Below are 242,285 nucleotides of genomic sequence, written 5' to 3'. Positions count from 1 at the left end.
TGTTTCCCTCTCTTTTGCAGAAGAATTTGAATGTATTAAAAAAAATAAAAATAGAAGCTCTAAAGCAAAGATTTTTCTGTTCAGTTCCTCTCAAATTGCAAGAAAAAAGCAGAAAGTGGAGCACATCATTATAGCAATTAAGTTAGCAAAGAAAATTGCATATGGTTGGCAGTGTTAAATCTGGAATGTAATGGTTAAAGGGAATTTAGCTCTGGAATGGGTTAATTCAATCCCTGAATTCAAGCTATAAGCGTTGTCCCACATTTCAGAAGGAAATAATCTCTCGCCACTTTGGATGAATAGAAATGGCATTTTCTTTGTCAGTCAGACAAGTTCACATGGCTTGAAATACAAAGCATTAATAATTTGCAAAGGATACCACAGAACTTAATTCTATAAACTAACCACAGTCCTTTCCAGGATTCCATCTGTTACACAGCAGCAAACGTTGACATGTTCTCCATCCACAAAATATTGTGTATAAATTGCTGTCTAAAAAATTCAGTTGCTACATAGCAGCTTCAGGCATGTTTAATGTAAAGGATTCTGTAATAGGGATTGTGTAGAATTTAATGAAGTTTTCAAACCTGTCACATTGAAAATTAAATATCTGACAGGAAATATATGCTGTTAGTCCTATACATGTCAGATCAAATTCTGTCATATTGCTGATTTCAGTGTTTTAGTCAGGAAGTCTTCACAGAGTCGTATTAGCTATTATTAAACTTCCAAATAATACTCCTGTCAATATTGCTATCTCCAAATCTCAGTGCTTCCTGCCTATAAAAACCAGCCACTTATTTCAAAGCTTTGAATACAGGCACTTTTACAGAAATGTGAAAAGAAAGCAAAGTGTTATGGATTTAATACATATAGAATTTCAGAAATATTGATTGCAAAGGTCTCATTATTCATTGTCACTTACATAAAATAATGAAGAGAAAGTGTTCAGATGATTTGAAATGCAGATTTAAACCTTTGTTCTTTGTCCATTTGACTCTTAGCTTCCCAAAACATTTTACATACAATTTTTCTACTGTATATTCCACTATTTTTTTCAGATTTTATTTATGCATGTCAGTACTCCAATCCTGTTGATTGACACTTTAGTGGAATCTAACTTTAACAGTGACTTTACCTGACATTAAAATGAGTGTAGGGGGCAGGTTGCGGATCTTTAATAGTGCTTTTTTGTCAGAGCAAGTTCAATAATCTAGTTAATCTCATAGTGCCAAATATAGTTACTCTGTTCTCACGTCAGTTTGAGCCATTCCAACATCTTCACAATCCTGTCTGGAATTGCTAAGGGATATGCACATGGCGCCCACCAGGTGGCAGTAACACTCCTCATTCTCTATGTACTGATTAGATGAGGAAAAAAAAATTATAATCAAGTGAAGTTGATAGAAACTGTGATTTTCCTCAACTGTCAGGGTACAAACACTTACAAACTGTCATTTTAAAGTGGGGACAGACTGCAGAATACTGGGAAATATCCACTGTTAGGTTCTTAAAATCTGTTTCAATATAAATGCAAGTAACATTCTACTTGGTTCCAGAGAAGCTGAAATTATTTAAATTTGCCTTTTGATGAAACTACAGAGAGTAGACAATGTGAAATGCATATTTATTAGTGGGACTAGACTGATCAAATTCACACCTTCAGCTACAAATTCAGTGCTCTTTTTAGACTTTAGGTGTAGATGTACCTCTGTAAGTGCTGTGCAGCTGCTATTTTCCTAGCTTGTATTTCTGGAGCAGAAAATATCTGCACACATGCTCTGTAAGACTCCCATTTGCTGGAAGTGGTGGATGTGCTGTGCACTCACTTTTCAGATGCTCTGCACATGATCAGCAATTGTACAACACTTCACAAACTCCACCTGCAGTGCTGTGCACCTGCTTAGACCAGCAGTATGAGTCTCTCATACTCGGGGTTTCCAGAATTTTTGCAGCCCAGTTACAGTTACCGGTTTGACAGCATGCAAAAAGTCCTTGACCAATGAGAGAAGCCCTCACATTTCCCCTAGAAAAGTTTCCTGGAAGAAAAAGAGGGCATGTCTGAGGAAGCCAAAAGGTATAAATGTTGTGGTATCTCAAAACTAGTCCCACAACAGTGACCTGACTCTTCAGTGTCTTTTTACACACTGACATGCCATGTGCTCAGTTACTTTGTTGAGTTCCTACATGACAAGACTTAAGTCTTCACAAGGAACGAATAGGACAGCATCTAATCAGTCAAGCAGAAAGTCGCAAGGAAGGAGGTGGAGAAAAACACTACAAACTTTCTCACACAGAGGAAACAGTTTAGAACAAATACCCATTTCAATTTACAATTTCAAACAGTTTAGAACAAATACCAGCTTTTCAGAATTGAGGTAATCTTGTCTATTTTACACACTGTTCTTTTGTACATTTTCAGTCAGCAGAACTCTGTGTTCCAGCAATATACTTATATATTTAATAATTTCCACAATCTTATGCAAGTAAAATAATTCTTTGTGCTCCTTAATGTAGAGATGAAAATACATAAAATTTTATAAGTATTTCCAAACAATTTCACTGTAACCTCAGGAACCAAAACTAGTCAGAATCCTTTCACATTCTGAATTTTTAACCTATTGCAAATTGTGTGATCACATAAACTGTCCATTTTCATTTCTTTCCCCAAATGCTTACACTTGACGTAATGAAAAAGCTGTTGTAGGAAAAGATGATAGCAACATAGACATTGTTGATTTTTTTCTACTGTAGTTATGTAGAAGTTGAAATTGCAGAGAAAAGTAATTTATAACATTGGTTGAAAGCAGATGCTGCATTTGGTTCAGGTTAAGGAAAATGTAAGGTGCTTTTGATGTAACTGTTTATGAAACGTAACTGCTAGTTTTATCTGGGTATATCACAAAACATCCATAAACTTGAAAACATGTCTTTAATATGCATTTTAAATACATTTTAGTTTTCATGTGTTTCTAATAAGTTATTGGAAGAAAATTCTTTGAACACAAATAGCTAAGAAAAAAAGCAGGAAAAATGATTGAAAGAAGACTGAGAGTTAGGTTTTCCTTTCTTTTTCAGGCCACTTTTAAAAAAAAACACAAGTCTTAACCATGATTTGAATAGCCAATGTTTTGTGCAGAAGCAAAAACTTTATGCCTTCTCTATTCTTGAATAGTCTAGCACTATTAAGACACATTCTGCTTCAATGGAAGGAACCATTCATTGTATACAACACAGTTAAATGTCTAAGGCACATTCTCAAATAGGTATAAATAGGCTTCACTAGGAGTGCCTAATAATGATGTAACTATTTCACTGAAATAGATCTTATAGTGATAATAAAGATCCCCAAATTGCTGAAGTCAGGTATATACTATCATAGACTTAACGTTGTCCAGTCAAGGGTGCTGCATTAATGTTCTTGTTTTTGCTTACTCACAGAATGCTTTTTTAAAAATTATTTTTAAATTTATTTCTTAATATATATATATTTTTTTTTAATACCATTTACAATGCGAAACAAGAGTAAGAATAGAAAAAGAGTTCTTCAGCCAAATTTTGGACCAGGGTCCATTTTACCCTCAGGATGCCAGAGCAGACTTTAAAGTCATAAATGGCAGCTAAACACAACACTCTTTTTTTTTTTTTTTTTGTGGTTTTAAATTCTCCAGGCCAAAGATGCTTCTCTTCCGGCACAGGATTTCAAAGCTTCAAATTGCCACTGAAGATACAGAAAGACCTATTGCCTACTGAATCTGTGATACAGATGCTCTTTAATCCACACCCCTCAATGCTATTACCAAATTTCTCAATCCTTTGTTTTCTTTCCTTCCCAAATATTTCTAATATACTGAGTTAAAGCACCAAATGCATCTTCACACTTACAAATTCCTCTCTACAGTGAAAAAGATGAATGAATTCACGTTCTATTTTATGAGCAATAATTTGCCTTTCACATAGCTTTTAACATGCACGTCTAAAAGTTTTCTAATCTTACTTTCCTAGATAGATTGAGCAACAGAACAGAAAATATAGCCCATACTCCAAGCTGTAAAAAACACCTGCAAAGACACTTACCTACACTAAGGAAGCCTGCAATCTAGAACAGGCACACACTGCTATTTTCATTCTCTTCTATTTATGCATGTCATCTTAAAGAAATCCTTTCTCTGTTACATTTCTCCTCATACAGTTACAGTTTTCTGGCTTTGAAGAGATAAAATCCAACACTGAAGATTTTGTATGCATCCAGCAGTGATTAAGAAGATTCAGTATTGTAATACCATGGGTTATTTTCACACTGAACAGAAAAATATCTGTACATTTTAAATGAATCAGGTAAGTGTACCTAAACATATTTATAAAAATGCCAGCATTAAAACAAATTACGGTAATAACAAGCAAAACTTAAAAACTCACGTATTACAGAAGAAGAGTCAAGTTTTGCATTTGGGAAGGAATAACCACACTAACCAGTACCAGAATCCAATAACTCCCACTAACCAGTACACAGTGGGGGCCATCCAGCTGAGAAGCAGCTTTGCAGTGTAAGGCCTGAGGGCTGTGGTGACCATGAGCCAGCAATGTGCTGCTGTGCCAAAGGTGGTCAGTGGTATCCTGGGCTGTATGAGGAGGAGCTTTGCCAGCAGGTGGAGGGAGGTGATCCTTCCCATCTACTCAGCACTGGTGAGGCAACACCTGGAGTGCTATGTCCAGTTCTGGGCTCCTCAGTACAAGACACATGGGCAGATGTGAGAAGAGTCCAACAAAGGGGGCCACAAAGTTGATGAAGGAGCTAGAACATCTCTCCTATGAGGAAAGGCTGAGAGAGATGGGCTGTTCAGTCTGGAGAAGAGAAGGTTCAGGGAGATCTTACCAATGTTTATAAATATCTGATGAAAAGATGTAAAGGTGGCAGACTCTTCTTGGTGGTGTCCAGGAGACAATGGCCACAAACTGAAACACAGGAGGTTCCCTCTGGAAGTTTCTCAACTCTTTTGTTTTCAGTTACTGAAATTATCTGGTGATTATTAATTGAATCTATAGAAAGCAATGGGGTCTAAATGCCAGCTACTTGATGTACATGATAGATGTGATCTACAGTAGAGATACAACACGTGATTACATAAAATGCACTGCCAGTTAGGTATCTTGGCCTGCATAAAGGGAAAAAAAATCACCTAAATGTTGTAACAGAAGTTCTGTAAAGTACTGCTTTCCTATAAGGCGCTCTTTTGCCATGAAGAGACCTGAAAAAAACCCCAAACCTAAAAACTCTGCCTCCAATGAAACAGGATTCCTTCCTCTGCTTAGATGAAAAAAGACAAACCAAGAAGCCAAAACCAGAATGGTGAAGACCATAATATTTAGTAAAGCTAGAAGCTAGTATCCACCAAATAGCAAGTAATTGAGACTCATTATTTGCTGAAAGGGGAAAATTGCTGCCAAGGGTTACATAGAGACTACATCAAACAGAAACTATGCAGGTAATGCTTTTAAGACTTCTGGCAAATCTTCCACAGATAAGAATGTGATGGTACTCTGCAAATGCATTTAATGCAGCTGCATAAGCTCAATAAATCTAATTACTATTGCAAGTCCATTTCATAGCCATGCATACACAGAATCCCTTTGTCCTCTTACTTTCCAGCCTCAAACACCCTCAGAGGATGAAAGGAGACAAGCTATTTTTAAATTCTAGCCCCCATAGCTCTATTACAAAGCAACTGTTTCTAGATACACATCCCCTCTTTGGAGTTCCCCATGTCAATATTCAAGGGAGTTACTTGAGAATGCCAGCCTGATCAGCTTTGTTCTCTAGTAATGTCTCTTTTTTCATAATGAGGGTCCCAGTGTTGTCTTCTTATCTGCCAAGAGTTGCATGTAACACCTCTAAACTGAGCACGAGCATAACCTAACTCGGGTTGGAATCAGCTAAGAACAGAAGGCGGGTCATCAGTAGACACAGATCTGGAGTGAAGTGCTTCCTCCAGGAAAAAGGGAACCCTGACAGTAACCTGAATTTATGGTGAAGATTTATAACTGATACATATAAAAAGAGAATAGCACAAGTGCAAAATGGATCTACCACAAAGAAGAGCAGCCAAGAAATCCATATTCCCCTTAAGAAGGATAGAGCAGTGAGCTCAGTGAGCCACCTTAGCTGCACCTTGTACATGAACAGGCTCTGACTTTTTTGGGACTGAATTCCCTCAGCCCATGCATTTGCCATTTTCTATAGTTTTGTTTCTTTAGCTGCAAGAGCTACTTAACTGCTTTTCTGAAGGACTTTATGAATTGTTAAATAAGTCAAAACTATAGAGAAAGTTACTATCATTTATTAGGCAAAGTTATGTATTTGGAGGAAAGATTAAACAAAATTACTCCTCACTTTCGAAGATGATCTGCTACAGATCTTCACTTATTTTGCCATTACATTGATTTCACAAGATGGAATTTAATAGGAACAAATACAGGGTATTACATTTGTACAGCTAATCTATGATCTAGGATAGGTCAATAACAGGATGGATCAAGAAGCCAACACAGGATGAAGAACAGCTGACTAGGTAGCAGATCATGGGGGGTTATATTAGACTCTAACCTAATAAATCAAGAATGTAATTCTGTTTCAGACAAAGGCAAATGCCATCGTGGCATGGAAGACACACAGCAGGTAATCCTTTCATTACTCAGGATTGTAAGGCCACAGCTGTCACACTTCAAAATCCAAGTCCATACTTTGAAAAGCAGCAAATCATGTAGACTAGAGTCTAGAGGAGAGCAGCTACTGGTCAGAAACCTAGGGGAAATTTAGGGAAACGGTGGAAAAACTAATCTTTCAGCCTCAGCAAAGAAGATACTTCAAAATAAGCAAAATCACAGAATCCTCATGGTTGGGAATGACCTCTGAGATCACCGAGTCCAGCCATCAACGTAAAACTAAAAAATAACCCCAAAACACATCCCACCCAAAAAAACACCCACAAAAACCCCCACAACCTCAGCCACTAGGGCATGCCCTGAAGTTCCACATCTACATGTTTCTTGAATAGCTCCAGGAATGGTGACTTTACCACCTCCCTGGACAGGCTGTTTCAGTGCCTGACCAGTCTTTCAGTATAGAAATTCTTCCTAATATCAAATCTAACCCCCCCCTGCCACAACTTCAGGCCATTTCCTCTAGTCACATTGTTATTTACTTGAGAGAAGATGCCAACACTCACCTCCCTACAATCGCCTTTCAGGTAGCTGTAGCGAACAATGAGGTCCCCCCTCAATCTTCTCTTCTGATGCTAGTGCATCAGTGGTATGAGTAAAGAGGTGTCTACTTCATCTTCCACTGGGTATAATCATCTTCGTATATAATCATCATGACAATAATATGATCATAATCATGATGATATATACCATCACTGGGTATATATTGTCTTCCACTCACTGACTCCAGTATCTTCTCGTTTGGATAGCATCTGATCATATCCAATCTCTACCTCTAAAGAAAAAAACACATTCAAGATTCAAAGTCCTACTCTGTCTTTACGGAGAACTGCTCTCTAGCGAGAAGCACCAGACCTTGAAGATCTCCTAAGCTCAATTACATCCTAGTTTCCAAAGTACACACACTTGGATCCTCTCTTCTTTTAATAGGGAAAAGTGAAAGAACTTATCTGGCTCTCTATTCATTTCCCTATCACCCTTTCTTTCTTCACAAAGATGAACTTTATGACATAAACTTTATTTATTCTGTAAGAAAGACACATCCAAGGGTATCCCCCAGTATGCCTCAAAACATAGACCTTGCAGTTATCTGTGCAACAGCAGTAAAACATTTCTTGATTTTGTATACTGATTGAAGATTTATATCAGTGTGTATAACAAAAGCTGTGGTATTTCTTAATGAACATGTCCAACTCGCTGCTATCCTTTGAAATTATGCATAACTTTGTATTATGTCCTGAGTGGTTTCAGTTTTTAATATATAGGTACAAGAAAAGCCCATTTGTTTTGTAACTACATAAACCGATGTAGAAGTACTAAAATCTTCAATATGATTAAATGCTGATATTGGATGCTTAATAAAGTATATTTTCTTTCTGCTTTTCCTTGGCACCTAAAGTTTCTATTACAGGAATGCTACAACTTGGAGTTGTCAAACATATGTAATATTATCAATGTATACAATATTATAGTAAGATCTTGTCTTTAGAAAGTTGAGGTGGCCATTAAACAACTCATCCTTAAAAAGAAAGAATAAGGATCATGAAGGAAAAAAAAGGCCCACCAAATTTTCATGGTTTTAACAGCCAGATTTAGCAGCCTTTTTCCAACAAAGCTCTGAACAGCCCAGGTGCATTATGTACTAAAGCAAGCATGAGTGAACTACAGGCATTCATCCTCAGATAATTCAATCTAAAAAGTATAATGGCTGTTATTTTTACCCTTTTAATCCCTAATCTGTCCTCATTACAGCTAATCATCTCGACGTATGCATTAATGAGAGCTACGCAGGTAGCACCAGAAATCAATTGCCATCCAAAGTCATAGTGCTTGCTTCTATAGCAGCATTTTTGATCAAACGTGGGTTAATATTTTGTAAATCTGCAGTTTTCCCATTTGATTTAACATGAATCGAATGCTTTATTACCATATTCCGCAGCATAGTAATTAACTTAATCCATTTATATTGTAATTTTTAATTTGATATGTGACAGAACAGCAGGGCAGCTTTTAACAAAGTCAGCTGTACATAAAACCTCGAATAAATCCTAATTTTAGGGTGTATATTCCCAGAATATTTTTCCCTTTCTATTAAGGAAAAAGTGGCTTTTCAAAAAGAGGAGCAAGAAAATACAAAAATGGCATATACACCCATGCAGCCACACACTCACACACAAAAGAAAGGAATATTGTACAATCTAGTCAGAGCAATACAGAAATGTAAATTATGATTGTTAAAACTGCATTTGGAAGAGAACATATTTCAGCTCTTAATTGCAGCCTGATTCCTTTGGCTGTTATTGATAACTGTGCATGTTAAATATTCCCTATTAGGAGCACATGTTTGTCACATATGCTGTTTCTGGACATTCCACAAACACCTGTCTACGGCAGAAACTGTCAACAGGGTGAGAGAGAGGGAAGAACGTCTCCAAGAAGATACACCACAACTCGTCATATCAGTGTTTCTACTACTTGTAAAAGAAGACTTGATTCTGACAAAATATGTGTTATACAGTGAATTTGCTCAATGCACATGGGGCTGTAGGCTGGTGCAGGCAGTTCCTGCCCTTGGCCAAGCTGAGTGTCATTCCCCACGAGTCACAGCACCACCCCAGGAGCCGCAGGCACCAGCACCAGTTCCCCTTTTGGTTCAGCAGTTACAAATTCTGTTTTAAAATTCAACAGCATGGTAGGTGATGGGGGTTTTGAGTGCATTAATGCCACTATCAGTTTTATACATGACTGCACAGCAAGGCAGATTCTCCAGGGGTGTGTAAGTACCTCTGCTCTGGGGACAAGATAGCCTTGACCAGAGATTCACCTAGGCTGTGGAGAGGGAGCCCAGGCATCCCATATGCAGACATTTAGCTAGCCAGCTCTCTGAGCAAAATACATCTCAACTACCACAGGAAACCACCAGCTCTTCCCAGCAATATTGAATCTGAACAAATAGTATTTAAAAAAAAAATACGAAAGCATTACTGTTTTAAATGAAAATCCACTGCAAGTTTCACAATGCTGCAATAACTTAGAAGAATAAACCTCATTCCATTTCAATGACTCTCAACCTCCCAGGCTTTCTGAAATGGATGTCCTGAATCCAACTTTTCTAGAAAAATCATTCCCGTAAAAGATCACACCCAAATCCTTTAAAGTGGATAGTTACAGTCAGTCTACTTGAAGATTCCCCTAAGCAGTGTTAATGTTAATAATAATCAGTGACAAGCAGAAAGAAGTTTTAAATATGGCCATATATTTATTATAAATAATTGCTGCAGTGTTGCTACACACTGTTATATAGTTGCCTGCAGATGGCTGCATTTCAGTGGGGAAAAAAACCTACTGCGTGGAAAAAAAAAGTAAAATCCTGTCCTTAGATGTATATTATTGATTTCTAAAAAAAAATAATAAATTACTAATATGAACAATAATAATAACAATAATAACAACACAGCAATAATAACAACAATAAAAAAAAAATCAATGCAATCCTTTATACATTTATAGCAGCAGATAATCTGGTCCCCTGTGTGTAAATCAGTTTCAAAAGTGCTCTAGGATTTTTTTTCATAAAAGAATGTAGGAGCTGAAAAGCATTACAATTATTCAGAGACGAAGTTTTCAAAACTCCCCACACTTCAAGTTTTAACTGAGTAGGAGGACCACCACTGTTTTCAAGGGGTTTTTAATATGATAAAAAAGTTAGGGCAAATTTAGAGCAAGGATTTTGATGTCCTTCTGCTAGTCTGCAGGCTTAGAGCTCTTTACAATGAGTATAGCAATATTAAAAATGGATTAACTTTTCAATTATGGTCTGTCCTTGAAATTTTATTTTGCTTTCTACTTAATATAGTTATTTCAGCGTGAGTACAATAAAGTCAAAGTGCCTCTAATTCTAAACTGCATAGCCATAAAGTTACCAGAAGGTTTTTAATGCGTTTTAGAACTATTACTTGTAAGTCTCAGTTGTATTCCTTTTGAACTGAATAAAGAATTTGCATTGATTTTGAGGGATTCAGGACAGAGTAAAGTATTTTCTTGCTGATGTCTCACATAACACTTGTAAGTTTTGACATTTTAATCTGCTCTACTAATCACTAAAAGCAGTTAGAAAGCTGATATTGCAACAGCCAAACAAGCATTAATAACACATCAGCCACTCATGGGCAAAACGTTTATTTTCCTTTGCAGACATCTTCTGTATTTCACAATTGCGCCCTCTGTGAGTGTTTTTCAGAAGCCTTTCACATTACCAGGGTGACCACCTTTATCAGGATGTATCAAGATTATTTTCTGGCTGACCCACAGAATTCCTTTGTGAACTTGGGCAGGTCTTGCAGGACCCAGATTTCTGTTTTCTTGCAGTAAGATACCACACAGATACAAACAAACAAACAAGCAGGTCACATTTTAAATCTTTACTCTCCCTCGATATTTTAGTCTCTTGGATATTCCTTGTTCACTAATAGCACAAGTTCTTTGGGGATGGTAACATCTTGCAGCACATCTGTGCAGACAGCTCAATGGGTCCCTCAGCTTCTAGACATTAGTGGGTATCAAACCACATACTCTGAAGAGGATGCTCTGAGGTTCATGAAGTGACAGTCGCTCTCCAGCTGAAGGGAACAGTAGGTTACAGAGCCATGTCTGAGAAAAGCTGATCTTTTTGACTTTGTGCAGACAAGAGGATTATCAACTAACCTTACTTTTAAGGAAACCAAACTTATCTACATTAAAAAAAGCTCAAACACTTTTATTAATGACAAATACTGAGAAACAAAGTGCTAGGCAAGTTATGAATTTCATCTTCTTATTCCTTTTTAAGTACTTTCAAGGAAAATGTATTTAATAGGGTAAGAAAATAAGTTGTATGTAACAACCCTATGCACCAGATTATTATAAGCAAATCCTATACAGAACATTCTGCCTTTCCTCAGAATGCAACACTGCATCCTTGCACAAGTCACAAGACTAATATAAGGCCCTGCATATATTATTGAAGAGCTCCAATTTCCTCTCCCTAACCAGGGTCAGAACTAAGGCCTAAAATTCCTAATTGCCAAAAATTCCTACTCATATGAAGAACCATTAGATAGCAGCTAGAGCATTGTTCCAGACCTGAAACAGCCCATAGGAAATGTGTTGACATTTTTTAAGAGCATGTAAAAGCGTGTATATCAAACATTTATACCTGAAATTGTCTTGGTAAATGGAACAAGTAAACTGGCTGAAGTAATCCATGCCAACTGGGACATTAAATTCTTATTTATTTTAAAATCAAAAGCAGTATTTGCCCTGTACAAGAGAAACTTTGAGGATTGTCAAAGAATTCCTTTACCTCCTGTTTGAAATGCCTCCCCTTGGAAAGACATTAGTTTGAATGTTGCTCCCCACTGCCCAGCAATGCATATTCCCTTTAGGTCTCAAAAGGCAGTTCTGACTGTTTAATTGCTTTTACTGTTAAACTGTGCGTTCCATTTGGATTTGAAGCATTCTGTTTGGCCATCTGTAGCCGTATGGTTTTATCCATAATGCTTAGTCTGAACTGTCCTCTTATCAAATTTGTGTCTCTGTGTTGCAGCCCTGAGCTGCCTTTCTTAAGAACCCCATTAAGCTACTCCATTGAGCATGTTTTGAGAATGATGCATGTTTCTTGTATTTGCAGTTCTTCTTTCAAACCTATCTAGCTATTTTCCCATAACCATTAAGTATAGACCTAGCACCCACAAACAACATGAAAACCCAAATAGAATGATCATAGAATCATAGAATCATAGAATCCTAGGGGTTGGAAGGGACCTCGAAAGATCATCTAGTCCAACCCCCCTGCCAGAGCAGGGTCACCTAGAGTACATCACACAGGAAGGCGTCCAGGCGGGTTTTGAATGTCTCCAGAGAAGGAGACTCCACAACCTCTCTGGGCAGCCTGTTCCAGTGCTCTGTCACTCTCACAGTAAAAACATTTTTTCTGATATTCACCTTAAACCTCCTATGCTCCAATTTGTATCCATTACTCCTTGTCCTATCACTGGTCATCACTGAAAAAAGCTTAACTCCATCTTCTTGACACTCACCCTTTACCCTTTACCTTTACCCACCTGTATTTGTAAACATTGATGAGGTCACCCCTCAGCCTCCTTTTCTGCAAGCTAAAGAGACCCAGCTCCCTCAGCCTTTCCTCATAAGGGAGATGTTCCACTCCCTTAATCATCCTTGTGGCTCTGCGCTGGACTCTTTCAAGCACTTCCCTGTCCTTCTTGAACTGAGGGGCCCAGAACTGGACACAATATTCCAGATGCGGCCTCACCAAGGCAGAATAGAGGGGGAGGAGAACCTCTCTTGACCTACTAACCACACCCTTTCTAATACACCCCAGGATGCCATTGGCCTTCTTAGCCACAAGGGCACATTGCTGGCTCATGGTCATCCTCCTGTCTACCAGGACCCCCAGATCCCTTTCACCTACATGATAAATGATAAAACTGTGTATTTTCTTCTTGATTCTTGATACAAATACTGCATTAGGGATGAACACAACATTGAGCCGATTACTGTGAGCATTCCCACTTACTGAGATCTTAGTTTTATCTAACACAAATACATTTCTGCTGCATTTACTGGGTCAATCACTCAATCTGAATCAACAGAAATATACTCACAAATACTGTTGTAGTAAAGGCACACTCAAAGCCAATGTTTGAAACCCGCAAGAAAAGCCTGGGCCTGGGAGCCTCAAGTAACTATTCTGTTCCATTCTACCAAAATAATAAGGTTTTAAATGGTATTAGGTTTTACAGCCGTCTGGCATGGATAGTAAGTGCTAGCAGTTGAGCTAATCTGACAACTCCGTGTCTAATTCTTGTGTGCTGCGGCAGTGTGTAACATAAAATGAAACCGATACATCCTTCTCAGCACTCTATCCTCGATCAGCGCGGGTCCGCAGCTCTTGAGGTGGCAAGTCGGTAAGGGCGGCACCGCACACGCCCCACGCGAGCTGGTCTGACCTGTGCTCACACCGCGGGGGAAAGTTTCCCGGAGCAGGAGAGGAGCTCCGGGGAACACCGAGGTGCCCAGTGCCGCGACCCGCGGCCCGGCCCGGCCGCGCACCCCCGCCCCGCGCCCGGCGCTCCCCGCAGCCGCGGCGGCGGCAGCCACGGGCCCCCCGCCCGCTCGGGGCGGGGCTGCGGGAGCGGCTCGGCCGCCGCCTCCCGAGGGCGGGCCGCGGGTGGCAGCTGCGGGGGGAGCCCGGCGCCGGCAGCGAGGTGCGTGCGGCTGCTGCCGGGCGGTGCGGCGCCGCCTGCTTCGCCGCTCCCACCGCATCGTGCCGGCGGGTCCCTGCGGGGAAGGAGCGGGGCGAGGGCTTGCGGGGCCCTGTACCGCCGTTGCTGCCGCGGCGTGGGTGAGTAGTGGCGGCACGAGTGGGTGATGCGGAGGCGGCGCGGAGAACGCCGTGGGGGAGGGAGGGAGGCAAGGAGGGAGGCTGGATGGATGGATGGATGAGGGATGAGGGATGCTGCCGCGCTCGGAGACTTGGATCGTGTGAGGTGCCTGAGGCGAAAAAGTGCAACCCGGGGTGGGGCGAGCCCATGCCCGTCTCCCCGCGCCCCTCCGTGCCGGTGACCCGACGAGCGAGGAAGCCCCGGGAAGGGCGGCCGGTCTTGGCGGGGCTGGGCGCTGCCTGTCCCCGTGCGAGGGGAGAGGCGGCTCCTGCCTGCCGAGGGGTCCAGCCCGGCCGGGTCCCCGCCGGTGAGCCCCGCAGCCATCAACTCCCCCGCAGCCATCAGCGAACCGCGCCGCGGCTGCGCTGAGGAAGGGAGAGCCCCGGACCCCGCGGTGCGGGGGTGCGAGCCCTCCGAGAGGCTGCCGGTGCCCACCCACCGCTGCCGGCCTCCCGCGGCCGCTCCTGCAGCCTCCGGTACCTGCGGGAGGGTGGGATAAGGGCGCGGCGCATCCCACCCCCGGGCTTTACCTGGCGATCCGGCGGGCGTCCCTGGGCGTCGGCGGGGCAGGCTGCGGGGGCCGAGGCTGGCGCTTGCAAGCCGAGCCCTGCTGGTAGGAGCCGATCTGAGGCCTGCGCTTGGAGGGCTTGCAGGATGAGGCCTTTATTTATTTATTTATTTTAGCAGGGTGCTGGCTGGTATTTACATAATATCTCTGCTTAAGGGTGACCTCGTCCCTAATTGGAGGTTTCCATCCCATTTTCTATGGCAACATTACAGATCACTCCAGGGGGCTGGATAAGAGGAGTTTCTGCACACAGTGTAGTTTTTGTTTATTTTTTGCCCTTTAAGATTGGTTTGTCCCTAGTGAATGGGCGAGATTTTGAGAAAAGTTCTTTACCCCAGCCCTTAAAGCAGCCCTTAGGCCTGTGAGTCACTGCAGATTTGCCAGAGCTCTGTTTAGAGAGAGGATGGAGTGGACACAGGTTTAATAATCAGGCAACAATTATTTTTGTTAGGTATTTATAGATTATCAGTCACGTATTTCTAGCCTAACCAATGACTTCCATGTACCACAGTAATCAAACAATCCTAAGAAATTATGTTAATTTAAACAGATGATATCTATCTATCTATCTATCTATCTATCTATCTATCTATCTATTATTTATTTATGATATTAGGATTGTTAGAAGGAAACCCTAGCAAATTTTGTAAGGGGAAAGAAAATGAGTGCCACTTCATTTTAAGATTCCTTTTGCTCCCAGAAATCCCTTTCCTATGCTTAGGACATCTTGCATACACAGTAATGTCCTTTCTTACAGGATTGGTCTCCCTGGCAGTAAGCCTGATGTGCATATGTATTTATGCAGGAATGGGATTCTGTAATTGGGATCTGCTGTGTTTCATCTCCGTAAGATCCCAGTGTCTGTTTCAGACTTTATATGGCTAGGGATCCATATGCTTTATAGTGGTTTTCCAAAGCCTGCTGGAAGTTAATGTTTTCTGATTGTGAGACACAATAATTCATGGTGCATTTAGGCAGGGAGGTTTTGATGAATGCTTTTAAATTCTGCTCAGTTATCTTTTGAGATGATGCTTTTGTTCTGCATTGAAAATATGCATGCTTTACATTGAATAACGCTAAAATAATTTATTGCAATGCAGGAGCTGTAATATTCTGTAGGGCTTAAAACATTTGTTTTAGTGCCTACATCTCTGCTCTGTTTATATTTTATGGTCCATTGGGATGATTTTGTTTCTTGCTCCTGTGGTAATGTGGGGTGTTCTTGGGTTTGGGGTTTTTACTTTTGGATGGGTGCAGGTAGTGATGATATTAATGTGAAGTGAATAGATATGCTGGAGTTTTAAACAGAGGATTCAAGAATCTTGGACTTTCTAGAAGAGGTGATTCTCCTTATGGGTGGAGAGACCATTGTTTGGAGAGGTCTTCTATAGGTTTAAGGAGGCCAGGGCCACCTAGTAGTATTCCCTCACTGAGGCACTGGGGCTTATGTCTGCTACAGGCTGAGATTCTAGTACTGTAAAAGGCCTTTGCTATAGCGATTTGCCCAACATGTTTCAGTTCTCCTGCATGCAGGTGAGGGTCTTTTTTTTTCTTTTTATTTCATTTTTTTCTTTTTGGAAATGCTCTGAGCAATTCTCACTCTCCACTTAAATGTATGTTCGTTTGGTGACTTAGACTGTTGTGTGGGAATGAATGCAAGAATTGGAAGTATGCTCAAAAGAGGCCATAGGTTGAACTTGAGGTGAAAAATGAGACTTGAACTGGAAGAGATGTGCTCTGTTACAACGTCAATCTCAGGGCACAGTTATAGAATAGAGAGGTTCCTCATCACAGTTTTTGTCTTAGAGGTCCATCTTATTCAAGCTAACTTTTTCTTTTCCATAGTTAGTATATTTGTGTCCTCAGCACCATTTTTGTTACACTTCATCCCAGCTCTGCTCTCTGTTTCAGCTTTTTATGTATTATTCGTCAACATTTAAATGCTAACAGTTATTTTCATGTAGAGATTTATTTTTTTTCTGTGGAACATTTAGGTTAGATAATGATAGGAAATAGGAGATGTAACAGCAGCAAGTATATTGAGGAAATCAGTGGGCCCAGGGCACATTTCTGGACAGAGTAAGGCCAGCTGGAGCTGGCAGAAACACTTCAGGGAAATAATCTCAGAAAATAATGGAGAGTTTGAGGTTGGCTTGGCTCTTTGCATAGAAGCAAAGTTGGTTGCATGCTGCCTCCCTCTAAGAGGTTATATGGACATGTTCCACTGACTACTGTATCTCATTTTATCTATTAATTTATTAATTTTGAACTAAAGCTGCTTTTCCATCAAGGAAACAAGCCATTAAATCCTCCCTCACGTTCTTGCCTGTAATCTTGACTTTTTTTTCAATATCTCTACTTTCATTAACTATTCTGCTTCATTTTAAAGGGAAAATATGCATCCTTAATTGCAGTTTTGTGTACTGATAAGCACAAGCACATTCAATTTCTTTTTTTTTCATTTAAAAAGTTCCATATTTAGAACAGTTGCTCCTTTATGGTACTTATTCCATTGTTACTCTGCATTACTCAGGAAAGTCAGTTTCACAACCATATTTCCTAATTTATTTACATTACAATAAAACAGTGAGTTCATGATATGAAAACGTTGTTTTTTTCCATCTTAGGAAGGTTTCCCCCTATATACAAATTTTGTAACTTCTGTTTAATTTCTGCTATGATTTTTTAAAATACAAAACTTTATCAGCCCTAACTGCAGTAATAGGGAAAATATCTAAAGTAATTCAAGAAAACTGGTATAGATCAATTCTCAGTGGGGCAATATGGAACCATAATAGTTGTTTAAACTAATTTTTATATCATTCTTTTTCAGTGATATTCAATCCTTTGCACATTAGTATAAACAGTAGAGGTTTTTTTTCTTTTTTTAATAGGGATGCTTTTGCAGGTGTTTCTTTGAGATCACTAAAGAAGGGTCTACAGAACAAGTTGTACAAGGAGTGGCTGAAGGAACTGCGGATGTTTAATTTGGAGAAGACTGAGGGCAGGCCTCATTGCTCTCTACAACTACCTGAAAGGAGGTTGAAGGGAGGTGGGTGTTGGCCTCTTCTCCCAAGTAAGTAACAACAGGACCAGAGGAAATAGCCTGACATTGCGATAGGGGAGGTTTAGATCGGATATTAGGAAGAATTTCTATACTGAAAGAGTGGTGAGGCACCGGAACAGCCTGTCCAGGGAGGTGGTTGAGTCACCATCCTTGGAGGTACTCAAGAAACATGTAGATGTGGCACTTCAGGTACTACCTCTAGTAGTTGAGGTTGTGGGGGTTGTTGTGGGTGGTTTTCTTGCTGAAGTGTGTGTGGTTGTTTGTGTTTGGCTGTCTTTTTTTGTGTTGATGGTTGGACCTGGTGATCTAAGAGGTCCTTTCCAGCCATGACGATTCTGTGATTCTGTGAAAAATTTATGTTGGTTACTTCCTTCCTTGCAATATTCCATCTCTTTGGTTGTGTATGAAGAATAACAGCTTAAGGGAGACTTCCTCTATGTGCTATGTTAGGTGAGGTCTTCCCCTTTTACCCTAAACTCAGTGCCAGGCTCACAATTCTGGCATTTCATTCCACAGCTGCCTTTGAATTGATGCATTCTTTCTCATACTCTTTCATAAATGCAAATGAAGAGCCAAATCTGTTTGGGAAGCTCCCACCTGCAGCTGTTTCTTTAAATTAGACAGGAGTGGATAAGGTGCTTGCTGTAATGAAAGTGTGAAAGTTGTTTTTCCTGTTATTTTGTTCTTGTTGAGTTTTTTTTAGGCACAAAATCTTGTAGTCACTATGTACCTTGTTAACAGCTCACAATGGGAAATTATACGTCAACAAAGAGAAAGATATCTAGTGGCAATTTTAAATTTATCTTTCTGTCCTCTGGTTTTAAGAGAGGTGTACCTAATACATGTTACATAAAAACATAAAAGCATACACAAACATATACACACACGCTCGTAGTAGTTTTAGTGCTGTCCTAGAAACGTGGTGAATAGCCTGATTAACTGAAACCAGTTTCTAGAAGTGAAAGTCTGTAAGCAAAAACAATTTAAACGGTGAGATGTTTAGAAATAGCAAATAGATGTTTTATTATTGGTTATGACCTCCTTAAGAAGCAAAGGCCACAACGGGTTGCTTTGCTTTGAGTTTAGGGGAAAATGGTTGAAGAACATCTTTGTTTTGTTAGGTTGATAAGGGAACTTTACTATAAATATTACTTATTTTGTTTTGTGCAGATGTTTTGAAAAAGTTATATATTTAGTCTGTGAACTGGTATTCTGTAATCAGTGTAAAATTAAGAGGGGAGCTATTTATATTATCAGCTCATTTGTTTATTTGTTCATTTGTTGCTTACTTGTTCCCTACAAGATGCTGGATGTAGCCACAACCGTGGGAGGATCAAGATGTCTCTCATAACTCTTTGAGGTTTTCTGCCTTGTTTTCATCTTGTTTTCAAAACCTAAGTAGTGTTTTGCCTGTTCTCTAGCACCCTGCCTTGAAAAGAAGGAAAATGGGAGCTGCTTCAGAAAGTACATTTTTCGTATATCTCAGTGCCATTTTGACTTAACTTTCATCCTGTTGCATAACTGACAGTTGTTCTCCATTTCAGTTGTCTTTGACAGGAGCATTTCTAGTTTCTCTTATGAGAGCTGTTACCTTTCCGTTCAGTCCGGAAATGTCATTTAGTGTCGCCTGGCTGAATTTTGCAGTTTCACTTTTCATTTAGCTCTGATGTTAAGTGTGTTCTGCAGATGAAACACACAGCTTCCTGGGTGTAACCTCAACAAGTGGTGTCCCTTTAGCTAAGGTAAACATGGTTATCAGCCTTCATTACGGGCACAGTCTGCTTCTCCGGTTGCTTTGACCTTGCTGTGCAGGTGAGGAGGTGCTTTTTCTTTTCCCCTGTGAGTATAATGGAGTCAAGTTTAATCCTAACATCATCTATTTATTTTAGGATGAAGTGAACCAAGTGGCATATTAGTGTAATTGAAATATTATTATTGTTATTATTATTTTTTGTATAGTGAGGGTAAGAGTGAGCCACTGCAGAGCAATATTCCTTGGGTTCTTCCAAAATTACACTCTTTCTCTTCTTCAAAGATCAGAATGAGGAACATCTTATCTGTATAAAGCAGACTTATTTTAATAAGACTTTCAAAAATCAGTGATAATGAGGCTGAGATTTCATCTTGGTTTTCTGTTTTGCAGTATCCAGCATCTGGTAACTTTATTTTACTGCAGCATAATAATTCTATTTATGCTAAGAAAATGTTGTCAAATAATTTGCATTTCTTCTCACTAGCTTGCATTTGAACTGCCAGACAAAGGTACAAGCCTTGTTTTCTTGCAAACTACTAATTCTCTGGAAAAGCTTGTTCTCTATGTTTATAAATAATACTTGTGGCAATGTGATGCACTTGTATCCTGAGTCTAATCAGGACACATTTCTGGAGTGCAGACTTTACCTTGTGAGACAGTGATTCCAGTTCTGTTTGAGTCTCTGAGTTGCAAGTACTTCTGTGATTTTGGAGTAACTCCTTCATGTAGTTCTTTCTGCACTATCTGGATGTAAACTCGCAGTGGTCCCTGTCAGGATGGAGAGAATGTGTTGTGATGTGTTGTTTCTCTAGGTTGCTTAGAAATGAGAGATGAAACCCCAAGAATGCAGCTTTTTCCCTCAAAGTGTAAAGCAGCACTTCTGCAACGTTTTTACCTTATTTTGATCTACTTTGAGTCAGATATTAGTATTTCCCGTAGAACAGATCATATCTTAATCATTCTATAGGTATAGACTATATTACAGTTATGCCCATGCTAATTTAGTGTAGCAAACCTTTTTTTCCTAAAGAAAAATACATTCATTTTTTGTTTTGTTTCCTCTCCTGGACTCTTTCTTAAAGCAAAAAGAAAGATCTGCCAGTGCATTTTATCCCAGCTTCTTATATCCATGTTCTTTGAGATTTACTCACTTTAAGACAGATGGGAGTGAAAACCTACCTGAACTATAGCAAAAGAAAATAATTCAACTGACCAATAGGATGATGGCCCTAATTATCACAAAGGCAGACTACAGCTTCTCTGTGCAGCATAATCCTTCTCGAAGATAATAATCCTATTAGCTTTTGCGTGAGGCTTTGGCCACTGCCACGTAGGATGGGCAGGGAGGACGGGATGCTGTGCCCCAACACTTAGTGTCTGTTCTGGTAATTCTGAGTCTTTTAGTAAAATGACAAACTCATACTAAAAAGTTTAATTACATTTGCTGTAGCCTGGCTTCCTACGGAAATGAGGCTTAAATGCTTCTGCCGTCTCTTAGTCCCCTATGACTAATTTTTGCATTTGTTGGCCGATTTCAAACTGCATTTGTAAGGAGGGTAGAAGTCTCGAAGATAAATCTGCTCCAGAACTCAAGACATACATGCTTGATTGGGAAGGTCAGATGAGCCTTTTCGCATTTTTAAACCAGTTTAGTTGTTGAATGGCATTAACTTGTATTCTGTGTAATTAGTTACCTTGAAAAGTGAATTTTTTTGAGCTATTTCTTTTATTCCTGACATCTCATCATATCACATCATTAATGTTTTCTGCTTTGGAGTTTTTTGTTTGCTCTTTTTGTTTGTTTGTTTTTAATGGATTGCCATTGTATGTTACAATTTCTCAGGACTTGTTAGATTCTACATTCTACCAGCCAGAAGCCAGGGCTATTACTACCTCATGCAGTAAACACCAGAGCTTTCCTGCATTCAGCTAATTGTACCGATCCTGCCTTCATGTTAATAACAAATTTTCTGTGTATATGTTGGGCTTTTTAGCAGATTAAATTTATTTATTTATTTATTTATTTATTTATTTATTGTCTGCTGTGTCAGAAAGCCTGAAATGTTTTGGGTTTTTTTCTTCTACTTTTTCTTTTACCTATCTTTTCTCCTTAGCTTTTCCTAAATGATTTCTAGGCTAGAAGATAGATGACTGTTTCTGAACCACAGTGGGAAACTATGACCACAGGCATGGTTAGATGCATCTGAGCTAGGTTCAGTCGATCTATTTAGCTAGTTATTAGGTAACTATTAGCTAGCTATTGGGTAACAAAGCAGCGGTTTCTGAGAGTAAAAACAGTAAATGCAGATGATTTTTGTGTGCATTCACAAATGTGCACTCAGAAAATACTTGAAGGATTAACATACAGATAAATATGCTTATGGAGACAGTGTATTTGATGAACTGGATGGAATATAAGATTCCTGCGTACTAGCATGAGAACTTTATTTCATAATAATACCAGATTGTGCTTTACGAGGGGATGTATTGGAGATGTGTCTGATTTAAATAGTGTTTAAGCTCTAATCAGAGTACTTAGTGTAATTAATGTATCTATTGTCCAGGAATTGAGAGAGGCTAATCCTTCAAATAGCACAAAAGCAGCAACTGATTCTAACTATTTGCAGTTTCCTCACACAAAGCAGAGTAATACCTAAAAATGTAGAGGAAGGTGTCCCCTTATCACCACAGGTAATAAATACTGTACATTTCTTACATAGTCAGATCTGTACATCTCAAATCCTGTCAGATGTCGGTAAAGCAGAGTATAAAATACCATGATTTTCAAGCATAATCATTCCCATCTGCAGAAAAAGCAAAATTTACTGGAATTTGCTCTATCCTATCTATTAAATTTAGCTCTGGTGCATCTGATGCAAAAATGCATTGCTGGTTCAGCTGCCACAATCAGCTGTAAATGACATGTGGAGTAAGGGAGCTGGAAAACATCCATAGTCCTGCACTGGAATGCAGTAATTGCCAGCTCCTTACTGGGAGGTGGGACCAAATGTGTGAATCTATCACAGCATGAAGCTTAGAGCTGCGGAACAACTATCCTGCTCTAGTTATTTCAGATACCCTGGAGTAACCTCTCTGTTTCTGAAGGAAATTATTTTTATTGGTATATACATATATTGGGAGAGGAAAAAATTAAAATGGATGCATCCTGAAACGTATTCTGAGCAGAATGTAAGAGAATAACTATTTCCAAGGTCAGTTTTCTTGTGAAAACAAGTCTGAAGAAGCTGTATGAAAAGTAGGTAAGTCAGTAATAATGAGAAAGACAGAGAAGGAGATGAGTGAGTTAAAAGAATGTACTACAGAGAAAATAAGAAAGAGTGGGTGTCTATGTAGGCAGCTTTGTTGATGGCAAAATGCTGCATGTTCTTATTTTACTGTGTGCTTTTTGATGATATAGGAATAGATGTTCTGCATAGTTTCAGCCATGTCATTCTGTTTTCTGCTGTAGTATTTTTTTTTTCACATGTGAAAGGAATAATTAAGGCTCAGATTTATTCTTTAGTAGTGAAACTGTACAATGGGACACTTATTTTTGACAATTATTGAATTACATGAACCATTTTTTCTTTTTCCTGTTTTATATTACCTGAGATACACCCAAACCCACACGTGATACAAGTGTTGCCACAGGTTCTCTCTGGCAAGGGTTGTACTTTTTTAAATATAAAAGTAAGAACCCTCTTGGTACTGACTGGTTTTATTCTGACCTCAGCTACAGTCTGTGTACCATGGATCCATCATCCACACATGCATCACCTTTATTGCATGTGTTCTGGATTTACGCTGAATGTAAAGACCAGCTAGTCTAGGCAGAGAGGTTGGCAGTAGTACTTGCACTCATTGTGACTGGGACCTTACCTCTCTGCATGGGAAGAGCTGCAACAGACATGGGGGTCTGCATATATATATCCTTCTTCAATCTGCAGTGAAGTCTAGAAACGGGATTATTTTCCAGCTTTTAGGATGGCCTGTGCCACAAGTATTTCCGACCTGAAAAGTGGGACTGTAAATGAGTGCTTGTGTGTGTTCTTAGGATTTTGGTGGACAAATGTGACTTTGGGGCCACAGTCCAAAACTTTAGTGACTGAGGAGGTTCACAGACCTTTCTCTTGGTATAAAACTAAATCAGTACATTAGTGAGTTAGAACATGTATGAATTCTGTCAAGTTATAGCATAGTTCTGGTATTTATTAAACTTACTTGTGAACATCCATGTCACAAAGCTTCATATAAACTATGCCTATGTTGCTAGGACTTTGTTGGTTGTTCTTAGTTTTGTTGTCAGCTCAAGGTGAGTTCAAGAGCTAAGCTCTTCTCATTTGAACTGCCCTACACCTTACTTCCTAGCATTTGGTCAGTAAGCCTCAGTGTGTCTGGGGAGCAGTCTTCATAATCCACTTGTGTGTTTGGCTGCCAGCTGCATGTGCTCTCTGTTTAAGTCTGTTCCATTTGGTGGCAGACCACAGGCCTGGATGAAGTTTTCCAGAATTGGGACTGAATGTGTAGGAAGCACTGCAGATGCTCAAGCAATTCTTGTTTGTATCCAAACCTCAGAGGTGGTGGCGGGTCACAGTGAGGAACTTCTGTGTGCTAACCTGCAGTTGCTGGCCATGGGATTTTGCCAGTAGTGGTAGCTGCTGTAGATTCTTTATAGACTGACACTGTGGGTGCAGGACGGGCAGTATATATTTTGGATGCCAAGAAATGACTGTGCAGGAAGCAGGGCAATTCTTACAGTGTGTACATGCAGTATTTTCCTCTTTCTTGCCAGTGAGGTGGCTAAGGCAATAAAGAGGGCAGTTACCACTGCCCTCAGAATGCTGTTTTATCAACTTACTTCAGGTCTGTGAACCTCCAGTTCAGTACTGGAAATCAGTGTTTGATGCAAGGCTGCTGTCAGTGCAGGGGTGCTGTAATGAAGACAGTAGGTTTTGAGACTGGTCTTTCTGGTTGACTCTAGTTTTGTGTTACATGGAACACATAAGCAGGAATAATGCTGCTATTTTATAAGCTTCAGTTGACTGCAGTCTTCTTCAGGAGGATCTGTGTGGAAATCCCCAGATGTTTATTGTTGGGTGCTAAGGTCTTTTTTACCTGTTTTTGGCAAATAGGATTTAACTTTCTCCAAATAACAGATTGCCTTTGTGTTTTGAGAACTTTTGTGTTCATTTTTGCTGTGACTTGTGAAACTGTGCTTGGCTCCAAGGTTTTTGGTGGAAACTCTGCATGCCATGTGAATTTAGCTGGCTGAAGGGTGCCACATGCAAACACCATTGGTCCATGAACATCACGATGGCTGTCCTCATTGCAATTTGCTACACAAACAGGACATATGCCACTTCAGGGAAAAAAAAAACAACCCTCAAGCTTTTTTTCTTTGTACAAATCACTCTTGAATAAATTACAAACATTTAAATTGAAAATAAATTTCAGGGAGGAGGGAAGCAACCTGATAGTGTTCTGAATTGATCAAAGCAGACTTCAGGCCTCTTTTCTGTGTGGGCCTTGACCTGATATCGACCTCTAATATGCTGGAGATTGCTGTTGTGTGGCTTTTCTGGGATAGCACATAAAATTGTATTACAGGCTGATTAAACAAAATGTCAAGAGCAGAGAGCTGGCTTGTAAGCCATGTGTTGAAATTCCTGGACAAGCCTTCAGTGACTATTAATAGCTTCTGCTCTGTGGAAAACTGTCAAGTACTGCCTGATTTTAATTTTAATTTTTATTTATTTATTTACTTTCCCTCCAAGGTAAGTATTTTCAATATACTCAGCTGAGATGTTATGGCTCATTGACAGCAAAACTGGTTCCCTTTGGAGTGTGGCCCTGCACTCCCATTCCCACTTCTCTGACTGCAGATCCCCTGGTTTGTTCCTGCTCTTCTCTCCTTGCTAGCAAGGTCTCTTATAATGCCACCTCTGTTTGCTTTGAATTATAGCCAGTTATACAAGACTAAATGCTCTTTAGCTTGTTGTCTCTTTACGGAGGCTTCATCCCATCCATTATGGAATTTTTATCTCTTTAAAGCACACGCCAGCAGCACCTTCTGTGCTGTACCAAAGCTTATAGATCACATTGGAGCAATATATATGGTGATTCTCTGGCTAACAAGTATCATTTTGCATTGCAGTATGTCGGGTTGTTTGACTTAGATGAGCAGGATGTTGGAGTAATGATGCCAACCACATGGCAGGGTATTTACATGATATTTAAATCCACATAAACTGATAAATAGCTGAGCCCAAGAGGAATGTGGGAAATGAATTTTGGAGACTACTGCCATAAAGAGCTGTAGAGTGGCACTGAAGACTGTCAGCTCTTGGTTCTTTTCTCTATGCTGTTAATAGCATTTGTGCTAATAAACAGCTTAGAATAAGCTTGCAGCATAGTGAGAAACTGGTCTCAATGGGACTGTGAGGTTAAAATAATATTTTGGTTTTAGCAATTTACAGTTTCAAGCAAATCAATTAAATATCAAAGCTTCATTATTTAAGCAGTTCAATTAAATTTTGCACTTCTTCCTCTGGTTTTGTAATGTTGGAGTAGATGGGCAAATGCTGTGACATTTGTGTCCTAAAACAGGTAAACATTTTTTTAAATTGCAATTAAAAAAAAAAAAAAGATAGCATTTCTAATAACTTTGGCTTGCATGGGGCCTTAACCCTCAAGATACGGCTAGGCTTGTGTATTTGCAGAATTTTGGCTTGGGTACATCTGTAGTGAAGCTCTGCAGTACAGTTCAGAATTGATGCATCACTGCAACTAACTAAAGGACAAATCTGCAAGCTGGATCAGAATTTGACTTTGCTTCCATTCCTGAGTATATATGTGTGGAATAATAGTCTCTGTACAAAGATTTATTTAATCTTTATTTCATCAGGGGAGTGTGATCTGCTGCTTCTGTGTTTGGGTTGCTTGCTGTGGAGATATATCATGGAGACAAAACTATCATCCTGTTCCTGATAATGCTGAAAGCAGAGTTCTCAAAATTGGTGATTGTTTAGTTATCCTTCTGCCTGTCCACATGGCAGGGGAGGAATAAATTATTTTGTCATCTTTCTACATGAGATACCAAGCCAGCAGGAAAATGCCACGTTCATAATGTTGATCTGTATGTAAGTTGGAGCTCAGCTTTTCATTTTCTAACATGGCAACTCCTTCTGTTTTTGATAAGTTGCATTTATAGTCAGATGTTTCAGGTGTCTGTACAATAATCCCCATATTATTTTATACTTAGTTGATTCTCTTCCTCTTCTTCCTTCATAGCATGATTTCTCAGTTATTGAAATTTTCTTCCTTCTTTATGCACAAAGCAGCTAAGCCTTCTGAGTAACTTGAATTTCAGCTTTTTGTGATATCCGTTTCCTTCAACATTTCCTTTTTACATATGTGCATCTTTTTTTTCAACTAAGATTATCTGACTCTGTAGGATGGGACATGTATTTCAGTCTGTACAAATAATCTGTATGTGTATTTATGTAATACACCTTGTTAATATTCACAGTATGTCTTAATATTATACATTCTTAATCATAAATGTTAATACCAATTTCAAATCTACCCATATAATGCCAAAGAAAGACATTTTATAATAAATTTCACTGCTGCTAAACATGGGATTTATCTTTTTGTATTCTATATCAACATTCTACTTGAACATCATGTCATATTGAATGCTTTTAAATTTAGAGAAAATTTACAATGTTTTTGTTTAATGGATTTTTTCTGATTTTCTCTTACACTAAGAAAGGTGACCATTTTTTCCTCTGCTTTTAGTAGCTACTTGTTTTCTAAATTCGATTTTGCTTTTAGTTAGCTGACTACTAACTTACATACTTTTTTTTTTTCTCTTTGAGTAAGTGCAACCACCCTTCTAAGTTTCAAATATGTTATAAATTTTTTATTCAGAGTTTGAGGCACAGTCCATGTCCTGAGTCATTGTTTAATGCCAGGTTTTACACTGATTGTATTGTTTGCTTCTTGGTCATACAGGTTAGCTTTCTTGGGCTTGAGAAGAATGCTAGAAATTAGTCTTTGAGTTTGTAGAAGCAACATTTATAAAATAGTGTCTTTAGACTTTCCTTCTCAATCTTGTGCACACAAAGCCCTAGGTGAATGCTGCTTCTGAAATGGTTCAATGTCTGGTCCTTATTGTGCAGTTCATCACAATGACCACATACAGACCAGGATTCATGTCTCACTCTTTTCCAGACTGAGCTGCATTAAAGTTCATGTGTTTCATGTGAACAACCAAGCCAACACCAAAATTACCAATAGATTGGAGACAGTGTACAATATGACAGCTTTTGAGATACATTCAAGCACTGTCATCATAGGTGGGAGGTCTTCTGGTCTTCATTAATTCTAGAACTAGAACTCTGCCTCACTGGTGCAAACCCAGCTATAACCCCATCTGACTTTGAACCTAGTTAAAAGCTTTATGAATGAGCCCTGCTGCTTCTTTTTCTAGAACCCTTTCCCCCCTCAAAGATAAGCCTTTCCCATGTGATACCATCAGGCCTGGTGTCTTATAAAACCAGCCATGACTAAAGAACCCAAAGCCCTGCCTGTAGCACCAGTCTCTGAACCAGGTATTTACAGACTGGATGCCTCTCTTCCATCCCTTGTTGTTGCCTGCAACTGGAAGGAGGGAAGAGAAAATAACTTGCACAATAACTTGCACCCCAGATTCTTTCACCAACAGTCTCAAGGCCTTAAAGTTTCTCTTCATTCCCCTCAGACTATGTGATGCAGCTTCCTCTGTACCTGTCTGGAAGATCAGTAGTGAGTATATTTAACTACTATTTTTCTGTTTTATATTTGAAAGATTGAAAGTAACAGGTTGATTGCTGATTGTGGAGGGAAACAGAAGAGAATTATCTTCTTTCCATGTGGCTTTTCTACTTGTGCAAAGGACTGCTTTCTGTATTTCAGCTGGTAGCTTAAGGCAAGGAAATCTTGGCAGCAAATCTTCCCAGAAAGCTTGGATACCAGGCAGGTTGCAGTATGTTATATGTTTACATTGCATTCTTGTGGTGCAGAAATGATGCCTTAATTGCTAGGTGTACCACATTGTTAAGAGATAATGGGGATCCACATTCTGTCTCATTCTTATCACAGAATAAAATATCTGATCTATTTGTATGTAATAGTTAAGCAGGCTAAGGGCTCAGATCACCAGTTCCCTTCTTCCCATAAGCTTTGTATTCTTTTCTTCTGGCTGAGAGGCCATTATTTGTTTTTTCCTGTCATCATGTTCTTCTGTTAAAATATTTAAGTAAAATAGATGTAAACTTTTTCTTTGAGGCACCTCATTGTTTTCACTGTGAAGAGCTAAATTAGTGGAAGAACTTTTCATTGGACTATAGCCTTAGCTTTGCAGAGAAATAATTAGCATTTGGAGCCAAGATACTATGTTTATGGTCTATTGGCCTTGTTTGGCTTTGGGAATGCCACAACTCCATTCCTGGTATAGTTGCTGCTCTCTGAATCTTGAAATCTGTGGACCTGATGTAGCAACAGAGAAAGGCATCCTAGTGCCTCAGAGAAAATGTGATGATCTGAAACTACATCTCCTTGAACTGTATTTTTAGTGCTTTTATTGTATATACAGTACCAGTAGACAAGTGTAAAGAAAGCAGCCACTGACACTGAAATTCAAACTATTTTAATACACATATAGTTTTTGTATTATGTTAATTTATTGAGGTATCTTCAGGTGAAAAATCCTTTAAATATAACCAAATCTAGAAACAACTGAAGTATGTGGTGCAATGACAAGTCCTAACAATGAATTCTTATTCTTTCCTTCTGCTTGTAGTTGGGACTTTTATTACTTCTGCCTTGTTTCTTACATTACTGTCTTACGTTTCATGCTGTGCTTGATTTCAAACAGTACCATGATTTCATTTGGCAAGGTGTTTACAGTAGGTGATGGGTCAAAAACCATGTTCAGAAAAGCTTCACCCTTTTCCCTGCTCCATTTTACCATCTACAATCTTAATGTGCTGCTTCTTACATTCACCTTTTGTCACTACAGCTGTCTTTCAGCATGAAGGAGTGAACTAAACTCCTTGTAGAATGTCATTAATGCCACTTTTGATCAGCTGGCAGATGTTACAGAGTGACCAAAGCTCACTCTGGTCCCACTGATCCCCAAGTGCCATATGTGTCTGCCAGGCAGGTGGCTGAGCACAGGACTCTCCAGTGAGGGAGCCTGACTCTCCATGGATGCTGTCTAAAATATGAAAATGTTTCCAAGATGGATGAGCATTCTTGCTAGTAAATTTTTAAAGCAAAAAGAGGCCACTACGATAATAATTCACTTAACATATAAGCATCTTTGAGTAATTTCTGCATCTGTTCATTTACTTGCAAATGAAGGCATCTACTCCCTCCATGAATGCTCTACTGTCAAACAACTTATCAATTTCCTGATTTAACCTAATTCCATTGGCTACTTATTCCCCTGCCTCAGGAATCTCTTAGTAACACTGTGACTATGGATATATAGCAAATGTAATACAAATAAAAATAAAGCTTCCATGTTATAAATATGAGATAAAATAGACAGAAGTTTATTTCTAGGTTATAGATGATATTGATGATTAACATGTTTAACAAGAGTGTTCTTAGTGCAGTGCAGCAATTTTTACGATGAAATTATACTCTCATTATTGTGTTCACATGAAAGAACAGGGGACTTGCTGGCAGGCATATCTGGGTTAGGCTGCAGTAACTCATTAGAAGCTCCTAAAGCAGGATTACGTAAATGGGACCCTATCTTCCCAGGTTAAATATAGCTCTGTAGATAATCTAACACGTGGCTACCATAAAGTCAGCTCATATTTACTGATAGTAGTAGTATGATTTGTTCACCTTTTCGGTGCTATGCTTAAAAACAACAACGAGAACATTGAAATAAAATTCAAAGCTGAATCTTTCATGGAATGAATTGTGAGCTTATTGCTATTATTTAGGGTGTGGTGGGCTTTTTTGGGAATGAACATACTAATTCATGACTCGGATTGGAATAAACATGAAATATATACAGCATATCTTTCATGAATCTCTTTTCCCTTTAATCAAGTTATAAAAATAATTTCTTTTTTTGTGTTTTAGGCTATAAGCTTGAATGTGCTTCCGCTAAAGTACAGATAACACTAGCTAATAAAACCTACCAAATACAAGATAGAATTTTGCAATATATCATGATCACAGAGAGTAAAGAAAATGTACCCAAGATAAAGGAATTTATTAACTCCCTTGGCCTCTTTTTGAGAATTTCTATATTTCCATTAAAATTACAAACTGAGTCATTGATTTCTAGAAGCAGTGTTCCTTAATAAGATGTTGAATATTCTTTTATTTTTTATTTCTACTTTATATCTCCTTAAATACTTGTATCATTATTTATAAGCACCATTTTCTAAGGACATTATTGATCAGATTCTGGTTTCCATTACCAAAGTTGAAAAAAAACCCCACAGAAACAAAACCAAACCCACAAATGCTATTTTCCTAACATGAGAGTTCAGGTAGGTTTTAAACAGCATTACTTAGCAATATCTCTGTAGGGCCTCACCTTGACCTGCAAGTGACTCAGCTACTTCTGTGGGCAACCTGTTCCAGTGCATGACAACTGTTTAAGTGAAGAATTTTTTCCTAATATCCAACCTAAACCTCCCCTGGCACAACTTCAGGCCATTTCATCTAGTTCTGTCGTCATTAATTTGGGAGAAGAAATAGTTGTAGGGAGTGATAAGGTCTCCCCTCAGCCTCCTTTTCTCCAGGCTAAACAACCCCAGTTCCTTCAGACACTCCTCGTGAGACTTGGGCTCTAGACCCTTCACCAGATTTGTTGCTCTTCTTTGAACATGCTCCACCCATCCTTTCATTAATTCACTGCATGCAGTAAATTTGCTGTTTTTATAGGTTCTTGCATTCTAAACAGAGGGTTTATATTATCAAGTTAACAAGAACATAAAAATAATTAATTCCACACTCTTCACTTTACCAATGAACAGGAAATTATTTATTGATTTAGTCTTAATTTTAAAGACTAGGAGCTGTGGATGTAATTTTTGGTATATGTACTACAAACCCAGTTCTCAGTGGAGTATTTCCATTAGAAACACCTCACTGTTTTCATGTCAGTATTCTGAAGGTCTAGTGGGAGGTGTCCCTGCCCATGCAGGGGAGTTGGGACTAGATGATCTTTAAGATTCCTTCCCACGCAAACCATTCTATGATTCTACAAAGTTGTTCCTATGTCATGCATTAGAAATGTGAAAAGCAAGGGCTCAGTTTCCAAAATGTAAGTGATGCATTTATTTAAAGCCAAAAGTAAGGCTGCTTCTTGTTAGCATAAACATTGCATGTAAGTTTCAGTGTTGCAGTTTTTCACTCCCTTTCCACATCATGTAAGTCAAATTTTTAACTTATAAATGCTTTCAGGATAATTCAGGGTTTTTCCGGTGAAAGGAAGCTGAGATGTCCTGGCACAAAAATAATAAAATGTGGAGTGTTTTTGCTAAATAACAATGATAAGGTGCAATTGGTATCAAGTACTAAATTAATAGAAATTGTTCTCAACTGAGCTTTCATAAATGTATTATCCAAGACCAGAACTGGAAAAAAAAGTTTCTTTTAAAACTGATAGGGGACAAATAGACGTGATTATTGCAACACATTGTATTTCCATTGGCTTTAAACCTCAGCTCTAAGGCAAACACTTTTTATTTAAAATAGATTTCCTTAATTTTCCTCTTTTGTTATTTTGCCAGGCACAGAGCAGCATTTGGGAAAGACTTGTGAAAAATCATATATTCCTCTAGTTGCTTGTAAATTTAAAAAAATCTTGGCCTTTTGTTTGCTTCTCAGAAAAACATGTTGTCAAATAGTATCTGAAATTCAACTCATACTTTCTTTGCTTCCTCTTCAATTGTAGTTCTTTGGAACAGGCACTACCACTACCCTGTACTATTAATTCTAGCTTTGTTGTCAAGGCAATAAATGTGATAATGCATCCAGTATGTTCTAGCATGTGTTAGAAGCTTTGTAGACAGGCAACATATGCCTTAACGAGATGTGGCTTTTCTAGTTTGAGTCTGTCTATCCCTGAGCTTTTTATCTGTACCAGCTTAGGTAATTTTATAGATGATTTTTTTTTTTTTTTCTCATCGGGACAAGGCTCTTGTAATACTCTAACTGCTTTGCTGTTCATCTCTAGATAAAGACAGCATGCCTATATGACAAGTAGTCCCATTTTCATCTTCTTCTCTGAGCATTTCTGAAATTCAAAGTCATGATAATAATTATTGCTATTAATAAACTGCTTTGTCCAGATGAACTTTGAAATTGTTTCAATTCATATAGTAACTGATGCTTAGTGTATGTAGATGTTCAACACTTTGATAGATGTTCTTGAAATAAGTACTATAATAAGAAAATTATTTTCACACACATTTTTATCTTGGGAGTATGTGAATGAACTCAAATTGCCCTGTATAGTCTGTAATGAATACAGCTTCTCTCTTGCTAGCAAGTTATTTTGCAGGTGTTACTATTAAAATAGCTTCAATCAGAAGTCACTTCAATCTAATTTATGTTTTGAATTATTTACAGTACATAATCTATCGGCACAAAGCCTCATCCAACCTGGCCTTAAACACCTCCAGGGAGGGGGCTTCCACAACCTCCCTGAGCAACTTATTCCAGCACCTCACCACCCTTATAGTGAAGAATTTCTTCCTAATATCTAACCTAAATCTCCCCTCTTTCAGTTTAAAACCATTGCCCTTTGTCCTGTCACTGCCCTCTCTAGTGAAAAGCCCCTCCCCAGCTTTCCTGTAGCCCCTTTCAAGTACTGGAAAGTGCTATAAGGTCTCCCCGGAGCCTTCTCTTCTCTAGGCTGAACAGCCCCAACTCTCTCAGCCTGTCCTCATAGGAGAGGTGCTCCAGCCCTCAGATTATCTTTGTCACCCTTCTCAGGACTTTCTCCATGAGCTTCATGTCTTTCTTATGTTGGGTGCATCAGAGCTGTACACAGTACTCCAGGTGGGGTCTTACCAGAGCAGAGTAGAGGGGCAGAATCCCCTCCCTGGCCTCATGGCCACACTTCTTTTGATGCAGCCCAGGATGCAGTTGCTCTCTGGGCTCCAGCGCACGCTGGCGGCTCATGTCGAGCTTCTCATCTACTTACCACCCCCAAGTCTTTCTCCTCAGGACTGCTCTCCAGCCATTCTCCCCCCAGCCTGTATTTGTGCCTGGGGTTGCACTGACCCAGGTGCAGGACCTCCCACTTGGCCTTGTTAAACTTCGTGAGGCTGGCACTGGCCCACCTCTCCAGCCTGTCAAGGTCCCTCTGGATGGCTTCCCTTCCCTCTTGGGTGTCAACCACACCACACAGCTTGGTATCATCAGCAAACTTGCTGAGGATACACTCAATCCCACTGTCCATGTCTCCACAAAGATGTTAAACAGGACTGGTCCCACTACTGACCCCTGACGGACACCACTTGTCTCCTGCCCCCATTTGGACATTGAGCCATTGACCACAACCCTCTGGGTGCAGCCATCCAGCCAATCGCTTATCCACCAAGTGGTCCATCTGACAAATCTGTCTTGTCAGTTTGGAGACCGGGATGTTGTGTGGGACAGTGTCAAATGCCTTGCACAAATCCAGGCAGATGCTGTCAGTTGCTCTGCCAGCATCCTTGTAGCCTTGTTGTAGAAGGCCACCAAACTGGTCGGACATGACTTGCCCTTAGTGAAGCCATGTTGGCTGTCACCAATCACCTCTTTATTTTCCATGTGCCTTAGCAGACTTTCCAGGAGTACGTGCTCCATGACCTTGCCAAACGCAGAGATGAAACTGACTGGCCTGTAGTTCTCCAGGTATTTTTTTTTTTCTCCTTTTTCAAAATAGAGGCTATGTGACCTTTTTTCCAATTGGCAGGAACCTCACCAGACCACCATGACATCTCAAATGTGATGTTTGCACCAGTGCAGTGTGTTTCTCCATCATACTTCTGAATTACTTTTCCCCTCTGCCACTGCTCCTTTTTTTTTTTTTTCTGTGATATTTGGAAAAAGAATAATAGCCTCCTTTCTTTTCTGTATTACTTCTACTTTTTGAGTATCCATGTAGGCTCACAAAGTTCTCTGAGCCAGAAGTTAGGAGAAATGCTATTCTATATGCATACATTTACGTTCTTTACTGTCTCTGAATTGGCACCTAGGGCACTGTTGGAGGCAGGACACTGCTGGATGGGGCTGAATCTATCTGAACAGGTGTGGTGGTTCTTAGCAGCACACAATTCTTCCTTCTTAGAGTAGTGCTTAGGAGAGGGCATCTAGAAATCTTGGGTATAGTTTTTACCCATATTAATGGTTGATTTTATTGGAGCCATATAACTACAGGAATAAATGAGATATATTAAAATGCAATTATGTGGAAAAGGAGAGAACAGGCCATGCTGTAATAATAATAGCAACAATAACAATAAGCTTTAAAAAAATGGAGGGGGGGGGCTACAGATAAGAACACAAAGGAAAAACTGTTTTATCTTTTTCATAAGGAAGTAGCCATATCCAATGAGATGTAAGAGTTTTCTCTGTATACACATAAAGATGACAGTGACTTGGATACACTTTAATGAGTATGGCACTATAGTGTCTGTGTGTGACACAGTCACTTGGCAACATTAATCTGATCTGGGCTGGCCTAAGCAGATGACTGCATTTTTGTTGAATTAACTGGAACAGGTGATAGGAATGCCAGCATAGTGCTGTAACTTCCAAATAGCTAAACTTGAAGGTTTATTCTTTGGGATTTTAAATAAGGAGTTATAATTTTTACATTATAATTTTGCTTTCTCCTGATGTAGCAGACAGCCCCATGGTAGAATCTGGTGCCCAGGTAGTGCTGTATAATTTGGTTTTGCTTTTTGTTTACTAGGTTATCCTTTTACTGAGAGATACGAGCATAGCTGAAAGATACCAAATCAACCAAGTTTAATTTTTTAAAGGTCTATTTCTTATCCCTGGCCTATCTTACTTAGTTCTAGCATCTGCCTAGCATTTCTGTTGTTATTGCTTCATATCCAGTCATCTCATTCGTTTTGCAAACAAGCCTTAAGTGTTCTTTTCCACAGTTCTCTACAGCTCTTGTAGACAGTGGAAAATCCAGCACTCTATGCAGGATACTGCCTAGTGCCCAGACAAATTACATTGTTCGTTTTCCTTCAATCTCTCCTCTTTCTAGAAATCTCTGCCCTTTCTAGAAAGCCCTTTCTAATAAAGAGCTCAAACATTCCTGGGAATTCCTGGAACTGTCTGTACCACTTTAGATGATTTAGAGATTCATTAATTGCCAAATGCACTCATTTAAGGCAAATATAAAGGGAGGAGCATGAAGATGTTAGCAGTATTTTGTAACAGTTACATTATCTTAATTTCATCCTTCAAACAAGGATGATTAATAGAAAGAACCATTACATTTTAGGCAGGCTCTCTAAAAGCAAATGTCATTATCAGTCCTTGGGTCTGTTTGCAACAAGTTGTAAAGTACAATTTTTTGGACATCTCTTCATTTTTTACAGCTATGTCTAATTTCATATTGTCAGCTAGATCAGCATGGGTATTTAATTTAGAAATAGCTGGAAAAAATGATCACATCTCTTTGCCTAGGTGTTTTAAAATTTAAAAATAATGACCACATCTATTTGACCACGTGTTTTTAAATTTAAAAAAGTCAAGTGAGCTGTAGGACATTCAAATCTCATTAGATGGTTAAGAGGCAGAAGTGCATGAAAAACCTGCAGGTGGGCTTGAGACACAGTTTAGGCCATAATTTCATAAATGTTTTGGAAGCCAACACTGTGACTAAAAGAGGTTTTCCAGCTCTCCCACCATGCCCTGCTGCTTTTTCCTTTGCCAGCCTCTCCTTTCTGCTGGCTCCAGCATTTTTCAGATTATGAGATGAATTGACTCAGAGAGAGTGATAAAGGTTAAAGATACCAAGAAAGGAAAATAGCTCACTTTTAGCCTTGGATTGGTTCTCCTTTTGGCTCACCACAACTGTGCTGGCTTAAGGTAGTGGCAGAATTATTTTTTTGAAGGTTTGTATTGGCTTAAAGTGTTCATGAACCTATGGCCTCGGTTGCAGCACTCTCAGTTTGTTCTTCAAGGGCTTGCCTTTGGCGTCACTGACTAGGAACTTCTCTCAGGATGATTATTTGCTTCAGGTACATGTCTTAGCACTCACCTTTTGTGTCCTTTTCCTCTGCTTGTTTCTGGTCTTCCTCATGACCGTTTATCCTAAGAGCAACAGATTGAGCACTGACTTGATCACTGATGCTCCACAGCAGCCTGTTTGATCATTTTCCCTCCTTCTGTGCTGAATTCTGCACAACTCAGGCAGTATGTGCTCCTGGAAAGCTGTGCTCTGTGGTAGGGTGTTGGAGTGGCTGAGCATCAAGTTCTGTGACCATCACTTGGTGCTTCTCTGGGGATGCTGTAGGGAAAGGCTAAATCTCAAAATGTCTGCATAATAACTTCCACTCTGTGTCTGAATTTCTAAAACCAAACTTTGTGTGTGTCTATAGCTCAGCTTTTGTGTTTTTCCCAGTTAATGCAGTTTTTCATTGCTAAACCAGTCAGTGTTCACCTGTGCTTAACGCAATGTGTGCTCCCAGAAGGGACCAAGTCAGTAGGTGCATCATGCTAATATACACTGGTAAATTGTGTGTGCCTTAAAAAATATAATTACTGGAATTTGGGCTTAGAAATACAATTAGAGGGAGAGTTCAGGTCCTTTTCTGTGGATCTAGAAGTCTTTAGTTCAAATCAGAAGTAATTCTAATACAAAATATTACAGGATGACAGTTTCCTATTGAAACTAGGTTACTTTATATAAAAGAATTAAAGATTTATTCATCCTTAGGGAAGGACCTAGATCTCTAGACTAATGTTTGAGGCACTCAGTAGAGAATAAGGAATCACTCATTTGCTGGCAGGTATTGTAATCATGATCATTGTATGAAGGGCTGTTGCAACACACTTCCAGTTGCATCCTAAGCATAAAATTGACAACAGCTTCTTTTTTGAAGAACAGGTCATGGGAAGTGAACTACAAAACAGAGTTTAGAGCTGTATTAAGTGCAGATGCCTGTCTTAGGAAATCTTGGTGTCAGAAATACAATTTATGGTCTGTTTGATGCCGAGGACTGTACAGAGAGGGAACTTTCCCATTTATCGTAGAGGCAGAGGAGGTGCTGAAAACTGGGTATTTCACCTCCCTTAAGTGGTCAGCATCTGAATTGTGCTTGTTGTGATACTGCAATTGCCAAACCCTCTGCAGATCTAGCCCGAAAAACATTAACTAAAAATGATGTAACATAATCACCATTAACACACAGTGCAACTCCCAGCAGTTCAGTGTGCTGCCATCTCATACATTCAGAATAACCTTGAAACTTAGAAGCTATGTCTGTTTTTTGTCTTCTCAGAAGCAACTTCTGGACAGAGCTGGGAACACTATCTCTGAAAGCAGTTTAAATGCCAGTAACTCGAATGCTGAGAATATTGATGACTCCAAATGTTTGTTCACTTTTGGCTGATCTTGATGCACTGGGTAACTAGAAGGTGACAATTATGAGATCATGAGTAATATTAAAGAACAATGTTGAATGGCAGTTTCTCTATCAAGTGTTCCTAATTAATTAATTAATTTGTTGTTCCCAATGAACTTTTAATATTAGCCAGATTTTAAAACGTTGCATGCTAGCTGACAGCAGTGGCTTATGGTTCTCTACTGCAGTAAAAAAATGGCTGGGTGTTGGTGTGGCTCAAAGTAAGATGTTATGAGGCTAAAACAAAACCATCAAAACGAACATATAAATCACAGAATCATAGAATGTTGGATGTCAGAAGGGACCTCTGGAGATCATCAAGTCCAACCCCCCTGCCAGAGCAGGACCACCTAGGTCACACAGAAACACATCCAGATGGGTCTTCAAACTCTCCAGAGAAGGAGACTCCACAGCCACTCTGGGCATCCTGTTCCAGTGCTCTGTAGCCCTCCCAGTAAAGAAGTTTTTCTTCATGTTGAGGTGGAACTTCCTGTTTTCTAGTTTGTGTCCATTGCCACTTGTTCTACCACAGGCCATAACTGAAAGGGATTGGCCCCTCCTTCTTGACACCCACCCTTCAGAAATATATATACATTGATAAAATCCCCTCTCAGTCTTCTCTAGACTAAACAGACCCAGGTCTCTCAGCCTTTCCTCGTAAGACAGGAGTTCCTGTCCCTTAATCATCCTTGTAGCTCTCTGTTGGACTCTCAAGTAAATACCCATCCCTCTTGAAATGGGGAGACTAAAACTGGACACAATACTCCATGTGTGGTCTCACTAGGGCAGAGAGGGAGGAGAACCTCAACCTGCTGGACACACTCTTCCTACTGCACTGCAGGATACCATTGTCCTTCTTGGTCATAAGAGCACATTGCTGTCCCATGGATAACTTGTCCACCAGGATTCCACGGTCCTTGTCCATGGTGCTGATTTCTAGCAGGTCAACTCCTAGTGGTGCATGTTGTTAGTCCTCCCCCAATACAGGACTCTACACTCATTCTTGTTGAACCTCATTAGGTTCCTCTTTGCCCAGCTCTCCAGTCTGTCCAAATCTTGCTGAATGGCCACACAGCCTTCTGGTGAATTAACCGATCCTCCCAGCTTTGTGTCATCAGCAAAGAGCTGTAGCATCCTTACATAGTAAGAATGGAGCTAGTTCAGCCCAAATGTTGGACATGTCACTCATATGGCAGTGTACCCACCATGACTGTTTTATCTGTGTAGTCTTCTAGTTCCATTAGTAATGTGTCTTGGCAAAGGATGGCAGCCTCTGAAGTTGTGTATCTCAGGAGTTCAGCAAGGCACATAAAGCAGTGTATCACTGACTAGAGAGGACTTGATGTTATCGTGTATTGTAGTTTTCATATTAGCATTGAATAGTGAAGCAGTTAATGGCTTTTTTGGTACCTAATTTTAAATTAATGCAGGTAATACCTATGTGCAGCAGCATAAAATATTTTCTCTGCATACATGAAACAATCTATTTTAGGATTGCTTTGAAGGGCTTTTTTTCCTCTAATTGGGAACATCTCACCTTTTTACCTGCAAAGCCCCAGATAATCTGAGTAACTAATTTGAATTAGTTTTCTGAAATGCTAAATGTAATTAATTCCATGTCTCCAAAAATGACACTAAAATAGATTCTCTGCCTATAAATGTAGCAGTTTCTAGTATTCTGACTAATTCTTCTGGTTTGAAGCCCTGTACTCACTTCACTTTTATTCTGCACTAATCACTCTCTCATTGCCTTTCTTTTCTGCAAGTATTATGAACTCACTGAGGTGGTGGAGAGGGCAGACAGGATGATTGAATTTTCATTTAAAATTGTGTGTGCATAATATGGGTCACCTCTTCTGAGAGAATTTGTTTACTGAAATAACTTTTTTTTAAAAAAACAAAATTATATTTATTCAAAAGGAGCATTTTCATAATCACTGATTGGAAATTCTGCTTGCACTTTATCTATAAAGTAGGCAGATGAAGAAATATCAATTATGTAAATATACAACTGTGGATGGTATGGGTTTGCTAAAGATGATGCTGACATTAAACTTTGTCCTTTGTGATAAGGTTATTGCAAATAACTGCAAATAGACTCCTAAATAACTCTTTTTGTAGAGTAAGTATATTGCTATTGTACTTCTTAAGTTGAACCTCAAAACTACTTTTTACTGTGTCATGATAGTGCTGTATCTAGTTTTCCTGTTGTACATAGTTTTCCTGTCTTACTCTGGTGTAAGTAATAGAAAATGAAATTGCATTTTTTAGTGACTGTTAGAATAATTTTTCTCCTTCCTCCTCCTGATTTTGTCTTCTAACAGCCTGACAGCATGTGGAGCAGCCACATGGGAGCTAGAAGCAATGCTGTGATGCGGCTCTAGTCTGGTGCAGGCAATGGAGGATCTCCAGGATCCATTGGAAAACAAGGCAGAAATTGAAAGTCAATGCATGCACTGGAAATGCCCTACAGAGTCAGGACATCCCTTGTAAATGAGCACATCTAGTTATGCGAGGCTCTCCTGGTATTATATGTTGTTGGGAAGGCAAAAACTGTTCTGTTTCTGTCCATGTACCACAGCAAAGTAAACTTTCTGCAGGATGATAAATGACAGATTTTTAATACTGTTTGTCAAGCCACAATAAGTATGTTGCTGAAAGAATGACAATATTTTTTTTATTTATTTTATTTTTTAAATTCAAAACCACAGTATCATGTAGCAGGACTTCATTTAGACACCAAAGGTTAAATCATGTTACTTCTTATGGTGTTCATTCATCTGTTTGGAACATTGCTCTTTTGATTTGGTGATCTAGCCAGAGGGTAACTTCCTGGCTAGGGGTCATGAATATAGAAATCTTTATCCCATAGTGGTAAATCTAACTCTCCTTCTACATCTAACTTAATGAAAGAGTATCTTCTGCTGCAATGACATTCTGCAAGAGTAGGAAGCTTTCAGGCCTGAAAGCCTCCTACCGATGTAACTGATGAACAGATACATAGTTTAGCATAATTTTAAAATTACCAAAGAACACCATATTCTGACTATTCTTCTGAATTACTAGAACATTGATGAATACTTTAGTTTATAAGGAAGAAGCAGAAAAATAAGGATGTATTTTGTTCTGTAGTTTAGTAGAGTATGAAGGATAGTTTGTGCAATTATACTGATAGTACATTTCATGGTAATAAAGCATTTGAGGTAAGTCATGTAGCACATGCACAGCATGAATACTTCATAGTGATTTTGGAATTAAATTTAGAAGGCAAAATAAATATTTTCTTTGTTCTTTAATTACAATAAATAAATATGCACTTGAATTTGTTAAGCCATGCCATGTCACAACATGATCCTCAGTCTTAGTGCCTCACTTGTGCTATTCTTTGTACCCAACAGGAGCTAGCCATAGCCAAAGTGGAAGCAGGAAAACAATATTTTGTTCATTTGCATGCATTTTCTTCCCTTGGCTATCTTAATTTTCCTGTTAACTGTCCAATGTCTTTATGTCTGCTAAATCTTTTCAGACCTCTTTGGTTTTGAAGAATCATAAAAATAATAAAATAAACTGCTTCATGTTAGAAAACATCAGCCCAATATTCCATTTAATTCTTAGTCGTAACTCTGGTGTAGATGCCTTTGCGTAATGCTCTTTTGTCCTGCTCTGTCTCTCTTGTGTTGTGTAACAGGAAAGTCTGTCCCAGGTAGAGCTTCAAGGTGTGTTTACTTCTGTTAGGGTTGGATTAGATTTGTTTCCTTCAGATCTCTCTTTTTGAAAAACAGCTTTGCTCTTCTAAGAAAAGCGTAGAGTATTTTACACTGTAGTCGTGGTGTGCCTTATGCTCAGTCAAAAAGTAATAATTAAAAGTGGTTCAGTGTTCTTGAGAGTCACTAAGTGCCCTGAGATGCAGCAGGGTGTCAGTTGGTGTTCATGGTTTTATAGTTCTGACCATTGTTCACCAGAAGTGTAACATGGACTGTTCCATAAACAAATGAACTGCAACTCATTCCTCTGCCAAAATGTGCATCTTTCTTGTTTTGAAGATAGTTCAAAGCAAAGCACCTGTTGCAAATATGTTTGTGTCCTAATAGTTCAGATAGTTTCACAGCCTGATCATCTGACTATCACCATAGTGCTTTGCTGACAGATTTCTAAGCTGGTGGGTCACCTTGCAGGTGGGATAGCCAAATCTAAAGCTGCTGTTTTCTCGAAATGCAGAAGGGTTGATCCCTGTTTCTCTAGTAATGCTTCAGATGAAGTGAAGTCTGGCTCTGTTTAAAAATAGCAAAACCCAGCAAAAGCCAGCTGCTCAGAATTGCTTCTGTGATTTATTAGGCTTCTACAGTGACACTCACTTTGTTACTAACAGGGCAAAATGGCATTGTAGAAGTGAACAGCAAAGTTTGTAATGCTCTGGATGGAGCCAGGAAATTAACACAATGATTCAAATCATTATGTATATACTGCCTAAAGGCAGCAGCACAGCCTGAATAGAAAATCCTGTCTTCAGTAGTCTCTTACTCTTATCTGGATTATGCATATCTGTAAGAAAATTTTAAATTAAAAGAAAAAACATTGTGAATCAAGCTTTTAAATATAATTTATTGTAGGACTTCAGTTACTTTTTGTGATTACCAGTATGATTTTATGTGGCAAGAGACTGTTTTTACTTCCCTCTGAAACTTTTTCAGTTGGGAAATTTTATTTTTTAAAGGATACAGTTGATAAGAAAAATCACTTTACTAAAATGCTCTATTACAATTCTACTTTATAACTTATTATCATTTGAGTGTTTTTTTACAGTCAAGATATTTCTCAGGAGCACTTTGTTTTTTACTCCTCCTGCACCTAAAAGCATTAGGATGAATTATGTCCTATTGGAATACAGATGAAAGCTTTTCTTTGAGAGGAAGGTTGTAGAGTGTGGCTGTTGTCCATTCTGCATCTTTGAACTTGTACTCTCTTGTTTAATAATGAGTTGCTATAGAAGTGTGTGTTGTTCTTGTAGTATTAAGGCATTGGTAGAATTTTACACTAGTGGTCTCAGGGTTGATTTTTGAGACAGGTAAGAAAGGCTGGATGGACATGGTGTTGGTGTTGCTAAGGTCAGTGAAATGCACCTTTTATTTTGACATGCTGGAAATACCAGGCTGTGGGTCTGCTCCTGCCTCTCCTTGCCTCAGAGAATTCCTGTATCCACTATACGTAATAGTCTTAATTTCTTTGGACAGAGGATGTCTGACACTAACCCAGGATGCTTCTCAGGATTTCATCAGGTTAATTCATGGTTACATGAAGCTTAAAAAGCCTTCCTAGTTCTCCAGTCATACACAAACTGTTTGATTATGCAATCAAATTGAAAGGAAACCTGGCAAGACCAAAGCTGGCACATCACTGAAAATAATTAACTCTGCCATAATTCATCATCCATAATGTAAAATTCATCTTAACAATAGTGTGATTTTGTTGCTGATGTTAGCACATTTTACTGCTGATCTAAACACCTTTGAAAAATTTTATTTTTCCCTTAGATGCTTTTGGATTTTCTAACCTCTGGTTAGGTAATGTAAGTATTGAGTGCCAGAACAGAGGGTTTTTTCAGAGCTGACAATTTTCTCCAGATCTTCACAGATTTTAAGAAGGATTTAGAAAAGCCTTTGTAGGCATTAAAATTTAGGTGAACTTTCTGTAGTTTCCCCATTTATCTTTAGAATGTTGGAAAAAAAAAATAAGAAGATGCTATATTGAGTCAAGAAAAATGAAGTTGTCAGAAATTACTAGAAACCCATTAACTTATCTAGGGAGACAGGATTTTATTATTTGTCTATCCCTACCAACAGAGGTGATTTACTTGCAGAAAACAGTTGTAAAATAATTTCTCATTGACAGCAGCCGTAACTTAACAACTCTTTGTATAGATGGTTATGGGAAGAATAGGAATTGATCTGTGCAGCTAATGAAAAGGAGGTAATAATTAGACAAAGTATTCTAATATATTTAATAGGATCCCCTTTTGTATCTTGCAATGAGCTAAAAATAGGCAATAATACAAGTGTATTATATGTCATCAGGATTAGTAATACAAAAAACATAATTGAAAATTAGCTTCTGGTGTAAAGTGGAGCTTCTGAAGAGTTGTGATATGAATGCAAGCAAGACACTACAGGAGATAGTCTTAAAGGGGTGGGTTGATCTTTATGGTGTTACTACTGAATAAACAGTTAAAGATAATTAAAACTGAACCCACCACGTCAGGGGCAGCCTGTCAGTGTAAAAGCAGGGTGAAAATTATCTTGTTAACCCAAATAATCAGCACCTGTTGTGCCACTTTTTGAGCAATTTGTTAAGCAAATAATTAAGCTGATTGGTTGGTTATTGTGGTTTATTTGCCTTTGGGCTATCCATCTTCCCAATTATGAAAATTCTTATGTTTACCACAGCTGTCTGTCTTCTCCCTAAGCAACCCAACAAAAAAGGTCACTCCTAAACCCCTTTGTTTATCAAAGGAATCTTCTTGGAAACATGGTGGAAATCCAACAAACCAAGTACACCTTCAATTGAAGAAAAGCCAGTTGCTCAGTTGGTAAGACCATTGGCAAGACATACTAAATAAATACTTTCTCAAGATGCGGGGAGAATCTCCAGATGCTTTTTGCCTGTTTGAAGCACTGATGTGTTGCTTTCTGTTATTTCTATAGAAGAAGTCCATTCTATATAAAGATTTCTACATTAAGGGATTTATTTATTTATTTATATCTATGCATGCAGAAATACACTTTTCTATTATTATAATATTTTTTTTTTAAGTGAGAGAATGGTTATTTGCTGGAGGCTTTTTGCCTCTGTCTCTAAATGGGATTAAAATTAGTTTTCAGGGCTGTCAGCTAGTTACAGAGAGCAGGAGAAAAAAGGTATGTTTTTAAGGGAAGATATATCAAATCAATTATTTGGGGAAAAAGTGTTCAGGTTTTGTTATTGCCTCTCATGAAGAGAGAAGTTATAATGTATTCTTAAATGCTACAACTTTAAGATTTCTATAGGAACTTAATATTTGGAGTTGGGATTGTTATATATGTGTTCCAGTGTAATCCGCAGATTTATAGGATTATGATTTATATTTGCACTGTATGAAGGATAAATGATCAAAGTATCAACTATGTTGTTTTCTGGACTACTTGTGACCTGCATTATCCCTCAGTCATGCAGTTCTAGTGCTCTACATTGAACATTATACACAAGGAACAACATGCACAGTAACTGTAGATAGTAATTTGAACTCTTGCACATAAGGCACTGTGTATATTCCCCTTGTTAGGAGAAGATTTATCTGCCTAAAACTCCTTTAAAAATGGAATACATTCTTGCCTTGCCTTGATAATTAGCAACGTGACAACTATTTCATGTCCTACCTATAGCCTTGTTTGGAATATTGCAATCTCCTAACTCTATTTCTGCAGTGAACTGAAATTATTTGCAACTAAAACACAGATATCAGCCATACGTTTAAATTTTGCTGGACAAAGCTTAATATACGATTGCAATCTGGATAAAAGCTGTAACTTAAATATGGTGTAGAGAACTTACACTGGTACATTCCTTTTCCTGGAGACCACTAGTAGCTGCAAATGCTGGCTATGAGTGTGCTGGCTCTCACAGGATTGCCTAGGAGGATCTCCTTTCTCACATTTCTAACAGGTAGATACCTTCACTTCCTTCCCTTTTCTCTCTCCCATGCTATGCTCTTTCTTCTTAGCCATTTCACCAGCCCCTCATTCTGTTCTGAGCACCACTGCATGTTCAAATCTTTTACAAAGTGGGAGTTACAAGTCCTGAAAATCAGTGTATCTGAAACTTCAACGGCAACTTAGCAGGGACACTGTATTTCTGGTCTGTTTTCAGGCATATTTAATGTTACTGCAAGTTGTGCATGAATAACAATAGATTAGGACCTTTTTCTTCTCCTCTTTTTAATTAAAAAGCAACATGACAAGCAAAAATGTTAGCAAGAGTGTAGCTAGACTGCTTTACAAAGAAGTAATATGTTCTAATGATATACCAGCAGGTGGGGAGTTGAAAATCCAAGTAATTTGTTTTGTTATCAATATCCTGTAATCCTGCTCTAAAGAAAATGAAATCTTTATAATTAATTGATATAAATTAGAGAGGATGGAATAGACATAGGCAGGCTCTGAGTTTAGGATTGCTTTGCTATGAAAATGGTTTGTGAGCTAGAAGTACTAATGTGTACTTTTCAGAGAGAATTATACTAGTGCATCCCTATGAATATGTTAGGATTTTCCTTTGGTCCTGAAGACAGAATGTATAGTTATTGGGTAAGTTTATTCATAATGTGGAAAAGTAGTTAGAAATACAATATGTTAATACATTTACAAAAAAACCCAACCTCAACACACTGACTTCTGTAAAAGATTCTGACTACCTTTACACTCTTATATAGTGTGTACTCTAAAGTCTAATGGGGTATTAACAGAGGAAAGTTGAGGCAACTAAGAAATTCATGCCTTACCTTAAGAAAAAGTAAGGCTTTCATAACAAGATTAGTAACAGTTTTGATGATGAAATTTAAAGGGATTGTCCCAGTTTGTCCTTTCAGTGGCTGCTTGTGTAATCTTGGGCAAGTTTTAAAAATCTTTTTGCCTCAGTTCTCTTAGGGGATTCCTTCTAGAAAAAGTAAGCAATTTGTTCATTTTTTTGTTGCACCTTTGTGGATAAGATATATATATATCTGGATACATATATACAGATACATACACAAACCCAGCAACTTTTCAGACCTTTTCTCTCTTCATTTTTCTTCTAGGGATGCTCCAAGCTGTTAAGGCTCAAGATTTTGATAGTATAGAGACAGTGAAGCTATGAAACAAGTAGTTTGCTACAGAATTCCATTTATTTCAAGTGAAGAAAACCCCACCAAAATCAAAATAAATTGCTGTTTGCAAAATTGCCTGAATCCTTAAGTTTATTCTTTCTTGTCATAAAACATATGTATACATGAATTGGTGTTGGAGTGTTGGATATATGAAGCCATTTTCATTAGAAAGGGCTTCTAGGCTTCCTCCTGGTCTGGCTATGGAGTGAGGTAAAGAGCACTTGTTAACGTCAGCATTGTCAAGGGTGAATTCAGCTTCGGTAGACCTTTTCCCTTTTAAATCTTGATGTTAAACTATAGTGTGGTTGACATGGTCTGAGGAAGCTATAACCTGATATGGGCTGATCCGTGCCACTATACCTGTACTTCCCTCTTTGGATAAAAGACACAAGTATTCTTGTGCAGTTGATGACAATGAAAAGAGTCTGAACTACCCCTCTTTAAGTATAGAATTTTGTGTTTCCTTTTTGATAATAGAGAGTTGGATTTTATATAAAGTAAACATGCACATAGTAGAGCCTGTAGACTCATTTCTAAATACAGGTTTGATGTGATTGGCATTGATTTAGTATATTTGGAAAGAATTTTCAGAAAGCTGAACAGCCATGATAGATGTCATGGACTGACAACAAGCAAGCTGTGCCTTTTTTTGCCTAATCCTTCATTAAGCAGTTTCAGTGCTGTTGAGGAAAAGCCCCCAAGATATGAGTGAAAAAAATGAGGTGTATCAAACCAGACTTGTTTTACATACAACTTTAGAAACTCTGCTGTATAAATTACTGTCACATTGCTTTTCCTTTTCTGTTTTGTGCTTTTTATATGCATTTCAACATGACAACTAGACACGATAATATAGGGTGAACATTGTAAGCAATCTTTAAGGAGTTATTTCATCCCTCTTCTTTCCAAATTGGGAGTTAAAGACCATTATTAATTCTTGAACCTAGATATAGGCTTGCTCTTTGTTTTTATCCAATGAGAAACCTGTATAAAGACTTTATTTGGAAATAGAACATAATAGCATAGTCTTTTTTGAGTGGTACTTGCTTTTAAGAGGAAATAATAAAAACTTGGTAAAAATTACATTTGTAAGCAATCTCTTAAAGGAAGTGATAATGTCGTCTTCTGCTAATCTCTCTGTCATTCAATAACTTCTATCTAATTAGAATAATCAGATTTACAGAAAGCAAGACACTCCAAGTAAAACACTGAATAGTAGTAGCAAAGCCACTAGAAGTCTACTGTTTTAGGACTGGCACTGATGCAAGGATCCTTAGTCTAATACTTGATCTCAGATAATGGCCAGTACCTTAATGTTACAGAGAAGAAGTCAAGAAACTTTAAGTACACGTCTCATTGTAATCTTGAACTGACCCATTTTTATGGGTTTTCATAATATTTAAAGAGAAGTTTTAGTCTGTCATATTGTGTTTTATCTAACTCAGTGTCTAGTTTCTAGCATTAGAAAGCTGAGTCTGGGTAAGGGTAAAAGCAAGGCAAGAGTATAAGACACTTCCTTCCAACTTACTCTTCTATGTCCCAACTGTTTGCAGCTCCATAGTTTGCTGTGCTGAACACCACTGGATTCTTTTTCCCTAGAGATTTGTGCATTCTCCCTCTCAACCTGATTAAATTTCTCGAGCAACAGAATAATTCAGTCATTTTCATTACTTTGTTGTCTGCTCCTTGAAAAGCCACCTCCTTCTGCTTTTTTTCTAAATCTGCATCCTACTACATTCTTGTTCTTTAAGAGAATGACCAGTTGGTTCCTAACCATCATCTTTTTTTGTATGAATGATCTCCTCTAAACTGCCTCTCTTCTAAGCTGAAGAGCTCTACACTCAGTTTTCTTTGCACAGGAGGCCTTTCATACTTTTTGCTGTTTTCCCTCTCATTTGCTTTGTTCTTCTGTTTATCCCAAGACTGCTATTGGATTAGTACCCAGTTAGTGTCAAAGACAATATGCTAGATTAGATGATCTTGGTCTGAGCCAGTATGGTTTTGATGAAGTTCTTCAACAGCCTGTGCTGTTGTCTAGGATTGCATATTGTGTAAACAGTACAGATGGTAAATCTGTGAGCAATTTAGAAAAATACACGCAGAGAAAAGAAGTCTGGTTTACCAAGGTTTATATTTAACAAGAACTCTTCATGTGTTCATGAAATGCCCATGTTTGGGCCAACAGTTTGGTTGACCAGATATTACACACATTTCTTTAGGTTTTTAGATATATAGGATCCTAACTTGAATTAATCAGACACATCTGTTACCACAGACAAATTCTAAGAGGTCTTACTTGTGTGATGACTCTCAGTGGATATTGGTTATTTCTTTCTATCCTTTATGTTTGGAAATAATGAAAATAATGAAATAAGTCTTCTGGCAGGTTACATACACACAGTAAAGACTTACAAGCTGTTCACATCTGAAAAAAAATTTAAAAATATCTTTGTGTTGTTTGTTTTTATACCTGCTACATATCCTATTAGCTTTTGTCTTCATAGTGAAGGTGTAATGTTTTGTTTGGCCAAAGCTAGTGGAAGGAAAGAGAATCCTTCAGACTATGTGTAATTTGCTTCATTTTCTTTTTGATAAACATTCCAGATACTATAGTGTCACTTTTTTTTCATTCATTAACATCACTGTTGAAGTTGATGTGAGATAATTTCCTTTAGTCCTTAGGAGTTAATGTGTAACCCCTTATTTTTAGCATGTCTTCATGAACATTTCTCTCTTTAAATTAATTTCTATCTTATAATTTGAAAACTGAAATTTAACATATAGCTTCAGGTTAAAAAGCTTTCTCAGGTGAGATTATAGTTGCAAAATCCCAGTGTTATGCACAGTTTGTTAAAATCCACAGCTTATTTAAAAAAAATCTTTACCATATAATCAAAGTATTTAGGATCAAGTTCAAGCTTTCCCATTTGGCTGTCATACTTGCTGTTTTTACACCACTGTTCTTTATATGCCCATGATATAGTGCCAAGTAAAAATCAGGATATATATGATGAATCTCTGAGGCATCTCTAGTTATGACATAGTGTTTCAGGTGCTATGGCTGGAATTTCATTCAATATTCCAGATGACATAGGAGTCTGATTTCATATTTTTTGAGGTGAATAGTTTAAAAGACTATTCTTGCTTATATTAGAAATATAGTGGCAAGAGAGAGAAAACAAAGGAGTTGGTAGGTTGCTGGATGGCTGCACCACAGTTGCTACCAAAGTGTTACTATGCTGCAGATATTCAGGAATATTTTGTGGGTGTCTTGCTGTGGGCGTTTTAGGTTTTATGTATCTATTCTGTTGACCTTTTCTGTTAGTGCTGAATGTTTTTGATTACTGTGGTTTCTGTAGGGGTGATAGGAGTTTCTACCATTCTCTCCACGTAAAAGAGATGCAGAGCTTGCTTACTTATTTATTTATTTATTGGGCTCTCTGTTTAGAGACTCTAATGAACATCAAAGTGCTGCCAACCACAGTACTTGTCCAACCTCTCTGTATCAAAGTTATATTAATATCCAAATGCAGACATTTTTATTGACCAAAATCTGAGGTCTGAGCAGTAGGGAAGCGTTACTGTCAGTAGTAAATACTCAGATTTTATTTGCACATTACAGGCTGTTGTTGCGCACAAGATTAGGAGTATAATTGTATAATGTTTATTGTACATGGGAAGGTAGCTTTAAAGACTGAGTTAATTACCTGGATCTTTTCAGTTGGGTATCTGACTCCCAAGTGTGTCTCAGAATCTCCCTCTCTCCCTCATGTATATTAATAGAGAAACATGTTCTTTGATTAACATTTTGCAATATAGGCTTCCTTAAAAAAGATCAATTTATCCATGCAGAAGTTGAATGTGGTCATAATATATTTATGTAAACAAAAAAAAACAAACAGAAGAGATTATAAAGAAATCAACATGGTGACCTGAATGATACATCATACTCAAGCTTTATCATAAAAAGTGCAAACAAGTATCTGCAATTCAGTATTTTCTTCTAATTTCAGTAAGTAATATTGATACACGGGAAGCATAGGAAGTGCTAAGCTGATGTTAATCTTAGTATGTCAGTCTATTGTCTACAAAGCAAGAAAGGTACAAAATCAGACCTTAAAATAGCATCTTGATATTGTTTGCATTTCTACTATGATAAAATGCATGACATGCAAAAGTGTCAATAACTTGCAAGGCCTTCATCCACTTTTACAATGCATTTTATAAAAGCAGATCTGTCAAACAAATGTGCTGTGTCTCAACATGTCAGGTCAGTTGTGAGCACTGAAGGATTTGGTGTTGAGAAGTCCTGAGTATTCTCAACCCTTGTAGCAAACAGGAGTTCATGGGCTGTGTTCACTTAAACCACATCATGTGTGTGTCTTGTTTTTGTTTCTCTTCTTGAAAAACAACCGTAGCTGTGCTACTGACAAGCTTGAATAATTGCAGAGGAGTCAGTAGAATACTGATTAATTATTCAGTGTGTGGTGAACTGGTGCTTAAAAACAAGATTGTAATTGAGCACATAGGCAAAATCACTGCTTATAATTGTGCAAATAGGTCCACCATCATTTAAAATTTGAGGTGATAAGGCAGGTGCTTTTTGTGTTGAACTGCATCTTGAGATGGAATATATTTGGAACAATCATTTCAGGTGGGTGTTTGTCTCCTCCCCATTACACTGTGTCCTTCTGCCCAAATATTCAGTGTTCATGAGCTGCATTGTATGCACTTATCTGGACTTGCCTCTTTCCCTTCTCTTCTCAGATGCTATACTACAGCAGGGAGCACATTTCCTACTTCATGTTTATTTGATTATTCCTATTCAGATGGAGGATGGGGCAAGCCTTTCTGTCCCATCTGACCAAAGAGCTATGACAGATTGGGGTTTTTTTCGGCAATAAAGCTGTGGAAAGCTTGTAACGTTTGGTTTTGTTAAAATGTTTACAGTGTATTTCAGAAGTGTGTTAAAACAATGTTTGATAGTTGTTCACCACTTATGTGTCTATACAGTGTTTTCTTCTTCTCATCTCCCCTGTCCTTCTTTGACTGAATCAGTGAATTAAAATGGAAGGAGTATGGTGTTCAGTATGATATGTGAAATATAGTGTTTTTAATTTGATCTGTAGATGTTACTTTAGGCCAAGTTATAGAAACTGCATGTTTCTGGTGACTGGTACATGAATAAGTAACATAGGAAAGGAAAATATAGTCTGTGTTCATTATCTTGAGGGATACCTTGTAGAAGGTCAGGGATAACATCTCACAGGCTTTAAAAGGAAGGAGTGGATTCTGCAAGCTCAAGGAAAAACTATAATGCTTAGTGAAAGAAGCTCTTCTCTAAACAGTCACAGCTGTTGAACATGGATGTATTTTTCATGCACCATGAGCAGTTTGGTCCTGTACAAGTGAGAAATGAACCAGAACAGGCTTTTGGGAGGGGTTTGCAGACTCCATCCTTGGAGGTTTTCAAGGCAGGCTGAATAAAGCAGTAGGTTGACCTGGAAAATTCCTGAGGTCCCTTCCAAGCCATGTTATCCTACTATCTTATTACTCGGCTAACCAGGAATTCTCCAACAATGCTGCACAGTCACTGTCACTGCACTTCAAGCATGGGAACACTGTTAACATGAAAAATAAATAAATAGATATGTAAATAAATCTGCTTTTCATTTTTAACAGGCAAGTTGGTCCTGTATTAGAAAAATTAAAACTCTTCTTCCTTTCCACCCAGACCCTCACACTGAAATACTCAGTTGACCAAGCCCTGATTCACTCAGATGGAGACAGTAAGGGAATATCAGAATCCAGTATTGGCTCCAGAAGTGTTCTTGATCTGCCCCCTGCAGCTGTCTTGGCATGGCTGGACTAGTGGTATCCAAACAGAAAAAAAAACTAAAAAGAGGCTAACAATTTTGAAGAAATGTTCACTGCATTGTTAAATTCAGTGGACTATTTCTATGCACATTCCTGTGAAGATCAATGGCTTTAGAAGAAGGAGTGCATTTGTTACAGAGTCAGTGTTGACAACATGTTGGTTTTATTTTGTAGCTTCCCACTGCAGATATTCAGCACCAGCCTGCTTGACACCAGCTATTAACTTTGAGTTGATTACCTGTCAGATTAGGAAGGCTCAATCTTGACAAAGTCATTTTGGAAAAGAAAAATGCATACAGTATTCCTAGCACCTGTTGGTGTCTTCTGTCAGAGCAAGGTGTACTGCCAGAAAAACTAGAATTAAAAAATGTGAAGAGGCGGGGGGAAAAAAAAAAATCCCAACAAACCCTCCTCACCAAACTGGTTACTATTACTCAGTGGTTCCTTAAAAATGTGCCAGGATCTGGGAGTACATCTATTTTCTGTGTTTTGTGTGTCAAAAGTTGTTTTCAGAATGTACTGAATTAACAAAATCTTGGTGCTGTTACTGTGTCCCTGCTGTTTGCATCTTGATTTGAAGCTCATCAAACTATAAAAAAGTAGTTCTTGACTGTTCTGGAGATCTGTCATTTATATGTTAATAAAATTTACAAAAGCATATGCAAGGATAGGAAAATGGTGGATTTTCCTCTTCATTTGACCGCCACTTCAGGGGGTATATTTAAATTCTGACTTACAATATAGTTCTGTAGATGTGAGATACAGAATTGCTTTCATTTTCTTAGAAATTCTTGATGAATATGAGGTTTTAATCAGAAACCATTAAAAAAAAACACATGGGAAACTGTGGATTTTTAGTTGGTTGGGGTGTTAGTTTTTTGAGAGATTCTTAACACTGAATTCAATGAATATTTTCTGGATTGCTTGTTTTATAGAATCAAGATTTATGTCCTGCATAGATGTGTGAGTCTAAGTGATGTTTTTCTTGTCTGAAAGCAGGTGATGAAAGCCATTTAGTTCTAAATGAGTCTGTTAAAACTTTTGAAGAGACAATGTCTGGTTTAGTTTAGATTTTGGTACCCAGGATGATGTCTGTCCTTAGAAAGACAGAAGCCCTACTCTGCAGTATTGTGTTTCAAGCATATGCATAAACAATGCTGCAACTGTGGTGATTTATAAGGCAAGTGCAGAGAACATTAGATTATTTGCCTTTCAAAATGCCTTGAAACTCCTCTAAACAATCAAATTATCTTAGTCTGGTATTTACAGGACCCTGAAGTTAGTGAAGAGACATTTGAGAAATACTCATGGAACTGACATGCAATGCAGAGAGAAATTTATCCACCTAGACCAAAAAAAAATAAAATATATATATTTGGAGATTACTTGATCCATTGTCCTTCTTAAGAGTAGGATGGTGAGATAAAGTACTCCTGACGTACATTTACTTGACTTGTTCTTAATTGCCTGCTTGATGGAGATCACTTCTTGGAAAGATTAGATAGATCTTTCCAGGTTTCCTCTTTCTAGGTTATCTGTCTCTCTGGTTAGCAAGTCTTACTGGATCCCTCTCTCCCTCACAGTGTCTATCTGAGGTCTTACTCCTTTTTCATCGTTTAACCCAGTGAGGATTTTATTCCTCTTTCCCTTGACAGCAGTCTTTCACAGATGTGAAGACTCTTGCCAATTCTCTTTATTTTTTTATTCAAGGTTAACTATCCCAATTATTTTCAGCCATGCGTTTTAGGCTGTTTCTTGTGCCTTCCATCTAGACTACATAAATGGCCTATTTCTGCACAAAATTGGATGCAGTACTCTAGACTGAAAGTAATGAAAGGAATTGCCTCACACAGGAGGCTTATTCTTGAACAAATCACCTATATTTTGCCTGTTTGCAGATATGATATTCTTCAGACACTAGATTTTTTTGCTTTTTGAGACAGATGTACAGTATGTTGTTAATTTCCCAAAGACATTTCTGGGTATGTGCTAGTTGTGACCTTCTAGATAGTCTGGTTAAGGTATTGCAAGTGATGATTTATCTGCTGTATGTATGCTCTTACTTGTCCATATCAAATTTTCTTAATTATATATGTCATTTTCTTAATTATGGGTAGTAACATAAGAATCCCTTTTTGGAGCTCGTGTGGTAAACTTTTCTAGGCATAAGTCTAGACTTTGGTATTTCAAGCTAATCCTTGAAATTATTTGAAAATAATTTCAAAATAATTGAAATTATTTTTTAAATCCTTATTTAATATTGAAAAAGTTTTGCAGATAAAAAGTGTTTTATTACATACAGTATATTGTGTGTAATAAATAACTCCATTTTCATTGGAGTGAAATAGATCATTATATGTAGATAGAATCATATAATCATATAGGTAGGAGAAGACCTTTAAGACTGAGTCCAACTGTTGACCCAGCACTGCCAAGTCCACCACTAAACCATGTCCCTAAGGACCACATCTCTACCTTTTTAAAATAACCTGAACAGCCTGTTCCAGTGCTTAAGAACCCTTTCTGTGAAGAAATTTTCCCTGATATCCAATCTAAAAATTCCCTGGTGCATCCTGAGACCATTTCATCTTGTTCTATCACTTGTAATTGGGAGAAAAGACTGACCCCTACATCACTACAACCTCTTATCAGATAGTTGTAGAGAGTGATAAGGTCTCCCTTCAGCCCCCTTTTCTCCAGACTAAACAACCACAGTACCCTCAGCCTCTTCTCATAAGACTTGTTCTCCAAACCCTTCACCATCTTGGTAGTTCTCCTCTGGACATGCTCCAGTACCTCAATGTCTTTTTTGTAGTGAATGGCCCAGAACTGGACACAGTACTCAAGGTGCAGCCTCACCAGTGCTGAGTACAGGGGGACAATCACTTCCCTAATCCTGCTGGCCACACTGTTGCTTATGCAGACCAGGATGCTGTTGTCCTTCCTGGCCACCTGGGCACACTGCTGGCTGATGTGCAACTGGCTGTTGACCAACAACCCCAGGTCCTTTTCCACTGGACAGGTTTCCAGCCACCCTTACCCAAGTGTGTAAATGTTGCATGGGGTTATCATTTGTAGTGTAAATTGGACTTTAATTACTTTTCTTAATTTGGCTAAAATCCAATACATCTATAGTTGGTCTTAAGCAGAAGTCAGATCAGGGGACAACTGTTTTTTAACTTTTTACCCTGGCTCTGTAGTTCAGATAAGATCTGAGTTGAATGAAAGTGCTTGTATCTGTGCTTTTTGTCAAAATAAAACCACCTCTCCATCTTGCTTTAATCTTGGTCTCATTTTGTAGACCACCAATTGTGGGGTTTTTTTTAGAGGAAAAAAACCAAACTATAAATATAGTATATTACATAAATATATTTTTAGTGCTATATAAGAACAGAATATTATATATCAACTCTTTACCTGAATTCCTATTGATTAACTCATTAATCTGATAGATTCATTAAGTGTCTGTTTCTGTCTCAGAAATCTGTTGTGCTGCTCTTGAATCAGGACCTCAGTTCTGAAAGTTCAGTCATCAGTTTTCTCAGTTTCAACAATATCTTACTGGGATGATGTGATAGTACTTACACTATTTTTTTTTTTTTTTTTTTTTTTAAGGAAATCTGCTCCTTAACAAGGAATGATTGAAAGTATTCTTCAGGTTACAACACATGTCCAAAGAGCTGTTTAAGAGGGGCTTCCATTTCTCCAGCCTTTGGAGTTAGAGCAGATTGCACTAACATTTCCAAACACAATTACCAAGTTTTGTGGAGCTTAGAGTAAACAAGTAGTGTATGCATAGGAGAATCTAGTTCCATTTGCATACATCATGTTCTCCTCCCTCTGCAAACATGCTGATAACTTGCTTGTAGCAGTACTGAATTGTATTTTAGAAACATCAAACCAAAAGGGAAGGGATAATTTATCCTATTGCAGTAAAGCAGCCAGAGGATTTAATGGGATAAAGTGATGACTAACTCTCCGCTACCTTCTGGGTGAAATCATATCAATAAATATCAGTTATTTTATAAGTAAATGTTATTTTCTCCCCCAGTGTTACTGCTTGGCTTGGAATTTAAAAATTGATAATTTGATGGCTAAGTCATATGTATTGTATCCAGTAAACCTTAACTAAGTTGTTTTTTTTTTTTTTAGAATTTTAAAAACAGTTTCTCTTTAGTGTATTAAGTGATTGGTGGTCTGAAATGAATTTACTTTGAACCCATCACATTTGAAATACAACATTTCATACTTAGCAATGTTCCAGTTTAATGTTTAACTGAATTAGATTTGTTTTGCAACACCTCTTACACTTTTAGCAAGTAAATTGCCAGAGTTAAAGAATATTGGGAAGAATCCTATAAGCATTTTAGAAGGTTCCTAGGTGAATGTTGGCTGTATGAGGAAAGAAGAAGTTTAGTGCAGGTTTCTTCCAAGTGATATATGTGAAAATGAAGAACTGGAATGTCTCGGATTTTAAATTAAAATGGATACATGCAACCTAGTGAATAGCTTACTTTAATTTGGGCTGAGCTGAACCAAAAAAAAACAAGCCCAGCACGCTGACCTGTTAGGTGATAGGCACAGAGGGTGGTAATTAGCATTCTAATGTCCTCACTGCCACAAACATGGTCGTGTCTGCAGGATAAGTCCTCTGTAGGTTTACCTTTTAATTAAGGAAATATGTGCCAGAATACAAATTCAAAGTACACATCTATCGATTTTAGCCTCTTTAAGAACTTCTAAATGAAACTATATTAAAATTTATATATTTTCCTGGTTTGGAGAGAAGATGCATAAGAACTCCCATGTTGGTAAAATTTTTTAAATCTTGAATGTATGTGTATATTCCTACATATTTAAATAAATATATATGAAATGGAGAGAAATATATAAACCATTGATGCTTAGAAAAGGACTAAGTATAAGCCAGCTGAAATGTATCTAAGTTCTGAATCCCTTTTACATGGCTTCTTCAATATATTTTACCAGCAACATGTGCACTTCTGCTGATGGTTGCACTTTCCCTGACTTTATTGTTCCATTGTGCCTAATAAATAAGGATACTTTGATGCAGTAGCATGCATAAGTTAGTTCTTTTTTTTTTTTTCTAATATATCTTTGCTGACTCAAGCAGCATTTTATTTCATCTGAAACTTTATTTACTGGGAGGTGTTTATATAAATACACAGTAAAAAAATGGTGGTATAAAGCCAAGTGATTTACCAAAAAAACCCACAACAAACAAACCTGAAACCAGACAAAGAATTTCTTGGAGTGTTTCCATTTAGCATTCAAGTCATAGATAGCAAGGCCATGCACAATTATTTTTTAAAAATCTCATTATTTTATGTTTTGTATTAAAGGTGGTGTTATAAAGAAATTGAAAATAAGTAAGAACACTTAACTCTGTCAGAAAAACATGTCGGGTCATGGTTAGTATTGCAGATATTTTTGAGATAAATCATCACTGTTTTAAGAGAATTGTGAATAAAAAAAGATTGGGTACAATGTATTTGATATTGCAGTGCATTTGAGTTGATATGTCCTGACATAATGTTAGAAGAATATTCATTTCTAAATTAATGTGTTACAGAGCAAACAAATTTACACATCTCCTGCAACTGGGCTTACTTCCCCCCCATCAAATGTAGTAGGGCAACAGAACATTAAAATTAAAACAAAAAATAAGAGTGTGTGTATGAGACTGAACCAGCAAAAGGAAAGGGATGGTTCACTCTGCATGAGTGTGGAACAGAGAAAACACCACTGAGCTGCAGTTAAGGCTGCTGAGTTTGAACTTCATGAAGTGGCAAAGTAAAATAAGCTGAGCTATGTTTCTGCTGAAAGGCCAACATGGATTTTAATCTCAGCATATGTCAAGAAGATGAGAGCTGTGAGGAGCTCCGGTGGGGAAATGTTAGCAGCAGGTTGGTGTTTGTGCCTGGTCCCCACTCATGTTCTTGAAAGGTGGATATTTGCACGTTTGTATAAACAGATCTCTGAAAACCAAAGGGAGTAACAAATGCAAGAAAACCTATGCTGCTCAGGGCATGTCCCCCATGGGCTGTGCCCCTCAAGCTTGCTCCTTCTTGTTTCATCACTGTGGAGCATGGCTGTTTTCCTGGCAGAGTGCACATTTCATCTGCAGTTCCTCCTGACCAGTGTGAACATCAGTGTGATGCTTTGGTGGGGTCACTGAGTCCTGGGCTGAGAGACAAGGACACTAGGCATCCCAGACACAGACCTCCTGTCAGATCTGTGGCCATTTCTGAACAGTGTTTAATGACAGCAGCTTGCTTTGTCGTATAGCATGTGTGTTACTATTTATATGTAAATTTATTTATATATATGTATATACACATGCACATATACATGTAGATATGATAAAAATATGTGAGGAGAGGAAGGAGAAAGGATTTCAGATACGTGGCTTTGGAAGTGTGTTTCTACTTTTAATTTATTTACCTAGTGGAACAAGATTAATTTCTCTAATGTATCTTGAGAGGGCTGTGGCAGACATAGTTTTAAGACACTCAGATTTTCACAGCTGGTATTTCTAGCTCCTGCTAGGGAGGCTAGAATCATCATATAAAAGTGAAGGCAAAGCTCGTTAAACTATAACTCAGTAGATTCCTGCCTCTGTGTTCCTTATTGACCAAAATCACTGCAACGTGTTTTCCTCAGTTCCTGATTGTAGATGTTTACTCCTCAAGAAAGGACAGAGACTCTTTATATTGGGAAGGCAATGTTTGCAGGCTGAGGCATTCGCCTGGCTTTTCTTAAAGCCAGCTGATGTCAGTGGAAGAGTTAGGAAAGGTCTTGGGAAGGCAATCTTTTAATCAGGTCTGAAACACCAGAAGCAATCTTCAAAGGCCTGCTTATGCTGAGCTAAGAAGACTTGTTCTGGCTTTAATTAGATAGATATCAGTGAAAACATCTCTAGAAGAAAGGTGTTTAGTACTCATGGCACACAAAGGATTTTAATGGGATGAGGAGGGTGGGAAGAAGTGGTGAGGTATTAATCTCCAATGGGAAAGAGAGAGTTCATACTCTGAGGATATGAACATGGAAGAGGAGATGGGACAGAGGGAGAATATAATATGTACTGGTTTTGTAGTTTTGCATTTGTAGTTTTTGTATCCAATAGTCTTATACTTTCTCTTATGCATGTGAGGTGTGGCTTTGGTGCTGCTTTTGGATTAAAGAATAACCAAAAATGTTGAAGACTTTGCTCTTTCTGTGCATGATAGTAACTGAAAAAGAGCTTTTATAGTTCAGTCTCAGGGACTGAAAACTCTACGGTAGGTGTAGATATGTTGTACTTATCAACAGTACTTATTAACCCTAAATATCTTTTGACTGGTAGATGCATTCTCAGCAACTGTTGTGAAATTCTGTATGGTCTGTTGTGAGGCATGGAATCCTCATGGTAGAGAGGATCTGAAGAATTCAGTTTGGTAAATAACTGGACTGAAATTAACAGAGAACTAGAATTTAACAGCCATACTTATACATCACTGCATCTCTACAGCCCTCCCTTACGGTGCTCTTGGTGAAATGGCTGGTGGGGGATGTCACTCCATTGCTGGGTAATTGTTCCATAAAGGCAAGTACCTGAAGAGTGTTTGGATTTATTTTCTATTATTATTATTATTTTTCTCCCATCCTCCATCACTATGATTTAAATTGGAAGCAGCTCTCTTTGTTCTTTTAAAACTAGCATGAAGTCCTTTACTGAAAGATAGTGATGTCTTTGTATTAAACAGTGCCTGTTTCAAACTGTTACACTTGTCTTTGTTTAATTGGACTTGCTGAGGTTTCTGGGAGATTGAAACTTGTATCATCTCCTCCTGAGAATCACTGTAACATGCTCTAAGCAGAAAAATATCCCTTTTATATGTAGGTGGAATAATATGCTAGCTGGATTCTGATATGTATTAAGTGTTCAGTCTTTGTTGAAATCTGAAGCACTGAGAAGCCCACAATGTGCAGGTGTATATATATGTGTCATTTTTATGATCATTATGAAGGCTTTATTGAGCACTCAGGACCTGCACACTTCCTAGCTGCTCTGTAATTCTAAGAAATGCAGATATTTGTAACTTTGCTGTTAGATTTGAAGCATTTATTAATAACATACTACAAACCTAACATCAATGAGGTTGCTCAGTTTCTGTCTTATCATAGCTAATTGATGCCGTTAGGTACAGAAAGTGCAGGTTTTCTTCAGGGGGAGGCCTGACTGCTAAGCCACAGATCAAGCACACATGACTTGGCTGCCCCAAGTCCTTTTCACAATTTGTTGCTGACTCACTGAGTGACCTCGAGTAAACCTCTTCCCTGGGCATATGCTGTCTGCAAAGGAGGAACACTAGCAATGCCCTGTGTAGGTGTTCTTGAATGATGAGTTCTGTGAAATTGCAGATTTGATGTAAAAAATTTGGTTGTGTTTTTTTTGCGTGTTTTATTAGACTTATGCTAGGCTACTAAAGAGGAAGACAGAGGTACATGTGTTGAGGGACAGAGAGGAGGGAACTGGGATGGAGGGTTGATAACTAGTTTGTAGAAATGTTGGATGACCTTCATCTTTAGCTTCCTTGATTTTAGAGTATATGCTAGTTGATCCTGCAACACTATTTCAAAGTTAGGAAGAGGGCTGCATTTTCAAAAGCAAAAAAGAATAAGAAAAGCTAGTGCTGAAATCTAAAAATCAAATTTCTCCCAACTTAATGTTGCTTCTAATTTGGTTAGATACGGCTTTTTGTATGTGTACTTGCCTGTGTTTAGTAGTATACTTATTACAGAATTAGAGAAAGTAGCATTATGGTGGACTGTCTCTGTAATGGGTGTTTGACATCTTACCCCCTTTTGACAGATAGTTGTATCCTGTTTGGACAGAGTATGCTCTTCCAAATCTTTGATCTGTTTCATATACCTACTGCTCTTCCTTTTTTTGAACCAACTGTCCAAAAAGCTGCTGAGTTACAAGGGTTCTTAAAAAGAGCAGCCCAGAATGCCAGGAATTTGTCTCAAATTAGTGGAAAATTTTAAGGGAAATACTATGAGATCCTACAAGATCCGTGTAACATTGTAAAGCAGAATCTTACCCTTTTCCAGTTGTCCTCACAATACCAGGTGCCAACTTGCAAAGATCCTTGGCTGACCACTTAGCTCATTTTTCTTGGAATTTTAAGCATACTAATTTCAGTTTTTCTCTTATTGAACAGTATATTTTAAGACTGCTGGTACCTGTAAGGATCTGGCTTTTAAAAGGAAGGACTGTATAAATCTACAAGAAAAAATTTCTGTGTAGTTTGTCAAAACCTCTGCAAAATAATAGGCATATCATGAAGTATCTCTGTTGGGACACAGTGCAGGTTTCTTGTAAGTATGCAAGGGAATTTAACACTATTATTTATAACAAAAGTCACATGACAGTTTCCAAATTAATGCTAAATGCTGATGTGAATATTTCTTTTTAATTAATCATACCAAAGTCAGTTAAGCTGAATAAGTATATTGTAGCCTTTGCATAAGGGCTTTTCAGGGTTGAGAATGAAGAAAGAGACTTCAGGTTGTTCAGACTTAGGAATCTAATTATCTTTGTACAGTGCCATGCATGTGTATTTGCTCATAACCATATAAATGCTAAATTAATGTCATAGTCTTTATATACTGCATGAGCTGCTGAGGCAAAATAGCAAAATAATCAAGCCATATGTGAGAAATGCTAGAAGGCCCAAACAGCCTAATAAACCTTGCATTAGACTTCTGTTTAATAAATACTAAACCCTGAGGAGCACCAGTGGAAAAATAGTTCCTTTTGACAGAATCACAGAACTGTCACAATTGGAAGGGTCCTCTAGAGATCATCTAGTCCAACTCCCCTGCTAAAGTAGGATCCCCTAGAGCACATTACTCAGGACTGCATCCAGGCAGGTCTTGAATATCTCCAGAGATGTGGGCTTCACAACCCCCCTGGGCAGCCTGTTCCAGGGCTCTGTCACCCTCACCATAAAGAAGTTTTTCCTCATATTTAAATAGAACTCCCTATGTTCCAGCTTGTGCCCATTGCCCCTTGTCCTGTCACTGGGATCTACTGAAAAGAGTCTGGCTTCATCCTCCTTACACTCACCCTTTAGATACTTATAGGCATTAATAAGGTCTCCCCTCAGCCTTCTCTTCTCCAGGCTAGAGTCCCAGCTCTCTCTGCCTTTCCTCCTAAGGGAGATGCTCCCATCCTTCAGTCATCTTTGTTGCCCTCTGCTGAACTGTCTCCAGTAGTTCCCTGTCTCTCTTGAACTGGGGGGCCCAGAACTGGATGCAGTGTTCCAGATGGGGCCTTGCCAGGAGAATGACCTCTCTTGACCTACTGGCCACAGTCTTCCTTTTGCATCCCAGGATTCCACTGGACTTCTTGGCAGCAAGGGCACATAGCTGGCCATGGATAATGTACTGTCTACCAGGACTCCCAGATCCTTCTCCTCAGAACTGCTTTCCAGCAGGTCCACCCTTAACCTGTACTGGTGCCTGGCATTTTTCCTCCCCAGGTGCCGGACCCTACACTTGGCCTTGTTGAACCTTACTAGATTCTTCTCTGCCCAGCTCTCCAGCCTGTCCAGGTCATGCTGGATGGCAGCACAGCCCTCTGGAGTGTCAGCCACCCCTCCCAGTTTGGTATCATCAGTGAACTTGCTGAGGATACACTCTGTCCCCTCGTCTGGGTAATTGATGAAGATGTTGAACAAGACTGGACTAAGTATTTGACCCCTGGGGACACACTGCTGGTTACAGGCCTCCAACTTGACTCTGATCTGTTGATCAACACCCTCTGAGATCTGTCACACAGCCAGCTCTCAATCCACCTCATTATCCACTCATCTAGCCCACACTTCCTGAGTTTCCTAATGAGGATGTTATGGGAGACAATGTCAAAAGTCTTACTGAAGTCAAGGCAGATAACATCCACTGCTCTCCCCTCATCTAGCCAGACAGTTATGACATCATAGAATACAATCAGATTGGTCCAGCATGAATTCCCATTGATGAATCCATGCTGACTTCTCCCAGTGATGTTTTTGGAAGCCAAAACCTTTGCTCTTGCCTCATGTGAAAGATTTTGGACATACAAAGACGTGTAATTGCTATATTGGTGACAGATGTGTCTTTATTCAGGCTTTAAAACTGCAAATCTCTAGTGTCTGAAATAGTGAGGAAGAGAGGTAGTCCATGAGTGAGCTTATATTCCCCTTCAGGGCCAGTTTAATTGATAATCTTACATAAGCAATCTGGTTCGCTTTGATAATACAGTGCTGAATGCTGAGTGTGGGAGCAGGGAGTGAAAATAGTCTTATAAACCTTCATTGCTCCAGACTGTGCCTTTGAGTAAGCTGTAACAGACTAAATAGCTTAAATTTCAGGGTCAGTCAAGGGCACACACACACACAAAAGGTATTCCACAACTTGAAACTGATCTGGAAGCAAACTACTGCCCATGGAGAGCAGTGGCACAACATCTCCCTTTGTTCTTACCCCTTGCAAGGGCTGAGCCCAGAGAGGCTGTGCAGGCTGAACTCCCTGCTGGTGCAGCACCAAGCAGGCAGGGCAGGGAGCATCACGCCAAGGAACGAGGGTTGCGTAGAACTGTTTTTGTAGCCTGTGCATGGCTGGAAACACCCCCTGGATCTGTTAATGAGGCAGAAAAGACTATATAGAAAGTGTGCTTAAGCACATTGATTTGTTCTTAAAAGTTCTTGAGTAAACTCACTGGTGCTTAAGACTGTATAAAGAAAAATATTCCAGCAAGTTTTTTAATGCACTCAACACTGCTCCTTCAAAGTGCTGAGCCCCGTGATTTTATCCTTTGCTGTAGATGATGTATTATGGATGGTTGTATAGTACTTCAACATTCCTATCTCTCTTGCATTTATATAAATCTGATGGTAACATAAACATTAATATTATACACATTAAAAAATAGTCTTTTTTTTTAATGTTGAAGGCTTGTTAGCTGTATGGAACCTATCTAGAAACTAATTTGGTGTGAGAGAAGAGGTCTTGGAAGGAAGAGCCTCCAGGAAGTTGGATGGCTCCTTTGACAAATTTGGGAACAAAAAGAGCCTACAAACTTTTGTAAACAAGCTGGAAGGTGTCACCAGCTTCAGCCTCCAGTAAGGAAATCCAAGTTGGGGAAACCATTTTATGCAGATTTTTTTTTTTTTTAAATGTAGGAAAAGACTGGTTCTTAACATGAATGAGGCTGTGTAGACTCTGGCCATGATTCCCTTGCTCCTCTGACTGTTCATTGAATGACTTCTGACAAAAAGCCAGTGGTGATGCACATTCCCATTACAAAGCATTTGCCAAGGAAAATTGCTAGCAACTACTGCAGAGAACTCACAGATGTGCTCAGCACTGTATTCCGAAATGAGATGCCTTTTATTTGGGCCTTTCTTTTTGCTGTCTAATGTGTTTTATGCTTAGTCATTTCAAAATAAAAAAATCTGTGTTTCCAAAAAGTCTTGGATCAGCTGTACAATGACATCCTGAAATATTTGAAGAAAGTCCTTTGCTGTTACCACATGCCAAGGATGTGATTGTTGTTTATCTTATTTTTCTGCTCTGAGGATGATAGTAGTACTCTGCCTGTTGCTGTTTGGGGTGTGAAGGACAGGAGGAAGAGTTAGTGTCTCTCTTCTATGGAAAAAGGAATTAATTTGAGATTCTCCCCCCTGCCATGCACATACCTTGTAGTCCATGGACCCTGCATGTATGGACTCTACATGACATGACCTCAGTTTTTAGAGGAATTGTCCTCAGCTGTTCAACATTCCAATAAGAAATCTGAAATATCTGTCCACCTCAATAACTTTTTAAAAACCTTCTTCTGGTAATGCACTCTGTTTAAAAGGTAAAATGGACTAAGATGTCCCAAATGAACAGATGTGGCTAAAATTTCTGAGTATCTGAGTGCTTTGTCTATTCTGGCAATCTAAAGGAGAGGGTGGAGGTTGGCATCAGTGTTCATAGAATCACTTAATGGTTTGAGTTGGAAAGGACCTGATAAAGTTCATCTAGTACCAACCCCTCTGCATGGGCAAGGATACCTCACATTTGATATAGTTGCTCAGAGTCTCCCATCTAACCTGACCTTGAACAGTTCCAAGGATGGGGCTTCCACAACTTCCTTGGGCAACCTGTTCTAGTGTCTCACCACCCTCACACTAAAGAATTTCCTCCTAATGTCTAACCTAAATCTCCCCTCTTCCAGTTTTTATCCATTATCCCTTTTTCTCTTGCTACAAGCCCTTGTAAAAAGTCCCTCCCCAGCTTTCCTGTAGCCCCCTTCAGGCACTGGAAGGCTGCTATAAGGTCATCTCAGAGATTTCTCTTCTCCAGGCTGAACAGCCCCAACTCTCTCAGCCTGTCCTCATAGGAGAGGTGCTCCAGCCCTCAGATTATCTTTGTCATCCTTCTCAGGACTTTCTCCATGAGCTTCATGTCCTTCTTATGTTGGGGGCTCCAGAATTGGACACAGTACTCCAGGTGGGGTCTCTTGAGAGCTGAGTAAAGGGGGAAAATCACCTCCCTTGACCTGCTGGCCATGCTTCTTTTGATGCAGCCCAGGACACCATTTGCTTTCTGTGCTGGCTCGTGTTGAGCTTCTCATCCACCATCACCCCCAAGCCCTTCTCCTCTAGATTGTTTTCAGTCCATTCTCCACCAAGCCTGTATTGGTGCTTGGGATTGCCCCGACACAGGTGCAGGTCCTTGCTCTTGGCCTTGTAGAACTTCATGCAGTTTGCACAGGCCTACTTTTCTCAAGCCTGTCATGGTCCCTCTGGATGGCATCTCTTCCCTCCAGCGTGTCAACCTCACCACACACTTAGGTGTTGCTGACAAACTTGCTGAGCATGCACTCAATGCCACTGTCCATATCACCGACAAAAATGTTAAACAGCACCAGTCCCGGTATTGACCCCTGAGGAGCACCACTCACCACAGGTCTCCATCTGGTCATTGAGCCATTGTTCACTGCTCTTTGAGTGTGACCATCCAACCAGTTCCTCACCCAGTGAGTGATCCATCCATCAAACCTGTACCGTTCCAGTTTTGATACTAGGATGTGGTACAGTGTTTGCTCTCTTACCTTCAAATTTATGTTGCTCTCAAGATATGAAACTACCTGACATGATAGAATAACGTGTGAGAAACAGAATTTTCACCACAGATTCTATGTATTTAAGTTTGTAATTAAAAAGCAAGTAAACAAGCTTCCTGGCCTTTCCTAACTATTTGGGAAGTGTTGACAAGTGTTGTGAGTCATTGCCATGTAAAAAGAAACGAAACCTTCATTTTAATAACATTGAACTTTTTGTCTAGAGAGTCATTATATATTGAAGAACATAACTGAGTCAACTTCCTTTATTTAGCGTGTACTGTCATAGCTACAGGATACGAATATGTTGTGGATTTTATTACCTTGAATCAAATTAGTAATTTATCAAATGTCAGCTCATCTGTCAAATTATTTCTATAATGGTTTTGGTTCTTTGAGAAGTTTTTGATGATAGATTTTGAGTTCTGAATGAATTTGAACAAGTGTGATTTAGGCTCTGCTTGTTTGTAGATTAACAGATACATTTCCACAGCAACAGCTTCCACTTGTTATCCTTTCCCCCCTGCCATTAGAACTGGATTTAGTTTAGCAGTTACTGAAAATGAAGAATCAAGTGTCTGATTCTTTGAAGTTATTTTTGTGTTACCCTATCTTTTAAGAAGCTATAGGAAGATTACTGAAGGATTATTGGGCTGTACCTTTCCAGTGGTTGCTGTTAATTTGTTGCAAATAGCACTCTAACAACTTCTAGTGACTGACATAACTAAATGTGTCACATTTGCCATATTTTCTGCAAGATTTACTGCCAAGTAATCTTGGTTTTTAATCTCACTGGTATGTTATGACACTGAAATACTCACTTTAAAAAGTAGATATTGTCACATTACTATACTGTTTTTATTAAACAGACTATTATTACTGCAACTTGAAATTGTGGGTTCTAGATCTAAGTTTCATCCTTCTCTCAAAACTTTTGCCAACACTGTCCTTTCTATATAGGAGACCACCCGGACAAAAATACTATTAAGATACTTATACTTCCCAGATTTACTAGAGAACTGAAATAGATCTGGGTTTTCTAGAATCTTTAAACTTCACCTTTTGAAGAATTGGCATTGCAAAATAAATAGATCTGCTAAAATTTAAGACCATTTAAAATACAGACAACTTACCTGGATAATTTGTGAACTTGAAGTTTTGGGTTTTTCTCATTTTCTTTTGAGTCTTGTGAGTATTGTTCTGTTTTATTGCCATCTTACTGGCCTGATTGCCATCTTTACTTGTCTTGACAAGTACATTCTTGCTTTCTCTTAGATGTTACATTCATATTTACATGTTAACATGGGAAAGTATTTTATTTCCCTGTTATTCATATGTATTCATATTGCTTCCTAGGGCCAGAAGAAAGCAACAAAATGTTGTTTTATGTTGAATAACCACATTGGAATATTTATGAACAGGGCTGCTCAAAAAGGATGAAGATATGGTGAAGTCAGAAGTATCTGATGTAATGAAAAGGGAGGCTTTTGGCCACCCTCTCTGCCTGCAGAGGTTTATTATTATATACATAAATTGAATTCTAACCTTCTGTGCTACTTAGGGATGCTGACTAAGCTGTTTCAGCACTTTGATCTCCTGCCATGATCTGGCCCTATCTGTACTGAAGTCCTCTTCAAAAGTATTCTCTCTCAGCAGTGAATTTGCCCCTAAGGAAATGAGTATGCAGATTTTTTTTTTTTTTTTTTCTCTCAGTTAAACACTATCTAGATGGCTGTCTTCATTCAACAAAGAAGCTTGTAAGTTATTCCCTGAGGATTTAGTTTTTAAGGCACTAAACCCAGGATTGACCCGGTAACCATTAAACAAACCACTAGAAATGGGTGCAATGCTTCTCAGCAAAGGAAATAATTTGGGAGTTACATTTTTGGTACTGATACCATTGGATGCAAACCTGGTGTATTTTTTCATTGCTGTTCAGACAGAGTATCCTGTCTGCCTTTAAGCTTCCTTGCCCAAAAGGCCAGGGAGTTGGATCAGTTCTGTGTGTGTCTGCCAGACCTCTGCTTTGGGGACCCCAGTATGATCTTGTCTGCACTAGACATTGGTGAAATTTGATTGCCTTGTCTGAATTACTTTTACTCTATAACTTACTTATAGTATAACGTGAAGGTCATACTGTGAGAAGACTTGTTGCTGAGGAGACTTTACTCTCTTTATCATACTCTACAATGTAAATAAAGGTGCTCTTGTAGGTGTTTAGAGACTAGGAAAATGGAGGTAGATGATACTCTTTAAGGAGCTTGACTTTCTTCTAGTCATTAAGCTTTCAGAGTGCTATTTTCCATAAATCTATCTCTATAAAGATAATTTTATTTCTGTAAGTATGTTTCTGTGCATGAGAAATATTAATCCAAACTAACATTTAGTGCATAGGAAGAAAAAATTGCATGCTTCTGTTGTTTCCCCTTGTGATCAAAATACGTTGAAATATTATGAAGACGTGTGAAGTGAACCAATATCAAGGCTCTGTGCATTTCTTTTGGTTATTTTTTATTTTCAGAGAAGAAATTGTCGTAATTACCCTGACTGTATGGGACAGTTAAACACAGACAGAAGTACAGAATTAAGGTTTTCTGAAATTCAGTCTTGTCCTCTTTTCAACAGGACACATTATAACTTCCTTATGTTGTTCTATTTACTGAATTTATGAAGATCCATGGCAATGGCCAGTCTGTATGTGACAATTTATTGTCAAGTGACTTGGCTACTTTCATCCTGCTTTCATGGAGGACCACCTAGCAAAAAACCCCATGAATTAGACTCTGCATATCTGTTCTTAAGAGGAAGAAGATACCACACTTAAAATTTTGTATTATACCTTATTCTGCTGTGTTTACTACCCTGTGTAAATATTTTTTCCATTGCACTGCTACCATCAAAACTCTTAATCAGATCTGATTTGGATTAAATCTCTTTTCTTTTGTTTAACAGATGATGTCACTAATATTGCTCAGGAATCCCTTCTTGCTAATGAGAAAGAGAATGTGCCAACAGGACTAGGAGTTGCGGTGTGGAAAGTTCCAGGACAAACACAGCTAGTGGCTTAGCCACTGGTGCTGCTTCACCTCTTTATGTTAAAATTGAACACAACTGCCTCAGAAGCTTGTGGACAAGAGAAAAGTATTGTGCATTGCCAGTGTGTTGATTGGGTAGGAAGAGAAGAAATCTACAACTCAGGTATTATGTTATGAATTTATAAGAGAGAACACCATTTGAAAATTCATGTTGGAGAAATTTTTTTGTACCGAAATAGACTTGAAACCCAACCAGATTTTCCAGGCACTAAAATAAACCAAGTCTGTTCTAAGTTTTTTTTTTCTTTGCTTGAATATAGTTCTCTTTACACAGATACTTTCTGTGTTGAGGGAATAACCTTCTTGGTGATTTTTCATCATTAATTTAGCAAGGCTTTGCTCTTGCCCTGCTCACAGCATGTAAAATATGCAGTGCAGAATGTTGCTCGGTGTCTTATGTTTATCATATGCTTGCTAACTTGACCACTGTCTTACTTCAACTATACCTGTCACCACTATTAAAGAAGAAAGGGTTTAATTGCTTTAGTCTCTGTTGGATGCTAAACTTCTTTGTCAGACTTTACCAACCTTCTGTTGACTTTTATGTGTTTATGGTATGCACAAGTCTGGGTATTCAGAAAGCAGCTATATATGCTGTGCATAAAAAACCACAGCAATATTTTGGTTGCTTCAAGGACCATCTACTATATGGGGAAAAGTGGCAATTTCCTCCTATTGGAGAAATATGGTAAGGGTGACAATTCAACACTGTGTCCAATTCCTGGCTTTTTCATTTTGTGACAGTTCTGCATTGGAACAGCAGTGATGATGCGGGATTAGAAATATTAGGAGGACTGTGCAGGCTGCACTCTGTGGAACTGTCCTTACTGCAGCAAATACCATTGGCATCTAGAAACTATATTTCTATCCAGGAAGATGTTGCAAATATAATTGAGAATTATCAGAAGACCCCAATCTAGAAAGAAAAGGAAAGCAGCAGTAACCCAGGAAGTATCCTTTCCTGGTGGATATTTTGCAGTACACACATTGGAATTGTTGCCTCCTTGCTGCTCAGGAACCTTCCTGTTGTATTGGATAGCATAACATAGCAAATACTTTTTATTTCTGAATGGAAGGGTAAAGTATGACACTGATTAAGACAAGTTCTATGGGAATTGACAGCTTCAGAGTGCATGATCATTACTGAAAAATTCACAAAGAATGAAGAATAAAGTAAAAAATGTAGGGTAGAATATGCCCTAAGGCCCCTCTGGGTAGTATTTGCTTGTCTTCTGTATGATTCAAGTACAGCTAATTGTTCATTGGTATCTTTTGACTTTAATGCTTCAGTGAATTTCCTTGTATTGTAGTCATTATAAAGCAGCATATAAGGAATGAAAAAACATCTAAAATAATTTGGTGTTAATTAATGTAATTAAGTTTAAAGGGAATAAAACTGGTAACAAAATTTGTTTGGGAGTGCAACAGATAAGCTAATGTGACTCTAAATTCTCTGATCTGTAATTGGGAGGGCAGTTCAACATTTAGTCCTGACTGGTTTTAACTCTTTATGGTAAATGCGTGAGGGGCTTGAGTCATAGATGTATCAAAAAATATTTTTAATATCTACTTATATATGAAGTAGATTATATTGATTTTGAAAATAATTAAAATGCTGAACTCTAAAACCAGCTGTTGAATATTATAACTTGGCTTTCTCCTAAGGTGAATGTGTTTTAATCTTTATATCTTAAAGGAATGCTACTTAAAGATTCCCCCCCACACTGTTGTCCTTTAGTCTGTCCTGTTCCTCTAGTTCCAAACAGCTGAACATAGATTAACAAATTGATTTAGACTGAATATTTTACCTGACTCTGCATAATGAAAACAAAACAATCAAAACATGACAGAGTCTTCAAAATCTAATGTCTTTTGGAAAGTGATTTTTTTCATGTGCAAATTATCCATAAGGAGACCTCCTATTACTTGGGCATAGGAAAATCTGGGAACAGGAAAAGCTCATTTTACCTATTTGGCTGGACTGTTTCTGATATCTCCAAGCTACCTTCTCAGAATGGTGGTGTAAACACACACATTCTTGCAGGAATAGTGCCGTTACATTGTGCAGCCATGTGTGGGCACTTTGCTTAGAGAGACTGGCGGCTTCTGTGACAAACCAGGATTGCTGCAGTGCCTTGGGTATGGGGCCAGGCACATTTAAAAAAATTTCTTTATTTTGCTGACTGATCATGAAATCTGCCAAAATTAATATTTTTCCCCTCTATTTGAATTTATGTAAATTAAATTCAGATAAACTTTGGTATTACTTGCATAGTTCAATTTGCTGTGCTGACTAATTCTCTGCACAAACATTTAGGTTCCCTGCCATGTGATTATTAGGGATGCGTTACTCTTCAAGCACAGAAAAGAAGTACTGTAACATGCTTGTGTGTGAATTGTTTCTCTAACTTGCAAATTTCACAAGGTCAAACATTTGGGTAGCTGTACAGCTGCTGGCAGAATTCCCACACGCATTTTACCGTTAGATAAGTCTGTGGCTGGCAATGGTTGTGTTGAGATAAGATGGGTCATGTTTCACTTAGTCATCTAAAAGTACTCCACTACGTGTTAAAAAGTACATAAACTTTTGTGACACCTTGGAAAAGTCTTTCATATATTAAGCTGTCTGATATTAAGCCTAACAGATCTTCATGCTATTATGAAGCTCCTTATCTATTCATAAATGAGTGTGAATGGGAAAAGAAGGTATGAACCGTGAGAGACCTGTAGTCTACATGGTATCCATTCAACAGGTAGTAGTGAGAGACCAGGAAGTTGGCAGTTTTGACAGTTGTTTGTAGTAGCTGGTGCTTTTTCTTGCTAAATAGGCTTACTCGTGGTTATAGTTGTCTATCTAGCTTTTTGTTTGTTTTTCTCAGCTCTTCCATTCAATTAATTTGTAACTTCAATAGCTCTGAAAAATGTCTTATGAATATTAAGTAGCTTTGGTAATGTGATTTGAATATGACAATATATGTGAAAAGAAAAAAGTGTTGTTTATGCATAGAATTGTATAAATGTTTATTTCCAGGAGAAGTTATCCTGACACCTGAAACTCATTCTTTTTCAAGGAAATCCATCACATGCACATACACATATACTATATTCATGCAGAAGTATGTTAGGTATATTATCAGGATTTTGTATTACAAGTAGTCTTAAGCAAAAGCGTATCTTAAAATGTGTCTTTATGTGTTTCTGTATTGTAATCAGCTTGCACAGCAACAATTGATTTCAGGTTGTTGCTCAGTAACTCGTTTCTGCTGTTCTGCAGTCAAAGGTGGAATAATGTATTATTTTGAGGAAACTGCATTCCATCAGGCTTTTGTTTGATTCATGGACCTTTTCTGCCTTGTGTGATCTTTTTGCTCATCCTGTATTTTTGCATCAATTTAGGGGTTGGTGTGCCTGAAAAGTGTTACATGCTGAAAAACTTCCATCTTCCAGCTGAGTTCACTTTTTATTTACTGTGGACTTGTCCTGTGTTTGTGTCAAAACCTAAACTTTAACATAAACCTCGGATTTTTTTGCAAAATTACCTCAGTAAATGTATTTAGAAAAATCACATTTATTAGCATTTCCTATTAAAAAAATTATTAGTAGCTTTTGTGTGTTGGTTATAGCAGGAAATAGAAATGACAAAAGCAAAATATAGGGAGGAATGAATTTCGTATAGGACTATATGTGTGAGTATAGAAACTGAATTGAATGAAACAACAACTGTGCAGCAATGCTAGTTAAGAATGCAATCCACCTCAGTGAAGAAAAAAACCTTTCCAGTGAATACCTTCTTTTGGGCCTGGATGGAGCCAAGTAGCATGAACACACTTCATGACTGCAGAATCAACCAACAGAGCTTTGATTTGTGTTGAAAAATTGCTTGCTCATCACAGATGTTTATTTGAAGATACAGCATTAGCGGAGGCCATGGTGTAATTTACAGGTGCTCTCCTAAGTTCTGTTTTATTGCCTTTCTGTAAGTATTTTGATCTTGAAGAAATAAATTTTGTCTGCTATGAAGTCTGAAACTTATTTCACTGATTCTCTGTGATCCTCTTTATCTACATCCTTTTTAGATGTTGGGCCACTATATAGAGATTGTTTTAAAACTAACAAACAGATGTATTAAGCACTCACTGCCTGGAAAAAACCTGTATTATCAAACCCAGAAATTGTACTGCCTATTGAAAAATATATCACATATTTATCATTACAGTGCCCTGCCCTGGAGACAGTACTGGTTCATGATCCAGGAAGAATTCTCTCTGTTTACACTTTAGGAAGGGGCATAAGAGAAGCTGATCCATCAAGTTTGTTAAAGGATGTGACAGAATAGTACATCTGAGAGGGACTCCTATATACACAGAATGATGGGTTTTGTAAATGTCAGAGGTGCTCAGAAGTCAGAATCATCAAGGGTGCAAATCTGTATTTAGTCCTGAGGATGTTGAAGATGGAATGGACTGAGGAGTGGAGTGGATCAGAATTAATTAAACCATTTAAATAGGAGAAAAGTTTAAATGTGATTAGTTGGCAACCCCTGAACACGGTGCTGTGCAGGCTTGATCGGCATCTTTGCCACAACCCTGCTAGTCTGTGCACTACTTGCTGTTAAAACTGAAGTGAAAGTCTGGGGGAGGGAATCAGATTCTGGTTGACTTATGTGAGATGCAGCTTAAAACTGAGACATGCAAAGGGAAACTGGGTGGGGGAATATACTGATATGTCAATGGCAAGTGTCCAATCTGTAGCAAAGACATTTCTATTGTTTTGTTGAGGAGCTTGCATTTCTATATAGAGGAAATACTTTATTGCCTTCTGGCTGGTTCAGACAACAGGTGGAAAGGAATACAAAAGAATTACAGTACTTTACTGTGCTTCTGAGACTTAACCTGGTGTTGTTTTGCCTTTGGGATCAGGTGCACCTTATTATGTCAGTTCAACAGTAGCCATTTAATATTTCTGTGCTTTCAGGAAACTGTGGGAAGCTGACTTCCCATCTTTCTTAAATAAAATAACTTGGGTTCAACTGCTAGCAAGAGTGCAGTTGTAACAACTTCCTGCACAAGCATAATATTTCATTTCCTCTGCCTTACGTGTAGTGGTCTATATATGAATGAGTTTTTAAAGTTAGTACAGTCAATGGAAGAGGAGGAATGGGGAAAAGGGATTACATAGCTGGTGGAGATCAGTTTCCAGGTGTCATGGATGTTATTACAACCCAAGAAAAAAAGCAAAATTTGGTAGTAGAAGAGAGATGGAAAGTATTTGGGCATTTCAACTATCAGTGATCAATCTAAGATTAAAAGTGGACTCTCTAGTTGGGACAGTGAAAGGAAACTTATTACCTAGCTATTTACTGGTGAAGACATGCATATCTCAAAGGGAACATCTAGTAATTTCCTATCCTTAATCCCTTAGAACACTTGGGAAGTGTTAGTGAATATCTTTATGATTTGACTTCCAGACTTCTACTGCTAAAAAAAGAAATAAATACAGAGTATATGTTTGTAGGATAGCCTTTTGAACTGACATTCCATGGGGAGGGAAAGAACATGGTCACACTTAAAAGCTCCTGGTTTTTATATTGTTCACTGAAACAGGCAGCTTGTCAGCATTTTCCCTTTCCTGTACTAGGGCAGTGTATGCAGGTAACAACTAAATCCTGGTTTGTGTCTAACTTTTATCTTTCATCTCACCCCTGTTTTATAGAACCTGCTTAAAATGGCAAGTAATAAGATGTGGACAACATGACTAAGAAGATGAGCTTTTATTTCCATTACTGGAGCTTTCTTAAGCAGGCTCCATTCTGGTTGTCTGTTCCCCAGGGTATATGCCTTCCACCAACTCCACCACCTCCTTTTTTTTTTTGGTGTGTGGTGGTTTTTTTGTTTGTTTGTTTGTTTGTTTGTTTTTGTTGCTTGCTTTGTTGTTTGGAGTTTTTTTGTTTGTTTTGGAATTAGCTAGTTAAAGTTTTCCTACTATAGCTTTGCTATTCAAGAGGTGAAAAATTGTGGTGTTACTGCCGTAACTGTGCTAACCTTAAACTTAAAGCAAAATCTTATTTAGAGATTCACCTAAAGTTCAGGGAGATGATGTGTGCTGTGGAAAAATTAGTTCTTTTGGCAATACCTATTTCTGTATTTTTCCACTGAGTCTTCATTAAGACTAAGTGTGCCTGTAAAGTCATGGCCAGCACTCTAAATTCTGAGGCATCCCTCTGCCACTTCTTTTAAGGGATGAGCTAGGGAGAGGGACAGAACTCAATACTACAACTAATTCATAGCAGATATTATATGAATATAAATATATTTTAACTCAACTGGATGCAGAGTTAGGATTGCTGTTGTATCCTATTTACACGATAACATAACTTGAATATTGATTTTTGTCCATGCTCAGAGATGATTTACAGAACCATATAATCATGCGGAGAGCCATCATCTTTGCAGGAACCATGGGAATAAGGAGACTGTGTTCATAAGGAATGAAGATAATCATCTTCCATTATACTGCAGGAACTTCTGACAGCTTTAGGTGACACATCCTGGCCTCAACTTTATGTAAAACACTGTACAGCCTTCATGGTCAGCTCTCTGAAACAATATACTGAGATGAAAACTTGATTTTGCTCTGGCAGGGGAGTTGGACTAGATGATCTTTTGAGGTCCCTTCCAACCCCTAGGATTCTATGATTCTATGATTTCCCAACATAGGAAAAATGTTACATAGGTAAAAGGGATAAAGGTGTTTTCCTCAGAGTGAATCATAAATCACTTTTTAATTCCCCAGAATGACCAGACCTCCCTGACTATGACAGTATTCAGCAGTTTGAGATACACTGCTAGCAATGCTATGCCACTCAAAAATTGCTTACTTGAAAGCTCAAACTTGCATGTATAAGTCTATGTCTAACAATTATTTCCAATTTAGGAAACTTTATTTCTATATCTATATATGTTTGTGTGCATTTGTTAATTTCTGAACTTCAGAATATTTTGGGGCTGTCTAATCTGGGCAGCAGTTAGTCTCATAGCCTGTAGTGGTTTGTCACAAGTAATTCAGGAGTTTTGTATCTAATTGCATGTTTCTCTCTTTTTAAGCTGCATTAAGACTGAATGTGCTTTGTTCTTTAACATTCCGAGGGATGCTAGTCTTAAAATTACAATGTTGATGCATGTATCTGGATAAAAGCTTTTTCTGCAAGTCTTCATGGCTACCACATTCAACTCTAAGCATCTTCAGAAAGTGCATTTGTACGTCTGGGGGCCTACTTGCCAACAATCTTTCCAACAAGCCTGGCATGGTTTGAATCAAACCTGCTGGCAGTTACCAGAAGGGTATTTTATTGGTAGTCTGCTCATGGTAGTGAAGCATTTTCAGTTTGTGGGTATTGGAGAATAGTTACACAAAGAAAGTCTTCAGTTCTCAAAGTTTCTCCTCTGTGCCCTTCTTGTGCTTTTTCATGCTTGTCTCTGCCCTGTTTAAGCTGAGAAAGAAATGAAAGTTTATCTTCAGGCTCCTGCCTGTGTTAGTATCTGGCTGTGCATTTTACTGGCAGTAGTTTTAAGCTGCTGCACTCCTTCAGTTTGGGAATCTGACCCCCTCACCCCAAGCATGTCAGTTGTCTTGCATGTTTTCAACACAACTGTCACCCTGAATTTTTTATTTTTCCAGTTTCAGGTTTTTACTATTCCAGCCCTTTACAATAGAATTAATAATAATGATGTTTTTTTAAAAAAAAACATCAAAGGAACCTTCCTGCAAAACTCAGGTAAATAACTGAACAAAAGCAGTCTAGCATAATCCAAAAGCCTGAATTTAGCATTATGATTAATCTGTGAGTTGTCAGTGACATGGAATAAGGATAATGGAATCTGTCTCTGTATTTGCCATTTATTGAGCCCTAACTGGAAATGTTGCGGTTTGCCCTTTCTTCCTGCTGCTGTTTTGCTCTGAAATAATGTGCTTTAAAGGGAGTGCTGCTCCCTAGTGAAGGCCCAGGGCTCTCACTGTATCATGCCCAGGGTATAAGCAAAGGGCAGGAGGCTGGACACACGTTGTGCTGGACAGCTAGCATCTTGTCAGGTCTCCCACATGTGCTCAAAAGAAAGAAACTGGCAGAGAGATCAGAGCAGCAGCTCTTCCTAGAGCTGCCTCTCTGAGTTTGCAGCTAACCCAGCACCCTAAAGGGCTCTAACTTTGTACCAGAGCTGTAGGTTGTGGAGGGAGGGCTTTGTTTTATTATTTCAGTTGCATTTGAACTTTGCCTTCTTATGGTAATTTCTTTTTTATTTCATTTGTGTCACAGGACTGCTGTTTGTAGCAGTTTGTCTTTTAATGTGGGAAGTAGGGTGATTTTAATGATTAATCCACAAAACAGTGCTACAAGTGAAATTGAGTAAATATTGATAATAGTGTTCATTCATTGAAGCCAGTGAATATTGTTTATTCATATTGAAGGCCTGGGATGAAGCTCATAACTTTTTGGGAAGAGAGCGAAATCAAGGTTTCCATAACTTCTAGTGGATTAAAGTAGTGCAGAAGGGAGTTGCAGAGTGCTTTTCTGTAGGGTCCTGCAGGGGCCAGCTGAGCTGGAGGAGGGATGTGACAGTGGCAGCTTGCGGGAGATCTGGTTCCCTTCCTCTCCTAGCAGGGCTGTAGTGGAGTCAATGCTTTCCACCACTTTTCTGCACAAAGACTGTGTAATATTGTCTTGTCAGGCAGCTGTACTGCTCACTGGGCACTACACAAATATTTCCAAACAAGCTGCGTTGTGCAGACGTTTGTGGTGCGTATTTGCCTCTGCTTTTTGTTATGTAAATTGCTCTTTTGGTTGTTCTCTGCTGTTACAGTAGCTTTTACCTGAGCAGTTGTAACAATTTGAGGAGATGATAAATTACAGGATATCAGACTGGGATCTCATATCTGAGGCTGGAACTTTTGCACTCCAAAGATTGCATTTCTGTTGTTGCTTGGCAGTGGAATAGCAGTGACAATTGTCTGTAGTCATAGTAAATAGTCCATTAGAAGTTACATTTTTGAACTGCTCCTACAGTTCCCCTCCAAAATAATCCATAAAATCAGAGACCTGTTTTTCCTTTAAATCCTTTTCCATCATGTAACTCTTACATGATTCCTGTTCTAAATGGCTTGCAAGGATTATTGAAAATACTGTCTCTTCTGTAAATAGCTTTAACACAGATTTTTTTAAAAAAGTATCAATAATAAATTTAAATTAATCTGGATGATTAAATGCATTTGTTATTCCTTCCCTCTGCCTTGTCCTCTTCAGCTGAAACATTCCCTTTTACTGCCTACTAACTTGTGCTAATTTCTTGTAAATTAAGAGCTAGCTTTTTTGTGCGTCATGTATTTTAACAGATACATACAGGACACAGGCAGCCAATTAACTGGAGCAAAAATTAATGCATTGGTGAAATTCAGTCTGGAACTTGCCAAACTGTAGTTAAGTTATGTAACTGCTCTGTGAGGACCTGGAATGTAATGATTTGGGATGGGATGTTAAAACATGGATACTGATACCAAGGGGCAATAAGAATATTCTGGAAGACTGGAAATACAAAATCTCAGCAGAACACCTTTCCTGAGGTGCCATTGCAAAAATAACAGAAGCTAGTACTAAAGCTAGTACTACCCTTGACAGAAATGCTAATTGACTTACAAATGCAGTATTCATCTGCAGGGCATCATCTGTTATCCAGCCTTCTGAGTGAAGTGTCATAAAAGCCTGTTATACCAGAATCTCTACAAAGCAAAAAAATTACCTCTGTTTAACTGTGCTTAACCGGATTACATTACTATGAGGTCCTGCTGAAAACAACAGCTAAAAATACTTCAACTTCCTGGTGACTGCTTTCCATATACTTTTGACCTATAGGTATATTGGTACTAAAGCAAGAATGGCTCAGGACTGTAGGCTGTGACTCTGCAAAAATGAATGTGGAGCGGTTAGTTAACAATGAAGATGTTCTTATCCACCAAAAAAAATCATAAGTGACACTTACAAAAGTGTTCTACTGCAAGAGAATTCTGCATTTCCCTAAGTGGAGTGGAATTTAAAACAGCCCTCAAAAGCTCTACTGTTGTAGAAATAGATCTACCTCTGTAGGTAGCTAATGAGTGGATATTAAAAATGTGACTAGTCTACAATATACTTAGAAAATTTTTTTTATAATTGTATTTATATTTTTTTTGTCTGTGAAAAGTATTATTTTACACCCTGTAGAGATGCTTTTGCTTTTATCCATTCAGTTGCATTTTATTACCCAGAACTGAGAATTGAAGCAGGAAATGTAGGTCATCTGAACCTTGTAAGAAATGCGCCTGGGGCACTGGGAGCTGTGAACATTGTGTTTCCCATACAGACACTTCTTGGTTATGACTGTTTTTTAAACTATAATATAGGTGAACTGGCAGTTTCTTCTGAAGTTAACATGCTACCTGTGTGCACTGCATTTACTATTGTCAGGTGTTAGGGAAATACAATTTCTTTTAAACTTCCTGAATATTCAGACTTGTGCTGTACAAAGAATTTTCTTATGTCTCATGTTCACAAGCATAATGAGGGTTATGAGTAGCCCATAACAAGCTCTGCAGTATTATGAGAGAAAGGTTGAAGTAAAATGAAAAAATATCACTTAAGTGTCTAGATGAAGAAGCTTTGGACTTTTTTCCCCTGTACCTGTGTTTTTGCTTGGTGTTTCATGACTCATTAACAACTTCTCCTTCCAAAAATAATGTTGATGCACTCAAGAATGAATCAAGACTGGAATGCTGAATTCTGGATGACACCATTTAGTAAATTTTTCTTGTTACAAGGTTATTTTATCCATATTTATTAGTTGAGATTATGAGTGTACTTACTATTCCTCTTGGTTACTGTTTATTACTGTAAGACTCACTGTTTATTACTGCAAGATATAACTCCCCACTTAATTTCATGTATTCAATACAAAATACTTTTTAAAAACTTGCAGTTCTTTAAATGAATGATTTTTCACCAAAAAGAAGAGATTGATGTACTCATAAAGTACATTCTTTAAATACAAAAAAGCAAATAGAAGATAAATTGCAAACTATGATTGGAACACTGTTCAGTTGATTTGTTTCCCAGGGACCTCAGAAATTTAATTCTTAAAATGCCTGGCACAAAGGGAGTAATAATTTTTAATAATGTTAAATATTTTGATCTCTCACATGGTGATCCTGCAAACCATTGAACAATTTATTCAAATCCAATGATTGAATCATAGAATCATCGAGGTTCAAAAAGACCTTCAATATCATCAAGTCCAACTGTTTACCCTACACCCCCCAAATACTAAACCATCTCTTGAAGCACCACATCCACCTGTTTTTTGAACACCTCCAGGGATGGTGCCTCCACCACTTCCCTGGGAAGCCTGTTCCAATGCCTCAACAAATCAAGTTTCTTTCTTTTGCTGTTGTTCTTGTCCTTGAATTACAAGTGCTCCTATACTTACCAAGTAAACGGAGACATTTGCTAAGTTCCAGAGATTGCAAAAGTGGTAGAATCCCTCACTCTTTCCTATTTTTTTTTTTTTAAATATAAATTTTCTTAAAATGATCATAAGATTTGCATTAAGTGCGTAGAATTCACAGTGCAGGAAGTGGTTGTTTTTCTTCATGGAGGGACTGTAGTGTGGGACTGTGGTGTGGGACTGTATTGTGGTAACTTAAGGAATTTGCCCCTTAACTGACATATGGTGAGTTAATAAATAGGTTGGTTTGTTTTTGTTGTTTGTTTTTTTTTTTTGTCAGAGTAGACTGTTTTTTCCTTCTTTTTTTTTTTTTTTTTCTCAGCATGTTTAATCCTGTTTTTATTTATTTATTTTTATACTTTTTTTATCTTCGCCTTAATCCAAACAGCAAATGTGGGTATTCAGCTAGAATGGAACAGAAGCACTTGCTGGTTTGAGCCCTTTTATTTGAGTGTAATCATGAATGCTCTTCTCCTGTAGTAGAAGATGTATCTAGGGAAGGGTAAAAATGGAAATGTTTCTGTGCCCACCAGCACAGCTTGATGGGTTGTGGATTTGTTGGTTTTTTGGTTTGTTTGTTTGATTTAATTTTGGTGTGGTGGTTTTTTTTTAAATTATTATTATTATTTTTTTTTTTTAAAGTTTTCTAATGCTTTTAAGATAAGAGATTGGTTTTCTCCAGGTTTGGTGTCTAAGCTTTTATTTTAACTGAAAGGTACAATTTTTTACTCTTGTGAGTTACAGGAAAAAATGTTTGGAGATTCCCATTTTTTGAAGTTCTGAAGGGTGCTTCAATGAGTAGTGCTGAACTCCTTATCTTTAAGGCTAAGTTAGGTGCTAAATGTAATTTCAACAGCTTAAAATAATGCATCTTATATTTAGAACCCCCACATTTTCAAAGGTAGAAAACAGCATTTTTCTGGTACCTTACTGTGTGACCTGATTTGTTAAAGGATTTGAGTGATGTTGACCATGGGACAGAATGACCCCTCTGCAGTCATTGGGAGTTCTAACATGACCAGGACTTCAGAGATAGGTTGTCCCCTGAAGTGTAAAAATGTACTTTTAGATGTTCATATTGAATCATCTAGTATCTTTGTAATGTGCTTGGGAACATGGTATGGTCAGGAGAGATTACTGTTACTGAACAAAATATACGTGGTAATTTCAAAACACTCCACATTTCAAATCTCTTGTTCTCTGGATGTCATATATATCCACATAATTTTCTCATTTTACTGGTGGAAAAGCAAGCATATCGACCACTTAAATGTTCTTTATTCTGAACTGTAATTGACACGAGAGTGTTGCGGGGAGCTAAGGAAGTTAAAATCCATGTAGCCAGGCCAATGAGAGATGGTTTTGGTTTCCTTAGCTTAGTTAACCATCTACTGAATTAAATAAAATATAATCTGGTTCAATACACGAAAGCCATTGAGGTGCTGGAGTGTGTCCAGAGAAGGGTAATGAAGCTGGTGAAAGGCCTTGAGAACAAGTCCTATGAGGGAACTGGGGCTATTTAGTCTGAAGTAAAGGAGGCTGAGGGGCTACCTCATTGCCCTCTATGACTCATGGCTACATGAGAGGACGTTGTAAAGAGGTAGGTGCTGGTCTTTTCTCACAAGTAACTTCGTAGAACAAAAGGAAATGGCCTCAAGCTGCCCCAGGGGTGGTTTAGACTAGACATTAGGAAGAACTTTTTCACTGAAAGGGTTGTTGCTGCCCAGGGAGGTGGTTGAGTCATCATCCCTGGATGTGTTTAAAAGTCATGTAGATGTGGTGCTTGGGAATATGGCTTAGTGCTGGGCTTGACAGAGTAGGGTTAATGGTTGGACTTGATGATCTTAAAGGTCTTTTCCAACCTAAGTGATTCTGTGATTTCCCCTTCCTGCACTGTAAATGTTGTGCAACTATGATAGATTGATTTGCACATCTATGTTGTTTTGAATTTTCTTTATAAATCAACCAGAGAAATAACACAACTGATTTTGAATTCAGTTTTCCCATACAGTTAAGGATTTTGGATTAAATATATTGATTAAATAGTCTTTAATTTAGCCTTTAACATTGTAGTAACTCCATAGATTAGTAGCATGAAATTCCTTTATTAATAAAAATACTGCCTGAATTTTCTTCTACTCACTGAAGAATTCTTTGTTTCAAGTTACTGTAAGGATATTGCTCATTTATTTTTCTTGAATCAACAATTATGTGTAAAATCACAGTGACACCAATGTTATTTGTTTTGTGAGTTAGGTTTGATATATAAACAAAATTAAAATTTAACTCAGTTTCCTGTTTTTTCAGAAATTACATATTTAAAACCACTCTCTATAATGATTGTAAGGAATAGATTAAAATTTATTGCATAGAATAAATCAATAGTTTATTAAGTCTAGAAAGAAAGACTTCTGATATTACAAAGCAAACAAATGAGTTCATTTAACTTACTTTAGCAAATAATTGGTCTACAGATGGTCTTTTTTCAGTTGCTTTTTATAAATGAAAGAACTCTATGGGAATGTTGTCAAAAAGAGACTTGGTGTCCTGAGTTCTGTTCACATTTCATCTGATTTGACTTGTTTTGAGCAAGATATTTAACTCCTTGTTTTCTGTTAACCAGTTATGAAAGAAGAGAATAAAACATGTATTTAGTTGAACTCACTCAGGTCTTGAATAAGATATTTCTATTTGTATGCTATATTAATCATAACTCCAAAGAGTTTTATTTCTGTGGACATCTGTTTACAGTGGTGAGGGTATAAATAAGATGATGAAATACTGTGTAAATTCTTCCTTTCTGATATGTTTATTTAAAAGTCTGGTACACTCTGCAATATAATATATACTACACAGATCTTCAGTGTGCTTTAAAACTAAATGTTAAATCTGATGTTTGATTCTGGTCGATTCTGTAGCCTAATTCTGTTCCCACTACTCTGTTTCTTCCAGGACATGAGAGACTTCTCCCATGATGGCAGAGACTTGTGTGAAAGATTTTGTTGAAGGCTATGTGACACTTAAATGCTAAAAGCAGAAGACACTAGCTGGAAGCTCAGTGTGGAGCCAAAATTTTCTTTTAAACTTCAAAAATAATTATGTCAAAGAAAGGTCGTGCCAAGGGAGAGAAATCTGACATGGAGACTGAAGCCCTGCAAGCTGCTAATGAGGAGCTAAGAACTAAACTAACCAACATCCAGATAGAATTTCAGCAAGAAAAAAGCAAGGTATTTTTCTGTCTATATTTTGTGACCATTATTCATAATTGTAGCACCGTTGAAAACCAGCAGAGCTTGAATTTCAAACTAATTCACTACTAAAATATGTTAGACTAAAAGAAAAATATGACAAATTAGTGAAATCAGAAGAACCACTGATAAACTGAAATTGGTGCCAACTATTTTAAATAATGTGCCAAAGGAAATAGATATTGCCAGACAACCAGTCACTGAAATTTGCAGTCACAGCAGTACAAATGGCAGTAGTTTGGTGTGACCTAAAGGCAACAAGGGAGTTTTGTAGTTGATCTTAGCACTGAAGACTGTATATTGTAAAAAGAAATGTCTTCAAAGTCAAACACTGGCGCCATATTCACAGCATGTCACTTTAATGCCTTTGGAGTATGCAAATTAATGGGAAATCATCTGTGTAGGGGTCCTGATTTGATTTGCTGAGGTTCTTGTGTGCTGGTGCTCTGAGCTGTTCAATGATGCATCCATTTGCTAATGACACAGATCCATAAATATTTGTCTATTTAGCACATGTTCTAAATGTATTTGAATAATCAACTTAATTCATGAAGTACATATATGTTTATAAAGATTAACGTTTACTTTTCTATATCTCTTTACAGTAGCTTAAAAGTTGGGCAAGCCAATTAGGTTATTTCTGTTCTATTATATTATTAATCTCTGTTAGTGCATTTGACTTTGCACAAGACAGTCCTGGAGATTAATCCATGTGGAGATGGATTTTTCTGAGTTTGGTGAAATTGTGGCTGCAAGATTCCCAAGGTCTTACCAGTGGAACAAATACACAGTGAAAACCTGTTCACTTTATGTATCACACAGCTTTGTTCTAGCTTTGTTTCTTTATACTGGTGTAAAAGTTGGAACACATAAATAATAATATTCCTCTGTGTTCCAGTTTCTTTAATAGCCTGGTGTGATACTCAGCTTTGAATGGTATTATTTTTCATATTTTAATTAAAAAAGAATACAACCCCCCTCCTCCAAAATATAATATTCAGATTTTATTTCTTACAGCACAAGAAAAAACTGTAAAGCCTTAATTCTAGTTTGACTAATACAATAGATTCAGTATATATCAGCCAGCCAAATCTGTTGCCTTGGAAATCTTTCTTCTTCGCAAACTAAAGCAAAAAGTCATACTTCTTAGGGTCAGCAGTGTTGACGAGTGAGCAGAAAAGTCAGATTTTTTTTTTGCTATAAGCTTCTTCAGTCAACTTCTCCCACTCTTCTTTTATATAATAAGAAAGAATTATAAAACAAGAGTGGCACAAAGTACTTCTGATTCTTAAAGCCACAGCCTGTGTAATTTACTAGTAGCTGGTACTCTCTAAAATAGAATCTACCAGCTGATAAATTGTATTATTTCACTGTAATTTTTAGTGCCCTGGTGCTTCTGTTTAGGAGACTTGTTACCTGATGGTACATCACATTTACATTAATAAATTTTTCTTTTTAGTTATTTAGTTCTATCTTCTATTTTGTTCTGTATCACTTTTTATGTAGACATACAGATGTGAATTTTATTATAACTTTTTTTTTTTTTGCATTGAAAAGAACAAATTATTGTAAAGTAATCTTATGCTTTGGATGGAAAAGTGAATTAATTTTGAGTGTCTAAATTACTCAGATTCTAAAAAAGTCTACAAGAAGATTATGTGAACCTAAGAAGAGTTTAGCCCTGATATGCTTCTGAGTTTAATGCTGTACCTGTACCAGTATCAAGTTTAGCTCTGATTCAGTTAAGAATAAATTGTAGCTAGAATACCATGACAGGTGTAGGTACACTTTCTATAACTACTCTGCTTGTTTATCTATACCCAGTGTGGTAAGAGTTCCTGCACTTTGGTTATGTGTTCATCTTTCTACAGGTTGAGAATTTCATACTTGGACTACTGAGGTTGCTCTAGGAGACATCTGTGTCTTGTGCGCATACATGTGCAGGGAAGTGTGAGGGCTCTCACACATCATGTGTAGGTGAACTTGAAAGAGGAAATCACAGAGTGCTCCAAGATCCTACTAAATGCATAGTGCAGTCCATACTAGATTCTGCAGCATGTTGGAGCATGTTCCTAGGAGGATGGGGGGGAAGAGGTATTCAGCTTCTTCCCCACATTTTCTGTGGTGTTTGCTTGAAATAATTTAACTAGGATTGGGCATTGTAGTTCATTTTCCACCATCAGTGCATCAGCCTGTTCTGTCCATGCAGCAGTTGTATAGGATGCCCTGACTGACAAAAGGAGTAAATTAAAGCCATAGAGATTTTTTCTCTTTAGACTGTAGCTTAAAAATTGGTAACAAAACCAACAGAAATTTCCACTTAGTATCAGAAATGTAAAAACACTGTGCCTAGAGAATTCTGAATAAATTAAGTGGCTTTCTTGGCACAGAGGTAGAAGGGAATATAGTAAAGCTGCTAGAGAGACAGCTCTGTGGCCTGTGGGTCATAAACTGTAGTAGGAAATGTGACATACTCTTGTGGGGCCAATTCATTTAATTTACATCTCCTAAACTATTTTGTCCATCACATATATGCCTATATTAAAGATTTATCTGAGGAGAAACCTTATAATTGATGAGAGACATCATGAATGGAAATTAGTTTTAACATTCTTCTGCTTGCAAGATATGGCCTTCTTTGAAAGAAAATTTTACCCATGAGACATCCAAAGCTTCGTGCGTATTTTCCTGGTTCATTTTGTTTCATTTATTCTTGAGCCATTTAAAGAAATTTCTCCTGTAAAATTGTCCTACTCCATGCTTATGTGATGATCTGCAGATCTTTGAATATGCATAGTTGTGGATCTTGTTTTGGGCCTCTGGTGTATGAGCAGCTGGATTCATTTATGTTGCTATAGGGGTGAAGGAAAAGCTGTGACCCTCCCTTGGTTCCCTTTTACTACCTACTGTTTTGGGAACACTTGTTTGATGTGCTTGGGCAACCTGTTGGTATATAGCCTGTCCTCCTGGGTTTACTGCCATCAATGGAGAGCCTGGAGAAGGAAATCCATGAACTGAACACAAGCTCACATACCACTCTTTCTCTGCTGATGAAAACATTTGGTTGGAAGACATAAAAAATGTGGGTATCAAGTAACAAAAAAAGATTGGCAGAGCATAGAAAGTATACTCATTCTAACTGACCCTTGCAGTCTGGTGCTATCACTTAATCTTCACCATGTTCTGCAATTTCATTTAAATATCCATATTCTGCTTGTGATGGTATATTTACAGAGTTGAGATCATAACACATCTAGGAGTTAGGGTAAAAGAGATCTTTCAGCTCACTTGCCACTGTATCACCTCACAATTTTATAGGTTGTTTTGTAAGTCCTCAATGCTTTTCCCAGATTTCTCTGTGGGGTTTTCTTTTGAGCTTTGATGTCAGATGCTGAATCTGTGTGTAACAGTGATTCCTTTTAAGTAGAAAAACCCCAGCTGTTTCCAGTATACTAAATTAACAAGAAAAAAGAAAAAAAGAAGAAAAGGCATAACATGTCATACTGTCAAAACAGCTTTATTTACCAGGAATTAAAAAAGTCATATGGAAAAGAGTTATGGCCAGTATGTATGGAAGAACTCTAAATACAGCTGTTGATTTTGATCCTTTCTGTCCTAATAAGACCTTGAAATTGCTCTACTCCATTGCAGGGAAGAAAATTCAGGGTATTGCTGTAGATGTTGCTGCAATTCAGTGAAGCCATTTTTAGTAGCACAGTATGATAGATAATTTGCCAACTGTTTTCTTTTTTTATTTTGTGTCTTTTACTTAGATGATCACTTCAATTTAAAAAAAAGCGTAAAGAAGTGCTACTGAATGTCCTTTCTATTCCATTCATGTTAGACTATGTGACTCTGCTTTTGAATGTAAAAAAGTATTAGAGAACCTTTCTAGTGATGGGAGAATCCCTGTGGAGTTAAACAAGAGTGTGTGAATCTGCTGTTTGCAGTGGTGAAAATAATGTATTTGAACACAGGTTATCTGCGTGTGCTTGTGGCAAGGAAGGCTAAAGGTATCCTGGGCTGCATTCAGAGGAGTGTTGGCAACAGGTGGAGGGAGGTGATCCATACCCTCTGCTCAGCACTCGTGATTTAATTTAGCAAGGCAGAAAATACCAGTTTTATTGGCGCTGTCGTATGCTGCCTGACTTTAGTTCCTTATTGGCTTAATTTCTTGGTTATGCTTCGTGTTCTGCCTATGAACAGAGCAGCTTTCTTAATTCAAAAAACATAAATGAAAAGAGTTCTGAATTTAAAAAAAGACAAATTGCTTTAAAGTTTAGATTTATTTTGAAATGGAGACGTAGGCATATGGGAAAATGCCACACTACTATTTTTATTCAGTCAGTTGCTCTGGAAGCCACCAGACATGTACAGATCTGAATAGTGTGCAGGACAGAAGGATGGAGGGAGTGCAGGAAGGACATGAAAATGTAGATACCTTTTCTTCTTCTCCTGCTCCAGCCGGTTTCCTTTATCTGTCTGTCTGTCTATCTATTTATTTATTTTAATCTAGGGTAAGTCTGAGTTGGTGTATTCTCAAAGTTATTGTTGAAAATAAAACGATCGTAACACCTTCTGCATAGGGAAAGTTTGCTGTCCCTGCAGGTGAAGTTAACACTGGAAATCCTACTGGCAGTGCTATGGTTTTGATGAGGAACATGTCACTCTCCTTTTATTGTCACACTTACTTGAAGTAGTAGTATTGAATTCATTGGGTGAGTTGTATCTGAGGCTTTTGAGTTAAGACATCCCATTTTCCTAAAGCAAACACACAAATGTGCCTGTTTAGATGCAACCTGTTTTCATTAAAAGAAGTAATGAAAGTTTCTGGGCCTTTTCTGAGTTAGTATTATTGATTTAAATTAACCCTTTACTTTTGTTATGACTGTAGAATCTAGCACCATGCAAAAAGTGATTTGTTTTAATTATACCTTCATAGTAAAGGATAGTCTGAATATTAGCAGAGATCTCCTGTCCTTTTTGTACTAATATGAGATAAAATGCAGTTCTGGCTTAGTTCAGCATAAATTAAAGGCATTGTGTGACTACATATCCCAGCTTTGTATAGCACAGATTCAAGCTGTCTGGGAATATCGTGGCAGTGACTAACATCCTAATGCTCAGTAGTCTCTTCTTACCACGAAGCACTCCTTGGTATGTGTGTTTGTATTGCCACTCAAGGGTAAAACACAAGTCTTTGAAATCTCAGTCTCCGACTTTGCTTTAAATGAGAAGTACACGTGTAGAGCCCTTACTGTGGCAGTCGCTGTGGCAGGGATAGTAGAAAGATGTTACTGATGTTAAGCACGATGAAATACATTCTAGCCTTGCTGGTGTGCTATAACAGAGAATAAAAGACTTCTTTTTTTTCCTTTCCTTTCTTCTAAATTGATATGTAATCCCACTGGGAAAAAGCATTGCTTTCCATGCAGCCTGCTGAACATCATTTTATAATGAGGTTTCATCACAGCGGGTATTACTATAATAGGCTATAAGACCTTTCCCCTACTCCCCCTACGACCCTTAGAGTCACTGGCCTGTATTTTCTGAAGCGTCTGGGGACTGTGATGAGCCTCAGTTTTGGGGTGTCTGGTTTAAAGTCTCTTTAATAGACTTAATTTTTCAGAAGGCCAATTCTTTTGGCTTTTTGTAGTAAGGACTAGTCCATTAAAGTAGCAAAGAAATTAAGAAGTAAAAAATAAATGTTGGGTTTTTTTTCCTCTTCCCCCTGCTCCTTTAATTTGGCTTTTATTCCCATTGTTCCTACTGACAAGAACAGCCTGTTGGTGAGAGCATCTTTCTCTGTATTTCTTCAAGGAAAGTTCCTTTCTCCTGATAAGGAGAAAGTATCTTAGGTCAAGTAGTGGATTCTGGTGTAGAAATTTGGGACTTACATACTAAAGACAATATATGTGTGAATTAGGAAATATGTGTGTAAATTAGGTAAGTCTGTGCCTGTCTGAGAACCCTGTCTGTAAAACAGGGGTAGAGCTGCTTGGTTGAATTAATTGAATGTGTGTGGATATCTAAGTCACTGTGAGCATCCACGGAGTTTTATACTGCAAATACTAGAAGGTTTGCTAGTATTTCCTTCCCAGCATAAATGCAAACTCTTTTCTTTCTGTTTGATTGGTTTGCATCTGCCTGTAGGGTGCAGTAGAGGGGTTATGGATGAGAGTGGTCTGGGGTGATTGGTGGAGGAGATAAGGAGCGAACTAGAATGGATGCCACTCAGTTTTATTTTATTACCCAACTAGTTGCTAGTAGCACAGCTCCACAGCAGATCCCTGGGCCTTTCTCTTACCCTGATTCTCCAGTTGTTTACTAGAGAGAGAAGCATCAGATATGCTATCCTTGTGAATATTCAGGATGAGTTTTTAATGATGTTCTAGGAAAAGCTCTCATGAAGACTTCTAAAAGTGTGGTAGCAGTTGTTAATCAATGTTTTGTATGAATGTTCCAGGTGGGTAAATTGAGAGAGAAAATCCAAGAGGTTAAGCAAGAAAGGGAGCAGGAGCAGCACAAGCACACTGCCTATGTTTCTGAACTGAAAGCCAAGCTCCATGAGGAGAAAACGAAGGAACTTCAGAGTGTCAGAGAGCTACTGATCCGGCAGCATGAGCAGGAGGTAGCGAGAATGGTGAAGATCAAAGATGGTGAAATCCAGCGTTTGCAGTCGACAGTCAATGTCCTGCGGGACGGGGCAGCTGACAAAGTGAAGACAGCCCTGCTGAGTGAGACGAAGGAGGAGGCTCGCAAGGCCTTCGACGTTGAGAGGATGAAGCTGCAACAGGAGATCTTGGAGCTGAAATCTGGCAAAAAGCAGCTTGAAGAAGCTTTGAACAATATTATGCAAGCAGATAAAATGAAGGCTGCTGACCTGCGCATGGCTTATCAGTCCCATCAGGATGAAATCAATAGAATAAAGCGGGAAAGTGAGAGAGAGATCCGCAGGCTGGTAAGTTCTTTAAGAAATACTTATTTCAATTTATAGCAGGTTTTAGTATATTGCTGTATGTGCCCCAAAATATCAAGCTGTTCTTTTGAAATGGCATCTTTCATCAGTGCTGGTTATTACAGTAGGCCAATATTTTGGCTGCTTTCTCTTCCTTACGGCATAGATGAACCTTGACTCCCCTGGCTAGCCCAACTCAATCCAAAGCTTTATGGCTGATGAAATGGAGTATAAGTGAGCCAAGACTTTCTAGGACAAATTTTCTCAACAGATCAAAGAAAGAGGTTTTCTCTTTCCCACCTGCTCAACTTACTAAGTCCCATTATCAAAACAGTCAGCATTTCTCATTTGACAATGCAAGAACACCTTTGTGAAATGGCAAAATTAACTTTTTAGAGAGCTTTTATTTTATATTAGAGGAACCAAATATGCTGAACCAAGACATCTTTGCTTCTTCTGTGTCATTGTCCATCATTTGATTTCTAGCATTGCTGCCCTTCGGTATTTTTAAAAATTTCTGTGCTTTTTCTATTGCAGCAGAAAAGTTAGGGCCTAAGACAGCAGGCTTTTTTCACACTTTGTAAACCCTAGGACTTCAGCACAGATGGCAAACTATGCTGTTTGTATAAAATAAAAAAACAGACAATATTTCCAAAAAATGGCTGCCCCAAATATTTCATATTGTGCAGCTTTGCAAAATGTGAAGAATCTAAGATGGGTTGTTCACAGTAGTACATTTAGAGAGTTCATCATAAAACAAAAGTTCTGTTTCATACCATGGTATTTTCCATGTGTATATCTGGTTCTTAACCTGTCTGAACTAGCAGTACAATAGCTATGCAAATAAATCTAGAACTATTATAAGCATAATTGTTATCATATATCGATTAGTACAGACTTCAAGTGGAATGAAACATCAGTTGTCTTAAGAAAAATATTGTATAGCTTCGTGTCTTCTCTTTATTTCTTGCATTCCTTGGGAAAAATGATGGTGAGGGCAAGCTAAAAATGTGTACTATGTGTTTAATGATGGTGGAGAGCTTATAATGCAGTTAATGTTTATGCTTTAAATAAACTGGAGGTTAATAATTTCTCAGGGGTATCATTTCCTTGGTTAATTAAAGACCACTGCAAAGATGATAACATGAGGTTTCTGTAAGCATTGTTTCTTTCACATTTTCCTCCATATAACTAGTAATTTAAAATTCTGTCTACAAACTACAGTTAATTTTAAAATGTCTTAAAGAGGAGAGAAAGTTGCTTGTGGTTTTTTTTGTGGGTTTTTTTGTGTGTTTTGGTTTTGGTTTGTTTTGGGTTTTTTTGTATTTAGAGAACAGTTTCTGGTTGAATTTAACCTTCTCCAAACCAGGAAGTAGGGAGGTGAAGCACCATAAATTCTCCTTTCCCAGATTGCCCCAGTAAACACATCTATGCCGTTATCTCTGGGGCTTATCATAAAGGAGCCACTTTTCTATTTCAAGAGTGGATGCTTTCAGCCTGCTGCAATATGAAGAATTAATTCAAAATTATAATTGGAGCCTTACTGGGCTTCTGTGCATCTAAAAAGGTGACTGTGTTGGGAGAATGTGCACGTAACTCCTGTTACCCTCTCCCAGCCCCAGAGGAAGCCTGGTGTCAATCTTGGGGACTTTCACTGGCAGTGTTCACATCTTCTTCTCTCCCCTCAGGGGAAGTATAGGGAAAAAATATCTGGAGACTGATGTTGCCTTGTAGTGCCTTGACTCCATTCATATAATGAATTCCAATTTTTTCATTAAATTATATGTTGTTTTTATGAAAGTGAAGTGTTTCTTCTAGAGATTCATAGCATATTTAAGCATTTTTTTATTGCATAGTGCACTCTTTAAATCTGGGTCGAGGTAAAAAATACTGCAGAGCTCCTAGTTACTGTTCTCTTCCTCTGGGAGAGCAAGTGGGATTACAGAATCAGATCATCAGGATATTCCCCTCCCTCCTCTCCTCCCCATTTTAGTTAGTGCATAGTATGCTTGCCTACAATTTCAGATTACCCATATCAGCTGCAGATTTGGGTTACTCGGTTGATTTAGTTCCTACCCTGGTGGGATGAAATGACAAGGATGTGGCAGTCAGTGTTATTAATATTAGCTCAGTTCTATTACTGAGCTTCAATTAATGTGCTTTTTTGTATGTGTGCTGTGTTTTATGGCACTATTAAGAAATCAGCATCTTTGGTATCAAGGGCCTAAATGTGCTGCTCATAGGGTAATTCAAATTCAGATAGAGTAATTCAGGATTCAGTGTCTGATTATCTTGTCAGACTTGGTTGATTTATTTGCATTTTAGATCACAGGTCAGTTGTGCAGATGTATTTTATATAGCTATTTAAGCTGAAACAAACAACAATAATATAAATATGTTTACCATTTATTTAAATACCTGTGCTGAATTTGAATAAACTCTTGCATTGTTTTGGCTTCCTGTAAAAAAAAAGTCATGAGAAAGGAACAAAGCAAAATCCATTGTCTATGAATATGTGGATACATTTACATTGTGTGCATAAATAGCTGTACTTGTATTGTACGAAGATCACTGTTTTTAAGAAGGCCCTTACTCTGTGAGGCTCATTTTTCTAGGTACTCTTTTTGCAGGTGTAAGATGGACACTATAAAGTGATTACCATGGAAAATATGTACAAAAAACCCAGGCACTGAAAGTCTGTTGAATTATGTTATCACTGATTTATTAATTTATAGTTTTTCTTGAATAAGAAGGAACCTGTTTATTTTGTCAGACACTGTTAATATATGCATGATGTTTAAAATTTGGAATAAACAAATGACACTTGCATCCTGTATTTTGTGGTGCAGAGTTCTAATAAGTATAATTTCCTCTATTGGAAACGTCTTTAACACCAAAACTTTCACCTGTTTTACAGATAAATGTGATTCTACCTTGATAAAATCTTTGCACATATGGTCTTCTTAAATATTCCTAAACAGCTTGGATTAAAATGAATTGAAATACTTATTTCACTTTTATGTAAAATAGCCCCAGTTTTCTTAACCACAAAATCACTGTAAGATACTCTGATTTGATTAATATACACTGAGATCTGTATTTAAGAGGGCACATAGTACACCACATTTTTTGCTCAATTCAATGATATAATCAAATAATCTCATAAAAGTTGTCTAAAAAGAAATGTGACATTGCTGCAGATTCATACTTGCAAGAAAAAGAGAATAATCCTTTTGCTGTTAATAGAATCAAAGAAAAATAAATTTGTTTTAAATGCAATTTTTCCAAGTTCCTGATCAGCCATGTTTTGTGAAGATTGATGCACTATTTGTGCCCTTATTCTCCTTAGTCCAAATTATCTACTTAAATTCAAAACTCATTCTAATGTAGAACTCTTCTGTTTGGTGTTTGTCAAGAGTACGTAATGTAGGACCTGGAAGATTATAATTCAAACTAATAGATTAAGTAGTTTTTAATGGTAAAAATCAAGGGAATTTCACTCAAAATTCTGTTCAAGGGAAAAGCCCTCTTATTTCATACATTTATGTACTATTTATATAGTGACTTAAAAAAAATATTATTTCAGTTGTGTATAACACTGAATCTCATTATTTAAGTGAAGGCTCCTGAAAGACTGAAGGTGTCATCTTTTCAGAATTAAGAATTAGATTTTTCCTGTTCAGGACAAAAGCAAATTTCAACTCAAATCCTTCACATGTTTGTATTTTCTAACCCTTCACAGCTCTTAATGTGCAAGTCCATAGTGTATACTTAGCATAGTGTTTCATGTGGGAACTGGAGTATCATACAGTTATGGAAAAATGTTGATGGTGAAGGTCCTCTCAAGGTCATCCTGTCCGATGTCCTGCTTGAAGCGGAGCTGCCTTGTAAGTTGGATCATGTTGCTCTGAGCATCTCCAGGCTGATTTGAAAACCTTTGAAGACGGAGAAGACAGTTTCTGTGACAATCTGCCCTGATGCCTAGTGATTGCGAAATGTCTGTTTCCTCTTTCTGTAACCTGTGATTGGTACCTTTGTCCTTCTGCTGTGCACCTCTGAGAAATGACTGCCTTGCTCATCCCTGTGTTCCCGTTAGATAGCTGAACAGGTCTTGGCACTTATCGTGCATCCCACAGTCTTCCCTTTGGCTGGAAGAGCAAGGCCAGCTCCCTCACCCATTCCTTGAATGCTGTATGCTGCAGCCCCTTAGTGCTCTTACTGGCCTTCCTCCAGTTTTATGGTGCTTGTGCCAGTTTGTTAATGTCTTTCATTTGTGCTGGGGGGTGGAGGGGAGGGGGAGGCGAGGAGAGCAAAACTGTCTGTGCTGCTCCTGGTGTGGTTTCACAACTGCTTAATAAAAGGATGTATCACTTCTCTGTCCTGGCTACACTCCTATTGATTTGGTTCAGGATCAAATTAACTTCAATCATTTCAAGCTCTCACCACTGACCCATATCCAACTTGAGTTCCAGGAGACTGAAGTCTCTCATTTTTTTTTTTTCTTTTCTTTTTTCCTTCTCTCCCTTGCAGAAATGCCAGCTTCAATTGGTGTCCAGGCTTTTCTGTTGCAGGAATTTAAACACTCCCAGGGGCAGGACGTTGTATCTGTCTTCAGGAAACTTTTTGAGGCTTTTTTGATTCATTTCTCCAATACGTCTGAGTCCCTCTGAATGGTCTTCCTGTCTTCTAGTGTAGTAACAGCTCCCTCAATTTGATATCATCCACATATTTGGGGATGGTACATTCCATTTCTTCATCTAAGTAGTTTAGAAAGTTGTTAAAATGTGCTATTTCCTTCAGTTTTTAGGGATAAAATGTAGATGACCAAATAAAATTATTTTGTCTTCCAAGAGATTCAGCAATTATTTTTTTGGTAAAACGTGAAAAGTAGCACTAACAAAATACTCCACTAAAATCCAAAAGCTACATTCTTTGCAGTGGAGGGAACTGTTTTCTAGTAACATTCACTCTCTTATGTATTCTAATAACAAGGATATTGCCATTTTAAGGCCATGAAATCTGAATGTTTAGGTTACATTCAGCAGTGGGGGAAATGAAGAGATCTTTTGTCTCCGAAAATTCTGGTGCAGAGGGACAGCTGGCAGAGGCCCTCCATGATCCTTTGCTGCCCTGAGAAGAAGGATGGGGCATGGCTTGACTTCACTTCTGCAGTGGCGTATATGTGTGATTTTTGTTTCCTGATCAAAATCTTGAATTTTGAGACTGGAAAGCTGAGTTTTGAATCGTTTGAGTGTGTGTAGTCGTACAAGGTTGGTTAGAGCCTGCTGTAGCATGTTTCTTATCAGCCTCTTAAACCCACGGGTGTCACACACAGCTGCTGATATCAAATTGTAGGCTGCTTCTCTGGATTTTGCCATCTGTTTGAGAAGCATGTTTCAGCTGCATTCCAAGGCTAATCTCCAGCAAAGGCCTTTCCACCACCTCCAGTATTTTAGACCTGCAAATAATACTTTGCTTTCCATCCTCTGAAGATTTATGCCTGTCCTCTCAAGAGCTAACAGGGCAGCGTTCCACTGGGGGCTTGTTTTTTCCTGAATCAAGCAGATCTAATGAAAGTTTGTTACAGTGCAGGCTCAGCATTTTGTGTTTATTCTTAGTATTTTCTAAGGATTGTGTTATGGTACATAGGTCACAAATCTGACTTCTGTATCTCTTTTCAAAATATGAAACAATATTAAAACCACAGCAGAATTTATCTATGATGTGGCACCTGGACACAAACTCCTGTAATTTGGATTATTTAGTTCTTCTACGTTTTTCATCTTTTTGGCTGCTTGTTCCTTATAGCTCTGTCAATGAACACTTGTAATAGGTAGCAGGAGATACCCAGTAGTAGAGGCTGGAGTCAGCTACAGGAATGTGAAGTGCTTTGGAGAAAGATGCAAGAAACCTGTCAGTAAGTTCTGGAATTGTCTGCTTATATGGTGTTTCTTATATATTTTATAGAAACTTTTAATATATGCCTTCCCTATACGATTTACACACTTAAAAAAATATGTGGGAAAAGCTATTGGAATAAAATATTGACTGTTGGTTTAGAAAAATTACACATTAAATTAATAATGTCGCATCTATCTGTGTTTATGACCCTTACTCCTGCACTGGATGGCTGACATGTTTTCTTCCTCTTAATGGGTAGTCATGGCAGGTGTAGAGAATGCTATGTACAATGCAGGAATATTTTCATTCCTCCCTCCAGATTGGTTTCCAGCTTGGGATATCATTGTTAGGTCTTTGTGTCCCTTTATAAATGTAAAATGTGTTCATTCAATTTAGTTCTATGCTTAACTGTTTATTTGAGTAGCATCTCTTTTTTGTTTGTTTTTCTAGTAACTAGCAATCCTTCAGTCAACATATCCTTCTTTTCAGTGTCAAGTGTTTGGTATAAGGATTAATTAATTAAATTTCTTTGGGAGAAAAGCACTGCAGAATTTTGTTCTGCAGTTGGCTAGGAGCTAACTTCGATAAGGATGGGTGAAGAGGAAGGTCTTGCACTTGGCAGTGCAGCAGCTGGCTTTTTCCACTTTGAAAACTGAGTATGTCACTGCTCTGATAGATCTTGCTTTTAAATCCCTGGGAATTTCTCTTTCAACTTCGTGAGAGGCTAAAGTTCCCCCAGAAGTCTCTGCCTTTTTTTCACTGTAGCTATTGAAGTGTGGGATAATTGGCTGGGGGATGCTTTTTCCAGTGGCTGGCTTGGTTCTCTTTCATGTTTGATAAATATTATTAAAACACTTATTTCTGATAATTTCTCTTAGCTACTAGGAGGTGGTTAGATACCTGTACTTAGGAAACCGTGTAATTTTGAGAGAGGCTATAAATGCTAGCTCTTCATTGATATGATGCAGGTAATTGCTGTGTTCAGCACCTAACAATTCACAGCACGAAACCCCTTAATTAAGAAATGATACTTTTAGAAAGCTGTGATTTTAACCAAAAGCTCCAGAGTTGCTTATGCTAAACAAAGGTGCTTTATCAGTAATTTCCTTCCATGGCTGCTTATGGATGATCCTGTTTTATTTAAAATCCTCTTTTGGAGTGTATTTCTGCTACTTTTCTTCTCAAAGCATGTAACTCAAAATGTGTGCTAACGTCATGTTTTTCCATTGTCTTTGTATTAAGACTTTTCATACTGAATTGTACCATGATTAATTGCATAAAGAAATGTGGTTATTCTAAAATGCTTTAAAATCATGCAAAATAGTGTTTTGAGGGGTTGAGGAGCATGTTGAAAGGGCATCTACTTGCTCAGAGTCCTGTCATGAATCATCAAGTGAGATGTGATCCATCCAGGTTTATTATCTTCAGCTCAGTGCTGGCCTTGACATACCTGCATCACTTCCAATAGAGAAACTCCTAGATTTCTATAATGTGCTTCCTGTGTCTTAGGTTCTTAGGAATCTGTTAGTTCAGGTATTCTGTTTGATGACTAGACAATAGATTGTGATCTCAACAGTGTAATTTCTAAGTATTTACAGTTTTTTCATACTTTCCTTCTGTATTTTAGAGGTGTTGTGGGAAGGACAGAAAGAAGTGGTATTTGAGGAGGGTCAGTCAGGGAACAAAAATAATATTTGTGGAGCATCCCTTCATGTAGGAACAGTGGCATGAGAGAAGACGTGAAAATGCATGACTTCAAATAGGACAAGCTGATACTAGGGAAGGGACATAGCACCCTAATATTAGATAAGGGATGAACAGACTCCAGTTAGGCTGGGAATGTCTTTGACAATGAGAGTGGTTTGTGGTGTTGTTGCTGTTGTTTAATGTAGTAAAAAGAAAAACACCTTAGAGGATCCAGAGATGAGAGTTTTGTGAAAAAAGCTTCATTAACAGAAGTATTCACATTGGATGGTGAGAGGGGAGGACTACATTTAAGGTCAGAAAGGAGAATGCTGCAATGACTAAGGCATGATTCAAGAACTCAGGTAAAAGTCTACCTGTGTGGATGGCTTTTAGAGCTGGTAGCAAAAAGGATCATTAGATGTAATCAAATTGTACCTGGGAGATTACTATTTTATATATGTAAATGATGAGTAGTTTGGGGATGGCTCCTTAGTGACAGGAAACAGATATTGAAAGCATGAAAAAGGAAGAAACACTATGCATGGTAAAGTAAATTCTGGATGCTGTCTGGTGAATGATCATTGTAGTAAGAATACAGGGTTAAACCTTTACACTTCAGAGGTCATGAGGGGACCTCTAATTGTTACTTCACTTAATATCATAAAAGCCAGTGACATTCACCTTGTCTACAGTAATCATAAATGACAATTGGAAAAATCTGAGAAGGTGTGTGTGCGTGTATGTGGGTGTATATATATATATACACACACACACGCATTTGTATACTGTACAATCATATGTATATATATTGAGAGAGACCAAACCATTTATGGGAAAAGCAAACTTACCTAGGTGGAAGACTTGACAGACTTTTAAGCATAAAACTTAATCCACTGAAGGGCTTCTGTATCTGAAAGCTTGTTTTTGTCCAAAGCTTTCACTTGGTTTAATAAAAAAATGTTCCTTCTCTTTTAGAAAGCGTGGATTCCTAGAAAATCTTGGCTATGAGTGTTGCTTCCACAGCATATATTTGATCAAAGTAGCAAGCAGCGGGGAACCCAGATTAATCCAGGTTGATTTTCATTTACCTAATGGAAGCTACTCCTCCCCTTATCCGAATAAAAGCCTTAATTACATAAGGCTGTGTTCCTTTTTGCTGTCAACTTTTTTTCATTGTGTAACAAAATGTGGCTAGAATTTGACAAAAGAGTAGATTTTATGTGAGCTTTTCCAACTATTAGAATATGTAGGGCTAAGCCTAAGCTGAAGTCTTTGGGGAGTGGTTGACCTTTCTTCCCTAACTGTCAGTTTATGTTTGGTTTAAACCTAAACTATGTCTCTCCTTTTCCTAGCCTTATTCCTCCTCTTTCTTCACCTGTCTGCCCCCTGACTTGCCATCTCTCCCACTGAGGGAGATGTGGCATCCATGTAAAATATCTCTCATCCTTTTTTTTTTTCCCCTCTGTGGAGTGATTTCTATCCTCTGTCAAGAAAGCAGACAGAGAAGATGAATAAATTTGCTCTGTAGTATGCAAGTCTGAAGAAAGATGATGAATCTTTGGGTCAGGCTTTGGGATCGATTTAAGAAAATTGAGGCACTATGTTGATGCAGTTACACTGGAGAAATCAAAGGACTAACTGTCCTCTTGAGGAAAGAATTGTATGGTGCCCCAGGCTTCTGAAACAGAACTTATGGTAGAGGCATCACTCTTGCAGTTCTATTAATCTTTATCAGCTTTTAACACGTTAGTTGCTTAGAAATTCTTATTTCTGCTAGTTTATGCTTATAAAAAAATGTTGTTGCAGTTCTCAGTGTTTTTGTGTGCACACACATGCGTATGTTTACATGAGTAACAGATTCTCAAGTGTCTACTTGTAACTAAAAAAGAAAAGTAAAAGAAAAAAGGATGTGCAGTTATTATTATTATACTGCTATTCTGAGTTAATACCAGTGTCTCAAAGATTTTTCTATTTGACTGAAACACAGGGTGTTTCTTTTTTTCTGAAAGTTTTTCTCTCTCCAAAGCCATGCTCTATCATGGCATTTCTTTCTAATGTGTGTGAGCTTATATGCTTTGTTCTATGAAGTGTATGTAAAGAATGATGACATGGGCATGTTTTCACTGGTCACATCTGTTTCGAAAAATCTGTTCTGCTGCAGTTCAGCAAGTAGCAATCTCTATGGAGATTGTTACTTGCTTTTCCAACTTCAATACCTATGTCATTCCATTTACCCTTTGAGTTGTGAGAATATGAGCATGAATAGTGCTGCTAACTGGACAACTAAAATCAAGAATGCCTATGTAACCTTGGTTCTTCCTTGTTAAATGTATGCCATGCACAGCCAATTTTCTTTCTCAATTACATAGATGTTCAGTGTGACCACCTGTGTAATTGAAAGTGAAACTTTGTCCACAGTATTTAGTTACACTGCATTTTTTCCTCCTAAGAGGTCCCTGATAGATCAGTCTTCATGACAGATAGTATTGAGTGAATGAGGCAGCTGCTTAATTTTTGTCATTGCTGCCCACTGCACAGTCCCTCTGAAATCCTGCATGTTGCAAGTTCTTCCATTAATAAAAACTGCATTCTTTCCCTGCAATTCCTTTTTGTCATACTTGAAACTCTTGCAAATCCAAATTAACATACTGGGAAGTATTATACCTATGTTCTGGATGAATTGAGACCAAATGACATTCCCAAGTCAGGGAAGAAGAAATCAAGAAATCTGTCAGAACCAGTCTCCATTAGTTCCAGTGGAAATATAGAAGTAGTGAGTCCAGCTTATTCACTTCAAATCTGACCAATCATGACTTGACTTGGTTTAGCCAGCTTGTCTCATTGCACTCAGGTGCAACAATTCCTTTTTTTTTTTTTTTCTTTTTTTTGGTGGTGTAACTTAACACAAAGGAGTTCTATGGCTGTAGGGTTATGATAAACAACAAAAGTATAATTTAAAAAGTTCCTAATTTTAGTTTATTTTTTTCAAATGAGACTACAATAGTTTTATTTCCAAAATTCCATGGGTTTATGTTGGCCAGGAAAACAATTCAGCAAACTTAAGGAGATACAGCAGAGTTCTAATGAATATATTCTAATAGTTAACATTCTTGTTAAGAAATCTGTTTCTATAGTAACTGGTGCACATTGTCACTTCCTCTAGTAGGACTACCAAAGCAAACTTAACACTGATGCTGTGGTGGGCAAATCCTATGGGAGCTGCAATAGATCACAGCTAGCAGTATGCTTCATTTGGTACTGAGGTGTATGAACAACACAGTTCAGTAACCAGAGATGGTGTTTAAGAAATATTTCTTCCTATACTTCATTCTAATGTTCTATCTGCATTTGCTTTTTTTTTTTTCTTTCTACACAAAGACTAGTCCTCATTGAATCATATAGCAAGGGCACTGGAAATACGTAGATATGCTGAAAATTTTAAGTTTGAATGTGTGTGTGTGTTTATATGCTATTGATTTTTAAATGTCTGTGAAGAGATTGGCCACATGTGATTTTCACTGGTAAAGAGGGATTCAATCTGAGGCAAATGCGTATGGCTCAAGCTTTGAAACAAATTCCAGGTCGGTTTTAAAGGGTGGGTTGTTTTATCTTGTACTAGCCCTTTGTTTCTCTGAAGCATAGTGAACAGAGATTTTTCTTTTGCTTATAGAAGTGTGTATCCTCAGATGAAGTGGATGATTTCAGGAGCTATGTATTTTGTTTCAGTGTATGTTGGTATCTATTTTGGTTTGTCTTTTGAGTTGAGACCACACTGAACAAACTCATGATCAAGTGAAGGCTGAAACTTTTTTAAGGGGAGGGGAGAAGCCTTCAGAGGAGCTGTACCCTCTTTTTAGCAACAGTTTGGCACAGTTTGGATGTTGGTGTAATCCTGAGAGAAACAGAACATTGTTTTTTGCAAGTTTGTGGGTATGCATGCAGTGAACACTTGGAGATGTTCCAGAAGCTTCCTTCTTGCTTTTTTTCTTTCTAGATGGATGAGATAAAAGGCAAAGACAGAGTGATTTTGGCTCTGGAGAAAGACCTTGGTGTCCAGGCAGGCCATACACAGAAACTGCTCCTTCAGAAAGAAGCTTTGGATGAACAGCTTGTCCAAGTGAAGGAGGCAGAACGATACCACAGCAGTCCTAAGAGAGAGCTTCCTGCAGGAGTGGGAGATATCACCGAACTGATGGGAAGCCCGGTAAGAAAATTGTGTGTTCTTCAAATGCACAACAGAGGATAATTGCTGCCTGGGTGTTCACTGTGGTTTTGTGGTTACTTTTATGATACTGGAAGGACTAATTCATGGTAACTGGCCTGGCACTGCACTGTGCTACTTCAAAGAATGTTGAAAAAGTATGTAGATGTAGAACTTTTGGAATTTATATTGTGAACTTCAGCTGTGAACTCCATTACTTTTTTAGCTACTTATTTCTTTACCCAATTGCAAATAGATACTACAATTTTCAAAAACTTTAGCATGTGATTTTAATTTGTGTCCTATGCACTAGAGTTTTTTTTATATATAGCTGATAGTAAAAACCTGGTGAGAAGTAACCAGTCATAGGTGTAATATTATTTATCTAGCTTTTTAAAAATAATTTATTAAACCTTTATGTACTTCCCACAAGCAGACCCTTCTAATGTAATATATCATGTAGCATTTCCACAGGATGTTATTGTTCAGTGTTTCAGTTAATGAAATTAATTTTTCCAGACACTGATGTAGAGTCTATTTTAAATTTCCACAGTTCACTTGCTAAACCATGATATTAAATAAATGGATAGTGAAATATTTTTTAGAAGGTAATTTTATAAATCTATATGTTTTTGATGTAAAGGAGCAGCATTTGGATGAACGAGATGTGCGGAGATTTCAGTTAAAAATCGCTGAACTGAATGCTGTAATAAGGAAGCTGGAAGACAGAAATACTCTCTTAGCAGATGAAAGAAATGAACTGGTAAATTAATTAGTAATAACGCAGATGGTGACTGGGAGGGCATCTTCATGGTAAAAGATTTAATGTTGGAAAGTCAGTGTTATAAATAATTTACAAATTAGTCCTGGTTGATCTCAATGGATTTAATCTAAATATAACAGAGATTTATATAGAAATTTGCTCTGTGACCATAAATGACATAAATGGAATCTGTCTTGTTCCAGAAAAATAGAGCTTTATAAATTTATTTTGGGGTCATTGTAAGCAAATTGACTGGTAGCTTGACTGTGGCACTGTGTAATGATGCTGTGTAAAACATACACAATCTATGCACTTTAATTACTCTATTAATTTTTTTGAAACCTGACATTGCTTTTGTGATGTGCTTATGCTAGCTAGGTGTTCAAAAACCTTTCTCGTGCTGGAGATGAAAAATCTGCCATTTATCAAGGGAAATCTGTTAAGTAGGTGAAGTTATCCTTGGAGAGTGAAAGCAACTTAGAAAAGTTATGACAAGAATTTTGAGAATGAATTTTATTAGCCTGCATCACTACTTCATTGCTTTTATAGAGGTTAGTGGGAAGACTCCCATTGACTGAAATGGGAGGTGAGTTTTAACAATAAGAATTTTCACACATATCCTATTATGCCCTATTTATAGTGGCAGAAGAAAATATTTTTCATTCTAATCAGATGAACTTTTTCCCCTTGTCTAACGAAAATAATGCTGTTAGGTATGGCAAGGGCCGAAGGGGAGGGTGCTCTTGACACGTCCCAGTCCTGTGAGTGAGTGAAGCATTGACATCTTCCTCCCTGCTTTTTCAGGCTTAGCCCTTCATGTTGTGATCTGAAGGCTTAGTTTTATGATAAAAGGACTTAATTTAGTGATGGCATCTCAATGATTATTGGACAAGCTAATTTTTGAATTTTTTTTGTCCAACATCTTGGCTAATCTAGATTAGTGAAGTCAATTGAACCATGCTAGAGTAAAATGGTATGAATTGAGAACATAATGATGTCTTCTTCTTTAAACTTTCCCTCTTTAATTAGCTACATAGTCTAATCTGCCCTTTTATATGATAAAACTGATTCCTCTTTAAAAATTTAAGTTTTTTTAGTGTAACAAGAACATGTGTTTTAGCCTGGGTTCAGTTCAGTGTTTTTCCTACTTTGTGCTGAATGTTCATTGTTTTGGGGTTTTTTTCTCCACTTTTACTGCTACAGTTTCTTTTCTCTGCTCTATACTCTCAAGAACATCTTGAAATGTTTATTTCAAGATTACATTATATAAAGACAAGATAATTCAGCCTCCTAATCTTTTCTGTGGACATAAGTAACTCAAAACGTCCTTGAAGAATGGTGAAGTACTGCAGCATCTACCCTTCAGTGCCCCTCTAGGTGGAGGGCATGTCTGACACAGTCAAAGGCTCTTCCTGATGCTTGACCTAGAGGCATAAGAAATATATTTTGGAAAAGATGTGGAGAAGGTTTTGGCATATTGTGAGACAATAAATAATTTATAAAACCTGTAATATCAGTAAGCTTGTATAATTAAGCACTTTGAAAAAAAATTTTCTCCTGAAAATGAAACAGAAAACAAAATACTCCATGAAAATATCTCAGGAGAAAGATTATCTTTTTTCTCATTTCTGGTTAAGGGTCAATAGATTGAAAAATCTTTTTTTTAGAAAAAACAGATTTTTTACAAACAACTCAAGGATTAATAAAATAATCACTGAAATGTTGAATATATACACAAGTGCAAGAAAAGACAGTAATTTGCTTCACATAATTGTCTAACATCATAAAACCACAGGAACAAAATTGAGCAGCTTGAAAATGTCAGCAGAATGCTGAGATTGAATCTGTGCCCTCTGGCTGACATTCTCATTGCTCTAATTACACATTGGTTATAGGGTTTTTAAAGTAGAGAAGGAAGAGTTTGCTCCTACTAAGGGACAGTGAAAACGACTCCCCTAGAGACCTAGTTGCTCACAAGAAGCTTATATACAACAAGATTAATTTATAAATAAAATGCTTTTATGGGTCTTCATAAGTGTTTTCCAAAAGCAAAATCCAGTGAACAGTTCTAGTGTTTTTGTAGACTGTACAAAAATCCTATTTCTTACTGCTTTGGACTCTGGTAGTTCTTGATTCAGCATTACTCTATATCAGATGAACTGAACTTTCTGAGTGAAGGAAGAAGGCAAGTGAAAACACACTTATTTCTTCTTTCCTACAAGAATAAACTAAAGCACTGCTAACTTTGTTCCTTTGCCATTTGCAGCTGAAACGTTCTCGGGAGACAGAAAGTCAGCTGAAGCCTTTGGTAGAAAAAAATAAGAGAATGAGCAAAAAAAATGATGATATGCTGCAAAGTATTCAGAGAATGGAAGAGAAAATAAAAAATCTATCAAGGGAAAATGCAGAATTGGTAAGTAATCATCTGTGACATCCTGTTATAAGAACACATTGCACACAATTTCTTGGAGGTGGAAGTGCTTGTGAGGCTTTTACTCTAATACAGACATTTCAAGAGTCTTAAATTCAGCCAATGCAACTGAGTATTCAGACTCTAAATTCAGAGTGGCATGTTCTTTGTGCTGTATCAATTTATGCTGATTAAGTGAAAGGATCACAGATAAGTAAAATTTATTTTGAGGCTATAGAAATGTATGAAAAAAATCAACTTTAATAAATGCTGCCTTTATGATTAGAAATTGGAACTGAATGTGAGTGTGTCTGCAAAATGCTCTGTATGTTAGATCATTGAGTTCACCTGTCTGCTTATTTTGTCCCCAGCTATGTTCTTAGAGTCTGTTTTAAGGTGTCTTGCATGAGATTAACACTGAGGCATACAGAATGTGTGACCCTTTTTTTTTTTTGTTACAAGAGGCCTTATGTTGTAGTGCAGTATGCACTGAAGAATCCAAAGAATTCTTGATTACTACATCACATATGAAAATTTTCCTCCTCTTCCAGCAAGACACTTTAAAGTGTTCTTAATATTTAAGATTGTTTTGGTTTTTTTTTTTTCCAATTTTATTTTAATTTTTTTAGAAGGAGAAGTTATCTGCACAACCAGCACTGAAGAGACACACATCTTTGAATGATCTCAGCAGCACACGGGAGGAACAAGAAATTGAATTCCTTAGACTGCAAGTCAAAGAACAGCAGCATGTTATTGATGATCTCACAGTGGTAATGCTTATGACTAGTATACACACGTGCATGCACACACACCTGTAGGCAAGCTAAAGATTCAAGAGCAATATTTTAACTCCAGTTGTTGTAGTGATGATGAAACAGTTCTTATGGCATTGAAGGGTTCTTGTTTTTTCTCAGGTAGTGAATGTATTGCTTTGGAATGTGTATGAAACTCTGTATTATAAAACATTCTTCTATTATGAGATGCTAGTGGAAAAAAAAAGTGCATCAGTCAATCCACGTTATGTAAAAAATTGGCTGTCAACAACTGAGGAACTTGGAGGAAAGAACACATTTCAAAACTTACTGACTGAAATGTGTTGGATGTAGACCCTGGTGCAAACCCAGCCACTCCCCTGATCTGGAAGTTCTAAAAGAAAGGCACAAAGCAGGATGGCATTCCTTTCACCTAACTAAGCACCTCTAACTGAGACGGCCACAGTAGCTGTATTTGTAAGAAATGCAGAGAAATATGCATGATTCTTCCAAAGGTAGCAGTGTGGTTTGAGATTAGAATTGCACAACTGCCACCTTCTGACTGTGGAGACCACTTAAACTGGTGCTCATAGATATTTGCACTGTTTGTTCAGGACTCTTTTGAGTTGTGTTAGAGTTGTCTAGTGCTATTTGGTACAATTTATGAAGCACTCTTCTGGTGCTGGCAGAAATGACACATCATTTCTGAGAGACTATTCCCCTCTGGAGCAACAGCTGAAACTCAGGCAGACTATTCCAGAGCATCTCAAATGCACTACTGACTACTACAAAATGATAAAAAGAATTTAAGATTCTGTCTAAATAAAAAATTAAACCTTGGATACAACATTAAAAATAAAAACAGAAGATCCAAAAAGGTAAAACAATAAGATGTGTTATTGCATTCTGGAATGTTGTCTCTATTCTAGGCAGTTCCTCTGAGATTTTGACCCAGGATTTCTCTTTGTAATCAGTGCCAAAAACTGACGTCAACATGCAGTCTCCAGTGCCACAGTGTTCCAAGCAGTAGGATGTTACTCAGTCACTGTGATGTAGGGTCTGATTCACAGAGCAGTGGTGCTTTGCCTTCCAAATACAAGTGTACAGGCAGGGACTTTGACATGACATTAAATTTGAAGTATATGGCAGATAAAACTTCACTTGTATGCCAGTGTAACGTGGCTGTGAAAGGACTCTTTTTTTACTGTCTCAGCCAGTAATATGAGGAAATACATTGTATCCTGACTTTGGTCAGCTAGTATTTGCTTGTGTTTAGTGTGAACATAAAAAATAAATATTTAAAAATATGGTTTCATTTTTTCTTTGTTTCCTATTTCCAGATACTTTTCCACTGTCAGAAATAAGTTAACAAGTTAACTAAGATACTGCTTTGGTTGGCAGTACAAACTAATTGTGGCTTTGCCTCTGATACAGAGCCCTGCACTTCCATCGTGCTTTTCAGCTATCTTTTGTGGCTCAAACCACACTTCTCTGGAATACAAATGTATCATGATTATCAGAAATGACCCACAGGTCACATACCTGATAAATACAAAAGTCATCAGCTTACCTCCATCTGAGACCAGTATGATGCACAGTTATGACAGGCAATAGGGTTGTCTGAGTTAATTATTATTGTTGTTTTCAGTGTATGTTTGATGCTGTTAAAAACATATAAGTTTGAGTTCTCCTGTAGCAGTGGTTTTCTGGTCAGTTTTTAAAAGGAGAGCTGTGAAGATAACCTTAGATGTAAAAGATGCTCATGGTTCAGCAAGTGGTGATTTTTAATTGGCATTATTATTCTTCTGGTTGGTTAGTGTATTATTAAGACAGTAAAATAAGCAGTCTTCTTACAAACAAGAATAGAAACAGGAAGGAGTGGGGGATTTTCAAAGTGTTTGTTCATTCTGCACTGAAATGAGAGGAAAGAGAAGAGAGTGAGACTAGCCACTTTCTCCAACTGCTTGGATACCTGCTTTTTAGATACGGGAGACCCAGGTTAAAGCAGGGACTGTTCCTTAACCAGGTACCTGAGGAGGCAGCATGATTCTTCAACACTGTCTAAAATTCAACTTTGTGTTTTCTGCTTGAGCTTAATATATTACTTATTCTGCAGCTTGAAATACCTGCTCCATTCTACCTTGGCAGTCGTACTTTTCATTATTCTGAAAAGCACATGTATTAAAGGTGATATATAATTTATTGTACCTTTCTGAATTATTTTGTATTTTCTAAAACTGTGTTCCTGGAACAACGTGCTGATAAAGATGAATATTTTTATTGCAATTTCCACTGGGAGCTTCTTAATTGTCCAGTTTCTAAACTGACTATGAAGAAAACTCTGAATAGAATAATACTATGCAGTGAGCAATAACTGCTGGAAATGCACTTGAAACTGCTATTATTCTTTTAAAAAACAGAAGTGTTGCTAAAAAGATGCAGAGCTAAGAACTGAATGAGAGAAAAGGCAAGGAGACAGATCACCTGCTTCATATGTTGGTTTCTTGCTTGTCCTCTCTGCATTTTTTACCTTCCCTTTCTCCTCTTCTTCATTTGAATTCAAGGCAGTATTCTTGGGCTTGAATGTTCATCAACCTTGCATTTTTCCAGTAATAACTTTCTCAAACTATGGCATAGTTAATTATGATCTTGTTCCAAGGTCACGATAGAAAAAAGATACTAAGTTGACACAGACTAAATGAAAGTGCCTTTGGATTTGAGACTTTTGCCCCGCAAGGGCAAGTTGTGTAACAGTGTATTTGCATGGTAGAATATCAGAGAATGACTGATATAATGACTTGGAATTACCAAAGCTGGGCTAATTTTTAGCTACTGACCTGTTTCTTTAGGATGAAGAAACATTGGAGTGAGAACATGAGTTCTGTTTCCATAGTGAGCTCTTGGTAAAAGAGTTAAAAGAACTGTCAGAAATCTGTGCCCAGTATTTAACAAAGCCTTTTCTTGCCAGCTTCCCATCAAGTGTGTCAAGTACATGGCTGAAGGTTTGTTTGCTGCAGGAATAAAGCTGCAGTATAGTGTGGTGTTATATCAGCATAGCATCATTCAAAAGGAAAAAGACATTGTCTTTGAGTTAGCTTTACCATAGGCTTTAAGAAAAGTTGAATGATATTTCTTTGAGCTAGACATATCTAAATGCATATTTTAAAAGAAATGCATACCAAAATGTTCTCTCCCCTTCTAGGAAAGGGAACGGTTATTACGGTCTAAAAAGCAGAGGAGGAAAAGTCTGAAGCCTCCAAAGGTGAGCAGACTTTTGGTTTTCCATGCATTTTGGTTGTTTGAAATACTGCCTGAAATTAGAGCTCTGATTAAACTGATGGCAAAATTATATTTAGTTCTCCTGTTATTTTCTAGTGAGTGCTTAATAACTTTTTCTTAGGACAGTTCAGGAGCTGCAAGTTTTGTACTGTGTTGTCATTTTGGCTTTTGTTTTCAATGAACAGTATAATTATACTTTTAGCCTATTCAGGTGGCTTGAGGTCCAAAAGATACAATGGCTCCAACCAACTGCCATTTGAAAGGAAAAATGTTCAGTTCTTTTAAAAGAAAATAAATACTTTAAACTAGTTGTACCAACTTACAGCCTAATCACAACTGAAAACTAACTCATGCTAGAGACGTTATTGAAATTATATTTCCATGTGTGATATATAAATAGCAAGAAGATTCTACCTATTTTTCTCTAGTAACTGTTTTACTCTAGAATTTCAATTACAAGAGAAAAATTTTAGGTTGCAGAACCAGAAGAGTTTTGCTTCAGAGTTTACCTTTAGTGTTTATTGTAACACGAGATTAAAGTAATACATTTTGCTGAATTATGCTTTTTGTGAAATTGAAGATTAGTGGCCTGGAGCATGTGAGGGGAGGAGAATGGAATATAAGGGGAAAAAATGGAAGTGGAGAGTGGAGAGATTATTATAATCCATATGATAGTTTAAGATACATTTTGTCATAAATGAGTGCTTGTTGACAATGTGTTCTGCATAGTATATTCCTGGTGACCTCCAGGTGGTGCTTTTTATTGCTCTGCATTCTGTGATACCTGTATTATGAAAGCTTAATCCTTTGGGGTTCTCTGTTTCAGCAGTAATTTCTTCAGATTGTGCTTTGAATAATGATGTGTCTTTTACGTATGAAGAAAGAAAAATTCTGAAGTAACAATACATCTTGCATACATGTTTCTATTATGTAATGGAAGGCTGATAGATGCCAAATCTATTTACAGTAACCCCAAACCATTCTTTTTTCTAGTATACCTGGGAGCCTGTGTGTTGAGAGCAAATTTTAAAACAGGACATGAAGTTAAATATATGTATACATACCTAATATTGTATTTTTATAGTCCTCTCCACTTATTAGCCCTTATATGATTTTAAGGTACTTGTGCAAGATCTTTTGCTAAATTGTAAAAGTCCTAACAAAAAAAACCACAACCACAAACCTAGCTAATTTAAATTTTTAGGAGCTGAAAACTAGTGATGCTAATTTCTATAATCTGAAAACTTTCATAATTATTCATTTCAGCACCCAAGAGTGCTGAAGAAGCTGGTGGGCATGCTCACTTTCCATCATTTATCAGCAGTCCTGGCTGACTGGGGAGGTACCAACAGACTGGAAATCAACCATCATAACCCCCATATATAGGAAGGGATGGAAGGATGATCTGGGAAATTACAAGCTTATTAGTCTGACTTCTGTACCAGGGAAGCTGATGGAGCAGATGATCCTGAGTATCTTTTGGTGGTGCATGCAGAATCACCAGGTGATCAGGCCCAGTCAGCATGGGTTCATGAAGGGCACGTCCTGTTTGACTAACCTCAACTCATTCTATGGCAGGGTGACTTGCATATTGGATGAGGAAAGGCCTGTGGATGTTGTCTACCTTGACTTCAGCTAGGCATTTGACACAGTTTCCTGGATCACTGTCCTAGAGAAGCTGGCTGCTCTTGGCTTGAATGTACATACACTTTGCTGGATAAAAAACTTCTTGGATGGCCGGGTCCAAAGAGTTGTGTTCAATGGAGATAAATCCAGTTGGTGGCCAGTCATGAGTGGTGCTCCCCAGGGCTCAGTGCTGGGGCTGCACTTGTTTTAACATCTTTACTGATGACTTGAATGAAGGGATAGAGTGCACCCTCAGTAAGGTGTCATGCAGATGACATTAAGCTGGGTGGGAGTGTTGATCTGCTTGAGGGTAGGGATGCTCTGCAGAGGGATCTAGACAGTGGCCAAGGCCAGTGGCATGAGTTTCAAGAAGGCCAAATGTCAGGTCCTGCAATTTGGCCACAACAACCCCCAGCAGCGCTACAGGCTTGGGGAGGAGTGGCTGGAGAGCTGCCCAGGCTATTAACTTCTAAAAGTCCAACCTGGGCATACAGGCTGGTTTCCTTCAAGATCACCTTGTGTGGTCCTGTGAAGATCAAAATCCTCAAAGGAAGCTGTGTTTCCCACACGTTTCCAGCAGTTTTTTGTTTAAACAACCTGTACTGAAAAGGCTGCCTACCCAGGTGAGCTGCTGGGATTGTACCATCTTCATTCTCTCTGTTTTTACAGTCTGTCTCAGGAATCCAGATGAAAACAGCAATTGCTTGGTTAGATGTCATTATCAAAGGTCAGATAGAGACATCTCTGGACCAAGTGGTAACATTAGGTCATCAGGTTCTCCTCTGGAAATAGATATATGTAAATAGACCGTATAGGTTTTGTCCTGAAATTGTCTGTTTCTCTTCATGGACTAAAGGCTGTGTAAGATGAGTTGCTTTGTATATAAACATGTACAGTGCATGTGTATTTCTGTCTATGATCTGTGCAAGATTTTTATATCATACAGAAGATATCCTGTATATAATAGTAGAAGAAATTAAATTGGTCCTGACCAGCCTCTCAGAAGGAGAAATTACTGGCTTAAATCTTTGGTTTGCTTTTCTAAGATTTATTAAATTTAAAATTAGTATTGATGCAATTAATTATCAAGTTTGGCTGTTGGAGTTGGATCTGTTTCCAGCTGTGTCCCACTTCCCTTGACAAAGTGAAAAAGATGCACATGTCCCTGGAGGTCGGTGCTCTTCAGCATGAGAATTAGGTTTCATGAATGTGGTCAGATAAGCTCGGACTAGGAGGAGTGTTCTAATAAATGGCAACTTGGTTGCCATTTACACTCATCTACTCTTGCAGTTTCTCCTAAATGCGTTCTTTTACATGCCATATTCCTTAAATTTCAAGGTACTCAGACTGGACAGTGTCAGTATTTGTTTTCTAATGTGAGTATTTTCCTGATGGTTATTTCTGTGAGCCAGATCAGAATCCATGGCATGCCTTTTTCCATCTTTATATGAGCTTATGTAAATGCTCTATTAAGCTAGTCCCATCTTTTTTTTTTGTCTTTCTTTTTTTTTTTTTTTTTTTTTTTGTCAGTTAGATGTCCATGTTCTTTCTGGAGCTCTGTAGCTACACTAGGTTACTGTTGCTAGTGTAGCTGGTGTAGCATAGGAGCCCACAGAACAAGCTGGCAACCAGCTCTGTTCCCCTGAGGAAATGAGCTGCACAGTGAGATGAGGCTTTATAACCTCTGTGGCTGCGAGGTCTTTAGAGGAATAATGCAAGAACTCAGTGTAATGAGGTACTGTAGGGTAATTTTCGCTGAAGTGAGGCTACCTAAGCTGATAGAAGTTTATTTTTAATTTGTTTATGTTCATGTGCAATTGGATTTCTTACGAAAAAAATGTACCAGAGGTGATTTATTCCCCCCCCCCAAAGTATTTTTTTCTTCTTCTTCCCACCCACCCCCTCACCCCCTCTTCAGTTTGGACAGTGAGACAACCCAGAAACACCAGAAACGGTATTTTTGGTAGGTTGTTTCTTTTTGACGCAAAGAATGGAGTTACAGAGACTCCATGATAGATGGCATCACACATTTGAAAATAAGACATAATTGCCCAGTTTGTTTGGAATCTACGGATTTGTTTATTTAAACTGTGATAATTAAGCTGCATTTGTGACAGCGGGAAACCTGCGCACGGGTGTGATGGAGTTCATATTTCTTGTTTTGTATTTTTCTTTTTTTCTCTGCCTCTGTGCTTTGGTGTGCCTGTATTTTTCTGGCTGCCAAGAAATGACATATAAGCATGAAGGTAAGAAGTTATTGATTAGCTAATCTGATTGCATTACAAGGAAATTAATCTTGGACCATTTTCATCATGTTAGACTAAGTACTTGAAAATGACATATTTAAATATAAAGTGAAACTGCTTTAGCAACAGTGGAATCAGATTATTTATATGTAAGTATATCTAATTCAAGCCATTACAAATATGAAATATATTTTCAAAATATTTTCAATATATTGAAATGTGCATATAATATGTTCTATGTGTCACCATGGATTTATAACATTCTGAACTTTAATGTTTACTGAGCACCAAACTTCAGTACAAGAGTTAATACTCGAGTTATAAAGCCCTAATGCATAATTTTACTTTAAAATTATATGAAAAACGTTTGTATAAATCCACATGAAAAATAATTGCTATTAAATGCATTAAAGTAAATGCATGAAAGTAGTCAGTGAAAATTAGAATTTAAATAACAATTTTTCAGCAATTTACAGGATTTTTTTCTCAGTTATAAAGTTAGGATGTAGCAGTAATAAATGTACAAATCAATATAAAAGAATCCTTAAGTTAATTGAGAATGTTCCCGTTTTTAAGAAAAGTTGAATGAAAATTGACTGAAAATAGTGTATATTTACAAAAATCCAGTGTTTTTATAAACTTATCAGAAACCATTGTGAATCAGCTTTTGTATTATATTTGGAATGTCCCTTGGAGTTGGTGTTTATTAACAAAGTTTGTATGAATCAGATGTCTTCCCCCCCTTTTTTTTTTCTTCTTTTTTTTTTTTTCCTCTTTTCTTCATTCTCTCTACAGCTGTTTCCTTACCAGTTAATTTGTTCTGGTTTTGCTATGAGTCACTTTTTGTAGCTAATTGCTTCTGGTACTAGATGATCCACAATAAACCCAACTATTTTGTAATTATGTCATGAAGCAATTCATACACGTGTAATTAAAGTACAATGGTTAAATACCTTATCTCTATTTCTATGGAAAGTATCTGCTCCACAAAATTATTAATGTATAGTTTCTTTAAAGAGGAAAGAGTCATTAAAAATAAACAAGTGGTTCATTCAGAACTCCAAGTGCTGTAGGCAGTCTGTACAGTATTTAATATATTTTTTTTACTTCTAGCTCTCCTTGAAGTGTCAGGATTTTTTAATAGGATGGAAAATACTAATTTTCTAGCATCAATCCCTCCCATCTAATAATCAAGTGATTTATTTATTAACATATATGAATTATTGTTCCCTACTTTTGCTACTAGTTAAATGTTTAAATGCAGCTAGTATCTTTTGTCAGAACAATGACACTGCTTTAAGTATCTTCTCAGACCTGTATAAATTTTTTTTAAATCAAGCCCACTGTTTTTTCTAATATTGCTTTTTCACTCCTTGAAACAGTGTGTGTGGGGGTGTGTGTGTAGGGTTAAAGGAAGATACACATACTTAAACTGAGTTATTTACAAACTATCAGCTGTAGTTTGAGGTATAACAACATGCCCTGTAGGTACTAAGCTGCTGCTGACCTTCATGGTACTGTGCTCTCTGCTCTATGTGTATGATAATAAATTGGAGTTTTGTTCTCCATGTTTTACCAGTATTAGCCTTCTCAAAGTCAAGACTTGAGCATTATTTACTTTGTCAGCCCTCAAGCCCGTACTTTACTGTGGGTTTTGGTTGAATTTTGCTCAAGTGCATTTGCCATTTTTGCAGCCAAGCACCCTTGAAGCAGGAAGCATGACCAGGGACAGATGTTCTTCATTCCTCTGAGATGTTTGTCCTTGGCTAGGTACCTCCAAAGCTCAGGTCAGCTGTTCTCACCCCATCCACAGATAAGCTGGTACAGGCAGAGGAGCAGGGTAGAAAAGTATTGGCATAAGAGTCTGCATGCAGCTTTGTTTTGAGTTTACTTCCAGCATCTTTAAGTAGAAAGTATCCGCACTGTAAAATGCAGTTTTCATCTAATTCTCTTGGTATTTGTTTACCTGCTATCATCTTCTTTACCTCCATATAATTTACCTTTATCTTTATAAAACTGTATCAGCTCATTCATTTGGAGTCAGGAAGTTCTTCTTTATGGGTTGACTTGGCCACTCAAAATTGTAAATCTGTCTTCCTTACAACTTGAAGGTAGCACCATTTCTTTAACCCTATTTTCAACTCTGAATATTTACTTGTAATTTCACTGTGAGATGACTGTTGGCTGCAACCAGTATTTAGTGTGGGTGAAATGTTGCATGGGCCGTCTCCAGAGGAGTAATTACACCTCAGTTTTTGTGGTAAGCCTTTGTACATATGAGAGAGGAGTCTGAAATGCTTGTCATTCCAGTGTCAGAGAGCATATTAGCTTTCTGGATAAGTCTTTATATTTCTAGAATAGAGCTTAAACCCATGCTTTCCCATGAGCTTTCCCATGTCCTTTGTTTTGTGAAGTAGGACAGAAGGGTGAACAAAGTAGTGTAGCATGTAAGTGCTGGAGGAGAGGATTAAATTATCCCAGGGAAGTGTTTGTCTTATGCACCTCTGATGTAGCTCAGCTTGGTGAAAGGATTACAGTGCTTCCTAACCAACTGAGGGAAGGGTAACATGTCTTCACAGGGCTTCAGTACTGTAACTACCAATCTTTTATTTTCTTGAGAATACACTAAATAGTGGGTTTGTAGCTTGCAAGAGGAAGGTTATTTCTAGATTATTCAGAAGCTCTTTGCCTTCTGTGTTGCGTCGTATTTGTCTGTATGCATAGTTTTTGAACAGCAGAATTTTCTGTGGAAATTTCCTGCTTTCTGAGCATATATTAGGAAGCTGATGGAAAGGGGACTCTTAAAATCATCAGAGATATTGCAGTTGTGATGCTTTATATATATAAAAAAAAAAATCACAGTTTTCACAATTAGTAATGTAATATTGACTTATATTGAGTACTTATTTTCTCTAGTTTTCTGTAAGCATGCATTTATTGAATTACATTGTGCAAAATTTTAAAAATGTGCTTTGAAATGCTGGTTTTCCCTAAATGTATTTTTTTTGGTTAGTCATAATATTAGAGCAAGCTTTTTGAAAAACATTGAGAATGATGGTATTGAAGAAATAAATAGAAAGCAGCAATTCATACTCTTAAGCATGATTTTGCAAAATAGGGATTATAAATTAATATTTATTTTTATAATTTTCTTTTTTAAAATTAGTGTGAATTATGCCATTTGTACCACATTGTTCTTCAGAATATATTTATTTTTTGCTTCTGCATCTTATATGTTACATAGTACTGGGTTACTTTCTTCTGCATAGACATTGCATTCCTCTACTGTGAATCTTGTAAGATCTTTATGATCTTGGTAATTAGCTCTTATAGTTTTGTTAAAGCATATTTTTATTGACAGTTACCCAGTGCTATGTGTAGTTCAGTTTATAGAGGTTGTTACATAAATGATGTTGAAAAAGTAGCTCATTTAATCAGTTAACAAGGGTTTACATGGGCATCTTTTTTATTCCTAAATCCTAAAATAATGGTCAGAGAAGACCTTGGCTACTGCTTACTGGGTCGTTGGGATTTTCCAACTGTTTTGCTAGTAACTAAGAAAACTAACTTTTCAGAGGCATGTTGTGGAGACATTTTTTGGATTTGATGAAGAATCTGTTGATTCAGAAACATCATCTGTAACTTCATATAACACAGATAGAACAGACAGGACACCAGCAACACCAGAAGAAGATTTGGAAGATGTAAGTAGTAGCTGATTTGCTCTTAAGTTGTATAAAAATTGACATGGAGTATAAATGCAAACATTATTTTTCAGTTCTTCAGGAACTGTGAAAGGTTTGGCAGAGATTTGTTTCATTTGTGTTTCAAATCCAGTATCACATACACAGTCATTTCAATAGAATTAATAAGATAATACTCTGTCTGACAAACTTGGCAGACATGGGGCTGAGAAATAAGATTATTCTTCTCAAACCCTTTCTTTTTAGTCAAAAGAAAATGAATAGGCACATTGCTTTGCCAAAAGTCAATGGTTACAAGACAGAAGTTTCCCTTTCAACGTTACTATTTATTTGACTGTTTTGATACAATCAGGATTTTCTTCATGTACTTATGCCCAGAGAGGCTTTTACAAATCATTGAGGCTTAAGTGATCTTAGGTAGTAAATACCCACTGACATGTTTTGCCTCATCTCTGTGATATGCAGTGCAGCTGGCCTGCTTTATGAGATTGAAGGGCTGAGGACAAAGCATGAATTAGATGCTCTTTTTCATCTTTCTTTCCTGTTCACTAACTTGTGCCTAAAACTCCTCAGTCACAAGAAGCTTCCTATTTTTCTACGTTTAATATCTCATAATATTGTAATCCTTTCTCCTTGGAGCTTGAGTTCCTGGAGCAAAAACTAATTAAAGGGAAGGACTTCTCTTGCCCTCAGCATTATAAGAAAGACCTTGAAAATGTTGATGTCAGTTGGTCAAAATTCAAATAAAATCAAGACATTAAAAATGCTTTATGTTAAAAACATTAAAAATAATCTTATAGCTTTTGAAATATAACTGCTGTATTAGTGTGCTTGTGCTGGTAAAATGCTTTAACCCTGGCATTGCAGAGAAAAAGAGTAAGGAAGGAGTGATGGACTGCATGATAAACAAAATGAACCCCTTTTGAAGCCCCTATGGCTCTGGAGTTGCTGAAGACAGTGGTGCAAAGAACTGCTCCCTCTCTTTCACTTTCTTCCCATTTCTATACCTTACTGCCTTACATAGTAACTTTGACTGTCCTGAAACTGAAAGGTAGACAGTTACTGATCTCTGCATTTCTGCATTGTTCTTCCTTTCATTTCCACTTGTTTTAGTTTTTTAAACCTTGAGACTCAGTACCATTTGTGTTCCTTGTGTTTCTGAGTCTGCCTATATAAACTAGTCCATTGAGATACGTATTTACCACTTTTTTTAAGAGCACACCTAAAGAAGAAGCTGAACTAAGGTTCTGCCAGCTAACAAGAGAGTACCAAGCTTTGCAAAGAGCCTATGCATTGCTTCAAGAACAAGTTGGTGGAACCCTGGATGCAGAAAGAGAAGCAAGGGTAATTTTTTAACTGAAATTTCTTCTAACTCTGGAATCATTGAATAAGCTGACCAAAAATTGAAATAGTAGGAGATATCTTTGCAGGTCAGTGACGTGCAAAGCACAATGTTTTTGAATATTGGAGGATATTATCAGTAAGGCGACAATTTAGATTCATCTGGTATGATCAGAACAAAGATATCATTAGACTTTATGTTAGCATGTATAACATGTTAAAGATTTCCACACTAAAACAGTTTTATTGGGTATGATATCCAATTGAATCTGCTATTTGGACTGCAACATGTGGGATTTAAAATGAATCAGAGAATAGGTTGTTATAAGTACTTAAGTACTTTTATCATGAGAGTATATTAAAATTTGACCCAAATCTGACAAAGGGAGTTTCTCTTCAGGAGAAGAGAAATGATTACCCCTGTTTACCTATAGGCCTTTTCTAGTACTTATTGGAATTATTTTACTTTTTTGACCTTTTTCCCCAACCAATTGCCTTGAATTACTAAAGCTTATCAGTAGTTTCTTAGAGCTCTTTTGGTTCTTAATTTTTTTATTTTTATTTCCCCTGGGAAGACCTTTGTCACTGATGGTGATGATAACATCTTTTTTAGTCTGGGAAGGAAAAATGCTGTTAAACTGATGTATTTATGTATTTTGCAACATAGACACAAAAGCAATTATTTTAATGAAAAGTGTTAAAAGCTGACTGGGTAGCCCAAAATGGGAAAAAGGTAACTTTACTTTGATTCTGTGTGTAATTACATCTATCTGTCCACCTAGATGTGCATGTACATACACACACGTTTTGATAATGCTTTTTTTTCCCCCCAGAATCGTGAACAACTGCAAGCTGATCTTCTCAGGTGTCAGGCAAAAATTGAGGACCTGGAGAAAGCTCTGATCGAGAAAGGACAGGTAAAAGACTCTCTTAATGTCCTCTGCCACATCATTTTCTCCCTTGCATGCAGTGGTGCCCTTGCCATTTTCATTGCTTGCTGGTGTGTTAGTGTGACTGATGCAGCTTAGTAGTTGCTATAGCCATAGGTTACTTAAATAAATAAAAGTATTAAATAGGCTAAGAAAAAGCCATTGAAGATTCATTTTCTAACACACAATACACTAAAGCATAATATCAAAATAACCACGTGTACATGCATTGTAAATTCTGTTCCCTTTGTCATTTGGTGAAGGCCTTTCTCCTGCTTTCAATTTTATTTATATTTGCTATAAATTCCAATAAAATAATTTATGTACTGGAGAATATTTTTGGTGTGTAGCATAGAAAAATTCAAAAATCAAATCACTTCTGCACAGGCTTCAGCTAGAGAAATTAACACATTGAGTGTATCTGGTTACTGGAAGCCACTTGGGGCATTAGTTTCCTGGGCTTCAATTCTCAGAGGACTCAACTGCTTTCAAATTCCCACAGTATCATGTAGAGTAAAATGAGGTCTTATGCTCTAGTATATATTGTAAATACTTGACAAAGATGTGGCTACTGATCCATAGTTAGTAATGTCTATGATCTTCAGGAAGTCTGATTAGGAGTTATGAGAGTGCATTTAAAAGGTGTTCAGTTGCTTAAGTGTTAGAATACACTGAGAAGATTGGGGAGATGGTGTTTTATGCTTTATTGTTTTAAATAACAATTTTGAGATTGCAGGTAGTATATGGTAATAAGATAAGATACAGCTATCTATAGGTGTACATTTCAAAGATGAATGATCCTCTAGCAGTGAATAAAAACAACCTACGAATAATGCCAAGTTAATGATATTACTATTTTTATGGTTTACTCTTAGAAATAAAAAAAATCTGTAAGGTTCTGTATAAATGCAGAGGGTATGAGGCCATGTTCAAATTAGGGATAAAGATTGTTTACAGTAGCTTTCACACAAACTACAATTTGCTTCGTAAATGGCATGTAAATAAAATATTACAAAAACCAGAGAATATGTTATCTCTCTAAAAATGATGGCTCACTGAGCTTTTGGAAGTATAAAGGAAACTGGAGAGCTTTTGAGGATCTACTGCTGACATTTTAGTGTGTTAGTAAGAAAGCTGTTGTGGGCAAACTGCTGTGTAATTGAAACCACTAACAAAATAGTTTACTATTGCAGTGTAAAATGCAAGTACTGTGTTTATAAACCCACATGGATACCCATGCAAGAAATTACTTCTGTGATTGTGCTTCCAGAATGGTATGTCAAAAAGATATGCCTGGCAATCAGAATTGAATTAGTTACTATTTTATGAGATTCATAACGAGTCTGTTAACCTTATATCTCTTAGTAAAATCCTGAGGCCAATAGGAATGTGAAAAGGAGCGATATGATATTGTCTCTAGTGGGGTAGTTGTATGCTGAGCATTAGCTTTCCACAGAAGTGTCTTTCTGGAAGCTGTAGCACCTGCTCAGTTCTCCTAACCTGTTAATATTTACATTCAACAAAATAAATGGTTGTGATGACAAACTGGCTTCTTGGTGCACTAAGTGATTTATTTATTTATTAATTATTACTTTGTCGTTTTAGGTGGTCATGGTAATGATGATGATTTTGTAATACTTGTGAAATGTTCATTTGGGGAAACAGTCCCTCAAGTGCTTTGGAAAAGGAAATAACTAATCAAAAGACCCTAGTGTATTACCCCAGGAATTTTTAGTCTTTGCAGCTTAAGGAAACAGAAGCAGCGGAGACCACCATTTTCCTGAAGTCAAGTTGAGAGCAGGAGATTAGAATCTTATTGTTAAAAATGTATTTGAAGCTTACCTTATAACAATTTATATGTAATTTCAAAGTATCAGTGGCTCTTGTTAATCTCATAAGATCAGTCAGAATTGCCCTAGATGTTAAATAAGACTAATAATCCATTTCAGCAAGGTACATTGAGGTGCATGCCTTAGAAGCATTCTATTAAGGGAATAAATTCTTATAAAATATTAATAGTGGTATATAATAAACCTCAACATATTGGAGTATATGATGTGCCAGAGTGATATATTTTTTTTAATACTCGGCTCTCTCAGTGACCTGGTATGTATAGAAATACAATCACACTGAAGTTAAGATTTCCTCAGAAAGTAGCATCCAATTAACTTACTCAGGAAAGACATAACAGTTACTTATCAATAGGGCTAATTCATCATTTTCTTCTACTTCTGTGAACTGGAGTAGTTGAACCTGCAGGTCTGATGTAACTGTTAAACCTGCCTTTTACCAATTACGTACACTGGGATATCTGCCCTCAGGCTGTGAGTGCAGCTCCTTCACCTTCTTAAAATTCCAGCTAAATGTTAAATTAGGCTTGGATTTTATTTCAACACTTGTTCTGTTTGTTTCAGAAATTCTTGACAAATGTCACAACTTTTCAATACTTACTTTAGTATATTATTCTTAGTATGTTACTTTTAACATAATAACCCTGAAGAGCTTGTTTATCCTCTTGCACATTCTTGTATGTGAGAAGGAAAAAAAGAACAGCAGAATATATAAATGTAGTGGACAACAGGTAAAAACCGTAACTTTAAGCTTTTTGTAAAAAAATGTAAATATAATGTTTTAGGTACTTCTGGCTGACATTTCAAGGCTAGCTAATGGGCTGTGATATCCAGATTTCATTAATTTCTTGTGCAGCAATGGTGTGCAAATACTTTGCTGACAAAGAAAGATTCAGCCTTAATAATTTAGTAAAGACATTTAGATTTTAAATAAATTTTCCTTTTTAGCTGGAAAATAATTTGATCTAGACTTAGTCAGACATATTAAGTGTTAGATATTGTTTTATTAAACAGAGCAAATTTGGCTGTTAAAATCCATTAAATTGTGATGGCTGTGAATTTTTGTGACTTTGGCCTTTAAAGGCATATTTGGTGAGGCCTTTTGAACCATAGAAAAAAAATCTAAAAGCAAACAAGTGGTCAAGTGGAAATGCAGTTCTCAAATGGAGCATGGAATACCTTATATCACTTCTGTTCCTCCATAGCTTTGAGTTCCTTGTCATAAACACTGTGTATTAGCGTGATGCTCACGCTTTTAGCAGAAGGTAATTAGCTGCATACCAGTGAAGCTTATTGATAGTTATTTGGGGTAATTAAATGTTTTTCTTCCCTTTCTCCATGGGGATTTGTATTACAGCACTCAGAATGGGATGATTTTGCAAGGAAGTTCCCAACTCTTTCCAGTGGAAAGATACAGTTTTGAGTTAAGCTGGATAAATAAATATTTTTTAAATTACATAAAATATTTAACAGCATTAACACAAAATTGTGTCTGTAAAGGCTTTAAAATATATGCTTAGCTGAAATGTATTAGCAAACAAGGGACTCAGCTTCAGCAAAAGTAAGGAACTTTAATATTCTGTGTAGCTTAAAGTGCTACTTATCCTTCAAATATTTAGGAAAGCTTGATTTTTGATGTGTGGCCATTTTTATAGTTGAATGTACAATGATGTCTGAAATCTTCTAATTATTGAGGTTATTTGTCTTATTTAAAAATATATATAATTTTAATATTTTAATCATCTTCTTCCTCATAGGATTCAAAATGGGTGGAAGAAAAGCAGCTGTTAATTAGAAAAAATCAGGAGTTGATAGAGAAGGTATGTGTTCAGAATGTGGGAATATTTTTACAATTGTTGCCTTTTATCATTAAAGAAATGGTAAAAGGAAATGGGTGTACTAAGTTCTGGAACATCAAGATTAAAATTGCTTACTTCATTTTTCTCCTGAGACAGAAATTGAGAGAGAAGTCTCTGATTAAAGTACCAATATGCTTTTAGTACTCTTTAGGAATGGAAGCTGCTCTTTATTCTGGAATTACAAGTTGTATAGCCAACAATAAACACAAGCTGGCTGATGATTATAATGTCCAACAAAATACTAATACTAAAATATTAAGCCTAACGTGGAATCCTGTATTTTGTAAAACAGTTACACAAAGATTCTTACTGTCCTGATCACTACTAAAACTGCTTGGCCCCTTCAGCCTTTTTTATCTTTCTTTTTTCCACACTGTCTGAGATACTCAGAACTGAGCATCCTTATTCTTCTTGGAGATACATGTGAGAAAGTTAGCTTTTACTCAGGAATCAAATAATTATTTTTATTAATTACTAGCTCGATGTTAATAATAATAGAAATAAGATAACCAAAGAATAATTCATGACTAAAAGTAGCTACAGCTGGACTTAATTTATTCAGACACTACAGGGGTCTTTCATATACACTACAGAGTAGATGTCTAGATCTGCAAAGACAATGAGAACACTCTACCCAAATGTTTATGTAATCCAGTCTCATTCACATGATTTTAACAGAAAGCTTCTATTGCTTAACACATTTAGATATATTATTTATACCACTCTTCATACTACTTCCAGATTACTATTCTAAGAGATCATTGACCGTTTTTTGCTGACAGTTCTCACAAACACTTTCTAATGTGATGTTTCTTCTTTATCTTCAAGACATGGCTCAACATGATGAGAAATTGAGATAATTAGCAGTTTTGTTTAAACCTCTGGCCTGTAACTCTGTACAGTATCTTTTCCATTGCTTACGAGGTGTCATGATGTTGTCTTTTTCTCATAGATTCACCGAATGGAACAAGAAGAACATCAGCTGAAGAACGAGGTGCAAGATGCAAAAGACCAGAATGAGCTGTTAGAATTCAGAGTGCTAGAGCTTGAAGTAAGAGATTCTCTCTGTTGCAAACTCTCAAATGGAGCAGAAATTATGTTTGAACCCAAGCTGAAATTCCTGTAAAGATTACTGATGTCTGGTGCATGTTTAAGGGAAATCACTTAGGTATCTGTTTTTTAACTGTTGTATCTTGGGATAATGAAATTGATGCCACTGCCTTAATGTGTTTTGGAGAGAGTGCTCACTAATGTTTATAAAGATGTAATATAGATAATATATATTGCATATAGTTTGTTTTTAATCTAATAAAATATTTTGTTTTGCAATATTTTGCCTTTTTTATTTGTTTCATTTCCATAACTGCTCCTTTCCTGCATGTAAAATCACTTGGTATGTATACTACAGCCCTGGTTGGCATTGTTTAAATTAACACACTTTCTCACATTTTGCATGCAGTGATCTGACTAAAGATCTGACACATCCATCACATCAATGTATAAGTGCTTTTAATTAAAATGATTTAACATTGACAACAGTCATATGAAGTAAAATGATCTTAAAAAAGCACATCTGGTAGCAGTTTTGAAAGAATTTCTCTTACCTGAAATCCAATTTCTGATGGTATAAAATGGTCATGAACTGGAAATAATTGGCATCAGTCAAAGAAAAAAGGAAAAAAACCCTCTGAGTACGTCAAAGTTAAAGTGGTGAAGCACAAGTACAACTTCTGTACATGAAAGTAGTATGTTGCTGATATCAATCACATTCTATACAGTAATGTTATTAGTTAATAACAATTTGAACATGTAGCCTGTGGTTACGCTAGAAAGCAATTGCTTTCATCACGTAAATGGGGCCCATATTGTTTAGTAACAAAAATACTCATGTGTGATGCACAGTTGCCACACAGTTGTATTTCCTGATAATACATTGTTCAGTTTCAAAGATCATCAGCATTCTTTACACTATTTAGAATAAACTCTCCAAGAAACCTGCCATTGTCAGTCCTCCATAATTTTCATCACCCAGCACGTTTCACCAAAAATCTTGGCATGTGTAACTTCTCTGGTAAACATAAAAGTTTCATGTCTTCCTGTTATGTGATGTTCTGCTTTTTGCCTTTGACGTTTCTTAATCTTTTTTTAATCCTTTACTTTATCAACCATATATTTTTATATCATAGCCCATTGTATTAAAAATTATTAGTTTATTAGAAATGTCAGTAGATGTTCAGAAAAATAAAAATGCTTTCTGATAGATATCTTTATTAAGCAACTATACAGTGAAATATTGAACAATTTAGCATTTGAATTGGCAGTTACACTAGGAACTGCTTCCTAAGTGTAAGTGTTCTTAGAAGTAGAACAATCAAAAAAATGTTATTAGGAAAAGAAGAAAAGTGCTTCAGTACATCCTTCAATAATGTCTTTTTCACATGGAGGAATACTATGAAAAGTAGCTGAGTGTGATGTCCTGAGTTTTGTCATGTGCCAAATCTTTAAGGATTTGTTTCACATAAAGCAATTGAAGTATTTCTGTGTGATTGCAAGAAAAGATTTTTTTTCCTTAGTAAGTGAGCAGATAGATACAAACGGGACTGACAATGTGAATGCTCTAGTAAAATAATGAATGCTTCTGATAATCACAACAGTATTTTTTTGAGAGCAATTAGAATATTTCAGATGAAATTTAGGCTAGTGTAGAAAACATTTATTTGTCTATGATTTAATGCAGGAAAATTCAGGTGAGTTTAATGCAATAAAATAAATAAATAAAAATCTAAAATGGTAACTGAATTTGGACAAGAATGAGTCTTCACTTTTTGAATTACAACAGCTTGGTCATTTAAGCCCATTTCAGAATTAGACAGTTAATGTAAAAATTACTTAAAATAGAGTCTATAAGGGGGAAAAAATGTGTAGGGTACAGAGATTTTTCCCTCTACATTTTGGTTTCAAATTAGGTCTAAGCTAGGTAATGAACAGGAGTTGCCATGATTTGTAACTTGCTGAAGTGAATGGATGCAGCCTGCTCCCCATGTCACTTTGTGATTTGGGAAACTGGGCAATGCAGGGATGGTTGCAGGAATGAAAAAATTTGCAGTAGTTCTCTTTCATTACCTTGTCAGAAACTGAAACTCTTGTTGCCAGTGCCTCCTCTTGTAATATGGAGAAGAAATCTCATTTTCCTCACTCATGTTCCCATAGCCAGAGAGAACTGAGAGTAAGACCCAGTGCCTTGGTTGCCCAGAGCCTTCAGCCCTGTCAGTTTCACAAGCACATGAAAATTAAGTGTAATTGCTTATTTATTGTTTTACTGTATTTCTGTCTTCTGAAGAAATAATAGCTTGGTATTTTGAAGAAAAACATGGAAGTAGATCAGCTGGATCAGTTTTAGAAATACTAAGGTTTAAATAAATGGGAAATAACAAGTTTTAGTTTTGGTACAATGAACATTGTAAGTGCAGTGTAGTGCTGCCTTTCAGCACATTCTGACATCCTGAGTTGTGCAGTGGGTAGGACTGGGGATTCTACATGCTCTAATAGAAAGGTTAACTATAGAATAAACAGAGAGCAGATTTACATCTTTAATTTTATTGAGAAAATCTTCAGTGATAATACTATTTCATGATGGAGTTTAAATGTTTCTCTGCAGTTTTTTCTTCCTAAATTCTTCCATGTCCCATGAAAGAAAGTAGTAATTAAATAAGGTTATAACCAATAAAAAAAGCCAGCAGAGTTTTTCAGGGCTCCAGTCAGTTACTTGGCCAGGGTGCAGGGGCTTCTGCACCCAGGAGTGTGCATGCAGTCAGCTGGAAGTTAATGTCATTTTTGTGCTTATCTAAAGCCCAAATTCTTCAGCTATGGTGAAAGTAGGAGGAAATACCATGTATTTGGAATGTGACTAGGAATCTGCATTTTAATGTACAAGCATGTTTTATGAAGGTGGGAATAAATGTCTACATATAATCACACATGTTGTTTTTAAACAAAATCTTTCCTCAGGAGAGAGAACGGAGGTCACCAGCATTTAATCTTCATATAACCACCTTCCCTGAAAACAATGGAAGTGCACTTCAACTGTTCTGTCAACAGGAAGGAATAAAGGTATACGTAGAGCACTAGTAACTGTTGGATGGCCAGGAACTTTTTTTGGAATGAGCAACCCAATTTCCATGGTTTGTCATCTTGCTGTAGGGAAGAAAATCTGAAAAAACAAATATAGTAAGAAAATAAATATAGTAAGAAAAGATATTTTTAACTGGGGAAAGGGTTTCATAAGGAGTTCATCAATGAAAATGAAGGTGGGTCAGTCAAAGTAATTTACAGTTCATCTAGGATACTGATGTAAAAACATTGCAGAAGAATGTGGGTGTTTATGTGATTCATTGTCAGGCTTGCCATAGTGCTTTTTCTTGATAGAAAATGTTTTCATTTGAGGTCAGAAATGTGACATTTACTTATTATTTTATACCCAATGCAGTAGTGTTTCAACAACAGGCCAGGGTAACTTTTCTGTAAGTAAATAACGTGGAACATCTCTGTGTAACACTCCATGGCACTCACTAGTAATTTATGCTTCTATTTGTGTTTACAAGTCCTCTTATAGAAGGCTTGTTTATGTTCAGTGCCTTAATAACCACAATCCTATTTGTGGTGCAAATAAAGTGAAATTGTAGGCTGCATATTGCTAGGGAGCTTAGTTGTCTAAAATAAAAAAGTTAAAACCTGATTCTTACCTGCAGGTTTGGTTGGTTAGACATTTCCCATAGCATACCAGGAGCCACCAATTAGCCTAGTAGCTTTCAAATAGAACCTCCATGGAATGCCAGACCTCCTTTTTAGCTTATCTCTTATTCTAATTTGTATGTTGGTTGTAGCAGGTACAGCTTCATCTTTTTTTACCATTATCTTCTGTTGCATTGCTGAACAGAGATGTGTTTTTCAATCTACCTTTCAGTCCAGTTACCTGGAAGCACGGGCAGTCAACTAATATGGGCATACTGACATTGTTGACTTTTTGTATGTTTTCAGTGTCTTTTGAAATTGTTAGCTATCAGTAGCAGATTAGATTCTAGAATGATGCAAAATCTGATTTGCTTTCTAAATCTTCCTATATGCTTCATCACGGAAATAAATTAATTATAATGAGTATTTCTGGCTCAATAGGTGCAAGAATGTATTGAATTCCATTCCTCATTAGTGTAACTGATCCGCTGAAGAAGTTTTCACTGAACATTATCAATGCTGATCATAACCCATAGTTTTGTTTTTAACACCAGCCCAAACACAAGTGTGTATTAAGCTCTTCACTATTCTAAAATTATTGATGTGGACTCTCTAATAGCTAATACAATGTCTGAAGACTGCTGAAGTGTCTGGGGAGAGAGGGAAGAGCAGGAGGGGACTTCTGAGATAGACCAACTGGAACACAAAACATTATTCCTTTTTTGGAGCCAGAATTTATTACTTTGTCTATTCTGTCTCATATCTTTGGTCTTCAGGATATTTTTAATTTCTTATTAAAGCTTCCTAATTGGAGTCTACGAGGTATAGAATTATGAGCAAATATGTTCTGGTGTAGTTATGTCTTTTTCAAGCATGGGTAATTTAGCTTTAAAAAAGATAATAAAAATCGATCATCCTGATTACCCACATAAGGCAGTTGTACAACACACGGGTAAAAACTGTCATGTTCTGTACTGTGGGTAATGAAAGTAGTGAGCCAAGACACAGCCCTGTGAAATGGTGGCCCCTTCTGACAAGTGCTGAATATGAGCAGAAGCTGAGGGTGACAGCAGTTAACAAGGCTGTCTTGCTTTATGCGTGTGCTTTGGGCATTTTGGACTAATACAAACTGGTCCTTGTCTATGTTCTACCTTCAAAGAGTATGGCTGCACACAAGTGGTTGATGGGAATGATCCCTGGTCCACATCAACTTGTGGACCACACTTGAGATAGTTCAGGAAAATGTGATTATCACAGGTTAAACAATTCCATAAACATTTCCAAAACTTCTGGTGCCTAGGAATGGTCCCTGGTACTTTGTAAAATATAGACATTCTGTCCACCATATGTATTCCCTTCTTCCCCTGTAAGGCTGATTTGAACCTCCACTCTTGTTTAACCAAGAAAATAAAAAATAAACCACCAACAAACCTTCACTATTATATTTTTCATGCTCTCTGTTATTTAAATTTCTGTAGCTTGATGTGTTTGATGCTCTACTCCAAACAAACAGAAAAAACCAAGCTTTTAAGCCTGTTTATCGGTTTTGATCTTATGTCTCCATACATCAGCAGGACAGTAAATGTGAATCATACAGGAACATTCTGCCCCCATACACAGACATCCAGGTTGCTTGCTAAAATCAAGAATGACACTTCTTTTTGTCTCTGAAAGTATCAGTAATGTTTTGTAACTGTGATGAGAAACAAATGTTTCCTTTCTTTACATTTCAAGTCTTTTTGCATGCAGAAGTGACTAAAGGGTACATAAAATGTAGCATATAAAAACTGTTTCTCACCTTCTATATAAAAAATGTGTTGAACATCTTTTTCAGGATGTGAATATATCTGAACTTATGAAGAAGCTAGATATTCTTGGAGATAACGGGGTAACAAATTTTTTATTTCCAATATACCTCTAGTTTTTTTCTTATTTTAAACGTGTTTTTTTCTTATTTTAAAAATATATTTTTTTTTTCCTTACAGCATTCAAGAAAAGGCACAGAGTGATTTTTATATGCCTATATTTGTATGAACATTATGAATGGTTACGTACTACTCTTACAAACTTAAAAGCAAATCTTTAAGTTAAATTGATGCTAGTGAAAAGTGTGTTTTCACAAGATGGGATTTGATCTTGGTTGAATGACAGCAGTCACTTAATTTTCATTGAATAATGAACTGCTGCAAAAGTGTTGTGGGAGTGGTGTGCTGAAACACAGACTAAATACCCTTGGTTTAGCTTTCAATACTTTCAATCATGGGATCCTTCCTAGTCATGTTTATAAAATGCTAAATTTTATAGCTGACTTTTCTTTAAAGTACACTTAAAATTTATCGCTTGTGTTGAAGGATGGATTTCCAATCCAATATAAAATGCATCTTTTTGTATTTTAGAATTTGAGAAATGAAGAACAGGTTGCAATAATCCAAGCTGTGACTGTACTTTCCCTCTGTGAAAAGGTAGAATTCAGTAAAGATTTTTCTCTGCCTAAGGACTGACCATGTCTTCTGTGATACCACATTGCTTTGCCAGGGAAGCATGGCTTTTCTGTTGAAGTTGTCTGAATTGGAGCATGTTTTCATCCTTACATTACTTTGTTGGGATTGTGGTGTCTTGAGGTAAAGTCAAACTTATAAAATAAACCAAATTTAAAAATAAAAATGGGCTTTGGAGATACTCCCTTAGAAAAATGTACTAAACAGCCACTTAATTAAAGAGACTTCATTCTCAGAAGTGCCAATGTCCTCAGCTCTCTGGGAACAGTGTATTCTGGAAGTCGTATCACCATGGTCCATTTTGGACCCGTCTCTGTGTATGACTGAAAAAGCTCTGAGTGGTCTGTCGTCCTTTCCTTCATAAATTGCTGAGCATAGATAGCAAAAAAAGTAGGTTGTACAAGACAGGTAATCAGTCGGGCCACTCAGTTCTGCAGGGCTAGTTCTTTACTCTTTCAGTCACAGAGAGAATGTAATCTGTATATGAATAATGATGACATTTAGAACTAAGACTTGCCTCTTTCTATGAAGAAGCTTTGTCTGTCCTTTTCATAGGTTTCTACTGAATCTCTCCTAGATGCATGTTTGAAATTCACAATCAGTACTTTAGAATTGGAGCATTTTGTAGTAGTTATTTTAAATTGTATTATTTTGATAATCGACTTACCTAAATATCTTAATGTAGATAATCTTAATTAGGTAATTTAATAATCACTGATTTAGGTGAGTAATTGCTATAAGCAAAATAAAAATGAGAAAAAACGCTATAACCCTTATGCTTTTCATTGCACTACAGCATTAGAAAGAGGAGGTGATGATCATAGCCCTTTACATCCAGTATGGAAAGTGGAAGAACCTCAATACACAAGGTTAAGGTAGAGAGCAAAACTGGCCAAACTTTAGGGACTGGATTGAGTTATTAATGATCAAGTAAATGAGTGCTTGTGCAGAAATGGCGACTGGAATCAGTGAATGTGTTTAATATGTGTCAGAATGGTTCAGAACAGATCATATACTTTGTTATCTCTAAAATGTTTCCACTAGCAACTGATCACAGCAATAAGGGACTGGAAGCTTTGTCAACTGAAGTCATTCCTTAGATGAATAGAAACATACAACTACAATGGAGAATTTTGTATTTATTTCTGCTTAAGGTAGTCCGTAGTTTAATTTATTTTATTTTTTGACAAAATTTATGCCAGTTTCTACTTCACCTTAATAGTGAGGGGTTTTTTTGTTTGGTTTTTTTTGTTTGTTTGTTTGTTGTGTTTGGGTTTTTTTGTGGTTTTACCACATAATCTGGTTTTGACAGAAATTGAACACTCCATCAGAAAGATGGAGATTTGATTTTTATCTTCTGTAATTAAATAGACTGCTTTTAAAGAATGAGGTGAAAGTAGTTTGTATTATCTGTGGACTCTATCAATTTTATGTAATTTTAGTGAAGTGCCTCTCAGTAACCTAATAAATACAAGCCAATAGCAAATTGAATCAAAAGGGCACTCTAGGAAACATGAATTTTTTTTCTGTTTTTCATGGTGCACATTTGAGGTACAGGCTAATCAAGTCACTCTGGTTTTCTCCATAACAGAAGGCACTATCCGTGTTCTAAGTTTGCTAAGACAAAAAGTAACAGAAAATAGTCTTGTGCTGTCCTTAAAAAAACCAAACATGAAACCATGTTTTGTAACGTTGAGTTCTACAGCATAGACAAAATCAGACAAAATCTATTAAGTAAGATTGGATGATTGTTTTAACCTAAGTTCTATTGGGTGCATATATTGAACTGAGATTAAAGGAAATTTAAAGCAACTCTACTGCCTTCTCTAGTGTAATGTAACCATCTCAGATGTCTCTCTAAATAGGGGCCAGACAGCTTCCCATATACATTCTTATAGTTCCTTAATTACAAGAAATTAACATATAGCCATAATTTCCTTGCCAGGCAAGGAAGGTTTTGATTGCTACAACTGAATATGAGTCCTAAATATATGCTGGTCTCTTCTGTGCCTCTTGGTTCCAGAAAGGCTCACAGGCATAGGAAGATCAGAATTAACCTTTAGTTTGGCAAATTATTCATACCTTCAAAAAAAAAGTAGACCTCTAATATTTGCATATAATCCTTCATTGGCAAATATTGAGAGTAGCTCTGACGGATGCTGAAAACTTCCTGTTTCTAGTGATTTGAAAAGTTCAAAATGCTCACTGTCTTGCCAAATCCTTTAGCAGTGGTGAGGCTTTCCTTAGGAGTATCTTCAGTCTATCACCTTCAGAATGACGAAAATGAAGATGGTGAGAATAGAATCACTGGGGAATATGATGTTCCTGTTTACTTTTTCAGCTCTGTGCAAAGCTAAGCTTACTAAGTACATAAAGCAAGTTTCCATTTTTATGCACCAGTCTCTTAAATAGTGAAAGGTCCAAAAGGCTGAATTAATGAATTTACATTTTGCTTAGCTGTAAACTTACATTTGCAGATTTTCTATCTGTCTTTGGGAAAAAAATGAGTATGTCATTAATTCCTTTGACTCTGAGCTTCAGTGAACTCATCAAAACCCTAAATTTAAAAAGTTGATGTGTATTGCTTACCAAAAGAATTTAAGTAAATAGGAGTAATCTAGTGTTACTAAGCAAAGCATTTGAGGAAAGCGATAATTATCAGTGGCAAAGCTGCAGCCGGTCTTAATGGAAGCTGGTGCTACAAAAAGCAGCATTAATCTAAACTCAACTATCTGTAAGCTAGCCATTGATCTTTTTGTAGATGAATAAGGAAATGTAATAAAACAATTCAGAACTGAGCATTCCCGTCAATTCCAATACACACACTGAAATGCTAATATAATTCTGGTGATGGTTAGTAATTAAGCAAGAACCTTCAATCCCTATGTAATTTTACTTTTGGAACGCAATGGCCATTCTTAAGTGTGATTGTTTTGTTTATCACCAGAATGTTCAGGGATTCATGGTAGAAACTGCATGAACTTCCATATGTCTGTCTGTTTTATTGTTCCCTTTATATTACTGATGTTTCAGAAGTGAGCCTCTTTTTGGGAAGGGTGCAGCAAACTGGGTAAAATAAAGGACTGAGTTTGCTACCTTGTCTTTTTTTCAAATTGCCACCTTGAAAAATGCAGGACTGGTGCCCTGAAAACATATTATGGTTTTTGCAAATCAGGCCAACAAGCATTGGGTATGTCAAGTTGGAAAGATCCAGGTTAGTTTTGCATTCTTCACACAAGTTTATTTTCTACCTTGAACCTTACAGGGCGAAAACCCCTTTAATTTATTGAAGGAAAACAGCCTCCACTTGTTATTTTTTAATGTTTCTGCAGTCCTCCATTTTCCCTATGTTTTCACAACCTGTTCATTCACATGTAACTTCAAAATGAGTAGAGACTAAGGGGGAAGCATATATTTGGGAGTGTTAGCAACAAGCTTGGAAAATGTTCAGTAAAAAGTTTGCAAAAGCTCTGTTGTTTGTTTTTTTTCTTTTTTTTTTTTTAATTTTTGCTCTTCACACTGCTATGTTCATGCAGTGGTTAAAACAGATAGAGGGGACAGAAGCTGCACTGACACAGAAGATGTTGGACCTTGAGAATGAAAAGGTAAGGAGCAATAACTGAAAATACAATTCATTTAGCTAAAACTAAACTCAAGGGAATATGCAGAAACTTCATCACAGACTGTTTTTTTTTTTGCCTTTCTCTGCTTATGAGAGATTACTTCATGGTAAAATAGGCAAGAGGTTGCATTGCTTGTATTCTTTGGAGTGGGAGGGAACTATCAAATTTATATAGAACAGAAATAGAAAAATATGTACAAATTAGGACACAATGACATAACCTTATAGAGCATATTAAGCAAACAGTGTGAAACTGCATTTGTACTTTCTCTGTGTACTAATTTGTCTGGCAGCAGCATTGTCTTTTTAATCTTGGGGTCATTTAGTAGAATTTTCAAACATATTCCTTTGCTCTCTGGTAGTCAGCTTCTGGACAAGTTCTAAAGATCTCTTATTCCACATGACATTTCTTGCCCCAAGGTCCTTATGCTTAAAGACAATTTTCTCAAAAGCAGTTCTGCCTTGTATAGCAAACCCAGTGCTATACTGACCTCATTTTTTCTGTATGTTGAACAAAGTGTTTTGGAATCAGTGTTTGGTTTTATTGGCTTACCGTGCATATTGTGTTTCTTATCCTCAAATGGCTTTATTAAGCACTGGTTAATCCTTGCCATACCTTTTACAGGTAGATAAATGATCAGCATTGCATTCATCCTGATGGGAAACTGAGACAGGGAGGTTAAGAGATTTCCCCAGGGCCAGTGAATAAATGTGTATTTGGGCCACAATAAAAAAAGAAGTGCTCAAATTGTATTCCATGTTGAGTGCAGCCTATCCTACCTCAATGTAGGGGGTTTTTAAATTTTAATTTGTGTATTTGGTATGTCTTTATTTTTAACTCCTGTTACGGAAAAATGCAAAGGTTTTGGAGAGTGAAAATGCCCACAAATACTAGATTATTTTACAAAATGAACTGGAAAACAATGGTTTCTACCTAACTTGGTTTGTTACCTTCCCATTTACTGTATGTGATGATTTCAAGTCTTACTCTGGATAGCCCTGTATCTATTTGTTTAGCATGGCAATCTGGGAGTCTGCACTGCCAATAATTGACTCAATTGTGAAATGAGTTTAGAAATACTATTCTAGCATGACACTTTCAGAAGGGCTGAGCACTAGTTTAGTTGTCCTTAGAACCCATGATAAGAATTTGAGATCCTCTTCTTGTTTATTTCCCTCTTGCCTTTAGTGACCAACTTTCACAATAGTTTTTGCAGAAGCAACATGATTGGAGCAGCTGCCATTACTATTCTGGAACGTGTTGGTATCTCTGACTATAGTTTTGGGCAAGTCTGGTCTCAGACACTTGTAGGCGCATTACACAGTGTGTGGTATTGCACCTTGTACAACAGCTATGTAGCTGTTGCTGTAACCCTCATAAGAAGAAATTGCCACTTGAGTAGTCCATGTGGGATTCAGTTGCATAAACATTGTGTCTACTGCCATATTACATTCTACAGAGTTCTGGAGATGTCCACAAGGGGTTAAGAAATATGTCCAGCAGCACCAGTAGGAGACCACTACTCTTCTGAACCAGCAGAGGTCCAGGACTCTTCTGAACTAGCATACTCTAAAATGGCTATAATAGCAATAGATGCCCATCTGTGGGTAACTGATTTCCTGCCCCAAGATCGAAGTCTGACTTAAACTTTGGTTCTACTTTCAATATTACTTAATAGGTAATTAAAAGAACTCCAAGTTTACAAAAAACCCTGAATAACAGATATTATCATTCTTATACAGAGAGCAAATATCAACTTAGTCCTTTGAGTCCTCTAATATTCGTCTTGTATGATGCTGCTGTCACCAATTATGAATTGTCCTTAATAAGTGAGAGGTCATCTGTAGTCACTTTACCCTCTGAGCCCCTCCCAAGCATTAATTTGCTCATCAGAATTGTTTTAAACCAGATATTTGGAGTGAAAATCCATCATAGTAGTTCATGCTTAGGCAAATTCTATGCCAGGGATGCACTGACAGCTGACAGAATGGTTTTGCCATTGTTTCATCAGGGCTGCACACTGGATATTTTCAGAGAAGCAGGGAATTGTCCTCTCGTGTTTCTCTCTTTCCTCCCTTGGCCTACTCTGTGTGAGTAACAACTGTTGGACCAGATGCACACACGTTCTCATTCACCTTCCAGCCTTTGTGTGCATTTGTGTCAGGTCAAGGCAGGTCTGTACAATGATGTTGAGGTCTATGCTTCATAGGTACAACTTGTTAATATGATATACATTTTAAGTGCTAATATTGTAAACGTGATAATCCAAATATCCTTAGGATGAATGTGGTAATTTGCTATCGATTTTTTTTTTCTTTGAAGTAGAAAACTCACATAAAAGTGTTGACTTTTATGATTATTCATTAATTAGGACAAAGAATAAACACTCTCTTGTTTTTATGATTGCTCAGGACCTGTTCAGTAAACAGAAGGGTTATTTAGAGGAAGAACTCGACTACAGGAAGCAAGCTCTGGACCAGGCATACATGGTAGGAAAAAAAGAGTCATTAAATTTTCATGTTTGAACAAATTTGATAAAATGCTTGTGTGTGTGTTTGTGTTAATTTTATCTTAAAATAGGGTTCTTTTGCCAGTGATTTGGTTTTCTGCCGGGCTAGAAAATCAAATACTACTTAAATGGAGACTTAGTAAATGGATTATAGTATTCAGAAGTATAATGTTTTTGCATTATATTTCTCATTCTAAAATATGTAAACATCTTGTTGGTACTTCTGGAATGGGAAGAGCAGGTCTATGTATGCACAAAATTTTCACTGATAAAATACACCAGAAATTACTCTAGAACTCTTTGAATTTTGCTTTTCCCGAAGTGTTTGTAAATATTACTGCTGCAAACATATCCCAAGTTGGAAATGCCTGTTCTTCCTGTACAATTCCTTCCTGTGCTGTCCTATCCAACCATACCTTTCCTAGTTTTCAAAAGGGAAGATGCACCTTTGCCTTCTTTGAGGCTAAGCAACAGTTAAGAATTATCTAGGAATCAGTAAAATTGCACACCCAACTTTGTTAATAGTGGGACTTCAGGGAATCAAAATATAATGGCCTGAAGATTTATTTTACATTGTAAATATTTCTTATGGGTAAAATGTTTACAGAAAAGAAGCAAGCTCTAGTGCTCAGAGCAGGTAAGAGAGATAAAAGCAAGCAGGCTTTATTTCTAGCACTGTGACCTTGGGCAAACCATTTAACCTCTCTGTGCAGCTGTTTGCATCACTAATATGGATAGAATTACATACCTCACAAAGGTGTTATGAGGGCTGAAGGTTTGTCAGATACTCTTGATCCAAATGTTGTCAGGCTGGATGCTGCTTTTTGATAGGATCATGCTAACTCCAGTAATCGGGGAAACACTGCCATAATTCCTTTCTTTCTTCAGTCTTGGGAATAAAATTCTCCTTATGAATGCCCATTTCTCCTGGGCTCTGAGCTTTGCAAAGCACTGCAGTTTTGACTAGTGCGTGAGAATCTGGTTATGAATCTGGCAAATGGCAAGAGACTGATGGGGGATTAATGTATGCAAGTATACAAATATTCATCTCTTCATTGCTTATAGTAACTTGGAATTAAACCAGTGACAGTCTGGGTCCCTCAGTTCAAGAAGAACAGGGAACTGCTTGAAAGAGTCCGGCACAGAGGAAAGGCTGAGGGAACTGGGTCTCTTTAGCTTGGAGAAGAGGAGACTGAGGGGCGACCTCATAAATGTTTACAAATATGTTAAGGGCAACTGTCAGGAGGACGGAGCCAGGCTTTTTTCAGTGATGTCTAGTGATGGGACAAGGGGCAATGGGGGCAAACTGGAACATAGGAGGTTACACGTAAACATCAGAAAAAACTTCTTTACTGTGAGAGTGACAGAGCACTGGAACAGGCTGCCCAGAGAGGTTGTGGAGTCTCCTTCGCTGGAGACATTCAAAACCCGCCTGGACGCCTTCCTGTGTGATGTGCTCTGGGTGACCCTGCTCTGGCAAGGGGGTTGGACTAGATGATCTTCTGAGGTCCCTTCCAAGCCCTAGGATTCTGTGATTCTGTGACATAGACTTTGAGCAATAGATGGCAGGACAGCAGGACCAGAGAGAAGGAGTCAGGAAGAGTTCTGTTGTTCACAGTCCTGTGGACTATTTTTTTAATAACATGGCTTAGCAATTCACTTGCAGTTGAAAATCGTCTGTTAATTTGCCTTAATTTTGTGATGTTCAGTATCAGAGGCTGCAGATTTTGTTACGTATTGAGCACAGACCTATCATCTGAATCTTTCTTAAACAGAAGAAATTAATAATTTACTAGAATGGGAAGCATTGCCTGGGTGTAAGTCCATGCCAGGACGCTACGTGCACTCTGTGTGGAATGCTCCTCACTGCTCACGACTGCTGCTTTCTGTCTACCTGTCTGTGTCTGTCCTCCCCTCCTGCCTAAGGCTTCGCTTGCTAGTCTTCTCTAGCTGTTGGTGGGTCGTTTGCTTGCTGGATTCAAATGGCAGCCTGTCTGTATGTGATTTGGGTTGCATTAGAAAATCCAGGAGCTGGAAGCCACGCTGTACAATGCCCTGCAGCAGGATCCGGGAAGGCGGGCAAGCGAGTCGCTGACGGAAGCCCAGCGGGAGGATTTGCGAGCTGCAGTGGAGAAGGTGCGGCGGCAGATCCTGAGGCAGAGCCGGGAGTTTGACAGCCAGATCTTGCACGAGCGAATGGAGCTGCTGCAGCAGGCCCAGCAGGTAACCCTGGTTCTCTCCCCTCCCCCTTGTTGGTGTTACCTCTGTGGTTGCCGCCACTGCCCATGCAGCAGCATCCCTTCACTGTCACCTCATTGAGTTACACTTAGTCTGTTCTGTGTGCTGCTCCCACGTCAAGGAGACGGGCAGTGTTAGGATCTGGTTGTGGTGGGCATGGTACACACACAAAATGAGTCACTGTCTCACTACAAGGTCCTGTTGCATCATCTGTTTCATGTGTGTACAGCCACACAGCCTTCCACAGGACTGACTCCTTAGGAGCTTGTTGCAAGTTTAAGATCTAAATTAGCGAAAGCTGGAATGGAGCATTGTACGGGTATAGCACTTGTACGTAAGAGGAAGGGCGAAAGTGGTAGTTACAGGAATAATTTTTTTTTATTTTCCCCCTTTTATTTCTTCTAGCTATGTATGAACTCTTTTAAAATAAAACAACAACAACAAAAACCAAACAGCAACAACCCACAAAAACAAAGAGAGGAAGCCATAGGAAAACTTTTAAGAGGCAGTTTTCAAGCCTTCATGCCTTGAAATTAGTTTAGGAAAGCCTTGTCTGTCTAAGCCACTTCTTTAGGGACAGATACTGACAACTTGAATTCAGGCAGGTTCCTGGCAGGTGAGATCAATGACATTTAACAAGAAGGAATAATGGTGTATATTGACTGATGCTTCTACACCTAAGTAATATCATCAGAGTAGATACAGTTTGGTCTTTTGCTTCTACCAGGCCTGTAATTTGAATCTGTTTAAAGGAGTATTGGCTAGGACCTATATGTGACCCTTTTCGGAGTGTATTTTTGGGGGAGCACCTGGACAGAGCTTCTAAATTAAGCTTGCATAATGATCAAAGGGCTGGAGCCCCTCTGCTATTGAAGACAGGCTGAGGGAGTCTGGGCTGTTCAGCCTGGAGAAGAGAAGACTCTGGAGGGACCTTATAGCAGCCTTCCAGTACCTGAAGGGGCTACAGGAAAGCTGGAGAGGGGCTTTTCACCAGAGAAGGCAGCAACAGGACAAGGGGTAATGGTTTTAAACTGAAAGAGGTTAGACATCAGGAGGAAATTCTTCACCATGAGGGTAGTAAGGTGTAGGAATGGGTTGCCTAGGGAGGTTGTGGAAGCCCCTCCCTGGAGGTGTTTAAGGCCAAGTTGCATGAGGCTTTGTGCAGTCTGGTCTAGTGTGAGGTGTCCCTGCTTATGGCAGGGAGATTGGAACCTGATGATCTTTAAGAACTCTTCCAACCTTAACCATTCTGTGATTCTATAATTTGCCAAGGGTATGGGAGATTAACAGTTTGTATTCTATATCCTTTCCTCAGTTTCTTCTTCTCAGTTGCTTTCTTCCTGGAGGTTGTGTTTTTGGGTCCTTATGGGACCAGGGGTCAACACAGATAACCTGGGCGTTGTATGTAAACATCAACAACTTAAAAAGAAGCAAACAAATAACCCTGGCACGGATCAGTAGTGTCACAGGGCTAATTCTTATAGAATTGCATTCACGTACACTAGAAAATGACAGAAGTTGAAATGCTACAGAAATGAGAGTATCTCTGTGTTGACAGAATCCTAAGGTATGGATGAAGTTGCTCTACAGAGCAGCTAGCATCCCTAGATGCTACATTAAATTAATCCCCTCTTTTCTCCTGTTCGCATTGTGGCATTAGCAAACATCCATTCCGCTTTATTTTAGCAAAACTGTAGTCTAGACCTGGTCATATTCGTACAGTCTGCAGTGCCTTTACAGTGTGCACCATCCTTCTTACTCTGCTGAAGTGGAGGTTATGAAGAATGATACCTGCAGGACTTACTACAGAATGCTCTTTTTGCAGACACTCTCAAACTTCCCCTGAAACAAAAACCATGTTTTAAAGACTTCAGATTCTCTGTAACTCTGGAAATTTGATCACTTCCAGGAGGCCTGTTTTTTTGCTTCCGTTAACTTCTGTTTTGCCTCTGATACAAGGGCTTCAAAAGAACAGCTCTGCTTATCCTGGCAGACTGGTTGCAACCTTTTCTGAGTCAGAGTTTCTGTGTTAGACATAATGAATGGGAGTCCAAGAAGATCTGATGATGGAGGAGAAGCTGAGTTCTCTGATTCTGCATGTAAATGATCCTTGACCAAAGCGCAGGATGCAGAAGTGGCAAAGCATGTGATGAATGCTTCAGGGGAGTCTGCAGGGTTTCATTACAGGAGAACTGCATCATGCAGGGCCATTGGGGATTTAGCTTGGGAGATACTGGTTTTACAGAGCAAGTACAAGTTTTTTCTTGGTAACGTACTGTCTGATAAGAACAGAGATGTGCATAAGAAACTGGGTAACCTGTTGTCCAAATGTGAGCCTGAGCTGCTTTATGTGTACTTCTTTGTCCAATATAAAGCCTTAGTTGTTAGCCACTGGGTACTGACTTTGTTCCAGTGAAATAAATGTATTTTAGGATGTCAGGCCCTGTTTTATATTGGTAGCTCTGCTCATCTTGGGCATGTATAGCCCCCCATTATTGTTCATTAGTGTATAAATGGAACCATTCATGTATATCCATTGTGTATTAAGGAAACCAGGCCTCTGTGGAGCCAATTTAGACAGACTGTGTGATTAGATCTGCTTGCTAAGGCATATAATGCTTTTATTAAACCCAGAGTGGAACATGCAGGTCTAGGGGACAGACCCTCAGCTGAAGCACGTAGACAGTACTCCCTTTAAGTCAGAGAAGGTGCTTTGATTTACATAATCCTCTCTATTTGGAGGAGGCAAAATATGTTAATTAAAAATCTGTCATGAGCAGCTTGTGATATTTGCTTCTAGCCATAGGGTATGTGCAGTTCAACTGCTGTTCCTGCATATATTGCCTTAAAAAGTGCACTATTGTGCTACACTGTTATTACAAGCTTTCATAAATCAGTATCTAGTTAATATTAGTTTAAAAGTAACACTTGTGCTCTAGTCAGTGCAGTGGCATGACTCTTGTGCATTTTGGAAAATAAGATCATTACTAGCAGGTTCTGATAAATAGGGAAATTTTATATTTTTATATATATTTATAAAACATGCTGAGCCATTTCTAGAGACAGAAAAAAAGGTGTAGCTATAAAAACCATCTCTGAGAAAAAGATATTTCAAATGGAGCATCTGTTTCTGAAGTAGTTACATCAGCTTCTTAATTAAGCAAAATCAAACCCCCCCTTTATTCCCCCGAAAAAAGAACCACCTGCATCCAAAAAACCAACACAAAAAGTCCACACAGCATCATGGTAAGAATGCCTAACTGCTGAGATTAATAAATGCTTAAAAGTCAAATTGTGCCTTATATAAACCAAATTGGATAGAATTTGAAATTTACCTCTTGGTTTGACTGTAGCTACCTCTGGAGTAAGAAACTGCAGAAAGTGATCAGAACCAGGATTTAAATTAGGATAGTTTAATTTAAATTGCACTGTTGGTAGTATTGAAACATAGAAAATAAATTTTATAATAGAAACAGAATTTATTCTAATTTCATTTAATTTATCTTAAATACAAAACAAAGCTAGAAGATCCTTGAAGGACAGCAGGCTGACACACATAATTTCCAAAAATGGTTGCTGCCAATCAGAATCTGATAGATAGATTTTACTAGTGTAATCCGATAATTTTACAGAGCAGTCTTATCTTTGTATAAATTGTGAGAAAGAAGAAATAGAAAAGATGTTTTAGTTCATTGTGCCATCAAAAAGTGTGAAGCATTTTATTCTCTGAGTTGCATCGTAGTGTGGTACAAAGCTGGGGATGTTTTATTCTAACTTGAGTTAGAATATTCTTGGGTGCAGCTCAGTTCCTCAGAATAAAACAAACCACACTTCAAATCTAGACCTGAATTAACACTTCTGTGGAATGCTGAAGGTATCCAACTTGCAGCTCTGAATAGCTGGAATATAGCTGGAAATACTGTATCTGTGTTCTCTTTAAACTATAGCTTTTACTCCTATGACCAGGTTTTATTATTTATTGGTAATAAAGGCAGAAATTACTACTTTATTTGAACATTTGCCTAGAAGAAGACATAAGACAATCCTTTAAGACAAAACAGTTATAACTCAAAACTGACCTCTATAAGTCACTGCCACAGAGAAGGATTCACTGTGAATGTGGTTCCTCAGGCACTTTTTTCATGAGCACCAAGGAAAAGCCAGAAGCAGTCATGTCCTTTTTCATTCTGAAATGTCAAAATATAAACATAGCTTGAAATCAAGAAACACAAACTAATTTACTTCCCTAAGTTTCTTTGTTCCTTTTTTTTTTCTTTTGCCTGACCTGAAGAGCCAAGTTCTTACTGCTTATAGCTCAGTCAAAGCCATAGTGGATGCCATTCCTCCATGGGTTCTCTCTGCTCACTCATGGGCAGGACATTTTTTCACATTGGGAGAGCAGTTGGTTTACAAATCCATAGGATTGAATGTCATTATGTCTGTAAGATCCCATTGGCTCAGCCATTTAGAATACTATTTTTTGTTTGTTTTTTTATCTGAAAGCATTAATAAAAAAAAAATAATTTGTTAATGCATCTATTGCCAATGTGAAGTAGGAACCTGAGACTTGCCACTTGATATACTACAGAAGTTCAGGTAAAGCTTGGATAAATCCAGCAGCTGTTCAGCTCCCCTTTGCCATGTAATTTGTTATGGTCAATACACCATCTATTTTTCACCCAAGAACAGTTATTAAGTTTTAGTGTTTAACTGGTAGGGTACTTGGGGGAGGGAGAGAGAGAAAGGGAAGATGCTATGCTCAGTGTACGTCATTGACAGGCATGGGGAGGTGGTGTCTTAAATTTGTCCTCTTTGGCACATTGCCTTGTGTCAGAGAGGACAAATTAATGACAACACCTCCTCTGACTTGTTATCTTGTGCCAGAGAGGCTGGCTTCATCAAAAACTCACAGCTTTGTTGCTCAAGTCAGAAAGTAGGTAAAAGCGTTACTGCTAAGGTTACTTAATAATAATTGGGATAAGGCTCAGATCACTTTACAGCCAAATCTATATAGAAGTTATCTGATTTACTGTCATTATTTTAAATCTGAAGCATTAAGGTGCTGGCAAAGTTCATCCCTAGCTATTTACATACTATAGATGAAGAGGAATGCAAAGGGCAATCAGTGACGTTTTCTGTTTGTTTATAGCAATTACTAATGCCTCCAGTTTTGTGCTTTGCTGTTCAACACATAATAGATTGCTGTTGATAATGCATATTTTATATTAATGAATTCTCTTAATGGCACCTAATCTTATAGCTGTTTAAATGTAATCTATATTCACCAAGCAGATCATGACTAGGTTAATCATAGCTGACCTGTGGTATTGATTTGCCATGCAGGAGTGAATGTTGAGTCTTTCAAAACATCATTGTTGCTATAATGACAATGTCACAATTTCCCACAAATTGCATGCATGGCAGATGAGAGTAAATTGTGGCAATTTCTATATCTTGGTCTTACAATGTTTCCTGTATATTCAGGCTTCAGATCAAACCATGCCTGCTTAGCTGATTGCCTTATTGATGCTATTTGTCTTATTAAGTGAGGGCAGCAGGACTGATACCTACAAAATATAGCTGAAAGTTCTGCTCCCTTCATCCTAAACAAGGTGTGATTGAGGTTGCACTCAAGTTAAGAGCAACTGTATGCCTTAATGTAATATTAGAATCAAGAAAACTCTTATCTGAAGTTTGAATGCTGAAATCCTCTCATCTGAAATTCTAAACACCTTGCATTTCTTAGGAAAGGCCAGTGGAAGCTGAGGAAAGGCAAGCCTAAAACTTGTGAAACTTGTTATAAAAGTAAAAATTAAATGTGTTTTCATAAGCACAATTTATATGTATGTATGTGTATATATAAATATATAAAGATCATTACTTACATGGAACCTTCCCCCCCCCCAGTTAATGAGTCTAGGCTGTAAAAGAGTCAGTTTTAAGGTGCTGAATGTGTTTTGTCTTCTGAGCTCACATAGATTTACAGTAGCCATTCTGTGTATATATTAGGCTAATGTGGCTTTCATTATTGTTTTTCCCTAATGAAAAGCAATAGGACTGTTGATATTCTTCTATAAGATATAAATCAATTATGTAGTTTTACTATAGCATAAATTCAAAATCTGTGTCAAAAAGAATAAATCAAGTTTATGAGTAAATATTAATCCATATCTTCATGTACACATTCAATATCAGCTTATAACAAATACTAATTATCTTAAGATAGAAGAATTAATAAAATTAACTAATTTACTACTAAGACCAGTGTGATTGAATACATATTAACTTTCATACTAAGAAGTGCATCAGTGCAGCTGCTAAAAGGTTCATTCTCCTCAGGACAACAAACAAAGACACTACAAATGCATAATAAAGATTAACATGAACAATTCTGCTTCGGTAACTAGTAATTGGATTATCATGGTTGAGACTACAAAACACAGGAATGAAATTTTTACCTGCTAGGTAGAGAAAGACCTTGGTGAGAATCAGAGAGGTATCCAAAATTATCTATTATTCTCATATTCAGATGGCTGAATTTTATATTAAGTTCTCATTCACAAAGTAAAACAAATTGGCAGCTAAACCAGCTTAAGCTAATTCTGTTTCAGTGTGCTTGCCTGCTTCTTTATGACTGCTGTGCAAAATCTCATTCTAGGAATATGGGACTTAAAAGAACATTTGGATTTCTGAATCCAGAACTTTTACAGTAGCAAATACAACAGCTTGATTAAACAGATGTAGAAATTACCTATGCAAATTGTGTTGCAAACACAGTAGATGCTTTTAAACATTTTAATGCATTAGATTAAAAAAAAAATAAATCAATAAAATAATATATTTATTTTCATTAAGGAATTTTATCCATCAGCTTATGGATTTGAGTAATAGCTAAAATCAAATCAGCTTGTATTCATCATTCTTTCAATTTACACATGTAACATAGTTATGCTGTTCCCGTTATTAAAGATCTTACATACCTGTGTCTTAATAGTGTGGAGAAGCTGCTTAAAATAATGACATAATGAAACAATATTGATTCCTCCCTCTGTCAGATTGAAAAATTATTTCCCTTGGTAAGTTTGTCTCCAGAATGAGACACATTCTTGATCACAAGCTGGCTTCAAGGGTTCAAAACACCGTTTGTGTCTGACAGAGTCCATCCGTGGTGCCTAACTAGTAAATATGCATCATCCTGAACCTTTCCAACATTTCAGAGCTGAGGCTCTAAGCAGCTTAGCAAATCCTTCTTTGTCTGCTTTGTGCTAAAATTATCAAATTGTTTTCTTGGATTTGCTGATGAATGTAAATCCAATCCAATAAGAGTGTGTCCCAGACACTGTTAAGGTGATTTCTAAACCCCCTGATTAGTACATTTGAGTGTTTTCACAACTATAGTAGCATGGCAAGGAGTATATTTGGCAGCCAGCTAAACTGATCTTCTTGATGTTGCCCTCAGTAAAACAGCATATTTGTCTAGATGGGCTCTTTACTATGGTAGTTTTCTAGGGAATAAGAGCATCAGTTCTGCAGCTTGACACCTATGCAAAGGATGATGAAATCATCCTTTTCTGGCAAATTAAATTTGTCACGTAAGTTCCTTTCCTGGTAGCATTTTCCCCTTTTAGCAGAACTTCTTCAATATTTGAAGCCGTGCAAGGTGCTGAATGAATTGGAGATGACAAAAGGCTTGGATAAAGAAGTCCACTTCATCTAGCCACATCACTATCCAACAAACAGAAAGCATCAAAAATCTCAAATTCTGTGTTTACCACTAAAAAAGTATCTGGGAGATCGGGTGAAAAAAACAGTGTAAGAGACCGTGTATTTGTACAGAAACCTGGTCCATTTCTCATCAGAATTTGAGGTATCATGAAGGAAAAACTAAAACAAATGAGGAAATAAGAACATGGTTGGTTGTCTGGTTGGTTGGTTGTCTGGTTGGTTGGTTGGTTGGTTGGTGGGGAAGATTTTGGACCTAGCATCTTAGTCTAGGAAGACACTTCATATCATCTCAGACAAATTTTCTTTCTTCGTAATGCTGAAGTACCTCCCATGCCAAACTCTCAAAATGATGGTAAATCATTACTGGACTGATTTATTACCTCCAGCAGGAGAAGGATATCTCTGAGGCTGCAATCCAGGTCTCACTGAGCTCGGTGAAAGGATTTCCATTTATTTCAGTGCTCCGTTACTATGGGTACTATATTAATGGAAATAGTACTTAATGTAGATGGATTGCTGATGTAACACAAGTTGGGCATATATACCTCATGTGTACTCCGTGAGAATGCAATTAGCTTTCCTGTTTCCTTTTTTTTCTTTTCTTTTTTTTTTTTTTTAATAGAGCAATTTTTGCATTTTGGCTAAATCTTTCAATGATGTTAAGTAGTGGAAGTGAAATATTATCATTTCCACTATCAGCTTCATTATTTGTGCTTCTGTGCTCTATAATGCAAGATGAGTTTTCCAAGCTTGTGTTATTGGAATTTCTCTTAGTAAAAGTAGAGTGATATTTCCAGGCACATATCCATCATCGTGCTGCTTGCATTTCACCTAAACCTTGATTCCTCAGATGTCCCAGAAATGTGACTAGCAATCTTGAAGTTTCAGTGTAGCCACAGGATCTAGTTGATGCTAAAAACTGCAGAAATTTCCCTTTTGAAATCAGTACACAACTGGTTCTCCACTAGCAATGTGTTAATACCATTCAATTGGACCTGGCCTCTGAGTTGAATGGCCTTCAGGGGGTCCATTGCCCTTAATTCCATTTTTAAAACTGTATCATCCCTTTTTTGCACCTTTGTATAAGGGATTCTTGAAAAGAGTGAATTTGCATCTAGGATTATCTAGCCTTTTACTGAGCTTGCGTGTGTTTGGAAAACAGCCATTATCTCCAGGATCTGTATGGAAAACTGAGCTGTAGCTGCAGAGATGTCTGAAATGGTCCTGCCTAGGCCAGCTCAGGTGCTACCTATAGAGCAATGCTTCATGCAAACTTGGAGACTCCCCTTTTGGAGGAAGGTCAGAACTACTGGGAGTGAAAATGTTGTGTAGTGCCATCTTGGTGTTTCAGCCCTCTGTTACCTCAGAAAGGAAGAACTGACTGTCTTAAATTCCCTACAAATACTGGAAGATACACACTAAAGGCACGTGCCATCCAGATTTACCAAAGTGAAGTAATTGCTTAAGCGGGTAATTGCACTTCAATGAATGTATCCTGTTTCTTGGAAGGACAGCCTTCCCATTGCGAGGTGAAATTAGGATTATGAGCATTTTCCACTGAGAAAAATATTTAATTTCCCACTTTTGGGCCATATGACAGCCCTTTGTGTTTGGAAGCTCTTTAAGCATCAGTTTGAAGATGAGGGGGAGTGTACGATCACTGCAGCCAGTGAACATCACTTATGCAATTGGAAATAACAGACGGTAACCTTCCCTTTCACAGCTCTGCTGGGTGATGGGTCAGTGGTGCCACAGTTGAGGTGCTTTTGCAGACTTGCAGTCACATGCTTCTCTTGGCACTGCTGAATTCCCAAGGAAATATATACTTTAGTTGCTTTAACTTTCTGGATGCTCTCTCTCTTACCTAATGATTAGCACACTTAGGCTGTCCATCAGAGTTATAGCTGTGCCACCTGCCTTTGTATGTATAATGTATAAATAACTACTGTTAAGAAAAAAACTATTATGTAAAACTCTGTTCAAATTGCAGTTAAGTAATAAGTAAGGCCCATGTTGTGCATCTTTAGCATCTTTGTTCTGTAGCTGCCTGGAAATGCAAGTGGTTTTCACAGCTGAGCCGCATGGCTGACAGAGCTGAAGTGGCAGTTCCAGCCATGGCTTGGCCAGCAGAGCCATCTCCTGCTCAGTACAGCAGTAGAGCCCTTTCAGCTTTCTGACTGCTTGCAAGCACATACTCAGAAGTGGCAGCGAAACTTCATTGCTAGTGGAAGGATCATTTATCAAGCAAGTGCCTGCCATACTGTAATGGATGCTTCTCCAACCCTCTTTCCAAAACTCCAGAGAGCTGTATGTGGGTGAAGGCAGTAACAGGGAGTATTCATAAATCTACCTGCTCATCGTCCTAAAGTTCTGTGGGGTTTTATTTGCTATTGTAATGAAATTAATTACAAATTAATATTAATTGTTTTTGGCAGGTTGGTTTTGAACGTGGTTGGGGTGGACAGCACTAAGAATCCACATCCCTGATGTTTACACTCTTCTCTTTCATTGTTACAGTCTCATTGCACTATTTTTGTCAAACTGTGGGTCTTTGTTTGCCCACAGTAATTCCTTTGTACATTCCCATGATTTGACAGCACAGTGGTATTCTAATGAATCCTGTCGGTTCCCAAAAGGTGCACTCATGTGACTGAGGGACAGCTATTAACCACAGGAATGCAGGAATTTCTAGAACCCAGCACAACACTGCTCCACTTTTCCCCTAATCCTTGCTCTGACTGTGACCAGTGCCAGGGGTTTTAAAGGAAACATAATCACTGTGCTGATTTTAGATTATCTGTAACTCTATATGACAATGTAGGAAAAGCTTGGCTTACTGATCATCAATTTCTGCCCTGAAGCATGAAAACAGGTAGAATTTCTTAATAATAAAATAGATCTGTGTGATTTGTTGTCACAGTTAAGCTTTTTCAAACATAAACAAATCAAAATTCATTGGAAGCATCTAATCAAGTGCTGAAAACCTGAGAGTGAGTCTCCAGGTTCATGATTGCTAATTCTTGCAAATAAAAGGAGCAGTAGGTAACGATGGAAATACTTATACTGAACATCAAGCAGTCCTGCCTTCAATCTTAATTAGTATGTGTAATTTTTGTGTAATTTCCTTCTTGGTAGTTTAATATAAACTTTAACTGAGGAACATCTCTTGCTGCTTCTAGAAAATAGTTTTCTGTGCTAAAATTAGAACTCTTGCATGTCACTTACATGTATTTTTTTAAAGTCAGATATTGGAAATTGTTTTTGTGTGATCAAGATAATGCTATAAATGCACATAGGCACAATGGAAAAGTATTTTTATGTGTTAACTACTGCATGTAGATTAAGGTTTTTTCCCTTCTTATATATCACATATATATCTATATATTTTTAAGGCCACCTCTGCAATTAAATGCAAAGAAATGTGTTAAATCAGATTTTTCAGGATATATAAATAGCAGTGCTCACCTTGTGCAATCAGAGGAAATTGATGGGAACAGCTATGCCCACTTCATCGTCCTGGATAATCCTCCCTGCAACACTCCAGGGGAAAGCAAGTAAACAGATAGAAGTAAACAACACCAGGCTTTGACACCTGATAGGAAATTGCAGACCATGGTTGTGTTTTAGAACATATTCTACTCTTTCTAAATTTAGACTCTTAATTTCTGTAGTAAAGAAGTTGGTTAGAAAATCTTACTCATTTGCAGCATAAATGTGCTGTCACTGTGATTGCCCATCATATAAGGGGAAAACAAGCTATTTGAACACAGCTGTCTTCAACGTGTTATCCTTCAGCAGCAAGTTTGGAACAGGTCTACACATACAGATATAAACATCTGCCCTACCCCATCTGTCTTACTGACAAAAATTGTTGTTTTGAGGATTTTGATTTTTTTTATTTATTTTATATTCTCTTTCAATGGCTAGGTTGTCTTGTATTTAAACTGATTTTTAGGAAACTGTACATTTCCTCATCTTAAAACTATTCTCTGTCTTTCATCTCACAAAGTTTAACAATTATGATGCGTCATAGATGGGAATTGAAAAACAGAAGCCTCAGCCCTTTTTTTTTTTAAAAAAAAATAACTCTGAATAGCCAGAGAGAATAGCTGAATAGCTGTAATATTTTGAAAAGATTAAAAATACGTAAGGGAATAATAACATCTCAATTTTTACTCAATTAACGGAATTCCCAAATCTGAGAAATACCATCTTTTCCTAATTAACATGTTCTTTTACAAAAGAACACTTGCTTGAGAAAGCCACAAGGTGTTTGGAGGCTTTTATCTTTTCATTTTTTTCTGGTGGCAAGTTCTCAGTGGATGTTGAAAAAAGATCTCACATGATACATCTTGAAGGTGAAAGTGGTATTTAAAAATACTGCTTCTCTCCACTTATTTCACCATCGTCAAATTTTATAACAGAGCATAGCAGGACCCCCAGAGAGTTGAAGTCTGTCACTCAGATCTTGGCTGTGCTTGTAGGTAGGAATCTGCATAACTGAAATGAGTGGGAGAGAAAGAGGAGTGTAACCTGATGGACCAGCGATCTCAGAGGTGATTGCATCTGCCTGCTTCTCATCCCGTGGCTTTTTATAGTGATTGTAATATTCCTGGTACATACAGTATATGAAGATGATTGCTTGAGAGATAGGCTTGCCTTGTGCAGGGCGTAGATGAAGTATAAATCAATTCAAATGTAATAGAGGAAAAGTGAAATTAATACAGCTAGGCTCGGGGCATTTGTTTCTGTCAGCAAAGCTGCATCCACTTGTGTCACATGAGAGTAACCTGATTTGTGCTTTTATATTATCTGGGGAAATCTCAGAGCAATGCAGTGTGATACAGTGGAAGTTTTCTACTCTGTGTAGAAATAAGACTAGATTTTAATTTCTCTTTCAAAGTTCAGGAACTGTTAATGACCGTAGCCGTTGTAGGCCAGGCAGAGGTCAGGTAGTTAATCCTGGAAAAAGCTGATAGTATAAAGCTGCTCCTTGATTCCCAGTCACTGTTAGTATGTTAGAGATCCCATTTTTCTGCCTATTAAACAAAAAACAACAACAAAAACAAAACAAAACAAAACAAAAATTATGGACCTGCTTTATCAGTAAGAAGTACAATTTGCTAAAAGTGTTATGAAATGCATCTTCTCAATGTAGAAGCCTAGAAAATTAGAAACTAAACAAAACAAAAAATCCAAAAGAAGAATAACTTCTAGAAAGCAAAAAAGGGAACATAAATAAGATGAGGCTACGTGGATGCAACAAGTCATATTTTTGAAGATCACTTGTGGTACTGAACAAGAAATTCCTTAAAGATACAGAGAACTATGCTAAAGGAGACATTCCCTCCAGATCTGGTGAGAGGTTACTCTTGTAATAGGATGTAACTGAATCTCTGGATGTTATCTTTGTGATTAACTGAAAATCTGCATGCTCTTTTTTTCTGGTATGGTGTGAATATGGTAGAAACATAGCCATGTTTTATAGGAAAGGAAAATAGAGAGTTAAGATTAAATTTAATAGTATCCTCTGCTGACTAGGTAATTAGAAAAGAAGAAAAGCTCCTGGCAGTTGTGGAAAAAGTAGTTTTGTTGCACCTCTAAGAATTTTGGTGCTAATTGGAATTTTCTGTGTGGATATGTTAAAATTCTGATTAATGACTGTGGATGGTTAGACTTCCTGGTGGTAAGTATGATGTTCTAAATGTGCAGCTTGTTTAAAATTCCATGGTTTCATGGAAACGTGGAGCAATCCTGCCTTGAACATGCCTAATATAACTGTAAAGGAAGTATTACATTAATAGTGGGCATTTTTTCTCTTAAGAAATTTATAAACTTTTTGAGTCATGCACTTTTCAAATGAGATATTATAATTTATATTTTGCTTTTTTTTTGTTCCAGCGTATTCGAGAACTAGAAGATAAAATAGAACTTCAAAAGAGGCAACTCAAAGAAATTGAGGAAAAGGTAAATAAGTGCCTGTACAATGGCAAAGGATTATTATTATTTTTTTATACTGATTTATTTTTTCCTGTTACATTGATATTAATAGTGCTTAACCTTATATAACAAAATCTGTACAAAATGTTTCAATACAAGAGACATAAACTGTAAGTTCATGTCCTTACTGCATGAAGCTCTGTCCCTAATCTGCTCAAAATTATTTGCTACTTGGGTTTCCCATTAAGTATGAAAGGAAACGAGCACTGGAAAAACACTAGACTAGAAGAAGGAGGATTTGCTGTGGTTTAGATCACGAAGCAACACCAAGATTTGTCTCTGACAGAATCAGGGAGCTCAGCCCTGTTCTTTGGATACCACTGCTTTGCAAAACTTACAAATACTGAAAATGTAAAACAAAAAAAAGTTAATTAGGTGCATATGACAAACAGAAAAATATTTCTTGCTTTGATTTAAAACAAGATCCAAATTAATATCCTGGATCTAAATTTTATCCTGTTTTGAAGAAGCTCTGATCGAGACTTAAGACAGCAAATGTGTCTGTGTCACTGTGGTCCCAGGCAGGAGATGGCACAAGGTTCCTTGACTGTGCGCTCAAGGTCTGTGGAGCTTAGGCTGTTCTGCAGGGCATGAGTTGACAATGAGGCTTTCTCTAAGCTCCAGCAAAATGTTTTACTTATGTTGCTTTTGATAAAGCAGTGCCAGAATCCCAAGGTGAGTCACATCATCTCTGTTTCATTTTCTGCAGTACATATGGGTACCTAATCCTGCACAAACCTGCTGCTGCACGGAGTGGAAACATTAGTAGAGTTTTCAGTGATTGTTTGTTTCTTTTGGGATCAGAATGGGGTAAAAGAGCAAAAGGAAGGCTTTTGCAGGACTCTGAATGGGAGCTGGAAGACGTCTGGGGTTTGCAGAGCTGAGAGAGGCTTTGGGAGCAGCATGCTGGATGTGGGAAGGTGTCTTTCTCACCCTTCACTAATCTTGGTGTCCCTTCATCTGCTCTCAGGATGTGACAGTCCTCCCTGTGTCACCTTCTGCTAGTATTGCACTTCTAGCAGCTACTCTAATTCCCTCAGCAGCTTACTTGGCCCATTCTGCTCCCACAGTAGTTGTCTCCTCTCTGCAGTACCTTGTCCTGCACTTTTTGAACTATGATATCCAGCTAGGTTTGTGGAAGAGCCATGAGGAGCTGGGCTGTCTGCTGCTGTAGGTAACTGATACTTTACATCACTCCCACTACTTCTGGCTGGGGCTAGTCTGCCTGCAGCCCTCAGGAGGGGAGTGATCCCTGTGTCCATGAGCAAAGAAACCTGGGCAGTATCCACCCCTTAAAGGGCTCTTTTGCTGCCTTTGTCCTCTTCTGCCCTGGGCAGAGGCTGCTTCTGCCTAACAGCCAATGGTGTCTGGGGTGCTACCATTAAGTCCTCAGGCTGAGAAAGCTTGAGGGACAAGTGGTATCTCTACATGGTAGTTACTGCAAATATTAGTGTTTATCCACCTATTCTAAACCATCGCAATCTTTAGATGTTGCTGTTGTCAAAATGTGAGCCTTTAATACATTGCAATTGTGATTTACAGAGTAGGTATTAAACTAGACAGACTGCTAATTTTGAAAATGGAAGTATCATCTGTCCTGGTTCGTCAGTGCAGTGGATGGGGAAAAGCTTAATCACAAGCTTAGCAGAAAGCTTGTAATGAGTTAAAATGATTAACATTCTCTTTGCCTTAATCTTACATTAGCAGGAGACCTCAAAAAGGCTTCATCGTTTTCTGTTATACTTCAGCTCCTGGATGGGTGGAGGGCTTCCTTCTATCTGCTTTGCATTTTAATATTTTTTTTCCATGGGATTAAATCCCATTCTGCATTTGAGTGTCTGAGGGAAGACTGTTTTGTCAGAGAATCACTGAATGATACACTTCTACTTCATTGTTCTTCTGAGGGTCTAATGTCAGTGTGTGCAGACTGACACATATATGCTGCTGATACAAACACAGTAATAGCTCGTGGAGAGGAGTTTTATGCTTCTGAAGGAAGAGCAGTATTTATATCTGAGCCTCATTGCTGGTCATAGCTCAGGGCAATGCACCATTTATAGTTACTGTGTCACGAGTATTGCTTTTTATTTTCATTTAGGAATGGATGCAATTCTTAAGTTCTGTGTAAAATTCTGTCAAATGAGAAAATAAGTATGACAGTATTTTTGCCCTATAGATTCTTCAGCAAACTGTCCTGATTCTGAAGGCTGTACCAAAGAATAATGTAAAATCTCAGTTTTGTTCTGTGAGTTGATACATAAGGAACAAGGGCTGTTTACCACATGTTTGGTTTTTTTTTTTATACCTGATTCTCTCCTGTTTAAGTTGTATTTCGTTTGTGCCCTTGGCTTGGTAAGTCTTGGTTCAGGAAAGCTTTCAGGTGTGTGATTGTTAAGTACTTGCTTAACTGGGTCACAAAGTCAAGCCTAATATTTCTGAAGTTACATAATCCACAAATGTTAGTTTGTGAAGCTGCCCTCAAATACTCTATTTTGAACCCTGTAACCCCTTTTTAGAGTATGATTGGTATACTGTGTCTCTCTTCGAGATCAACTCAATTAGCATTGCTGTAAGACTAACTGCTGTAATGTAATGTCACTGGATTTCATATTACATATCTTACATCTTTTTTCTTTTCTTTTTTCCTCATTTTATTTTGATCTTATGTTATAGTTTTTGTTCCTTTTTTTGTTTTTTTCACTAGCATTCATTCTGTGGCCTTGATGACACAAATGATCCAAGATGTGTGGTTGGTATTCTTTATATTTCTTTGTATTCAATTTACGACTCTTATATTTTGCCATGTTTTGTGCATTGTCTTTGTAAGACCCTGAAACTATGGGGAAGGTTATACTGATCCTTCTTGCACAAAGAGTCCCATAGAAAATCCAACTTGGACGCCTTAAGTTATCTTCCTAGATTTCTACAGAAGATCATTGGGTTTTCAATAAGAAATGATTTTACATTCTGAGATACCAACTGCCTTAACTGCAGTGGGTGCTTTTCAGTTCTTCAGAGCAGGTACCTTTTGTCTAAAAATTCATCTGTTGCTGTAGGATCCTACCTGCTGTCATGCAGGACAGAGAGGTGGCAAACAGGGTTTGGTTTTCAGTTTTATTTTCTAAAAAGCTTCATAAGCATCATCACCCATGCAGAAAATAAAATAAAAATTTATTTAATTTTGAAGCTTACATCAAACTTTTAGAGACTGGTGTCTGTGGGTTTAACGTTGGATGTCAACATTTATTTCTAAATTAATGTTGTCTGTCTAAAGCTCACCAGACTTTTATTTTGTTTGGTTTTTGGTTTCTGTTTTTGTTTTGTATACAGGCTATTAAAAGAACCTATGGAGTGAACAGCTGAGTCCACGTGCAAAAATATAGAAAATACTTATTGAGCGGTTTTAAATTGGTGCATTTTTTTCATAAAACAGATTGCATAATACTTGAAGCTAAAAAATATCTGAATTTAATTTAGAGATTTTTGTAAAGATATAGCTTCAAGCTGGAATGATTTAATAATCAAATAACGACCAGCACATCAGAAACACTGAAAAAAAAAAAATCTAAGCAGAATTTTCACTTTCACACCGATCAAATGCTGAAAAAATGACAAGTGCAATTACTGGCTGCTGTGTGAACTGTTATCTACCAAATGGTTTTCTTACAGTACTGAGATCTCTGTCTCCATACTGCATGCTTTCAACAAATGTGGTTTGCATTTCACCCAGGAAACACAGAATCTCCTTTTTAATATCTATATAAAAAAAGCTAAATGTTGGACATTAAGTTCTCTATAGTGAATACCTGACAGGAAAAAAACTGTTCAAAGTTGGAAATATAAGAGATTTACAACCCCACAGTGGTAAAATTCATATTAAGTTCATAAGTTGGAAATCCACAGATGGAGTAGAGGAGAGTTTTGGAGAAAGGTGAGATGGTAGATTGAACCAAAAAAACTTGAAGTGCGTAAGAACTGAATGGGAGAAATTATTTTTGAATATTTCTTGAAAATTAGGACAATAACTTGTGACAATGGCACTGGGACAATGAAACATCCTGAGATGGCCTGAGAGGTCAGGAAAAGGGAATGGAGCTATCTCTTCTAGAAAAAAGAGTGACTTTTTTTCGTGCAGAGGAATGTGATAAGCAGAGAAATAAATGGAAATAAATATTTTGAAATAATTGTACCCTCCCAGGCAAAATAAAAGGATTATAATATTGCCCACCGTTAACTACTAAGAAGCAAAAATGGCACAGCCTCAAGCAGCAGTAGTACATAAACGCAGTGAAGACCATCTGAACTGCAAGAAAAATTCTGGGCAAAGCACAGATTGAATAAATGAACTTTGCAAAGAGTTCTTTAAGATGGAGAATGCTTAAAAAAATTCCAAAAACATTATGCTTTTCTTTCAAAGAGGGAAAAGCAATTCATTGTTTCATAGCTAGAAAAACAATATGAAGAAATAGATCATTTGAATTCTGGAATGTTGAGGCAAGCTGAAAATATCAAGAGCACAATGTTAAAAGGTAACTTTCTCCTTCCTCACATTTTATTGGTTATCATCGTTGTCTTAAAAGGGCTACACAGAAAGCTACAGAGAGACAAGACTGCTCCCATGGACACGCTGGACTCCAGCGGGAATGTAGAGTGGAATAAGATGGTTACGATGATACATCAGATAAGGTGGAAAATAGCATTGAAAAAAGTAACAGAAGGCAAAGAATGATCAAGGCAGTGCAAAGAAAGCTGAGGAAAAGATTTGTCATAGCAACTGAATATCTAACTGTTGAAGGTGCAGGAATTAACCTCAAAAGAAGCCAGTTTTCTCAGATAAATTTTTGGCTCTGAAGTAAAACCAGAGATATACTCTTCACAAAGAATCACCAGACAAAATCATTTACCTGCTGAAGGAACTGAGGCACTTCACAAGATTAACTCAGACAGATGCAGCAAACTGTGGCTTGTGTGAGGGTCTGAATAGCCCTGTTTCCTGGTACAAAGCACAACTTAAACTGGAAACAGGGATCATGCAGAAATTTGGAAACTTGATCCCGAAAAGAATGTGTTGCTCACACAATGTTATTCAGAAGGAACAAGCATTTAGAGAATGTGTTTTCAAATAGAGATTTTTCATGTTCTATTTAAACCTTTTAGTGGTGTGATGACAGAATGTGGAAAAATTAGGTCTTCCCTGCAAAAGGAAGAGTTTTGGCATTACTTTCAAGAGAAGGGCCATAACTGGAGATACACAGATCTTGAGGTAACCAAACCAGGTGCTGATGAGGAAGCAGAAATTATGAAGTGTGATTCACTTGACAAAACAGCACCTTATCCTCATAGATATAGTTTTGCTCATCACTGCTTCTGGAATGAAACTATAAGCACAAACATGGGATGGTCAGAGCATGTGGCTGCAGCGGTAAGCGCACTGCCGAGACAGGAGGTGGTCTCGTTGCAAAGCAGGAAAGGTAGGAGCGGTTTTGTCTTCTTATTTTTGTGTGCTTTGTTACATTGTAGTTCACATGTGACAATTTTCTCAAAGAAACTGGCTGGTTTGGGTGATGTTTTCCGTGACATTGATGATGGTTTTATTCTGCGCTGAGCTAGCAGGATTTGTAGTTAGGGAAAACTGAGTGTAACATTCCAGTCTTACTATCTATTGCATCTTGGTATCAATTACAGAGCTGGGAGCAGGCACAGTGTATTACTGACTAGATGCAGTCCATGCAAAATGTTGGGCCTTATGTTCACATTCTGTGACAGCTTTTAAATCATCTGCCTGTAGTGAATGATAAAATTTTATATAATTCACTATATGCATAAATAGCACATATCAAAACATGAGTTAATAAGAGATTAACTGGCTTCTTGTTCTTTTTTGCACTGATTTTATGCTGTTTTCTACTCTTCAGTGGCAAAAATAAGTATCACTTCTTTCTTCTACTTTGCACATTCAGCATTTGTTTACCAAAAAGATATATTATAAATGGCATTATTTTCTGAGTGGTTACAGATCCAATTCCAAATCAATACAAATGTAGCAAGAGTAAAGGAATTTCACAGATGCCAGTTACAGGACCATGTAAATGAAGTGAATTGCAGGCTCAAGAACTTTTAGAGCTATTGCTAATAGAGGCAAAGGAAAAGAACCAAACTCAGCCTGTCTTCCCAAACCCAAGTTTAAAAATTCCTTTGGGGCATGGTTTTGTAACCTATCAGAGGTGAACGAGACTTTTAAGTAAAATACTAAATGCAGAATTCCAGAATACCAGTTAAATATACTGAATGTTTCTCTAAAATAGTTGTAGATTGCCTTTTGAATAGGAAATATCCTTCTTTAGTCTTATGTGGAACCAATACCTAATTTCTTGATTAATTTATCTAACTGAATCTTTTATGGGGATCTCATGTAGTGAACTGCAACTCCTTTCAGACATGCTGAATTACTTTGGGGCTGATGAAATGAGACTCTCTCATAAATAATAAATGTGTTCAGAGTTGAGAAGGACTGTTCATTTGATCATCAGAGGCTGAGACTCTTACACTGCATGCTTAGACCGCAGTACCTTGAGAACCTAGTTAGGTTTCTTCATCATGGATCCTTCATCTGGGAGAGAACAAGAATTTTGTTACTGTATTAAAATGCCCAGTAATGAAGGGATTGATATTCTGAATTTCAATGTTAAAATTGATACTTCCTGGGTTTTCCAGGAATTAGAAGATGCAAGCGTACCTGATGAACAAGTAGACAGTGCTGGAGAAGAGAATTTGAACCTCAGAATAAAAGAGCTTGAAGAGTTGAAACAAAAACTGAAAGGTGTTCTAGAGGACTATGTGGAGTCAGATTCTGTCCTAAGAAACAGGTAAATAAAAAGGATTTTTTGCATTCAAAATTAACATGGGGTTTTTACATTCAGAAATAATATGATGTAACAAAAGTAATCTTCCCTTTGCCCCATGAACTGGCTGTCAAATGATACATGCAAAACTAGCTAAAGGAAATACTTTGGGCTTTTTTAGGGTGCCTGATAAGATGCATGTAGAAGTGTTTCGTGTAACTGTCAGAATAAGAATGTGTTATTCAGTTTTTTGTTATTTAAATCAGATGTAGAGCATGGTCTAAAATCTTGTTGCAAATAACCACACAGCTTTCTTAGGGTGTTTCACTCTTATATTATTATTATACATTCTGTATATTCTGCTGGTAAAATATACCCCTTTCCTTTTAATTTGAGACTTAATTGCTTGTTTCAGAAAGCTTCATCTAGTTTAAGTATGTTAATGCTGATCAATACAGTAGCTAAAATTACCTTTAAGCATTAATTATGTGGTTGACTAGAATAGTAAGATCATGGTTTGGATAGTCAGCAACTGTGCTGTTCTAAACAAAGCCAAATAGTTAAAAGGATAGAAAATATAAATGGCATTCAAAATAGTGATTTGTATAATGTCTTAATTGCTTTGATTCATTGGGGGATTTGCCCAGAAATATTTTAATAATTGTTTTTTTGTCAAAAGAATAAAGAATCTTTTTTTAAACTGAAGCTTTCATAGGAATAGGCGTATTTTAACAAACATTTCAGGAAGAGGAAGACAGGAAGAACTTTATTTAAGACCAAACCAAACAAAGCATGATAGAACAGTTCAAGGAGAGCAAATGACCAGCTGAAACCCACCTAGGATATAAGATGGCCATTTTCAGGGATCCTGGGCAGCTAGTAGCAAGGAAAGAAATCCTGTGCCTGAAGTTCTTGGGTCTGAAGCACGGATGAGGAAAGATATGAAAGGCAGAACTATGAGGAAAAACAGAGAAGCAGAGTCAGTAGCTGTACCTAGTGAGGGCAGAGTTTTGGGCTGATGTGCCCTGTTTTCCTTTGATACCAGTATTAGAATATGTAGTGGCTGAGATGGGAGGACCTCATCTGGTTCACTTTGATACATGAATAGGTAATTTGATGATGTGTTTTCTGCCTTAATTCTGTTGCTTCAGAAATATGTTTTCATGTGAGATTTTTGAATGAAGGTAGTGTTGGCATGCTGGCATAGAGGTAGCAGGAAATTTTGGCAGGTAGGGGCAGTAAGACAAAGTCAGAAGACAGAAATGAGCAGGGGAGCCGACTGAAAGACTGTTGAATGAAGAAATTCAAGGAAGAAGATGCAATAGAGCACAGTCCTGGGGGGCACAGGAGGTAATGGGTGCATCTCTGAGATGAGAAAAAAGGAGGCTCTAGTACTTGCCACAGGAGATGAGATACTAGGGAAAATTTTCCTTAGCAAGAAAAAGATGTTTTGGAAATCTCAGCTAGTTAAAGCATTAAGAAAATGATGTGTAGGCTGAAAAGGGAAGGAAAGCCTAAAGGAAAACATGAAGCTTTCCATCATAAGATTATCTTAGGTATTCCTCCTACGTAGAATAACCCCCATCACATCACACCACATTGTCCTACACTACCATTTTAACAGCAACAGGCAAGGCAAACCTGTATTTGGCTTTGTGGACAAAGTCACTACAGTTTTGCATTATAGCTTTCAGTACCCACTGGGAGGTATGCTGCAAAGTAAGGTGTTTTCCCTTCAGTCAGTAAAACACAGTTACTCACAGGCTACCTGTGATCTTAATTGTGATTGGAAGCAAATTTTCACCATTATAAAATTTCTATTTGCTAACCGTGAACCTAGCAAAACCCAGTGATCAAATATATGTAGAGACCGAAGTGTTGTGCTTGTCTTTATGGTAAATTGTTACTTCAGGGAGCATGCCAAGCCAAGCTTCAGTAAACATTAATCTTGCAAATGGCTTTCAAATTAAGCCAGCAGAGAGAGAATGAACATAGACATTGTGTTTAATAGTTTTGAGGGTTTCTAGCATAATGTGCAACTCCCAGTAGACTTGTTAAGAATTAAGTGTTTGTTATTCATAAAATCATAGATGCATAGAATGGTAAAGGTTGGAAAGGACCTTAAAGATCTTCAGGTTCAAATCCCCGTGCTATGAGCAGGGACACCTCACACTAGGCCAGACTGCACAAGCCTCATCCAACCTGGCGTTGAACACCTCCAGGGAGGAGGGGGTTTCCACCACCTCCCTGAGCAACCTATTCCAGCACCTTACTACCCTCACGGTGAAGAATTTCTTCCTTATGTCTAATCTAAATCTACCCTCTTTCAGTTTAAAACCATTCCCTATGTCCTATTGACATGGCCCGCATTTAATAACCCAGGAAGGTTAGAACTGGACCCCCTTGCTTTCTAAGCTCCTGCTGCAATAGAGGAGCCCGGGTGCAGCTGGATCCAGTCCTGTACGTGTCACAGCTCAGACTGGCAGCCCAGGGAGATTAGGTCTGAACTCCCTTGCTTTCTAGACTTCCTTCAGTGAGGAGCTCAGGTGTGGCTGGGCCCAAAATCCTTCTCTCAGACGTGGTCTTTTCCCAGAGACAGTAAATGTATGACAGTCCAAGTAAAAGCTCGACTGTCCAATACCCCATGATCAGATTCAGGTGCAGCGACACACAAGGTCTGTTTATACCAAATAACACATTTATTACACTAGTAGGAGTTAATATTGAACAACCTAAACAAAACCACTTGCATATATATATTAAGTAAGGAAAGGGGGATAAGAAGAAAAAAGTGAGAGGAAGGGGTTGGGCAGGGGGGACGTGGGAAGGGGAGATGAGCGATAAAGAGAGAGATAAAGGGGACAGGAAAATCACCGGTCCTGGATCCAACATAATTGTTCCAGCCAACAGGGGAGGGTCAGTGTCGATAGTTGGTGTCAAGGAAACTCCCAAAGCCCACCATTGCAGCCCCTTGTTTTATAGGCTTAGAATCTTGATTTCGCAACGAGTACGTGTGATTGAGCCATACATGTGTGAGCGGCTGGAGTGGACCTACGCTCCCTCCCTCCTCCCCTCGTTCATCATCGTTATCTCAATTGATTGTTACTATTTGATTCTTGGGAGACAGTGGAAAAATACAGATAAATTGATGCTTTGCTGATGACTGCTTATCCATCTGTAAGTATGTTGTATGGTATTTAATTAGCCCAAGATCTTTATGCTCACTTTCACAGGATGAAGGATCTGGAGCTGTCACACAAAACACTTCTTATGACCATTGATGAACTAAATGTGAAGTTGCACCAAGTTGAAAATGCAAATGTGCGTGTTAAAGGGAAACTGCGAGACATTCGTGAGGACTTAATCAACTTGGTGAGGAGGATATTGTTTCAAATGACCTAGTTTAGCCTCTCTTTGTGGTAATAACTTGTAAGTCAGTCTCATCTGCAGTGAACTCTCTGATAATTAGCAATAAATCCTCTCAGCCTTTCTCTTTTTCTAGAACCTGTGGAATCAGAACTTTTTGGTTCCTTTTTTTCCCCACTTTCTATTCCTCTGATGCTTTTGACAGCACTGCCACTGTTCCTCTAATTTAGAGCCTTAATCTTTGAGATACATGTTCCTGCTTCCTTCTTTCTCCCCAGACCCCAATCAGTATACTCCTTCTCCCTAAGTCAGACTTTATTTTTCTAGCCCCATAATAAAGCAATTTTTTTCCTCTTCCGTACATGATACAGCAGCACAACACAGCTACCACAGCCTGCTTTCTGTACACAATGCAGCTGCTCAGCCCATCATCTGGCTCTTCAATTGATCCCACATTTTCAAGCTGGACGGTACCTGCTCTTGTATCCACTTTCAGCATCCTGCTTAGCTTTGTGTCCTCTTCCAGCTTTCCCAGGCAGGTTTGGGTCTTGCCTTCTTTCCTGTGATGCCCTGCCATATGGGCCAACCCCCTGCAGAGCCCAGCTGGTGCAAGCTCTCCTCTGCACTGTCCTCCCCTGGAGCAAGCTGACCTGCTCCCTTGCTGCCTAGAAGGTCCTACTGCTGGTTGAGTGCCCTTGCAACTCCCTCTTCACTGCATCTCTTTGAAACAGTCAATTCTGTAGTGAAAAGCCTTCAGTTCTCCCAAGTGCTAATACTTCTTAAGTGTTTTACATCAGAAAGGTCAGCTGTTGGCTGATAAGTCATGCAATGGGCGGTTTCACCTAGTCTACAGTGTACCAATGTCTTTTTATTCTGTTTATCAAAAGATACACTTTCATTGTCTCAACATTTGAAATCAAAGTTGAATAATCTTACAGGTTGCTAGTACTATGTAGTATGACTCATAAGTATAAACAATGGTTGTTGCTTTTATTTAAGTTAAAAATAAAATCTTAAGACTCAAGAAGCTTAGACACACATGTATTCCTGTTAGCAATTACCCAAACCATTATCCCACACCTACCTGAATTTGCATAGCACTTCAGCTTAGTGTTCCTCTTGCCCTGTCCTTGCCAGTGAACCCTTCAGGCAGGAAAATACTGGAGATCAAAAAGACTGACCTGAAGAAGTGCTTAAAGAAATACAGTAATGTCTCTGTGCCTTCAGTCTTGTTTGGAAGTTGCCACGATGATACCGGTGGCTCTTACTCTGCTCAAAACAAGGGGTGTCTGGGAGTCATGAAAGCCCCCTCTGTTTTTCATTGACATCTTTCATCTCTGTGTGTCTCTGTGTTCAAACACATTTTGGCACAAATGAAAATACCAAAGTCTTTCTCAAACTGATTCAAAAGGCATTTGTTCCTTTCTCCATTTCTAGGAGAGTTCATAAAAACAGATGACAGGTATGGTGAGGGGCAAGGGGCAAAGGGCAAAAGCTTGGTCTCTGGAAAGCTCGTCTTCTGTTTTCTATAGTGGAACCACAGCTTCTCTGTTAGTAGCATCTCAGTGCTATGCTACTGTTAGTGTTAAGGATTTGTTGCTTTATAGTTCAGAGCTGGCTGTGTACATTCCATTTCAAAGGTGTTTTTTTATTTGGTAGAACATGCAAAAAAAAAAAAAGTGTTTAAAAACTGTATTCGTTGTAGCAGTAGATGTGAGTGATTTTGTGGTTTGTTTGTTTGTTTCCTACGGTGATGTTTCAGTGATGGCTGAAATGACAAAACAGATTTTCTCTAAATGCAGGATTTTACTGGCTGTAAAAACTTCTACTTAAGTAATTCCTGAGTTTTTAGAAAACAAGGGCAGAATTATTGCAAAATCAAGAAAAATTATAAGGGGAGATTTAGTACCAAGATGTTAACCATAAAACTCACTGAAATTCTAGGTTAAAAACCAAGAAAACTCAGAGAAGAAGCAAAAGAAAAAATTACATTGGCTTCAGGAGCAGCTGAAGACAAAAGAAGATGAAGTAAGAAGCCAGTCAGAGTATTTTGAGCACTACAAACAAAGGCAGAGACAACAGACAGCAGTGCTGAGAGAAAGGGAATGTTACCTTCAGGGTGAGATATCTAGGCTGGAAAAGCAAGTTCTGGATCTTAGTGCCCATATTGCTCTTTTGGCATCAGAGTTAAAAGAGGGAATGGTGCAGTATCTGCAACAGAAGCTGAAATCATCATTTAGTGGGACTCAGGGGTATAAACACTCTGACATGGAACTAATGGAGTTGAAAACTTGCATTGAAAATGTGGAGCATGACATGAAAAGCCATCTTGAGACATTTCAGCAAAATCTGAAGTTTTTAAGGGAAAAAGAGGAGAATAACAGAAGAGCACAGGCAGACCTGCTGAGTGAACTCCAGTTCTCCCAGGACACAGAAGACTTCCTCAGGAAAAAATTGGAAGATTCTTGCCATCATGCTTATAATCTGAAATTATCTGAAATCAAACTACAGGAAAAAGTAGAAGAGCTTTTGGATGAGAACCAGTCTTTAAAAGATCAAAATAAGGTGAAGTTTAAAAAGAAGAAAGAAAGGTACTCTCGAATTACAAGACTGCATATTTTTGACCCGGTAAGTAAAAAGAAGGCTTTTTAATAATTAGCTTTTATATTTATTTCACCCTGGATTACATTTGTCATTAGAGATGCAGGTGTAAGGGTTTTTCCTTCCTGTATTTGTTTCCTTTATTACAGTTCATGCCTTACTACTTCACAGTGTCTAATTCACACTCACTGGAATCAATATCAGGAGATTCATTGCATCAGAACTTTTAGTAGGTGCACACTGAGGACACTTTACAGATCTTATTTCCTTCAATTTGTAAGTTATGTGCTCAAGGCAAAAGTTTTAGTTGGCACTAGAAGCAGAGCCTAGAACTTCTGAGACCTCTGTCTCATGGACACCATTCAGTGGAGAAATACATATAAGGTTGGGTGAGTTTTCATGTGTTATTCATGCTCAAATGCTGAAGAAAAAAGCACAGCTGACAACAAATATTGTCTATGAGATTTTCAGGGTAATGATAAATGGGAGAAGATGGATACACTACTCATGACTGGGTGTGAGTTGACATATTTGATGCTATGCAGCTCCATAGCATTGTGACATGCCCTGAATACACTGAATAGGACTTGTTTGCTCCAAGCAGTTCACTCCAGCATTGCATGGGAAAGCTCTGCATATGCTGTAAGATGGCATTCAGCTTCTGCCAATTCATTTTACTGACAAAGAACAATGCTTTCCACAGAGAGGACTCAAACAAGTTTCATTCTTTAGGCACTGAGGTGGCGGGTACTTTTATTCTGAGTATGTGTTTAAAAAAGTGAAATCATGTAAGCTTCACACTCAGCTGCTCCATTCAGATGGTGACCTGAAATCCCAGGAACTTTCCTGATTATAACTTCCATTGACTGAGAGGTAATGGGCATGAGCAAAACCCCTGTAGTACAGGAGGACAATCAGACTGTGAGTGCTTCCAGAACTGGGAGGAGATAGAGAGGATCTTTAATCTGTAAAAGGTAGAAGAAATAAGGACAAAGTTTTTAACCTGCTGGTTGAACTTGCCTTTGCAGACATGGTGGTTTTGAACCATTAGTGGCTCTACAGTCCCAAAGAAGCAAGCTCCAGTAGGTTGTCTTTATGTGTGAGAGAAAGAGATATCCTGGAGTAACTGGCAGTACTTGGGTGACCTTTGTGCAGAGCTAGGAAGCTGTGCCTCACCACAAGTGTCTCTGTAGCTGCCCTGATGTAGCAGGAGGACTGACTGCTGCTGCTTATTTTTATACTTAGCCTGAACCATTGCTACAGTTATTTTAACTAGAGAGTTCACTCTTTCTTGAGAAAAGGATAAGGTTTGAAAATATGGTAAGAGATTTCTAGAGGGACTTTCACTCAGTTGTATACAGCTACAACCAAGTGCACTATGAGGGACTGCACAGCTAAAATCAAGAGGAGTGAGGACTTTCAGAGCCAGGGAAGAAGTAGCGGAGAGTTACTATTGGTTTGAGAAAAGGAGAAAGTATATGTTGTGTTATGTGAAAATGTGAAAGCAAGATAATAAACTTAATATTTGTGTGAGACTTATCCAAAAAGTGTTCAAGAAACAGAGCCAAATCTCTCTAATTCTATGCTGTATTCTAATAAAAGGTTATTATTTTCCTCTACACAAAGTTTTCTAACCATTTCTTTTCTAAGTTTTAATTTACAGCTGTGTTGTCGTAAGAACTTACTGAGTCTCAATTACCCAGTCTGTGGTGTAAATGAACAAGCCATAATTTGTGTTGAACTGGTTTACTTTAGTCTGTTGCACAGTAAGTTGTCTTCTTTAAATGCTGCATGTAGTATCAGCAGCATCAAATCTTGTGCCTCCTGCTTTTCTGGTTGTCTTTTCCTCTTCTTGCATTACTGCTGCTAATTCACTTGGATTTTTTCTTGTACAAAATGACTTGAGATAGCAGGGAAAAAATTCAGTATATATGATAAATGGAGGAGGGAGACATCTGGTGTTGTACTGTAAAACTGAAGAGAGCTTTTTCTCATCTTGTGTTTTAATAGCATGTATTCACATAGAATTTCCTAATCTCATTACCTTAATCTTGTAGTATTCAAGAGTCAGCTGGCAACTAAGCCCCATGCAGCTGCTTGCTCACTCCCCCCGGTTGGGATGGGGTAAAGCAGGAATCTCGTGTGTTGAGGTCAAGACAGTTGAATAGTTAAAGCAAAAGCAGCACACACAGGCAAAGCAAAACAAGGAACTCATTCATTGCTTCCCTTCATCAGGTGCATGTTCAGCCATCCCCAGTAGAGCAGGGCTTCCTCTCACATAACAGTGACTTCAGAAGACAAACACTCTCACTCCAAATGTCTCCCCCTTCTTTCTTCCTCTGGCTTTGTATGCTGAGCCTGACATCATATGGTGTGCAATAGCCCTTTGGTCAGTTGGGGTCAGCTGTCCCAGCTGCCTCCCTTCCCAAGTTTTTATGTGCTCCCAGCCTGCTTGCTGGTGGTGTGGGGTGAGGAGCAGAAAAGGCCTTGACACTGTGTAATCTCTGCTCAGCAATAAAAAAAACTTCTCTGTATTAGCAGCACTATTTCCAGCACAAATCCAAAACACAGCCTTATAGCTACCATGAAGAAAACGAACTGTATCCCAGCCAAAATCAGCACATATATAATTACAAGGAAAATCCTATTTGAGCTCATCATACGCCACCAACATCTTTAGAAATGATACATTGTGTGCAAGACAAGAAAGATTTTCATGCCATTACTTTTCTGGAAAGCTGCTTGCATATAATTTTTCAGTGAAAGAGTGAATAAGATAATTTTCCTATTTCACAGCCAGGAAAAAAGTAGTTTGTGAAGACAGGTTTATCAGACTCCTGTGACATCTCTATGGTATGACTGTGTCATTCAATTGCCAAGCACATCAGTTATTCTTGAAAACTAGCCTTAGTCATTATTGCATCTTCATGCAGTAACATCAGATCCAATTAGGTGTTTTGTTCTGGTACTGTAAAGGTGAATTGCATCTCACAGAGAGGTGTAGTCACATAAATCTTGTGGAAAATCTCTGTTTCCAAACTTGGTATCAGGATCCTGTCTGCAGTATTCTAATTGCAGTCTGTGTCTTAATGAAAAATACATGAAAAAGCACCTGATTCCATGTGGCTGCATCTTGATTTACCAGGCAGTTTTGAGATGTGAATGTTAGGGGTCTGTTGAAGGTGTTGATAAAGGAGAAGTATGAAACATCAAGTGATGCACCTTTCTACAGCTTTCACATGACAGCTGAGCTCTTGTTTTCCCATTATGATGTTTCTGGCATCCAAACATTGTATCTTTAACATAATTTTATGTAACTTTCATTTGACAGAACACACATATCAATAAAGAAAAGATATCTGGGAAGAAATGAAGGCAAAATTGCAGGGAAGGAATGAGTGTTTTCCAAGGATTTAACTTTAGCTTCAGTGTTACTGAGAAAATGTACAAATGTTGGAAGTGTAGGGGTTTCCACTCAAGTCATGCATCCCAGTCAAGATCTCAGGGTAGAGCACTTTAATCGGGCAACTGACTTGGGGTGAAATCAAAATTATTCTCATTTGTAATCCAGTGGCTTTTTCTGACTCTCAATAGACTGAAGACTTTGCAGTCATTGCCTTTCCCATGTATATGTGATTTTAAAGCTGCAGTTCAGCCCAAAGGGACCAAGTTTGTTTTCTGTGGGCATTTGATGCAGAGCAGTGCAGGAAGACAAACATGACTGTGTCGGCTTGTTTGCTGCCCTGTAGCCGTGAAATGTGACCTGTTGTGTATCAAGCAATAAGGGTATCTACGTGGCACCAGAAATTGTCACAATTTCCAAATTCAGTCAGAGAATCAAGATAAATGTCAAGAACAGAATATGAAATCTGTAATTAAATTATGAATGGAAAAAAATATTTTTGAAATATTATTCTACTTTGAATTCTTCCAACCTAGGAACACTTGTCTTTGTAGCTGAGCACTGAACTGTTAGTCTCATTCTCTATTTGATTGGACTTTCTATTCTCTTTGTTCGTGAGCATATAATTTAGTCTCTATTCTGGTAAGTTTCCATCTGTGATCTGACATATTATATGCTTATTACACAGATTTTCTCCTTGATGCATGGTAAAGTATGAGGAAAACATCAGGGGGAAGTTTAAAACCACTACATTCACTAGAAAATGTTGGAATGAGAAAATTGTGTGACATAATAGCAATTATAATGAAATAACGGGTCTTTTGAATGTAAACTCACAAAGGAAGTTTATGTGTAGGTTTTTCATATCACAAACACTCTATGTTGGCTTTTTTTTTTTTTCTTTTCTCCTCCTGTTCCATTAAGAATGGAAATTTAATCCAGGATGATGTTCAACATCCAAAATGTGGAGCAGCTTTGGATTCACTAGGAAGCAGAGCTACACAAACTCCAGTTATGCTGCTACCTGCTAAAGAATCTGGTATGAAAGAAACTTGGAATTTTTGCTTTCATTTCTGTGCAATAAATGTGAAGATGATTTCATTACTCTGGTGTGCATGGCTTAGAGGGTGCAAAATCTTCTAAAAATCTCCTAATCTGGAAACTGTATCTAGGGAAGGTTAAGCAATAACTATCTGCCAGTATGATAGTAGCTTTCCGATATGAGCTTTCTCAAGAAATCCTAGAATTTTCAAGAAGCTACAGAGATGAGGAGTGTCCCTGGTGAAGTATAGCATTTAGGAATGCTGTGCAGCAGTCAGATTTTCTTTTTAGACCAAACAATGTGAAAACTCTGATTTTGGCAAATTGTTCCAGGTAAATTCTTCCAACATATATTAATGGAAATTTTATAGCAAATTTCACTATATCCAAATACAGATCTGCACTGAATAATTTTAACCATTAATTGTAACCCATACATTTTCATCTACCCACTGTAATGAAATGTTTTCCATTTTAAAATGCTTTAAGAACTAGGGGAAAACCCCAAATAAACCTTATTTTAGAGCTTAAAACTTATATTTTCTTGTTAATTTTTTGTCTTGTTTATTGTCATGCTTGTCTGTGCATCATTGGCGATATATGCTTCTGGTAGAGAAGGTAGTTTTGAGCATACTCTCACTAAAATACCTTTCTATTCAAAAAATGTAGTCTGGTGTTTTAGGGTTTGTTTTTCCTCTGAATATCTGGGAGTGGCATTACATTTTTCCAGTGCTTTACCATAACAGAACCACCAGGTGGTAGCTGTGATGGGCTAAAGCAGATGAAGGAACTACCAGAAGAACTACCAGTTTTGGAACACAATTCCAGTACCTTTGCAAAAGTTGTTGGTCCAGCTGAGATTGAGCAGGTGAGAAAAGAAGTTACCACTATTCATGCTGTATTTGTGCACAGTGAGTCTCTTGAATTTTCAGATAAAATGCATAGTTCATGTATTTAAAGATGAATGTAAGAGTAGCTTTGAATCACAGCTACTAAAGATGTTATTCAAGATGAAAAGAGGTGTGCACTAGAAAAAATATTGTCTTATTTGTACCTTATTTGTATCATTACTCTCATTGCAAGATTTGAAAACTCTTTATATGGGAAATTGTTTTCTCCTCTGTATGCAATCAAGTATTTTCACAGAATCACAGAACTGTCAGAGTTGGAAGGGTCCTCTAGAGATCATCTAGTCCAACTGCCCTGCTAAAGCAGGATCCCCTAGAGCACATTACTCAGGGCTACATCCAGGTAGGTCTTGAATATCTCCAGAGAAGGGGGCTCCACAGCCTCCCTGGGCAGCCTGTTCCAGTGCTCTGGCACCCTCAACATGAAAAAGTTTTTCCTCATATTTAAACAGAACTTTGTTATGTTCCAACTTGTTCCCGTTTCTCCTTGTCCAGTCACTGGGAACTACGGAAATCTTACAGATGAAGTGAAAAATAGATTATGATTAGCAATATAGAATTCTGTATTTTAACTTATATTTTTCAGTTAGACACTTTTGTTTGTTTGTTTGTTTGTTTTCTCTCTCTTACCAGGTCAACCGTGGAACAAAGAGGGCAGATCCTGCAGAAAATAGTTTCACTTTCTTCACCCCAAGCTATTGTGCAGCCACATTGCTTCCCCCTTGCTCTGAGAATTTAATTAATGGAAAGGAAACCAAAGTTGGAGAAAACTCTTCTCTCCTGAAGGAACAAGCTATAAAACTAACAGCAAAGACACTTCCTGTTTCCATGATTGAAGCTTTGATGGGGAAAAAGCTCCAACATACTTTGTTAGAACCTGAAAGCCACCACATATCAGCTGTCACCACTGTGAAGGAAGTGAGGAATTTGGAATTCTGTGAGGCAAATACCAGTCTTTGCTCTGATGACATCTACCTTGTAACAGAAGGAGGATTTTCTGACACAGCTTCTGCACTTCTTCCTGGAAATATGCCTTGCACCATGACTGGAATTTTCACATCATCTCTAGAAAAATACAATGTGGAAAAACATGGGGAAAACAAGCAAATTCTGCCAAAAAATGTAAGTGAAAGTAAATGTCTGGATAAGGTCATAGATGGTGAAAAATATCACCAAAAAATCATAAGAAGGAGAGCTAGAAGAGAAGAAATAAAGAATGAAGAAGCCCAACCACAACAGGTGACCTGTGTTCCTGTGGAAAGTTCTAAAGTTTTAAATAAACCTGGATTGATTAGGCCTGGGAAGCAAGGAATGGAAACCAGAGACAGCCTAGGTAGCACACAGGATGTCCAAAATTTATCTGTTGATTTTAAAAACTTAAAAAAGCATTTTGATGGGAGCCCTGAACTATCCAAGGACCAAGGAAACCTCTCAGAAATCTGCATCTCTGATGTGAATAGGATATATAATGGAGAAGACATAATCAGTGTGAAGGAGAAAGGAGAGCAACCTCAGAAGTCAACTCAGCAAACAAACCCTTCCAGCAATATTGGCCTGAAAAAAAAGAAAGACCAAACCCTGAAACTATGTGAACCAAATTATAAGAATTTATCATGTCAAAAAATAGCTGCTGAAAACATGCAAAATGCATACTTTCAGAATTTTTTTTGGTCAGAGGAAGAGAGATGTCTACTAAATATATTGTCTCCTATGCAGGAGGGGGCTGTGTCTTTAAGCAAAATGTTCCTCCCAGGGAGCAACTTCTATGAGTGTTTCTGTCATCTGTTGCCCCTGGAAGCTGGTAATGGATGTAATATGGAAATACATGCACTGGAAAAAGTGATGGCTGTGTGTTCTCAGAGGATATTGCTGCTGATGCAAGAGAATGAAAACTACTCCGAAAAAATCTGTATATTACAACAAGAGAATGATAGATATGCTGAGATGGTGTGTGCACTGGAAGAGGAGATGGATGCGTATTTTCAGTACATTTTAGAAGTAGATGAAGCTAACATTGTTTCATTCCAAAACCTACTTAATGAGAAGGAAGTTGCTGGTGGATGTTACAATAACTTAACAGAAGAAAACACCCGGAAGCCAGGTACATTTTCTGTTGAAACCTTCTGTAAGAGCCTCTTGTATGTTGGAGAGAAAGACAGAAATTCTAAAAAAGGCTCATTGACAATTGCATCAAATAAACTTCCCAGGAGTGTTTTATCCCTAGATGGAAGGAAAATGAGATATCTCCAGCTGCTTTCTGACCTGAAAGAAAAAAGAAGCAGGTGTTTCAAAGAAATAGCTAAATTATTACAAGACAAGGAGAACTATGTAGCAAAATATAATGAACTTCTACAAGAGAGAGAGGAAAATTTACAAAGACTATCTCTTTCAGAAGGTGAAAAAAAAACTTTACTGGGATGTTTGGCAGAAGTAAAGTGTGAAGTAGCTAAATACAGGACCATGATTTCAGAACTTCAAGAGTGCAAAACCAGCTGTTATCAAACTATCTCTGATTTGCAGGGGGAAAAATGTGTACTGAAAAGAGAAATAGACAGAATCAAGAAAGAAACTTCAGAACGGCTTGATGAATTCCAGAAAGCAAATGCCAACTTTATTTTAGAAAATAACAAATTGAAAGAATTAATGTCCTCTTTGGGTTTTACCTATGAAGAACTGAGAAAAGATAAAAGTTTGGGAACAAAAGAAAAGATAGTAAAACAAAAAGAAGAAAGTCATCAAGGTGGTCTTAAGCCAAAGAAAGTTGAGACAGCATGTAGTGGAGCTCAGACTGAGGAAGGAGCTCTGGTTATAGACATCTCAAACTATTTCCCTGGAAAAGAGGTAAATCATAACAATGAGGAATGTTATCAAGTAGGGTCTTCTAAAGAAAAGGGGAGATATAAAAGTAATTTGGAGGATGAAGCTAAATTAACTTTGTAATACATAAAATGTTGTAACCTGCCATGTGCTGGAGATCTGAGGTGCTAAATTTATAATTTAAGTAGAAGGCAAAATACTAGAGAGGTGGTGTTTTTTTCCTGAATGTTGTATTGGAGAATTTTAGTGTGTTATGGCAAGCTACTAAACAAAAAATAATGCTTAACGGAGTGCATTGTTAAGACACTTTAAAAATTATTTATCTTCTTGCAAGAGTAAAAGCTTCTGATAAGCTTTTCCACAACCTAGTGTTAGAAATTTCCACAAACTAGTGTTAGAATGGTGAAGTATTCAGGGTTGTGAAGCAACCATGTCTTATTGAAAAGTATGCACACATTCACTTGCTAACTTTTATTCTGATAGGGTATATTTTTTTTACTGTTTTGATTTTTATGAAACATATCCCTAAAGACAGGATCTCCACTGATAGTGGGTTTCTTGTCCATATTTTTCATCTGTAGCCATTAACATTACAGGACAGTGAATTTATATTGAGATTACTAGGTTCTTGCATAAGCATAATTATTGCTTCAATTGAGAATAATCAACAGGGAAAGATTTATCTCTAGCTTCTTGATTTTATGCAAATGTTTTTAGTAAATTCATATAGAAGGAAACCATATATTGTTCTTTAAAAACCTGTGTGTCATTTTGCATGGGTAAGAGGAGTCACGTCTTTCTCTTGTGTATCTAGGGTGGCACATTTGAAAGCTACAGTGTGATGAAAGAACAAGTTGAAAAGGCAAAAGAGGAACAAAAAAAACTGCAAAAGGAATTAGAAAAATCAAAAAAAGAGGTAAACTCCTTCTCTGATGTAGTTCTGAGGAGCAGATTTTTTCTTGTTTTCTTACATGGCTGTTCTTCTTACTGCCAGGATTTAACACTTTTATGAAACAGGGATATTTCTGATCTGCAGAACCAAATGTACCTCTGTGATCTTTCAGTTAAATAATTAACTGCACAGTCATTTGTGGTTGGCCAGAACTTCAAGTGAAACTGCATTCTTCCAGCACACTTTGACAAATGAGTGCTTTACAAAGACACACAGAACAAACCATCTGTTGTGGCCATCTCTAGGCTGACTGCCTAGAGGCAAACCTGAGTACAGAGTAGTTTTTCAATGAGAGGCAAAATAATGTAACATCTGACACTGTCAAGGTGTCTCGCTATATCCAGTGATGGTGCAGAGCATGGACACTGCCCTTCTTTTGGCATCTGTGTAGTCAACATGAAGTCCAACACCATCTACATAGAGACTTGCTTGGGTGGCAAGTTCTGTGCCTGTGTAAAGTAAATATGCAGTTTAGTATGAACTGAGGAATCTGTTTCCTGCAATAACAGACATTGCTCAGCCTCCCTGCCACTGGCAGTAACAGTGGAAAGGACCAGTAGGGTTGTACTTAGTGGCTGTACAAATGGTTGTCCTTTTACAGCTGCTTTAAAAGACTTCCTAGATTTCAGGAGAGGCAACTGGAATGAAGGGATGAATTTAGATGAGTGATGGATGGTTAGGTAAGGACTTCTGACCTTGTAATATGAACATAAAGAGATAATTTGACTGTTTATTTTTAAAAATCTGATTGACCTGGGTCCTTCTAACCTTTTTGTGTGCTACAAGGAAGCTGTGTGTTACAACACCTTCCTCAGTTGACTTAAAAGAATGCGAAGTCTTCCCTTTCAGAGGGAAGAAACAATTATCTCTCTTCTGAGGGAGGGAGCTTTCTGTCAGGCAACCAGCTAATATGCTAAATGGGGTTTTCTTGTGTTTTACTTTTGTATTTCAAAGCTATAGTTGTGTAAGTGGAGAAAATGCATCCTAGAAGAAATACATAGGTGAAAAATTGAGGGTTTTTTTCTTCTTTTCATTTTTCATTTTTTACATGTCTCAGGAAGATTTTTTTCCCCTAGATGCTAAAATCTAGCTTTCCATTTGTTCTGAGGGATTGCAAAGAAAATTGTGAAATTGTGAGTGCACTCACCCTAGCTTTTTTTAGCTTTGTAGAGAATACTCGAGGTACTTCAGTTTTAGAAATCGATTTTAAAATTCATCTATTTTTTTTGCATAGCTCTAGCTTGATATATTTCTATAGGGCTTACTTTAACAGTCTTACTCATTTCTTATAATAAGATTATAATGTATTGTGTAAGTCTATTTAATTTGCAACAATTTACAACAATTTAAAACTGGTGATGTGGAGATCAGACTCAAGCCCATGGTTGTAAACTGCTATTGAGAAATGGTTCCATTTCTAGACTAATTATACTCAGTAATTTTTTCTTTTTTAATGTTCCCATTAGGCTCAGAAATGGTACAGAGAACTTGGCTTTGCTGAAACAAGGTATGAAGAAATCAAAGCTCATTTGACACAAGTTCTTGCAGAGTTAGATCATCTTAAACAAGAAGTTGGGGGGAAAATGCTTGGAAAACAGCACTGCAAATTAATGGTATGTATGTGAATGGAATGGAGAAAAGCCTTCTCCTTTGGGGGCACTGTGCTTTTTCCTTTTCTAAACTTCATTTTCTGGGAGACCTCTGTCTGCAGTGTTTGAAAAGAAGGAAGGTGTGAGCACTCAGGACTCATCCTCAGGCTTTTATCACTGCAGACCTGGTCTAAACCTTCGTGTCCAACAGTTGCTATTGTTCTTTTCTCTTAACGCAAGAGGGAGCCAAAAAGTTGGGTACAAAGCATGCACGACTTGCTTGAGTGCTGTGCAACAAGGCCTGGCTTCCTTAGGAAGAACACTATGAAAATATCATATTTCTGGTTGTATCCGTGTTCCAACGATGTGTTGCGGCCAGAGTGAAGTGATCTATCACTTAGTTTGCTCTTTTCTAGGAATTGGTACATTCAGTTTTCTGTAGTCACCGAAGGTGCCAAAGTTGGGAAGAGTGTAAAAAATCAAGGGAAAATTAAGCCTTGTTGCTGTTCATCAGGGCTGAGTATTAGCTCTTCTTTCAGTTGTTTCAGTGTAAATAGCCATTAAAATCAAACCATCTTCCTGCATGTTTTGTCAGAATGTTATATGGTCTTAATGAAATACATCAGAGGTCTGACTAGAATTTTTAGCCTAGTCATTGAGATATTTAATCTTTTTAGCCTTTCTTGTATAACATTTTACCAGAAATTTGGAGCAGCTGTGTATCAGCTCAGTTGTTTTTTTTAGTATAAATTCACAACAATATGGATATTTTTCACAAGATCTTGTTCGCCCTCAGATTTTCCTTGCTCTTGGACTGTATGTTTAATCTGATAATATCACTTCCAGGAGCTGACCTTAGGATGCTGACTATCAATCTAAAGCTCTCACTAATCCTTTTGATCTAAGTGCATGAAATGGAAAAAAAAAAAAAAAAGAGAGTGGGGGAGAAGAAGTTAAATTCAGAAGCTCTCCTTCCACTTCTTCTGTACCACTATTACTGCATTTCAATGTCAGAAATATTTTCTTTTGAAATATTTTTGAGTTTTTTATTTAACATCTGATTAATTTTATTAATAATCTTCCAAAACAAAAATATAACTAAGAGAGTGGAAATTTCTTTCTGTGTGTGTGCTAAGTGTATGTGGAAAAACATGGGACATATTACATAGCAGTTGGAGTGGGAGACTAGGGACTTTTGACTTCTTTTCTTACTGGTGGTGTGACCATAGGTTGGTCACTTAATCTGTCTGTCCCCAGGTTTCATCAGATACAAATTAATTAAAATACAAACCTTACCTTGAAGGAACATTGAGAAATTCCAGTCCTATACCTGCTCTCACCTGGAATCAAGAATGTCTTGTTCATAAACAATTTTAAGATTACTGCAAGTTATTAGTTGATGTTTTATATCAGCTTATTTATTTATTTATTTAGTTTACATACAAGGAGCATATACTGATGTAGAAGTTTTGTGATCTAAAATGTGGTTGAGAGTATTTTCAATATTTTATACATCTAATATGAAAATTCTGTGTATTTTCTCTCTAGCCTGTACTGACTGTGAAAGATGGCCAGGAAATGGAGGAGAACAAAATAGCCAATAAGAGATTACAGCAGCGAGTGCTGACCTTGAAAGCTCAGCTCAGGGACCAGACTACTTTACAAAATCAGTTTCGCAACTTGCAGGATGAAGTGGAACTCCTTCAGGCTCAGCTATGTAAAAAGGTATAATAAAGCTGTTTTCTGTGTGCTTAAGTAGGTGGACAAATGTGAGCTGAGACTTCAGATTCTACCTTTATCTTCTCGAAAGAGAGAACCAAAATAGTCTTCTCTCTGGGAATGAGTCAGAAGATAAATAAATGGTTTGCAGGCATATGAAAGTGCCCCTGACTTCAGGCAAATAAGGAAAACATGTAGACTTCCTGGATGGTCAGTGATACAGAAAGATGATAGACTATATGGTAGACTGTAACAGAAGTTGTCGCCAGTCTCTGCTATAATTGCTGTAGCATAATGCAAGCAAAGTGGTGCTGAAATTCTTTACAGAGCAACCTCCTTGGTTTATGTTGTCAGAATTTTTAACATTCCTGACTCTCTTGTTGCACTCTTATCAGATTAGGAAACACAGTGAGCTAGAGATAAATTTTGATAGAGTTTTTTCTAAGTTTTTTTCGATCCAGCTGCTAGGGTTACACGTTAAGAGTTTCATTAACGCGTTTTCAGTTAAGTGCGTGGTTTGCATTTTCATTAAATAACATAGTTATTCTGGTGAGAGCCCCCATGCATACACAAGTTTACTTACATGAGCAGTTTTTACACTTGTGCATTATATTTCCCCTGGCAAACCAGAGCAGGTACAGGTGTTAACATTTGCAAAACTATAGCCTTGTGGAATGACAGCAAAGCTGCTTCTGTCACTGTGACTAGAACTGCTGAACTCTTTCTTAGGTGGAAATAAACTCCTGATGGTACTTTTTTCCCTTAAAATTTGCTTCCTATTTCTTTGGAAACTATTTTTTGAACATGGGTGAAAATCACAATGTGAAACAAATTGGAACCACCCATCACACTCTGAAACAACTATTAAATTACATTTCTTCAATAGTAGTCTTCATACTACGATATGATACCATATGTAGAACATGTTTCTCTTCTGTCTTTCCTCTGAAATACAAGATATGATTTTTTTCTCCCTACTGCAATTTTCATCATACTTCCTCCATGGCAAATCCACCTGTTGTACAGTTTGGGGGTTTTGAGGAGTTGGTTTGGTTGTTGGTTGCTGTTTTTTTTCCTAGCCTTGTCATGCACTGTGATTTGCTTTAAACCAGTCCTATATGGAGGGCTAGTGGCTTCTCTTAGACATTGATTAGGATGTCACTCTTAACAGAGTAGTGGTGGAAAAATGAAATTTTTTTTTTAATGTCTGGTGTCTGTAGTGATGGATGGTGAATATCAGATGGTAGGTGAGTAAATGGTAAAATGTGTTGTCCATACAAATGGGCAACTCCTAATTATTCTTTTGCATCAGCAAAATGCTTTGCTCTACTTTGCTCCCTGCCTCATCAAGAATTGAATATTGCCAGTGCAGGCACCTAAGGGCAGGTTTTTCTTCATTCCTCCAGTGCTAGTACAATGTAAAGACATGTCTCTCCTGTCCTATCTACTATGTCCCCACCCAAGCCTGCAATTTATAAAATGATGACCATGCAAAGTCTTTCAGCACATCTGAGTTCTCATAAAAGGAGTCCTTTTTTTTCTTTTTTTTTCTTTTTTTTTTAATGCATGTAAAGTATTTCCTGCAGGCTTTATAGAAATGTAAACTGTCAAGCAAAATTAATGCAAAGTAATCTGTACTTTATTGTCAAATAATACTGTGTTGTTTTGTAATAGAAATGAATTTTACCTGGCAGGATAATGTATTTTTTCTGCATAATCAGAAAGCAAGTTTTCCATTAATAATGAACAGTTTAATCATAGGGCACAGAGTAGATCACCTGGCTCACCTCCTCATACAGGACATGCATTGTTCGTGTCCAATCAGAAAGCTGTTGATGTTCCCTTTTCAGAGCTTGCCATGGAATACACATTGAGAAAATCCCTCCTTGTTTCTTGCATTCTGCAACATTATAAGAAAAGGGAAAACTTCTCCCCTAAGGAGTATTTTGTGAGATTCACAGAGCGATGGGAATACATGTGCGTAATGATGGATACCAAGTCTTTAATGTGGTGCTGCTTTGAGGAAATGACTTCAGTGATAGTGGGATCCATCTAAAACCAGAAAAGCATTTGGTAATATGTAAGATCGACATTAATGTTAGTAGGGCAGTGCTTTGTGTCAGGGCCTATTTTTCACAACTGACTCCTTACGCTGCTTCATCTTGTCACAGGGTCACACAAATACATGGTGTGTACCTTGGAAGTCAGTTCTAAATAAATAGCAAAAAACTGCTGCAGTGTTGTAAGATTACACTTGCATAAATTAATGCAAAGTGTTCTTCATCCTTTCAGGAAAAAGAACTTCAGAAGAGGGAGTCTGAAACAAAGTTGATGCTAGCTCCTCTGAAGGTACTGTATTTTCCTGCGAGCTGATGCAGGACCCAGCCAGAGTTGTATACCTTTATTTACAGGCATCTCTGTGTGTGCCTGCCTGCTGCAGCTGCCCCTGCCTCTTTGCTACTGGGCTTTAGGCAAGGCCTCGCTGACACTATTGCTATGGGTGCTCTTCAACCTGTCTAAGGGTGACCACATGCATGGGAAGGGAACATCCCTTTCCTGCTTACCTGTGCACACATATTGCTGTGCAGAGGCTCCTAATGGCCTAGAAACATAGGAATGCATTCTATAGCTTGGGGTCAAAATGCGTGAAATTACAAATCAGACAAAATATAACCCTGCAGTCTCAACAGGGAGTGAAATAAATGTGTATATATGCTCATGCTGCATAGGCTAAGCTGGCTTGCCTCATCCAAAAGTGCCAGGAAAGGAACAGCTTCATTGCCAGGATGTATGCTGAATTCCAAAACAGAGGAGTTGTTCATTCTGCATTTGATGAAGAGGTGAAAAACTTGGTGAATGACATGGCTCTGGCAGAGTACACAGTTGCTTTTACATCAATCTATGAGCAAGAGGTAAGTGTTGGTACTTCCTGGTAGGATTGTCCCACTTCCAGTATTACATTAAGTCAGTGATTATATTTTAAAATGTTTGGTGGGACTCAGTGTATAGTTATAAAATATATCTTAGAGCTTAATATAAATATTGCCTCAGGCAAGTCAGTGGAGTTGGCTGCTCTACTGCTGTTTGGGTCAAAGTTTAAGTCTTCTGGAGCTCATCACTATGTATGTCAGTGCTCCAAGTGAAAACACACTGTATTTTGACAAAATATCTAGCCTAGAGGATAATGCAGCACCTGATGAAACCTGACTTTAAATATGAATTTTACATTTTTCTTCCTGCACAATGCTTTGTAACAGATTTCTGAAGAAGTCAGAAAAAAAAGACCTAGAGTGAATTATGATTCAAGTCAGCTCAGTGGACACACATCCAACAAGGAGTTAGTTGAGTTTCAGAGGAAATTGGTTCAAATGGGATACATTTTGCCTTACACCTGGTGCAGTTCAGCGTCATCATTAGTAGCTTGAATGCTGGGAATATACTTCATAGTTTTGGGATAACACCTACCTGAAGACATTCTTAAGGACAAGAGTTTGAATCTCATAGTACTTCAGTAATCTTCAACCAAGATTTTTTTTTCACCCTTAATTTTTTCTCATTATTTTAAGCAAAGCCTGTCAAAATAGCCAAACAATAATTGGTAATGTTTGTGTCTAGTATTCTCAAGCAAGGTCTTGCTGGTTAAAAGGGAAAAATTAAAATATTTAAATATATTAATAGATAATATTAATATTAATTCATATTAATATATTAAAAGATTTGTAAATCATTGGGAAAGTGGCTGCCTACCATAGCAGGACACCAAACACAGGTTCATACTATTTTTGTGCTTCAGCTAACACAATGCAGTGCAAAATGAGTACATAAAACCAATTTTTTTTCAATTCCATTGACACTTATTTTTCATCAGCAGAAGCAGAGATGTTCACAATGGACATACAGTATAGGAAATCTCTCCCACCCCCTCTCCCTCCCCTTCCCTTATACTTGTCTTCTACTACCTATGTTTGACCAGTCGAGGTTTTACATGCTTTGAGTTTCCCTATGTTTTGGGTTTTATCTGCCTTCATGTCTACCTCTGCCATCATCCTGTTGTGAGCAGCGCTGACATTATAAGAGAAAGAGGCAATGTGGTTGCAGGATGGGACAGGATTCTGTGTCTGGCTCTGTCTCCTTTAAGCATGTCAAGGCTGGGTTCACCACTGTATCTCCCAAGCTCACACTGAGAATCAATGTTTTATGTGACAGTACTTAGTAGCTCATCTGTCAGAGACAATACATCACTGCCTTCAGATATTTTCAAACACAGTTGCTGTGATAAATGAGCATTAGGGTAAAGCTTCCCAATACAATAGATACCAAAATACAGTGCACATTCACAGTCTTTCTGAATGTCTAATTATCACAAAACTTAGCAGTTCCTATTGGAGAGAATCAGATTGAATTTATATTCTGATGGCCAGTGAATACATTCACAATATGAGAGCCCCACATTCAGATCTCTGCTTCAATAGATATTTAGCTATTCATGCTAAGTGAAGCACAAACCCTTTCCCATAGTATCCAGCACTGTAGTAACCGGAAGTCCCACTTAGGATCAGGCACACTGGGATTCAAGCCTGGTTGTTTGGGATCATGCAGAGAACAGGCTGGCTCTGGCTGGGTACCGTGACACGGAGCTTTGGACCATTCGGGTCTGTGATAAGTAATTCCATGTGTGACTGGGGAAACGCTTCCTGCCAAGGTAGATCTGTATTAATTTATCTGAGTTTCTATGGACCAGTTTTTCAATGGAAAACATTTCAATTAGAAAATGTCCAAGTGTTACTACTCCTAATTTAATAAATAATGGTTGAAATCACAAAGGAGAGATACTGTTTCATATTCATGTGGGCCATTCCTTTGCCTTTAAAAATCCTTGACTGAATTTTCTACACATATGTTAAACTGAGCTGACCTATAATCTTTGAGGGTTCATTTTTTTGCATTTCAACTCTTATTCTTGCTGGAATTCACATCTTAGATTCCAGAGCTACATCCAGCTTTTACTTACAGAAAACTGTTTTGAAAGATCATTCCCTTTCTTTCCCTCAGATTTGCACTTCTAAATCTTAGAATCACAGAATGGTTTGGGTTGGAAGGGACCTTAAAGATCACCTAGTTCCAACTCCCCTGCATGGGCAGGGGCATCTCCTGAACACTTCTAGAGAAAATCTGGTGGATTGATGCTTTATATATTTATTTATTTATTTATTTATTTATTTATTTATTTATTTTCATCTTAAAGATTCACAGTTGGCTTTATTCATTTCTGGACCCAGTGACAAATGGAAGGCTGGTGCACACTGGCAGCAGACCTGCCTACTTAGGCTTACTGATGAATTTCAACTGAAATTTTTCAATGATGCATGAAGGGCTTCCAGCACCCTTTGCAGGGAAACGAACTCTCTATTCAATTTAGTGTCTGGCCTTTGTGGTTCAGTAAAAAATTCAGAAGATATTTATTTTTTAAAATCTTGCAAGAACTTCCTTTTTTTTCCCCCTCCTCACCCCCTCCCCTCCCCCTATGTGGGTGTAGATTGGATAGATCTACCGTAGCTGTGTGTTAAGAAGCTCTGGCTTCAGTGGGGGCTTATGGGTGTCAACAAGTTACTCAGACAAAAGTGAACTTCATTTCTTTGCTTAGGCAAAACAAAGCGAATGCTTGGTCATTCTCTTCTGTTTGCTTAATGCTTATCCCAATTTAAACACTAAATCATGGAGGCAATGTGATGCAAAACCAACCATCTTTAGAGCTTCTCTTCAGACTTCATTTTACTGATTTGCTCTAAATGAAAAAAAACAGTGTGGCTCAGCACACATTTTGAGTTTTGTCACTCTTTGTTATTTTCACAGCCCAATGTTATATTCAAATGTTTTTGATTGAGAAATAAAATTTGTTTGAATCATGATTTTGTTCCACCAGCATAATTTTACTGAGGTCAGGTAGACACTGGAGTAATCTGTTCAGAAAAGGAAGTAGATTTTCCTAGTCTTAATATTCTTTTCAAGTCCCTGTAAATAGGTCTAGTTTTAAAATTATTTTTCCTCACTATAAAAATATACATCCTGAAGCTCTTTATTTGTAATTTAATTTAATTGAGCAATTTAGTGTAATTTAATTTAAGTTTACTTTGTTTTATCATAATAAAGACATAGGGTTGCACAGAAGAGATTTATTTCAATTTTTTTCATCCAGATAAAACACTTATGTCACTGTAGTGAAAGCAAGAATTGTGTGCAGGATGGTGAAGAAAAGCTTTATCGTGTCTGTCTCTCAATTTTGAAGAAAACAGCCTTTTAGGGAGCCATGGGAAAGGCAGTGTATGATTAATATGGAATTGAAAATTTTGGAGGCACAAAGAAGTTAATTTCTAAGCCTATTAAGCCTATTTTCCTTTTAAAAGATCATTGGAACCCCTTGTAGTGGAGTGACAATGAATTTGGGTGACTGACATAATTAAAGCCTTGTCTTATTCTCTGTTTGGCCAATGAAAAGCCTGTGTCTGAAGAGGAGACATCCCAGGGACAAGGGCAGCCTCCAGTGGGTGCACGCAGCGCTTGGCACGGTGCCATAGCTGGGACTCACATGCCCAATGTCAGGCACAGACTGTGTGGCCATTTTTGGCCTTTTGTCATGTCACATTTTCATCATCTTATTGGAAAGGCCTTGTCCTCATCTGTCTTTTCTTGCTGTTGTAGAATTAATCATGGACATTATTAACAGGGATTGTTTCTCTGCCTTTCCCAGTGGGAAATACACGTGACAGCATTCATCAACTGATGTTAGACGCTCGTCTTCACTATACAGCTAACAAGGACTGAGACTGGGGTTTGCAACAACTGGTTTACTTGGGTTGCTAACAGTGGGAAGCAAGAGTAAATGCTTCAGATAACTAATAGGAAATGTGAGAGAGGAGGCTCCACTTTTTTTCTGAATTTAGATGTCTCCTTGCAGATTAAGAAACAGGCTTTATGCCGTCTGACTTGCTTGAACATGAGTCTTTGTCAATGCTGCTTTTGATACAGAAGGAGGAGTAACAGAGCTTTGCTGACCCTGCACACAAGCTCATCCCAGCCAGCAGATGTAGTATTTTGGGGTCTTCTCTCTTGGGTTATGTGTGGAGAAGCCAGGAGTTCGTTCAATCCTTTCCCTCAAATGACTGAGCCAATATGTCCTGGGTTTATGTCATAAAATCATAGAATGACAGGTTGGAAAGGACCTCAAGGATCATCTGGTCCAACCTTTCTAGGTATTACTATAATTTTTATGAGATGGCTCAACACCCTGTCAAGCTGAGACTTAAAACTGTCCAATGTGGGGGAATCCACCACTTCCCCTGGGAGGCTATTCCAATGTTTGACTATCCTCATGGTGAAAAAGTTACCCTTGTGTCCAATTGGAATCTCACCAGAATCAACTTATGCCCATTACCCCTTGTCTTTCCCATGTGACTCGTTGTAAATAGGGAGTCTCCATCTTCTTGGTAGCCACCCTTTAAGTACTGGAACATGGCAATGAAGTCTCCCTGAAGCCTCTGTAAGGCTGAATAAACCCAGTTTTCCCAGCCTCTCCTCATACGGCAGGTTCTTCAGTCCTCTGATCATCCTTGTGGCCCTTCTCTGGACTCTCTCCAGCCTGCCCACATCCTTTTTATAAAGCAGGGACCAAAACTGAGCACAATACTCCAGGTGTGGTCTGAGAAGCACTGAGTAGAGCAGGATGATGACTTCTTTATCTCTGCTGGTGATGCCCCTGTTGATGCAGCCCAGCATCCTTGTGGCTTTCTTTGCTGCTGCAGTACACTGTTCACTCATGGTGAGCCTGTTATCGGCCAAGACACCCAGGTCCCTTTCCGCAGGACTGTTCTCCAGCTGGCTGGATCCCAGTCTGAACTGCACTCCTAGGTTTTGTGTTCCCAGGTGCAAGACCTTACACTTCTCCCTGTTGAACTTGATAAGGTTCCTGCTAGCCCACTCCAGCCTGTCTAGGTCATGGAGGGTGGCTCTCCCTTCTGGAGTGTCAACCTTTCCACTCATCTTGGCCCAATATTGATCCCTGGAGGACTCCATTTGTGACTGGTTGCCAGTTTGAGGAACAACTAGTTACTATCACCCAGAGGGTGATACGTCAACAGCCTCTGTCCAGCTGACTGATGGCTGTAATGGATAATGCTGCTGTACTCATTCACTTTAATTTTTCTTGGCTGGAAGGCTTTGACTTGATGATATATTTTGTATATTCTTTCCATAGTGGAACTGAAACCATTGTTGCCATTTGCCCCCATTTCTCAGGACTGAGAGGGTATTTGTGCAAGCAGTATAAGGATAAATGGTCATGCTTTTTATTGCTTTTCATTGAGTCATCTCAAATCTTATAGATGGAAAGCTCCAGGCAAAGAATGTGTCCACTATAGTGAATTATTTATTTTATAGAATAGGGAATAAATGTGCACAACAGTATAGCTTAAAACTCCTTTGTATCAGGGGATTTCTTTGGATACTTTTTGGTAGAATGAGGCTGTTTTTTTTCTTTTTTCTATTTCTTTGCAAGAAACCACTTATTGCTTTCCTGTGAATCATATTTGAAGGAAACAGACCTGAAATAATGTTCTGTGATGCTCTCCTTAGAATTATTTGTGTGTGGCTGGTAAAATTAGAAGCTTTTATGATACTGAGAGTGAGGTATATTACATGTTTAATGTCTGTACATCTGACAAGCACGTCTGTGGCCTTTCTTTTACTAGTTAGTGGAGACAAAGAGATACTTACAAGGAGGTATCCTACCCACTCAGGCTTTTGGACCAGGAGGAAATATGCTTCAGTCAGATGAGTTCCACCCTCAGAGGGCAGAATGTCTTTTGTGCATTCAGTCTTTTGGAGACAGGGATGATTAAGACCAAGGGACCTTTCAAGACAAAGTTTTTTTGCAGGAATAGGTTTCTTTTTCTGATGTTACAGAAAATGTCACTGGAATCATTGCAGTTCCAAAAGGATAAAAGAGGGGAGTTAGTAATTTAACAATTTTTTGTAAAGAAGGGTAGAATCTATTGCCAAGAGATACGTTATTTTTGACCTTCACAGAATCACAGAGTGGTTGGGGTTGCAAGGACCTCTGGAGATCATCTAGTCCAACCCCCCTGCTAGAGCAGGATCCCCTAGATCTGATAAACTTCAGAAAGATTAAAAATGCTGAAGGGTATAAAATACAGATTAAAAACAGCTAAGGGCAGCATGTTTTTTCCAGTGAATTAACTGATAAAGCTGTTCAAGACTTATGTAAATGGTTGTCTGTTGCAGATGTTATCTCAAGAATTTGTGGTGGCTGAGGAGATGGTACATACTCGAGGTTGATGCCATTTTAAAGTAAAATTGGGTTTGGTTGACAAAGATTTAGATCTATTTCCTGAGTGCATACATAATACAGGTATTTTGGCTGTGATTTTTGCTCTAATTAATAAACAACACCATGCATTTGTCTAGAACACTAAATGCAAATAGAGGAACAGCTATGATTAAAAAAGAAAAAAGCTTCAGAAGCTAACTTTCCTTTACTATCTGATGGATTTTAGAATTTAGATTAAGCTTTTAATTGTGCAGTTAAAAATATCCAGATGAATAAAACTATTTTATTCTTATCTCTGACACCACAGAATTTTTATTTCTGTAATGTTGGAGGAAGGTGATGTTTGCTTTTTTTCATGTCGATCCTTTCTAGAACCAGGCAATATGCAACTTTATACTTATTCAGGTTTGATGGAATATCACAATTTATTACCTCCTAGGTGGGATAATATGTGGAAACTTTGGAGGAAAGCAAAAAAATATCAAAGAAAAACCACTACTGTAAATAAATAATTTTTTTAAAAATGAAATCATTAACTAATGGAAGAAATCCGTGTTTTGGCATTGAGACAAAATGCAGGATTTTTGCTTGGCTACATCTGTAAATGCTATAGAAAATGTGATCTTTAGTGTTTTGCAGAGTCTTATGAAGCACTGAGGACAAGCATTTATGAGGGAAGGATACCAGCTTTCAAATACAGCACAGACCCTACTGTGACATCTCCATCAGGGTGGTAGCAGCTTTACTCATCACTGTTTGCACTAACCCACCTTTCTACTGAGTTTCACTACTTTGACTACAGCAGAATTAAGTAAACTCGAGGGGCAAATGAGTTAGTTTGTGAGTTGAACAGTTGAAGGAAGACCATGCCAGGGTTGTGTTTTTTTTTTTCTAGAAATGAAATATGGCAGTGTCACAGCTTTGATTTGTGTTTGTTGGTTTTTTTCTGGTAGCTTTTCCAGCTCTCCTGCCTGTGAGGAGGACAATGATTTGTCTCCGCATGGGTCATTGAGCTCCGGAGCTTGTTCTGCTCCTGCTGACACTCCTCTGTCACCGGGGTTGTCTCTAACTGTGCTTCCTGTAGTGAGGAAATTCTCATAAAATATTTTTAGGTCCAATCTCTTCATGCCTAAAAACATTTCAGCCTGCCCTTTGTAACCCTTCCATCACTTGCAGCCAGACAGCATTTTTTGTGACTCCTGAGGAGGTACTGCAGTCATAACCTTGGTTAGAAACCAAGGACTTCTGAAGCTTTCTTTGGCTTCTGGATTTACAAGGGAACATCCAAATGTATAGCTTACACTTTCCAACAGGTACATGCCTGTGATGCTACGATATTATTGGGTATTCATGCCACCCTACCTAAACAAATGCTGTTTGCAGGTAGTGTCACAGACTCCCTCTATAATCAGTGGAGAGAAGGTAAGTCTTATATGGAAGAGCAGCAATCTAAATTGTGTGCCCCAAGTTGGTCAATATGAGTGGTCCTTCAGATCCTGTATGTCACCATCTTGTTCTGTGGCCTGTTGTTCAGCCTGAAGTAAGTGATCCAGGTGGTAGTTGCTCCTGAGGGGTGTCTCAACTGGCCAAACCTGCAGTAATTTGACATTTTCAATGGGACCGATGGCCAGAATTCAGCATCATTGATTCCCTCCTCTCATGGTGCCATGGGGAGCCAAGAACAGAAGGTGAAATGCAATGAAAGGCAATGTTGATTGCTTGTATTTACCACTCACGTTCTCTCATGCGGTGTGTCCTGAGGAAAGGTCTCTCCTGCAGCACACTGAATCATACTTCAGGGGTCCATGGGCTTGGAGGGTCCTTTCAAGCAGATGAGAGTGATGAGATTTTTCAGGTCTGGCTAGTTTGTGCCCGTCAGCAGCTGGGATTAGTGTCACCTCCAAGGCTATGGGACAGTACAGCACCACTGATACCTCTATGGTCCAACCCCAGCAGCATGTTTCTCATAGAGATCCACGATGATCAGGACTGTAAGACTTCTGTTCTTGGCAATGGCCACAGCTTACACACCATACATTCTTCACCCCATCATTGAATTGTCTTTTGAGGCATGGGCTTGTCAATAAATGGTCATTTTTTTTGGGGGGGGTCATCAAAGCAATCTTACAACATGATGTCATTTCAAACATGTTTATTTCTTTTTTGGACACAAATAATATAACTAATGCTTAGTAAAGATGTACAGAGGAAAACCACGTCCAACCTGGCATATTTATAGTATTTGTATTTCTGGAGCTTTTGCAAGAGGATTAGTGGCACTGAGGTGGTAACTTGTAATCAGGTAAATTAACTTTGGAAAGAAATAAATATTTCTTAAAACCCAGAGGATGAAACTGTTATTAACAATCTGGAATTTGTTTTTCTGTGCAATTGCAAGAAAAACTGTAACATTACACTTGTAACTTTAATAATGTTTTAATTTAGATGATAAAGTGCTACTGCCCTGTAATAGTAGTTTATGTTCAGGGACATCCTTTCCTGCTTGTAGTTGTTATGAAAAGGCTCTTAATTAAACAACTGCCATTTCTCTCTAAATTTGGCTTCAGTTTCAGTGAATATATTAAAGAAGGGCAATGTCTGTTGTGATGTTAATTTTCAACTGAATTAATATTATTTTATTACTATAAATAATATTATCAACTGAATTATTAATTTTATTCCTAATAGGAGGGTCTGGTTATGAGTTCATACAGTTGAACTAATACAGTTTTGAAGTCCATTCAGCTTAACTTTCTTGAGCATTTGTAGGTAGACAAGCATGAATTTGTGCTGTAGAGTGGAGTGAGAGAGTATGAGTGTGAAAGAATTGTGTTAGAAATGTTGAGGTTCTTCAACAGGAGACCTAACATTATGCAATTTTTTTAAATAGTATTTTTTCTACTTTTTATCTAGGTTTTCATAATATCCAGGTGCAAATTTTGGCTGTAGTTAAGGCTTAGACTTTTTTTTTTTTTTTCTGGAAGAGTTGATGAGTGCAGGTTTCCTTTTTACACAGATACAGGAATGCTTCTTATTTAAAATGATGGGTATATTATCTTTTTTCTTATTTTGGTAAATGTAGTTTATTAACATTTATTTTCTGTGAATGTTTATTGTAATAAATTAATCCAAGTGGCTTCCACTGATTCAAAATAAACAGCGTTGGAAAACTTAATCTAGCTTGAATTTCTCAAAATGGTGTTTTCTCTTGCAGATACTGCCTTCTTCCACAGACATTTCAAAGGCCAATGGACAGCCAGAGGGTCATGAGACATGTATCAAAGGGAATGGGATGAGCGAGTTAATACCTGCAAACTCTCAGCAAGAGGTGGATAGCATCCTCCGTTCTTGTGTCACTCCAAATGAGCATGCTTGTTCTCCTATAAAATTAACAAGTCCAGAGAGGATCATAGCCTTGCATCAAGAGCTAAGACAAAACCATTGCAAAAACCACCAGGTCAGTAAAATTTTTCTCATATTTTTTAGTTTAGTGAAATCTATTATTCTTGGCAGTAGTTTTATAGATCATGTAGGTATTCGAGTTGTTGTTCCAGAGATGCACAGCAGATTGTTAGTTTAAACAATCTGAGAATAAGAAATACTTAATTTTTTTCATTATGCAGCGTTTTTTTCCCCATTGTTTAGGAACGGCCTGAGGCTTGTAAAAAAATTATTAAAAGATTTTATTTTCATCATTCTGTACTCTCTGGTAAGACCATCTTTGAAAACTGTTGGATGTTTAAAAAAAAGAAGGTTGTTATGTTGATCTTGTCCTACCTTTTTTCCCCTCCAATTTTATTTTATATATATATTTTTTTTTAGCGATCCAATTATTCCTGTGCCCTGAAGCTCTTTATAGTAATTTCCATTAACTGCAGGAATCCTGTTAAGGACAGAGCTGATCAATTGCAATTGCATTTGTGCCAGTCTGCTGCTAAACTAAACACGCAGGAGATTTCACCCTCTCTGAGACAACATAACCTCTCCATAATTGTACAGAAACAAAATTCAAATATGCAATTCCTGGAGCCAGTTAGCTGGAGTAGTTACAAATATTATTCTACTGAATTTCCTTTATAATCTTGGATCAAAATAAATGTAACGAAACAAATAAAAGCATATTTTCTGCTTTTGGCATTAATAGTTGAAAAAAACATGCGAGGTACTGAAATTTCCTGTTAGTAAAGAAATCTGTTATACAATGAAAAGGTGACTCAGAATTCCTATATCACTTGGATCCTTCAAGTTATTTAGTCCTGGGGATATATGTGACAGTTAAAATCTAGTTTCCCGATTGTTCTCTTTATTGAAGTCTCATATAGAAAGAACCAATGAAAATATTGTCAGAAAAGAAAATCTTTAGGGAGAGCAGAATGCAAGTAGGGCTTTGATTGACCTGGACTTTGTAAACTCAGGGATTTATTTTATACATCTTGTGTACACTTATATGAGAAGCTACAGCTGAAATCAGCCACAATGCTGAGAGTGGCCCATGACATCCAAGGTTATATGTCTTCTTTTCTCCTTTCCTCAGATACCTTCAGTTGTCTCCTCCAACTCAGATCCCAAGGTTGACTGCAACCTGCCTGTGATCCATGAGGAAGCCCCTTGGCCTCTGCTGTCGAGGATGAAGGATGCGCTGGCGCCTCCGGCATGTGGTGCTTTCTGGGGCACGAAGGGGAGGGATCAGTTGTCAAAATGTGATGATGTATTTTGAGGTCAAATTGGAAATAAGCATGCAGGTGCTATTCCCAGGGAAAGAAACAGGAAAATGCCATTATGAATAAGGCATGGCTCTCTAGAGAAAAAGCAGATGGCTCAACCTCAGCTACCCCAGCAAAAAGCTATTTGTCAGACATTGTCAGCAAGTAATAAAGGTCGAAATCCTATTGGGAGGAATCAGCTGCACAGGAAAGAATAAACCCTGCAGAAATAAAACAAGGTAAAGCAACTTAGCAATGTGATTTTCCCATTGTTACAAAAGTACTAGTAATTTTGTTAAACAAAGATATTTTACTAGTTAGCATGGCCCTGCAAGTAGTTTGAGATGACTGGAACATTTACATGACAAAGAGCTGTTATACTTGTCATGATCAGAATTTCTTAGAACATTTGAGGTCAGTGAAACCTGTGGATTTTTCCATAGCCAGACTGCCTCCCAATTTTATTTTCACTGCTTGGTTGTGCTTTGCTTTTCTTTTAACTGAAACAGTGAAAAAGTTTATTAAATCATTTTAATTTTTATGTATAAGCTATTTCTTCAGTGTGTAGTGACAAGCTGTGAAAGAATATCTGTTTTGTGTGACCGTTTCTTCTGGAACTTAAGTAATTGTCATGTCACAGACTTCCTGGAAACGCGTTTTACAGAAATTTGTGACTAGTTCAGCTTTTAGTGTTTCTTTAGTGCTGTGGGAATTGGAGGGGCAGAAGTGTTCAGATTTTTCAGAGTTTTGAGATTCTTGGGTTTTTTTGCCATGCTGCTGACCTACAGCAGTGTACCCAATATAATCCTGAAGGTGGTAGTAGCTGTAAAACAGCATCCTTGAATTGTTACTTTCAGGTTCTGTATTCAAATTGCAGCTTAACTTGAATAGTTTTACTGGACCTGCTCCTGACCACTTTCTTCAGGTGACCACTTGGGGCATCATGAGTTCAGGGGATGGATAATTCATACTGCACGCTGTGCTGCAAAACCTCCACACTTGCTACAGAGAGAAGGGGATGCAGTACCAGGCCACCACGCTTGCACGGCTGTGACAGTGTTTCCTTGTAGACTGGGTCAGAAATAGGCATGTCCTGGGCTGCATGAAACCTTTGATGGATCCTGAATATGGAGGAGAGAAGCTAAGATTGTGTCTGTGCTGGTATATATGTGCACTAGTACTGGTTGGTTGTGGGAAGTTTAACAATATAGTTGTGAACTCCCCAAACCACTGAAGTCTCATTTCTATTGGGACCCCACTAGAGTTAATACTTTTGGAAAACCTCCATTATTCAAATCCCCTAGCTACCTTTATTTTTATTGGAAAAGGGCATTTTTTACACAGAGTACTATGTGGCACTATTCCTGTGTTCATCTTCTGCCTCCATTGAGTACTCTAGTTGATTCATAGTTCATTGCCACTTACTTTGATGCTACTTTTCAGAAGCCAGAAACAAAATGGGTTTGAAGAAATACTGATACATACATTCACGCTTTATTGTGGGAATGCCATCGTCATTTGCTCAGTAAGGTAGCAGAGCAGTTGCTTACAGCAGTAACTGATTTGGTTTCATCCAACATATCTTTAGAAAATACACACCCAATGCCCTGGGAAATAGCCCCTGGAAGTGGTGTTTTGGAGCACTGTCTAAGCAGAGGAGACAACTATGAGGTTTCAAAATCTGAGCTTCTGCTGTCATGTGTCTTATAGACTGGACACCACTTCTGAAGTATACCTGATACCCAGCCACCAGCTGCCTTATTAAATGTTAAGATATTTTAGTGTGGAAAAATACTTGTAAATATTTAACACTGTTACTTTTATATTGATAAAATTATACTTTAAGAATTAGCACTTATGAGAACTTTTTTTTGAGCTTTATCTTGCTGACAGTAAAATACAGGACCCAGTAGTTCAGGCTGAAGGTGAGACTGTAATGCATGAAGTGTGCTAATAATAAGGTTGTTAAAAGTAATACTCTGTGATGATGAGATAGTCTTTGTTCTCCTAGAGTAGCTACCTGCTTTGGGATTGAGACCATAGTAATTTACCATGAAATTAGGACTTTCTCAGTCCAGTTGATTTCTATCCAAGACTAGGGTGGTTTACTTTAAACTTGAGTTAATTTTAAGCTAATTATTTGGCCCCATACTTCCTCTTGTTGGAATTTGCAAGTTCCTGAAAAAGGGCTGTAGACACTCAGGCATAGATGGGAGAACAGACACGTGCAAGCATATTACCTGCATGGAAGCACTGTAATACAAAATGGGCTCAAGCAATTCCTCAGGCAAATGTATTCTATGGTGGCACTTTGTAGCTTTGCTTCACAAGTCACAAATTTCAGTTAAAATCTTGTAGCCCCTTGAGTTTTAAGTTTTTAAGACATCCATTCTTCTTAGTACAAAGCATTGTTTAAATATGTGCAGGTACCACAGTTACAATTTGGACAGCTGTTTCAGCTACTTTTCATTTCTCTTAAGTGAAAATGCAAGATTTTACATACTATGGTGGTGGAATGCTAATCATTAAACAGCAAGGTCTGCAGTACTGCATGCAACAGCATTAGAAAAGGTGGGTCAGTTGAAGGCTTTCTTTTTTAAACCTTTGTCCTACTCCATTTTTTCCAGCTACTGAATGGGCAAATGAGAAGTGATAGATTATGCCAAATAATTATGTGCTAGCTGATGTACAAGAAGATTAGTTAATGCAGTGTACCATCAAATAAGGCCCTTCAAATTCTCAAGTCTTTATAGAAACAAGCTCCAAGACGTACAGTGACAGGCCAGATGGTTCATATACTGGTGTCCTGCCAAGCTGAGGTCCTTTGGGAGTCTGAGCTTGCTGAGTAACTCATACAGAATAATTAATATTGCCCCCTATTATGTAAATTATTTGGGTTTTTTGAAATTGAGGGTGATCAGTAGCAACGTGCTTACAGGACACATCTGAAGAGTTGACTTGTGTTGAATTGCCTGCGATCTGCTGTTTGTCATCTCTGGACCTGCCTGAGCCAAACAGCATTATTTGTGCTTGACTGGACGATCAGGACACTTGGAAGAAAACTGGATGACCGTGGTCTTCGTATCACCAGACACTCACTGAGCCTGCTTCCCATTCAGGCTCTTCCACTTACAAAAAACTTGTTTGAAACAGCACAGAAAACTATTTTCTAGGATCTATAGTTCATATCATAGCAGTGTTTGTTATAATACTGAAGAAATCTATGCCATTTTTTCTAGACTTCAACTCCGTAGCTCTAAAGCCAAAATATTTCATTTTAGCAGCAAAGCAGTCTCTTTTCTCTCCAGTTCTAGCAGAAGTGCTCTAGCAGGGGGGGTTGGACTAGATGATCTTTCGAGGTTCCTTCCAACCCCTAAGATTCTATGATTCTATGATTCTATGAAGTGTTACTTAGAATATAAATGCAATAGATGGAAGTAGCACTGAACAAGCAGCTCTATGTAACTGAAGAAAACTAGTAATTCTCCTTCACTTGTGCTTTATCTGTTTTGTTCTTCTCTGTTAGGAGAGGTCATAAACAGGGATAATAATCCCAGGTTTTATTTTCAGATAAAAAACCAGAACACCTACAATGGCAGATCATGTTTTTTTTAAGAAAGTTGTCTTTAGTGAATGCAATTCTTCCAGTAAACTACTTCTATTCCTCTTATTTTTCAGGAAAATAGCATTCAAAATATTAAAAAAATGAAATAGTTGTCCTGTATTTTGTCTACACTCACCTATGCGTGTAGTCTAATTTAACTACCAAGAATTCATTATGCAAGTTCAAAATGTAAAGCCAGTTACCACTTACATTTTAGGAATGTCTAAAACAGACATGATTTGGTCAGAATCAGTGGAAGGAATGTGGTTTTCATCACTCTTTGAGAACTGGTCTGCTGGAGAAGGCCTGGAAGGCACTCGAAATTAGTGAAGGTGTTGTTAAATAAGTGGTGCCAATGTCCACTCTAGGTTCTCCGGGAGAGTAAAAAAAATGTAGGAAATGGAGAGGGGTAGCTCTGGAAGCCTGCTGCTCCCTGTCTATTGCTTATCTTGTGCTATGAAAAGCTTTTATGTGCATAGCAAATTTGGGGATCAGATCTGATGTTCAACCTGTGGTAACTCAGTTTCATGCTCAGGATGAGTCAGAACAAAACCAAGTTGCCCATTATTAAATTTCTGTAGTCTTTAATAATTCCTGTTTGTATTCTTTGCAATTCTGATTTGTAAAAGCACTAATATCTTCTTAGTAACAGCCTTTTCATTTATCCCTTAAGCTGATGGATGTTAAAGCTCCTAATTAAAACCAGATAATGCATGAAAGAGTTCTACAGTGTAGATCTTTCTCTTAAGGCCTGATTAAACCAAGAAACTCCCACATCTATTTGTACAAGTCTAGTCTCAGCAGGTCAGGCAGCTGTTAACATTGAGCTCAGTCCTTCTTTCTTGCTGTAGCTTTTTCTTGGGAGTAAAGAGAACAAGAAAGGCTAGGAGAGAAAACGGAATGTTTCAGAAGCCTCGGATCATTAACTACATGAACTAGAAATATTGTCTTTGCCCAGTCTGTGGCTCTGATCCTATCAGATTAATGGTGAACCATAGGATGACTGAATTTAAAACTTAAATTAAGAGGAAACTACGACTATGTAGTGGAAGATCCAGTTGTACCTTGACCCTACTGCAGGTTAAAATCCAGATATGCATAATTCTGTCTTTCTTTTCCCAAAAACACTAGTTTCCATGGAAAGGAAACTCACTTCCATGCTCCACCTGTCAGCCCAATGTAGATGACAGTGGGACCAGGCCAACAGGGGACACTTTTTCCTGTAGCAGTTTAGCTCCCATCATATCTTTTGCTACTGAAAGAGGGGAAGAAAAAAGATCAGTGGTTACTTAAAATATTCTTGGTTCATTTTGGTCTTGGTTTTATGTACATAAACTATAGAACCTTTACTGGGTAGGAGTTAAACACCAGTAGGAAAAATGCCAAGCTCCCATGGTGGAAGCTAGGCTGACTTGCAACCGTATTAAAGATCTCTCAAACTGTAGCCACTGTTGTATTTCATGCAATATAAACTTTGGAAAGCTCAACGTAGTGTGGCAAATTCTTGAGAGGAAAAGTTATGACTTGTGAAGTAAGCAGCCCTTAAAAAGAAAAGATAAAAATAAAAGGGAAAAAAGATCTAGAGGATCTTATTACAGATGATGGGTCAGGTTCAGCAGGGTACCACAGCAGCTCGATTTCAGTCTGTGATGCAGAGCAGCTGTAAGACTGGCTTCTCAGGCACTGGAACTGTGTTTATGTTCAAGCCGTTATAGAATCACGTCAGTCATGTAAGGATGGAGAAAGAATTCTTTTTCTGGTAGGTTACTTGGAACATTTAATCAGCAATTGCTCAGAAATTAAGATGTTTTCTGTTCTGCCTAGTCATTGCGGTTTTGGTCATGGTGTGAGAACGTGGAGTAGAGTAAAGGGGAATTTCAATAAAGGATTCCTTGCAGTTCTCTTCAGTTGGACTTGTACTAATTTGTATTTGGACAAGAGTGAGAAGCTTTGAAGTACTGTGGCCACTCAGCATATGGCTGTCTGGCAAAGCCTTCTTTAAGTGGGAATCTGCTGGAGCACATTGTTGATTTCTGTAACTCAGCTCCGAGGCTGAAAGTTGCAAGTGTTTCTTTCTCACCCTTAGTGAAAGCCACAGTTAGAAAGGGAGGACATGGCAATCTCTTGTTGCCCTCTCTTGCCCTCAGCCATCTGTTCAGGGCTGCCTCTCTGCTTTCCCATCTGTGGGCTGGGGACAGATGTCTCTGTGAGGCTGGGAATTGCACTGACTTTTGTATGTGGACAGACAATTGACCCAACATTTCCTAGTTCTTTGCAGGTGACACATCTTTACTAGGCTACAGAATTAAGCTCTTTGTAGCTTACAGCTCAGCCAACACTACAGATCTTTAGAGCAGTGACTGTCAGAAGTCTGTCTCCCAGGCAGGGAGTTTGTTATCATGTGTTTAGGAACTAAGCTTAATTCATGCTCTAGGGAGTGGAATTTCTTGGAACATGTGTAAGTCTGAGTTAGTCTCCTGGGGTTCCTAGCAGTCATGAAGAGAAATCAGCACTTGATCTACAGGACAGGATTCATCTCATCATAGTGTAGGTCTAAAATAGGCAAGATCATCTGCACTCTAGAGGTGCCTTTTCCACTCACTGATGATAAAGATGGGTGGAGGGGGACTGCCTCAGATGTTAAGCCTACACTGCAGAAGATATATGAACAAGGTCATAGGGGATCTGTTTGTGGTTATCTGATGGTGCCTTGCAGGCAAAAGGCTTGAAATCTTTCTCCTGTGTCCTAAGTGGGTGCTCTGAGCACTACATTAGCCTTCTCATAAGAGATAATAGACATTAACTCTTGGGAACCTCTCTTTTGTGTTGTTCTCACTCTTTTTTTGAATATTCTGCCAGAGGACTTATCTTTTGTTCTTATACCTTAGGTAAACTATATAGTTTTGTCTTGATTTTTAGTCACTGACTCTGTTGCATTCACTGTAACATGTTTAGGTACCAGTTTATAAATACATTAAATTGGAAATATAATGTATGTGTAGATCTGAAGCCTTGTTGACCTGATAAATTCTCTTAAGGCCTTGGGAGATCAGAGACAGCATTCATCAAGTGAGACATCAAGCATATGCTGGATCTAATGATAATACTCAGGAGCTTTTGCATAAAAATAAGCTGGTTTCACTGTTCTTTATCTCTGAACTGTGTGCTCCTCTTTAGTTGCACATGCTTCCCTTTGAATAGTGTAAAATAGGACAAGGCAGAGAAGAGGGCAAAAACTTATAAAACAGTGTATTCTAACACATGGATTCAGTCTGAGCTGTGGGGAGTTTTCTTCAGTGGTTTAGTACCTGCAGGCTGCCATTCTCCTGGGAAATCACGTAAGCACATCTGTTTCCTTTAATGGGTTTCTGACCTCTTTTGTGTTCTTAATTTCTGTGTCCTAAAGTAAGGTGATATTAAAACAAATCCTTGTTGGTATGCTTCCTTGGGAGCTTTGTGGAGTGTAAAGTAGGGAAGTAGTTTCTGCTGCTCCTAAATTAAAAACAATAGCTCAAATTCCTGCAAGTCTCCAGAAGATAATATGTCTGCTAAGAATGAGTGCTGCTCTTCGCACTGGCAAACTGGATGGTGGGGAGACAATAATGTGATTGTCAAGACATCTTTCAGTTTAATAAACCATTCTGAGAAGAAGGCTCTGCCTTGGTTTTGTAGCAGTCCTTGAAAAAAAAAAAATAAATCCAAACTCTAGAATGATAATAACACTCTTTTTTCATTTTGAAATAAAACTACTTTCTTCTGCGGTACTGGGGTACAAATGGGATATGAGTAAGACAATTGCCTTAGCAGTATTATTAAGAGTAATTACTTGTGTTGTGGATAGACCTGACCCTTTTTGAATGTAAAAAAAATCATATTTTATTTCCTAGCCTAGCCTTTCTCTTGAAAGAGGTTATGTTGTCTGTAAGACTTAGGTCATGATATATGTTCTTCTATAAGTTACCACTTTTGAGCTCTCAGTTGCATGGAGATTGTACCACTATATTGTTTTGTGTGTCTCAACTGGATATTCTGGCAGCTTAACATCAGGGGTTCCTTCCTCATCCAGAACAATTGTTTTGGGACTAAGTACCAAGTCACAATGTTGTATAAAATGTCTGAATCTGCTGGCCAATCTCCTCCTTGATTATCAGTGGAAGGAACTGCTTTTCCATCTCTGTGCTTTACATTGGGACTCCTTTGCATAGAGTTGTCCCCTCCCTTCTCTCTCTTGGCTCCCACAGTCAGCGTGCCTGGTGTGCTTTCCCTTGGCAGTGAAACCATCACACCCCAGCCATTGCAAAGCTGACACCCAGCCATCGACACTCAAAGAAAATAAAACATCACTCATGTGGACTTCAGGCCCTGGGAGCTGCACTGCTGCTGTGCATGGGAAGCCATGGGATCTTTGGTATTTTTGGATTGCTGCAGCCAAACTCAGTGTGAGCTGTTAAGGATCACACCATTAAAAATTCAACCTCTGGTTTATTGTCTAATTTATAGGCCCACCTGATAGACCTATGACACAAGCTGAACCCATGTTCAATGATTCATGTGAAATGAAAGGTAGTGTTACATGGCCCAGTTAAATTAGATGCTCTTGATCTAATCCTGTCACTCAGCCACAGCTGTTAGCAGTTTTCTGTCCTAATAAAAGACAGTACCTTTGCTGCCTGTAGGTTTTTCAGGCTAAAAGAAAATCTTATTATAACAAAATATATAACTAGAGCTTATATAACTCAATAGGATAAGAAATAAACATCCATAAACATAATCAGAAATATATAGGAATATAGGAAGCTATGCTTAAACAAATATGATTTTTACCACATAAAATGTTAGGGAGATTTTTCAGTCTTAAGAAGGCATTAGGTATCAAGATTTCCTTGTCTTTCCATTTTAGTTGGTAACTAACTCCTCTTATTTCTTTGACAATGTCCCCTAAGCTATTGGATTTGATTATACATGACATGTATAATAATATAAAGCCAGAGATGAGGATACTTTGTGATTTTTAGATTTTGTTTTTATTCGGTGCAAATCTCCAATTGAAACATTTACCCATGGGATAGTATAAATGAAAGTAACTGAGGAAACTTGAGGTGTTTTTGCTGGGACTTGGTAACACTCACCTTTGTAAAACCTGGCAAGCAATAAGACTGTGGAAACGGCTTCTCATCACCCTGGGCATAAGAAAGCAGCTGCAGAGCTGTCACTCTACAAGGTCAGTGTAATCCCAGTCACATGCTGGACTTAATGGGAATTAACAGATTCTAGAGACCTTAAATTAATTTTCCATTAGGAAGGACACTTTTCTTCCTCTTTGTGTGACAAGATCAATATCTCATCATGGAAACCTTTGATACAGAATTTTTTGAATGAGCATACAATAAATAATACTCTCTTGACATCACTTGCTTTATAGGAACAGGGCTTTTCCTGTTATGATGAGTGATGAGTACAAAAAAGATCATTTGGGAATAAAATGTAGCTGTTTGATCCATTTGATAATTTCCATCTGGATGGCATTTTCTTCCCTCAGTAAGGGGAATGGGAGCTGCCTATTTCTAGGCAATCTGTTCAGTTTATTTCATGGGAAAGGACAGTTTAGCTATTCCATCCATATGGGCATACATTATTACATCTAACATGCTGTTCATCTTTCATTTTATTCAGACCCCCTAAACAGTCCTAATTCCTGGGTGGATTGGGATGGGGATGAATATCCTCTTTTTTTTTTTCCTCTCTCAAGAAATCAATAAGGGAGAGGAGAGATCCCCATGATCTGTATATACAGGTGCTGGCTAATTTACTAAACCAAAAGAAACCTTGCTTGAGAAAGGGGAAAGCAAGATTATGATGGGCCAAATGATGCTGGAGGAATACAGATCTGCAGGTGTAGCTCCCTGCTATCTGTCATAAATCAAGAAAGCCCTATCTCAGCAATTTCCCTCCTTTAGAACTGTAAAATATTATAAATGTTAGGAGAATCATTAGTATTGTCAAGTTGTATTGATCAACCAAAAAGAAACTTTTCTTAGTACAATGAGGTGACACTGGTTAATGCTGTATTTTTTCACTGTCCTGGGACTGCTGGATCTTGTGCATTTTTAGCAGGTTTTTTTCTATCTGTTTTTTGGGGTTTTGGGGGGTTTTTTGTGTTTGTTTTTTTTTGCTATGGTTTTTTTGTTGTTTTGTTTTGGTTTTGGTTTTGTCTGAGGCAGCATGGACCCTTTGATTAGCTTTCAAAAAGATCTGTGTATCAGAGGGAATATGTCAGAGTTGCTCCACTCTGACACCCTGCATGAGCATTGAGGTCTGCACACTGCTCCCCTCACCAAACATAGCCATTCCAGCATGAATTCCTGTCACCCAAAATGTCCTGAGGTACTTGACTGCAATAAGCACACAGATGTTGATACTTTGACTCTGCAATACTTTTGTTTGAAAAGTGATATTGTTCTCTGCATCATTATTTTTTGGGAAGTTCTAGTGTCCAAAACCTTTGAGAAAGTACTGACATATCTTCCTAATATTGCTGTACATAAGAGCAGGAAGGAGCAGTAGGAACCACTGCTCTGCTTGTTGCAGGTTAAGAGGATAACCCTGTTTACTGTTTGAAAAATAAGCTTGGAAGTTTTTGCTTTGGCAAACCCGTGTGTTATAGTCCTGCAAAAATGGAGTATTCTGTGACGGAATGGAGACAAGGAAAGGGTCAAAAATTACGAAAATTAAGGAAAGGGTATAACTTAGTGCCTGGTGTTTTAAGACCATATCTTCTTCATCGTATCCTTGTTAGTGGTCCCTAGGTACTGCTTAGTCTCTCTTTCTCGATTTGGTGTGACTTGATGGGCTCTTCCAGCAATGAGTTTGAGTTTTGCTTTACTGCGCCCAGCATCCCCAGTGGATGCTGCTGTTGTGGATGTGTCCAGGCAGTTCAACTGGAAGGTCATCCACAGATCAGTTCAGAGTTAAAACAACCTTTTGTTGCTGTCACTGATAATAATTTGCTCTATCAGCAAAAGTTACCACCCCTGCATCAGATAGATCCATGTGAGCATGGATTGCTTCCAAATGTGCTAATTCAGTATCAGAGCTCTAATTTTAGTAGCAATTACTCCTTAGCATTTTGCACCTGAAATTGTTATTAACTTTAGTATTTATCAAATAGCTATAAATTTAAACCCCTTGCTTGCAAACACTTGTGTGATCAAAAAAGGTCTGTGAAGGATGATTACACTCCAGTTTCAGTGGAGGCTTATAAAGATTCATTTAATGCCAGGTTCTCAGGAGATTTCAGTGTATTGGTAATCGCATATTTCATCAGTGAATGATGAATTTTGGATTTCAATGCCTATTTTTTTTCTTTGTCCTTGCTACTTGTTGGTAATGTCCAGACTGGACACAAGTTTGGGATGTGGGTTTGTTCAGCCTGGAGAAAATAAGACTTTGAGGAGACTTCATTGCCATGTTCCAGTACTCAAAGGGTGGCTACCAAGACTCCCTATTTACAAGGAGTCACATGGAAAAGACAAGGGGTCATGGGCACAAGTTGCTCCTGAGGAAATTCCGATTGCACACAAGAGGTAAATTTTTCACCATGAGGACAGTCAAACATTGGAATAGTCTCCCAAGCGAAGTGATAGATTCCCCCACATTGGACAATTTTAAGTCTCAGCTTGACAGGGTGCTGAGCCATCTCATACAAACTATAGTAGTACCTAGAAAGGTTGGACCAGGTGATTCTTGAGGTCCTTTCCAACTTGTCATTCTGTGATTTTATGATTCTCTTTGCTGAGAATTTTTGAGATTATTTGTGGCTGGAAATAAAGGATTTAACCTTAATTCCAGGCTGGTTTGGCTGCCTATCTCTTTCAGGAGAGCTCCTAAACACTTGCAGTGACTGGAGTTGATGGGAAAGAGTCTGCTCAGGTTTCTGGTGATGTGGGGCCTCATTATTAATGTAGTCCCCAAGCCATACTGGAATTACTTAGGATTTAATCCTAGCAGGGTGAGCAAGCTAAAAGTGTTTCTTTTTTTATTCACTTTAAAGGAGATAAGGAGGGAGAGGAAAAAGATGTAATGAAACAGGAACTCATCCATGAGCAGAAGCAGAGGCTACAGGAAGAAGAGATAAAAATGTGTTGGGGAGGAAGGACAACAAACAATTGTATGTCAGGCAGCACAAAGACGTGAACCTGAATCCGTGTTTCTTAATTCTGATTATTATGTTTTATAAATCTGTATATTTTTAAAAATTATTTAGAATGTATTTCATTCTTCAGTAAAGCACAGTTAAAGTCAGAAGTGTTAAGATTTGTAGTGAGGATATTATCACGTTCCTCCAGTGATAGAGGGCTTTTTATGTTACTAAATTGTGTATATTAGAAACACATAACCTAAGTACTGTAATTTCTTGTCTTTCTCCATGTTGATATTTCTATTCAACATTTTCAATTTGTTGAAGGAGCAGAGCACCATAACACCAGAAATATCCTAGACTTATGTGTGTATTGCTCATGTAGTGATTATGAAGGGAGAAAAAAGATTTTTAATTAAATTTATTTGGAGTGCTTTTTAAGAAGCAAGTGTCATATGATGCATTAGTCTATTCTTTAAAATAGGAAAAAAAGGGGGGTGTGTGGGGTCTCCTTCTGTTCCCGTAAGTTTCAAGAGCTCAAGGCTGAGCCAGTTAATGCGAACATTTTTCGTGTGAAATTCAGCCTCACTGTGCTGGAGGCCTTTGTCCCTCCGCAGCACACAGCCAGGATTAGAAGGCTTCAAGTGGGTTGATTCAGATGTGGTAAATAAAATGAGGCAGGAAAATGTGTTGTCTACTAAGGGCTGAGGAGGCACGTGTTCCTGACTGCACAGAGCCTGGGTGCTGAAGCCCTTCTTGGGGAGGGGAGAGGGAATGGGTCAAAATGAAGGAACAGATGTTGTCTAGGCAGGAATTCCCATTCACTTTGTTTACTCACCTGGCTGCTGAGGAAACCCCATGATAACACATGTTTTCGGCTGACAGCCTTTTCATAAGATTAGCAGTGACAAATACAATACCTCATTTTCCATGGAGAGAGCTGATGTTTGTCACTGATTTGCTGCTTCAGTTGCAGTTGGAATTTTGCTTTTTCTCCTTCCCTGAAAGTAGCTTTAAATGAACCTCAAGCAGTATCCAGTCAGGGAACACAAGCTGAACAGCCAGCCGAGTTTTCCTTCCCTTGCCAGAGCCCTTAGAGTCCTCTTTGTGCTCTTTAAGATTTTATCCAGACATATTCAATCCTGTTGGTGTATGACAGTTGGATCTGGCTAGTGTCTGCACCCTGAACGAGTTATTAAAGTGAGCAGCGTCATTAAGAATTTATTTGATGCCTTGAAGCCTTTTTCAGACCTTTTCATTACAAGACAACAGTGGCTACTGCTGTCAAAAGGGGCTTTGCTGCTGTGGAGTTGTGGCAGCTCAGGGGCTGTGCATGCTGTGCCCCTCTATACCCCTACACATGCTGCCACTGTGCTGTGGACATCCTTTCAGCAGTTGTTACAGCATTCATATTGTTGATGCAGTTAAGTCAGGCATAGTTTCCTAAAAATTGGCTTTATTCTTACTTGTAAGGTCACATCCTCGTGTTCTGTAGTGATATACTAGAACACAGCTAGTGAAGGCAAATGGCCAAATTGTTTTGCTGTTTCTTATGCTTAAAGAATGGAAACTTGCTTGTGAATAGAAGTATAGAAACATGATTGTGGACAGAAAAAGAAGATCCATAAAAATGAGCCAGCAGTGAAAAGCAGATACTTTGGTGAAGAGCAGAGGGCAAATTGATAATCTGCAGGGCTTTAATCAACTGCAGCTCAAAGACTTGTAATTTCTGGTTTCCTTCTCCACTTAGATGTACTTTTACCCAAGAATCAGTCTTCATTGTAGAGTGTAAGGTTTGCACAAGAATCTACCTGGCAAACAGCAGCTTTGTTTACTGTTAGGTTTTTGACTCAAATTTCCAAAGCCATTTTAGGCTATGTATAGAGTAAGCATTTTTGAAAAGTCCTGAAACCTTTTTCCCCAAAATTGCAGGCCTTAGTGTAAATGGCCACTTACTATTTTCTCTTTCTTTTCAGGGAAAAGAAAGTACTGACTGGGCCAATTCCAGAGCACAGCCAAAACTTCTGGAGGTACTGCTAGTATTGCAAGCTGTGCTCGTCATCAGAGCTTGTAAGGTATATCAAGCAGTGCCTGGTAGTGGGAAGTTGGAGTAAGTTTGGAAATAAGGAATTTCTTTTCTATTCCAAATAAGTGTTTCCAGTTTAAATATTTGACATTTGTCATGTCTAGGTCTCCTCTGTGCAACTCCAGAGTATCTCACACTCTTGACACCCTCAGCTTCACAAATCATTGTCTCAAGTTAATACAGACCAGGGCAAAGTGAATAGGAAAAAGAATGAGTCTCTTCTTGTCAGCTCTATAAAGCTGTGTGTGCACAATTCACATCTTCCTGATTTGTCTTTCTATTTTGGTTGCTACCCATTCTGAAAGGACCTTTAAAGTCTTTATGTCTTTGAGACACATTTCTACCTCCACATACTCATTGACCATATACTCATTCTGCTGTTGAACATTAAGAAAGACGGTCAGCCCTATCTGGTTGAAGTGTTGTTTTTCTCAGATTCCTGCCTTGAGAATTTAGCAGCCAATTTTGCAGAAATTTTCTTTGTTTCCATGCTGTCCTATTACACTTGCTTCTTTCCATTCACTATTTTGTCTGTTAAACAAAGGCCTCTTTTGTTACTATAATTTTATTACAGCATGTGATCCAACATTTTAATGAAAAAGTTATTAGAAAGCCTAGCTAATGCAGAAGAAAGTGACTGAGATGAGCAACTGTTAATGTTTTTCTAATTTCCAAAATATAGAATTAATAGGAAATTTCACAGTAACGGTAAGGAAATATTGCTATTAATAGGCTACGTTCCTGTTGAACTAAAACATTTAAAGCAAGTGTTGCAACTGTATTGGAACTGGAATGCTGTATTGGCCAGGGGGTTAACAACTGACCTAATAGTAAGAACTGGGGACACTATGAATTGACTTTCTACAGTAAAAAAGAGAAAGGCTCCAGTGCCTGCATTTAGGCTATGTCAGTGATTTGAAAAGCTATGAAATAGTGTTCTTGCTGTTAGTATTTTCCTTTTCTCTCCAGGGATGATTTGGACATTTGGTTTGATCTACATTATTAAATAGTGGGGAGAGGCAAGCTGGTGACTGGTTCAGAGAGATGATGATGATGAATTAGGATGTTGCAATATGACTTTCTTTGCGGAATACAAGGTAGGTTCAATAAAAATGAACATTTAATGTTTTATTTCAAAATACAATAAATAAGTTTTATTTAATTCTGATGCTGCTCTTTTGTATAGTTTCATTAAGATGGAGAAAACTCTATATGCTAACTTTTAGGAGTGTTAATTTTCAAATACAGCACATTGATCTTGAAACACTCCATAAAATCAATAGAACCATTTCTGGTGACAAACAGATCTGACATTTTTTGCACAATTGTTGCTGACATATAATCTATTCTGCTGACATACAAAAAAAAAAAAAAAAAAAAAAAAAGGCAAATAAATAGAAATATATGTAATCAGGATAGTTTTAAAATAAGATATTTTAAAATTGTCTTAATATAATTGTTATATTTTTCGCTGAAATGACAGGTTAAATTGTATTCCCTATTCACAGTAAAAGGCTAGATTTCTCACTTGTCATTGGTTCTAGTCCAACACCTGGGCTTAGGGCTGCCTCTCATGAACTATGTAATGCTTCCTCTGATCATATTCATGATCCCCATGCTCTTAAACCTAATTCCCTTTCCACCCTGCCTTTAAAATACAGCAACTTTTTAAATGAGATACAGAGGGATTAAGTCCACAGTCATGCAAACCAGGGTTTAAACGTTTGATCTAAATCCAAGGGTAGTGCACTGTGCACTGGGTCTTTTTATGACAGGAGAGCTGAGAATTTTGTCTGATACAAATAAATGTATTAAAAGCTGATGTAATTTTAATGGAAAGTTAATTTATTTGTATTAAATAGATTTAATTGCTATGAAAGCTGCCAAACTGGTAATATGGGTGATATGGGAATCCTAATTCTTCAATAGGCACAATGATTTACACTGATATAGTTATTGAAAACTTGGGTAGGCTTGGAAGAGATACTTTTCTACAAAACTGGGAGTTCATAAGCCATACTTTGATCCTTTGGTTGCCTGCCTACTTGCATTACTGTTGCTGGAGGACACATGCTATTGGATTCCTTATGAGAGTCTGAGTACTTCTTTTCCTGCCTGCTGCTCCATCTTCCCCTATTACAAATCAGAGAGATTCCTCACTTTCACAGCAAGTTCAATGCTTCCTCTCTCTGCCTCTTTATGCCCCATATGTCTGGGTATATGCTCATTTTAACCATCACATGTTCTGACTGATTCAGGATCACTTACCTCTTTTTTCTTAAGAAAAATGAAATCCCTTTCCAACCAACCATAGAGAATATGTTCTATAATCAAGATATAGATTTAGTACATTTTCTTCAATTTACTGCTTTGGTATAGATTCAATAGTAAAAGTACACAGGATATTCTGCCACTATTATCTGTCATTTGAAATTATGTACTCTTTGCAATTCTTCCATATCTTTCTATACATTATTAATTTAAAAAATGTCTTTGCTGCCCTTTCCAGTTCCCTAAACACAGTTCCAATGAGTGCAATGTCACTACTCCTAGTCATTCTGTCATTTGCATTTATGCATGTATTATCAGAAACTACTTAAGGACATTCAGTGTGATGTTGTTTCCATCTTCTTATCAAAGACTTCATCCTGCCTTATTGAAGATATTAGTAGACCAAATTTTCTTTTTTAAGAACAATTCCCATAATACAAGAACCTCTGTAACCTGTGGTTTAAGAAATATCTCTGTATATATGTGCATGTTTAGGAAGAGCTATTTTAGCTCTTTAAATAATTTGTGTTTCAATATAGTAATACAGTAGTTGAAGAATTATCATTGCTCATGGTTACTGTATGTTTGTGTCTGGGGCTTTTTTTTGGTCATACTGGGATACTCAGGAGAATTTTTGCAAGCAGAAATTGTAGTTTCATGGCTGAAGCTCTTGTTCAGCATTACACTAAGAGCTGATTCTTTGAGCAGACCCTCGAAATCCATTGCTTCCTGAGGATTATGTTGCACCTTGCCAGGCAAAGCTGAAATTGAATCCACATGGCCCAAATTGAACTGCATGGACTGAAGATGTAGACACTGACTTAAAAGAGAATTTGGAGAGATTGGTCCAGCCCCAAACAGCGGGGAGCTGGCAGGAACATGTGCCACTTCACTTATGCAGGAAATGCTGGGACAAGTCAGAAGGATTCCTATGGCTTGCTGCAATGGGGAGCACAGGCAGCCCTAGTGGGTACCTTTCTAAGGAAGCCTAGAATTGTATCTTCTGCCTGAAAATTACATGAGATTTGCTTAAATGTTAAAGATGCTCAATTATTTAGAGTTGCTTAAGCAAGGCAGTTACCTAAATATGCATGTGGGGAGGAGGGGAAGAAGAGTACTGACTATAGGATTTGGCCTCATATAGTTAGTCTGAGGGTTAAATTTTTAAATACATATTATTATCTCTGGTTGCCTTTCTGCAGTCATTGGTGGATGTCAATCTGAAAGTGGTTTTGGAACCAGATATTAGAAATCTTTAATAGGATAATTTCTATTCAGCTGTGTGAACAACACAGCTGTGTTAGGGTCAGAGAGGCTTTTATGTTATTTGTCTCCAAGTCTGACAGAAAATCTACTTGCCATTGGAGTCCATCTAATCAAATCATGATGAAGTAGATGCTATGAAACATAGATCACCCTTTAATATCCACTTAAGACTTCATGACCCCCGAAGGCAAATACCTACCTTATATTAAATAATTTGAGCATGTTGTGCTTTTCACATCAGCTTTTTACCTATTTTTGCTTTCTACCACGGTTATACCCAGATGGGGAATTGCATAAGTCTGCCGTAAGTTCGGCAGGTACCAAGGTAATCCAAGTCTTTATTGCAAGGCATTATTTATTCTGTCAATATTTAATGTGGAGCAATCATAGAACTGCATAATTTGATAGAGATGGGGGTGCTGTCCCTGAATACCTCTAATGCTCTCATGCTTTCTTCACTTTTTAGAAGCAATGTAAGAGAATAAACACCAAATGCTGTGTCCTGGAGGGAAAAAAAAAAGAAAAAAGAAAAAAGCATGTGACAAGCTAATAATACTTGGTACCGCACATATATTTTCCTGGCAGCTTTTCTGAAACTGTCTTGGGGCCTCAGTGGGGTCCCTTTGCCTCTTGGTTGCTCAGGGCCTTCACTGGCACACAGAGGTTGGATCCCAGCAATATGCGATGTGCCTTTGCAAACATGCATTCACTTCTCCTGGGATTTGTGATTCTTTCCCCATGAGCCTCTAGCAGACATCAAGCTAATTGTGGTAAGCAGACGGGTGAGAATAGGTTGGTTTGCTCTTGGCTGGCTCTTGGTTAGCCTTCTCCATGCTCCTTGTTGACTGTCAACATCGAGGCAGCATCCAAGTCTGTTGTCGCAGCTCTTGAATGCCATCATTTGCAGTTACTACTGTAAGTACACTGAGATTAATTTTATTACTCTGAGCTACTTAGAGAAGTTCATCCTGAATATTATCCAAAATGAATTCAAGAATACCTAAATGCCAAGAACTGTAAGGCCTTATGACAAATTAGTTTCTCTTGCCCTTTTGGCCTCTCCACCTGATCTCTGCTCCAAGGAGCACTTAGAGCACTCCACACCACTGAGCTAGGAGCTGCCATTAAAAAATGCAACCAGCAAGATAATTATTTTCTGCTTCTTGTGAAATTCTCACCAATACAAATTGTTCCTTTGGGGGTCCTGTGAAGGGGGTAGGGTTCTCTCAAAGGCAGTTAAGCACAAGTATTTTTTTTGTCAAGGATAATTGTTAACGTCCAGGATATTATTGTATTCTCTCCCACAGGAAAGAGAGAACTTCTTTTCAGTGTGATTTAACACCTTTAGTTCCCTAAAAGATTGAGAGCATAGACTTGAAGCCATAGTTTTTAGCATTAAAGAACAAATTCAATTTTTAAATTATTTTATGATCTTTTGTGAACTAATGTTCATTCATTAGCCCCATATTGCATGTACATATTATGTAGCACACAAAGTACTGCAATCTCTGCTGCTGCAATCAGGTAAAACTCCTTCCAAGTCAAAGGATTAGTACTCATTTACTAGCTTGGTCTAGTTTTGTATCAGAAAATGTTGCTTAGTGAGTAGTATTGCTAAAGAGGCTGTAGGAAACCAACTTATTTTGCAATTAATGTCTTCTCTTTCCAAACTGTCTTAGAATTTGTGCACATTTCAAATCATTGTTCAAACTGCTGTTTTTTCTGGGTTGGTTTCTGAGAAGACAAGTGTCCAGTGCAGTTGTGGGAGAGAAGTACCTCTGGTTTACTGCCTGCTTGTTTTTGTGGTTTTTTTTAAACTGAAGCATCTGTTTGTGATTCCTGAGTAGGTATCATGTATCTGAGTGAACAGTTTCAGTGTCTCATTGAAGGCAAGTTCCAAGTGACAGCAGATGGAGTTCGAACTAGGATTAATTGTAAGGAAAGTGAGAGCTGAGGGTGTTTGGTTTCAGTTCTAAGAATCAAACCTCCTGGTTAACACTGAGATAGTTTGATTTGATACAGATTAATAAGGAGATTATCAGAGCGGGGAGATAAAGAGCAAGTTGAGATCACCTAATTAGGACCTGGTTTTGTTGTAACATGGAAAAGCCGTTAGTAAGGACACCATAAAAGATTACTCAGTCTGGCAAATTTAGCTTTGAGAATTCAAGAAAATTGATATGTAAAGGTTCGTGGTATAGCATACAGGGAGGTCAAAGTTTGGAGGCTTTTCTGAATTTGCTTAAGAAAATTATGATTTCTCTTGCTGAAGAAAGTGAGAGGTAGACATTATGTCCCATTCAAGATTGGAGAAAAATACTGGCCAGGCAGGGAATGCCTCTTTTGAAGAGATTTTAGTCAGGTCCTTCCATGGTTATCCAAATGTCTCTAAAAGTCAGATTTGTGCAGTGCATGAAAGAAAAAGAGTGAGATCAGATTTCCATACCAAGAACACTTGGTCTGCAAGATGTGATATCTAAGTTCGACTTTGGGTTTTTCTGCGACATTACATATCACTGGCTACCCAAAGATTTCCCCCTGACCTGAGCAGTTCTGCATTATACACATCCTAGAATACAAATGGAAATAAAATATGCCCACTGTTGCATCCACAGGCTGACATGATGAAGTAATTATAGTTGTTTAAATATTTTCATTCAGTCAGTTTTTTAAATGCTTTGTAGTGCTTTTGAAAAGCCACCAATCTGGCCCTTCAGCCAGGAGTTGTGGCAGGTTCCCTTATCTTAAAAGGTAATACTTGTGAATTGGTATTTAGGTCTAAATGTGATTTTTTTAACCCAGATCAGAGTGACTAATGTTCAGGCACAAATATGCTCTGTAATGTTCCTTGCTTGCTTTTGCTCTGTTTCCAGAGAGCAGGTCCTCTGCTTTATTGCTCCTAGGACGAGTCTCCCATGTTAAGTGTCCTGGCATGGTACACATCCAGGGGAGGGCACAGGCTTTGCTGTGCTCCACCACAGAAATTAAATCAGGCAGCCTGCTGGATTACAAACCAAATACAAATTTATTCCTTTGAAACACAGTCTTGTTTGATTTTGGATTTTTCATTTTTAGTTTTTCCTCTTAAATCCAAATGGTAAAACCGTTAATTTCACACAATTGTAGGCATCATTAGTCTTGGTGACAAATATGACAAAATAAAAGGAGATAATCTTGATCCAGACAAATAAGATAAGAATTTCTTCCTTGTTTATGCTGTATACCAGTCAAGGCAAGGTACTTTTACCCACCTAAGTGAGAATGCATTTATTCTTGTGTTTATATTGTCATACATTAGATTCTGCATGCTTATTTGGTTTATTTTTAATTAATGCTTGTAAATCTTTAATCAAAACACTTTGCAGAAGATCTTAAAGGCTCTGGCTATACTGAACAGCTTATCCAACATATGTAGATTTAATATTTTTAAAAAACTCTTTAATATAATGTAGGATCATTTAAAAAAAAATAATTAGATGTTATTTGACCTATGCTAGATAAAACTGACAACTGTCTTGGCAAATACCATAGCAGACTGTAGTGAGAAAGTCAATAGAAAGCTAATGATGAAGAAAACTACTTATCTTGGCTGAAACTAAAAATTCTATGAGTGCTAATGATCAATACTAGTTGTTTCATAGTTTTTATAAGAAATTATTGGCTCACATTGTAATTAGGGCAAATTATTCCAGCACATTTGTATTAAGTAGGATTGCAGAGGGGGTCTCCAGAGGTAAAGAGCTAAAGTTATGCACACTGTGTACCCAGCGGGACACTCAAAAACATACTTTTGATCATCTTTGTCCCAGTCTCTTTTGCTGTTGTTTAGGGAGTTCATCCGGGGGAAGATGCAGAGTGAGCAATGAGAGAAAAATGCAAGAAGTGAAGTAACACTTCTCTCGGGCTGTATGGGACAGTCTGTCACCTTTCTCAAGCTTCAGGCTCAACAAGAGATGGAAAATGTTATTTAAATTTTAGTTAAGAAATACATACTTATGTTAATTGTAACAACAATGGCTTTGCTTGTAACTATGGAATATTTTCCACATGAAAATGTAACTTTCTTTTGTGAAGGTGTTTCCTTAAGTTGTAGGGTTGTACTTGGTGACCTTAGAGGTCTTTTCCAACCATAACGATCCTGTTATTCTATATTAATTTATGTAGCACATATTGTACAGTGCACCATATACTAGTGATTCCCTTCTACCCAGATTGGACCTCACTCATTTTCAACAGGAGTAATATAAGGAGTAATATCTGCAGTGCCAAATTTGCAAAGGTTCATAGATAGATGGCTAGTGGATGTAGTGGGTACAAGTCTCTACATGTTATAAATGTCTAATTTGCATTCAGAGTGGATGTGTGTTTAGTTTGCATTTTTTAAATCAATCTCCTGTTCATCCCCTAATTTCTGCCCTATAGATAACAGTGGAGTAGGCAAAATGGATTTCTTCTAAGTGAATCTAAACTGGAAAATGCTCTCCAGCTGCTCATGGCTTTCAGTGCATTGATGAAACTAAAACTATTGCAAAATCAAACCCCCAAAACCTGTATGGTATGGATATTTGGTCCTTAATGCCAGTTTTCTGCTCTGTCTGTGCCTTCTCTACCTCATTACTTGCTAAATTAGACAAATCCAAAAATATTAATGGGAATTTAATATTTTAACTGGTTTAGATGTCTTTGTAAATCACTAAAGGCACCTTCAAATACCTCAGTAGGTCAGGCTCTATAACAATAAACCAATTTACAGTGCTCTGTACCAATATAATAAAGAGCTGTCCAAATAAAAATATATTTTCTTGCTCCTAAATATGTTTCACAAAATAGGGAATGCCTTAAAAGCAGGTATTTGGTAAAAACAACCAAAAAAAATTGTAACCAGTTTGTTTTCAGACAGTTGCAAAACACATGGTCTTTGTTCTTATAATCAAATAATCCTGAAAAAGCTGTAGTGACTTGGGGATAAAAAGGTTATTTACTGTTAATGATGCATTAAATACTTCCTTGCATGCTTTTAGTAGAAATAAAAGAGCTCCTGTTAAAGTCAATAGTAATATATAGTTCACTTCAGTTAGGCAGGATCAAAGTTTGAATAAATAAACAAGCAATTTCCTCCTTACTTGTGGTGCTATTCATAAAACATTCAATTTTTATCCTCTACACATACGTAGAGCCTCCTGAGGGAGAGCTTTGCTTCAACATCAGGAGTATGCTATACTATCTCTGGCTGCAAAACCACTCTAATCAAGAGGTGACAAACAGGAGAGATTAATGGCTTCAATTTGGACACATGCAGCCAAGCACCACATTGATTCTTTAACAAAGGCAGCACAGACATGATGGCCTGGGATTTAAGAAAGAAAATATTTATTTGGTTTGTGATCTTAAAATACATTCTTATTTAGCTTAAAATATTTTAAATATCACAGAATCACAGAATCTTAGGGGTTGGCAGGGACCTCAAAAGATCATCTAGTCCAACCCCCCTGCCAGAGCAGGATCACCCAGAGCACATCACACAGGAACGTGTCTAAGCGGGTTTTGAATGTCTGCAGTGAAAGAAACTCCACAACCTCTCTGGGCAGCCTGTTCCAGTGCTCTGTCACTCTCACAGTAAAGAAGTTCTTTCAGGCAGTTCCCTGTCCTTCTTGAACTGCGGGGCCCAGAACTGGACACAGTATTCCAGTTGAGGCCTCACCAAGGCAGAATAGAGGGGGAGGAGAACCTCTCTTGACCTACTAACCACACCCTTTTTAATACACCCCAGGCTGCCATTGGCCTTCTTGGCTACAAGGGCACATTGCTGGCTCATGGCCATCCTCCTGTCCACCAGGGCCTCCAGGTCCCCTTCTCCTACACTGCTCTCCAGCAGGTCAGCCCCCAACCAGTACTGGTACATGGGGTTGTTCTTCCCCAGATGCAAGACTCTGCACTTGCCCTTGTTGAATTTCATCAAGTTCCTCCCTGCCCAACTCTCCAGCCTGTCCAGGTCTTGCTGAATGGCAGCACAGCCTTCTGGGGTGTCAGCCACTCCTCCCAGTTTAGTGTCATTAGCAAACTTGCTGAGGGCACACTCTGTTCCCTCATCCAGGTCGTTGATGAAAATATTAGATAGTACCGGTCCCAGTACCAACCCCTGAGGGACTCCACTAGTCACAGACCTCCAACTAGATTTTGTCCCATTGACCACAAATATCCCACCACAGAGATCAGAATACTCTGTGTGTATACACTGCAGTGCCATATTAGCAAAGCCACTTAAATGTGTGTCTAAACATATAAATAAATTTCATTAACTCCAATAGCAAAAGACACATTACTAAAGATACGGATAAACTGAGGGGTCTAAGCAGGTATTTAAACATTGGAGTAGTTCTTACATTCTTGTTTTTTCAAGGAGACAATTAAGACACAGAGAGGCTGAGTGTCTTCCCCAACATTTCCCAAGAAGTCTGGGGAGGACAAGGAAGCTGAACCCAAATTAATTGTGCTTCAGACACTAGGTTACAATCAAGAGAGATCTAAAAGTCACCCTCAAAATGCAGACGGTGTCACCATTGCTATTTGTTGATGCAAATCTTGATGGCATGGGAAAAGCCCAGTCTTAGCACTACTAGGGTCTTTTATAAGATGGTTTTAGATAGATATTTTAGAGAAGATAGTTTAGGTTAGTTTTATCAACTACAGTGCCTGAAACTTTTAATATAAAAATAGTTTTAAAAGGTTTTAGGCAACACTTTGATAGATCTGTGGATATTTTTCCTTGTCTTTGCGTTGTTTTTAGAGATTATTTGACCCTTTTCTGCAAAAGATTATTGGGCTAGAATTCAAAGGAGGGTTGCAGAAATGATGTTGATATATTTTAATTGCTAGCCAGCCTGCTGTCCTCTCTAATGAAACCTTTTCTTAAGTCAATTAAAATAAAAGGCTTAGAACACAGGAGGGTGCAAAGAGGTGATGAGAACTGATGTACAGTCTTATTAGCTGGAGAAATGTAGTGTTCATTTTCAAAGGCACAAGGAAATGTAATGGTGATGGGCTGGAAAAAAAGCCTCTTCTCATCTTTCTGTCATGCTAGGAGCATAGGAAGATTTTTCCTTGGTGGTTGATACAAGTGTTGCAAAAAGTGTAGTTTAAGACTGTCGGAAGATGAACTTGTGACATGTGAGACCATGACCAAGAAAAACTAAGGACCAAGAAAAACTAAGCACCATTCAGACCTCGGTGATCGTGTGACATACTCAGCACTTTTTTAAAAAAAAACAGACTATTTAAATATAGCTGGGAGGCTAAGGAAAACAGGTTTAAAAAAATCTAAGCCAAAAAGCCTTAAAATATCAAAGGAAAATAAGTCCAAATGTTGCAAGTGTGAAGTTAGACATATGGTGTGATGGTTTTTGCATTGGTGTCAATTATACAAGTTGCTTGGAATTAAGTAGAACTCCATCAATACTGGAAAAGCAGGTGGATGGACCCAAATTAACCAGTTTCTCCCTTCCATAGTCTTAATCTTTGAATGTAGTGTTTCTGCTGGAAAATGGCTGTGGACTAAGAAAAGGAAGTTTTTCACTGGGCTTGTGAGGGCCTATCCTTCCTATACAGTCTACAGATTGCAACAGAAGCAATGAGGTAAGGAGGCCAAATGCAGAAGATACAAAAGCTCTTTGTTAGCTAAATCACCCACAGTAAGAAATCAAAGCAAAATAGCTAAACCAACTAACAAACCAGCCAAAAAAACAAACAAAAAAAATCTATCTGATGACAGAGCTGTTCAGTCCAAGAATCCTTTAAGACACTATTTGCTTTTTGAGATTCCAAGGGCAAAAAAGCTTATGCATTTTGTCAAGACTACAGTGACAGAAGGTTCTTACAGTGGATATAGTTCATCCCCTTCAGTTCCTCTACTGATATTGGTGGGGGTTTTTTATTGTGTATGGCTTTGAGGCACTACATTTTGAGGCACCATTTCCCTCCTTCCTGAAAACAGAAAAGTAATGCTGCTGCCTTTGGGAGAAGGAATTGGCTTAGAGAAGAATTAGCATGACATAAATAAAAAACTAAATAAACAGAGAAAAAACTTGCCTGAGAGAAAACAGTGAACATTTATTTACTGTCTTATGCAAACAGAATTTCATGACCGCATGGGAGGTCACTATATGACTTATATGCTGCTTACGTTTCACTTGAAGACCCATTGTGGTGTTTCCTGGTTGGATCATTACACAGAATGAGAATTTCTTTCCTGTCCTGGGCCTGAAGCAGTTAAAAATCAGACAGAAACATCCATGCCTTTCTGATATAAGATCATGTATGCACACTCAGGCAGTTTGTGTAGTAGTAACAAAGGAAAAGCAGATTAGAAACTAGCTTGTTGCCTGATATGCTTACAGTAGCTGAATCTGTATTTAAATGACACTCCAGAAAAGAAAAAAAAGAAATAAGAGAGAGAGAATACTTGAGTTCCCCAGTATCTCCCTCCACATACATCCTCTTTGTGTTGCCATCCTGGTTGTGTGAGTAACTTTCATCCAGCTCTGGATTCAGGAGCAATTTATTTTTTTTTTGTCTGCTGAAGAACAGTCAAGCAAGCTCTTATATATTATTTTGATGTGTTACAAACTTGTAGTAGACTGCTAGCAAGCAAGTCTCTAGTTGAATGAAAGTTAGTGACTTCTTAAAAAACAATTGAGAACAGAAAAATAAAAGACAAATGGAAGGAGAATGTGATCTCAGTGCTTAATATTACATGAGCTGGTTTACTAGTTCTGAATTTACTTATTTTTAAATATTGTGGACATGTACATTGTCTGCAAATCTGGTTAAGAACTCTAGATTCTACAAAATGCTAATAGATTGGTCAACTATACTGTAAAAAGTATATTAGTCTTTGGTCTTTATTAAGTAGTTTAATTATATGCTTAACTGAAAATAGAAAATAAACAGCAAGTTTAAATACTTTTGTCTGAATATATTGTATAATGTACTCTAGCATTTAAAGATAAATACATTTTGAAAAGGAGATGAAATAGGATAAATGTAACATCATTAGTAGAGTATATATGAATTTCACAGACCATTAATCTTTAATCTTTCAGCTTTCCTATTCAAGACATTCAATTCAGCTATCAGCTCTTCTCTGCTATCTTGATTATGCAACCTCACACAGAGGTTGCTCTAGGAACCTTGCATTGCTAATGTGAAAACAGTGAAGGATCTAGCTATCTAGATAAATAAAATAATGGAGGGGTGCTTGCAGCCAGCACCCTGATTAAAGTACTGTCTAGGTCCTTTGAGCGAGCACTTAGTCATGTGTGGATTAGGCCCTTGACTTGGGCAGTATGAGAGAGGCTGGCATCTGAAGCCAGTTTTGTGCAGAACAGGTTAGTAACTATAGAGGTGCTATTCACTGGGAAAGCCTGTGCATTATGGTAGATGATCCTTTGTTGCAGTCTGCAAGCACACTGTCAAAGGACAGATGAATCCCACGTGGGAACTTGCCCTCAGGGAGACAGAGTCAGTTTGGATATTTGACCCATGTGAACTCTCTAGGGGAAAAAAAATCCTAATATGTGTAGCTTTTCCTATCATTAAGAAGCTTACTGTGGGAGTTGTTTTCTTTTATGAGGCCTCTGAGTTCTCAGAAACTTGTAGGAAAAGTGAGGCTTTTTCTCTAATTTGGTTTTAGTTAAATATGCCTCTGGACCCAAAAGTAAGGCCAGGATGCAGGTAGAGAGAGGCACAGCAGTGATGAATGCTCCGTTTCCATTGGAAACCAAGTCTAAAAATATTCCTGTAGCCACAGCTCTACTGTGCTACCAATTGAAGTTGCTGGCTAAGCCCGTGAAATAACACTCAAGCTTAAACCAGTGAAATAAAGAGAAGAGTTAAAGTTGTGGTCTCTCATGAGCCTTCATTCAGCCTTCATTCCTACAAAAGAAACCTCTCATTGCTTTTGAAGGGTCCCAGCTCTTTTCCTTTTTGTCTGGCCCTGAAAAGCCAGCTAAATTTGTGACTTGCTTTGTTGAGACTGTCAGCCTGCTCCCTGCGAGAGGCTGCTGCTGTCCTGGCAGCTTACTGCAGGGGGGAATGGGAAAGAAAGATTCTGCATCAGCAATTCCATTTGTATTGCTTTTCTTCCTTCCTTCATAGCACAAAGGTGGTTTTGTTTGTGCTCAAGAGCCAAGTAAAAATTTGGCTGTGAAATGAGCTCTCCTCTGGGGAAAAGGGAAGGGGTAGAAGACATGACGTGCGGCTGCTGGACACAAACTTCTACCCGCTCCCTCCTCCAGGTCACGGGCTAGAGATGGCTTTGGCATTAGCTGGTGGTTGTGTTCTTTCACACAGCTGCTGAGCAGCTGATGAGGGAGCAGTTGCTGGGTTTTAACCCTTGATAGAAGTAATTTAGTGAATCAGAATATTCTATTCTAATTTTGTGGTGTAATTAGATAGGAGAAATCTTCAAAAGGTGCTTCCTCCTCATTGATGAGATACAGGGAACAGGAAAGCTGGGTATTTGTAATTTGCTCACATTGCTATTTTTTTCAATTCAGAGCCTTTGGTGCTGTCAGAAAGGTGGGAGAGAGGTAGAGCTCTTAACCCTTGCAGCTAACACCAACCTAGGAATCTCAAGATGGTCATTACTTGAGCAGACTGAGTAAAATTAGACTCATTGAAATAAAAGTTCTCCCAGTAGTTCCCACTGGTGTGTAGCCTCTGCTGATAAAATAGGTTCTGCTTCTTGTTCAAATTGCTTATTCCTTGTGTAACTAAGGATTTGCAAGATCAGAGAAGTATCTGCATTCTTCTTCCTGTCAGACATGAAGTAGATATATTGAATATAGGGGAGTCTCTTGTGTGTATTAGTCCTTTGATAAGAGAGCCACAGGCAAAGCACTGCTGGGCACATTTCAAGGTTTAGACTGAAGTGATAGGAAGATGGGCATGGCCCACGTACCCAGGGCAGTCAGGCACCAAAATCAGATGGGTAACTGATTACCCAACTCTGTGGTTAAATCCCTTGGGAAATGATAGAGGAAGTTTGAAGGAGGAACATGTGTATTTTTGCTTCTGCAAAAGACAGTGATTTACATATTTTCAAGCGAAGAAAGAAACTGTAATGCTTCTGTAAGAAAAGTTTATGAAATGAGTGTTCCGGGAAGTTGTCTAGTGTCATTCTTAATGAGCTTGGTGCCCTTTCTCAGGTTCAAGGTTATGGAGTTTGCTTGACAATCAGCCTTGTAATTTTCCACAGCTCTGTATGTTTAAGCGAAGGTATGGGGTACAGAACATCTGGGCAATTAGACATGATAGTCTCTTTCCAGCTTTTTTGGCTAAAATGACTTGGATAACTGACTTTTGTCTCTGGTGTCTGGTAGTGCAAGTTAAATACTGGCTTGGGGGTTCAATGGCAAGATGGAGCAGTAATTCTCTTCCTGGTAGCTGCCCATACACAGAGGTGAGCCATGGGAGAGGCTGTGGTTGGTGTTGAAGGAGCACACCAGCTGAACTGATTGCATCCCAGTCCTGTTGATCAATCTTCTGCAGACATTACATGAAGATCTATTCATAAAGGAGTGAGGAAAGGTGAAGGGAAATAAGGGTGAATGAACCATTTTATTTAAAAATCTGTTAATGCTTTCAGTGAAGGTCTATTTTTTTCCCCTTGAGCTTGCCAATATCCCTTAATTCATACCACTTAGAATAAAATGACTTCTGGGTGTAAGGAAGATTTGAATTGTCTTTTCTGTATCACTAAATAATGATTACCTGAGGAGACACAAAATGTAAATTTGAAATGAATGAGATATAGCTGGTAATATGTTAGATGCATTATCTCCAGCTTGCGGTCTTCAGTCAAAAGAGAAGGTCATCTGTTATTGTTAAAGAGCACTGCAGCAGCTATTTGTCTTTTCTTTTTTCTTCTTTTTTTTTTGCATTGAATTTTCTCCTTTTAAACAGTGCAACATTTTCCGGAGGAGAAATATGCTGTGACTTCTTCTTGGACTTTCTAAATTATTTTTTTTTAAATATAATTCATGTTTCATAAGATAGAGAAAGAGAGGATTTGTAATTTGCTGAATAACTGATCTTGACTAATTTCTTGGAAATGTGTGATTTTCCCCTTTATTTTCTTCTAACAATCTCCTCTTTCTGCAATTGCTCTGTGAACAATTCAGACCATGAAATCATGAAGTCTCACTTCCAATAATCTCTGTTCCTGTGTTGGAATAAATTTTTTTCTTTTGTTACAGATAGATGATTACAACATACCCTACATTATGCTGAGTCAGACAGCAGTGTAGAAAAGATACTAATTAGACCTGTGAAGTATCCTTTGTGCTTTGTTGAACTACAGAGGGCATGTTTCTTAAAATGTGGGGCTTGTTTTTCACATTTAGTTAATAGGGCTGAAATTATTGGCAATAATAGGGTAGAATATAATAAATCATAGTTAGTTGGGGCAAGATTGTACTGGACAAATGTCAGAGAGAGCAGTATGGCCTGCTTTGAATTCCTTTCCAAATATTCCCAAGGAAAACAAGCAAACTGGAAGCAATAGGAGATTTGTCTCCTGTTTGCTGAAGTGAAGTGGGACTGGTTGTAACTTGTCTCCTTACAGACCTCTGGGTTTGTCATTCCATGGAGCAAGAGAGAATATCTGAAGCTTTCTGTCTCCTGAGGCTAGAACTGTTCTGCACTGCTGAAGAACTGGGTTTACTGCCATGAACCATTCATCAGTGAAGCGCATAAGCAACAGTGGACTTGCTATTTAACTGAACTCTGCTTTTGTAGTTGTTAATTATACTCCTCTGATTTTTCAGGTTTAAACTGTATCATTACACTTAACAAAATGTTTGTTGTTACCTGCTGTGATCTTGAATAATTCATTATATTAGTATGCATTTTTAGACTATCATATGTTCTCTCTGGAGAAAACTGAAGGTTGATTCACTGTTTTTGTGTCTTTGAAAGTGAATGGAAAGAAGGGTTTGGCTCCCATGGTCTTTTATGAGGAAGTTAATTTTGAATCACCCAAGCAAAATAAAAAGGCATAATGAGGGTATAGTAGTCACAATATCTTTGAAATATTTTAATGAAATAGCTTGCTAAGATACAAAGTAACCTGAGCAAATCAGCCCAGGGCCTCTGTTAATAACAGTGTCTTGTGCTTTCAGTTATTTTTTTCCACAGACATAGTCGATGACAACATTGTGTTTTTTTCTACAGCAGTGTTACTGCAGCTCCCAATTTAATTTGATTTCATTTTTTTTTTTTTTTCTTAATGGATGGGTTAACCAAATCTAAAAATAAAAATCTATTTTTCCAATTATGACAGGGATTTTCTTACATGAGTTTTGTGAGTAGCCCTGGAAACAAGGAAACACTGAAATAAAGTCGGAAAAATGATGTCATGCCAACTATTGTTTCTATTTTTTTGTTCCAGCCTAATGCTAGATAAATGATGTGGCTGAGAAGTCCATCTGGTAGCTGATACTGGCAGGTAACTTCTGAACAAAGATAATTGTAGTATGTTTGTTTTGATGAGAAGAAAGTCAGTTGGAATATTCCACAGTGAAAATGTCAGAAAAACATTTTTTTAAGTGTTTTTCTTCCCCATCCTGACATGTGCCCTGGAGTCACTTCACTCTGCCACTGTCTGTGCTTTGTCGCAGTCTCAGGTTTGCACTGACTCCACCTTTATATAGTCTGCATCAGCCAAGATCTTTCAGACTTCAAGGCTAAAATCTTTAAGGTTATCTTCACTGAAAGTTATGGAGATTTTTTTTGGTTTTCCAAATGATGAAAGTGTTGGTTCTCTGAACATGGAGCAGATTGGTTTAATGTTAAAACAAAGGTCATTCCTAAAAGTTAACTGCTTTATAAATAGCCAGATTGTTCCCTCCACTCACTACAATTTGCAATCTGCTTCTTACACACACAGTCAGGGAAAATCTGTAAATATAATGCTAAATGCAGACACTTGGAACTATTGCTCTTGCTTTTCTTCAGTTTATGCGACTATTTGCAGTAGCTTATTGCCAACAGAACTGTTGTGTCCTAGTACTTCAGGCTTAAACTTACAAACTTCTGAGTATGCTGTTCCCATTCCAACTCTCTGGAATAGATCTGTGTGAGGAGAGTTTGCAAGACCAAGTTGTTAACTGAAAGCCACAAATACTTCACCAGCTGCTTAGGCCATCAGTATAGACCTGAGCTAGTTCATAAGGTTATTCCAGCTGAAGTCCCAACTTAAAAAACCTACTAATCAAATATTTAGGCCATAAAAAACACACCACTTAGATCTTATCCAGACAGATCATTCCATCTGCTTCTGCCCTTGCAAATTATTGAAGTTCCCACTTCCAGAGTTTTTCCAGCAAGTCTTGCTGATCCTTCAACTGCAGCTGTATGTCCATTGATAGCTGTTCTTCTCTCATCAACCTCTCCAAAACAGAACCTAAAATGCAGAAGTTATCTGCATCCATAGCCTCTGCAAGCAGACCTAGAGGATCTCTGACAGTAAATAGCATTCTTACTCCACAGACAGGTAAATCCACTGGAGTTGATGAGGTCATCCATGAAATTTCTGCCCTCATAAATACCCAGGACTACTAGGGAGTCATAGTGTCATCCCTCATACTTGCCTCCCACTGGTGAACTCCAAGAGCTCCTTATAAAATTATAGTATAATGCATTAACAAGGTGTAGGAGGGAAGGACTTATTTTATGTAAATGTAGCCAGGAAGTCTTTGAAACTAATTGGTTAAAGTGGGTGGGGAAAGCTGATGGAGTGTGATAGACATATAGAACTATTTTTCTGCTTTCAGAATAGACAGTGTTGATTAACTGGGCTTTATATAGCACTGCATATATTAACTCAGCATAACATTGCTCAGTGGATGAGCCTGCTCTGTGGCCAGGCTCCAGATGTTATTATAGATGTGAACTTAGCAAGTTTTAGAGCTCTACTTCTGCAGTTAAAACCATTGGTTTCGGTGCAGTTGGCATGGAATTATTCTTCTGGTCTAGTGTCAATATTTTAATTTGTGGTAAAAATGAAATAAAATTTCATAGAATCATAGAATCATAGAATCCTAGGGGTTGGAAGGGACCTCGAAAGATCATCTAGTCCAACCCCCCTGCCAGAGCAGGGTCACCTAGAGTACATCACACAGGAAGGCGTCCAGGCGGGTTTTGAATGTCTCCAGCGAAGGAGACTCCACAACCTCTCTGGGCAGCCTGTTCCAGTGCTCTGTCACTCTTACAGTAAAAAAATTTTTCCTGATATTCATCTTAAACCTCCTATGCTCCAACTTGTATCCATTACTCCTTGTCCTATCACTGGTCATCACCGAAAAAAATAAATGTGAAGGCATACCTACAGAATAGACCACTTATTTGGAAAAGTCTGAAACTCAGGAGTAACACTAGGGAAATCCTCCTTCACATATGCTACTCATCATAGGTACCGCTGAGATCTGTCAAAGGCTTGTCTGCCAATCAGCCTGCTGGTTTACATGCAAAGTCCTGTTTGGTCTTTATGATTTGTGCTTGTTGGTCATGCTGACTTGTCTGGTAGAACAACCTCTGATGTTTTTATGGTGCTGTCCTGGACACAGTCTACCATTCTGCAGGCATGAGCTGCACACCTTGTTCCTAGTGCATCACCTTGCATTTAACTATATTAGAGTATTTATAGAAAAGCAATTATTTTATTTCCACACTCGCTGGAGGATAGAGTTAAAAGTTAGTTACCTTCTTGGTCTAGAACTGGGATATGCATAGAAGACTACAAGTATATGATACCTGAATACAGCACAATCTGGTTCCTATTTGTCCTCACCAACAAGGAAAGGCTGGTGAGGGATGTTAAGCTCAAGGGCAGCCTAGGTTGTAGTAACCATGAAACGGTGGAGTTCAAGATCCTTAGGGCAGCAAGGAACGCTCACAGTAAGCTTAATACCCTTGATTTCAGAAGGGCAGATTTCAGGCTCTTCTGGATCTACTCAAGAGACTGTCTTGGGTTAACATCCTGGAGGGTAGAGGGGCCCATGAAAGCTGGCTGATAGTTAAGGATCACCTTCTTCAGACCCTTCTATGATTCTATGATACTGTAGTAGGTCAAATCTGTTCTCACGTACGGGTACATGTCATGGATCTCTGCAGACTTCTTTTCAGCATGAGAGCTGGGCACCTGCTGTTGACTTGTTTTCCTTTCCCTTCACAATACCTTGACCTGGTTTTGATGGACAGAATATTTTTACAACATCCAAGTCTGGATAGAGTCTCCTCCATGCTGTGTCTGGTGGACATGTATGTCATCCCTGACCACTGCCATTACCATTTCACAGGGTTGATAGGTGGATATGTGACAAAAATGGGAAAAGGTCGAACAAAAAGGCAGAGCAAGAAAAAGCAGTAAAGAAATGTGATGGAGCGAACTCACAAGTTAACAACTGGACTTTAAACAGTATATGAAAATACAACTAAAATGAATGAATGCAAAATCTTTTCTTTCCAGAATCAAAAATTAAATGAAAGGGCACTAGTGAAATTAAAAAAAAAAAAAAAAAAAAAGAAAAGAAAAGAAAAGAAAAAAGAAGCCTCATGAAAATGAACCAGAATATCTGATTGTAAGCACCAGGCTGAGACCATGTAACAATTACAGGTCTTTGAGAAACTGAAGACTGAGATTTCAGTGTGTGTCCTTTAATAGGAAAAAAAGCTGGATATGAGCCTTTGATGAACAGTGCACAAGGTTATGTAGCAGTCACAGCATTTTCTGTCTTAGACATTTGGGACAGAGAGCTAGATACATCACTGTTACATAAGTCTTCTGACCTGCATATTGAGCTTTGTGGCAATAGGAGCTGGAGAAAAAGAAATCCTGTTCTACTTAGTCCAGATATTAGTGTATTGGTTTTGTTCCTTTCTACTTACTTTCTCTAGAGTTGTATGGCTATACCAGTATGTTTAAAGGGGAAAACCCCACAAAATGTGTTAAAAGTCTTGGTTTTGAAAATAAAATTGGGAGGATATGAATACCTAGGATAAAGAGGAAAGGCGAGGAGGCAGTCAATGTGACGAAAGCTGTCTGCTGTGAAATGGTGCAATCTGTGTGTTTAGGGAACAGGACCACAAAATGTGTTGTACACCAGCTAAAATATCCCATTATTTCAGTGGTGCAGCATGAAAAAAAGATCATTCCATTTTGCAGAGGATTTTGATAGATTTGGCTAATCTGGTTTTATTCTGATTTGAAAGTGAAGGAGTATTTTGTCTAATTCTTAACAAACAGAATAGAATATTTTCAGTTGGAACAGCAATCTTTTAATCCAAAGTTAATGACACCTGTAACTAGAGGCATCAGAAGTTCTGCGGTCCCCAGCTCGAGGAATTCTGTCTGGATCTTCTGGCTGCCTGGGATGCCAAGGAGTTGCACATTTCCAGAGCTTCCAGACTCTTGCTTATTTTCTTTCTGCCTCGCAGGCTAACAGAGAGCTGGCAGCCTTGGAGTTTATGGGCAGGGATACTTTGCTCTGAGTTTCTTGGCATCCTGCCTAATGAGATCTGTAGAGCAGCCAGCAGCTTAGGAGCTCTGCAATCTCTAAGACAATCCTGGAGCAATAACTTATTTCAAACTCCCACTCTCTGTCAACCTGCCAGGAGTACTGTTGAAGGACAGGGAAGGCGACCTGGCAGGAAATCAGGCGTGATTCCTGCTGCCTCATCAAAATCAAATGTTCCATGCAAAATGTTTCTGACCACGTTTAGAAATCCCACATAGAAACCCTAACATGTCAGCTTTGGATCCTGGAGGTCCTGTATTCCCTCACATTAGATATAATGACTGCAAAGCTCAAAGAGGCAGAAGAGGGGACGAAGAGGTATTCGCATCATCTGAGTGATTTTGGAGCAACACTGGTATGTCTGTAGTTGGGATGTGGGTCATCTGCAGCTCTCCACATGGCACTAGACTGCCTGCAGTCAGATGGCCTACAAAGCCCAGTTGTCCCAATGGTATTGGAGGGAGTGGTTATTCAAGGAGTACTCTTGATTGGCATAGGGGCTAATGTGATGGTACTGGAAAGACAGATAAAATACATCTTGGCACTCCACATTTTTGTCCATGCTTGCTTTATGATTGACCTTGAGGTCTGCGTCTGAGTAGAGATATTGGTCCAAACAGTGTGGATGGGAGAACTGTGGAGGCACACGTGTGTCCCAAGCATGCACTTAAAATTCAATACAGATATTTGGAATGGAAGTTATAGCAGCCTAAAGGTTACTGTAATTTATACTTATAATCTACAGCTACAGAGTGATGTATCAGCAGCTGGGGGTCCCTGGAAGGTGAGCAGGCTCTCGCTTTTTCTAGCCATGCAGCAAGAGGTTGATAATACAGCAGGCCATGACCACGGCCCCTGCAGGATGAATTAGGACTAGTAATGTAATGCAAAACTGCCCAAATGACAGAGGGAATCAGGGCCACTGCATTCTTCTTGTCTGATTTCCAAATTTTTCAGTGCTCAAGGGGACAGGACTATAACAAAGTTTGTCTTCCTGCTATGTAGGTCATATGCTGTATACTGAATCCTCCACTACAGGGGTAAATCTGGACCAAGGAAACTTGCTTTGTCTTTGTAAATATTGATGGGAATAAACAGATGCTTATTATTTATTTCCAAGTAGTTAGATTTGGGATGAAACCATTTAGACTTTTACTGTTGGTGATGCATTAAGATATGTTGCAGTAACAATGTGTTGCATTAATTAAACTCCTCAGTCTTTAGACTGCTGCTTCTGAATAAATTCACTGTTGGTTAGGAGGCTTTCCAAGTGGTAGGTAGACTGTCTGGGTCTGCCATAGGATATCACACTCCTTGTATTCCCGCAGCCGTGGCTCTGCATCCACCATCTCTGGCAGCCAGTGCTGTGCAGGCTGACACACAAATCTACTGTAGGTTGGTCTGAGAACAAGGTGAGGGAGTAACCACATAAAGCCTGTTATTTGCTCAGACTTGTAGTGATACTGCTTTGATTACTAATTAAAAAAACAAAAACAAGCAACAAACCAAACAAAAAAACCCAAAAAGTCCAACATACTCCAGCAGTTATTCTGGCTTGTTATGGACCTTTGTAAAAGGTCTGGCAAGGAAAATAAAGCAAAACAGAAAAGTTCAAATATTTGTGTGCTCCTGTCTTCCTAAGCTTTTGCCATGGGGTGCAGAGTATCTGTAAATCATCTTCCTCAGATGCTACTTAATCTGTTCTGGATGCGCATACATCTTTTTCCCCTGCATGATTGCAGGGGTAGTGGGATACAAAAATGCTTTGCTGAAACATGAGTTTGCAAGCCCATTTTTCTTAGGCTGACAGCAGCAAAGCAAACCTGCTGATCAGTTACTTGTGTGACTGTGCATTTGAGAGGAAGATATTTCTTTGTTACTGCAGCTCAGTTGCAGCAATTAAAAAAATGTGTCTAAGGAGGAGGCAATAGCTCTGAAAGTGTCTCTGGTGACTAAACTTTGTATTCCAAATATGCAGTGTTGCTGCTGATTTTCCCAGTCTCCTGTGAGTCATAAAATCTTGTCTCATATTGAGTGAGCCATTCTTCATGTCCTTGACTTAAAAAAAATAGCCTGTGACACCTCATATGTCAAATAATTTAAATAAATGATTTTCTGTAGGAAATTTGTAGTGCTTTTCAGATAATTAAAATTCAAGAAGGACAATGGGCAAGTCTTCATTTGCAGGCATCACTGCTGTCCCCAGGACTAAGCCCCTCTGACCCAAAGGTTGCTGTGGCTTAGATTAATGCAGCCCTCGGTCTTCCGGGCAGCCCTTATCGATGCAAATATGAATAGGACTGACTGGAATGATCATCTGGTAAATTGATAGCATGTTCCAGAGAATGAAGGGCTCAGAAACCCTCTATTTCTCAGGACCTTATGTTACTCTGTTCACAATTTGTTCTTTTCTACCCCATCAGGTCCTTCAGATTTTCATGGTTGTACTTAACTTCTTGTGTTCTCCAGCATCCCCCACAGACCAGGGTGCTGTTCTGAGGCTCAGACTTTCCCCTCTAAGTCTGTTGATCCAGTTTGCAATGCTTGGCTGCAAGGAGGTTGAATAAAACTCCACAAATGAAGCTTGTTTTTTAAGATTCATGACTGTTACCTGTTGCAAGTGTAACTGTTCCAGTGGTGTTCTACATCTGGTCTGTGAAACTGATATGACACATTACCAGCAGAACCTTATTAAGATTTTGATATTAGGGGTATGTCTCTGAGAAACTGTAAGGGAAAGGAGTGGCTCACCAGCCCAGAAGGTTTGGAAATAAGTAAGTTGATCAAGCTTCTATTACATGTTTGAGATTTTTTTGTTTGGTTGGTTTGTTTTGTTTTTTTTTAACTGTGGGACTGCTGTGGGTCAACTTGATTGTTGCATTTTCAGCACTAGAAGAAATACCATATGTCCCAGTTGCAACTGGATGTATTATGGTGCTAAAGCACTCAGTACATTACATCATGTTCTTGTGGTTGTCACTACTCTCTGTTACTGTTCATATTTTTTTGATACTGCTCACTTCTTTAACTAGCCTTAGCAAAATATGCATATGATAGGGTTTGTCTCAGTTTATACTTGATATATCTACAAGATAATTCTTCTGGAATTTTGTTTTAATTGTGATGAGCTGCATTATTATTTTAAAATGTTTCTCAGAAACACTATGCCTGCTATACAGAAGGTATCACACTGCTGTTTTATTTGGACAGGTCATGCTGTAACTGTCTCTGTAGTGTGAGATTAACTCATTTGTATTAGTCTTCAAATCCATTATAACTGTCTTAATTGGAGAAATGTAAATAACAGTAAGTTTGTATCCTTGCTTTACCTTAGCACAAAAAGAGCTTGTATTTAATAAGTGCTGTTAGATTTTCAAAACTAGTAAAAGCTCTGGGCTATTTAAATTGGGTATTGCCCGTACAGAAAAATCAAATTGGTAAAGTAAATAGGGTTCTGTGGAAGATGCTTTTAATGCAAGGGTATTTTCATTGTTTCTTATTTTAAATTGGGATAGGACAACTCTTTAATTAGGATTAGCACTGTGTGAACTCTACCATAAAAAAAAAAAAAAATCCAGCTGGTTTTTCCCTTTTTCATGTGTTCTCAACAATCTGTGATTAGACTTTGAGGTTTCCTAGTTTGTCATTTTAAATTGTTGGGCTGCTTCATATCAGTGTGTTTCACCCTAAGCTTCTTGGCAAGCTGGCTTGCTTTGGCTGCATTTACAAGATTTGGGGTTAGTGATTGATTTCCTAAGTGGAAATGTTACTGCTGCCTGCCTGCAAAGCTGTGGAATATTTGATGGGCAGGAGGTTAGACACTGGGATTCTTCTGTAAGCATTTCCATCTCCAAGGTGAAAAGGACTGGAAGGATATTATTTTAGAAGACTTTTTTTGAAAGCGAATATATGTCTATACATATATATATATTGATGGGCCAGTAATAGAAGAAATTAGCCTCCAGAATGGTACTCAGCACAACAGTGAATTCAACTGTCCATGCACATTTATAAGATTCACACTTGCAACTCCTGTTCACTGTGACAACCCAACCCTAATTAAGACTCTTAAATTGTCTTCCCCAGTGTGAAAATGAGTGTGTGTGATGTTTTTATGAAGAGTTCCATAACATTAAATAGCAGCACTGCTTGTATGTTATATAGTGATCATATTCAACTGTTAATGAAATTAATGTGCATTTTTTTTTTTTTGCATTTTTTGTACATCTACTTTGCATAGAGTATGATTAAGACAAACGTCATTCATCACTGCATAAATTAATTTTACTGGAGTTACACTATCAGTTTCATAAGAAAGTGACTGGCCTAAGGCCAGAGCAGTCATGTTGAATAAGATCTATAAATGTGACACGATTTAGTATTTAATAACTTTGTTAAGCACAAAAATTGTAGAATAATATGATTTCTTTTTCTAACAGAAGAGAATATACTTACTATTGATGCTGGGTGTTACAGATGGAGGAAAAGTTCCCAGTGTGTGTTGAGTGAGTTTGTTCAGAAGTCAGAGTGAAGCAGTTTGAACTGCCTGATGATCAACTACCTAAACCACCTCAGAGACTTAAAAAGCTAGCAGACATTATTTTTGTATGTTTTTACAGTGGTATGACCATATTTCATGTCCTCTTTCAGATGATGAGTATAGAATAGCATCCTCCTTTTTTCCATCTTTATATTCTCAATGGAAGGGACTATCTAACTTAAAGTCTTGTGGGTGTGTTTATTAATTAAAATAGAGAACAGGCAGTCTCTGAAGATGTCACAGAGATTTTAGGAATGTGCATACAGTCCTGCAGCTGTTTTGTTTGTTGTTTGGTTTTTTGTTGGTGGTGTTTGGTTGGTTTTTTATTTTTATTTTTTTTATTGGGTTTTTGTGTGTGTTTTTTGTGTTGTGGTTTTTTTGGGGTTTTTTTGTTTGGTTGGTTGGTTGTTTTGTTTTGGTTTTTAATTTCCAGCTCTACTGCTCTTTATCTTTAAAGTCTCTATATTGGGTGGTTTCTTTCTGACTTTGATGTATATGTACACTTAGAAACTTTACTGCAAAGCATTTCCTGCTCTGCCTTCGTAAGGGGAGCAAGGTGCCTTCTACCCTGTGCTTTGCAAGGGACAGAGACCTTGGGCCCTGGCAGTGGGCACAGAGCTCTGCTCTTGAGAGAGCTAATTGGATTGGAGGAGTTAAACAGAACAGCCCTTTTTAGGAGGAGGTGGGGTTGGTCAGCATTTGTTCTGCTCCACCAGTGTGAGCTGAGGTAGATGAGCTTGGACAGACCAGTCAGTACCATTTCTATCATGGCATTCTTTGTATTGTCTGTCTCTGCACAAGCTGAACCGGCCAGGGGACAGCAGTGGCCTTGGCTGGCAGAACTGGTGCTTGCTGAGCTTCCTTAAAAATGTGAGTTTAGAGACCTGAGGGGTAGACCACTTGTTCCGTGAACAGAGGCTAAGGGACCTTGACTTGTTCACCCTGAAGGGACCTCAAAATAGCATTCCTGAACCTATGATGAAGTAATTGAGAAGATGGAACTGGGCTCTTTGAAGTGGTGCATAGTGGTAGAATGAGCCACAGGGGGGGATAAGTTGAAAGAAGGAAGGTTCAGACTGGGTATAGGAGAAGCATTTTCCCCCTTAGGACAGCCCAGCAGTGGGACAGCCTGCCCAGGGAGGTTGTGTATTCTCCGTCATAGGAGGTTTTCAAGATTTGACTAAGCCCTGAGTGAACAGGTCTGGCTTCATAACTGACTGCTCTGTGTAGGTTGATCTACCTTCTGAGGTTATTTACTTAGCACAAGATGAACAAAGATAGATGAGGAGGATTGGGAGCTAGAACAAATAAATGCTGGCTGTTCCCAGAGGTGGTAAAAGATTGGAGAACATCAAGTGAATGAATGAAAATGGATCTCTGGTCTTTTTTGTATTGGAAGTTATTCAGTCCTGTCTTGGAGAGTAGTGCATAGTCTTACAACTTTTATGTTGCAAGGTTCCCTTTAAGGCTTCAGTATCACGAGGAAATCAGTTTTGTTTAATGACCTTCTGCATTAGCAGTTCTTTGTGCTGGTGACTGAAATTGATTTTACATGTGAGGGAACATGAGCCCAGCCTCTGCATCGTTGCTCAAGCATGTGCTTCAGCCCTAACAAAGAACAGGAGGCCAGCAAATTTCTGAGCACCAAAACCAGCCATGCTGAAACTCTTAGGTCTGTTATTGGTAAAGACTCAGCTGGTTTTTAATCACGGTGATGCACGGTTGGAAAGTGCACCTTTGTGCTTAGCACTGGAAGTGCTTGGTCAGTATTTTCTTTGGTAAAGTGATATAATGAAGATCTTTTATATTTTCCTCAATCATTTCACAAAACAGACTTCCTGCCTGTCCAGAGTAATTACAAAACATTTTGGTAGTGGTTTGTGTTGCCATACTGCTTAGTTAGGTAAAGTGCATGGAGAAAAAGAATAAGAGAAGGGTGAAGGATAAATATGCCAGGGACTTAAAAATGCAAGGAACACAAGGTTTCAGGAAGACTTGGAGAAGAGAATAAAAGGATGGACAAATAAAGTCACATAGGAAGGAAAAAGGACAGACAAAGAGGAATAATGGAATGTGAAAATGAAGAGTCGGGGAGGGGGGGTGGGGGGGGATGTGAGGAGGGGGAAACAAACAACCAAAGCAAAAACCAAAACCCAAAGAAACAAGAAAATAAATGTAATTGATAGCTAACATTTTTCAAGAAAACATAATGAAATGGAAGGAAATGTAATGCAAATAATGACTTTTAATTTTGTAAATGCTCCCTGTTGTGGCAGTGTGTGTTTGGCAAATATTCTTTATCCCTGACTTTGGAAAACTGGAGAACTTGGTTTAAATTTAAATTGGTGGATAACAAAAGATGTGGTCACCGAAGTGAAAAAATAAACGCTCATTGAGTGTATGAATTTTGAACCAGATTTCCATTATTCTGGGCACACTAATTTTCAGACCTGATAATTCAGGGACATGTTTTCCTTTGAACAAGTCAGTAAACTGACAGCTAGCAACAATGAGTGGCCCCTGTGCAAGCAATTGAAGGATTAAAACTGCCATCTTTCTGTCTTCTAAAATAAGGCCAAATTTTAGGGGCACCAAGGGACTCATCCTTCTGATCTGCCCCAGCCCCTGTGCACAGTGATGAGATCACAGGGAAGAGACTATGTATCAGTGGAACAGACCATCCCAGAATACAAGACCAGATGTTTTATTACCAAGTCATGTTTTTCTGTGTAATATTAATTAAAAAAGGGAAAGTGCATGATGCCCTGAAAAATCCTTAGCAGCTGTAGATAGCAAAGGCTGCAAGTATGTTCTGTTGGGTCTTGTTTTGGTTGCACCTAAACTAAGAAAACATTAATCAAAAAACATTATCCATGGAGACCCTAGTAGCCTTCCCTTTCTTTGCCTGGAGACAAGAATGAACTGCAAGGCACTTTGCAGTACAGCTTGAAGCTCTATTAGACATGGAATGAGAAGAAATTCCAAAAGCAGGTTTTTTTGATCCACCTGCAGCAGAGGCAGGGATAATGTATGATACTTGAGAAGGCTGTAGAATGCTTCTGGTGTTGTTTTGAATCAGAAGCAAGGCTGAACATCTCCAAACTCCTGAACTGAGATGGAGATGTGAACTAGGGAGTATACAAGGGCTCTAAATGCCTCTTATAGCTAGGACTTCTAGGTGTGCTCCTTCCCAACTGGCACTCTCCTGGCTCAGTTACTGACTTTTGCATACCTCATTGGGTTTGTGTCTTGCAGTATCCCATCTAGCTGCTACTCCAAAAATAATGACCTCCCCTTTATTACTTTGCCTCACTGCAGAATTTGTTTTCATTTCTGTTCTTCATACTTGGAAAAACCTCTCCTTCCTAAAGTAAAAGCCATAGAGGCTCTCTTCTTTCCCTGTTTTTCATTTTTCTCTTTTGGAAAGCATGTCAGTGAATGGGACATGTTTTAGCAATGGCAGTTAATTACTATCACCAGTCAGTTATTATAATGATAATAAAAATATACCTTTTTTAAAAATCTGTATGTTATTCACAGATCCTATACTCCTGATGTAATAAGACAGCCTCAGTGGAAATTGCAAAGCCAGATACAGTATTTTGCAGGCTTTGAAACTTAGTATCTGAGGAAGAATTCAAATGATGAATATTGCTCTGGGAAGAGGCATAGAACTGGGACTTATTTAGAAGGTCAGATTTGTGATGGCTGTCATCTCTGGGATAAATTTTACCCAGGAGACCACTTCTGTGAATCCCTGCCAAGGGGATTATGAAATGGTTTTGGGAAGATGGCAGGGAGCGTTTATTCCTATATTGATAAACAGATGACAGCAATTTGTTTACAAGAGGAGTAGCAAAAAGGAAAAGTATGGGCTGTGGTTTTCATCTTAAAATCAGTAAATCATGGGAGAATTTCTCCATGTGTTTTGAATACTTCAGTTTCTACAATGGGTTCTCTTAACACTGCCATTGTTATGTTTGTGTGGAAGCACCTAGGCACACTTCCTGGATGCTTTATTTCGGTCTTGAATGAATAACTAACAATTGTCTAAATTGTGAAAATCCAGATACTTATCTTATGCTTTTGTCTTCTTTTTTATATATTTTTTTTTATTTTTTCTCCTTCCTTTTATCCAAGGAAGAATGTATCAGTCATATGGAAGAAGCCATACTGCTCTGAAGGAAGGAGGGAAGGTGTTTTGACCTGGTGGTGACCCCAGCTGCTTCATTGCAGGAAGAACTGAGAAGTTGCCTTGACATACTATCTGCCAGGTTTTAGCCACATCTGCAGTGGAAGCTGATCATGTGGGCCAGCCCAGTGTGTGGTTTGAGTTTTTGTTCTGTTTTGTTTTCTTGAGATTTCAGCATTTGCATTTTAAGAAATTATCAGGTTCAGCACAGATCTCAGTCTTCATGGGTCTGCTTGTCTGGGCACAGAATATCGTCAGCCTCGCATGGCTTTGAGCACTCCTGGAAGAGCCTTTGATCTGAGTTAGGATGTTTAGTATTTCTGAGGACATGGTACTTGGGGGTACAAGCTGTTTAGAAAATGAGACAGAACTGCATTTTTGCAAGGGTAAGTAGGAATTGGGAATGTACTTTATGTGCACTGAGAGGCACTTGGAACATCAAAGCACTGTGTCCTAATACTCTAGACTGATTATTTCAACCACGTGAATAGCTCACTCTGAATTTAGCTTTGAGATAAGGTATTCACACATGCATACATGCTTTTCCTGAAACAAGTGGTTTTGCACACACTGGTTGGTAATAGTACACATGATGCAAACATATTTTGCAACCTCATTGCACCATACAAATATCCACACCCAGAAGCCATTCTAGTCATATCTGAGCACCCAGTTGCAAAGGCAGGGAAGTGGCAATGCAGGGACAGATTTGCCATAAGGGATCATATGGGTAGATCTATTCCTTCTTTAGCTAAACACTTGCACACAGCACTGTGAAGTCAGTGGCAATACTTGTGTTGTCCTGCATGGGAGCAGCCATGGGCACTGCTCTCTCAAACTATCCCTTAGAGTGCAATGGACTTTCAATTTTGATAACTTGTATTTCCTCTTTTTTTTTCTTTTATTTTTTTAATGTTGAGATAACTAGAATGCTAGAACGTGCTATCTGTGCAATGCTTAGCTGCCCAGTAATTCCAGATATCCTTTGAAAGGAGGCAGAAGGATAATGAACTATGGAATCCCAAATCAGATTAATGTAATGTGCATTTCTAGATTATGATTAGTATCAAGATGACACGTTGGCATGGTAACACTTGAAGCTTAACTGCAAGTTCTTAAAATAAAGCAATGACATATGTGTATGTTGCTATCCATTTGCATACTATCCACCTGAAAACATACATAATTCGCAGAACACTCCAGCAATTAAACCCTACTTCTTAGTTCTGAATTAACTGTTGAACTAAAACATCATGCCTCTTTCCTATTATTTATGAATAATGTCCCACCATAAATTATAAATGTTGATAATGAACCTGTCCGTTTTGTAACATCTTAGGCTTTCTGACATTTGGTTTCATTTTAAAATTATTTGCATAAGGAATGTAGAACATGCTTCATCCTTTGTGGTTTGTACCACCCTGATCTCCTTTAAATTCTACCACCTTCTAATATAAAAATTGTCTCACTGATATTGGAAAAGCCTGTCTATTAATTAAGTTGATAGACCAGTGAGTGCATTTCATGTGGCTGAGAAGTGGGAATTAAAATCCCAACTTTACCTCAAATCATTGTAAGATAGCAGTAAAAATTTCTAATATGAGATTACTAGCTGAGACAGTGAGCCCAACGATTATTTTCTAGTTGCCTTATGGTGAAAAGTGTTGTCTAGTTGTTACAGTCTGTTTGGCTTTCTTTCACTCAGCAGAAGTTAACTTGATTAGATGGCATGATATGGTAAATGTGCCAGGGGATCCTTTACTTGTACCATCGTTAAGCTTCCTCAGAATGCAAAATTTGGCACTTTGTTCTGATTCTTTATATGCACAACATTGCTTTGACCAAAGTCCTTATAATCAAAATAAAGTTGCTGCTAAGTTCTGCATAACTAATGCAACCTTGTTCTGCCACCCTAAATAGCCAAAATGGGCAGTGTTACATGGAAAATGTGATTTCTTTGACAGTTCACTTATTTACATATACTCCACTATATAGAGCATCACAGGATATTGAAAACACAGCTTACAGTATTTCCACAGCTCCTTACACAACCTTTAAATCCCTGGTTCTGCTCTTCACACCACTATGGATGGCAGATGTTGGAAGTACAATGATTGACTCTGGCATGATAATCATGTTACATTCAGAATAATACAATTGCCAGGAAATATTTCACATACACAGCAGAGTTCCAAGGATAAACCTCCTGCTAAGGTCTGGCTGAAGTTTGTCCTCATGGTCTTTTAAAAAGTGGAAACCCTGATCTGTGTTTCATAAATCTACCCGTGTTTCTCTTGTGCAGATGAAGGATTTTAGTATTTGAATTTACTATGGTTGTGGGGTGGAGGGAGGGACATGTGCATGCTGGGTTTTGCCACTAATCCTTTGGAAATCCTTTAGTGCCTTAAGGAGGCAGAGGGGGAACAGACCTTAGGATTACATAAACTTGTTCAAACCTCTTTCCTGCTTTAGCAGAATTCCTTTAAAATATATTGTGCCTTTGGCTCCAAACATATTTGCATTAGAAATCAGTAGCCATGGGATTATGGACAGGAATTTTCTCCCCTGCACAAATGTCAGGAAAGAGAGTATACAGTTTCTTATTTAGGATGTGAATTAAAAATATAGGTAACTTAAGTTCTGCCGTTGGAACCCATGCATAAACCATTATTTGGCAACTGGGAAAGTTCCAAGTTGCAGGTAAAGCCAAAAAAAAAAAAAAAGGAAATGAAGGAGAAAATTTAAAAGGGCTGGACAAAATGCTTGTACCACTGAAGTGACTGGCAAATTTCCAGTAGCTTCCCTGGGATCAATATTTCATGCTTGCTTCTACTTGGCTTAAGAAATGCTCATATATGATAGACACTTAAGCATCATGTTTTAATGTTTTCTATTCAGATAGAAGAGGAAAAGGAGGATTAATAGTTATGGAAACCTGCCTTGATATGGAGTTGTTGGGATCTGTGGTAAAAATCTCTGTTCACTATTGTTTCTCTGTAACATAGACTCTTGCTATAAGAATATCAATATGCAAATGTAAATTCCCATTTGAGAGGTTACTGTGCAGTGTGCACTAACTGGTGCCAAACAACTACTTTTCTCTATTCTCTGAATTACAGTTTTGTCTTTTTTTAAAAAAAATGGGAAATGCAGTTAACAGTTGAAAAATACTTCTGTTCAAAAAAAAGCCTGTGGGAGACAATTCTAGTACTCCCTGATAGTCTTATGCAGCTCAGGAAAAGCTGAATAAGCTTTTAGCTCATAAGTGAATTTTACCTTTTAGGAATTAAGAACAATTTTTGGTTAAAAAAAAAAAAGGGCACAAGAAATGAGGACCTGAAAATCTGAGTGGTGGTGGTGTTCTCTTTTGCTCCCTGTGGTGACAAGTTTAAAAGAATATGTAAATAGTTAAAATAATATAATTACATGGCTTGCAGTATGTCAGACAAGACCCAACATGGAACAGAATTTTATAGCTTGTTTATAAATTATGCTACTGTCTTTTGTTTGGAACTTGGAAAAAGAAACCATGTAAATTAAATGAGGAGTAAAGACTTACTGCACATATTTGTTTGACTGAAACAAAGGTATTTCCCCACCTCCTGAGGTACTAATGAGAAATCTGGGATGAATGATGTATGGAGCTCTTCCCTTTTGAGCTCGTGCTGTGCAGCTATTTACCACTTTTGCACAGGCAACGGTGGGATGATAACCAGAAGTCATGAAGAGCAGTTGTTAGGGCCACAAATCGGAATCTATTGCAAGACGTGCTCAAGAATGCACAAAAAAAGCTGGCATTTATGGTGTGATACTTATTAACCAGATGTACCAACTAGAATGGGGAGAGAGAGGTGTTTGTAAATAAATGCAAAAAGTTTAAACTCTAACTGATGACTGACCTCTAATTGGGTGTCAAATTGATCTCAGCTAGGTGACAAGCTCCAATAGTATCAAAGAGGCCACTTGTGTTTTGATGTGTTCCATTGGAACCTTGTGGATAACTTATCAGCAAAGATTTCTGCTCTAAGACATTTGTCACTGATATCAGCTGTATATATGTACTAATTTTCAGTGTAACTAGGCAGGATATAGAATTGTAATCAAGTCACAAAGTCTACTTGATGATTAACACAGATTTGTAACTCTCACTTAAATTATGTAAGATATGTTCACATTTTATCTTGTTAACAAGATGTATTTTTCTATGTTAGTTAAATGTATAATTTGTATAATTTTGTATATTAAATGTATGCATATTTTAAATTAAAAACTTTATAATTTTATTTATTTTCAAGTCTAAAATGGTTGTAGAGCTTCTGCAATATAGCTGTAATTACAACTGTATCCCTGGATAGCAAGCCAGGAAGTCTCCATTTTGAGGAAGGGGCCACCTGGTCTGCTAACAGAATAAGGAAACTGTTTCACCTGAGCACTTGCCCCTCTTGGTAGAGGAGATGCCATTCAGCTTTTGCTCATTTAGCATAATTAATATGAATTAGCAGAACACTATGGGCTAGATCACTGCTCAGGAAGTGGGAAACCTGAGCCTTCCTCAGGTTGTGGGCTTTTGGATCTATGGTTCCTACATGTCAGGAGACAGCCCAAATCAGCAAACCATGGGATAGGGTTTTGTGGGGAGAGGAGGACACTGCAGCCAGAGATACAACAGTTATGTAGAGCAGAGAGGGAGGCTGACTCAGTGACTCAGCAACTCAGGTTGCCTCTCTGGGAGTAAGAAAACTTGGGTTTCTCTCAGACTTACTCCTTTTTGGCTGTCATGCCTTTTATTTATTTATTTATTTTAAATCTGATTATTTTGTTATAAAGTGCAAAATATCAAAAATAGGTGCAAAGTGCACATTGCATATTCTCTGAGATCCTGCACCAAGAAAGTCCTGTTCCAGCTCATGATTTTCAGATGGTTGCAAGATGAATTCCAGCTACAAATGGAACCAACCTGGTAAATACTATCTTTCTTGTTGGGTTTTTGTTGAAGGTTTTTGTTGTGTGAAGCAGTCATGTCCTTAGGTTTTCTGCTATCTTTCATCTAGTCTATTTGGAATATAATCCATTTGTCTTAGATGCTGATAAAAAGATTAAAGGTCCTATAGGAAGAGTGTGCACTTTCAATCCAATTCTGTCCTCTTTTCACCAAACTATGCCAAGACAGAATTAGATGCAGTGTCTGCAAGAGGGTATACCAAAGCAATGTATTTATCCAAAATTACATAAATGTTTTAGGCAAACTTGCAGGGTTTCAGGCTGTAACTGGGTCTGCTTCTGTAGCACCTAAAATTGCAATTTTTATCTCTTGGTGAACAGAAGAATGTTATCAATCTGTTGACTTAGAGTTCAGTTTTTAATACACTAAGGGCTACAATAAGAAAACAATCCAAAGCAAAGAAAGACTGATGTGATTTTATGCTGATTTCTAACTTAAAATTTTAATGCTGTTTTCTAAAGCATTGATTTGACATGTTCTCTGAGCCTCATGTTTTCCT

At 37.9% G+C, this 242,285-nt stretch overlaps 2 protein-coding genes and 1 long non-coding RNA gene across 6 annotated transcripts; 2 read left to right on the top strand and 1 right to left on the bottom strand.

The window, feature by feature from the left end:
* Nucleotides 1-38,093: 38,093 nt before the first annotated feature.
* On the top strand, nucleotides 38,094-160,627 carry JAKMIP1 (janus kinase and microtubule interacting protein 1). Of its 4 annotated transcripts, none has more exons than XM_051619567.1 (23): nucleotides 38,094-38,222; nucleotides 70,087-70,332; nucleotides 84,707-84,981; nucleotides 91,469-91,963; nucleotides 103,542-103,751; nucleotides 104,392-104,511; nucleotides 106,778-106,924; nucleotides 107,551-107,691; nucleotides 110,876-110,935; nucleotides 118,400-118,528; nucleotides 119,744-119,872; nucleotides 120,703-120,786; nucleotides 124,406-124,468; nucleotides 125,460-125,558; nucleotides 128,516-128,617; nucleotides 131,073-131,126; nucleotides 131,635-131,700; nucleotides 135,273-135,341; nucleotides 137,771-137,848; nucleotides 139,888-140,091; nucleotides 153,733-153,798; nucleotides 156,536-156,580; nucleotides 157,162-159,426. In XM_051619567.1, the coding sequence occupies exons 3-23, from the start codon at nucleotides 84,853-84,855 to the stop codon at nucleotides 157,192-157,194; spliced, it is 2,523 nt and encodes an 840-aa protein (XP_051475527.1). In that variant the 5' UTR covers nucleotides 38,094-38,222; nucleotides 70,087-70,332; nucleotides 84,707-84,852; the 3' UTR covers nucleotides 157,195-159,426. The 4 variants fall into 4 exon arrangements, 1 of the variants encoding a protein (XP_051475527.1); XR_007889484.1 differs by lacking the exons at nucleotides 38,094-38,222; nucleotides 70,087-70,332 and adding exons at nucleotides 71,760-72,935; nucleotides 160,546-160,627 and having other exon boundaries at nucleotides 157,162-159,302; XR_007889483.1 differs by lacking the exons at nucleotides 38,094-38,222; nucleotides 70,087-70,332 and adding exons at nucleotides 71,760-72,982; nucleotides 160,546-160,627 and having other exon boundaries at nucleotides 157,162-159,302.
* On the bottom strand, nucleotides 94,657-110,372 carry LOC127384745 (uncharacterized). The gene is made up of 2 exons (XR_007889487.1): nucleotides 110,158-110,372; nucleotides 94,657-95,895 (listed from the first exon to the last, which is right to left on the bottom strand). It is a non-coding gene; the product is annotated as an uncharacterized LOC127384745 (long non-coding RNA).
* C4H4orf50 (chromosome 4 C4orf50 homolog) lies at nucleotides 160,429-240,970 on the top strand. Its single transcript, XM_051618305.1, has 16 exons — nucleotides 160,429-160,697; nucleotides 163,907-164,045; nucleotides 165,984-166,667; nucleotides 170,968-171,082; nucleotides 171,831-171,952; nucleotides 172,626-174,833; nucleotides 175,624-175,725; nucleotides 177,228-177,374; nucleotides 178,899-179,075; nucleotides 181,362-181,418; nucleotides 181,799-181,981; nucleotides 191,627-191,869; nucleotides 192,947-193,354; nucleotides 206,833-206,966; nucleotides 207,912-208,039; nucleotides 236,733-240,970. Exons 1-13 carry the CDS (start codon nucleotides 160,429-160,431, stop codon nucleotides 193,127-193,129), a joined length of 4,629 nt encoding a protein of 1,542 aa, XP_051474265.1. The 3' UTR covers nucleotides 193,130-193,354; nucleotides 206,833-206,966; nucleotides 207,912-208,039; nucleotides 236,733-240,970.
* Nucleotides 240,971-242,285: the final 1,315 nt, after the last annotated feature.

The sequence above is a fragment of the Apus apus genome, chromosome 4 (genome assembly GCF_020740795.1).
Source record: "Apus apus isolate bApuApu2 chromosome 4, bApuApu2.pri.cur, whole genome shotgun sequence".
Classification (NCBI taxonomy): Eukaryota; Metazoa; Chordata; class Aves; order Apodiformes; family Apodidae; genus Apus; species Apus apus.
This window is presented reverse-complemented; position numbering and strand designations above follow the sequence as displayed.

Bases quoted from the DNA above. Each gene is read 5' to 3' on its own strand.
- JAKMIP1 (XM_051619567.1), top strand. From the start codon at position 84,853: ATGTCAAAGAAAGGTCGTGCCAAGGGAGAGAAATCTGACATGGAGACT. The intron at 106,925-107,550 runs GTAAGTAATCAT...TAATTTTTTTAG, and splicing joins CAAGGGAAAATGCAGAATTG to AAGGAGAAGTTATCTGCACA. The intron at 131,701-135,272 runs GTAGAATTCAGT...ATGTTCATGCAG, and splicing joins TACTTTCCCTCTGTGAAAAG to TGGTTAAAACAGATAGAGGG.
- C4H4orf50 (XM_051618305.1), top strand. From the start codon at position 160,429: ATGGATCCTTCATCTGGGAGAGAACAAGAATTTTGTTACTGTATTAAA. The intron at 166,668-170,967 runs GTAAGTAAAAAG...TGTTCCATTAAG, and splicing joins GACTGCATATTTTTGACCCG to AATGGAAATTTAATCCAGGA. The intron at 181,982-191,626 runs GTAAGTGTTGGT...TTTCTCTTGCAG, and splicing joins CATCAATCTATGAGCAAGAG to ATACTGCCTTCTTCCACAGA.